Raw genomic sequence first — 282,046 nt, forward strand, 5'->3', positions numbered from 1 at the left:
ATAAATAAAATAAATAAAAATGGACACGTTGGGTGCATTTTAATAGTGCAAATAGTCTGCCAGCAAAGGAAGATGACAACACCAGGAAAATAATAATAGCCAGCAGAGGGAGCCAAAGAGCAAGAGACCACCTGCAGGGTTAGGGGTTGTTGTTTTTATTTTTATTCATGAACAATGATGACTGTGCACCGATTGGTGCTTGAGGGTGTGTTGGTGCGTTTTGGGTGCTTTCATGGTGTGTCGATGCAGAGCAGACTGTCTCCCCCCAGAAAGAACAATCACAGGTCCTGGGTTAATTTTGTAAATAAAAGCAGAGTCATTGTAAATAATGCTCCCCACCGTCAGTGTATAGTTTGAAGACCATTCCGCAATTCGGTTAGCTGTGGGCGTGAGTCTGTTAGGTAGGGTGCAATGGAGCAGTGGGACATATTTATTTATGTTTTAAAACTGTCGCACTCAGGGTCAGGTTAAAAGTAGAGGGAACTACACCTACGTGTCACACTAAATTAAAGTTATAGTCCCGGGACGTGCCTAAGAGGAGGAGGGTGCAGTGTTGCGGATATGAGGATTATGTTTTTTTATTGTGTTGTATTGTATAGTAAATGGTTGTGCAATATTGCTTTATTCTGGACCCTCCTGCCTCCAGTGTTGTATAAAGGTCAAAGGGCGTTCCCGTAGTTAATTCCATAAAGCATACACGTTAGCCAATCATAGATTTCCCCCTGGTTGATAGTTATATCTTTATTATGTGTATTAGGGTAAGGCCTTGTCTTCCATTAAGATGACACTCCATTGCACCAAGTGAAATAGAGTAGATTCCTTTCACTTTCCCCTTTCATCATTGCCAAGCCTCGATTGCCAATTACATCCCCTCCAAAACCACCATTGAACATGTGCTCGGGTCGGGGAAGAAGGGGCGTGCCCGCCCGTCGTCATCAAGGGTGGAGCCAGAGGGTCGCGCGACCAACCAGGGCCGAGGTGAGCACACCGATGGGCGTGTCCTGAAGGCCGGCGGCTTGATCGCCTGAGGCGCTATAAAAGCGCGCGCGCAAGGTACTGCGTGAGATCATCCAGGGAAGCACAAAGCCTGCTATTCGTCGCCTTGCTCGCCAAAGTTGGACCAAGCAAGAGAGTTGGGCAAGAAGCAAGCACGTTGTTCAGTTGTGTGGTTGGACCAGACGAGTCCTGGCAAAGCACGCGATGTCCACAGAGCAGCCGCAGCCACAGCAGCAACGATAGCAGCTTGGGGCCTTGATGGCAGTTCCGGAGCAGGGCCGCGAAGGAACGGCAGCTGTTAAACGCGCCGATCGTGCTGCAGTACCATTGGACCTTCCTCTCCCTCCAGCCATCCACCTCCTGCCTTTCCATCCTTTTGTGTACGTGAGTTTGTTCTGTGTGTCTTGTCCATGGGTATTTAATTAAGTTTGAATAAGTTAATAATTGCACTGTGTCTCTGAATTCTTCTGTAAATTATTTTCTTATCTTTCCTTCTTCCTTGGTTACTTTGAGCATGTAAATAATAGGAATAAATTTAGTAGTATTTCCAACCTTTTCGTCTTCTTCTTCTTCTTCAGATCCGTGTCGCTTTTGTCTTTTCCATATTGAATATCTGTGGCGCGATCCGGCCAACGTTCGGGAATCGGGTTAGTCGGGGTAACTGTTAGGGCCGCGGGGCCTCCGCTCAGCAAAACCAACAGCTTATCCGCGGTCCGTAACAATATTTTTGATTATTATTTATTTATTTTCATTATTAATGATTTATTTATTTTCTTTCTTATCTGGGCAATATCTCAGGCACCTTTTGAGCTCGGAAGCGGATATTTGGACATGACAATGACCAAGTGATTTGGCTGTAAAGGGTATTTTTGATTTATTGATTAATCAATTAATCGATTAATAATTATTTATTGATTAATAAATTAATTATTTAATTTTTTTATTAATGACTTCTTTAATTACATTTATAAAAGTTACATCTTCGGATGAAGCACTAGTGGTTTAGTTATGCTATTAGCCAATTGATTAAGAAAATATTTTATCACAATCTTTTATTGATTTTAATAATGCAATTAATCAATCAAATATTGTGCACCTCTCCCTCCAAATACAGTCTCTATGAGCTGCACGGCGGTATTGCCCGGCAATGCCGCGCTGGATGATATTTAATTATTTGGCATGGGGGCGGTGTACTTTGAATGTAACTGTACTTGTCATGTTTTTTTTTACTATCTCGTATATAAAATAAGGCAATATTTGTATGTCTGTTCTTTATGGAATTGCAAAACGGATCGACAGTTTGCATCTATGCTTGGGGTACACAGGGTCAGGTCAGGGGCTTTAAATAACAAATAACAACCTCACGAGTGTTGGGTGATGACTTGCGATTTTCAACTGTACACGTAGAATAGTGCAAGGGCTTGACCCACTGACCCCTGCCAGAGGGAGGTGGCATTGCGGGTGGGGAAACGATGCCAATTCTGCAAACAAAAATCATCTCGCTGCTGGACTGAGTTGGTATTTAGTAAAGACAAATTTGGAATTTTTTTTTAAGGGTACTGTTAGTACGGTTTCAAAAAAAAATCATGGCTAGTAAGAAACATGGAAAGAAATGTTTTCCTTTTATACCATGTATGTTTTATAACATGCATAGCAGTCAGGTTTGAAATCAAAATAATTTAGTTTTGTTTCATTCGTGGAAGACAAGATCACACTCATTGGAGGCTTCACCGTGTAATTATACTTGGAAGCTGCTAAAGCATTAGAAGGTGAAAATGGTGAAAAGTACCAAAGCAAGACCTCATGAATATCATTTCCTTCAACCAGGCCTTGTAAATCTTGTGCTTGATATTGGCCTTCAGTCAGCCATTCTGAATGAAAGTCATAACTGGGTATTTCAGAAAGGTTGGAAATCTGGGATAGGAAGCAGGTGGCAGGTTTCAGTGCGGGCTGACAATGGGGGTGAAGGATTTGTGCGGAACGTAACAGACGGACAGGATTAGTGCAGAACTCCACTGAGAGGTAAGGAAAGAGGACGACAGCAAGCATTGTCCTCTTTACTTTCACAAGTTTTCATCACTTTTTCATTGTATTCAGTGACAGCATTGTTACCCTGCGCTCGCGAAGAGAAAAGCAGGGTTCGGCATTCAGTTGCGTATGTGGGGCGTACGTGCGTTTCTGCATTTTAAAAACTCATTTTCTCGGCAACCGTTGGTCCAACTGACAGGAAATGTTTTACAATAGGAGCGCCTCCGCGTGTAGAATATTTTCTTCCTAATTATGACATCATAGGTCTTGTGGTACAGACGCCATCTTGGAAAAACGTTACACCTCTATATCTCCGAAACCGCTCAATGGAAAAAATCGAAATTTGGTCATGGTAAAGAATTCCGCATGGGGAATAAGTGTTGTTAACAATGATGTCATTGGTGCCTTAATTATGACCTCATAATTTGACAGGGACACGCTTCGTCTGATCAGTTTGAAATTTGTTGAGTGTGATCTACACAACAATTATTTTAGAGAATATATATTTATGATGTCATCGATGACGTGGTCTTGCAACCATATTGGATCAAAGAAAAAAAAAAACCCTTCAAAAACAGAAGAGTTGGCTCGCACCAAGTTGACTGTGTAGGGCAAGTATTCTATGAATACCATGTAGTTGCTCAAGTAAATGCAAAAAGTAAATGCAGAAAGGAGGACCTTCGACACAAACCAGAGTACTCCCTCTCTACCCCTGGATCACGCATTCCTGATCCCATCGGCCCTTAAGGTACGATTTAAACACGTCTTTGGAGACCAGGTTGGCCAGGTCAGTTGATTTGGTTCGAATGTTAGGTGTTCCATACTTTATATGAATTGGCCTTTCATATCCTTTGATTTCCATGTTCTGTTTTCAAAAAAATTCCAAGGTCTTTATGTACATGTACGTTCATATTACTGCGCTTATGAGCATGACCTATTCAGTTTATCTATATACGTAATGACCGCATATAAAAACAAAATCCAACAAACAATCAAACGAGAGAGTTCATACAACAAAATTTACCCCGTGCAGTCTTAGGACAAAGGACATGGGAAGGGTCTTTTCATCTCTTGCTTTGTGTTTCTGATCACGATCAATATTATCTATGAGCCACAACTCTGTCTGAATCTTGATATCCCCCAACCCTGAGAGCACCAGGGGCACATTTAGAATCACCATTTGGAATTACCCTTTAGAGTTACCCTTTAGAATCACCCTTTAGAATTACCCTTTAGAATTACCCTTTAGAGTTACCCTTTAGAATCACCCTTTAGAATTACCCTTAAAAATTACCATTAAAAATTACCCTTTAGAATCACCCTTTAGAATTAATCTTTATAATTACCCCCTTATAATTACCCCGTTGGGGAATAACCCTAATTATGGGTATGCGGGTGTCTTCTGATACCTCAGAGAGATGGATGCCCCTGCCTTGCATAACCCCAGGTCACCTGTGGGCAAGGTGTAGTACCAGGGTAACGGTCCGCAGCCATACAGTTTAAATGGCAGATGGCTCTGTACATCTGGTGGATGAGAGTGAATGACCACATCTGGTGTCTGGTCATCCACATCTGGTGGAGGAGAGGAGTGGCGACCCACATCTATACCACACACTTACCCGTGTGTACCAGCCATAGAAAGGCAATGCCATTATTTCCCGAGGAGACTCCACATCATCAAAATTACCCTTTAGAATCCTTTGGAATTACCCTTCAGAACATTCTTAAATTTCACTTTAGAACCATTTAGAATTACCCTTTGGAATTACCCTTCAGAACACTCTTAAATTTCACTTTAGAACCCTTTAGAATTATATTATAAACACGGTGGGTTAGAAAGTTTCCTCCGCTTCATTTTTGAAGGATGTAAGGAGGGACATAGCCAAATATTGAAGCGGCTTCACCGTTTAAAAGTGACCTTACTCCTCTGTGCACATTTGCGCTCACGACGAGTTTACGGGACTTTCGAAATGACATATGAATGATAACAAGGCCTTTCAGGCAGGCACTGAAAAAGTTCTCCAAATCTTTCGTTATGGAGAAGCACAGCGTTTCTCACAGCACAATTAACCTAACCACCTACCCCTATTGTCTGGAAATAAGTTGCCTGGGGGAAAAAACTTGTTTTTTATTCATTACATCATTACGCCAAAATGGCACGTTCCTAAAAAGTAGGCTTTGGGCCCGATGCCATGCATTAATAAAGAACAGAGGGAATTCATTCCCAATTAATGTCTGTCCTTGCATGTTAAAATAACACTGGGCCAGCTTCAGAATGGGCTTATTTGAATATTCTGACCTTAGCTGCTCTGGCTCATATTGATTCATCTTCGATGCGAAGCCATATTCCCTCCAGCCGAAGCTGCTCGCGGTGCTTATTTTCGCAGGCTCTTCAAAGTTCCATCACGGAGATTTAAAATGCTGGCATGCCTCATCATTCAATGGATGACAAGAGCAGGATTACATGTCATGCATCTGCTTTAATGTCAACAGAGATTCACTTGTGACTGGAGCTAACCTAAAACTATCTTTCATTATGACTCAGTTGCAGGAGTACATTATGTATAAATTTAGTTTCCTATTTATTCTGTGAATCAACATTTAAAACTATTCGTTTGGATTATGGCAGCTTTGTCATCCCAGTTGAAAACATAAATATAAATTATTCGATGATCTCGATAGATTTAAAATAAAAATGCCAATTTCAATGAGATATGTTACCTGATATGTGTTTCCGACCCTGACAATGACAGCAGTAGATGGGAATGGTGGCACAATACCTCCACGAGCATATGCTTCACATTTTCATCACATGCTAATATTATTATCTGTTGAAAACAGAATGGAATGGGATTGAAAGGTGTAATCCTACTTCATTAATTGACTGACAGCAGGACTTCAGGCAGATTTGAGAGGCCTACTTCTTCTTCTTCCAGAGAGACCCATTGTGCAAACAGGTGAATATCTCCTAGTTTTACTGACATCTTACCGCTATCTATATTATGTTATGTGTTCCTCCCCGACCTCCTGGTCTCGGTATACCGCCGAATCCCGAGAGGAGCCATGGCAGAAAAATGTGTTATTCTGTGTCAGTAATCAATAGTGAAACCACGCCAATGATTATAAACGAACAAATGTTGTATTAAAAATCACACACAAGAATAACGGTACAACCAATAGCAATCCAGAGTGCACTCTATATATCTTATGATGGTACCATCAACTAAAGTCAGATAACTCACTGCGCTCCAAGTGAGTGAAAAAGGACACTCCCCAATGTCGCTATAACCTTCTCCAAGGCGAAGTTGATTCGCTCCAGCGATCACTAGACCGATGTCCAGTCGAAAGTCGAATCCCGCTGTCCAGTCGAGATCCGAATCCCATACAGATGGCAATGGCAGTCACACAGCCGAAACTGTATAAAGGCGCCCTCCAGAGGAGCACATTCACAGCTCAATCAGCAAACCGCAACGTAATTGGAGACGACGCGGTCGCGCACACACATCCCCGACAGACGATAGGATGTTGAGAAGAGCTGGCGCGTAGCAAAACCTTTGTCGGTGAACGAAGTGCGAGGTTCAAAATGGCCGACGGCTCTTACTTGAGTCGATGCGACCATGCAAGGATTTGTCGGAATCTCAGCCTAAACCTGACTACGCAGATTTCTCAATCCCAGCGATAATACTTATCGCAGGATGTCCTTTCAAGGAACTCAAAATTCCCTCATGACCTTCGTTAGACAACGCTCGCTACGGAGCTCGACGTCACGCGTCTTGTCCGACTTTTTTCACCACGCCTCTTCTCTTCTTCCTCCTCTTCTTCCTCCTCGTCGCTGTCCGGTGCCGGTTTAATTTAAAACATTAATTCTTTGTACCTTTTGAAAACAGTTCATAAACAATAAACCTTTGGAAGACAATAATAGTACATAATATCAGAAATATGTCAAGTGGATGAAAACCACAACAACGGAAGTGATGAATCCGTAACAATTATAATAGGCGAAGGTGATACTGTCTGTCTGTCTTTCCGGGGGTGTGGCTTACTCCGTTTACAGAGGAGCTCCACCCATTCTTGGAGAGGCTTCATGTAAACAAATATCCACCATTTTATTAACTCGAATAGCTTAGTTAAGCCCGTGCTGTCTTTCTCTCTCTCACAGGTTTATTTCAACTCTAATTCGATATATCATTTCATTTTTAACAGTCACTAACATAGTTTTAGACTCGGTTGAAAAAAAACGTGAAGAGAATCCCATGAAAGTTTCCGTTTATAGAACGAAATGTTTTCTCAAAGGCCTGTAAAATAAAGCCCATTCATTGAGTCACCCTCACGATTTTATCCCGCATTCACCATCTGATTTAATTTTTATTGATGGTTTTAGACTCGGTGTCAGAAATAATTGAGAGCATTCACGCACACACGGGAAAATGCAGAGATATATTTTTTAAAATCGCGCCACGATGATACACGAAAATACATCGCCTAAAATAAGTCTGGGAAAATGTCGACATATATTTAAAATTCGCTTTTTCTTTTCCGTTAAGATATATTACTTTTACTTTTGATGACAGTCATGTCATGTCATGATGACAGTTTTCCCATGAAACACAATTAACCTTTTAAAAAGCCCATTAAATAATCTAAATTGATAGATTAACTTGAACTTCTCCCGTCACTGGGGACAGGTACTATTGCTTGTTTTTTCTCTCATCACTGGGGACATCACTGGGGACAGGACAGGTACCGGTAGCTTCCGGTCCCTCGAGCGACGGGGCTTGCTTCGATCTCTCCACGGCATCAAAGTTTGAGTGTTTTCCCGTTCGTTTCTTTGTCAAATTTCCGCTGCGTATTTTGTTGTGTATGTGTTATTGTGTGTTTCTATTTGGTTTTGGTTTTGTAGTTGTTGCAAATTTGTGTGTAATTAGTCATTTCTTTGTTCGCGCCTCGTGCGCTTCGTGCGGCCTGGTGTCTCGTGTGGCCTCCTCGTCTCGACTTGTGCCCCGCCCCCTATATCTCGTTTGTTCTTTCACCTCTGCTCCTGCTTTCTCAAATCCACGTTCTCACTTAGAGACTTTTCCCAGATTGTTTTTCATGGTTTTGTTTTAATATTTATTTAAATATGTTTAAACCGCAGCCGTGATGCCGACGCCACCCCCTCCCACCCCCCAGAATTTCCATGTTTTAAACGTTTCCCAGTGTGTACCCTGGATAAGAATAGGTACACCGTATCCCTGCGTGTCGTAAGAGGCGACTAAGAGGGTTGGCGTCAGGAAGGGCATCCGGCCATAAAAACTTTGCCTCAAAAAGTGAACCATGACAATTACAACTACATGTGGGCAGGGTACAGCCCGAAGTGGAGATCGGTTTCTGAGGTTTGGGACATGGAATGTAGGGACAATGACAGGGAGATCAGGAGAAGTGGTGGAAGTATTGGTCAGAAGAAGAGTGGACATATGTTGTGTGCAAGAGACGAGATGGAAGGGAAGTGGTGTGAGAATGGTGAAGGGTAGGCAGGGACAGAAATACAAGTTTGTGTGGCAAGGGTGCCCGGAGGGCGTGAATGGTGTTGGTGTCCTGTTTTCTGAGGAGTTTGTAGACAGTGTGGTGAGTGTGACTAGAGTGAGTGATAGGTTGATGATGGTGAAAATGATGATTGGAAAGCTCTTGGTGAACGTCATCTCGGGATATGCTCCGCAGTTTGGTCGAAGCGATGAAGAGAAGGACAAGTTCTGGTGTGCGATAGAGAAGCTGATGGAAAACGTGAAAGATGAGGAAGTTGTTGTGGTAGGAGGAGACCTAAATGGACATGTGGGAAGGAGTATGGATGGTTTTGACGGAGTTCATGGGGGTTACGGATATGGTGTGAGAAATGGAGAAGGTGAAAGAATTTTGGAGTTTGCTGATGGAGCTGATTTGTTGATTTGTAATACTCAGTTCCAGAAAGAGGATAATAAGCTTGTTACATACACGTCAGGTAGGTCGACGACAACCGTTGACTACCTGATGGTGCGTAGGCGAGATAGGGGGCACCTCCGGGACACAAAGGTGATCCCGGGGGAGGAGGCTGTTTCACAGCACCACTTGGTTGTCGGCGACGTAAGGGTGAAAGGTGCGAGGAGAGCTCGGTGGGTGAAGTGCCAACCGAGAATGAAGGTGTGGAGGTTGAAAGAGGTGACAGTAAGGGAGGCATTAAAAGAGAGGCTGAGTAGGGTCGAGGATGATGTGGTTGAGCTTGAAAGTGGTTGGATGTCAATGAAAGCTAGTCTGTTGGGAGCCGTTGGTGAGGTATGTGGATGGACAAAAGGACCACCGAGGCACTCGGAAACATGGTGGTGGGATGATGTAGTTGGAAAGAGGATTGACGAGAAGAGGAAGAAGTTCAAGGAGTGGCAGGCAGAAGGCGAAGGGTATGGGAGCAGAAACAGCAGAGCATGAAAGTTATAAGGCAGCCAGGAAGGCTGCAAAGAAAGAGGTAGCAACGGCGCAGGAGGCATGTAGGAAAATGTTCGGAGAACGCTTGGATTCGGAAGAGGGTCAGAAAGCAGTATTCAGGATTGCAAAGCAGATAGCGAAAGAGAGGTGTGATGTGATGGGGGTGAGTTGCTTGAAGGATGAAGTGGGACAAATCGTTGTCGACCCAGATGGAATTAAAGGAAGATGGAAAAGATATATGGAAATGCTGTTGAATACAGAGAATGAATGGGATGGCAACATAGAGAGTAACCCAGTTTTAGGACCGGCAGAGAAGATAACTGAGAAGGAAGTTGAGGAAGTGATAAAGGCAATGAAGGGTAGAAAAGCGGAAGGGCCGACAGGAGTTGTGGGAGATATGTTGAAGGCAGCAGGAAGTTGGGGTGTGAAGAGAATGACAGAGATCTGTAATCTGGTGGTGAAAGAAGGCCGCATTCCAGTGGATTGGGAACTGAGTACCCTCGTCCCTCTATACAAGGGGAAAGGTGACCCTTTGGAGTGTGGCTCGTACCGAGCGATAAAGTTATTGGAGCATGGAATGAAGGTATTGGAAAGGGTGTTGGAGAGGAGGATAAGGAAGAAAGTGAAGATCGACGAAATGCAGTTTGGATTCATGCCAGGAAGAGGAACGACAGACACGCTTTTCATTGTGAGGCAGTTGCAGGAGAAGTACATGGAGAAGAGGAAGAAGTTGTTTCTTGGGTTTGTTGATCTGGAGAAAGCATTCGATCGGGTTCCACGCAAAGTATTGACATGGGCATTGAGGAAGTTAGGAGTGGAGGAATGGTTGATCAGAGTAGTGATGGCAATGTACAAAAGAGCGCGCACAGCTGTAAGGACGAAGGACGGGAACAGTGGTGAGTTTGAGGTGAAGGTGGGAGTGCATCAGGGGTCGGTACTAAGTCCACTACTATTTGTAGCTGTGATGGAGGTGCTGGCTCAGAACGTAAAGGAGGGTTTACCATGGGAGTTGTTGTGTGCAGATGATCTGGTGTTGATTGCGGAAAGTATGGATGGACTGAAGGAAAAGATGAACATGTGGAAGGAACGTATGGAGACAAAAGGTCTGAAGGTGAATATCGGAAAGACGAAGGTGATGGCAAGTGGTAAAGCATGTGGTGAGGTGGAAAGAACTGCGAAGTGGCCGTGTGCTGTGTGTAGGAAGGGTGTCGGAGTGAACTCCATTCAGTGTACAATGTGCGCTGAGTGGGTTCATCAAAAATGTAGTGGTCTGAGAGGGTCATTAACCAGTGTGGCAGCTACATTCAAATGTAAGGTGTGCACAGAGGGAGCTGCAGATGGAGGAAATGTTGAGTTGGATCTTGGAGACGGCGTGAAGCTGGAAGGTGTGAAAACATTTTGCTACCTCGGAGACATGCTGAATGGAGACGGTGGATCAGACTCGGCAACGGTTGCTCGAGTGAGATGTGCATGGAAGAAGTTTCGGGAATTGAGTGGCATGCTGATGATGAGGGGAGTGTCGTTGAAGCTGAATGGAAAGGTGTATGCTGCATGTGTGAGAAGTGTTATGATTTATGGGAGCGAGACATGGGTAATGAACGTAGAGCAGCAACGAAGGTTGGAAAGGGTGGAAATGCGAATGGTTCGACGGATGTGTGGAGTATCGTTGAGAGAGACGAAGACAAATGATGAATTGCGAAAGATGATGGGAATAGAACCTGTGATTGATGCTGTGAAGAGGAACAGGTTGAGATGGTTTGGTCATGTGTTGAGGAAGGATGAAAGTGACTGGTTGAGAAGAGTGATGGAAATGAATGTAGAAGGAAGTAGAAGACGGGGAAGACCGAGAAAGACTTGGCTAAAGATGGTGGAAGAAGAAATGCGGGCAAGGGGGTTAACAAGAAGAGATGCAGAAAATAGGGCAAAATGGAGAAGATTGTCATGGGGACTGCAAGGCTAACCCCCGCTCTAGCAGGGAAAATGGCCTTTAAAATGCATGTTGTTGTTTTTGTTTTGATGACAGTCGTCACAAAAACGACATATATTTCTTCGTTCTTATTTCATTCAACATTATTATCCAGAAGTAAAATATGTTTCAGGAAATTACCGAGAGATATTTCTTCGTTTTTTTATTAGTTATGTGCACATACACTTTAAATAGGTTTATTTGAAATCTTTAATTTTCACAATGTAATTTACTTGCCATTTGTCATTTGATGATTACGAGACACTTCCTCTTGAGGATCGTGACAATTCATGCGTTGCGTGGAAACTTCCATTTCCAAAATGAATAAGACGGTCGATGAAGAATGGAGACTTGAACAGGATGTAGCAAGAAAACGAATGAGACGGGCGAACGAGTCCGTCGACGAATGTCAATGCAGACTTGAACAGGATGGAGCAAGAAAAAGAACGAGACAGGAGAACAAGACCCTCGACGAACGTGAACACAGACTCGCACAGGATGCTGCTGCAACAACGATGAGGAGGGTTGAAGAGGAGTGAGGGGTTGGAGAGGAGTTAGGGGTGGAGAGTGAGGAGCTGGGGGTTGGAGAGTGAGGAGCTAGGGGTTGGGGGTTCGGGAGTGAGGAGCTAGGGGTTGGAGAGTGAGGGGCTAGGGGTTGGAAAGGAGCGAGAAATTGGAGAGGAGCGAGAAATTGGAGAGGAGTGAGGGGTTGGAGAGTGAGGAGTGAGGGGTTGGAGAGTGAGGAGCGAGGGGTTGGAGAGCGAGGAGTTGGAGAGTGAGGGGCTAGGGGTTGGAGAGTGAGGAGCTAGGGGTTGGAGAGTGAGGAGCTAGGGGTTGGAGAGTGAGGAGCTAGGGGTTGGAGAGTGAGGAGCTAGGGATTGGAGAGGAGCGAGAAATTGGAGAGGAGCAAGGGGTTGGGGAGCAAAGGGTTGGAGAGTGAGGAGCGAGGAGTTGGAGGGTGAGGAGTGAGGGGTTGGAGAGTGAGGGGCGAGGGGTTGGAGAGTGAGGAGCGAGGGGTTGGAGAGCTAGGAGTGAGGGGTTGGAGAGCGAGGGCCGATTGGAGCGGAGAGTGAGGAGCGATTGGAGAGGAGAGTGAGGAGCGATTGGAGAGGAGAGTGAGGAGCGATTGGAGGGGAGTGTGAGGAATTGGAGAGGAGTGTGAGGGATTGGAGAGGAGTGTGAGGGATTGGAGAGGAGTGTGAGGAATTATTGGAGAGGAGTGTGAGGAGGTATTGGAGGGGAGTGTGAGGAGGATTGGGATTGGAGAGGCATGAGGGTGGAGAGAGGAGAGTGTCAAGTGGAGAGGTGTGAGGAGTCACATATTATGTGAAATAAATAAATTGTGTTTATTACACCATTTCTGGATCTGATGAATTGCCATTAACCATTTTGTAAAATTTAATGTGCAGCATCAAAACAAGATGTCCAAATGTCACACACGTCCATGCCCGTGTGACGGACAGATTTGGTTAAGACTTCATACCAAGTCTCTCTCCATGCCCTTGGGATTCCCATGGGTGACCCCACTAGTAAGTTATATTAATTCATATGGAAATTAGAACGACACTCAGTAGAGCGCAAACCTCCGCCAGTCTGAACAGTTTATGTTTTGTATCCCACTGATAGGTCGGATCTGGAGTCGGACATCAACCAAAATCTAATCCGCTTGTTCTTGCCACTTAACCAAGTCATCCACCAAGCTTTGTCATAAGTCGTCCACAACTTTTGAAATATCATGCTATATATCGTTTTTGGATCTATCACTCAACGGTGAAGAATCACTCAAAGCATTTTAAAACAAGTACAGATACATTAAAAGAACACTGCCCCCATGCCAAATAAATAAATAACATCCTCCAGCGCTGCATTGCCATGGCACCTTCGGCCATGCATCTCATCGTATTGGTAGGGAGAGGTGTACAATAATTGATTGATGAATTGCATAATTAAAATCAGTAAATAATCATAAAATAATTTCTTAATCAATTGGCTATAAGCATACCTCAACCACCACCATTTCATCCGAATCTGTAAGTTAAAAAAGATAATTAATTAAGTCATTAATCGAATAATTAAATAATTAATCGATTAATTGATTAATCAATAAATCAAAAATACCATATATAGCCACATCACCTTGTCACTGTCATGTCTGAATATCAGCTTCCTAGCTCAAAAGGTGCCTGAGACATTGGCCAGATGAGAAAGGAAATAAAGAAGTACTTAATGAATCGATAATAATTAAGTAATTAATCAATGAATTGATGAATCAAAAAAAAAATGCCGTTTTTGCCTCAGCTCAAAGGATGGCTGAGATATTTCCTGGACAAACAAGACAACAAACAAGAAAACGAGAAAGAAACAGGAGTGAAAACCAAGTTGACCAACGGGAAGGAGGAAGCAGCGCACTGATTGACAAGGTTCGACCGATGACGTCAGAAGTGGACTGCGTGTGGACGGGTGGAGAGCTGAGCATGCAGTGGTGGCCTGCGGGCATTGGTGGAGAGGCACAGATGACGTCATGAGACGGTCAATAAAAGAACTCTCGGACTGACATTTTCTCTCTCTTGCCTTCTCTTCTTTTTTTCTTTTTTTTTTCTTTTTTTTTTTTGGTATACAAGATCAAGGCTCGTGAAAGAGCGAACATTAATCACACAAAAAGTCAAACCGAAACATAAAACACAAAATAAGGGGAGCGGTAGACAAGATGGGGAGAGAGGGGGAAGGACACAAACACAACATTTGAGAGCAGGGACATCGAGAGAAATGTGGGAGAGAGAGGGCTTGGGGGGAGGTGGGAGAGGTATAAAACATATGGACACTGCAAGGACTTCCAGGAAAGAAGTTGGAATTTCAAAAAAGTGTATCTGGGGTGAATTAGCGGGGGGTAGAAAAGATCAAGGTTTTGGATGGGGAAGATAAGAGATGGTGGTGAACAGCTGTTTTAAAGACCTGGAGGGAGGAGTGGGATTGAAGGGAGTGGGGGAGTTTGTTCCAGAGGTGGGAGAAAAGGGGAATGAAAGGGTGAGGGTGAGCAGAGAGCCTAGATTTTGGCAGTTTAACCATAAGAGGGTTGCTGGCAGATCTTGTGCGACCTGTAGGAATATTAGGGGGACAGAGCACAGAGAGAGCTGGGGGAGCAAGGCCGGAGAGGAGTCGGTAGAAAAAAGAAAGACCACCAACCTGCCTGCAGTGAGTGAGTGAAAGGCCCTCGGAGTTAGCTTCATCGCAGGAGATTCCAATGATTCTGAAAGCTTTGGTTTCAACAGTGTGAAGCCGAGCTAGCTGTGATTTTGCTCTCTTGCCTTCTCTTCTCTTGCTCTCTCTTGCCTTCTTCTTGCCTTCTATCTCTCTTGCCCCTCACGCATTCCTCTGCCATCGACTCTCTCCTCTTGGTGCCGGACTTTGGTGGAAGATGGCTGTGTTTGGACGACGGGCTCCAGGAAGCGATCGGACCGACCGGGTTCAGAGGTGCCATTAGGAGACGTGCAGAGGGAGCGGGAAGATTCGCGGCCCGAGAACTGCAGTTCTCCGTGCATGGACGAGTGTACGAGTTCTGCAGCGCGAATGGGCGCAATGAGGCCTAGCTTTCACCAATGTGCGCGCCTCGCGCGCAACGCTACCGGCGCCCCGGAACCATTCGCAGACCCTGACGAGACCTCACCAGTGATCAGAGCTGAGCACACACACACACACACACACACACACACATTTATTTTCATTATCTTTCCCTGTGTCTGTGTCTGTGTCCATTGCGGGAGCGCTCCATTTAGGAATTTAGTTTACCGTCACTTTTCTTGTTATCAGCATCCGTTTTAATAAACCCTTTTGTTATTTTTCCTGTACATTTTAAATCCGGTTTCGTTTTGAGTTATTTTCTTTGCAGGCTTTGGGACTGCCAGTGGACAACAGGTGAGCTTCATCTTCCCTTCCCCTTTCTTCCACCACATATAATAAAATCCGTATTTGATCAACGCCTCGGAGTTAAAGCTTGCTTTGGCTATTCATGATCTCTGTGGTGTTCACCTGGGGAATCACACGATGATATTCAAATAACGTATATTGTTGTGGGAATGATCTTTAGGGGTTGATAAAACGGTTTAGTAGAACGATACTTATTTATTAGCATTTGTCTAGATAAGCGTGACCCTCCCCGACTCCCTACCCCCCATCAAACCCTCCCCCCAATTTGTGCAATAGATATGTGTTGCATATACAGTCACGTGAAAAAGTAAGTACACCCCATGCAAAGTTTTGACTTTTTCAACATATTTCAACATACAGCTATTTGATCTTCATTTCAACAATATTGATAGATAAAGGTGATATAATATAACAAACATCATGAGACATTTACATTTTGTAGTCCATTGTATAATTTAAAAAAACATAAATGCAAATTTCGCATGTGGAAAAAGTAAGTACACCCCGACATTTATCACTACTTCAAATACCAAAAATTAGAATCAGGTGCACCAGCTCAGCTGCAAATGATTAGAACATCGTTAGAGAGGATCTTGGAGGAACCTGTTTTATTTAAACCTCAGACATTTAGTTTGGTTTGCTCTTTGTTCTTGAAGTGTGCGGCGTCACCATGTCTAGATCAAAAGAGCTCTCTGAGGCCTTCAGAAAGAAGGTTATAGATGCCTACGAGTCTGGGATGGGATTTAAAAAGATCTCCACACAATTTGAAATCAATCATTCGACTGTCCGGAAGATCACCTACAAGTGGAGAAGATTCCAAACAACTGCCCACGTGTTCAGGCCAGGCCGCCCCAGCAAGTTCAGCCCAAGAGCAGACAGCATTATGCTGAAAGAAGTCTCTAAGAACCTCCAGAATGTCATCACGGGACCCACAGGTAGCTCTTGCCACTGTTGATGTCAAAGTGCACGAGTCTACCATTAGAAAGAGGCTGCACAAAATTGATCGACATGGGAGGTGTGCCAGGAGGAAACCTTTGCTGTCCAGAAAGAACATCAGGGCAAGACTAAACTTTGCCAATGAACACACCGAGGCAAAGACCAGCACTTCTGGAACAATGTGCTCTGGACAGATGAGTCAAAGGTAGAGCTGTTTGGCCACAGTACCACTATGAATTCTTCATTTTACCAGAGGGTGCTTGAGGATACTGTGAGGCCATCTGTCGGAAAGTTGACGCTCAACCGAAGGTGGACCTTGCAACATGAAAATGACCCTAAACATACCAGTAAGTCCACCAAGGAATGGCTGAAAATAAAGAAATGGAGGGTTCTGGAATGGCCAAGTGAAAGCCCGGATCTAAATCCCATCGAGATGTTGAGGGGGGATTTGAAACGAGCTGTGCATGCAAGAAACCCCTCAAACATCGCCCAGCTAAAATAATTCTGCATGGAGGAGTGGGCAAAAAATTCTCCCAGTCGATGTCAGAGACTGGTAGACAGTTATAAGAAACGCCTACTTGAGGTTGTTTCTGCCAAAGAGGGCAATACCACCTATTAGAGCCAAGGGTGTACTTACTTTTTCCACATGCGAAATTTGCATTTATGTTTATTTAAATTAAACAATGGACTACAAAATGTAAATGTTTCATGATATTTGTTATATTATATTGAAGTGTGGTGCTGCACACACACAACTTGCTTGCCAAAGAGGTAGGCCACAACGTGTTTGTTAAAACAAAAGAGTCTTTATTTCGAAAGCTCGAACTGCAGCACTGAGCGGGCTCGAGCTTAGAGCCCGTATATATGTGCCGAGGCCACGCCTAGTCCCCGGGCGTGGCCGATCGGTCGAAGGGCGGGGCATGTGCCATCGGTCCCCGCCTGGGCGCTCGCGCCACCCACTGGTGCGCGGAATTATTACCCCTTGTGCCCGCCACACGCGCCCCCCCAGAATTCCCGCGCACCTGAAGGGTGAGTTTGCGGGGAAGCCGGATGACCCGGCCGAAACGCCCCCTGGCGATGGGTGCAGGGCTGGGGGGTAGCGGGCCAGCGGGGCTGGGGGGTGCCGGGGGTCCGACCGCCGGGGGGCGGCCTCGACGCGGAGGCAGAGCTGCTGGCGGGGGGTGGTCCGGATTGAGGTGGGCCGGCTTGAGGCGGTCCACGGAAATGCGATCCTGGGCACCGCCGATGTCGACCGTGAAAAATTTGTCCCCGTTCTCCAGCACGCGGAAGGGCCCGTCGTACGGGGGCCGTAGCGGTGCCTGGTGGGCGTCGTGCCGGATGAACACGTACTTTGCCGTGCGAAGCTCCAGGGCGACGTGGGAAGGCGGGCAACCGTGGTGTGCCGTTGGCACCGGGGCGAACCTACGGGCGGTCTCCTGAAGGGCGGAGCGCTGTTGCGCCACGGGCCAAGGAGCCGTGGAGTCGGGGATAAATTCACCCGGTACCCACAGTGGTTGCCCGAAGACCAGCTCCGCCGAGGACGTGCGCAGGTCGTCCTTGGGCGCCGTCCTGAGGCCCAGCAGGACCCAGGGGAGTCTGTCGACCCAGCCGCCGTCGCGGAGGCTGGCCCGGAGCGCGGCCTTCATGGAGCGATGAAAGCGCTCACACAGGCCATTGGCCTGGGGGTGGTAGGCCGTGGTGCGGTGTAGTTTCACCCTGAGCCCTTGCGCCACCGCGGCCCAGAGCTCCGAGGTGAACTGGGGGCCGCGGTCGGACGAGATGTCCGAGGGGGCACCGAACCGGGCAACCCAAGTGGCGATAAAGGCTTGCGCCACCTCAGCCGCAGACGTCACCGCCAATGGGACGGCCTCCGACCACAGTGTGGTGCGGTCGACCATGGTGAGGAGGTGGGTGAACCCTCGCAAGGGGGGCAGAGGTCCCACCAAGTCGACGTGCACGTGGTCGAACCGCCGCTCGGGCACCGTAAACGGGGCCAACGGTGCCTGGGTGTGGCGGTGGACCTTTGCGCGCTGGCACGCGAGGAACATCCTGGCCCAGTCGCGGACGTCCTTCCTGAGGCCATGCCAGACGAACTTCGCCCCGACGAGTTTCTGGGATGCCTTCGTGCCGTGGATGGCGGCCGTGGATAGCGTCGATGGCGTCGAACACTGGGCGCCGCCAGCCAGCGGGCACGATGGGGCGAGGCCGGCCGAGTGAGATGTTGCATAGGAGGGCTGTGCCCGCGGCGTCGAATGGCACCTCGGTGACGCGGAGGCCCGTGATGGCGGTCCGCAAGGCCTGGACGCCGGGGTCGGTGGTCTGGGCCTCCGCCATCCGGGCATAGTCGACCACGAGGTGGACCGCGTGCATGATGGACCGGGAAAGGCAATCCGCCACCGGTTTGTCCTTACCCGCCACGTGACGGATGTCCGTCGTGTACTCGGACACGGCAGAGAGGTGGCGCTGCTGCTGTGCCGACCATGGCTCGGCGACCTTGGCCATCGCGAACACAAGGGGCTTGTGGTCAACGAAGGCCGTGAATGGGCGGCCCTCCAGCAGGTGGCGGAAGTGTCGGACCGCCAGGTGGAGCCCGAGCAACTCGCGGTCGAAGGTGCTGTACCGGCGTTCGTGCGGGCGAAGCTGCCGGCTAAAAAACGCCAGCGGTTGCCAAGCACCACGCACCCATTGCTCGTGCACCGCGCCCACCGCATAGTCCGACGTGTCGGTGGTGAGGGCGATCGGTGCATCGGGCGCCGGGTGCGCCAGCATGGTGGCGTCGGCCAGAGCCAGCTTTGCGCCCATGAACGCCGCAGCCATCGGCTCCGACCATGCGATGTCACCTTTGCCCAGCTTGCCCCGAAGGGCCTCGTGCAAGGGGCGGAGGAGCCGGTCGACGTGGGGCATGAAGCGGTGGTAAAAGTTTACCATGCCCAGGAACTCCTGGAGCCCCTTGATCGTGCGGGGCCGCGGGAAATCCCTGACCGCCTCAGCTTGGCCGGTAAAGGGACGGCCCCGTGCTCGGTGATGCGGTGCCCCAAAAAGTCGATGGTGGCGACGTCGAAACGGCACTTGGCGGGGTTGATGATTAGGCCATGCTGGCCCAGGCGTTCGAAAAGCGTGCGGAGGTGGAGCAGGTGCTCCTCCCGGGACGCGCTCGCGACTAGGATGTCGTCCAGGTAGACAAACAGGAAAGGTAAGTCACGCAAGACGCTATACATAAGTCGCTGCAACGCCTGGGCTGCATTCTTCAACCCAAAGGGCATCCTTAGGAATTTGAAGAGGCCGAAAGGGGTGATGACGGCCGTCTTCAGGACGTCGTCCGGTTGGACGGGGACCTGATGGTAGCCCCGGATGAGGTCCACCTTAGAAAACACGGTCGTGTTGGCCAACCGGGCGGAAAAGTCCTGAATGTGTGGGACCGGGTAGCAGTCGGGGGTGGGGGGCATCATTGAGCCGGCGGTAGTCCCCGCACGGCCGCCATCCCCCGCCGGGCTTCGGCACAATGTGCAGCAGAGAAGCCCAAGCGCTGTTGGAGCGCCATACGATCCCCAGCCGCTCCAGCGTGGCGAACCCCGCTTTTGCCACGGCGAGCTTCGTGGGCTCCAGTCGGCGTGCCCGGGCATAGACCGGCGGCCCAACCGTGGGGATGTGGTGCTCCGCCCCGTGTTTAATGGCCACCGCTGAGAAAGTGGGCCGCGTGAGGGCCGGGAAACTGGCGAGGAGGCGGGTAAAGTCATCCGCTGCCGGAAGCATGCAAACTAAACTCGCTGGGACGGAACCTTCCAGCAAGCCGCTTGGCAAGCTGCTCGGTGAGCCGCTCAGTGAGCCACTCAACGAGCCGCTCAGCGAACAAGCGAGCGAGCTAAAGGTTTCGGCCTGGACGAGCCGTCTGCGCTTCACGTCGACCAACAACCCATTCGCACATAGGAAGTCCGCACCGAGCAATGCCATTGGCACGCTGGCGGTCACGAACGACCATTGAAAGCGCTGCCCTCCGAACCGCAGGGAGAGGCAGCGCTTCCCGAAGGTGCGGATGGGTGTACCGTTGGCGGCAAGCAACGCGAGGCCCCGGCCCGCGGTTCGCTTGTCGGACGTGGAGGCGGGGATGACGCTTACCTGCGCTCCTGTATCGCAGAGGAAACGGCGCCCGGACAAGGTGTCTGTAATGAACAGGAGGCTGCCGGAATGGCCGACGCTCAGGGCCGCTAATGAGCGCCGGCCCGGTCTTTTCCCGACTTGTCAAAAGAGCATGGCAGGCGACACGTCTTAGCCTTGTGGCCGAACCTGGCGTGGTAATAGCACCAGGTTTGCGGCGGCGGGGTCGGCGGTGGCCGCAGCGGCCGTGGTGTTCTCGGTGGTGGTGGTGGTGGGCGGGGCGCGGCAGCGGCCACGAGGGACGCTGTAGCCTCTGCCCCGGGATCCACGACGGCAGCACCGTAACTCGACCGCATGTCGCAAGCCGCGGAAAACTTGTCGGCCTCTACGGCCAGGGCGCGGGGTTCCTTTATTTTGGAACCGGCCAGCACGAAGCGTACCTGTAGAGGTAGCTGGCGTAGGAAAAGCACCCGGAATAAGATAAGAGCTTGGTCACCCAGCAGCGACAGCATAAAATCCATCCGCACGGATGGTTGTGTGTCGCCGAGTTCGGGAAGGTCCAGGAGGCGGTCGGCCCGTTCGATCTCCGTGAGGCCGAACGTGGCGATGAGGAGACGTTTGAGCGCCTCGTACTTGCGGTCGACCGGCGGGTGCCGCAGGATGGATACGACTCGGGCGGCAGTGTCGGGCCCGAGGGCGGCGACCACGTGGTAGTAACGGGTCTCGTCCGCCGTTATGCCTCGAAGCTGAAATTGAGCTTCGGCCTGCACGAACCACACGTCGGCCTGTGCTTCCCAAAACTCTGGGAGTTTTACTGCGACGGCGTTGGTGGCCATGGCGCATTCGGTGGTCAGCAATGGCTGAACTAATCGGGGTCACCAGTGAAGTGTGGTGCTGCGCACCCACAACTTGCTTGCCAAAGAGGTAGGCCACAACGCGTTTGTTAAAACAAAAGTCTTTATTTCGAAAGCTCGAACCGCAACACTGAGCGGGCTCGACCTTAGAGCCCGCATATATGTGCCGAGGCCACGCCTAGTCCCCGGGCGTGGCCGATCGGTCGAAGGGCGGGGCATGTGCCATCGGTCCCCGCCTGGGCGCTCGCGCCACCCACTGGTGCGCGGAATTATTACCCCTTGTGCCCGCCACAATATCACCTTTATCTATCAGTATTGTTGAAATGAAGATCAAATATCTGTATGTTGAAATATGTTGAAAAAGTCAAAACTTTACATGGGGTGTACTTACTTTTTCACGTGACTGTATGTACAGTGAGATGTTTGTTTTCCCAACGCAACTGTTTTTATCCTCCCATATTCAAACCTCTTGATGTATGTTTTTTACTTTATTTTCCTCTGTTTACACGTCTTTAGAAAGCGTACATGAGAGCTTTGCAGCTCAAGATAACAAAATGTACAAGTGTAGCGAAACTGCATTGAGATAGCTGGTCATTAGCCTCACCACAGAAGTTTATTGTCAGCGCGAATCAGCATTTAAGTCCGGCACGAGGAAGTTGACCAGATTGGTAGTTGATCTGGCGGGCGGTTGACCGTGAAGGGCTGCTTTGAAGGAGAGAGAGTTGGCGACGTGGCTGACAGTTTTTAGGTGAGTTGGCGATACAGCTGACACAGAGAGGCAGTTGACCATTACAGCTGCTCTGGGAGAGTTGACGTGGAAGCTGAGAGAACGAAAATTACCATGAGAGCAGAGGCAGCCGTTTCGAGGAAAGGCAGGCGGAAGGAGAACACCAGAGTCTCTGAATGTGCAGAAATGAGTTTGTCGGAGCTGTGAACATTTAATCCCCAAAACAAAGTGAGCTTTGAGGGAGCCACAATTGCGGAGCTTGAGGAGTTTTTACACCAGGATGCACCAAAGAGCTGCAGATAACTCTGCTTCCGGACTCCTGCACAGGTTGCTTCCACGTTTGCAATCGATGTCTCAGCCTTGTTATTTGTATTCTCTGTACTGTGTTCTTGTCAAATGAGTGAACATACCCTAAGATAAGAAGCGTTAAGAAATCTGTGACATTTGGGTTGTTCGAGGGCAGTAATGGTTATAACCGGGTTTATTTACTGATTTATTTACATTTGTTGATTACATATTGGTTGTTATTGCTTCATGTAATCCATCTCCAGTGCCATTTAATTGCTAAATAAATGTACGTGGTCTCACGGGTGAATTCTACTTGTTGTGTTGATCTCATTTGGTGATTTCAGTATCGTTAGACGAGCTGGCTCAAGCAGCCTCAGAGCACTCATGATCTACGGTTGCTCGGCCAGATTAGGAAGGTCGCAAGCACCTGTCGGCGCATCACTCGGTTAAATACAGTGTCCCAATGATTATTGAAACATGACAAACAGGTCCGGAAACTTTCTCGGGGCTGTGGACTTAGCTGGTGATTGTGGTCATTTGACATGTGGAACTTGAACCGGGTAACAAGAACGGGTCGGGTCACGTGGCTTTTACAATATATTGTTGCGAATATGGAATTTGGCCTCCATATCCGCTTGTAAATATTCCCCTATTTTCTCCAATACTCCCCAACTTTCCCCGATCCCCCATTCCCTAGTCCCATTGCATGTAAATAACAATCAGTAGAGCCGACCTTCCCCTTATTCCCCCATTAAATGTCGTGCCCAGGTCCACCGCACCACAGGTAGACAACTTTCGGACATCTTCCTAGTTATTCTTATTCTATGTCAGTTAAGGCCTCGTCTCCATTAATTATGACTCTTCGTTGCACCAGAATGTGATTATATGGCATCAGTAGTGAGTTTAGGACCTTTCCCATACCTCCTCCCATCTTCTTCCCCAAACAACAACAATAACAACAACTACAACAACAATTACAACAACAACAGAGGAGATGGCGGCGGAGCGGGGGAGGATGCGTCCTCACACCGGCTCGATTAGCTCCAGACCATGCGCTCCACGGGGTTACCCCGAAGGGGCTGGCTGTCAGCTCCTCGTCAGGGGCGGAGCCAGTAACCCCCCCCGCACGCACCCAATGAGAAGCAACGTGCCGATTCCACGAGGCGGAGCTAACGAGCCGAGGGCGTGTCACTCCCCGCCGGATATACGCGGCCCCGCGCCGGATGTGACGTCAGATGCGCCCCGAGACTGGAGAGAGAAGCCACCGCCACCCCCAGCGCGACGATACCTCCCCGCATCTCTGGACCGGACCGAGTCGATTCTGCCTTGAGCCAAGAGTGCACCTTGAGCCATCGACTGCCTGCCTTTCCTAGCCATCAAACCCCCGTGTGAGTCAGCCGTTGTCCCGTGTGTCTGTCGTCTGTCCGGGGTTAATATAAGAGTGTGTCTAAGTGCCTGTCTTCCTGTAATATACCTCTAGCCCCTGTAATCTAACCTTTTCCGTACGAATATACTTGAGAATCGAAACATTGGTGTCGTATTGTGTTATTGTAATCCAGCCGGGTGTCTTCTTTTTCTTATTGAGCCAGCGTGGCGCGGCTTCGTCAACGTCGAGTATAGTCGGGTAATTTGTGCGGACACGACGGCCATTCCGCTCGGCCCACTTTAACATCAAAGTCGTGTCTGTAACAATTGGTGTCGGGAGTGAGATTCGAGGCCCGACCAAATTTTGAAGAAAAAAAAAAAACGAATAGAGGAAAAAAAAAAAAAATTTGGTCAAAATTTGGAGCGGCCGAAATTTGTTTTGTTTTACGAAACTCGAATTTTGCAAGTCGCGCTATGGCGGATCAAGACGGCTGGGGTCCGGTAGGGGAGAGTGAAGCAGGGTCGGTCCAGGACCAAATTGAGGGACATGAGGGACATGAGGAGAGCGAAGCAGCGAGGGTAGCAAACGCACAAAATGGCGCCTCGCTGGTCACCGCGCCCGCGACCGTAGCAACGCCGCCGATGGATTGGGGCCTATTTATGGAACAAATAAAGGCGCTCATGGTCCAGACAAGTGAAGACCTGAGGAATGACTTGGGAAACCAAATGGGGGTAATGAGGGACGAAGCGAGGGGTACCGGTGAGAAGTTAGACAATAACTTTGAGGAGTTAGACAAGAAAATTGGGAAGTTAGACAATAATTTTGAGGGGTTAGACAACGGGATAAAAGAAGTGAAAAATGGGTTAGAGGGGTTAGAAAACAGTATGGAAGGCAAATTGAGGGACATGAGGGACCAAGCGGAAAGGGAAGTTAAACAAATGGAGCAGCAGATAGAGGGGGTCAGAATGGGGGTAGAAACCAAACTGGATGCTCACAGGGAGGAAATGGAGCAGAGGAGGGTGGCATCTGGGCAGGAGATGCAAGTGATGGGAGAGGAGATCAGAAGAGGAGTGAGTGAGGAAGTCGGAGGAGTGCGCGAGGAGGTGAGGCACTGTGAGGAGCACATGGAAAAGGAGGTGAGAAAGGCGACTGTAAAGTTACAAGGGGGCATAGAGGACCTGACGCAGGAGGTGGAGCAGCTGACGGTGGGACAGACGGAGTTAGTGGAGCAGGTTCAAAGGAACACTGCGGTATTAGGAGGTTTAAAGGCGACACAGAAAGAACTAAAAGATGACTTGATAGCGACAAAGAGGGAATGTCAGATGGTACGTGAGGGACTGACAACGAGGTTGGACGAGGTGGTAGAGGTAATGGAGACGAAGGACCGGCAGGTGAGGACGCACCTGGAAACGGTCAAGGTAGCCTTGGAGGACGAGCTTGAGGAGACGTACCGGGGAATAAAAGAGGTGAAGCACAAATTAGAAGAAGTGGAAGAAGGGATGAGCGAAATTAAGAAGCGACGGAGAGGGGATAAGAAAGAGATCAAAGAGGAGATAAAAGAATTGGTCCAAAGTCTGTGTTTGGATCGTGATGATGTGCTCATTAACCGGATGAGGGATTCGCAGGTGATGGAGGAGAAGCGAAGAGGAAGAGGACCCGGTGTAAGTGGTGACCAATATGGTCGTGCGTATGATGCGCCAGGGGATTTAAGAAGCTTGGGGGTCGAGATGGACCCGGGTGTTCGTGAGAGGCCGTTGGTGAAGTGTGCGACAGGTCTGGTGTGCGAAAGAGGAGGTGTGCGAGAAAGTCCGACTCTGGGGTGTGTGAGGAAAAAGTGCGTGCCAAGGAGTAGTGAGGGTGCTGGCGAGAGTGAGTCGGTCGTAGCGCGTGTGCGAGGGAGCACATGGAAGCGCGGTGTGGTAAGTGTTACAGAGGGTGTGACGGGAGAGTGTGCGCAGGAGTGTGCGCGAGAAAGGTGTGTGACGGACAGGTGCATGAGGAAAGAGTGCGCTGTCAGAAGTAAGGAAGAGTGTCCACCTGTGGTGAGTGTTACAGAGGGTGTAACGGGAGAGTGTGCGCGAGAAAGGTGTGTGACGGACAGGTGCATGGGGAAAGAGTGTGCTGTCAAGAGTAAGGGTGAGTGCGCTGTCAGGAATGGAGGTGAGAGTATTGAGAGTGACAAGGAGAGTGAGTTAGTTGTGACAGGTGAGCGAGGATGTACACCTGGGATGGAAGGATGCACACCTGGAATGGTAGAGCGTGAGTGGGAATGCACGCTGGAATTAGTGGTGAGGCACGTGGTTGGGTGTGCGAATGAGAGCACACCTGTGATTGTCACAGAGGAGGTGACCGAGGAGGGGGCGCGAAGAAGTGTGTTGGTGAGGTGTGCTACCAACGAATGTGTGCCAAAGTGTTCGGTGGTCAGGTGTGTGACCAAGGCTGTGAGTGGAATGGGTGTGCCTGGGTGTGTAAGGAACGGTACAAGGAGCATGGAAACGGCTGGAGGTGTGAGCAAGGAACGGGCTGCGGGGTGTAAGCATGCAGGTGAAGCATCGACATTAAACGGGATAGAGTTTAGAACGACTTATAGCCGAATCGGGCCCTCGGTGCGTGCTGGGCCTCGCTTTGAACGGCCGCATCCGTGCTCCACTAGGCGGAGCTGGCAGCCCGATAGAAAGAGTCGTCATGGCGACCACTTTTTGTTGAGGAATTCCGGCAGGTCGAGATCGGGACATTGGATGGCTCCGTGCCGAGATGGTGCGTGGGATCTCGGCCCGGGTAAACCTCCTTCCCTGCACCGAATGCGGGACGCACCCAGCCGCTGGCACAGAACAACCAGCATTCATGGCTTGGCTTTACGAAGCCGGGCTTTGGACAGGGATTGGCGCACCGAGAGGTATTAGTGAGTCGACTGGGTGATGAGGTTAGTGTTTTGGACCCAAAATTAGAGAAAAACAAAATTTGATGATTGGCAAGGGATTGGCAGTAGTGATTGGCAGATGATGGGGAGTGATTGGCAAATTTTTAATTTGTTGAAATTTGATGTGCAAAATTGGTAGTGAGAGACCCCCGATGTGGTGGGATGGCAAATCCACCATCCCTCACAGGTGGGGCAAAGGAGCTATAGTTTATGGGGTGTATGGCAGTGAAAACTAGCCCGGGTGGGTTAGGTTATATTGTAGGGATCGAGAAGAGATTGACATTAGGTAACGTTAAGTTTAGTTAGTGACTGATACCTGTAGTGGGGACGCAGGTAGATTAGTATGGATGATAATGACGTGGGAGCGCAATAGTTTAAAGGGACGACTGGGAAGCGCGAGTTTCAGAAGGGAGTAGTTAGCTGAGATGATGCTGTGTGTGTGAGAATTGAACAGGTGTGATTGCACAGGTGTGCAACTGGGCAGGTGTGTGGAGCAGTGTATGAGTAGTGAGTGTTGTGGATCAGCGCGAATGCGCTTGGGGAGAGAAGGGTGCCGGTGGCACCAGGTGTGAGAGCACAGGTGTGCAGGTACAGGTGTGTGGAGAGAGTTGGAGTAAGTGGTACGGAGTGGTGTGCATGGTGCGAAGGTGTGGATGGGGGAAGAGTGGACCCCCATCACGGATACCCGGGGCGGGTAGTGTAAGTGTTAGGTAGAGGGTGCAGGTAAATTGTGGTTGGATATTGGCATCTGTGGTGCGGTTGCAGAATGGTGTTGTGAATGGGTGCATTAGTGTTGTGGAAATGGCTGGGCGTGTAGCCTGTTAGTGTGTGTAGTTGGTTGAGCACTCCACCACTGTGAGGATGTCGGCCAGGTGAGGCCGCAGGTGGGCTCTGGGAGCCGGTAGAGTTGTGGATGGGGCCCGAGGATCCGGAGGACGGACCCGGGTAGCCCAGTGCCAGAGAGGGCACCGAGTGGGGAGAGTGCCAGAGGGCCTTCCCCAGGTAGTTAGGTTAGGGTAAGGAGCAGGTAAGCTCGGAGGCAACTGCAGTGGTGGAGGTGTGCAGGTGGGTAGACCCACTGGGAGAGGTACACGTCGCAGCCCAGAAATTGTACGAGGGCACCGGGAGATGAATCGGGGGAGTGAGACCCCAAATTGAAGAGCACCACAGTTTGGCCAATGGGAATTGGTTTTTAGAACCCATAGTGTAAGAGGGCCAATGGTTTGGCCGGAGAAAGACCCCGGGTAGTGTAAAGTTGTTAAAGTCATTTAGGAAATAGTTAGGATTGATGAACCTGTCGCACCATACGCAGCCACTTACCTGTGGTGATGATGATGACTCCACACCTGTGTTTTCTTTGGTTGTGTTGCAGAAATGAGAATTGCTGTGAGGATTTGTGAGACGCATCACGACGTGGATGAGACATTGGGGTGATTCCATCTCTCCCTCCCTAGGAGGGACTGATGATGAATTGGTAATGGCAAATTTTGATGTTGAGTTGAAAATGGCAAATTTTGATGAGAGTTGAAAATGGCAAATTTGATTGGTTAGGAGGGAGAGAAGACGAATTTGGTATATGGGAGGAACGGGGAAGACAGTAGGGATGTTTGTTGATTTGTAAAGTAGATGTTTATGGGTAGTGTTGTGTTGTGTGGATACAGTAAGGGGTAAGGGAGGGGCCATGTAGGTTACCTGGTGGGGGGGGGGGGCGTACGATAGGAACGTACCTGTCTCACCTGGTTCCCATGTGCCCCCAGTGTGCATCACCTTACATTGCGTGCACTTTTGCGCCCTTACCACCTTACTCACTTGTTTCTTCTTTTGTCTCCCACCTCCGAGGATCTGGCTTTGGGGTAGAGAGAGAGGAGAGAGAGGTGCTGGCTGCGCAGTTGTGGGCCTGCACTTTCGCTGTTTGCTGCCGGGATCGATACACCATATGGACCGCAATGTTTGTGGCCACCCACAATGGACCGCAGTTCGTTTGCGGCCAAGCACCACCCGGGGATGGACCTATGGGTCAACGTGGCACCTATGCCATACAGGTGAACCACTTTTAGTTACCACCAAGTGCACCACAAGAAGAGCAAGAGACACCTGCAGGGTTAGGGGTTGTCGAGTTTATTTTTATTCCAATGAACAATGGTGACTGCACCGATTGGCGGTGGGGTGGTGCTTTTGATGCTGGGACAGGGTGCTCTGCACGTTATTAAAGGCCGTCGGCCACAGAGCACTCGTGGGTTGGTGTATCGATGTTGGCAAGCGCGCTCTCTCTATGCATAACATCTGCATGTGTTCCTCCAAAAACAGGTCCTGGATCGTAGTGTAAATAGCAGCGTAGTCTTGTAAATAATGCTCCCTACCGGCTGTATGTTTAGTTTGAGAATTCTTTCCGGATTCGGTTATCCTGTGGGTGTGTTTCTGTGAGGAGAAGGGTGCAACGTCGCAGGGGGACATATTTACTCATTTGTGAATATCTGTAAAACTGTCGCACTCAGGGTAGAGTTAATAGTAGAGGGAACTACATTGCGTGCCACACTAAAGTAGGTAAAAATTTATCGGGTCGGGACGCCCCGAGGGTAGAGAAGGGTGCAATGTTGCGAATATGGAATTTGGCCTCCATATCCGCTTGTAAATATTCCCCTATTTTCTCCAATACTCCCCAACTTTCCCCGATCCCCCATTCCCTAGTCCCATTGCATGTAAATAACAATCAGTAGAGCCGACCTTCCCCTTATTCCCCCATTAAATGTCGTGCCCAGGTCCACCGCACCACAGGTAGACAACTTTCGGACATCTTCCTAGTTATTCTTATTCTATGTCAGTTAAGGCCTCGTCTCCATTAATTATGACTCTTCGTTGCACCAGAATGTGATTATATGGCATCAGTAGTGAGTTTAGGACCTTTCCCATACCTCCTCCCATCTTCTTCCCCAAACAACAACAATAACAACAACTACAACAACAATTACAACAACAACAGAGGAGATGGCGGCGGAGCGGGGGAGGATGCGTCCTCACACCGGCTCGATTAGCTCCAGACCATGCGCTCCACGGGGTTACCCCGAAGGGGCTGGCTGTCAGCTCCTCGTCAGGGGCGGAGCCAGTAACCCCCCCCGCACGCACCCAATGAGAAGCAACGTGCCGATTCCACGAGGCGGAGCTAACGAGCCGAGGGCGTGTCACTCCCCGCCGGATATACGCGGCCCCGCGCCGGATGTGACGTCAGATGCGCCCCGAGACTGGAGAGAGAAGCCACCGCCACCCCCAGCGCGACGATACCTCCCCGCATCTCTGGACCGGACCGAGTCGATTCTGCCTTGAGCCAAGAGTGCACCTTGAGCCATCGACTGCCTGCCTTTCCTAGCCATCAAACCCCCGTGTGAGTCAGCCGTTGTCCCGTGTGTCTGTCGTCTGTCCGGGGTTAATATAAGAGTGTGTCTAAGTGCCTGTCTTCCTGTAATATACCTCTAGCCCCTGTAATCTAACCTTTTCCGTACGAATATACTTGAGAATCGAAACATTGGTGTCGTATTGTGTTATTGTAATCCAGCCGGGTGTCTTCTTTTTCTTATTGAGCCAGCGTGGCGCGGCTTCGTCAACGTCGAGTATAGTCGGGTAATTTGTGCGGACACGACGGCCATTCCGCTCGGCCCACTTTAACATCAAAGTCGTGTCTGTAACAATATATACGTATGGTTGTTAATAGCACATCACTGATAGTGAGTGGTGAGGTCCGAAGCAAACCCAAGGCAGCATGAATTGCCTGCCACTTGAGCACGTTGTCTTTCCTCAGAAGCCTCCATCAGGTAGTGTTGCAGTCAGATATTTATGATGTTGAGGTGATTTAAAGGCATGAGATGACTCACCAACACCTTGGCATCTTTCTCTGGTTGGAAACAAGTCATGTAATTCACTATGACTGCAGGCTAGAAATCTAAATGGTGAGTGTCATCATTCCCATTTACAGTGGCTGAAAAGGTGAAACTACCAACTGGTTTCAGTCTTGTTGGGTCTCATCAGGGCAGCACATCATAACCATGAACCGTCACCTTCAGTGGTTGGGAATATGATGCACCGAGTTGATCAGAGCTACAGATATGGAGGAACCCAGGTAGGCTTTGAAACAGCAAAGGGCTTGCATTGTATAGCTTTTATTGTTTGCTTTATGCAGCTTTATTTAGCTGGAAGAGCATGGGGGTTAAATTGCAGAAATCCTAGCCACCCGGGGTAATTGATTAAGCGAGAGCTGATTGGTTATTTCCTCAAATTACAGGTGAGAGATGTTGTTGGGTCTTGTTTTTCATTATATCTATATATATAAAACACAGTTTGTGTGTGTGTGTGTGTGTGTGTGTGTGTGTGTGTGTGTGTGTGTGTGTGTGTGTGTGTGTGTAATGTTACCGATAGACTCCTAAACGGAGAGGCTTACGTGCTTGATATTTGACATAGACATGGCCATTGAGCGCGTGGGACGAACATGGCCGAACTCAAAATATTTGACGATCCATATTTTTTATTCATATTTACCTCAGCGCATTTCAGCGCACGGAATCAATGGAATCAGAGCAGGTGGGCACTGATTCGCTCAGAGCGATCACGTGATGACGCTATGACGCTATGAACGCTATGACGCTATGAACGATATGACGCCATGAAAAAAAAAATCGCTATGACGCTATGAAACGCTATGACCGCTATGACGCTATGACGCTATGAAAAAAAAAATCGCTATGACGCTATGAAACGCTATGACGCTATGAACGCTATGACACTATGAACGATATGACGCTATGAACGCTATGACACTATGAACGATATGACGCTATGAACGCTATGACGCTATGAACGATATGACGCTATGAACGCTATGACGCTATGAAACGCTATGACGCTATGAACGATATGACGCTATGAATGAATGCTATGATGCTATGACGCTATGAAAAAAACATCGCTATGACGCTATGAAACGCTATGACCGCTATGACGCTATGACGCTATGAACGATATGACGCTATGAACGCTATGACGCTATGACGCTATGGAAAAAAAAATCGCTCGCTTTGCCAAGGGGCTCGCTCCCCCCCCCCCCCCGTTCCCCTCCCCTCCCCCGCCCGGCAATGCCGGGTACTTCTGCTAGTATATCTATCTATAATTCCAGTAATCTCTGTGTGTGTGTGTGTGTGTGTGTGTCTGTGTGTGTGTTTGTTTGTTTGTCTGTGACCGCTGTTTCTCGACAACCACGGGTCCGATATACTTGAAACTTGCCAGGTATATTGCTGGGGACCCGAGGATGTGCCTTTTCAAGGTTTGAAATTAATCGGACAAGTAGTTACCGAGCTATGTCCAAAAAACGATTCAACCAATCAGAGAGCAGCGAGCTATCACGTGTGCCGAACGTGGCGAACAGACTCTGCCTCGGACAGCACATTTGAGAGCGTATTCATTTATTTCACGTTGGAAAACTATGTTGCCGTTAAACTATGTTTTAAAACTAAATAAAACTAATTTGTGATTCATCGTAACTGCGATTTGCGACCTTCCGGACAGTGAAGACTTCACTTCCGGCAGCCAATCACAGAACGCGTTGTTGCGAGCCGAGCCGAGCGCGTGCGCCATTACGGTTCGTAATTCGATTTCTTCCGGAGAAAATAATAATTTCTCGATTTCTTATGCGCATTATTTCTCCCAGAGCGAAGGGCGGAAGCGAAGAGTGTTGTTTTTTTTGTTTACGGGCGTACGGGCGTACGGGCGGGGTAGAGCATACGGGTAGCGTTTTTTTTTTTTTTTGGCAAGGAACGGGCACCCACGTACGGGCATGCCCTAGTATATATAAAAGCGAAATCCATTTGTTTGTTTGTTCATTTGTTTACCTACTCCTCTGAGCTCCCAAGGTTAATCGGCACAAAACTTTATAGGATAACATATTTTACCACCCTGCACCTAAATAGGGGTTTTAAACCAGTTATTTTCTCACAATTCATAACTTAAAACCATCGGAGCCGCCACCTGTCTCCATGATCTCCGAGGGTAGAGCCACATGTACAAATCTTTATAAAAAGCCTAATTTTTATCCATTTCAACATGGATATCAATATATTTAGTTTGTTAAGCTCCGATCATCAAATACGTTGTCATATGTGAGAAACAACTCTTAATTAAGACGTTACCATGATCGGTAAGTTCGGCAAAGAAGGAGTCATGTGACCTCTCAAATGCGCAAATTATTCAAAAACCGAAACTAGTACAAACGCAACCTATACGTAGTTTTAAAGGTAATTTTACTGCTCATCTAACTTCACTCTCAAGTGTGAAAAAATAGATTGTAGAAAAAAGGACCCACGTGACGCCAACTACAAACCGCCACTTGACAATGGGTTAACCTCCAATGATAACTTCATCCTCACAACACGGTGAGTTGTTGTTTTGCTCTTTGTTTGGGATCAAACTGCTTTGAGCTCCCAAGGTTAAGGCCGAGAAAAATATATTTCCGGTCTCTGGTCAGCGCGCGCATCGATTTTGACCCTGCGCGTCAACAATTTTTTTTTTTTCAAATTTGGTATCGACGTTCGCGCACGGTTCTCCCCTACAAAACTGCGTTTAGTTTGTCCAAATCCAACCAGCCGTTCCAAAGATATGAGTAGTTTTGTGTGCTGTGACGTCATTAATCTAATCGGGAAGTTGCATGTGACGTCATCGTCTTAGTCACGTGACCGCTTGGGTGGCAAAACATTGCTTCTGCCACCATACGTCATGGCGGCAATTTGAAACTCGTCTCACATATAAATTGCCCCCTACACGATGGTAAAGAGTTGTTGTGCTGTCGGATGTACAGCCCGATTTCATCCGGACGACACAACGTTAAAACGGATTCATAGCTGCCTTGACTGCAGCTCTCAGGTGAGAATATGGCTCATGAGGTTGTCACCTTCGCTCGTGAAGTGAAAAGCAGGATTAGGCATTTGGTTACGTACATGTGGAGTGCGTATGGCGTACGTGTGGCGTACTTGTGGAGTGTGTGTGGCGTGTGTGTGGAGTGTGTGTGGCGTACTTGTGGCGTACGTGTGGAGTGTGTGTGGCGTACGTGTGGAGTGTGTGTGGCGTACTTGTGGTGTACGTGTGGAGTGTGTGTGGCGTACTTGTGGAGTGTGTGTGGCGTACGTGTGGAGTGTGTGTGGCATACGTATGGCGTACTTGTGGTGTATGTGTGGCGTACTTGTGGAGTGTGTGTGGCATACGTGTGGCGTACGTGTGGAGTGTGTGTGGCGTACGTGTGGAGTGTGTGTGGCATACGTGTGGTGTGTGGCGTACATGTGGAGTGTGTGTGGCGTACGTGTGGCGTACGTGTGGAGTGTGTGTGGCGTACTTGTGGCATACGTGTGGAGTGTGTGTGGCGTACTTGTGGCATACGTGTGGAGTGTGTGTGGACCATGGAGTGCGTGTGGCGTACTTGTGGGTCCACACGGGTCCACAGGCAGATGACACAGCCTCGGTTTCTCGCAATACCGCGAAAACGCCTCAACGGGCAAGCTACGGGCGTAAACTGACAGGTCCGTCTGACGAAACGACAGCTTTCCCGCCATGTTGTTTGTGCCACCCAAGATGGCGACCGGAACCGGTTGCCATGGACGACGCCCACGCGATGCAAGGCCTCTATCGGCTGGATATTGTCATTTATTGAAACGAAGACGTTCTTTGTCGGGTTCGTGTGAAGCAACCAGAAGGCCTAGAGAGCTGTGGGTGATCTCGTTAGTTAGGCCTGGATCCTATCTCGTTTGTCATGACGTAGTAAGTGTCTGTGATAATCTGGTGGACAGGGAGAAGAGATCGTGGGAGGCCATCGGCCTGTTAGACCATTTGCGCATGCGCAGTGTTGACGCGATCGACGCATTGGAATGTTTAACGGTACGGCGAGGCGATCTCGAGATCGAAATGGCAGTCTATAATATGCTTGAAGAACTTAATAATTTTCAGAATAAATACATTTTAAAATAACAAGCTTGTGTTCATTATTTACAAAAAATAGGCCTACAAGTCCCATTGGCTGTCTTTAATTTCTCTCTTGACGGCGCCACAGCAGATGACGAGGACCGCAAGGCATGAGGCACAAAAAACACCTCTACATGTGCAATCCATGCTTTTCAAAAGAAAGAAAAAAGAAAAGAAAAAAACCGCATCGCCGCATCAATTCTGGAACTTTGGTCTGACCAGAGACCAGCAATATATTTTTTTCGGCCTAATCACAACGAAACTTTCTACCATCAATTTTTTAACCACGATATACCTGAAAATGGGTTCCATACCGTGACAGTGATGAGGAGCTCATTTTGCCCGTTATTGTCGTGTTGCACTCCCGAGTTAATTTATTTACGAACCCGAGGTAATTTCTTTACAACACCTTCACTCCTTTATACACTTTACACTCGTTAGACCCTTTACACCCCTCTAGACCCTTTACACCCCTCTTGACCTTTCACACCCCTTTTACCTGTTTGAACCTTTACACCCCTTAGACCCTTTACACCCCTTTGACCCTTTACACCCCCTTAGAAAGCATTGACCCGTTACATCTCCTTAGACCCTTTACACTCCATAGAACATATTTAGACCCCTTTTAACCCTTTACAACATTTAAGCCTCTCCTTAGTGAAAGACAAATGAAAGCCCGCTTGGAGTTTGCAAAAAAGCACCTAAAGGACTTTCAGTGAGAAACAAGATTCTGTGGTCTGATGAAACCAAGATTGAACTGTTTGGCTTCCATCTGGCAACTCTGCCATAAAGCCCAGATCGGTGGAGTGTTGCAGTGATGGTTGTCCTTCTGGAAGTTTCTCCCATCTCCACACAGGATCTCTAGAGCTCAGCCAGAGTGACCATCGGGTTATTGGTCACTTCTCTTACCAAGGCCCCTCTCCCCCGATTGCTCAGTTTGGCCAGGCCAGCTCAAGAAAGAGTCCTGGTTGTTCCAAACTTCTTCCATTTAAGAATTATGGAGGCCACTGTGCTCTTGGGAACCTTCAATGCAGCCAAAATTTTTTTGTAGGCTTCCCCAGATCTGTGCCTCGACACAATCCTGTCTCTGAGCTCTGCAGACAGTTCCTTCGACCTCATGGCTTGGTTTTTGCTCTGATATGCATCGTCAGCTGTGAGACCTTATATAGACAGGTGTGTGCCTTTCCAAATCATGTTCAATCAATTGAATTTACCACAGGTGGACTCCAATCAAGCTGTAGAAAAACCTCAAAGATGATCAAGAGAAATGGGAGGCACCTGAGCTAAATTTCAAGTGTCATAGCAAAGGGTATGAATTCTTGTCAATGTGATATTTCAGTTTTTTCTTTTTAATAAATTTGCAAAACTTTCTAAAATCCTGTTTCCTCTTTGTCATTATGGGGTATTGAGTGTAGATTGATGAGGGGAAAAATGAATTTAAGCGATTTCAGCATAAGGCTGCAACATAACAAAATGTGAAAAAAGTGAAGGGGTCTGAATACTTTCTGAATGCACTGTATATAGAGAGGGAAGGTCGGAGCTGAAGAAACGATGTGGAGAGGGATAGGTGCCTGGAGGTATTCGGTTGGTATGGAAAGAACTTTGGTGATCTTCCATCAGGCTGTAGGCCCAAAACATGCCTAAACCCGTTTCCCAGCTGAGCTTTTATAATATCACCCTCACTCCTGAGCAGTACTCCAGAAGTAGAACAAGTATGGATTGGAAATCTTAGCTGATAGAATGGAACGAGGTTGTCGAGGTTCCCAGCAGCATCCATTGTGACATTTGCTCACTCAATATTTACACTGAATTCCCGTTTCTATCAATACACACTCCAAAGGAAATTGCTAATTTCAGGTGAGACATCTATGAACCCCTGTCATTCACGGGTAACTTTGCTAGTATATATATATATATATATATATATATATATATATATATATATATATATATATATATATATATATATATATATATTCTCTGAGCTGTATGTAATAGCTATTAAAGATTCTCCGCTTTGGATTTCCCTCTATATTTAAAGCACCCCATGGTGCATAATTTCAAGTCATGTGTTCAGAGCAGATGGTGCTTCAGCGTGTGGTATGCTTTGAGCTGCAGGCCTATTTATAATGCAGTTACTATAAATGTACTTACTGGACTTAAGCCAACCTGCTTATGCAGGAGACTGTTTAAAATGTTCAATATCAGTATTTTCATTGCATTGAGCCTTGGGAATGGAAAGAAAAGTAAAATACATTTTTAGCTTCTTACTGAAGCAAAGCGTTTTGTTTAATCGACTAAAGTGATCGTGCATTTATTTGATCTCTATTTTATTTGACATGCTATTTTATAGTTTATGTCAATCAGGTCACACATAACTATTATGATGAGGGACAGGAGATGAAACAACATTTCAAATTTTTTGACTTGCTTTTCAAGTTGGAATGTAAATGTTGTCCACATAGTGGATCGTGATTAAAAAACCACCCCCTACTAAAGATTAATTAATTATATGCTTAATTATGACTGTGGTCATAATTCGGAATTAAATGCAATTATTTCAATATAGCAGCAGGAAACTATGTACACACACTTATGGGAAAGTTAATTTAGATTTTAACTGTCACAATGAATATCAAGAAAATAATTTTTCCAAGACAACACGACAACACAAACAGTTCAATCCCATTTGGGAAGTAAGAGGTGTTTCCAGAATTATGGCATTAGTCTGCAAGAAGTAGTTTCTTGCCCCACCAGGGACATGTTTGTGGTTTCCGCCATTAAGAATCATGAGCCACCAGATCCATGCAGTCAGATGAAGGAAAATGAGGATTAACAGGCTTTCAAAATAGATTACTCTGTTCACATCTTACATATATTTGGTAATTATTTTTCGCTGGAAGAAGACAATTTTGCGTTTGTGCTGAATGTGATTTCTCTGATGGAAGATGGAATTTTGAGGAGCCCTCTATTTTATATGGTTGAATGGGCAAAGAGAAAGAGTGGATATTGGGGGGAGGTACTAAAATAAAAGAAAACTATAATTGAGATAAAAAGTAAAGGTATTTAGGAGAGATAAGGTCAAATAAAATTCTGGAGGAGGAAGAGGAAAGAACATTCTCTCATCTCCTCTTCCTGTTCAGGCTGGAGTTCCCCAAGGTAGTGTTCTGGGCCCTGTGCTTTTTCTGGTCTTCATCAATGATCTCTCTGACTCTCTTGAAAATCCTCTCTATCTCTTTGCTGACGACTCTACTCTCTGTCGCTCCATTCCTCATCCCTCAGATCGGCAGTCTGCAGCCTCCTCACTCTCTGCAGACCTGGACAAAATCACAGACTGGTCAAACAAGTGGAACATGTCTTTCAATCCTGACAAATCTCACACTCTTACAATGTCTCTCCGAAAGGACCGACTGGACAACCCTCCCATCTACTTTCTCAACAATCCTCTCCAAGAAGTTCTGTCGCTCAAGCTTTTGGGTCTCACTATCTGCCATGATCTTTCTTGGGAAAACCACATTTCCAAGCTGGCCTCCAAAGCCAGTCGCCGACTGGGCATCCTCCGTCGTGCGAAGTCCTTCCTTGGCACACCTGAGCTCCTCACCACATACAAGGCTTTCATCCGCAGCTCAATGGAATACTGTTCCCCCCTCTGGGCTGGTGCTCCTGCCTCACACCTTGCTCGGCTTCACGCTGTTGAGGCCAAAGCTTTCAGAATCATTGGAATCTCCTGCGATGTAGTCAACGCCGAGGGCCTTTCACTCACTCACCGCAGGCAGGTTGGTGGTCTTTCTGTCTTCTACCGACTCCTCTCCGGCCTTGCTCCCCCAGCTCTCTCTGTGCTCTGTCCCCCCAATATTCCTTCAGGTCGCACAAGATCTGCCTGCAACCCTCTTATGGTTAAACTGCCAAAGTCTAGGCTCTCTGCTCACCTTCACTCTTTCATTCCCCTTTTCTCCCGCCTCTGGAACAAACTCCCCCACTCCCTTCAATCCCACTCCTCCCTCCAGGTCTTTAAAACAGCTGTTCACCACCATCTCTTATCTTCCCCCATCGAAAACCTTGATCTTTTCTACCCCCGGTAATTCACCCCAGAGTCCTTGCAGTGTTCATATGTTTTAATCCTCTCCCACCTCCCCCCAAGTCCTCCCGATGTCCCTGCTCTCAAATGTTGTGTTTGTGTCCTTCCCCTTCTTCCCCCTCTCTTTTGTGTCCTCCCCCCTCTCTCCCCATCTTGTCTGCCGCTCCCCTTGTTTTTTGTGTTTTGTGTGTCGGTTTGTCTTTTTGTGTGATTAATGTTTGCTCTTTCACGAGCCTCGATCTTGTATACAAAAAAAATAAAAAATAAAAATATATTGGATGAAATATGAGCAAGAAATGGAACATGTATGAAGCATATGGTTGTGAAGGAGGAAGGATGAAGAATTTCGCCATTTTTGCAAATACTATACATAGATGGCACCTAAAGGTTGCAATGAATAAAAGGTACCGACCAGATTCAGTATCATTATGATGAGAGTGTCTGTTTGGAATCTGTGAGGTCGGTGGTTTCAATGCGCATTTAGAGGAGAGAACATGAATATCCCGCAGTGCAGTATATAGTTGTGTATAAGGGGAAAATAAGTTGTTGTTTTGTATGCAGCCTGTGGCTACTGGTTGCATCATTTTCTGGAAGTGTGGCTGTGTGCCGCTGATGCAGTGCCCCTGTTACCAGTGAAACTGGTACTCATTTTTCTGCCTCCGAAGAATGAGGGGCTGAATAAATCCACCTTGTGTTATTTCAATGGCACGACAGGGGCTCAAACTCAAGATCCATAAGATCTTACGCCATCTCCATGGTACTGGTACCATCTCCACGTTATCCATGGTACTGGCCCCCTTCAACCTATTTTCTTTTTCAAAAAGTGCCATGGTGGGATATTTAAAGTCCACATTATATTTTGGTCGAGTGGAAACGAAGAAGCATATGATGGGGGTGATGGTGGAGATGGTGCTTCGCCCTTGAACAGACCATTTATTGCCAGCTCATTAGTAAACATATGTGAAAGATGCTCTTTGCCAGCTTGGCCCACACATAAGGACTGCCCCACACGAAATATTTGAAAAAAACGAGAACCAATGAGGTGTCGCATGCATCCACCTTCCCAAAGCTATTTCTGGACAAAAATAAACAAATACTTAAGTTCTGTCATATGGAAACACCATCCAAAGCACTTCCTCTCTATTGACCAAGATTCCCCTATTTCTTTAAACAGATTCCATGTCGATGCCGTGGACAATAATGGACTGTGTTGAAAAGCAGGTAATTTGGCAAATTGCAGTCAATGGCTGAAAAGTAAGTGCGGTTTACATCTCCATCATCATTATACCCCAAGAAGATGTCTACCCATTACCACCCTCTGCAAAAGCTTGAAGTCCATATCTATCAAGTTTATCAACATCATTTTTTGCAGGTAAATCAATCTTTTTTTTCATATAATTGCATTCAATTTCTTGTTCCATCATTACTGTTGGTTATTGGTCTTGATGGACCAATTCAAGTGGACAGTGATATCGTGTTAAAAACAAACAAAATGCATTTGCTCATCGTACAAGACTTTATTCAAGACAATATAAAAGACTTGAAAAAGTAAGGGGAAAAAAATATTCAACTCAGATGGGACTCGAACCTGCACTCCCCAGCTTGGGAGTCTGATGCCTTATCCATGAGGCCATTAAGCCAGCACATTAGATGTGGGTAATAACATTTTGAAGAGTTATAAAGTATGTATATATATATATATATATATATATATATATATATATATATATATATAATTCTAAAGCAAAAACTTTACCCAAGAAAATGACCATCACTTACGTGGAATTTCTTTTGAAAGCCATTAACTAGACCCATTGGCCAATATATATTCCAAGTTTCACCGAGTTTCAATGTATCGCCCTTGAGATATAAGCGCCAACACATTTTGGGTGGACGGACGGACAGCAACGTGATTTCGAGGGTTTTTGAAATAAAACTCAAGAATGCGGAAGCAGACGTTGCTGAAATTTGGAACATGTTACCTCAATGCACAAAGCATTTACTTCTGAAATTTGCAGCCGATTTCATCCAGTAGAAGCCAAGAAACGTATTTTCAGTCCCCATGTTAAAGCTGCATACAGAGAAACGATCCCTTATATAAAGGGAGGGGTGCTTTGTGCCTCCCTTTGATTATAAAACACTTGAATTTTTTACGGCATCGCCATTCGGGCAGAGCCGTCTAGAACAGTTTTTGTCCGTATGTATGTATGTCCCCTCAATCGTATACCAATCAGAGCTGAGAATCTGGTCACATGGCAGGGTGATGTGATTACGTCTGATGTCATTAAGGCGGTGCAGCGGCTGACTCCCCACACTCCGCCATTTTGATTTATATGCCGTTCATGCCAAACATATCATCGAACCTGTCATATATCACAATCGCCATGCTCTACCTTGACGTTTTTCATTCAGTGTTAAACACAAACAAACCGATTGTTGAAATAATCATGAAATATCGAAAGCATAGACGTTATGGCTCTTCCAACAATACGGTACGTATAGGCCTTAGGCGTTTATGACTCACCTTCCACTTCGGACAAATTAAACCCAGGTTTCTTAATACAGTAGTGTATTGTTTCAGTAGTATCGTTTTCGTAATAATAATATTATAGTAAATATAACCATAACACTTTAATCCCATTGTCGTGAATGGAAAGTTGATGGATTGAAGCAGTGTCAAAGCGGAAGTAAGGAATTCACCTCGGTTTAAAATATATATATATATAATTTTTGTAATAATAACGTAACGTTATTATTATAGTAAATCTAATCGTAACACGAATCCCTTTGTAGTGACTGCAACGTTACTGGAGGTTAAATATATATCATATATGTTAAAGTAGGGGCAGTTTTGTGTCCGGCCGTCATGCTACGTCATTACGTATATGATGTCATCACGGCGTAAACACCCACTCACTTTGAGAGCTGCAGGTAAGGTCATCCTCTTTGGGGTACATAGATTACAGTCGATATTTGGTCGGGTCTCAAGAACATTGGGTGTGTGTTCATTTACCAAGTTTCTTGTGGGGAGATCGCCAAGTGGTTTCAGCATTCGAGCAAGCACTCCATTCAAAACCGTTAAGGAAAGGCTGGCTCGGCAAACACTAGCTAGCTGCTTGGTAAATTAGCACACCTCCAACCCTTGTGGAACTTTATATTGAGATACATTTGATAACTTTAGATAACACCGAATCCATGATAGACATATGTGATGCAGGAGTGCCAGCACATAGTGGAGAGCAGAACTCATTTGAGCTATGGACAAATGCATTGTCGACTGACTAGCCCTGATTTTCCAAGGAAAGACTTGGATCGAAGGAGGATGTCCAATCTGAGGCTGGCTTTAGAGGCCAGCTTTTATATGTGGCCAGGAAAGGTCATTGCTGATGGTGAGGCCTAGAAGTTCAAGAGGCTGTACCTCTTCCAGTGAATGATCAAGGAAATATGTGGGTTTATTTGCCGATCCTTTCAGAGCGAGAGAGTGAGACTGAGATTTTCCAGTATTGGAAGATGTGTTTAATTTTTCATAACAGTGTCTATTCATCTCCCGATAAGCATGTGTTTGCCGAGCTGAGCTCTTTTATTTTACCTGTGAATCATGGTGCGAATGTATCTGACAAAAGCTTCAGTGACAGCAATGTTACAATACAACATAAAATATGTTGACACAAACGTCATCACAAGTTATTGGTAACAATATTTTGGTGACACATTCTGCACCTTAGCAATGATTCAGGAACCTTCCGACAAAACTAATCACATTTACAAGCACACAACCTAAATCTTAGTGAAAGTAAGCAATTTCATGAAATGTTTTCATTGGTAACCAGATGGCATTCATAGAATACTTACCTTGCGCAGTCAACTTATTGCAAGCCAACTCTTCTGTTTTTGAACATTTTTTTCTTTGATCCAATATAGCTGCCAGACCACGTGAGCGATGACATCATAAATTTATATTCTCTAATATAATTGTTACGTAGATCACGCTCAATACATTTCAAACTGATCAGGCAAAGCATTGTCCCTGTCGAATTATGACGTCATAATTATGGCACCAATGACGCCATCGTCAACAACTCCTACTCCCCATATGGAGTTCTTTACAATGAGCCATGTTTCAAATTTTTCCATGCAGCGATTTTGGAGATATAGAGGTGCAACATTTTTCGTTTTTTCCAAGATGGCGCCTGTACCACATAATCTATGATGTCATGATTATCATTAAAATATTCAACATGAGGAGGCGCTCCTATGGTGAAAATTTCGTGTCCATCAGACAAACAGTTGCTGAAATTTTTAAAATAATGATCGGATGGATGTGTTTTATTTGTTGAATTATGACGTCATAACGAAGGCACCGATGACATCATCATTAACATTAACGTATCTTATTCCCCATGGGGAGTAGTTGACAACGAGCTAGGTCTCAATTTTTTCCATGGAGTGGTTTCAGAGATATCGAGGTGCGAAGTTTTTCCAAGATGGCGCCTGTCCTAATATTCATTAGAATATTCTACAAGAGGAGGCTCGGTGACAATTCTACAATATGGTGACATATTGGTGACGAGAGGAGGCTATTCTACAATATGCTGAAAATTTCATGTCAATCGGACCAACGGTTTCCGAGAAAATGAATTTTTAAAATGCAGACATGGCACACGTATGCAACTGAATGCTTAACACCGCTTTTCGCTTCGCCAGCGCAGAGTAATAAGCAAATGAAATCCAATCTACTGTCAACTCCTAGCTGTGTAAACACAAAAATGCCGCAAGTTGGAAGTGGTTTTTCAATATTTACGCAAGAATGTGCAAATTGTACAAGGTAGTGATTACAAGTCTTTATTTTTACAAATGAATAACATTCTTACCCGTCTGCAACAGCAAACTCGAAAAATAAACAAGCAAATGTGAGATAATTAGACATATTAGATACAAGCAAAATATACACATTCCTCAGCCGACACTTTCTACAGTGCACTTTAAAATAAATTATGATTATTCGAACCCTTTGGTCCAGGAAAGATGATATTTGATCAAAGACAATGGTTCACTCTTCAAGTTAACATTCTAATGACGAAGTGTATCAAACCTTTGGAACAAATCTCTGATCCCATATCTATCATATGTTAAACTCGGTGCATTTGTAAAGTCATCAAATTCACAATGAAATACGAAAGAAAAACTCAATTGAAGTGGTTGTCCTTCATGACGTAAACTACCTGTGCAGCTACACAACTTTATCAAGATGTAAAGTATAAACTGACTCAAATTCACCATAACTCATAATTGATAACACAACACATAAACTTAACAATAGCTGACAGCAATTGGTATAAAGACTGCCATAAAGGTACACAAGCAACAAAACTACCAATTAGTGATATAACCATTGATACAGAGGAAGACAAAAACAATTCCCAAATTTGGTTAAGTTGTTAAACAATGAAAAACAAAATTTGTGCAGGAATATTATTTTCTCAAATGTAAGTAGATATCAAAGGTTCAGGTGAACTATCCTCATCTGAGGTGTGATGACGTGTTTTATCAAACTCAATGAATTTAAATAATAAGTTATGTCTGAAGTGACATAATGATTGCTAATCTTGTTTAGAAAACACGGTTTATCGGCCTAGATTTGTCGCAATTTATAGTTGTTTGCTTTTTCTAACTATGTAGTTATGAAAGGTGCTTAGGCTGACTGGTCAGGTTAAATGTGCTTTGGGATTTTTTTCCAATAAAAATCCAGGAATCTCAATATCCAATATCCTCCCTGGGATTTTTGTCCAATCAAAATCCAGGAATCTCATGATGCAATATCCATTGTGGTTTTTCATTGGTGGAAAGCTTTCATCACACCCAGTAAAGGTCTTGTGGTGAGAATAGGCCAAACAAAGAGCATATTATTACTTGTGTGAATGCACCTGTGCTGATACCATGACATTCAGCTCGTCGGTAAATTGTCCAGAGATTATTGTTATAATTACTAATGCTGCCTTAAAGTCCCCTCGTAAAGTGACATTTGAAGGTGCAAGTTAATACAATAAATGCAGTGATGTCCCATCGGGTTACACTTTCTTGATCAAATTCTCAGGCTAAGTAGGACTAAGTTACAACATATGAGTTATGATCCTGAATCATAGTGTGAAAACTCTAGACGACAAAAAGCATTTGAGGAATTGCTCCGACAATGCTGGTTTCATGTGTCAATGGCTACCAGAAGGTAATTGTAGGTTAAAATATTATTTGCAAAAAAAGGAAAATAAAATATAACAGAGAAACATTACTTGTGCTTGAACATGCGATCCCCGGTATTGTTGCTATGACCGCCATGACCATAAAACATCAAGACAAAGTTCATACATTGCACTCCGTGTATTCTTCACTGTAACACTGCAATGGCGACAGGTGCTATATGCACATCTATTTATATGAACAGCTAAAATGTTGCATTTACACTGGAAATACACCACTTAGAAGAGATAGTACAGCAAGCGTTTAGTACAATATGTCAAGTATGGCATATCCACCATATTTCCACGGTAAGACATCTCAATGAATAGTCCAAGCTCGAAGGTTTGAAAGTTTGTAAAAATAAATCATATAATATTCGATAAAGGCCTTCGCAAGTAAAGATGACAGAAAATTGCTAAAGGTTACATCTATCAGCAAATGAAGCCCCGAAGCTGTGCTCAAATCGAACATTTTCTCGACATCAATTGAGTCATTGCAATGATACTTGAAACTCATAAAGGAAAAGATATTTGATTTCGAACTTCTTTCACATCAAATGTTGGTTTGACCTCAAATTTCATACTGCACTCATATTTTAACGTAATCCATTCATATGAAGTCTCCTTCTCACACTGATCTGTGTTTCCTTCTCCCCTGACAAAACGGAGTGTGCAAATGAGAATGTCCACAGCAGCCATTATGTACACACCTTAAAATAGGCAATAATTCCGCTGCATTGACCAATCTAATTACAGAGAATCAATCTCGTGGGTATTCGAAGAAAGTGTAATGTTTAGCTCCATTAAGTGAAAAAACAAAACAAACAAAAAAACATCGGCCATTGGGTTGTGCTAATGGAAATGAAAAATAATTTGTTCAATTCGATACCTTTTTTCAGATTGATAAATCACAGAATGAGGATTAAATACAAGGATCAAGGCAGTTATGGTGGGAACTCCACCCCCTTTTTTTCACCACGCCCCCCTCAGACAACCACCCCAAACACATGACAATGTTATAGAATGGGGTATCTCCTTCACGTAGGCCGTTTGCTCTCTAACCCATGCTGGAAAACTTGGAAGGAGGTAGTTCCTTTGTTGTTGATGTGCCTTTTCCTAGTTTGTAAGTTTTGTATCTTGCCCCTCCATGGAAAAGTACAAGTTCAGTTGAACAGTGTTGACGACTGTATTTTCCCTTTACTTTTTTGAGAAGATGTCTGCAAAAACGCTGCCATTTATAATTTTTCATGTATTCTGGCCCGTTTTAACAACCACACCAATTTACAAGTGTGAGCTTAAATAAAAGGCTTCGAAATCAGGTGCTGATCCACGCGAAGACTTCCTCACGACAGTAGAACTTGCAGGAGCAAATAAAATGCTGATCTGATGCACCATTATTGCAAATTCTCAAAACTTCATAATTGCACAATAACTGTGTGGTATTTTCACCGTCCATTATCATTTATTACCCGGCCAAACATCATCTGTGAGAAACTCTTCAAAAACCCATGTGATACTAAAACCCTGTTCAGCTGAGGAATATTCTGAAGAGATGATGGAAGGGAAGAGAAGAGCGAACTGCCATCTTGAAAGCTACAGTAATGAGGTCCTAACCCTCCCAACCTTCCCATATCTTTTCTCTGCAAACAACAAAGGCAGAACTTAGAAACAGCAACATGCAATCAAAATCAAATTATCTCTTGCAGCAAAATATTTGATTGCGGTTTATCAGTTTTACTGGGCATACACCATCTCAGGTATTAAAAAAATCACAAAGCCTTTGGTGGCAAGTTGAGTTCATGTAGTTATTACAATACCCAGAAATGTGACAATTGACTCATTATCAGGTTAACATTGGCCTGTGGTTACTCAATCCCTTGTGATTACGAAGGGTTTTCAATTTTAATCAAAGCTGTGCAATTAAGTATGGCTCATAAATCACCAAAAAGAGATTGAATGTGATTTAAAAAAAATGTAATGTGAAATCTTCCACTAATGCCCTCCTGGTTAAACTCCCAAATCCAGGTTTCGTGAACATATCCACTCTTGTGTTCTTTCCCCCCCTCTTTTCCGTTTAATTGCGGGACGACAACACAATATCTCAAAAAGTTATGGATGGATTCGGACGAAACTTGGAGGACAGGTTGGGTGTCTGACAAAATTGGATTGATTCGATTTTGGTGAAGATATGAATCCGGATCCAGATACGAAATTTTAATTTTTTGTCTCTTCACCATTGAGAGATGGGATCAAACGATATATAGCATGATGTTTCAAAAAGTTGTGGCCGAGTTATGACAAAACTAGGTGGTAGAGTTGGTTAGGTGACAAAAACAAGCCAATTAGATTTTGGAGGTCTGAATCCAGATCCGGCCAATCAGTGGGGTGCATTAAAACGTAAACTGTTCAGCCTGGTGGAGGTTTGCGCTTTACCGAGTATTAATTATACTTGTTTGTTTGTTCTTTCCACAAACAGGAGAAATTCCATGCACTCAATTCCATGTACTATTTAATATTTTTCTATTGCTTCAATAAGTATTACTATATATAATTTTGTGTGCTCCTTCTGTGTCAGTCATGCTTTATTCTAAAGGGTCTGGATTCCTCCAAATTTCTATGTTTAATGTTATAAACACCATTAGTGACTGTTTAAAAAGCTAATCATATGTTTGTGGTTTATAATATTTTACAAGCCCAGCTACGCCGCTGTTAGACTTTCGGTGTTGTTTGCAACTAAAATGGACGCTAGTCAGCCATCTTTGATCGCATCGCGAAACAAAATGATGTGCATATCGACTAAATCGACTAAACCTGGACTTATGTCGACTAATCGACTAATCTTATGTCGACTAAATCTGGACATACTGTCATGTATTGTCCTTTTGCCAAGTATGAGCAATATCGGAGCATACATCTTTGAGATATGGTTGTGGATGCACGGACGCACGGATGAGACCAAATCCATAAGTCGCTGCTTCGGACTAAGTCTAACGGGGGCTAATAATCTACCAATTTTGAGGGGATAAAGGCAGAAATCAGCCACTCAGAAGAAGACTGAATTGCAGAACGATCCATTTGTAGCCGATCCTCTTCCATGTTATTTATCCTTAAGTACATCGTAATATCTGCTGAATGTTAGCAAGTACTTGTACTTTAAATTGTGGCTTGTTTAATTTCACATTGCATTTGCTAAAGAAGGGCACAAACCCACAAAGTAAATGGATGATATCTCAACTTGAAGGCCTTCAAACATGTACATTATGATTAAGCTTCTTGCTATAGGATAGGGTGAGGCTTATTGCTGTTGTAGGGTTTGTTTCTACAATTAGTGGGCAATTTTTTATTGATATCCCAGAGTTCCTTAGTCCCCTATGAGTACTAAAGCCTATTTAGAGTTTTTTTTTCCTCCTTCACTGCCAAAGTCCGAGATGTATCTCGGAGCTGGCTGGACTTTTTGAATGCAATTTTGCATCAATAATGGGAATAAAAGGTACTTGGGGATTATATGATTTTGACCTTGACCTAATATTAAGGTCATGACCTAATTAGTCATTTTAACATGTTTCACCATAACTCGACTAAAGTTTGTCTGATCGGAATGACATTGCCCTCTCTAGCGTAGTGTAGAGAATATGGCTCATTTACGCTTCATTTGCATCATACCCCTCCGAGTTAAAGCTCAAAGTCAAATGACAGTCTGAACAAATGACACATTTTTTGTGTACCTGTTATTTTTGTTATTTTTTGTGTACCTTCACTGACTTTGTGTACGTGATATTTAATTAGTGTCCTTGACCTAGTTTTTTCAGATTGTGGCCTAATTAACAAAAAACACCTTTTTATCATAACTTTAAAAAATTCCAATTTTTGGGATATATTTTATATGGGGACAAATTTTCTGAATTTGTGCGATATCCATAAATTTTGAAGGTCAAGTTCACATAGCGGTCTGAGAAGAAAATGGCCATCATCGGATCATGGGCAGGGGAGGCTTACCTTTGGCGATCGCTTTGTGATAGTACGTAGATATCTAATTTTAATAACAATTGCTTGAAAAGGACCCTGGTTCAATGGGTAAATATCATCATATGGCACGTTCCATTTGGTTTTGGGTTTCAGCGCATAGATCATATATAGGAATAGCCGGATTTTTCACAAAATGGTTGGCAAGGTCTGACATTTGAGTGAACCATTTCTCAGAGCAGCTATGGGGATTTAACCCATACAGTGATAGCAATGCCATACCAGGATTGGTGGAGGAATGGTTAGCACTGCGTAAAGGGAAGTGTAAAATTCCCACTACTTTGTATACACCCAATCCGTGGTCTTTCACAATTTCTGCATAAATTCCTTTCTACGTACGGTATTCCCCTAAGACAAATGATTTGTTACTCTACTGTATATGCACTAATCAACACAAATATATAATCGGCGGTCAATATGTTTTGCACAAAATTGTGCGATTCCAAGGAAACTCACAGAAGCTGGGTGTTTGGTCGCCTCAAAAATCTTCTCCATTTTCGCTGTTCTTCAAGTCTGACAATGACAAGGCAAAGAGGTCAGAAAGACATTGGACAAAGGCAGCTGGAGGCCAAATATTTTAAAGGGGAATTCTGCCAAATGTGCAAAAACATTGACATCACGACTTTCATTTTTGTAGACATTTTAAGCATGTTTGCTGAATTTGCTCAAATCTGGAAATATTCCTTTACCCTGAAGAAAACGTGCATCTCTTTAGCTGGCTGAAACTTGAATATATTAAGCTGGGTGAGTGAACGTTTTGAGAAAATGCTCTTTCCAGAGCATGTCATGTAAGATCCTCGCGGGATTGTGAACGAGGCTGTAGAGAAGCATGTACAGCAATTATTACGAGAAAAAAAAGAACAACCCAATTTATTTGTGTAAATTAATTGTCATTGGAAAACCCAGCTAAAATGAACATTGTTGATTTTTAAAATTAAGTTTGTGACTTCGCTGCATTTTAAAGGCTCCTACACACGGGTTATTATATATTTTTCTGCACGAGAAACCTCTATAGTGCTCTTACGCATGTGTGCGCAGGGCAGTGTTAGTGTGAGAAATCTCTGAGGATATCCCGGAGACTCAATAGCTCAGTGGGCTGTCACCGCGTAAGTGATGAGGTTCCTGGGTTTGAGTCCCGGGTTGAGTCAGAATTTTTTCACACTAGCCCCACGCAGGAATTTACTTCCTGTTTCTTAAATATATATACATTAGTATCTGTAATTGGGTTCTCCAACCTAATGGGCGAACGTCATGACGTCATCGCCACGCATGTCCGCATTTCCTGCCAAGCTCCGGAGGAACCATCTAGCAGTGCATCATTATGGATCTTAAATTCAGATAGTGACAAGTGTATGCAAAACTCAGTTACCGACCTGGTTTCACCCTTGTTGAGGCTTCATCAGGGCAACGCAGTGAGCCTTCTATACACTTGTAACTCTGAAAACCTTTCGGTTTTTATATCAGTCATTATGCGACTTCATAACCATCAGTGGGGAATCGCATGGCGATGACGTCATGACGTTCGCTCATTAGGTTGGAGAACCAAATTACAGATACTAACTAGAACGCCACTCAGTAGAGCGCATACTCCCGCCGTGGGTCAAGTTGGAATAATACGTTTTGTTTAACATCCCCTCTCCCCAAAACAATAAATGAAAAAGAAAGTAGGCCCTAATTGTCAGAGAATTTATTTTGATATATCTCAGAATTAGAAGAGAAAAACATCATTTAAGAATAAGAATAAAAGCTTTAAATCTGTAAAACAGAAAAAAAAATTCCCAAAAAAATTCCCCCAAAAAATTCCTGGATCCGGAATAATATCCTGAGCTTCACCAAAAACTAATCAATTCTTCCTTATCCGAAGGGCAATCATCCCACCAACCTTCATCCAAATCCGATCAGAACTTTTCCAGATATCTTGTTCACAAACACACGAACACACGAACATACGAACACACACACACACGGACACGATCAAATGCGTTACTCCCTGGCGGGAGTAATAAATCTGAAAATCGCAGAGCCAGAACCAGAATTATTTATTTGGTCTGGGAAGCCCATGCGAGGTTTCTTCTTCTTCAGCCTCTCACAACCCTGGGTGAATATACGATCTTTTAAAAAAAAAGTTGGAATTTTGCCAAATCTGTTTTATTCGTTTGTTAATAGACCTCAGCCATTGACAAATCTGGAACTAAGTCTTTATAAGTCCATCAAATACTGACACCACGAATGACATTCGCTGAGCTAAATGTTGCTATCTCTTCTGAGGTAAAAAAAAAAAAAAAAAAAAAAAACCTTTTAAAGCATTATACGTATCAACCGATACATTTTATGAAACGGGGAAACCTAAGAAACACTTTGGTGGTTTTAAAATGACAGAATATGTCTTTATTAGAAAGAAAAAAATGAACATTGAAGACGACGCTGCTAAAAAAAATACACCGCTCTAACGCATAACCACGAGTTTAAACTACATTTACAACAAATATGAAAACTATTTTCATATCACAATGTTAAATATAGAATATATAGAAGATAATGTTTAAAAAAAATGAGCCCTATCTTCCAATGGTAAAAAAATGCTTCAAAAAATTCCTGGATCGGGAATAATATCCTGAGCTTCACCAAAACCTAATCAATTCTTCCTTATCCCAAGGGCAATCATCCCACCAACTTTCATCCAGATCCGTTCAGAACTTTTCCAGATATCTTGTTCACAAACACACACACACACACACACACACACACACACACACACACACACACACACACACACACACACACGAGTGAATGCATTACTCCCTGGCGGGAGTAATTACCAGTGAAACTGGTAGTCAATTTGCCAACCTCGGAAGGATGACAGGCTGAGTCAACCCCCCTGGTGTTAATTCAGTGATGACCGGGATTCTAACCCAGGATCCTAGGATCCCAAGCTGGCACCTGTATCGTGATGTGTACAAAATTGTGGTCGTTATGGGCCCCTTGTGAGTGTGGGCATAGTGCCGATGCACCATTGTCACCACAGTGCTGTTTGTATGCTTGCTCTCTACCTTTTACAACACTAACAAACGATAATGAGCATAATCAGTTGTTAGATGTGCATAATCAAACGATAGATGTGCATAATCAGTGGAATAATTAATGATTTGCTGCACTTTTGTCATTCTGATATTGCTGTGGTTTGATGGTAGATCTCGTTGTTGGTTGTTATGTTGAAAATTGAAATAACTTCTCTTAATTATAAAGCATGGTTGTTCTGGTTCCCAAGGAGGGGGATCTTAAAGATTTAGAAAAATTGTTAGCCGATCACTCTTTTCAATCTCTTCGATACTGATTACAAGTTGCTGGCACAAGTGGTTTTGGGCCAATTGTTGACTGTTATCTCGAATTATGCGGTGTCTGTGGGTACATGGTAATCTGACTGTGCTGGAGTAGGAGTGATGAGAGATGTCTTAGCCTTTCTGGAGTTCTGAAAATGGAAATGGCCAAGGCCTTCGATCGCCTCAGCTGTGATTACATGCAGGGGGTGCTCAGGTATGCTGGCGTTCTTGAAAGGATGGTGGGTCCAAGAAAAGACCCAGTATTCAGAGGCTTAATATTGGCGTTGACAATGACTGGATAACACCTTTTCAATGGACAATGGTGTATGTGAGGGAGGCCCACAATACCCCCCATCCTTTTCACAGTCATTGTTGCTTTAGTGCACCAAATGTAATGCAGGATTGGTATCTGAGTTACTGAGTTGTGTGGGATGCCAGCTGAAATATCTAGCGAATACAGATGATCTTTCAATGCTTCTTTAGTGGACTTTGTGTTATCGACCTTTGGGGCAACCAGAAATCTTCAGGTAAATATAAATAAATACATTGCATTGGTTATTGGTGGAAGTTTTGCATATTTATAGTCTGGCAGGTCATTTGTTGCTTTGGAGGAACTCAACATTCTGGAGACTTGGTTTGAGCAGTGGTCCAGCCAACTTTGGATTTGACCAGTGTTGGGCAGAGTTCAGACCAGGCTGCAGGATTCACATCAGTTGAGCTTATCCCAACTGAGTAAGAACAGGGTTGTGAAGAGCATCATCTTGCCCACAGTGTCCTCAGTTATAAGTATGCTGCCATTGCCTTCACTCAAGACTGTGGCCCCATGGAAGCTTGCTTTCATGTTTTTAGTAAGGAATCACATGGCCTGAGCCAGGGTGATCTCAATCGTCAAATACATGTCCAAGGGAGGCTGTGGAATATTTCAATCTATTGATTTGGTCCAAGGGCTGTCCCTAATAGTACAGTAAGTGCTTGCGTCTGGCACAATGCGTTCTCCATTTGGCTATCTGGCTGCCCCAGTGAACATCTGTTGGTAGGGAGCAGATAATTGAGGAGGAGTGTATGGAACACAGAGACCATACATGCAGTGGAAGGCACTAATAGGTGGAAGCTGGGGTGGATACTTAGCGAATAGGTAGTTAGTGTATTTTAAGTGCTCATGGAAGGAGCTTTTGAGGGGTTGCTCGGGCTCGGGTTTATTCAAGAGCTTTTGAGAACGGTCCTGATGGTTTTTCCATATGTCAAGTATTGCAAAGGCCAAGTGCTCAGACAAGATGTTAAAGAGGCTTTGCCAGACTCGGTGGCATAATGGTAAGCATGACCACTCTGAGTTTGAGAGGTTGGCGGTTCGATCCTTGGCCGAGTCACAACCAAAGACTTAAAGCGACGGTACGTGCTGCTTCCTTTCTTGACACTCAGCATTTAAAAAGGATCGAGCATGGACAAACAATCAGAGGTTGGCAACACAGCACAGGCTTTGATAGGCCTAATGTCCTCATCCTGCCTTGAACTTCCTTGTAAGGGAATTTGCATGAGCATCAATGATTGATCTTGTTATGGCTTCTCAGGCTGTTTGAGAACATTTTTGATGGCACACGTAATTACAGTACATTCATTTTTTCGCGCATGGATTAGTGAAAACAATTGCAATCCCGAGCTTTATTGCATCAATGACTGAACTTAGGAGAATTACATTCACAACTCCCAATGAATTAAAATTTGGTGGAGTTGGGGATGTAGGATTGGAATTGCAAAGGGGAAGAACCGTAGAGCACCAAAAAAAGGAATTGCGATCCAATTCCACTTCAACACATTCTGGCATTTTGTTATTTTGGTGCTGGATCATGCCAGCAAGAATGATGGGGGTTAGTTATGATGGGGGTTCAACAATGGTGGGGGTTAGATCACAATTCCAGCACACTTGTGTAACTAACTTTTAAATACCAACATGATGTTTTCTGGGAAGTTATAGAGCTGGCACCACCAACAGCCTGCTTGTGTTATAATAAGTCTTACTTTGGAACCACTGCATGACTATATTGAATTGAGGGGCTATGAAAAAGAAACTTTGAGATGCTGTAGCAAAGGACAGCGTTTGTCTCTAACCAATCAGGATGAAATCTCACGTGTTCCCAAGATATTGCAACTGCCCTTCACGGACTCCTTCAGGATGTCTCTCACTAAAGCCTGGCATATATTGGGACATCTTGCCATACAATGCAGTCTATTGTAACCGACCAAGAGGCGAGCAAGGATTTATGCTCAAGAAACTGTATAATTGTGTAACAAAGTTCATCGTGCATCCCTGCATCATGAATTATGAGCTGAGATGGTAACTCCAAACAGTCCAACACACTTTCAGTTATCATGTTTCACTTCACTCTTGGAATGTATAAACTACTCCCACACAAAAGGAAGAACAGCCTGATGAATTGGCGTGGTGGCACCGTAGTAAAGCAAAAGAAAAAGTCAAATCTGGAATGGCACGAATACTGTAGAACTGTGATTTACTTCATTTGCACAAACAGTGTAAACTATAACGGCACTCGGTAGAGCACATACCTCCGCCAGGCTGAACAGTTTGTTTGTATATCCAATGATAAGCCGGATCTGGATTCGGACCGGAACCAAAATTTAATCGGCTTGTTCTTGTCATCTAACCAACTCGTCACCAAGTTTAGTAATAAATTGTCCATAACTTTTTTAAATATCATGTTATATATCGCTTTTTGCCCGATCTCTCAATGGTGAAGTGTCACAGAATAATGAAATAATTCTCGTATCCGAATCCATATTCAGATCTTCACCAAAATCGAATAGATTAGTCCTCGTCACACACCCAACCGGTCGACCAAGTTTCGTCAAAATCCGTCCGTAACTTTTTGAGATATCCTGCTATATATTGTTTTTGGCCCTCTCTCCCAATGGTGAATTGTCACTAAAAAAATCCACTATCCGGATCCGGATCTTCAACAAAATCTAATCATTTCGTCCTTGTGACATACACTACCTCTCTGCCAAATTTCGTCCGAATCAGTCCACAACTTTTTGAGATATCTTGTTCACAGACAGACAAATAGACAAACACACAGGGGTGAAAACATAACCTCCATTCACCTTCGGTGGTGGATGTAATGATACATTGGGGGCAATGGAATTGGGCCGTTCGAGAGTCGCAAGTATCAGTTTTAATTTTTTATGCTTAAACCATCCAACAAGTCATGTCATGAAGATGTGCTGCTGCAAAAGGTATTGTGTACAAAAATAACATTTTCAGTGTTTTTTAATGACTTTTCCTAGGGAATAACATTGCTTTGAAGAACCTTAACATGACTGCTGTATGCAAACAAAAGATAAGTTATGGTGGCAAAATAATAAAATAAAGTGCAATATACCTGTGATTATCAAGTCTTCCACCTTTCTTACGGCCTGGTAAGGGAAGAGCAAAGCAAGCATTTGAAAACAAGAAACAATGTATAATGCTGTACATCGTGCACTCATTGTATCAGTCTTAAATCAATGCTGACATATCCCACGGGTGCAGAAAATTGATGCAACCCTCTCTGGTTATGCTTGGCAACCGTATCGCCATTTGTCAAACACACGTTTCAACATTTACTCAAGGAGGCAAGGGTCTTGTGAAAAACCTCCCAAATTCCTGCAACAAAACCACTGGTAAACCGTGACAATGCCACTGGGATTTAGACTCACTGAAGTTGCTGTAGCAACAGGAGCATGCCAATGTGCTGGGGAACTGTTACATAATAATTTTAAAATCAAACATTCTTGGAAAAAGAAATAGTTTTTAAAAAGTTCGTTATACCATTTAAAGTTATACAAATGCCAAATCGATATGGGTTTCCTTTTTCTTTGAAATCCATCACAATAGAAAAACGATTTGAGGAGAACTTGAAACCAAATGGAAAATGTTACCAGAAAGCTTGAAAAATCTGATAAGTTGAGTTTTAGGTTGTAGCTGTTTCCACAAACTGGGAAGACAGCGAAATGCACTTAGCATGGCGTCTCTTTTCTTTCCAGCTAAATGCTCCATTAGGCAGATAATACAGCACATGGCTTGTTAATCTAATACATTGGACTAAATCCCACGTTGGACGATAGGAACAGTGTACAGATATTTCTTCCTCGATGTGATTATCGCCAAAATAATGTAAAGATAATTTAAGCCGCAAAGCCTCCAGTCGCCACTTTGGCCAAAGGGACTATGTAACGTGTTTCCAACCTCTGTGTCGTTGGCGCTGTGGGGGACTGCATTGCTTGTATCCACGGCAAGCACGAAGATCAGCCAGTGCTGCGCGGAGGTTGCGTAGTGAATCCTGGCTCAGTTTTGGAGCTGTGTTTCTGAGCTAAATGGAGAAAAGATATATATATATTAAAAAAATATATATATTAAATATATATATATATATATATATATATATTAAAATTTTATATATATAAAAAAAATAAAAAAAATAAAAATATATTTAAATATATATATATATATACAATATATATATATATACAACATATATATATATATATATATATATATTAGTATATGTATATAATATATATATATATCAAAATATATATATATATATATATATATATATATATATATATATATATATATATATAAAATATATAAATAAAAAAATATATATATATATTGTTGCGGATATGGGATTTGCATCCATCCATATCCGCTTGTAAATATTCCCCTATTTCCTCAATACTTCCCAACTATCCCCAATCCCCCATTCCCTAGTCCCATTTTCTGTAAACAACACTCTGTAGACCCGACCTCCCCCTATTTCCCCCATTAAATGTCATGCCCAGGTTCACCGCATCTCATGTAAGACAACTATAGGACATCTTGCTAGTTATTCTTAGTCTATGTCAGTTAAGGACTCGTTTCCATTAATTCTGACCCTTCGTTGCACCAGAATGTGATTGTATGGCACCGTTAGGAAGTTTAGGACCTCCCAATACCTCCCCGCAGCTCTTCCTCACAGTTCAACAACAACAACAACAACAACGAGCGCAGGAAGTGCGCGTCCTCACTCCGGCTTGGTTGGTAGGGGGTGTTGGGAGGGCACCAGGCCTTCCCAACGAGCCGCCATCAAACATGTGCTCGACGGGGTTACCAAATAGGGGCTCCCTGTCAGCTCCTCGTCAAGGGCGGAGCCCGGTAACCCCCGCACCCAATGGAAGCGGCGGACCGGCCCCAGTGGGGCGGAACCAACCAGCCGAGGGCGTGTCACTCCCGGCTGAGCATGCGCAGTGAGGGGGAGGTGACGTCAGATGCGCGCTGAGCTTGAAGCAAGAAAGACGTCCCCTCCGAGCGCTGTGAGACCTCCCCGCATCTTCTGGACCGTGCTTTATCCTGTCCCCGAGCCAAGGTGCACCTTGTGCTATCGACCTACCTGTCCCTTCCTGCCATCAATCCCTGTGTAAGTTTGCCTTGTTCCGTTTGTCTGTGGTCTGTCTGGGATAAGATAAGACGGTAATTAAGTGCCCATCTCTTCTGTGTCTTTACCTCACTGCCTTGTAATCTACCCCTTTTCTCCACCACTGTAATTATACCCTCCTCCGGAGGTCTTGAGAACTGTACCCCTTGCGTCGTTTCCTCTTTCCCAGTCGTCGTGTCCTTTCTATCATTGATTTGGCATAGCACGATTTGGCCAACGTCTGGGTGAATCGGGTGAGTTGGGGAAGAATCGGGGGAACTGTTTGGTCGCGGTAATACCAACCGCTCGGTAAATAACATCTTTAACCGCGTCCGCAACAATATATTGGTATCTATATATATAAAACACAGTTTGTGTGTGTGTGTGTGTGTGTGTGTGTGTGTGTGTGTGTGTGTGTGTGTAATACCGATAGACTCCTAAACGGAGAGGCTTACGTGCTTGATATTTGGCACAGACATGGCCATTGAGCCTGGGACGAACATGGCCGAACTCAAAATATTTGACGATCCATATTTTTTATTCATATTTACCTCAGCGCATTTCAGCGCACGGAATCAACGGAATCAGAGCAGGTGGGCGCTGATTCGCTCAGAGCGATCACGTGATGACGCTATGAACGCTATGAAACGCTATGACGCTATGAACGATATGACGCTATGACGCTATGAAACGCTACGAAACTATGAACGATATGTCGCTATGACGCTATGAAAAAAAAAATCGCTATGAAACGCTATGAACGCGATGACGCTATGACGCTATGACGCTATGAAACGCTATGAACGCTATGAAAAAAAAAATCGCTATGACGCTATGAAACGCTATGAACGATATGAACGCTATGAAACGCTATGAACGCTATGAAAAAAAAAATCGCTATGACGCTATGAAACGCTATGAACGATATGAACGCTATGAAACGCTATGAACGCTATGAACGATATGACGCGATGACGCTATGAAAAAAAATCGCTATGACGCTATGAAACGCGATGACGCTATGACAAAAAAAAATCGCTCGCTTTACCAAGGGCCTCGCTCTCCCCCCGTTCCCCTCCCCTCCGCCTCCCCTCCCCTCCCCCGCCCGGCAATGCCGGGTACTTCTGCTAGTATATATATATATATATCAAAATAAATAAATATATATTTAAAAAAAAAAAAATATATATATATGTATATATATATATAAATATAAATATATAAAAAATAAAAATACATATATATATCTATATACATATATACATATATATCAAAAAAAAAAAAAAATAATAATAATAATAAATAAATAAAAATATATATATATATACATATATATATATATATATATGTATGTATATATATATGTATATATATATATATATATATATATATATATATATATATATATATATATATATATATATATATATATATATATATATATATATCTATATATCTATCTATCTATCTGTGCAGTGTCTGTCCTGTCCTGTGTTGTCCTGTGTTGTGTTGTCTTGTCACTGAACTACTTTCTCAAACTTTTGTGAAATCGTACCAAACTTCTGGTATGCACATATCTCTCCCGTCGGTATGTCGTAAGGGTATTGTTTTTGAAAATTTTTCCAATTATTATTTATTTTTTTTGGAAGTTTTTTGGGAATTTTTTTTTTCAACTTCAATTGTTTATAAAATGTGATATCACGTATATTACAAATACATTTGTGCAAAATAATTGTTTGAATTATGATTGGTTTAAACCATGACAAAACGGCAACTCGGGTACAGTCATTTATCTATACTAGGGCATGCCCGTACTATATATCTATCTAAAATTATATCCCCCCCCTCTATTTACATGAAATGGTTTGGTCCATTCGCAAAGCCAAAGCGAACGGCTTGCGAGTACGGTGACAATCCCCCCCCCTCTATTTACATGAAATGGTTTGGTCCAAAGCGAACGGCTTGCGAGTACGGTGACAATCCCCCCCCCCCCCCCTCTATTTACATGAAATGGTTTGGTCCAAAGCGAACGGCTTGCGAGTACGGTGACAATCCCCCCCCCCTCTATTTACATGAAATGGTTTGGTCCAAAGCGAACGGCTTGCGGAGTTTGGTAAAGAAATCGCCATAGCGTGCACAAACGCGCAGGAAAGCGAAAGAATCGCAAATTAGTTTTAATTAGTTTTCAAACATAGTTTAATTTAACGCCAACATAGTTTGCCAACGTGAAATAAATGAATACGCTCTCAAATGTGCCGTCCGAGGCAGAGTCTGTTCGGCACGTTCGGCACACGTGATAGCTCGCTGCTCTCTGATTGGTTGAATCGTTTTTTGGACATAGCTCGCTAACTACTTGTCCGATTAATATGAAACCTTGAAAAGGCACATCCTCAGGTCCCCAGCAATATACCTGGCAAGTTTAAAGTATATCGGACCCGTGGTTGTCGAGCAACAGCGGTCACAGACAGACACACAGAGATTACTGGCATTATAGATAGATATCTGCACATCTGGGCAGTGTCTGTGTATATATATATATATATATATATATATATATATATATATATATATATATATATATATATATATATATATATATATATATACAGACTTGGCATTTAATATGGAATATTTTTTTTGTGGGGGTGAACTTACTTTTCAAGATGTCTTAAAACCAAAAGTTCATTGTAATTATGTTGAAATTATTCTAGATTTTGTTAATGTGACGTTTAAAAGAAACAAAAACCACACTTGACATTTCGAAACAAATAAATTGATCCTTGAAAGTGATGTAAACTGATATCGAACTCAATTCATGGACAGTACAGTGTTAAACTTCTGTACGTTTTCCAGAAGTATCTCTTTATTTTGCACATTAGCCCAATTGTTTTTTTAACAAAAACAAAAGTTAAATTACGACTGGGATTACGGACAGTAAAATTACAGTTCAGTACTTCGTGTAACCCCCACAAGCATTCAGGAGAGCACGTACACGTTGAGGCATGCTGTTCACGAGATTTGCCAAGGTTTGGACAGGAATCGCTTGTCATGCAGTGACAATAGCCTGCTGCAATTCACGCACAGAGGTCGGCTGCTTGTCCAAGTGGTCGATTTGACGCGTTAATTCTGCCCACAAGTTCTCTATCGGATTCATATCCGGGGACATGGCAGGCCACTCCATATGCTCTACACCACGGTCAGCAAGAAAGTGTTGGATCATGCGAGCAGGATGAGGCCGTGCATTGTCATCTTGGAAGACAAAGTTTTCTCGAAAGGCTGCACGAGCAAATGGAAGCAATGTTTCTTCCAGAATGGCCCTGTACTTGAACTGGTTCAGGTTTCCATTCAGAACAACCAAGTCAGTTTGGCCCCCTGCATGAAAAGCAGCCCAAACTGTCACCCCACCACCTCCAGCTTGGACTCTTGGCAGTATACAATCTTTATTGTAGGCTTCATGCACTTGTCTGCGCACTCGGACGCGGCCATCTCGACGATAGACCAGAAATCTAGACTCGTCACTGAAGATCACGTGATTCCAGTGTCCTGGCTGCCATTGACGGTGCTCTCTGGCCCACTGCAATAGGCGCTGGCCATGTTGTCTGGTCAGGCGTGGCTTTCTCAGGGGACGCCTGGCACGATAGCCTGCTTGAACCAGTCGTTGGTTGACTGGCCTTCTGGATACAGGCACATTTGTCAGTTGCTGCCACTCAGCCCTAAGCCGATTAGCTGACTTGGTACGGCCATTGCGGACTAACCGGTGCAGCTGGAAATCATCCCTCCTTGTGGTTCTGCGGGGACGTCCTGGCCTCGGTATTGGAGTAGGGACACCCCTCTGAGCATTTCGTTTCAGGATCTTTGACACCTGACCTTGAGTGATGCCATACTGCCGAGCAAAAGCACACTGTTTCATGCCGTAATTTCGTAAAGCCACCACTCCATGACAAACAGCATTGTCGAGTTGACGGACCATCTCCAGAGGAAGCGGCAATAACTTTTGGAGATGTGCAGCAGTTGTTTTCCACTAATACAGAATGCAACAACCCTTGTATACCCGACTGTGAAGTCAATCATCAAATGCACCTGTCCGTACATTTTGCCACGTCACCTCTGATATAATCCTGTTGTTGACTTCTTGCTGCGACAGACAATCAGTGACATGGTTCTTTCAACAAAGACATCACCGAAGGGTAAAAGAAACTCACCAGATTGATATACTGAGTTCAGAAAGTAAACCCGTCAAGAAAAAAAAATATTCCATATTAAATGCCAAGTCTGTATATATATAAAATAAAATAAAAAAATATATATATATATTAAAAAAAAAAAAAAAAAAAAAAAAAAAAATATAAATAAAAATATATATATATATATAAAAAAAAAATATATATATATACTTAAAAATATATATATATATAAAAAGAAAAAGGCATTTCATTTCCCCTGTACTTACACAGTAATGGTTAGATGTACACAACCGAGCAGAGAGACATGTATATAAACAAGACCATACACAAGCATACAAATACAATTTTATTTTTGGACAATTCATTTTCTCAACTGAATGTTGAGGGAAGTATGCCAATCATCTTCTAAGGACAAAATATGATTTTACCAGTAAGATAAGTCGATCCAGCTTGCTTTTAAGAAGGGCTCATACCCAAAATGCCGCTTCAACTTTTTCCCCATCGTGGTTGGAATACCTCTCAACATTTGGTTGAAAAATTGTTGTCTTTGTTGTTTTGCCAACGCAGGCCGACTTTAGTTTTTATGAACACGAGTTTTACATTATTTAGGGATGGACTTGAGATGTAATTATTTATTTGTGGAAAAAATTAAATTCGAGTGTTTGAAACAAAATATAAGAAAAAAGGATAGGGATGAAAGCACAAGAGCAATTGATGTCGATGTGCAAGTAATGAGTCACACGGATAAACCTGTAAGGAAAACAAACAAACCCAGAGTAGGTCGATTAGCAGGCTACTATGTAAACACCTGCATCTGTTGTACAAGGAGAATATTTGTTATGCCATGTGTGTGACAGTGGGATACTTTAGCTGGAGCAATGGGTAATATATTACAAATTACATTACAATCCATGGCTTCTCTTCCTGAAAGGCACATCAGACCTAAGGCAATCTCAGTGCATTCCAAAAAGTCCACAACAACTGTGTGTCCACTCTCAGGAGAGCCAGAAAACAACATCTGTCTAACCTCAAAAGTGAACTTTCAAACTTTTCTCCCTCCTCTAAAACCCGGTGGTGCCTCATTAAGTCCGTCTCTAGTGTATGCTCCCTTCCATCCCTCCCTTCTTCAAATGGCACCACTCGGCCATGGGCCGCTTGTCTTTATCGTGCCGTTTTGTGACCATGATCGAGGAACTGCTCAAACTTTGGATATATTGTCGCTGGATAGTTGCTGAATCTTTAATGACTTGTTGTTACTTCGACATTCCCGCAGTATTTTTTGTAGACCACTTTGGACAAGGCTCTTGAGGCCAAAAAAGCATGTTTTTGGCATTTTGGCCATTTTTGCAGATTTGCTCTTCTGTAATTTCAACTCTTACCACAATGAACTCATTGAGGACAGAGACCGGAGTCCTTAGTCCCAGTAGAAGAACGTTCATGACATTGACATAATTAGCGGCTGAGATTATATATAATGAAAATAGGTGATTTTCCTTAATTGGTCTCATGTTTGATTGCATTTTAGCAGAATTAGCAAAGCTGCCACTCCACGAATGTTGTTCTTCTGGATATGAAACTTCATCGGCATGGACATATCAACATCTAGTTCATGTGTGTGGGATTTCACGCACCTACGACCACGTTCTACAAAGTTATAGACTCCAAAATGGAGAGTAAGATGAATGAGTAGCATGCGCTATAAATGGCACATTGTGCCTTTCATTCTCACACATCACCATTTTGAATGACTAGATCAGGTGGCGATGTCTTCTGCAGTGAATTAAGATCAATGGCAAAATTAATTGCCCCTTTCTCCACCGCTTTTCAGGTAACTATTAGGCTTATGGGGACAGGCGTATAAGCAAAGGCTCCATGCAGGTCAGCTTCAGCAGATGCTCCCAATCCTGGGGCCCATAGTTTCATGGTTCATTCGCCGTAATGTGAACAGTGGATTGGCATGGGTCGTCGTGTTGGTGGAAGGCGTGGGACAAATATATATGTATATGTATAGGTAGGTGTACGTGTCTAGTGCTGTAGTAGAGTGCGATGTGGTTTACCACTCATTGCTTTTAGCTACGGCCATTGGATAGGTCTGCGAGTGAAAAGAAGGCCAAGTGTGCAAGCCCTTTCCTTCTGGTTCATAGCCGCTACCCTTGCCAAGACTTTCAGACTACCTCCTAGTGGTGCACCAAAGTAACAGTGCTCTTGTGGGCACTGACTAAATGTCTGGAGTATCTCGGAGTAGGTCGGTACCCTAGAGGTGTATTGGGCATGGCCCTCCTTTGTGAGGACTTGCGGTGACACTCATCAATCCAACCAGAGTAGGTGGACCTCTTTAGCCTTGGTAGGCAGCGATCTAGGAGAAGGGAACTCTGATTGCAAATCCCTCTGCTGCCTCGCAGGGTATTTCTCTCTAGACAAAGGTGAGGTGCACAGCTGATTCTGTGGCGGCGACAGGAAGGGCATCCGGCCACAAAAAGCATGCTGGAAATATGCCTTTTGGTGAAGCAGCCATTAGGTGAATCACCGCTTACACATGCAAGCATGGAAACGGCCATAACACGATGATTATGATATATATATATATATATACACACACACACACACACACACATACACACAAACACAGAAATAGATTGGTGTATATTTTAAAATCTTGACAGTGATGGCAAGATATGTCGAACAAGTACGATTTATTAAATGCTGCACCGCCACAATAATTAACACGATAAATTCTTAAGTTCAGTATAAAATGTGCAACAAGTTTGAGGAATGGTACCTCTCTGACTGTTCAATGAATTGCCTGGTAGAGGTAATATATATCTGCCCCCACGCCTTCCACCAACACGACGACCCATGCCAATCCACTCTTCACATTAGAGCGAATGAACCATGAAACTATGGGCCCCAGGAGGCCCCTAGGTTTCTGCAGGGCACACATGGTCCATCATCAACCCCCTTCTGGAGAAACTACCTGAATCCAAGATCACTGCTCACCTCCACTCATTTGTTCCTCTTTTTTCCCACCTATGGAACCAACTTCCACACTCTCTTCAATATCACTCTTCCCTCCAGGTCTTCAAGACAGCTGTTCACCACAATCTCCGATCATCCTCCATCTAATACCATGATCTTTTCCCCTCTCGTTAACCCAACCCCCATTCACCCTACCCCAATCCAATCCCTCCTCCATCCAAAATTCCAGTTTTCCCTCAATGGAGTTCTTTCTGTATCCACCTTGTCCACCCCATGCTCCATCTCCTGCCCCCTGTTATGTCCTTCTGTGTCCTGATCCGTTCAGTGTGCTAGTACTAGCTCTTCCACAAGCCTCGACTATGTATAAAAAATTAATAATAATAAAGAAAGGCAATCAAAACTGTTCTGCTACAGTCTATCATATTTTTATATAAGGTGATAATTGCACAGGTGAAGGCATTTGAACACCTTTTCTATGATGTGTCCTCATCACTTAATAAGGGTTGTGCTAATTATACAGCTTGGGCTTATGCAATGGTAGGCCTTCTGGAGGTAGCAAACTTGCCTTTTGAGCTATTCACTCTGGTTTTGATCCCCGACCAGATTATAAACTGCTTTGCAGACTTGGTGATGCATCACAGAGTGTGCTGTCCTTCGGAAGGACATAAACCAGGTGTATCTTCCGCCAGCAATCGCTGGTGAACCTTAAATACCCTGCAGTGCATTTTGAAAAGACTATGCCACTGTGTATCGGTATCCTGGCAAAATTGTAAAAACCTGCTCCTCACCTGCAACGGTGAACTGAATCAGCTGAGCTGCTCCCAGAAATGACACCAAGTGCTGCATATAAATTACGATGCTGATTATACAGCTAATGAATGGCCTCTAAAGGTGGTTTTATTATACAGCTAATGGTATGAGGAACTTGTCCAGGGTACCTGCACACAATGACCTAGTTTTCGAAAAATAGATTCGGATAATTAACGCTCAGAGCTTTGTAGAGAAGAAACATGGCTTTATACGTCCCACCAATAGGATATCATCATAATAGGATATCATCATAATAGGATATCATCATAATAGGATATCATCATAATAGGATATCATCATTATAGGATATCATCATAATAGGATATCGTCATTATAGGACATCATCATTATAGGATATCATCATAATAGGATATCATCATTAAAGGACATCATCATTATAGGATATCATCATAAAAGGATATCATCATAATATGATATCATCATTATAGGACATCATCATAATAGGATATCATCATTATAGGATATCATCATAATAGGATATCATAATAGGATATCATCATAATAGGATATCATCATTATAGGACATCATCATAATAGGAGATCATCATAATAGGATATCATCATTATAGGATATCATCATAATAGGATATCATCATTAAAGGACATCATCATTATAGGATATCATCATAAAAGGATATCATCATAATATGATATCATCATTATAGGACATCATCATAATAGGATATCATCATTATAGGATATCATCATAATAGGATATCATAATAGGATATCATCATAATAGGATATCATCATTATAGGACATCATCATTATAGGAGATCATCATAATAGGATATCATCATTATAGGACATAATCATTATAGGATACCATCATAATAGGATATTATCATTATAGGATATCATCATTATAGGACATCATCATTATAGGATATCATCATAATAGGATATCATCATTATAGGATATCATCATCATAATAGGATATCATCATAATAGGATATCATATGACCCTTGACTGGGCCGGACTTAGCTTAAAGTTCAATGGAAGTCATGCTACCAAATGAGCTTACTCTGCTTACAAAATTAAAGACATCCTTTTGAAGCAATCCATCAATCTCAAAGTAAAATGTAGAAAACAATTCTTCCGAAGCGTACAGCACATTATCATGCATTTATTTAAAATTGTACATTTTACACCCCCATTCTTAGTTTTCAACTTTCATGAACTCAGTACATGATGTGTGGTATTACTATATTCATGTGGAATCTCTTATGTGATGTCTATGCATCATAAAACGATTTGGGTGTGATAGTATCGTGGCCTACATCCAGAAACCCGCATCAATAGGTGCCGTGGGGTGTGTGCGCTGCGTGGGTTGCAAACAGCAGTCAAATCCAGCTACGGGTTAATTAATTTCCTGCAAAATGATGACAGCGACATTCATTCCTGTCTGTCATTAATGCCACAAGAATCTCAACGTGATATTTAATTAATCTCATAATTACATCATCAATCACTGCCTTCTCTCATTAATAAAGTTGCAAGCATTGTCGCATCATCCTGGAAATCACAATGTGATAAGTACTGACCACTAGCATTTGGTTATTTCCAAGAAGTATTCAAAGCAAACATGTTGTTCAAGAAAACACATGAAAAAGCCATTTGCCCCATCAGGCTTGATTCCATCGACATTCGTAAATATTTACTTGATTCACAGCAATGTCACCTCTAAGGGCCACCGGAAAGGGAGCGGAAAGGAAAGGGAAAGGGAGATCTTCGCTCAGTTCCGCAAGTACAATTTCCCTCACGGATTTCTTGATTCCTCCAAATTTCTTTCAGTTTCATGCTAAACAGCATTAGTGACTGTTTAAAAAGGTAATCAAACTTGTTTGTGGTTTATAATATTTTATTTCTGGTCGAGGTGCTTACTAGTACACCTGCTTACTAGTACACCTGCTCCCTACGAGGGCGGCAGGAAGTGTCATGGCATATATAGATTACAGTAGATCTATTGTCGGGCTTCAATAACATTAGGGGGAGGAGGGGGCGGGGGAAGGGGTGTTTATACAAGTTAACACAGCGTTTGTCCAAAGAGGAAAAACCCCTTGGGGAAACGAAATATTATTAGTATTAATGTTGTTTTGTAAAAACATTAATATTATGCTATTATCATTAGTGTTGTTTTTAGAAACAGCCTTGGAAAAACGCCACATTAGCAGCAGGAAGGGTTATGTTTTAACTTTTGTGGGGTATATAGATTACAGTAGATCTTCACTCAGTTCCGCAAGTACAATTTCCCTCACGGATTTCTTGATTCCTCCAAATTTCTTTCAGTTTCATGCTAAACAGCATTAGTGACTGTTTAAAAAGGTAATCAAACTTGTTTGTGGTTTATAATATTTTATTTCTGGTCGAGGTGCTCCCGTGAAAACACCACAATATAAGCTATTTATACATGTTAACATGCCGTTTGTTCAATGAGGAAACACCCCTTGGGGAGGTGGATATTATTAGAATTAATATTGTTTTGTAATAACATTAATATCATGCTTTTGTTATTAGAAACGTCCTTGGAAAAACGCCACGATAAAGCTTAACACGGATATACACCTCAACACGCAACCCCATTGGCAGGAAACCCCCCTTTGGGGAGGGGACAAATATGAATTCGCTACAATCTTCATCGTGTGACCCATAGTCCTCCTGTCAAGTTTGGTTGAGATTGGATAAGTAACGACCGAATGTATCGCGGTCAAAAATCGTCAGACAGACAGAGAAGCACCAAATTGCGTATTTTATTATGATTTTGGAATTTATTTTTTTAAATTATTTGCATCCACCTCATTTCAGGCAGGACATTTGTAAATTAACTCTCAACCTCAAACTTAAGAAACTGTCATCTCTTTCAATTAATCATTCCTGCTGTATGCGAAGTTGAAGCTCTGTTACTTGACTAATAATCTCATTTCGATTTATTGAATTCAGCAAGAAACAACACGTCATTTCCTTCTTACCTGATAGGGGTCAGAGTTCAGGTCGAAGTACTCGATGAATCCTGTGGCGAATTCACAAAAGAGGATGTTGTGGGTCTTGTTTATGGTTCTCAGGCACCAATAGGTGTTGTTTAAGGAGCTCGTACAGGCACAGAAATTGCCATCTGTTGTGGTTTGTGAAAGGAACACGCATTGTCTGTCTGTCTGTCGCGCAGGTATCAAGAAAATAAAATTTCAAACAATCACTGCAGTACGTGCGTAAAGCTCGGCTCACATACTTGTCCAGAAAGGGGCAGTATGCCAGTGGTCATTGTCATGGGCAAAGCAGGTAAGGCCAGGAAGGCTGCAGGCATCGGACTTGCGTTGCTTCTTGCGTTTTCTTCCTTCTTTCTTCTTCTGTCGCTCTATTCGTGGATGTTTAGATCTTCTTGGTTGTCTGTGGAATGGAAATACATCATGTTTAGGATTACTAAATTGGCCCTTGTGGAGTTTCTATCTGTACTCATTGCTGATGAAACGGGGGTCCAAAATTCAAATAATAAATACTGAGTTGATTTGTCCATTTTTTAATCATGCCCTTGTGCATCATGGAGAAGGACACCAAATTCTACTAATGTGATATTGTCCTACATGTGATATGTCATGGAATGAATGGTCTTGCTTATCATGATCTCACTGGATATAAACTCCGCAGGCTGCTGAATGGTAGTGGAGAGCTGAACTAATTTAACAACAGCATGGTGTTCAAATTACTTAATAATTTAACGCGAATGTGGCTGTATGCGCGCTCGTGATCATTCAAAGCGCACGGTTATTCAATTGCAATATGTGGGATGATCGACTCAAGACTAAAATAAAAGATACATAAATGATAAAAATACACATGTTTATTGAATAATAAAGAAAAATGAAGGAATAAATAACATGGAATGATGGAATATGACAGCGGAAAGACATGCAGAACTTGCCTACTGAAAAGTAATCCTTAATCATGCGAACACATGCATGGGGGAGGATTGAAAGATAGGGGAAGCGAGAAAGAAGAGAAATAAAATGGGGATGATCCTATGTCACTTGGAATGGCACCCGACAAGGAGAGCGTGTGGTTGACAAGTCATGTGGATTGGGGAATCCCCAGGAGAGATGAAATTCGTACAACTGGAACATTTTTCAAATCTCTCCATAAAACTAGCTTTATGGAGCATGGTTGATTCTCCCCCCTTCCAGTACGTCCCATACTGGTCCAGCGAACCATCTCTCTCCACACCAATTCGTGGAGCTGTGTTGTCTACTCTCATGATTAGACCACACAAGACCCATCCCTGTATTGAGTGGAGGGGCGGGCGTTGGTTCCGAAGCGTTGAAACCACTGGTACAGGACTCACAACCACGTCCAAAGGTTGGAATCACTGATTGGTCCTGCTGGCTGACCAATGTATATTTAAGGATCTGTTCCCAATAGTTGAATCTGCGTTGCATTAATCAAATAAGATAGGCCCCTTTCAATTTCCCCAATCGCCTCACCCACGTCTCCGCAAAGTAACAGTCGAGCAGCTTTCGCTGCTCCTTGCCTTGATGCGGTTGTTGGCCCCAAACCGCCATTAGCCATGCGGTCAAGCCGAGGAAGGAGGGGGCGGAGCCGCCAGAACAAGGTGTGGCACATCGACTCGTCATCAGAGGTGGAGTCAGGAAGCCCTTACCGACCAACCAGGGCTGGCGAGGTAACATCGCGGGCGTGGCTCTATGAAGCGCGCATTGATTCCAACGCACGTAATATAAGCGCGAGCGCGAAGCCTTTTGAGGGAGAGACGTGATCCGGCAGATGAGGTAGGTACCAGGTGAGCATACCGCTGGATCGTGAGGCAGAAGAGTGGGTCCGTGATGGCGACAACAATACAGTAGTCAATTGACATTGTCCGACCGTGTGTGAAACCGAATACGGGAACCTGCCGCTGGCTGTTCGCTTCCAGCCCGGAGCGTGGACCTGGAGCGGACCTCCTTGCTGTGCCTCTACCCGAACCTTCCAGCCCTGCTGTCCCACCTGGACCCTTCTCCTTCGTCAAGTCATTCCTGCCTGCTATTCCCCTTTCATGTAAGGCTGTTTGTCTGTCTGGGGCGTTGGTAACATAAGACTGCTTAAGGCTGCCCTGTGTCTTCTTCTTCTCTTCTTCTTCTTCCTCTTCTTCTTCTTCTTCTGTATATTACTTTCATTTCCTCCACTTCTTTGGTTTTGTAAATAATTAATAAATGCCTGTTATTTCTTACCTTTGGTTTCTTCTTTCCCCTGATCGCTTTCATCCTGTCTCCAATTGAGTACCTGTGGCACGATTCGGCCAACCGCAATAGTCAGGTTTAGTCCTTTGTTAATGGCTCGAGCTGCGGATTGCTAAACCGCTCGGCAAATACCATCTTGTCCGTGGTTCGAGCGGTACTTGTCTCCCTGTTTTGCAGAGGGATTGGTAAAGGTATTCGGGAGAACACCTTGACCAATAACCCTGACCAATTTCACCCCGCAAAAGAGCGTTATAAGTACCAGGACCAGAGACGGCCAGCTTTAATAGGCCAAGGGGATTACCCCCCCTTGCTAAGGGGAGGGCCGTCTCTGAGATCCGTAACAATATATATATATGTATATATATATATATATATATATATATATATATATATATATATATATATATATATATATATATTGTTACAGACACGACTTTGATGTTAAGGTGGGCCGAGCGGAATGGCCGTCGTGTCCGCACAAATTACCCGATTATACTCGACGTTGACGGAGCCGCGCTACGCTGGATCAATAAAGGAAAAGAAGACACCCGGCTGGATTATAATGACAGACACTAATGTTTCGATTCTCAATTATATTCGTACGGAAAAGGTTAGATTACAGGGGCTAGAGGTAAAGCACAGAAAAGATGGGCACTTAGACACAGGCTTATCTTAACCCCGGACAGACGACAGGTAAACGGGACAACGGCTGACTCACACGGGGGTTGATGGCAGGGAAAGGCAGGTATCGGTGGCTCCAGGTGCACCTGGGCTCGGGGCAGAATCAACACGGTTCGGTCCGGTCCAAAGATGCGGGGAGGTCACAGCGCTCGGAGGTAACGTTCTTTCACAGGCGGGTTCTCTTCCTCTCAGCGATCGCAGGCAACGTTCTTTCTCAGGCGGGGCGCATCTGACGTCACATCCGGCGCGGGGCCGCGTATATCCGGCGGGGAGTGACACGCCCTCGGCTCGTTAGCGCCGCCCCAGATGGAATCGGTCCGCCCTTCTGATTGGGTGCGGGGGGTTACCAGGCTCCGCCCTTGAGGAGGAGCTGACAGCCAGCCCCTCCGTGGTAACCCCGTGGAGCGCGTGGTCAATGGCGCTAATCGAGCCGGTGTGAGGACGCATCCTCCCCCGCGCCGCCGCCATCTCCTCTGTTGTTGTTGTAATTGTTGGGGAAGAAGATGGAAGGAGGTATGGGAAAGGTCCTAAACTCACTACTGATGCCATATAATCACATTCTGGTGCAACGAAGAGTCATAATTAATGGAAACGAGGCCTTAACTGACATAGACTAAGAATAACTAGCAAGATGTCCGAAAGTTGTCTACGTGTGGTGCGGTGGACCTGGGCACGACATTTAATGGGGGAATAAGGGGAAGGTCGGCTCTACTGATTGTTGTTTACATGCAATGGGACTAGGGAATGGGGGATTAGGGAAAGTTGGGGAGTATTGGAGAAATAGGGGAATATTTACAAGCGGATATGGAGGCCAAATTCCATATTCGCAACATTGCACCCTTCTCTACCCTCGGGGCGTCCCGACCCGATAAATTTTTACCTACTTTGGTGTGGCACGCAATGTAGTTCCCTCTACTATTAACTCTACCCTGAGTGCGACAGTTTTACAGATATTCACAAATGAGTAAATATGTCCCCCTGCGACGTTGCACCCTTCTCCTCACAGAAACACACCCACAGGATAACCAATCCGGAAAGAATTCGCAAACTAAACATACAGCCGGTAGGGAGCATTATTTACACGACTACGCTGCTATTTACACTACGATCCAGGACCTGTTTTTGGAGGAACACATGCAGATGTTATGCATAGAGAGAGCGCGCTTGCCAGCATCGATACACCAACCCACGAGTGCTCTGTGGCCGACGGCCTTTAATAACGTGTAGAGCACCCTTCCCAAGCATCAAAAGCACCACCCCACCACCAATCGGTGCAGTCACCATTGTTCATTGGAATAAAAATAAATTCGACAACCCCTAACCCTGCAGGTGTCTCTTGCTCTTCTTGTGGTGCACTTGGTGTTAACTAAAAGTGGTTCACCTGTATGGCATAGGTGCCACGTTGACCCATAGGTCCATCCCCGGGTGGTGCTTGGCCGCAAACGAACTGCGGTCCATTGTGGGTGGCCACAAACATTGCGGTCCATATGGTGTATCGATCCCGGCAGCAAACAGCGAAAGTGCAGGCCCACAACTGCGCAGCCAGCACCTCTCTCTCCTCTCTCTCTACCCCAAAGCCAGATCCTCGGAGGTGGGAGACAAAAGAAGAAACAAGTGAGTAAGGTGGTAAGGGCGCAAAAGTGCACGCAATATAAGGTAATGCACACTGGGGGCACATGGGAACCAGGTGAGACAGGTACGTTCCTATCGTACGCCCCCCCCCCCCACCAGGTAACCTACATGGCCCCTCCCTTACCCCTTACTGTATCCACACAACACAACACTACCCATAAACATCTACTTTACAAATCAACAAACATCCCTACTGTCTTCCCCGTTCCTCCCATATACCAAATTCGTCTTCTCTCCCTCCTAACCAATCAAATTTGCCATTTTCAACTCTCATCAAAATTTGCCATCTCCAACTCAACATCATAATTTGCCATTACCAATTCATCATCAGTCCCTCCTAGGGAGGGAGAGATGGAATCACCCCAATGTCTCATCCACGTCGTGATGCGTCTCACAAATCCACAGCAATCTCATTTCCTGCAACAAAACAAAGAAAACACAGGTGTGGAGTCATCATCATCACCACAGGTAAGTGGCTGCGTATGGTGCGACAGGTTCATTAATCCTAACTATTTCCTAAATGACTTTAACAACTTTACACTACCCGGGGTCTTTCTCCGGCCAAACCATTGGCCCTCTTACACTATGGGTTCTAAAAACCAATTCCCATTGGCCAAACTGCGGTGCTCTTCAATTTGGGGTCTCACTCCCCCGATTCATCTCCCGGTGCCCTCGCACAATTTCTGGGCTGCGGCGTGTACCTCTCCCAGTGGGTCTACCCACCTGCACACCTCCACCACTGCAGTTGCCTCCGAGCTTACCTGCTCCTTGCCCTAACCTAACTACTTGGGGAAGGCCCTCTGGCACTCTCCCCACTCGGTGCCCTCTCTGGCACTGGGCTACCCGGGTCCGTCCTCCGGATCCTCGGGCCCCATCCACAACTCTACCGGCTCCCAGAGCCCACCTGCGGCCTCACCTGGCCGACATCCTCACAGTGGTGGAGTGCCCAACCAACTACACGCACTAACAGGCTACACGCCCAGCCATTTCCACAACACTAATGCACCCATTCACAACACCATTCTGCAACCGCACCACAAGTGCCAATATCCAACCACAATTTACCTGTACCCTCTACCTAACACTTACACTACCCGCCCCGGGTACTCGTGAAAGGGGGTCCACTCTTCCCCCATCCACACCTTCGCACCATGCACACCACTCCGTACCACTTACTCCAACTCTCTCCACACACCTGTACTTGCACACCTGTGCTCTCACACCTGGTGCCACCTGCACCCTTCTCTCCCCAAGCGCATTCGCGCTGATCCACAACACTCACTACTCATACACTGCTCCACACACCTGTCCAGTTGCACACCTGTGCAATCACACCTGTTCAATTCTCACACACACAGCATCATCTCAGCTAACTACTCCCCTCTGAAACTTGCGCTTCCCAGTCGTCCCTTTAAACTATTGCGCTCCCACGTCATTATCATCCACACTAATCTACCTGCGTCCCTACTACAGGTATCAGTCACTAACTAAACTTAACGTCACCTAATGTCAATCCTCGCTAGATCCCTACACACCATATCCTAACCCACCCGGGCTAGTTTTCACTGCCATACACCCCATAAGCTATTGCTCCTTTGCCCCACCATGGGAAGGGTGGCAGGGATGCCATCCCACCACATCGGGGGTCTCTCACTACCAATTTTGCACATCAAATTTCAACAAATCAAAAATTTGCCAATCACTACCCATCATCTGCCAATCACTACTGCCAATCCCTTGCCAATCATCAAATTTTGTTTTTCTCTAATTTTGGGTCCAAAACACTAACCTCATCACCCAGTCGACTCACTAATACCTCTCGGTGCGCCAATCCCTGTCCAAAGCCCGGCTTCGTAAAGCCAAGCAATGGATGCTGGTTGTTTTGTGCCAGCGGCTGGATGCGTCCGGCACTCGGTGCAGGGACGGGGGTTTACCCGTGCCGAGATCCCACACACCACCTCGGCGTGGAGCCATCCAATGTCCCGATCTCGACCTGCCGGCACGTCTCAACAAAAAGTGGTCGCCATGACGACCCTTTCTATCGGGCCGCCCGCTCCGCCTAGTGGAGCACGGACGCGGCCGTTCAAAGCGAGGCCCAGCACGCACCGAGGGCCCGATTCGGCTATAAGTCGTTCTCAACTCTACCCCATCTAACGTCGATGCTTCACCTGGACGCTTACACCCCGCAGCCCGTTCCTTGCTCACACATCCCGCCGTGCCCATGCTCCTCGTACCTTTCCTTACACACCCAGGTACACCCATTCCACTCACAGCCTTGGTCACACACCTGACCACCGAACACTTTGGCACACATTCGTTGGTCGCACACCTCACCAATACACCGCTTCGCGCCCCCTCCTCGGTCACCTCCTCTGTGACAATCACAGGTGTGCCCTCATTCGCACACCCAACCACGTGCCTCACCACCAACTCCAGCGTGCATTCCCACTCAGGCTCTACCATTCCAGGTGTGCATCCTTCCATCCCAGGTGTACATCCTCGCTCACCTGTCACAACTAACTCACGCTCCATGTCACTCTCACTACTTTCACCTCCATTCCTGACAGCGCACTCACCCTTCCTCTTGACAGCGCACTCTTTCCTCATGTACCTGTCCATCACACACCTTTCTCGCGCACACTCTCCCGTTACACCCTCTGTAACACTCACCACAGGTGTGCATTCTTCCTTGCCTTTGACAGCGCACTCTTTCCTCATGTACCTGTCCATCACACACCTTTCTCGCGCACACTCTCCCGTTACACCCTCTGTAACACTCACCACAGGTGTGCATTCTTCCTTGCCTTTGACAGCGCACTCTTTCCTCATGTACCTGTCCATCACACACCTTTCTCGCGCACACTCTCCCGTTACAACCTCTGTAACACTCACCACACCGCGCTTCCATGTGCTCCCTCGCACACACGCTACGACCGACTCATTCTCGCCAACACCCTCACTCCTTGGCACACACTTTTTCCTCACACACCCCAGAGTCGGACTTTCTCGCACACCTCCTCTTTCGCACACCAGACCTGTCACACACCTCACCAACGGCCTTTCACGAACACCCGGATCCAAACCAATCCCCAAGCTTCTTAAATCCCCTGGCGCATCATACGCACGACCATATTGGTCACCACTTACACCGGGTCCTCTTCCTCTTCGCTTCTCCTCCATCACCTGCGAATCCCTCATCCGGTTAATGAGCACATCATCACGATCCAAACACAGACTTTGGACCAATTCTTTTATCTCCTCTTTTATCTCTTTCTTATCCCCTCTCCGTCGCTTCTTAATTTCGCTCATCCCTTCTTCCACTTCTTCTAATTTGTGCTTCACCTCTTTTATTCCCCGGTACGTCTCCTCAAGCTCATCCTCTAAGGCTACCTTGACCGTTTCCATGTGCGTCCTCACCTGCCGGTCCTTCGTCTCCATTACCTCTATCACCTCGTCCAACCTCGTTGTCAGTCCCTCACGTACCATCTGACATTCCCTCTTTGTCGCTATTAAGTCGTTTTTTATGTCGTTTTGTGTCGCTTTTAAACCTCCTAATACCGCAGTGTTCCTTTGAACCTGCTCCACTAACTCCGTCTGTCCCACCGTCAGCTGCTCCACCTCCTGCGTCAGGACCTCTATGCCCCCCTGTAACTTTACAGTCCCCTTTCTCACCTCCTTCTCCATGTGCTCCTTACAGTGCCTCACCTCCTCGCGCACTCCTACGACCTCCTCACTCACACCTCTTCTGATCTCTTCTCCCATCACTTGCATCTCCTGCCCAGATGCCACCCTCATGTGCTCCATTTCCTCCCTGTGAGCATCCAGTTTGGTTTCTACCCCCATTCTGACCCCCTCTATCTGCTGCCCCATTTGGTTAACTTCCCTTTCCGCTTGGTCCCTCATGTCCCTCAATTTGCCTTCCATACTGTTTTCTAACCCCTCTAACCCAGTTTTCACTCCCTCTATCTGATTCTCCTGGGCAGCCATTCTATTTTCTACCCCCTCTAACCCAGTTTTCACTCCCTCTATCTGATTCTCCTGGGCAGCCATTCTATTTTCTACCCCCTCTAACCCCTTTTGCATCCCTTCCCCATTTGATTCTCTTGAGCGGCCATTCTGTTTTCTACCCCCGTTAACCCCTCCTGTATTTCCCCTAATCTATCGTCTAATTTCCCAAATTTCATGTCTAATCCCTTAAAATTATTGTCTAATCCCTCACTGGTACCCCTCGCTTCGTCCCTCATTACCCCCATTTCGTTTCCCATTACCCCTAATTGGTTACTCTGCAGTTTGAGGGACGCCTGCATTTGCGCCATAAATTGCTCCATGAGGACCTGCATCTGGGCCATCCCTCCCACTTGTGCAGCGGGTGCGGCCGCCGTAGCTATGTGCGAGGCGCCATTTCGCGCGTCTGCTACCCCCGCTGTTTCGCTCTCCTCACGTGTCTCAATTTGGTCCTGGACCGACCCTGCTTCACTCTCCCCTACCGGACCCCAGCCGTCTTGATCCGCCATAGCGCGACTTTCAAAATTCGAGTTTCGTAACACAAATCCAAATTTTGCTGTTATAATTTCGTCGAGCGCAGTAACCGCGGGACCGCGCTCCGGATCGATTTTGTCGAGCGCAGTACGCGCTCCGAATCGATTTTCCCTCCCAAAATTTGGGCCTAACTAATTTAGTCCCGGGTCCGAATCTCACTCCTCGACACCAATTGTTACAGACACGACTTTGATGTTAAGGTGGGCCGAGCAGAATGGCCGTCGTGTCCGCACAAATTACCCGATTATACTCGACGTTGACGGAGCCGCGCTACGCTGGATCAATAAAGGAAAAGAAGACACCCGGCTGGATTATAATGACAGACACTAATGTTTCGGTTCTCAATTATATTCGTACGGAAAAGGTTAGATTACAGGGGCTAGAGGTAAAGCACAGAAAAGATGGGCACTTAGACACAGGCTTATCTTAACCCCGGACAGACGACAGGTAAACGGGACAACGGCTGACTCACACGGGGGTTGATGGCAGGGAAAGGCAGGTATCGGTGGCTCCAGGTGCACATGGGCTCGGGGCAGAATCAACACGGTTCGGTCCGGTCCAAAGATGCGGGGAGGTCACAGCGCTCGGAGGTAACGTTCTTTCACAGGCGGGTTCTCTTCCTCTCAGCGATCGCAGGCAACGTTCTTTCTCAGGCGGGGCGCATCTGACGTCACATCCGGCGCGGGGCCGCGTATATCCGGCGGGGAGTGACACGCCCTCGGCTCGTTAGCGCCGCCCCAGATGGAATCGGTCCGCCCTTCTGATTGGGTGCGGGGGGTTACCAGGCTCCGCCCTTGAGGAGGAGCTGACAGCCAGCCCCTCCGTGGTAACCCCGTGGAGCGCGTGGTCAATGGCGCTAATCGAGCCGGTGTGAGGACGCATCCTCCCCCGCGCCGCCGCCATCTCCTCTGTTGTTGTTGTAATTGTTGGGGAAGAAGATGGAAGGAGGTATGGGAAAGGTCCTAAACTCACTACTGATGCCATATAATCACATTCTGGTGCAACGAAGAGTCATAATTAATGGAAACGAGGCCTTAACTGACATAGACTAAGAATAACTAGCAAGATGTCCGAAAGTTGTCTACGTGTGGTGCGGTGGACCTGGGCACGACATTTAATGGGGGAATAAGGGGAAGGTCGGCTCTACTGATTGTTGTTTACATGCAATGGGACTAGGGAATGGGGGATTAGGGAAAGTTGGGGAGTATTGGAGAAATAGGGGAATATTTACAAGCGGATATGGAGGCCAAATTCCATATTCGCAACAATATATATATATATGTGTGTATATATATATATATATATGTATATATATATATATATATATATATATATGTATGTATATATATATATATATATATATATATATATATATATATATATATATATATATATATATATATATATATATATATTGCGGATATGAGGATTGTATTTTTTTTATTGTGTTGTATTGTGGTAAAGTGCTGTGTAACATTGGTTGAATATGGCCCCTCCTGCCTCCAGAGTTGTGTAAAGGTAAAAAGGGCGTCCCGGTAGTTAATTCCATGAAACACCACATTGAAGGACACGATAAAACCCTTGTTCAGTAGTTTATATCCTTATTATGTGTTTTAGAGTAAGGCCTTGTCTTCCATTAGAATGACACTCCATTGCACCAAGTGAAAGAGATAGATTCCCTTCATTCCCATTCCCAAAAACCTCCATTTCCCCTTTCGTAATGGCCAAGCCTCAATTTTGCAATTACATCCCCTCCAAAGCCGCCATTGAACACGAGGCAGGGTTGGGGAAGAAAGGCGGGTCCCCACCTCGTCATATAGGGGAGGAGTGAGTCAGCCCCACTCAACCAACCACGAACAAGGGGTTGGACTTGGAGAGGGTGTGGAGAGAAACATCGAGGAGGTTCGCGAAGGTTGAGGGGCGGGGCCTATATAACCCGCGCGCGGGACGTTCCCCAAGCAGATGAGCTGAGATCTGAGATGAGCTGAGATGAGCAGAGATGAGCTTTGACGAGATGAGCTTTTACGGAGATGGGTCCAGGAGATGCGCTGGAGACGAGCTGAGAAGAGAGATGAGCTATGACAAGAGCTGAGTTGTGAGGTCCAAAAGCAGAGATCATCCAGGGAAGCGCAAAAGCCTGCTATTCGTCACCTTGCTCGCCAGCGGCAGCGTCCACAGCAGCAACAACGCTCGACAGCCGTTTGGGGCCTGGACGGCGGTTTTGAGCAGGGCCGCGAAGGAACGGCGGCTGCCCAACCTGCCGATTCGTGCTGCCGGACCCATTGGACTTTCCTCTCCTTCCAGCCAATTCCTATCATCATTCCCCGTGTGAGTCGTCTTTGTTTGTTCTGTCCTGGGTAGGTAATTAAGTCTGTATAAGCTAGTAATTTGCACTGTGTCACCTGCTTTTTCATGTCCCCTGTAAATAACCGTGACTGCTCTTTTTGCTTGTGTTTGTGTAAATAATAAACCCCGTTACTCTTCTGTACGTCTTCTTCTTCTTCCTCTTTGCATTCGTCGTCTTAGTCTTTTCCATATTGAATAGCTGTGGCGCGATACGGCCGAAGTCTGGGTGAATCGGGTGAGTCGGGGAAAAACTGTTCGGCCGCGGTGCCTCCGCTCGGTAAATAACATCTTATCCGCGGACCGTAACAATTGGTGTCAGGTGTGTCGGATTCGGACCTGGGACTAAATTAATTTAGCCCAAATTTTGGGACACAATTGTACAATTGGCGTAACAATTGGTGTCAGAAGTGTCGGATCGGACCCGAAGCGCGCTTAACGCGCTCAAAATTACGAGCTGCTGGAAATTTGTGTTTTAAAGCAAAACCCGAATTTTGAAATCGCGCCATGGCTGGTCAAGGCGACGGGATGCCGGTGGGAGAGATAGACGGGGTAGAATCGACCCAGGACCTCGGGGAAATGTATGTGGAGGAAAGGGAGGAGGAGAACAAGAGCAACGAGGAGGTGGTTGAGGGGGTATCAGGCGCGCAAAATGGCGTCCTCGCGCACCAGGTTGAGGAGGCACAAAATGGCGGCGCTGCGACAACCGAGACCGCAGCGCTGGGGAAATTGGACCTCTTCGCGGCGCAGATGATGGGGTATATGAAAAAGATGGCTGAAAAATCCAGCAGGGAAATGGAACAAATTTTGGGAAATAAATTTGAGGGTTTAGACAATAAAATTGAGGGTTTAGACAATAAAATTGAGGGGTTAGACAACGGGATAAAAGAGGTGAAAAATGGGTTAACGGGGGTGGAAAATAGAATGGCTGCCCAGGAGAATCAGATAGAGGGGGTGAAAAATGGGTTAATGGGGTTAGAAAATAGGATGGAAGGCAAATTGCGGGAAATAGGGGAGCAATCCGCCTGAGAAATTAAACAAATGGGAGAGCAGATAGAGGAGGTGAAAATCGGGGTAGAAACCAAACTGGATGCTCAGAGGGATGAATTGGGACAGATGAGGGTGGCATCTACAAAAGAGAGGGAGGAGATACGACGAGGTGTAAGTGAGGAGGTCTCGGGGGTACGCGAGGAGGTAAAGCGAGGTGAAAAGCGTATGGAGAAAGAAGTGAGGAATAATACGGCGAGGTTACAAGGGGGAATAGAGGGTCTGACGAGGGGAGTAGAACAGCTGACAGTGGGACAAAAATAACTAGTGGATCAAGTAGAAAAGAATACTGCGGTACTAGGAGGGTTAAAAGCGACACAAAACGACATAAAAAATGACTTGATAGCGACACAGAGGCAATGTCAGATGGTACGTGAGGGACTGACAATGAGGTTGGATGAGATGACAGAGGTAATGGAGACGAAGGACCGGCAGGTGAGGACGCACATAGAAACGGTCAAGGTAGCCTTAGAGGACGAAATTGAGGAGACGCACCGGGAAATAAAAGAGGTGAAGAAAAAGTTAGAGAAGGTGGAAGAAGGGGTGAGTGAAATTAAGAAGAGACGGACAGAAACTAAGAGAGAAATACAGGAGGAGGTGATGGAATATGTACAAGGTCTGTGCTCAAAGCGTGATGTTGTGCTCGCTAACCAAATAAAGAGTTTGCAGGTGGTGAAGGAGGTGCGGAGACGAGGTGCCAAGATGAGTGGCGATATACGAGGAAATGTATATGATGTGAGGGGAGCTTCAGTCGGCTTGGGGGTTGCTTTGGACCCGGGTGTTCGTGAGAGGCCGTTGGTGAAGTGTGCGACAGGTACGGTGTGCGAAGGAGGAGGTGTGCGAGAATGTCCGACTCTGGGGTGTGTGAGGAAAAAGTGCGCGCCGAGGAGTGAGTGTGCTGTCGAGAGTGAGTCGGTCGTAGCGCGTGTGCGAGGGAGCACATGGAAGCGTGTAGTGAGGAGTGTTACAGAGGATGTAACGGAAGAGTGTGCGCAAGAGGATGCGCGAGAAAGGTGTGTAACGGACGGGTGCATGGGGAAAGAGTGCGCTGTCAAGAGTATCAGTAAGGGAGAATGCACGCCGGTGGTGAGTGTTACAGAGGGTGTAACGGGAGAGTGTGCGCAAGAGTGTGTGCGAGAAAGGTGTGTAACGGACAGGTGCATGAGGAAAGAGTGCGCTGTCGAGAGTAAGGGTGAGTGCGTTGTCAAGAGTGGAGGTGAGAGTAGTGCGAGTGACACGGGGCGTGAGTTGGTTGTGATGGGTGAGAGAGGGTGTACACCTGGAATGGAAGGATGCACACCTGGAATGGTAGAGCGTGTGTGGGAATGCACACTTGAGTTGGTAGTGAGGCACGTGGTTGGGTGTGCGAGTGAGAGCACACCTGTGATTGTCATAGAGGAGGTGACCGAGGAGGGGGCGCGAAGAGGTGTGTTGGTGAGGTGTGCGAACGACGAGTGTGTGCCAAGGTGTTCGGTGGTCAGGTGTGTGACCAAGTCTGTGAGCGGAATGAGTGTACCTAGGTGTGTAAGAGAAGGTGCAATGACGAGGAGCATGGGAACAGCTGGATGTATGAGCAAGGAACGGGCTGCGGGGTGTAAGCATGCAGGTGAGGCATCGACGGTAACCGGGTTAGCGGTTAGAACGACATTTAGCCGAATCGGGCCCTCGGTGCGCGTCGGGCAGCTTCGCGTGCCGCGAGGACCAGCGGGGATCCGAACCACTGCGGTTTCGAAAGGACCGCCGTACGTGATCCACGCTGGGCCGCGCTTTGAACGGCCGTGTCCGTGCTCCACTAGGCGGAGCGGGCAGCCCGATAGGAAGGGTCGTCATGGCGACCCCTTTTTGTTGAGACGTTCCGGCAGGTCGAGATCGGGCCATTGGATGGCTTCGTGCCGAGGTGGTGCGTGGGATCTCGGCCCGGGTAAACCTCCTTCCCTGCACCGAGTGCCGGACGCATCCAGCCGCCGGCACCAAACAACCCGCATTCATTGCTCGGCTTTACGAAGCCGGGCTGTGGAAGTGAATTGGCGCACCGAGAGGCACTCGTGAGTGGACTGTGATGATGGTGATAGTGATAGTAATTTGATACGAAATTTAGAATAGTGGGTAGAAGTGGCAGTAATTGGAAAATTTTTGATTTGTGGAAATTGGACGAGCAAAATTTATAGTAAGAGATGCCCCATGTGATGGGATGGCCAATCCACCATCCCTCACAGGGGGGGCAAAGGAGCACTAGGTTATGGGGTTTATGGCAGTGGAAACTAGCCCGGGTGGGTTAGGATATATCGTGTGTAGGGATCTAGAGAGATGACCTTAGGTAACGTTAAGATTAGTTAGTGACAATGATACCGGTAGTGGGGACGCAGGTAGATTAGAGTGGATGACAATGATGAGGGAGCGCAATAGTTTAAAGGGACGACTGGGAAGCGCAAGTTTCAGAGGGGAGTAGTTAGATGAGATAATGCCGTGTGTTTGAGGATTGGAAGTGTATTGTGAAAAGTGTGTAAGGAACAGGTGTGATTGCACAGGTGTGCAACTGAACAGGTGTGTGGAGCAGTGTTTGAGTGAGTGATAGTGATGAGTATTGTGCTGACCAAATGGTCCAGGAAGGAAGGAGGGTGCAGGTGGCACCAGGTATGATTGCACAGGTGTGCAACGACAGGTGAATGGAGAATGGTTGTGTGGAATACATGGAGTGTGGAATACATGGAGTGTGGAATATATGGAGTATTGGAATGGATGGTCGTGGAGTGAGTATGGTGGAAACTATGGAGTGGAGTGGATGGTGCGAAGGTGTGAATGGGGGAAGGATGGACCCCCATCACGAATACCCGGGGCGGGTAGTGTAAGCGTTAGGTAGAGGGTATAGGTAAATTGTGGTTGGATATTGGCATCTGTGGTGCGGGTGAAAGAATGGTATTTGGATGGGTGCATTAGTGTTGTGGAAATGGCTGGGCGTGTAGCCTGTTAGTGTGTGTAGTTGGGTTTGGCACTCCACCACTGTGAGGATGTCGGCCAGGTGAGGCCGCAGGTGGGCTCTGGGAGCCGGTAGAGTTGTTGTGGATGGGGCCTGAGGATCCGGAGGACGGACCCGGGTAGCCCAGTGCCAGAGGGCACCGAGGGGTGACAGAGCCAGGAGGGGCCTTCCCCAGTCGATAGGTTAGGTTAAGGAGCAGGTAAGCTCGGGTGGCAACTACAGTGGTGGAGGTGTGCAGGTGGGTAGACCTGCTGGGAGAGCTACACGTCACAGCCCAGAAATTGTGCAAGGGCACCGGGAGATGAATCGGGGGAGTGAGACCCCAAATTGAGAAGCACCACAGTTTGGTCAATGGGAATTGGTTTTTAGAACCCATAGTGTAAGTTGGCCAATGGATTGGCAGGGAGAGACCCCGGGTAGTGTAAAGTGTGTTAAAGTCATTTAGAGGATCGTTAGGATGAAGAGTCTCCTCGCACCATCTACATGCACTCACCTGAGGTGACAGGTACTCCACACCATGTAGGTTGTTTTTATTATTTTTATTGTGCAAATGTTTTGGGATGTGAGACGCATCATGATGTGGGTGTGACATTGTGCTGATGTTCCATCTCTTCCTCCTTATGAGGATTGATGATGAATTGGTGATGGCAAATTTTGGCTAGAGGGATTGTGGAGACGAATTTGGTGTAGAAGAAATATGGGGAAGACGTGACAGTAGTGACGAATTTGTAAATGTGTAGATTTTGTACATATGGGGTAAGGGCAAGGGTAGTGTAGGTGACAGGGGGGGTGACGTACGGTAGGGATGAGCTTTCTCACTTCGCTCTCCGTACGCACTTCGCCTTGCATTGCCTTATGGATGTGTACCCTTGTGACCTTACCCCTCGCTCATCTGTCTTACCCCCTTTGTCTCCCACATGAGGACCTGAGCGCCACTGGGCGCTGAGGGGAGCGTGCGTGAGTCGGCCATTGTGCGCCCGGAACTCCCAGAACCAGCTGTCTGCATCGATGCACCACATTATGGACCACATGTCTGTGGCCGAGCACCACTTATGGACCCCATGGGTTGGGGCATGGCCCCTCTGCTGGAACTGGCCATGAGGGCCCGAAATCTTGCTGGCGGACCTTGATCACAGGGCACCGATGCCCCACAGGTGAACCACACGTAGTCGGCCCCTGTGGGCCATAAATAAATACAAACGGACAAGTTAGGTGCATTTTATTGCAAATAGGCCGCCAGCAAAGGAAAAAGACAACAACTGGAAGAAATAATAATAGCCAGCAGAGGGAGCCGAAGAGCAAGAGACCACCTGCAGGGTTAGGGGTTGTTGTTTTTATTTTTTATTCACGAACAGTAATGACTGTGCACCGATTGGTGCTTGAGGGTGTGTTGGTGCGTTTTTTGGGTGCTTTCATGGTGCAGTGATGCAGAGCAGACTGTCTCCCCCCCCAGAAAGAAGAATCACAGGTCCTGGGTTGCGTTTTGTAAATAAAGTAGCGTCAATTGTAAATAATGCTCCCCACCGTCAGTGTGTAGTTTGAAGACCATTCCGCAATTCGGTTAACTGTGGGCGTGAGTCTGTTAGGCAGGGTGCAATGGAGCAGCGGGACATATTTATTTATGTTTTAAAACTGTGGCACTCAGGGTCAGGTTAAAAGTAGAGGGAACTACACCTACGTGTCACACTAACTTAAAGTTGTAGGCCCGGGACGTGCCTAAGAGGAGGAGGGTGCAGTGTTGCGGATATGAGGATTGTATTTTTTTATTGTGTTATATTGTGGTAAAGTGCTGTGTAACATTGGTTGAATATGGCCCCTCCTGCCTCCAGAGTTGTGTAAAGGTAAAAAGGGCATCCCGGTAGTTAATTCCATGAAACACCACATTGAGGGACACGATAAAACCCTTGTTCAGTAGTTTATATCCTTATTATGTGTTTTAGAGTAAGGCCTTGTCTTCCATTAGAATGACACTCCATTGCACCAAGTGAAAGAGATAGATTCCCTTCATTCCCATTCCCAAAAACCTCCATTTCCCCTTTCGTAATGGCCAAGCCTCAATTTGGCAATTACATCCCCTCCAAAGCCGCCATTGACCACGAGGCAGGGTTGGGGAAGAAAGGCGGGTCCCCACCTCGTCATAGAGGGGAGGAGTGAGTCAGCCCCACTCAACCAACCACGAACAAGGGGTTGGACTTGGAGAGGGTGTGGAGAGAAACATCAAGGAGGTTCGCGAAGGTTGTGGGTCGGGGCCTATATAACCCGCGCGCGGGACGTTCCCCAAGCAGATGAGCTGAGATCTGAGATGAGCTGAGATGAGCAGAGATGAGCTTTGACGAGATGAGCTTTTACGGAGATGGGTCCAGGAGATGCGCTGGAGACGAGCTGAGAAGAGAGATGAGCTATGACAAGAGCTGAGTTGTGAGGTCCAAAAGCAGAGATCATCCAGGGAAGCGCAAAAGCCTGCTATTCGTCACCTTGCTCGCCAGCGGCAGCGTCCACAGCAGCAACAACGCTCGACAGCCGTTTGGGGCCTGGACGGCGGTTTTGAGCAGGGCCGCGAAGGAACGGCGGCTGCCCAATGCGCCGATTCGTGCTGCCGGACCCATTGGACTTTCCTCTCCTTCCAGCCAATTCCTATCATCATTCCCCGTGTGAGTCGTCTTTGTTTGTTCTGTCCTGGGTAGGTAATTAAGTCTGTATAAGCTAGTAATTTGCACTGTGTCACCTGCTTTTTCATGTCCCCTGTAAATAACCGTGACTGCTCTTTTTGCTTGTGTTTGTGTAAATAATAAACCCCGTTACTCTTCTGTACGTCTTCTTCTTCTTCCTCTTTGCATTCGTCGTCTTAGTCTTTTCCATATTGAATAGCTGTGGCGCGATACGGCCAACATCTGGGTGAATCGGGTGAGTCGGGGAAAAACTGTTCGGCCGCGGTGCCTCCGCTCGGTAAATAACATCTTATCCGCGGACCGTAACAATATATATATATATATAATATATATATATATATATATATATATATATATATATATATATATATATATATATTATATATATATATATGGTCATTGTATATATGGCAGGGGGCTGCAAAAGTAGGTATACAGTAATGAAAAACAAAACGTGCGCACAAAACGTATTTTATTGATGATACAAGCATATCAATAATAACATATCAATAATAAACATATCAATAATAAACATATTAATCCCTCAAATGTTCAAACTGTTTGCCCCCGGCATTCACACACTCCACTAGTCGAGTGTGGACACCCATGCACACTCTGGCACAAAGGTCTTTATCAGCATCAATTTCCTGGCAAGCCTCCCGTATGAACTGAATCATGGCATCAACAGAACGTGGCTTGCATGCGAAAACCCTGTCTTTTACACATCCCCAGAAAAAGAAGTCCATAGGGGTGAGAATCGGCGAACGTGGTGGCCAGTCAACGGCTCCCCGACATCCAATCCACCTGTTGGGAAATTCTTGGTCAAGTAGCGCACGCACAGTGAGTGCGAAGTGCGGTGGCGCCCCATCCTGCTGAAAGTAGAAGTCGTCCTGCTGCTGTTGTTCGCGTACCTGTGGTATGATTGTATCTGTCAGCATGTTCAGATACACGTGTTGATCGACAGTCCTGTGCAGAATGATAGGTCCAACGACACCTTTGCAGGACAGGCCAGCCCACACTGTCACCCCAGGTTGATTGAGCTGTTGCTCAATCGTGACTTTAGGGTTTTCAGTTGCGTAGTACACACAATTATGCCGATTAACGGCACCCGATAGCTTAAAGTTTGCTTCATCGGACCACACGATTTTGCGCAGAATGCTGTCACCCTCTTGTTCCTCGTTCAGGATGGCTTCGCAAAATTGTAAACGCCGATCCGAGTCATCCTCTAATAAACCATGTATCAATCGTGGCACGTACATTTTCAGTCCTGCACGGTGCATCAAACGACCCAACGATTTGCGTTCAATACCCAATTCAGATGACGCCCTGTTTTTCGATTTCTGAGGGCTCTGGGTAAATGCCAGGGCGACTTGCATTGCATTCTCTGGTGTTGTCACGGTGACTGGATTGCATTCTCTGGTGTTGTCACGGTGACTGGTCGACCAGTCTTCGGCGAGTTGTGGATAGACCCCGTCCTCTCAAATTTGTCACGTATCCAGTAAATCGTGAGCCTCGTTGGTGGAGGCAATGCAAATGTTTCTCGCCACTGCTCTCACACACGTTCACTATTCTCTGTCTTCCAGTACTGTTTCAAAATCCATTTGCGCTCCTCGTCTGTTGAATTACCAGCCATCGTTAAATTTCCACTTTACCTGCAAATAATAGATGTATTATAGAAAAAATTACGAAAATAAAAATATAAAAAATGGTAATAATGATTTTAATGAATTAAATGAATTCTAGTATTAAATGAATCCTAGCACCACTATTATAATACTGGTATAACTGGTATAATCCTTACTGTATACCTACTTTTGCAGCCCCCTGTATATATATATATATATATATATATATATATATATATATATATATATATATATATATATATATATATATACATATATATATATATATTAGTGTACCTAGTATTGCAGCATATTTTTTGAGAGAGCAATGGCTCAAAGATTCGACATTTTGAACATAGGATAATCTTCAACTGGAAGTAAGAAAAACATGACTAACTGGATGATATTCATAGAATGCTTACCCTGTGCAGTGTTGAGGGATTTGGTGCGAGCCAACTCTTCTGATTTTTTGAGGCAGCAAATTTGTAATTGCATATATCTACACTTCTCAGGTAAATGTGTACAAATTATACTTGAAATCCTGAAGCAATTACAATTATTCTAAATTCACACGGTTTTTGAGGTACACTCAATATGCACTATATCAAATGGTTATGTAACATGTGGTAAAGTTTAAATTTCCTTAGTTGAACGGTTTTTGATGTACGATCTTAACAAAATGCAAACACGTACGTACACGATGATTGCTTAACCTCGCTTTTTGCTTTGCGAGCTCGAGATAATAAACACTCGAGAAAATAAAGATAAAGTATTGGTGGGATATAAGGAGGGTGGGGTAGAAGATGATGATCAGGAGGTGGAAGGAATGTTGTAATAAGATTAGGAATAGCTCCAATATATAAATACACCTCTGAGAAAGTTTTTTTTCTGAATTGCAACGTAAACGTTTTTATTTACCAGTTATTCATACACTTTAATGAAAAAATAAGGGACACCAATGGAGTATGCAAATTCCCTTCTGCGCTGTCTTTCCTGGTTTCAAATCTCGAGGCAGGTATAAACGTTCACTCTGATGTCTCGCATGCATGGCGGGGCAAGTGCGCTGCCCATTGGAAGGACCTTCAGCAACAGTAACTGTCTGCCAGCAATCGTCGTTGATGGTCGTTAAACATGGTCGTTTTGTGAGGAGTTCGAGAGTTATCGGCAGCTTTTTGGCTGAATTTGAAATTCTTGCCAGTCGAACATCAAGCTGAGCAAGCCAGTTCCAGAAATATTTGGCCTCGAACCATTCTCCCTGGCCAGCCCCCCGTAATGAATCGAAAAAACAATTAGGGCCATGTAGGCAGAGGAGGAAATAATGAAAAATACCTTAACCTTGTGTGTTGTCAACTATATTGTGAGTACTGTATATAATTTTGAACGTCACTTTCAATATCAAAAGTGAAGCACTGAATTGTTTCAATTTATAAACTAAGTTTCAATAATTCCAAGTTTGCAATACAAATAGGTTTTATAACACAAAATCTTTAATCCATAGAGTCAAATTCCTGGAGGATTTTTCTTAATGAAAAAAAAAAGAAGGAAGCATTCCTTGCACCAAAAGGTCTTGAAATTAAACATTGAAAAGTAACATACCAATGTTGAATCAAGGTTCCATTGTGCCGACATACTCTCCTCCACTTTTACAAAATTGTATACGAGAATAATTATGTCTGCTCAACAATCATTGTGTGTGCTTGTACAATTACAAATCATGTACATGATAAATGTCAACCGAGTGCATCGACTTTGAATTTATCTTTATCGGAAAACATTTTTCACAGCAATTAAGCAAAAATAGTGGTGAAAGGAAAGGCAGCTATCAAGGGACCCAATTAGGAAGGAATTTTCAACTCCGCAATCTCAATGCATCTCGATTGAAGATCTTGTGTGTTTAATATGTCTTACTAAAATAGGCAGCAATGTGTTCCAGACACGGTTTAAAAGCAAGTCTGCTAACGAAAGAAATGGAGATGTTTGTGAAATAACTTGGATGTGCAAGAAAAATGGGTCACATGATTTTAAATAGGAACGCGTGTTTTAGGAGAACTGCTCCTTGAAATTCGAGCAACGGCATTGGAGTCATATTGTTTCTTGAAACGATTTACTTGAACAATATTAATACTTTCTGAAATGTGTGACCAATTCCTTACTTTTTCTCATCGCAGAAACATTCTTCAGGTTTTTTCCTTTGTAGATGACCTTTGACCTCACGGAGATGCGTTACCTTCTCCTGAAGTGATTTGATCTGTGGAGAAGCGAAACAGCAATTTTTAATTTCCTCTTCTGAAATGGTGGCCTCTTTATTTTCTACCACTAATTTCTGCTCTTGCACTCTGTGGCCTTTCTGTGCTACCCTCAATTACCTCCCCCCTTTCCCCATGGTTCTCCAGGGTACCTGTGGCCTGTAAGTGAACCACTAGTGGTGAAACTCAAAATCTAGGCTCACTGCTCACTTTCACTCATTTGTACATCTCATGATCTTTTCTACCCCCATTACCACTCCCCAAGCCCACAACTACTTCACTACGTTATTGCATTTTTCCTCCTCTCCCTCCACGGACCTTTCTGTTCTTTGTTCCATTACCATTTCATCCCCGGTATTTCACTTCCCGTTCTATCAAACCCTTCTTGCTGTGTTTGAGCTTGCATCCAGCTTGTTCAACCCTGGGGTCATCCGCCCATCTCCTTGCTCTCATTCATTCTCTCCCTCATTCTTCCTCCAGCGTCCCTCTGTCGCGTTGCTCTATCTTGCTGTTGGTGTTTTCCCCACTTTACATTGTGTTCTGGCTGTTCTGTCCTGTTCTGTGTTCTACCTCATCTATGAGCCTCGACAAAAAACGAGAAAATCGCTGGAAAAATAAAATTCCAGACAAAAGAAGAGGATAGCATGACAAAAAAGCTACTGTATCGTATCAAAGCAAATATTCACTAATGAGTAAGATATCATGAAAGTCAGGCTGTACCTGGTTGTCCACATACAAGCGATGATCTTTCCATGCAGGCATTGATTCATACAACTCATCGTCACAACGAACCGAGTTGTTTGAGAAAGAATAGCACCTGGAAAAAGATGGATAAAGTAAACTATGACATCACCGTTTTAAATAAAATTAATGTCAAAGGTTGCAAGTATTGCTGTTAATCAGAAGGATAATTAATGATGGATTGACGATAATAAAAATTTTCCAGCAGACATTCCAGCAAGGAAGTGAAGCATTGGAAACTCAAATGTCCCGTGGTGTGGAAATCAAAAACACTTGTAGTTATTCTCCGATCACAAGGGCAAACACTTTGCAAAAATGGAACCTCACCAAACCCAAACAAAACTAAAGAGTTCATAGAACACGACACCCCGTGCAGTGTTTACGTTTATACAGGAGGGCCTTGCTGTTCGTGTGGGTTGCATTCTTGAAAATCCCCGTGAACTGCAAATCAGTGATACTTACCGGTAACCTTAGGGGGGTAATGGGGAAAATAGGGTTAGGGACTTCAACTTTAAAATTTGTCCAAACTGTACCCCTAAATTAACATGTTTTGTGCATTGTTTTGTGATATTTATTTTCATGAATAAAATAATTAAGAACATAAAATATAGTTCATTTTCTTGAGTTATTAGGATTCATGAAACCTAACCTTAATAATAATGTTGATAAATTTGATACAATAATGCGCTGCGATGTTGATGATGGTGACGATAAAGACGAGTTGATGGTGATGATGATGTTGGGGGATTTGGGGGTTATTGTGTTGACGGTCCATGTTAATTAGGTGAATAAATGTGGAAAATATTTCGCCAACCAGAGATTATTCGAGCACATTGAACGCAATCCGCAACCTTGTCTTAATCAATTCATCATGATAGAGAGAATCCACGAATTGGCAACCCACGGACGACAAAGGCCCTCCTCTATCTCAGTTTTAATAAAATATTAATTTTAAAGATTGTTTAAAAAATCCAGAAGTTTAGCGCTACTGAAGCAGTTTTATATACATCAAACACCTTATACTCTGTAATAAGATGACATTGAGTCGCAATTTAGGAGATGGAGTCTTTATTGATCACCATCGATTGCAGCGCGTCAATCAGCATTGTGCATAGCCATATTTGCGGCCTCTTCTTCACCGCGAAACACATGCCATACCCTCTCATGCTATATATCGATATAAAGCATGGTTCTTGGAAGATTGTGAAGGTGATTTGTGCTCTACAGTCTTCAAGTATGTAATAAAGGTTTAAAGGCATATAAAAAAAAGGAATTCCGGATTTTACCGCCATTTTCCCCAGTGGTTATTCATGCCTGTTGTATGTGTTCTTTATGACGTCCTTAAATATGCTAACTTTCCTGTTTGGAATGAATTTCAATTTTGTTTGACTGCCAGGCAGGCAGACAGAATAAAATAATTACGGTCGGACATAGACATTCAGAGATTTGCTCTCTGCAGACCCTGCATATTTGCGGTTGATAAAATGTGACCTGCTTCAACATTCGCGGGTCTGTTCTTTGCATATTAAAGTTTTTTGTGGGTGCGTTTTAGTCGTGCTAAAATGAGCTGGGTGGCCTGTCCCACCATTCGTGCTATAAACCTAGCTGCGGGGCATGTCCCACCATTTGCGCTATAAACCTAGCTGCGCGGCATGTCCCACCATTTGCACTATAAACCTAGCTGTGCGGTATGTCCCACCATTCGCACTATAAACCTAGCTGTGCGGCATGTCCCACCATTCGTGCTATAAACCTAGCTGTGCGGCATGTCACCCATTCGCGCTATAAACCTAGCTGCATGGCATGGCCCACCATTCGCGCTATAAACCTAGCTGTGCGGCATGTCCCACCATTCGTGCTATAAACCTAGCTGAGAGGAAAGGCTACACCATTTGCACTATAAACCTAGTGGCGCAGGCATGTCCCACCATTCACACTATAAACCTAGCTGTGCAGCATGTCCTACCATTCATGCTACAAACCTAGCTGTGCGGCATGTCCCACCATTCGCTCTATAAACATAGCTGCACAGCATGTCCCACCATTCGCGCTATAAACCTAGCTGCGCGGCATGTCCCACCATTTGCAATATAAAGATGCTCCACTGTATCTACCAGATGTTGCATAAGACGTCATCCCCCACTAGTCATCCACCACAAGTTACACCATTAAAATGCTTCACCCCATCTACACCAACTGCTGAAGACGTCATCACCCATGTGTTACACAATTAAAAAACACTTCACCACATCTACCAGCTGCTGCGTAAGACGTTATCTCACACCAACATCCCCCACAAACAATGGACTCTCACAGTTACCCACAATTTCCGCATCACTACTTATGTCCAGTATGTCATTTGTCTAAATCATTCTTCTCGTTCTGCTGCCTTGACCTGTGTTTTGCCTCTCGCTCCGCTCTTTAATCAAACATGGCTCTGAAGTGCAAGACAAGTGCTGGAAATACGTCAACTGCCAAGTTCAAGAAGAAAGGGTATGAGCCTGAGCAACAAAGTGGAGCTGCTGGACCAGCTTTCAAGAGGAGAGAGTGCGGCCTCTGTGGGCAGACTGGATGGAGTAAAGAAATCCAACATTCCCTACAAGCGGAAGAAAGAAAAGGAGATCTGAGAAAACGTTACGAAAAACACCGAGCACAATAGTGGTCACCCACTAAAAGTTGTTTTCAGGAGATGTCTATGTAGAAAGGATGCAGAAAGCTCTCAATGTATGGCTGGAGGACACTTCGCAGAAGAACATGCCATTAAGTGGACCTCTCATTCATGAAAAGGTGATACATATGTAGATGTACGTGTATCTGTCTGACGCAGGTGGTGTTAGCATGAGTGACGTGGGACTGTGCACGAGTGATGTCGGTCTGGGCACGAGTAAGGCAGGTGAGGCTACGAGTAATGCACTGAGTGATGCAGGTACAAGCAGCTCCAGTCCATTCCGAGTGAGCAGGGGATGGTTTGACCGCTTCAAAAAGTGGTACTGTCTCTGCAACGTCAAGCTGTCAGGCAAGTGTGCCTCCGTGGACCACGAGGTGGCCGAAATGTTCCCTGCACAATTTTCCCAGCTCATTGACAAAAAAGGCTACCTGCCTTTGCAGATGTTCAATGCTGACAAGACCAGCCTGTTTTTGGAAAAAATTGCCAACGCAAAATTTCATCTCGAAGAGAGAGAGGACAGCATCGGGGCTCAAGACCGCCAAGGACCGGGTATCTCTTCTCCTCTGTGTGAACGCAAAAGGGTAGTGCATGATGAAGCCCATAATGCTGTACCGTTCCTTGAACCCATGTGCTTTCAAGGGCAAGAACATACACATGCTGCCCATGTTTTGGAGGGGATTCAGTAAGGCATGGGTAACGGCAGCAATTTTCATGGACTGGTTCCATAACTGTTTCATCCCTCAGGTGGAGTTACCTGGCGGAAAAAACATACATTCGTGGTTCTTCTGCTCAGCGATAGCACTTCTGGCCACTCCAGGGACCTGAAAGTGGCTTACCCAAACATTGAGGTGATCTTCCTGCCACCCAACTCCACCTCCCTGATCCAGCTGTTAGACCAAGGGTTAATCTCCACTTTAAAAACATATTATACCTACCACACCTTTCGCCGCATTTTGGATGAGATAGACTCTGACACAGAGCTCACCGTCGGGCAGTGTTGGAAAGAGTTCAATATAGCCCACTGCATTGGCACCATCAACGAGTCGCTGGACAAGGTGAGAGCCTCCACCATCAATGCCTACTGGCAAAACCTGTAGCAAAAAGTATTGAATAATTTTGCCGGCTTTCCCGACATGGAGGAGAGGCATGAAATTGCCGGTTTGCCAGGGCAAGTGGGAGGAGAAGGCTTTGACGACATGGAGCCTGAGGAGTTGGATGATCTTATCGCCTCGCTTGATGAGGAGCTCACCGAGGAGTAGTTGGATGCCCATTATCAAGGAGGAGGAGGAGGAGGAGGCAGGCCAGTGATGAAGAGGAAGTGGTGCCGAGGTCCAACCTCATGGTGAAGTTTCTGGGTGAGGTGCTGTGCGATATGCCGGCAATTGCCGATAGGCTGCAAGACGCTGCAATTGCTGCATGGAGTGTTACATCAAGTTCAAAAGGGGGTTGGATGATGTGATGCTCCCATGCAAGGAGTGATATCGAAACATGCGACAATCTGCCAGGCAGCTCTCGATCACGCTTCTTTTTTTTTGCCCTGGTCCCTCCACCTCAGGAGCAGCAGCACCCCCTTTTAAATTTTAAGCAGTCGTTATGAAACTGTAGTCGTGCATTCGCGGTCGAATTTTTTTTTAACTTTAAAAATTTTCACCTATGAATTATGAACTGCCAGAAACCTATCCCCCTTTTTCCATTGAAACAATGCCCCGACATTCGCCGTTTCAACATTTGGGCATTTTCGCGAATACTGGGTTCTGACAGTATTTCACTCATTACCTGCGCATATACGATCAGGAAGAACAAAATGTAACATTCAATATAAGCTGTTCCTCGATCATAAACGGACTGACATTAACCAATTGCTTTATCCCACTTTTCACTTCGAGTGCGGGGGACAACAAAGATGCAAGGCGTCATCGAGGACAAAGATCCAACTGCACCTAAAACATGGGACGTGTAGATTATTCCTCCCCTTATCCCTTATTTGTCCAAGTCTCCCTCTTTTTTTGTCTTTGAGCTCTGCTTTTGGTGTTTCACCATCATCATTCTAATGCCCCTTTTGTTCTGTTGGGTCCTGATCCATCATGTGTTTGTGCTCCTCCATGATGCTCGACTTTCCACACAAAAAACACAAAAACAGCACTCAGCAGAACATATACATCTGTCAGGTTGAACAGTTTATGTTTTCTATCCTCCGATAGGCCAGATCTGCATCTGGACCTTAACTAAAATCGAATCGACTTGTTCATTCCACCAATCCAACTCAACCACCAAGTTTTGTCATAATCCGTCCACAATTTTTTGACATAACTTCACCAAATTTTCTTTGCAGATAGCTTCACTATTTATCGTTTTTGGGCCCCATCTCTCAATGGTAAAGAACCACTTGGAAAAAAAAAAAAATCTCGGCTCTGCATCCTCACCAAAGTCTAATCAATTCTTGCTTATCACACACAACCTGTCCAACCCAATTTCGGCTGAATCAGATAACATTTTCAGATATCGTGCTATATATCGTTTTTGGCCCTATCTCTTATTGGTGAAGAAACACTTTTAAACTATAGTATCCGGATCCGCATCCGAAACTTCACCAAAATCTAATCAATTCGTAATTTTCATACGCCCAATCTGTCCAACCCAATTTCGGCTGAATCAGATAACATTTTCAGATATCGTGCTATTTATCGTTTTTGGCCCTATCTCTTATTGGTGAAGAAACACTTTTAAACTATAGTATCCAGATCCGCATCCGAAACTTCACCAAAATCTAATCAATTCGTCATTTTCATACGCCAAATCTGTCCAACCCAATTTCGGCTGAATCAGATAACATTTTCAGATATCGTGCTATTTATCGTTTTTGGCCCTATCTCTTATTGGTGAAGAAACACTTTTAAACTATAGTATCCAGATCCGCATCCGAAACTTCACCAAAATCTACTCAATTCGTCATTTTCATACGCCAAATCTGTCCAACCCAATTTCGGCTGAATCAGATAACATTTTCAGATATCGTGCTATTTATCGTTTTTGGCCCTATCTCTTATTGGTGAAGAAACACTTTTAAACTATAGTATCCAGATCCGCATCCGAAACTTCACCAAAATCTAATCAATTCGTCATTTTCATACGCCCAATCTGTCCACCCAATTTCGGCTGAATCGGTCTCTAACCTTTTGACATATCCTGCTGACAGACAAACAGACAGACAACTAAACCGACAGGGGTGAAACACATAACTTCGTTTCACCTTCGGTGGTGGAGGTAACGAAAAAAGTAACTAAATAAATATGTAGACAGAGGAGATGCGAAAGTGTATTCATCAATAAATAAATAACAGCGATATGTAGGTAGCACTGATGGATAAATAGATAAATAATTAAAGGTGGTATGTACAGGGTGGCCTGGAAGTCGCTTTACCCCTCCCCAGTAAAACATTCGTTCTTAAACTCCTAATGTGCAGGTTTTAATGGACAATACTTAATAAATCATTGTATCTGTATGGGTTCCATCATTTTCCTGATTCAGTGTGGCTGCATACCAGCATACCAGGACGGGGGAGGGAAGGATGTGCGAGAAAGTTAGCAAGGATAAAGCGACTTTCAAGCCACCCTGTACATAATGGAGATGATGAAGTCTATATAAATGAATAATGGTTGCTGAAAGCATATACATTCCTGTACTATTCTCTCCCATAGATTTTTTTTCAAAAAAAATGGCGAAATTCGGAAATCGCATCGTGTGTCCCATGACTTTTGGCTCCGATCCCAAAATAATTTGATTTGCCTCGTGCCCAGATGTTACAACATAAACATGCCGGATATGGGGAAAAAAATGCGTCCAGCCATTTTCGAGTAGAGACGGACCGGTCCAGACTGACGCACAGACCGGATGAATGGATGGACTGACAACAGCCAAATATGAGCCTCCAAATGGGCTAACGCCGGGTTAGGGGGCGAATTTTTTCCCCAAATCCTACCGACACCGGCACTTAGTACCAACTGAGTAGGAATTGGAATAATCCCAAATTCACGATAAGCTAAATGGCACTTTCCACCAAAACTGGCTGTTTAAATCCCACAGCAAGAACTAGAACGTCACTCAGTAGAGAGCATACATACCTCCACCTGGTTGGCCAGTTCACTGAAACAACTTAATGGTGAAGTTAACAAATGGTGAAGTTAATGTTTGCTTTAATTGTGAATGAAGGTTTATCTATGGCAAGTTCATGTTTGTGAGGGTAATGTTAATGAACTTAATGGTGAAGTTAATGTTTTTTGTTAACAACATTCTACTAACTCAATGGTGAAGAATCAATTAAAAAAATTCTACTAGCTGGATCCGGGTCCGGATCTTCACCAAAATCGAATCGATTCTTCTTTGTCACACACACAACCTGTCCAACAAGTTTCGTCCAAATACATCCATAACTTTTTGAGATATCCTCCTATGTATCGTTTTTGGCCCTATCTCCCAATGGTGAAGAATCACTTAGAAAATTAAACAATTGTCATATCCGAATCCATATTCAGATCTTCACCAAAGTCGAATCGAATTGTCCTTGTCAGACACCCAACCTCTCTACAAAATTCCGTCCAAATCCGTCCACAACGTTTTGAGATATTTTGTTCACAAACGGGCAGACAAACGGACAAACAGACAGACAGGGGTGAAAACATAACCTCCATCCACCTTTGGTGGCGGAGGTAATAACGGTCTATTCAAATGGTATTTTAAAAAGACCATCCATGGGCATCGAGCTGACCTTTCCTTGTCTCCGCTGGCAGTCATTGGACTGTGTATTTGCCTTGAGACCACGTGCTTAGCACCATGGCTTGGGCTGTATGTGGAAGACAATGCCACTTTTGGTTGACAAACAGTTCTTCACTGTCCATGTAGACTACTAAATAGCGCTCAAGTGACGGTGGCTCTCTCAGACACTTGGTGCACTGACAAGGCTTTATGTTGGTTTGTATTTCAGGCCAAGCTGCAGAAGCTTTTGCGTATATCCTGCTCGTTTTGTTTTTAAATATACAATTAATTATATTAGCAACGGTACCCGCCCTATAGGCGGGGCTTCAATTGGGAGGCCCAATTGAAAAGGCAAAATATCAGAAATTGAAGGCTTTAAAAAAATTTTTTAAAACGATTTATATAAACATCCGTTAAATCATATCACAAGCAAATCATCAAAATCTAAACAGTATTTGTAGAATTTCAATAAAAGCCACATCACTGTTCGTATTGGTAAATATTATTCCATCATGTTTGGAAAAACTGGCAAATTGGAAAAATTGGAAAATGGAAAAATTGGAAAATTGGGGAAAAAATTGGAAAAACAATATAGCCTATTTTACTCCAGGGGGTCCCAGGATTACCCACCCAAAATTTCGTTGCGATCGGTTCAGCCGTTTTTGCGGTACCTGGGAACAGACAGACAGACATTTGGTGAATTATAGTAAGATGTGACTTGAACAAGAATACTGGATGAAATCAACTTAATTTTGCTCGGAGTATGCTAAACGTCGTTGGAAGCAAGGATAAGCTGATGTTGCTCAGACAATGGGTTAACACCTGAAATGCCAGCTTATCCTTGCTTCCCACGCCAGCATACCTCAATCGATGTCCTGCTCATTTCATCCATTGTTCGACCTGACCACCAACGCAAATCGACATTCGCCTTCACAATTAGGGCTATTTTACCACTGAAGGATACGTGGATACAGGGATACATTGGGCATTGGTAAAATATTGCTAAATATTGAGTGACCTTGTACCGGGTGGCCCATTTATCTATCCTTAATTTTAAACCACTATAATTGTATTGCTAAGCAACAAAATTAAAAAAGTTTTTTACAGGATATTGATAAATATTTCAAGTTTTTATGACTCAAATTTCATTGAAATCACGTGTATCAAATTAGTGATTAATTTCGACATGATTTCCATCATTTTCTAGCAATGTGCGAAACCTTTTGGAATATGGTACTCCAAAGCCACTTTCTGTTGCATCCAATTGTCATTTCTCCAAAAGTTGCTTGAATCCACTCGATCTATCAGGTTTTGAATGTTCGCCGATTGAGTTGTGTAAACCTGGTTGATTTGCGTAAAATTTTTATCATAAAAACTTGGAATATGCATCAATATCCTGCAAAAAAATTGTTTGATTTTGTTTCCAAGCAATAGTATTATCGGGGTTCAGGATTGTGGATAGATAAATGTGCCACCCTATGGCTTAAATGTGAATTCCAAAAATCACAATGTGGACAGATTGAATATAAACTGTTTTATAATCATCTTTCATTTATAGGAATAAGCCTGGTGTTGGCTTAGCGGTTAGGGTGCCGGCTTGGAATCCTAGGATCCTGGGTTCGAATCCCGGTCGATCGCTGAATTAACGCCAGGGGGGTTGACTCAGCCCGTCGTCCTTCCGAGGTCGGCAAATTGAGCACCAGCTTGCTGGGATGAATGATCCCGGTGTGTACCCAGACTTAGAATAGGTACACCGTATCCCTGCGCATTGTAAGAGGAAACTAAGGGTTGGTGTCAGGAAGGGCATCCGGCCATAAAAACATTGCCTCAAACAGGGCCCCATGACAGTAATACCCCGTTTAGCACTCAGGATACGTTCCTAAACATGGAGCGCTAAGCGAAACAGTGCTCTTCGGGGTCATTATAAACCATTACGTATATGAAAATGCGTTCCTGATAATTTTATTTTCAACCTGAGATATATAATCCCCTGCTCAAGTGGGGGAAAAATGGCCTTAAAAAAAACGGTCATTCATTCATTCATTCATTTCATTTTTAGGAATATGGAATATATTTGGTAGGAAAAAAAGGAAAAAGGTTCCGCAAAGAATATTGACTGCAATTCAACCACGTATTGCAATCTCCATGTCTAATATAGCAATGCATCATCACAAATCCATGTCTACTCTATTGGCTTGCGCTTTTTGAAAAGAGCACGCAATGGTGACTTTTGTCGGAAGTGGGAAAGACATGGATTTTATGCATGCAGCTGTTCGCCATTTTGCTGTGACCACGGAGGTCAATCCGTTTAGTGTTGGCTAGAATGGAATGAATCCGCTGAGATTTACACAACCGCCGGCCCATAAAGCCATTCGACCGTGAGATGGAGAGATACTGTAAAAAGGGCAACTCTAAAGGGATAAGATTCCAAACGTGCAGCTGTGGACAATCTCCTGGCTTTCAGCTGTAACGCAAGCAAGCTCCCTAAATTTCCAGAGTCGTTATCTCATCGCAACACCGCAATACGGATAGTGGAAGCGGCGTACGGAATGATTGGGCACACAGCTGTATTGTGTGAAAATATGGTGCCTGTAATGGCTTCACCGGCTGCACAATCAGTAATGAAATCAGGCAAACAATAAGGGAAAGGGGCAGAACAGAGAACAAAGGAATAAAGAATAGGATGCGAATCCTGTACCAATACTTACCTGAAAGGCGTGTGAAGCTGAAAAGTCAGTGAAACCACAAACACAGTTAGGGTTTTGATCTTACGCATCCCGTTTAGAGGCTGGTAGTCTCTTTGAGTTGTCTCTGGCCCGGGTTTGAATCTCGACGCAGCTATAAACTGTCACTCTGGTGCTACACAGGCAGAGCGATCCATCAATGTGTGCGCCATCCCTTGGATGGATGTTAAGTTTGTGCCCAACTTGTTAATGGACCAATCCGCTGTTTAACGAACTTGGGCATCAGTTGGACCCATCTACTGACATTGGTCGTTTGTGGACGTTAAAGATGCCATGGTGTCTCTTGAGGAGAGTAGACGAGCTATCGCCGGTACCCTAAACAAATTCCAAATTCCTGCTCTAAAGTATAGGGGGCATGAAGTTCCTTGCGAGGGAACACCTGCATTATGTTAAAGTGACATGAAAGTTAGTTTTCAAATGCTGAAAATTAATTACTAGACCAGATCATTATCAAAATTTTCACTCAATAAAAGTTGTTATTTAACTTTTTTTTAAAGATCAAGATTCATGGAATAGCAAAGTGAAAGAGAGTGAAAAAGTTGTGATCTCATAGTGGGGGCAGTGGGGGCAACAATTAGACACAATAAGCAAGGGAATGAACAAACAGGAAAAGAGAAGAGAGAGGAGGGGATGAAACACTGCAAGTTGAAAGTGTAAAAGGGTTTGTTTAGTGAGGTCGATGGGGGTAGAGAAAATTGTAGGTAGGGATGGGGGATGACATGAAATGATGGTTGCACCACCTGCTTGAAGCCGTCGAGGGAAGAGTGTGATTGAACAGGCTCATAAGGCCGCTGAACATCCAAGAAAAAAAGAGGTGTGAAAAGCCTGGATTTGGGGAATGTGACCAGGAATGGTTTAGTAGAAGAACATGCGGATCCTGCAGGAGTTTGGGAGGGTCAGATAGTTGAGAGAGCAGAGAGGGCAAAACCAGAGGAGAAACGATAAACATGCTATGTTCAAACAACGATAAACATTCAAGCAGCCATCAATCATCTGGACTGGTCTCCCATCTCTACCACCTCTGACATCAACTCATCCTGGGAATTCTTCCAAAGTAAATTGCTCTCTCTCATGCACAGATTTATCCCATCTCGTCTTCAGTTGTCATACCCTTCCTCCCGTCCATGGTACACGGAATCTTGTGGTGAGGCTGTTGCCCAGAAACAACTTGCCTTCGTCTCCTGGAAAGCAAATCCAACGGAAGGAAATCTCATTTCCTTTCACAAAGCCCGAAACAAGTGTGTGTCCACCCTCAGGAGAGCCAGGAAACAATATCTCTCCGTTCTCAAGACCGAACTCTCTTATCTGTCTCCCTCTTCCAAATCCTGGTGGCGTCTGGTCAAATCCGTTTCTGGTGTTTGTTCCCCCTCCATCCCCTCCCTTACCTCAAACGGCTACACAGCTGACTCCGCACGTGAAAAAGCTGAATGCCTCAACTCTGTGTTTGCCTCTAAATCTTGTGTCCCAAACCCATCCCTCTCTGTACCCACCATACCCAGTCGTACCCTGCTGCTCCTGGACTCCGTGTCCTTTCCTCCTGACAAGGTGGAAAAGTTTCTGTCAACCCTCGACTCTGATTCTGCAACTGGACCCGACGGCATCAGCCCACGGGTCCTAAAATCCTGCTCTGCTGCTCTATCTCACCCTCTCTCTGTTCTCTTCACCCTCTCTTTTGCTCAAGGTCAACTGCCATCTGCTTGGAAATCAGCCAACATCACCGCTTTGCACAAAAAAGGTGCAAAAACAGATCCTAGCAACTACAGACCAATCAGCCTTCTCCCAATTATCAGCAAAGTCATGGAATCCATCATTGCTTCTGATATGAAATCTTTCCTCTTCTCCAATGGCTTGATCTCTGATCATCAATTTGGTTTCAGACCAGGTCACTCTACTCTGGACATGCTGCTTCTGCTGTCTCAACAATGGATGGAGGTCCTCAATGCCAAACAGGAAATTAGAGCTGTCTCCCTCGACATATCACGTGCCTTCGACACGGTCTGGCACCCCGCTCTGCTCACCAAACTCTCCTCCTTTGGTATCCATGGAAATCTCCACGCATGGCTGGCGGACTTCCTCTCTAGTCGTCGTCAACGTGTGGCCCTGAATGGGTTTCTCTCATCTCCTCTTCCTGTTCAGGCTGGAGTTCCCCAAGGCAGTGTTCTGGGCCCCGTGCTTTTTCTGGTCTTCATCAATGATCTCTCTGACTCTCTCGAAAATCCTCTCTATCTCTTTGCTGATGACTCCACTCTCTGCCGCTCCATTCCTCTTCCCTCAGATCGGCAGTCTGCTGCCTCCTCACTCTCTGAAGACCTGGACAAAATCACAGACTGGTCAAACAAGTGGAACATGTCTTTCAATCCTGACAAATCTCACACTCTTACTATGTCTCTCCGAAAAGATCGACTGGACAACCCTCCCATCTACTTTCTCAACAATCCTCTCCAAGAAGTTCTGTCGCTCAAGATTTTGGGTCTCACTATCTGCCATGATCTTTCTTGGGAAAACCACATTTCCAAGCTGGCCTCCAAAGCCAGTCGCCGACTGGGCATCCTCCGTCGTGCGAAGTCCTTCCTCGGCACACCTGAGCTCCTCACCACATACAAGGCTTTCATCCGCAGCTCAATGGAATACTGTTCTCCCCTATGGGCCGGTGCTCCTGCCTCACACCTAGCTCGGCTTCACGCTGTTGAAACCAAAGCTTTCAGAATTATTGGAATCTCCCGCGATGAAGCTATCTCTGAGGGCCTTTCACTCACTCACCGCAGGCAGGTAGGTGGTCTTTCTGTCTTCTACCGACTCCTCTCCGGCCTTGCACCCCCAGCTCTCTCTGTGCTCTGTCCCCCAAATATTCCTACAGGTCGCACAAGATCTGCCAGCAACCCTCTGATGGTTAAACTGCCGAAATCTCGGCTCTCCGCTCACCTTCACTCTTTCATTCCTCTTTTCTCCCGCCTCTGGAACAAACTCCCTCACTCCCTTCAATCCCACTCCTCCCTCCAGGTCTTTAAAACAGCTGTTCACCACCATCTCTTATCTTCCCCCATCCAAAACCTTGATCTTTTCTACCCCCGCTAATTCACCCCAGATCCACCTTGTTTGAAATTCCAACTTCTTTCCTGGAAGTCCTGGCAGTGTCCATATGTTTTATACCTCTCCCACTGCCCCCTTCCCACGCCCCCCCCCCCAAAGCCCTCGCCCTCTCTCAGATCTCTCGATGTCTCCATGTCTCTCGGTCCCTGCTCTCAAATGTTGTGTTTGTGTCCTTCCCCCTCTCTCCCCATCTTGTCTACCGCTCCCTATGTTATATGTTTTATGTGTCGGTTTGTCTTTCTGTGTGATTAATGTTCGCTCTTTCACGAGCCTCGATATTGTATACAAAAAAAAAAAAAAAAAAAAAAAAAAAAAAAAAAAAAAAAAAAAAAAAAAAAAAAGCCTCGACAAATGTGACTTCTGTGAATAATTTCTGTGGTGGCAGCCATGTCTTTCCGACAATTGTCAAAATGCAAAGATAACATCACGTGTGTGTGTGTGTGTGTGTGTGTGTGTGTGTGTGTGTGTGTGTGCGTGTGTGCGTGTGTTTAGCCAACCATGAACGAGAGATGGATATACCCACAGAAATTCCTGCGAAATCCACAAGGTTTTATTTCCTCCATAACAGGAAATATTTTCAAAGTAGTAAAAACCCCATAAAAAATGACGGGTTGGAACAGTTTATTCAACGGTGCAGCCTTGTGAGCATGCAAGTCTGAAGCCTCGGCCTAGTTTCAGGTGTGCTTATATGTTCTTTATTTATTAGACACCATACGGACGTTAATGAACACTCGTTTTACTCTGCGCATGTTGCACATCACGTGCAGCAAATTTCACTTCCATAGGCCTTGTATTTATTGTTATTAAAAAAAAAAATTGCTTCTTTACACCGCCCTTGAGGCTCGGTTTGCAAGCCACCGTCTACAATTCCAATAGAAGAGAAATAATTACTCTTTTATGGAAAATCTTTTTCGAGTTTGTGTTATCCTCAAAAATATAACGTAGTGAACACACATTTGTGATAAAAGATTGACCTTTAAAACCCACCCTTATGAAGGGGACAGGCATCTGTAGAAACACACAAACGGACATTGTGTTTTATATGGTGAAAATGAGGACGTGAAGTGAAAAATGATCAAATGTAGTATATCTCAGTTGCAATATTTTGTACACAATGTCGAGGCTCGTGAAAGGGGTTGAACACATAACAGAACAGAAAGAACGCAATGTAATGCGGGGAAAACACCAACAGCAGGATAGAGAGATCACAATAGAGTGGCATACAGTGATATGGAGGAAGATTAGACAAGGAGAAGAATGAGAGGAAGGGGAGGAGGAGTAGGGCCACTGGTGGGCGAACAACCTAGAAACAAGTTCAAACACGAAGAGGGTTGAGAGAACAGGAAGGGAAAAACAAGGGATGAAAGAGCAATGGATCAAAAAATGAAATGGGGTGTAGAGGGAGAGGGAGAGAAGACAACAACTTGGAAAGGAATGGGTGTACTTGGGATGGTTAATAAGGGTAGAAAATATGAAACTAGACTTGGTGGTATAATGTGAGAGTGTCCGCTCTGAGTCTGTGAGCTCGGTGGTTCGAACCACATCCGAGTCATACCAAAGACTTAAAAAGAGTACGTGCTGCTTCCTTGCTTGAGGCTCAGCATTTAAAGAGGATGGGGTGTGGACAAACAACCATAGGTTGGCACCGCAGCGCAGGCTTTGATAGGCCTAATGCCTGCCACCTGCATTGGAGTTCCGTTACCATCTTATCATCAGAACAGTGGGAGGTGACCGGAGGTGGAATGGTGAACAGTCATCCTGAAGTCTTGGAGGGAGGAATGAGATTGAACTCAAGGTTAGTTGGTTGTGCAGGTGGGGGCAAAGAGGATCAAATGAAAAGGGGCTGGGGGTGAGCAGTGTGCCTGACAATGTTCTTGAAATTATCATAACTTTCATATTATTGTTTGAAAAATCCTGAATTTTCAGACAGTTGATTTGGGTCTTCATAAACACTTTCTGCATGACTGTTTGTGTCAAATTCTATGTGGGTTTTTACCTGTATGTAATTTGTCTGAGTTCAGAGTTTTCATAATGCTCTGTAGAATCTTCCCACAAGGCCTTGTGCGTGGGCTTTGCCTCTGGCAGACGTGGTGTCCCATGGGGTTTTATTGGCTCAAAAGATCCCGTCAGATGTTCGGTGTTTTGATCGCCTGCTGTCTGCTGCACCATCTTCGTCTCTTCTATGACTAAATCAAAACATGCATGAACGTGTTATTATTGGTATTATTTTTTATCTACATCATCATCATCAATGATAGTTTTTGCAGCATATGGACATGTGGTAATCCTTCAAGGTGTTTATTATATTAAAAATATATATAAAAAAAAAAAAATATATATATATATATAAAATCATAACGAGACACCAGTGACAGATAATGTAAGAGTCGTATGGTGTGAATCATACAATCATCAAGTTTCAATACTTAAACCAAGTGGTCATATAACCTCCCCTCTGTTCTATACATTTTCTTATACTAGGACGTGCCCGTACGTGGGTGCCCGTACGTGCGTGCAAAAAAGCATGCGTGCAAACAACAACAACAAAAAAAAACTTTGAAACCACGTGGCAGTAACGACCACAGAACCCCCCCCTCTATTTACATGAAATGGTTTGGTCCATTCGCAACGACCACAGAATCCCCCCCCTCTATTTACATGAAATGGTTTGGTTCATTCGCAAAGCCAAAGCGAACGGCGAACGGCTAAATCGCCATAGCTCGGTAACTACTTCTCCGATTAATTTCAAACCTTGAAAAGGCACATCCTCGGGTCCCCAGCAATATACCTGGCAAGTTTCAAGTATATCGGACCGGTAGTTGTCGAGAAACAGCGGTCACAGACAAACACACAGACACACAGACATACACACACACACACAGAGATTACTGGAATTATAGATAGATGTAGCAACTCCCAATAGATATAATCTGAACAACTGCCACTTTCAAATCAGCAATTGCGGTGGGTTTCAACTGAAGCACTCTTCCTTTGACTAGTCCCCAAAAAAAACAATCCAGCAGCGACAGGTCAGGTCACCTGGAGGCCCACTGGAATTCATTTCTGTGACTGATAAGGGGATTAGGATTTTTTTTTTTCTCTGAGCCAAGCAAGACATTCAATTAAGGTGTGTGATGTGGCTCCATCTTGTTAAGACCACAGATTTTCATTATTTCTCACCCTTTTCCATGGGGAAGTCTTCAGCATGTGAAGGATAACGACCTGATGTCACAGTTGCTGCTGTTTTGGTATTCAGGCTTACAAAAAAGGGGCCGTCTTGCCCGGTTGCTCAGTTTGGTTGGACGGCCAGCTCTAGGAAGAGTCTGTGTGGTTCCATAGTCTTTCCATTTCCTAATAACGGAGCTCATTGTGCTCTTGGGACTTTCAACACTAGAAATTATTTTATCCCCTTCCTCGGATCTATGCCTCCTCACAATTCTATCTCGGAGTTCTACGGCCAGTTCCCCTGGACTTCATGGTAGAATTTCTGCTCTGACATGCACCGTCATCTGTGGGATCCTATATCATGTCTGTATCATGTCATCTGCGGGATCCTTCATAAATCATGTCCAATCAATTGAATTGGCCACAGGTGGACTCCAATCAAGTTGTAGAGAAATCTCAAGGATGATCAAAGGAAATTGGATGCACCTGGGCTCAAGCTGGAGTGTCACAACAAAGGGGTTGTATACTTATTGACTCGAGACATTTCATCTCTTCATTTGAAATTATTTTGTTAAAATTTCTAACTTGTTTTTGACATTATGAGGTAGTATTTGTAGATCAGTGACAAAAAGTCTCAAATTTATCCTTTTTAAATTCAGGCTGTAACACAAAAAAAAGTTTTAAAAAGTCAAGGGGTGTGAATACTTTCTGAAGATACTGTATATATATATATATGTGTGTGTGTGTGTGTGTGTGTGTGTGTGTGTGTGTATACGCACATATTAAAGAACTGGGGTATAGATATGAAAATAGATGACAGAAAATATACTTGCCATAGTAACTGGTTTGTAAAAGTTCTTCATCAACCTTTTTTGCTTTTTCTTTGATATTATCATCAGGATCCTCTTCATAATCATCATCATCAGCATGTTCATGATCATCATACATGTCATATTCTTCGTAATGCTTGTCCCACAAGTTATATTCTCTGGCTTGCTTGTCCCAGACAGCCTGTTGCTGTCTGCTGTGCAAACCTGATGGTCGCCCTGTTGAAAGGGGAAGGTTTTGTGGTGTGGTGTCTTGGAGTGGATAACTTGGTGCTGTCATTAAATATCGTACTCCTGAGCCATTTTGGCTGGGACTGGTTGTTGGAGATGGCAGTGTCGTGACAAAAGGGCGGCTTGTTATGGTGATCGAGAATGGAGTAATTCCTGAACCCATTTCTTCATCCGAATCCCAATCATTGAGGTGGAAATCGAATGCGTCTCCATTAATTTTCAATGATGTGGATCGTAAAGCACGATGACGAGGGAACTGCCATGGGAGGCCTAAAAAGTGGAAAGGATGTATTAGGGCAAAAATAAATGGAAAATCGGAAATGCCTTTTCTCAAGGTTATACGCTGGGTCATTTCCAAGTTAAGCCCCTGTCACACCTTGACGATTTGGCCAGCGTATGTCGACGTATCAAAATTGAGTGCTGGTGTGAGTCATACGCTGGCATATGTCGACAAATTTTGTGCATGCACAAAATTTGTCGACGAGCTCGGCGTACTACGACGTATGCCAGCGTGCTTCAGCGTGCTCTTAACGTATACAAAACTTACCCATAACGTATTCGACGTGTGCCAGCGTATTCGCCAAATTTTTCATACGTCGGCATACGCTGGCTAAAACGTCAAGGTGTGACAGCGGCTTTACATACTTATTTGCCTGATTTTGTGTACAAGAAAAAAAATCAAACAAAGGAAATGCAGATATAATCACAATTCTGTCCATCTACATTGTTCTAGATCACCACTACAACACTATAACAAGCAATTATATTATAATACAGAACATTAGAATACAAAATAATAATAATCTTAACAGCTTCATTGGAGGAACAAGTTTTTAGGAGAAGGGAGAGAGGAAGGGGGAGGGAATAATCTACGATATAAGAGAGATGTCTGTCTGTCTGTGTGTCGCCATTTTTCTCAGAGATGGCTCAACGGATCTTCGTCAAACTTTCAGAGGTTCATCAGTGAGTGCCTGGGAGTGTTTTATGCAAACAAAAGGAAAAAAAGAAGAAAAAAAAAGTTCGTTTTTTTTGGAGTTAAAAAAAAAAATTAAAAAAAATCGCTCGATAGTGCTGAAGCCTTTTAAAATTAATGACAGTTATATACAAGTACACATTCGCATAAATAAATACAAAACAATCACCAGACATTTGAATACAAATAAATCAAACAATTCCAGAAGTGTACGAAGTTGGTAGTACGGCTTCTTCTTCTTCCTGATCGGCAACACACTTAACTCAGAAACGTGATGAACGCCACATTCACCCACCAGCATATATATGAACCCCCTTCCTCTCCTGCCTCACTTCCCCCTCCCTTCTGCCCCCAACCCCTTCCCTCCCCTTTTCTCCCCCTCCCTGCCCCTTCCCTCCTCCCTCCCCTCCCCTTCCCGCCTCCCTCCTTCTCCCCTCCCTCCCCATCGAACAGTTCCCCCACACTTGGTTCAGGAATGTGATCATCAAACAGCGACTGAAGCAACCCGATATTAACGTTTTTTTTTGTTTTTTGTTTTTTTGTATACTGAATCGAGGCTCGTGAAAGAGCTAACATTTATTTCACAAACAAATCAACCAGACAAACAAAATATATAAAAAGAGGGAGCAGAAGACAAGATGGGGAGAGAAGGGGAAGTACACAAACACAACATTTGAGAGCAGGGAGATGTGTGGGAGGGAGAGGGCTTGGGGGGAGGAGGCGTGGGAAGGGGGGGCGGGGGGGTGTGAGAAGTATAAAACACAAGGACACCATGGACTTCCAGGACAGAAGTTGGTATTTCAAAAAAGTGGATTTGGGGTGAAATTAGCAGGGGTAGAAAAGATCAAGGTTTTGGATGGGGGAAGATAAGAGATGGTGGTGAACAGCTGTTTTAAAGACCTGGAGGGTGGAGTGGGATTGAAGAGAGTGAGGGAGTTTGTTCCAGAGGTGGGAGAAAAGAGGAATGAAGGAGTGAAGGTGAGCAGAGAGTCTTGATTTTGGCAGTGTAACCATAAGAGGGTTGCAGGCAGATCTTGTGTGACCTGTAGGAATATTTGGGGGACGGAGCCCAGAGAGAGCTGGGGGGGGCAAGGCCAGAGAGGAGTCGGTAGAAGACGGAAAGACCACCCACCTGCCTGCGGTGAGTGAGTGAAATGCCCTTGGAGTTAGGTTCCTCGCGGGAGATACCAATGATTCTGAACGCTTTGGTTTCAACAGCGTGAAGACGAGCTAGGTGTGAGGCAGGCGCACCAGCCCACAGGGGAGAGCAGTATTCCATTGAGCTGCGGATGAAAGCCTTGTATGTGGTGAGGAGCTCAGGTGTGCCAAGGAAGGACTTTGCACGACGGAGGATGCCCAGTCGGCGACTGGCTTTGGAGGCCAGATTTGAAATGAGGTTTTCCCAGGAAAGATCATGGCAGATAGTGAGACCCAAAAGCTTGAGTGACAGAACTTATTGGAGAGGATTATTCAGAAAGTGGATGGGAGGGTTGTCCAGTCGGTCTTTTTGGAGAGACATCGTAAGAGTGTGAGATTTGTCAGGATTGAAAGACATGTTCCACTTGTTTGCCCAGTCTGTGATTTTGTCCAGGTCTGCAGAGAGTGAGGAGGCTGCAGACTGCCGATCTGAGGGATGAGGAATGGAGCGACAGAGAGTAGAGTCATCAGCAAAGAGATAGAGAGGATTTTCAAGAGAGTCAGAGAGATCATTGATGAAGACCAGAAAAAGCACAGGGCCCAGAACACTGCCTTGGGGAACTCCAGCCTGAACAGGAAGAGGAGATGAGAGAAACCCATTCAGGGCCACACGTTGACTAGGACCAGAGAGGAAGTCCGCCAGCCATGCGTGGAGATTTCCATGGATACCAAAGGAGGAGAGTTTGGTGAGCAGTGCGGGTGCCAGACCGTATCGAAGGCACGTGATATGTCAAGGGAGACAGCTCTAATCTCCTGTTTGGCATTGAGGACCTCCATCCATTGTTGAGAAAGCAGAAGCAGCATGTCCAGAGTAGAGTGACCAGGTCTGAAACCAAATTGATGATCAGAGATCAAGCCATTGGAGAAAAGGGAAGATTTCATATCTGAAGCAATGATGGATTCCATGACTTTGCTGATAATTGGGAGAAGGCTGATTGGTCTGTAGTTGCTAGGATCTGTTTTTGCACCTTTTTTCTGCAAAGCGGTGATGTTGGCTGATTTCCAAGCAGATGGCAGATGACCTTGAGCAAAAGAGAGGGTGAAGAGAACAGAGAGAGGGAGTGAAAGAGCGGAAGAACAGGATTTTAGGACCCGTGGGCTGATGCCGTCAGGTCCATTTGCAGAATCAGAGTCGAGGGTTGACAGAAACTTTTCCACCTTGTCAGGAGGAAAGGACACAGAGTCCAGGATCAGCTGGGTACGACTGGGTACGGTGGGTACAGAGAGGGATGGGTTTGGGACACAAGATTTAGAGGCAAACACAGAGTTGAGGCATTCAGGTTTTTCACGTGTGGAGTCAGCCGTGTAGCCGTTTGAGGTGAGGGAAGGGATGGAGGGGGAACAAACACCAGAAACAGATTTTACCAGACGCCACCAGCATTTGGAAGAGGGATAGTCAGGGCCCTTAGGGATATTTTGGGGCCGTTTGGTTCAAATTCTTCCAAAAGCACCAAATTTGGCCCAGATGTTGCCCATGCCATACTCTTTCTATTTTTGACGGGCGCCCCCCCCCCCCGGGGGCCCCATATTGGCGGAATACTAAATGGCCGCCACCCGGATTAGAGGAAAATCAGTTAAATAACCAAAAGGGTTGGAATCATGTATGATACCACTTTTCAGGGGTTTTCGAGGTCGAGGAATCCAATTATGATGTTATGTTGATGATTCGAGGTCAAGGTCAACCCTCAAGGTCATCTTAAAGGTCATTTTTGAGTCAAACATGTCGGTTTTTGATTTTTTTGTCAAGATTTATGCGAGGTTCACCATTTTATGTTTCTGGGTTGGGTAATCGAACTCTGACCTTATTTTTGACAATTAGAGGAAATATTTACATACCTATTTCCTAATTTTCAGGCATATGCAGTTCATCAGTCTAATTACAAAGGTACGGATTTTGATGTTTTATGAACTGTATGCCATATCCTTGTGTTTAATTTTTGTGCGATCATGATCCGGGTTCATGTATACATGATTGTTTTCATGTCGTAAATATGACGTAATAGGTCATGTGACCTGGCGGCCATATTGGATTTTATGAAAACCTTAAAAATGGATCCCTGCCTTCATTTTTCGATCGATTCATTTTGAACTTTGACCACTTATAGTACGCCATGTGATTGGATGCATAATCCTAATTATGACGTCATAGGTCAGGTGACATGGCGGGATGGACCGATATGGTCCCCGGATCATACCGCCCTTGGCGCCCGTCAAAAATCGAAAGAGTATGGCATGGGCAACATCTGCGCCAAATTTGATGCTTTTGGAAGAATTTGAACCAAAATATCCCGAAGGGCCCTGACTAGGAGACAGATAAGAGAGTTCGGTCTTGAGAACGGAGAGATATTGTTTCCTGGCTCTCCTGAGGGTGGACACACACTTGTGTCGGGCTTTGTGAAAGGAAATGAGATTTCCTTCTGTTGGATTTGCTTTCCAGGAGACGAAAGCAAGTTGTTTCTGGGCAACAGCCTCACCACAAGATTCCGTGTGCCATGGACGGGAGGAAGGGTATAACAAAGGGTGTGGGGAAGGGTGTGGGGAGCAATCCCGCACTCGGGTCCTTATTTTTAGCTCAGCCAAAGGTTGATTGGAGGTTATGTTTTCACCCCTGTCTGTCTGTCTATTTGTGAACAAGATATCTCAAAAAGTTGTGGACGAATTCGGACAAAATTTGGCAGAGAGGTAGCGTATGTCACAAAGCCGAAGCTGTTATATTTTGGTGAAGATTCGGATTCGGATCCGGCTACTAGAACTTTTTTAGTGATTCTTCACCATCGGGAGATCAGGCCAAAAACGATAAATAGCAGGATATATCAAAAAGTTGTGGACGGATGTGGACGAAACTTGGTGGACCTGTTGGGTGTCTGACAAGGACGATTCGATTAGATTTTGGTGAAGATTCGGATTCGGATCCGGCTACTAGAATTTTTAAAGTGATTCTTCACCATTGGGAGATAGGGCCAAAAACGATACACACCAGGATATCTCAAAAAGTTATAGATTGATTTGGACCAAACTTGTTGGACAGGTTGTGTGTGTGACAAGGAAGAAGTATTTCTACATTACATAAATTATGTATTGTGATTTTCTGGTCTACTATGAAATACAAAACGTAAACTGTTCACCAGGTGGAGGTATGCTCTCCACTGAGTGCCGTTCTAGTTTAAGATTGAACTGTAACAGTACAGACCTACAGTCACGTGAAAAAGTAAGTACACCCCATGTAAAGTTTTGACTTTTTCAACATATTTCAACATACAGCTATTTGATCTTCATTTCAACAATATTGATAGATAAAGGTGACATAATATAACAAATATCATGAAACATTTACATTTTGTAGTCCATGGTATAATTTAAATAAACATAAATGCAAATTTCGCATGTGGAAAAAGTAAGTACACCCCTACATTTATCACTACTTCAAATACCTAAAATTAGAATCAGGTGTACCAGCTCAGGTGCAAGTGATTAGAACATCGTTAGAGAGGATCTTTGGAGGAACCTGTCTTATTTAAACCTCAGACATGTAGTTTGGTTTGCTCTTTGTTGTTGAAGTGTGCGGCGTCACCATGCCTAGATCAAAAGAGCTCTCTGAGGCCTTCAGAAATAATGTTATAGATGCCTACGAGTCTGGGAATGGATTTAAAAAGATCTCCAAACAATTTGAAATCAATCATTCGACTGTCCGGAAGATCATCTACAAGTGGAGAAGATTCCAAACAACTGCCAACTTGTTCAGGCCAGGCCGCCCCAGCAAGTTCAGCCCGAGAGCAGACCGCAAGATGCTGAAATAAGTCTCGAAGAACCCCAGAATGTCATCACGGGACCTACAGGTAGCCCTTGCCACTGTTGATGTCAAAATGCACGAGTCTACCATTAGAAAGAGGCTGCACAAAGTTGATCTACATGGGAGGTGTGCCAGGAGGAAACCTTTGCTGTCCAGAAAGAACATCAGGACAAGACTAAAGTTTGCCAATGAACACCTCGGCAAAGACCAGCACTTCTGGAACAATGTGCTCTGGACAGATGAGTCAAAGGTAGAGCTATTTGGCCACAGAACCAGAAGACATGTTTGGTGAAAACCAAAGACAGAATTTGACCACAAGAACCTGATACCAACTGTAAAGCATGGTGATGGAAATATTATGGTTTGGGGCAGCTTTGCTGCATCAGGGCCTGGGCGGCTCACCATCATAGAATCCACTATGATTTCTTCATTGTACCACAGGGTGCTTGAGGATAATGTGAGGCCATGTGTCGGAAAGTTGAAGCTCAACCGAAGTTGGACCTTGCAACATGACAATGTCCCTAAACATATCAGTAAATCCACCAAGGAATGGCTGAAAAGAAAGAAATTGAGGGTTCTGGAATGGCCAAGTCAATGCCCGGATCTAAATCCCATCGAGATGTTGTGGGGGGATTTGAAACGAGCTGTGCATGCAAGAAACCCCTCAAGCATCGCACAGCTGAAAGAACTCTGCATGGAGGAGTGGGCAAAAATTTCTCCCAGTCGATGTCAGAGACTGGTAGACAGTTATAAGAAACGCCTACTTGAGGTTGTTTCTGCCAAAGGGGACAATACCACCTATTAGAGCCAAGGGTGTACTTACTTTTTCCACATGCGAAATTTTCATTTATGTTTATTTAAATTACACAATGGACTACAAAATGTAAATGTTTCATGATATTTGCTATATTATATCACCTTTATCTATCAATATTGTTGAAATGAAGATCAAATAGCTGCATGTTGAAATATGTTGAAAAAGTCAAAACTTTACATGGGGTGTACTTACTTTTTCACGTGACTGTACCTTGATGTGTTAAGAAACCTTGCTCTGCACAGTCTGAAACAGCATCCTGATTTGTTAATTCAATGAACTGTATTTCCAGCATGAAGGAGCACCACCTCACTTCACCCACGTAGTTTGTTATTAGTCCCCTACCGGTGTACACCGGAGGGGACTATAGGTTTGCACTTCGTCACTCCGTCTGTCAGTCTGTCAATCTGTCAGTCTGTCCGTCTGTCAGTCAGTCCGTCCATCAAGCAAAGAACAGTTTTCCGGACTTTTTTTTCTCAACTCTTACGGCTAATGATTTCAAACTTGGTACATGGTTTCCTCATGATAAGTTACAGATCAAGTCCGAACTTCACGACGTTTCGATCATTTTTGACAAAGTTATGGCACTTTGAACTTTGGTAATTTCCCCAACAGTTTTCCGGACGACAGACTGCCGGTAGGGGACATGTATTGCAGCGCAATACTCAGAATGCTTGTTTCATTTATAAGACTTCCAAATAATTTGATTTTTCAGTAGGGAAGTATGGAATGGCCTCTGCAGTCCCCTAACTTAACCCCCATGGATTTTAGCATATGGTGAATGGTTAAAGATCTCGTGTTTGCCAAACAAAACCTTAAATACTCTGCCGGACATTCGAGATTATGGAACACGGGAATTTGCACCCATCAATGACAGCGTAGAGTTCTGCAGTGTTGCTTAGATCTCTATGCAACAAAGATGTTATCATGTCAGCAGGGTCTTAGCGGTGATGGTTGACAGTTTGATCACTTGCGTTGAAGGGCAATACAAAAATGTTAAGTTCTGGCCTGTAGTAAGCAAGTCTTCCATTTATTCCAGTGTACTGATCACAGTATGCAACTGCATAGTGACTTTTTCTTCACCCTTTATAAACACACAATCAAGTCACTCCTTGTTCTGTCCACAGATCATTTTCTTTAGAAATTGCCTGCTCCACTGACTGTCAGCTCGAGTACCCTCTGGTGTGGACGTTCATGATACTGAACATGTAACCAGGATCGAAGATCAGTTATAAAGTGAGGGTGGGGGTTCTATTGCCCCTCATCTTATCACACCTTTCCTGCCAGGTACTTATTACCCCCATCTTATCAAGCATGCAATTTCCCAAAATTCCTTTATTTTATTTTTTTAACACAAATTATAAATTAGCTAGTATAAAATTCCGTCAAAAATGACAGGTTGGAACAGTATATTCGACGGTGCAGCCTCGTGAGCGTGACAAAGTCTGAAGCCTCAGCCTAGTGTCAGGTGTACCTGTATCTTCTTTATTTATTAGACATCCTATGGATGTAAATGAGCATTCATTTTACTTTGCACACGTTGCACATCACGTGCAGCGAATTTCACCTCCCTGCGCCTTGTATTTATTATTTTAAACGAAACGCTTCTGTAGACCGCCCTTGAGGCTCGGTTTGCAAGCCACCGTCAACAATTCCAATATTAGAGACATAATTACTCTTTTATGGAAAATGTTCTTCGAATTTGTTTTATCCTCAAAAATTGATGGTAGTGAAGACACATTCCTGTTAAAAGATTGGCCTTTAAAACCAGACTCAAATCGTCTTTACGAAGGATATTTACAAGACCAGTCTTTACGAAGGGGGACAGGCATGAGTACAAACACACAGACAGATATTGTGTTTTACATGGTAGATGATTTATATGATGCAAGTTGAATGGCAGAATCAAAAATGGACTTTTATAAATGGTAAAAATACATTTACCATACGAGTCTTTATATTTTTCATGAGGATATTGTCAGGATCATTGATAATCTGAGTGTTTGCTTCGGAACGCCATGACCTCCAGCACATTGTTTTGCCGAGCTCTTCTGTCCTCGAGCCCTTGCGGTGCATACGGTTCGGAGTAGAATCTCAATGAGCCTATCAGGGGTATTTGTTTCATCCATCTTAGCTTCATAACATACATATGTCCATAAGCTACCCATCTGGTATCATGTGCTCCAGCTCATTGAGTTCATGTTCCTGGCCATGTTTCTACATTAAGCAATAAGTATTCAAACAGGTCCTTTACTGTGGAGTCAGGTATAACAGATTTTACAGTCACCTCTTGCCTTGTAACATTCAGCAACTCGTGTGAATTTTCTTTCTTGGAACGTTATGTCACCGGTTTATTGACCGCCTTCAATCTGTTAGCCGTCGTAATAAAGCGAGAAAGGCAAAATAATGCACTTTGAGGTTTCTTGCATAAGTCTATCGATTTGTGACATATATTGTCTTTCCAAAGATGGGATGAAGCTATAAGTAACCTGTCGCTTGTCCTTTGTCCATCAATCAAATGATACAAGTACGTCGGGTGGGAGGAATCCCCATTTTTAGCATACAAGCTGCTATGGCCATAGTAGCACAGTTACGAATGTGGTGCGAAACCTTTTTCTTATGAGACAAAAAGTAATTTCAAGCTGCGCTCATGCAGAGACCAATACGAATGCAATTTCATGTCCGTCAGCATTCCTGGGTTTGTTCTAGAGGCAGGAATTAACATGCCATCAATCCCACAGTACAGCACTATATTCTAATGCTCAAAATGGTAACTAAGGTACTTTTTGAATCTCAAAGCGACAAGTAGTTCATGCTTTAACGCTTATGTTATATTGTAGAATCAACCTTGGTTCAGATTGAAATAGGAAAAAGGGCAATTTGATGACATTTCTCAAATTATTCTGTGCAATTGGAATCTATTTGGGTAAGCGATACATTTGGGTAATGGATTAGCATTTGTCCCTGTCTTTGTTCTGTTGTCAATGTTCCTTTGAATAGTTCTGGAACACTCATCTGGTTATACAAATTAGTCTCAACACCGGAGTCATTAATCAAAGCCAAATGCAAGTTACAACCTTTACAAAAAATCCTCGCGGGATCCAATCATATTCTTCTAAGATATTATATTACAAGGTATCAGAGGATTGCTTTTTATGGGAAGTCCAGAGACCTGTTTCTTTTCCAAAGACAGAGTTTTCATCATACGGCTCGTGACAAAAGCTACAGATTTTTTTTTAATCCAATCTATCCCCGGTCCTGATCTCATGCACACCTCCACCGTGAAGAGAATGCTGTCCATGGCCGATGCCATCTTTACTGGACTCTGTGGTCCACCTATGCTTGTTGGGACTTGACGAACAAGAACATCGCTGAATTCCACGATGGGCTCCTCTTCTTTCTCGATCCTGAGGAGTTCTTCTTCGTAACTGACCTCTGCACTTTTGCAGGCGCACTCGCCCCGTGGGGCCAGCCACGCAGTGCCACTGCTGTGGGTCACAAGGAGCAAAGGTCAAGAGATTGCTCACGTGTCATCTTGAACATTCTGGAATCATGGTTAGACAAGTGTAAAACACAATCGCTTAAACAATCTTACATGAAAAATTGTGCGATTAACCATGAGCAAATATAACTTCAGCAAATTTCCCAGAAATATCTGTAAAAGTCTTATCCACAATTAGCTGTCAAACACACATGTGACGTCACATATTATGTTTTGACCAACTGTGCACATAGTGTTGAAAAAGATTTTAATTAGACTGATAATTAAAACATTACCAGTGATACCTTTGGAAAAATCCACGTTAACCCTGAGATGGGTTAACCTTGATCAAGGTTAAAAAGATACAAGTTATACCTCTCCCACCTCCCCCCAAGCCCTCTCCCTCTCACAGATCTCTCGATGTCCCTGCTCTCAAATGTTGTGTTTGTGTCCCTCCCCTTCCCTCCCCATCTTGTCTACCGCTCCCCTTATTATATGTTTTATGTGTCGGTTTGACTTTTTGTGTGATTAATGTTTGCTGTTTCACGAGCCTCGATCTTGTATACAAAAAAATAAAATAAAAATAAAGGGAAAACGTGAGTGTACAAAACATGTTACAACTATAACGGCACGCAGTAGAGCGCGTATCTCTGCCAGGCTGAGCAGTTAATGTTTAGTATCCCACTGATAGGCCGGATCTGGATTCGGACCTCAACCAAACTCTAATCGGCTTCTTCTTGTCAACTACGCAACTCGTCCACCAAGTTTATTCTTAACTCGTCCATAACGTTTTTAAATACCATGTTATAAAATCGCTTTTCACCAAATCTCTCAATGGTGAAGAATCACTTAAAAATTAAATAATTCTCGTATCCGAATCCATATTCAGATCTTCACCAAAATCGAATAGATTTGTCCTTGTCACACACACAAACTCTCCACCAAGTTTTGCCCAAATCCATCCATACCTTTTTGAGATATCCTGTTCACAGTCCAAGAACAAACAAACAAACAAACAGACAGACAGGGGTGAAAACATAACCTCCATCCGCCTTCCATGGTGGAGGTAAAAAGTACAAACTATAGAAATATCCCCGTGGGGACTGACGGTTGGTTATTTCCCCACGGTTTCTGAGAAATTTTGAAATAAATTACGGTACCCGAATTTGAGGCAAAACCCCCCTTTTCAGGCTCTTATAGGAGGCGCATCCTGATGGGGAGTACAACCCCATGAGATCTTAATATTCTGATTTATCATACCAAATTTGGTCCATATCGGTTAGGTAGTTTGTGAGGGAAATATGTTTTAGTCAAATGTTAACTAACCTACAGACGGCTGGACTCCGGGACACTAATGACTATATGAGGTTATTTCAAAGAAATCACCTAAAAATACTCACTCAGAAGTATCTAAAGGTAAGGCTGTGGTAAAAGAGGGATGAGGTATCACAAGGTAACAATGGTCTGAGGTTTTATTGCGAGTTTTGTTTTGAGGCGGTGAATCCATTCTCGCTGCGTCAGACTTTACCGAATTCCATGGTCCGTACACACAATAAACATGTGAAATCAACACTGTTGTCACTAAGAAGTGAAAAAAGTACAAACTATAAAAAAAATACTCACTCAGAATTATGTATAGGTAATGAATGCTGTGGTAAAAGAGTGAATGAAGTATCACAGGGAAACAATATTGAGGCGATGTGTAATCCCTTTTCCATTCTTGTCGAGCTGGACTACGGACTTGGTTGACCCACACCCGACAATAAGCATGTGAAATTAAAACGATTTGTCACTAAAAAGCTTAATTTTTAAAATACATTTAAGTTCTGATGTGAAATCCAGCAAACATGGGAGAGGGGTCGGTCGGACCTGGATTATTGTGAGTTTGTATTTGAGGCGGTGTATAAATAATTTTCATTCTCACTGCGCTGGACTACAGAATTAGATGGACCACACACAATAAAAATGTGAAATTAGAAGTGTTTGTCACTAAGAAGGCTAATTTTTATTTAATAAGTTTCATGTTATTTTGTCATGTGGAATCATCAAATCATGGGAGAGAGAGGGAGCGAGGGAGAGAGGGAGAGAGAGATAGAGAGAGATAGAGAGAGATAGAGAGAGATAGAGAGAGATAGAGAGAGATAGAGAGAGAGATAGAGAGAGAAAGAGACGTTCACTTTTGCGTCCTTTTATTATAAAAGTATAAAACCAAAAGTATTCCAACTCCACTTTACATACAAATCACAACCTCATTTCCAATGTATTTCCACAAAACACCCCCCATGCCCCATAACTCTTCAGACACAAGAAGGTTTCCCATGTTTACATGATAAGCATGTTCGAGCTTTATACATGCTGACACCATCCCTATAAAACAAAAAAGTGCATTTCCATTTTTTTCCCCACCTAATCTGGCTTTTCTGGTTTTATAAATTGCAAGCTTAGCAATTCCAAGCAAAAAAATCAAAAGCAAAATCACAGAGTTTTTCCTAGTATTACATGCAAGTCCATAAACAAAGATTGTAACAGAAAAAACAATTTTGAACTTACAAAAGATTCGGCTCAGATACAGAAACAGAGATGACAATCTCTTGCACTCAATAAACGTAGATACAAATGTTCAACATGACCACAAAAAGGACATAAATTAGACACAGCAGGGTTAAACTTCTGAACTAACACCTGTGTGGCCAGGGAGTGATGGACCAGTCTCCAATTTAGTTCTCCTGTACGTCCGACAGTAGGACACCTGTACATTTCATCCCAATTTGGAGTAAGAAATGCTCCTGCAGGTAAAAGCTCTTTCCACTTGTTTCTTAAGGGTGCTGCACAGCCCGGTAAGCACAAGCACACCTCTAGACAAATTCTATACATTGCCCTTTTCCCCATGATGTGGAACACACCGGATTCTTCGCTGTTAGAGGAAAACACACCATGTTGTTCCTGGGCAGTGACTGAGAGTTCAGGGAAGGTTAAACGAAAATCTACTTCCTCATTTACCCCATTCCACCCAATATTAAAATCTACAAAAGTCTGGGATACAATCCTTATGACCCTGCCCACTATTCCAATTGAACGCAAGCCAATTTTTCCAGAAACAGAGCTGGCAGGCAACCATCGCTTCAAGGATAGCTCCATAAGATCTCGCACTTTATTAATCCCATTTTTCGTAAAATGTTCCATAAAAGCTCGGCTGGTAGATATTTCAGCAAATAATGAGTTTTGGAACAATGGCTCATGCACAAACTTCCTGGCATTGTAAGAGATCTCCAACTGCTGCACTCCTAGAGCTTGCCAGGTGTTCAGGAGAGACCGATGAAATGCAGGGAACCGAGCTCTATCGACCTGCTTCAAGTCCATAAGGAAAAGTTCCTGGTCATAGTCCATTCCACCTACTTGCCTGAGCAAGGTATTCGTGAGAGGACGCCAGGGCACAACCTCGCTGTATAGCAGACGTTTTATTGTCATTAGCCGAAAAGCCATTATTCGACTAGGGATGTGCACCAGATTTTGGCCACCTGAATTATGTGGTCTGCACAACACATCTGGCTTTATCCAGTGGTGGCCTCCCCAGAAAAGGTCAACTAGACCCCTCTGAATGTTGGTGATCAGAGCTTGAGGAGGCTGGAGTGCTATGATCTTATGCCATACGATTGGAAGCACCAGGTTGTTTATTATCGTTACCCGTGCCTTAAGTGACAAGATATGGAGCATCCCTTTCCACTTTGATAGTGTTACGGATTCGTCACTTCCGTTGTTGTGGTTCTCATCCACTGTAAACATTTTTGGTTCCATGTACTATTATTGTTATCGTTTAAGTGAAATAGAGATTACTGTTTTCAAAAGGTAAAAAAGTTAGTGTTTTAAAAGAAACTGGAAACCAGATCGGGAACCGGACGAAGAAGAGGAAGAAGAAGAGGAAAAGAAGAGGCGGAGCAAGTGAGGTCCGAGAAGGAGCCGAGCTGCTTGGAGGTCTGGAGCAAACGCTGGCGAACGGGGGTCACCAGCGAACTTTGGGGTTTCCTGGGAAAGGGATTCCTGCGACAGAGTTGTTATCGCTGTGACAGATAAACCTGCGTGACAGGTTTTGCGGTTGATTCCGAAGAGAATCATTGGAGTGCCGTTACGTCTCGAGAACGGACCGTTGGCCATTTTGCCTCGCGCCTGATTTCGCATCGCTCCAGGTTTTTCACCTCGCTTCAACCATTTCACCGCATCCAGACATTAACCTGGTGTGTGTGTGTAATGTGGATTTTGAGTGTGAATTTGCGGTTCGCCGATTGGGAGCCATTGAACGTCCATACCCGAAGGTGTGATTTCCCAGCCGCCTCTTGAGGACACTTTTGCCTATCTTTGGCAGTGTGACTGTCAACCGAGCGGGATTCTGGTCTCGATACAACATCGTTCTGACGATCACTGGAGCGTGGATCGTCTTTGGCTTGAAGCCGGGACAGAGACATTGGGAATGTTATTTTCGCTCACTTGGAGCACAGTGAGTTATATTGTACGAAACTGATGGTACCATCATAGGAATGATATATTGGTTGTACAATTGATTAATATTGTTATTGTACTGTTATTCTTGTGTGACCTTAATACAATACTTGTTTGTTGGCAACAATTGGTGTGGTTTCACCATTGATCTTTGACATACAGAATAACACATCTTTCTGCCGTGACTCCTCTCCGGGCTCGGAGGTACACCGTGACCGGGGTTTGGGGAGGAGCACGTAACAATAGTTTCTGCTTAATGTTATCTAGGAAACCATCCCAGTTTTTCTTCATATAGCTTGTAGTTCCCAAATGGATGCCTAAGTATTTAAACCCATCCGTTTTCCATAACATTCCTCCTGGAAGAGTGGGGGGGGAACCGTATGTGAAGCCTGTGATGCAGATAGGGTATCTGGGTACAGAGAAGAGCTACGCTCTTGTTCCAATTTACTCTTGCTGATGAAGCAAGTTCAAATTTGGCAAAACACCGGGATAGCTCAAAAACATCTTCCTGGTTTTTAACCACAACACACAGGTCGTCTGCATATGCTGACGTAACAACTTTGGAATTGTTTGACAAGGACAAACCAGATAAGGTGGTACGAAGGAGAGCCAGTAAGGGTTCGATGGACAGTGTGTACAACATGCCTGACAGTGGACAGCCCTGACGGATGCCACGCTGAAAGGGGAAAGGATGACACAGACTGTTATTTATTTTTAGCAGGCATGATACGTTGTTGTATAAAAGTTTTATGCAAGAAATGAATTTTTCTCCAAATCCTGCTTTTGTAAGAACTGCAAACAAAAATGAGTGATCCATTTTTAAGCCACGCGTTTTTTGACCAGCAGGGTCTTTTTTTTATCAGCTGCTGATATTGGTCACTTCCCCCAAGATGTTCCAGCTTCTTGTTCATATTTAAGTACATCTGCTTTTAGAGCACTTATCAACCCCGAGTATTACTGGTGGCATACGAGCAATATTGTTGGCAGAAAATTTGAATTTGTGATTTGGTACAGTCCCACCACTGTCGCATATTAACATAGGAACACTTTTTCTTTTCTAATCCTTCCCATACCAGTCTGAAGGCATTTTTACAATGTTCATCTTGTAACAATTTCACATTGAAAGTCCAGTGTACACTCTTACAGACTTACAGCAATGATAGGGTAACATACATTCCATTGCAATCATATGGTGATCAGAAAAGCCAGATGGAGTTATACATGTTCTCTTAATCAGATTCACCATTCCTTGGTTCACGTACAATCTGTCCAATCGACCCATGGTCAACTGGTTTTTTGCACAGCACACCCATGTATATTGACGGGTGTTTGGATTTTGTAATCGCCATACATCTCTAAGTTTGTATTTTTTTCACAAGTTGTGCCAAGGACTTTGCACTGGGTGGATGTGGCTCAGGAGTGTTCCTGTCCAGTCGAGGGTTGAGTGTGCAATTATAGTCTCCCCCCATACAAATTAAACAAGTCAAATCAACAGTGCTTAAACAATCCGCTAATTTTGGAAGAAATAGAGCCCTTTCAGCGCTGTCACTGGGGCAATACACATTCATAATGCTAACCTTTTGATTGCTGCTAAAAAAAACCACCACCATCAAGAAATCCTTACAAATCTCTCAATAGTGAATCTCGGATGGTTGAAGGCGAGGATGCAAGATTATTGCCACCCCCGCTTTAGCTTATTCAACCGCAATGGAGAAAACATGGCACCCTTTAATCATTCTGCGCCACTCGTCGTCACAAGATTGGTTGATGTGTGTCTCTTGTAACATGAAAATATCAATCTTTTCTTTCTCAAATAGTTGTCTCATCAAATAGTCTCATCGTCACATGCAGCTTCCTTCTTATCATCCCTTATATTTTGTTCGAAACGTGTAGGCTTACAGGTTTCTTCTGAGGGGCTGTCCAACTTATCTGTTTTGTCATTACACCCGGCCATCCCTGCATCCACCTCTGTGACCATTACATTAATGTCATGCAAGACATCAGGGTTATCAATATCAACACTTGTGTCCTCCTGAGAGGCACGAGGATTCTCGATGTCTCTATCACACTCAGAACCCTCAATCAAACAGTTCGGCATGTGGTGCAAACGAATTGCTTAGATTTAAACCCGGTTCCGGTTCACCCAATCAGGGATTCTCTACACAAGCTCCATCTTGCAAGCTCGGCGACACATTTGACACAACCAGTACCTTACTTTGTACTGTGCTTGCATCATTCACGACGGGACATGAACGTTTGTGTCCTTTTTTACGAGCCACTGTTATGAACCCTTCCATATTGTCATCCGTACAGTCCTGTACAGTAGGAGAGGAATCAACCACTTTTGTCACACCAGCAGGTAGGGAGGAGTGGTCTACTGTTTCCCGTTCACCCATTGGTTGTAGGGAGGGGTCTACCATTCCACGTATCTCAGTAGGTGAGGGTGAGGAGTCAACTGTTTCCCGATCACCATTCGGTCGTGGGGAGGAGTCGACAATATCATCTGCCCCATTAGGTGGGGAGGGAGGAGAATCCGCAATCACCTGGTCTCGATTTTCAAATGATCCCACCAAACCGGGACAGGAACTCTTTACGTGTCCATTAGCTCCACACCCATAGCATGCCATGACGTCCGTGGAGGCATACATTCTATAAGTATGGCCGTTAATCTTTACATGCAAAACTACATTGAGCTTTTGCACATTTTCGGGCAATATCATGTAAACGACCCTTTTAAAAGTCATCACGTGTCGAAATTCACCCCTTGCCGAGTGTATCGGCACCATTGTCACTTTTGATACGATCGGACCGAACTTTCACAATTGAGCACACAAGTCCTCACCTTTAACAAAGGGAGGGACATTAGACACATTGACTTTCACTGCAGGTGTATCTAATGGGGAAACCACGAGAAAGAGGTCGGGGTCTATGAGAAGGCCTTGCTGCACAACAGAGGTTACCATGTGCACCTCCGATACAAACACAACCACCTTCTTGTTCATTGGAGAGGCTGCACGGATATTATGTGAGTGGATGCTCTTTCCGATTGCTAGAAGCACTTGCTTCATCTTTACCTCACTCGGAGGGTCGCACACCAGCCCATGCTTGCGAGTGAGCGCCTCGTACATGCTATTCCTCAAACAATCGTTTGCCGTAGCGAATGTAAATTAAATAAATAAAAGGTGAGAAATCAACAAAACGATACCAACCACAAGCAAAACCGGCAAGTGGAGGTAAAACCAAAACTAATGGACTAGGTCCAAGAAACGTTTAGAGCAGCGAAACACAGCTGCCTGGACTAGGAAAACACGGCAAAATGGAGGCCAGGCCTCAAACCCGGAGGTTCGAAAAAAGGCAACCGAACACCACCTACTGTGTGCACTCTTCCCCTCTCTCTTGTCTCAACAATGAAAGGACACACAGGGGAAACTTTACAAGCATAAACAAGGACACAAGGGAGGGAAATGGGGAATAGGAAAACCAACCAACACGACAGAGAACTCAGCTCAACATGCACAGCCACCATGATGCCACACCCATGCACGACTCACCAACGTCCAGCAGGGGGCGAGAGAGAGAGCGAGAGAGAGCGCGAGAGAGAGAGCGAGAGCGAGAGCGAGAGAGAGAGAGAGAATGTGGAAAGGAATGGCAGGCATACAGGAACGTACCTACTTTTAAAATTGCCTAAAACATGAAGAATAAAGGGAGAATCAATAAATAGATATAAACTTGTCAAGGTCCATAACATGGGTGATATATTGTCCAAACTTTGGACAAGAATATAAATGATGCATGCTGCTCAAAAAACCAGACTCGGTAATATATAACAAATAAATGATGATTGTGGCATAGACACCACCAGCACTCGCGAGGATTGTTTTTCATTTAACATAATAATAATTAAAAAGCGGTGAAATTGTGCTCTTGATTTTTTCACACCCAACCCCAAACCTTTCTCAATTCCTCATCACCTGCCCAGGCTGCTGGCAGGGGGTGTGGTACTGTGGATGAGTACAGAGCTCCTGGACCCTCTCCGCCTTCGGATGCTTGGCAAGTGAAGCCTCATGCCGACTTTCCTTCCCTCGCATCTTTCTGTGAAAATGTGTCAACATTTGAACAAAATACATTACAGCACAGCACTGGGAACAGAAAAGGTGAGAATATCGTTATTTTCCTTTTTCGAATCCAATTTTGGAAGCCGACGATGGTAAGGCGAATGGGAAGAAATGTGACACTGAAGTGGAAAAGTAGAGTCCATGTAACAGTGAGATTGTTTCCAATTCAGGGAGGGGAAAAGTTGATTGCTTACAAAGGTCAGCCTCATCATCATGGAAATCTCAAAATTGACTGGAGCAACCAACAGCAAACATAATTACCCAAGCCTTTTGAACACTGTCTGAACAGGCACTGAGATAAATACAGGATGAATTTGTTCAGGATGACTTATTCATTCATCATTTATTTATTCATATCCTCAAAAGTAAATGTTGATGGTTAAACTTGAATGTGTGTGCAAATTAACCAATAAATCTTTCTTCCTTGAAAATGTGTATTCAAATGAGATTAAATTTCCAACTTGGTCTACGAGCTGCATCGTTATTGAAGGACAGCTAGGCCTCTGATGCAGCGGCCGAGGTACTGGAAAAATAGCTTTGTCTTTTTAAAAGTCATTATGAGACTAACAGAGAATGATAGCAAACGGGACGGCCAGCTTAACATCCCTGTAAAGGATGACCTCCTCATTGATACAATGCCCTGCCTGTGAAGCACTAGAAGGGTAGTTCGTAGTTGGGTTAGAGATCAAATACAGGCCTGACAGCTCAAAGATGAATATCTCACCTTTCAACCCAAATAATGAATGATTTGCACAATGGATAATTATCACAGTAAGAAGAGATATTCTCATAAGAAATAAATTAGATTTTAAATTTTCTTTCCCCCCTAATGTGAAAATGTGCTCTTATAGGTTAAACAAGAAATATAGCAAAACTTTCTCCTCCAGAAAATAAAATTTTCGGCTCTGCATTTGATGTTTCATGACCGAATACGATATTGTTGTTGAGTTTGAGCCATAAATGAAGTTATATTTGTTTGAACCTCATATTCAACTGCATCATAGAATAGTCGAGGCTGTTTATTCCTGATACTTGAAACGCCCTGCAGCCTATGCCTGCAGAAAACGGATTTTTTGGAATGCTGGCCACATTTTCCATCCAATCATCACCTAACTTGGTACAAGCATTCTCCATGGGTAGACGCTTCTATGATGAAAGTTTCGTATCAATCGGTCAAGTTGTTGCAGAGAAAACTAATTTAAAAGCGAATAAAGGTGAAAAGTGAGGGTGGAAGAAAAAAAAAGAAAAAAAAAGAGGGCCTCAGTTGACATTCCACAACATGGTCAAGGATGGTTGTGGATGCCTATTGCTAGTAACTAATAATTATACGAGTTTCCTTACAAGAAACTTCGATGCAGGAGGAGGCCATTAAGTCCTTCAAAGCTTGCACTATTATTGCCAACTTTTTTTTTTTTTACCAACTTATGGTTGCTTTTTCGCCATGCTTTTTCCTTTTTAAATCCCGAGTGTCAAGCAAGGAAGCATCTCGTACCATTTTTAAAGTCCTTGCTATGACTCAACCAGGGTTCAAACCACCAACCTCCCAAACTCGGAGCGGATGCCAAAAGCATTACACCACCGAGGGTGGTGCTTGTGATTTGTTGAGTAAAAATGGTTGGCACTTGTGGTTTGTGGACATGAGACGAGGTGATTGTCACGATTTTATTTTATGTCATGATTTTGTGAAATATCATAAAGCAAATAATATAACATGGATTAATAATACAACACCCCTCAATGAAAAACCATGTATATTTCTCACCCTCTTTCCACAAGAAATGTATCTCGCCATTGTAGGGTTCGCCTGGTGTGTGGGCTTCGAAACCTTCAAAACAAAGTGAAAAGTTTTCAGAAAGGCATGGACTAGAAGCAAGGAGATAAGACCTAAAAACATTGGAGTACAAGGTGCAAGATTGCATTTTTATCTGGGCCACAGGTTGAGAAAACAGGTCATAGTTTTCTCAAAGTTGTCTCAAAACTTGTTATCTCAAAGTATCCAACTCTGGGTGTGCGTGCATACGCGTGTGTTTGTGTGTGATCACGATTCATGTGCATGTACAATCCAGGCTTGTAGTCAGCTGAAGCGTTCTGGGGGGAGGGGGGGTATTTTTTTCTCAAGAGGGGGCGTTTCTTTAAAAAAAAAAAGCATCAAAACAACTAGAGACAATGGTGCTTCTGCGAGAACACATGAGGAAGGAGCCGGTCAATAACATTCTACCCTCTTATCCCGGAGTTGATATATCTGAGATATGTGGTGGCCGAAGATAAAAAGCAGGACAAAATCGTCCAAAAATTTTAAATACACCATCCCTGATATTACAAATATATAGATTCTCAGATTACATATTTATATATATAAATAAATAAATAAATAATATATATATATATATATATATATATATATATATATATATATATATACACACATACATACACACATATATATATATATATATATTGTTGCGGTTTTGTGAATAAAGGCAACCCCCCTATAGTTAGTTACACGACAACATTTAGTCTCCTATAGTTAGTTATTTCTGATTAAATGTAAAGCATAGTCCCCTTTCCAGTGTTAGTATGCGTTGATATGCGTTGAGGCAAGCAGGATGATAGTAGGCCTCATTGAAGCCTAAATTGCCTCGTCATAGGAATAGGCCAGGCCCTGCAGGCCCGAAGGAGGAGCTAAAGGGAGTGGCCAAGGGAGTGGCCAATGAGGGGCTGTCACGACACGCGACCCCAGGCAGCCAATTGAGGCCCATGGAACATTCGGGTGGGGTTTCGGGGGGGGGGGGGGGTTATAAAAACCCGGCCCAGAACCTGATATACGGTCTCTCTCTGATGTGCACGCTGGTCTCCTGCTATACTCTCCCTCACTCGCTTGGCTCATGCATACTGCATGCTCCTCTGGTCCCTGCTACGTGCTGCTACGTGCACGTTATTGATCGTCGTCCCTGCCGCGATCATCTCCGGCTGTGGTGTCCTAGATTGGAGCGATTCTCGGGGCTTCCGTCCAACGAGCCCATCCGCACGAACTGCACGACCAAGCCCAACCGGGCGAGCTGCATGACCGAGCCCATCCGGGCGAGCTGCATGAAGCGGCCGTGCTTCTTTCGCATTACCCTCTTTCCCCACTCCCCCGAACGAATGAGGGCCCTTGTCTGGGAACATAGGTAAGGCCGTTAAGATTCTTCCCTTTGTCCATGTTCTGTAAATACTGTGAATAAATACTGTGTTTGGTTTCCAACCTGGCCGTCATTGTCCTTTCCCATTAGACCTAGCATCGCCCCGAATTAAAACCGCTCGATCGGGTTCGATATCCTAAACGGCGCAGGTCACGCGACGCACAACCGCTCGGGCGTCAAGAATCAGCGTGACTCGTGCGGGGTTCAGTCCCCGTTCTCACGGCTGCGTGTGTCCGAAGGTATTCAGGTGGTGACCGTTAACCTTTCCACACGTAGCTTCGGGCTCGGCGGCTGGAGTTGCCTAGCAACCTGTCGACCACGAGTTTAGTAGTTGTGGTTGGCGGCCTCGTAGACCCGGAGTTCGAGGGGGAGCAGGGCTTAAACACCCCTTAGTACGTCGACGAACCCGGGATCCACAACAATATATATCTACATATCTATATATATATATATATAATATTATACATAACTATAACGTTCAATTACTCTCTCTCAGATTAATGTTTTGGTTTTATACCCGAGACCATGCCATGGTCTGGCCTCAGTCCATGCAAAAGGCTGAAGGACTTTCATCATGCTAACCTTTGTTATTTTTGGTCGGTCAGAATCTAGAGGGGGCTAAATTATACCTAGGAAGGGTAATCCATCCCCATTATCCCTCCCCTCCCCACCTAGGCATGGGCCTGGTACAATAACAACGGTTCATGAATGTGTATGTATAATCACGGATGTGTCTGTGTGTGTTTGTAAATTAATATGTTAAAGCCAAATAATGAAATATTATAGTTTCCACATAAAATCTTTAAAATGAGACATGGACATTAACGAATAATTGATCTCACACTCAGTACCACGTGAAACAGATTCATAGATTACTGCATAAGCAAATTTATTCACTCATTGCTTGTTGTGGTTGTAAAAAAACAACTACCTTTTACCTTCCTAAAAGAGTTTTCAAGGCTGGATGACTATATCCCAGCTGTGAAGAGGCTTTTAAAGTTTGCCACGCACGGATGCCTAATCTCAAAGAAAAACAACACAGTACAACAACTTGCAACATTTATTATTACTGAGCCTTTCTACAAATCCCTGACGTTTCCTCTGTTCTCTTTATTCGTGCACTGTTAAACATAATATGTGAAACTTGTCTTGTCTGTCCCTTGGCTGAACGTTATTGAGGTGTCACATTCATTAGGTGTTGCTCCCCTACGATGTATCTCACATAACTTACAGATGTTTTCCATAAAGTAATACAGCTAGAGTTACAGGTCGGTACATAATGACCAACTTCGGTATTTCTGAAAGGCACTGTGGGATCTTCATAGTCCGCACGCAATTGTAACTAGAGGATTCAACCTGGCATAAAGCTTGATGTTCAAGAATAAAATAACAAACTAGAAAGCACCTGAAAATGCAAAGCCCGTCTGCATCCGCGTCAGAAGTCTTCTTTGTCTTCTTCTACTTTCTTATGTTAAACATGACGAAAACAGCTAAAAACTAGAAGGTTAGAGAGAATACTTCTGCCATGCCCGGTTAGTTTACATTTTGTATCGCACCTAGAGGCTGGATCTGGAGTCGGACATGAACCAAAATTTAATCGTCGTGTTCTTGTCACCTAACTAAGTCATCCACCAAGTTTTGTCATAGCGTAACTCATCCACAACGTTTTGAGATATCATGTTTTATATAGTTTTTGGCTCCATCTCTCAATTGATGGTAAAGAATCACTTAAAAATTAAATAAATCTCATATCACAATCCATATTCAGATTTTCAGCAAAATCGAATCTCTTTGTCCTGGTCACACACACAACCTGTCCACCACGTTTTGTCTGAATCCATCCTCAACTTTTTGAAATATCATGCTATATGTCGTTTTTGGTCCTATCTCTCAATGGAGAAGAATTACTAAAACTAGAACAATGCGACTGTTGCCAATATGCCTCCGCATAGTCCCACAACGGGTAGATGCCATCGTTCACTGTCCTAAAAATAAACAAGTTTGATGTAAATTCCTTCAGCTGTTCTCAAGTATCACATTTTTACCTGACATGACAGGTTTCACCTATGTTGTCCTTTTGACCTCAAAAATACATAGGATGTTGTCGGACCACAAACTCTAATATTTGGTGAAGTTTCATGAAGATCGGTTTAAAATTGTGACCTGTAGGCAAGTACAAGTGAGCATACAGACAAACACACACACACACACACACACACACACACACACACACACACACACACACACACACACACACACACACATACACACACACACACACACACACACACACACAAACCGGAGTGATCAACATACTTGTTAAAATATATATTTTGCCAAGTAATAACGCACAAGACCAACCAATATACCTCAAAAATCTTCGATTTTCGCAAGTAACAAGAAGCCATCATGCAGAGCATGGTAGTTGCAAAATCCAAAAAAATAAAGGTGGTCATGGATACATCAAATTGGCTATTACATTAAGATTCAAATTGACGATCTAAATCAAAGCTCGGATTAAAATTGAATATTTTTCAGGTGAAAATTGGTATTAGACGTTTGAGCTTGAGTTCACCTTTGACATTAAGTGACCTTTGACCTTAAATAGTTGGTTTCCCAAATCAGCGATACATACTGTAATTGCTGTTTAATTTTCAAGAAAATAGGATGAAAATTGATGATTTTACAGATGAAAATAGATTTTAGAAGTTTGACCTTGAGTTGACCTTTGACCTTTTGACCTTAAATGGTTGGTTTCCCAAATCAGCAATACACTATCTAATTGCTGTTTAATTTTCATGAAAATAGGATGAAAATTGATGATTTTTCAGATGAAAATGGATTTAGAAGTTTGACCATGAGTTGACCTTTGACCTCTTGAGCTTAAAATAGTTGGTTTCCCAATTGAGTGAGGCACTGTGCAATTGTTGTATAATTTTCAAGTCAATCTGATGAAAATTGATGGTTTTCAGATGAGGATTGATGATTTTGGAAGTTTGATCTTGAGTTGACCTTTGACCTTTTGAGCTCAAAAATAGTTGGTTTCCCAATTTACTGAATCAATATACAAATGCTGTTCAATTTTCAAGTCAATCGGATGGAAAATGGCGATTTTAGATATGTGACGTCCAGATGACCTTTGACCTCAAAATCAATAGGCTTCTCAATTGTGACGACGTCTACATCTTTGTGAAGTTTCATGACAGTTTAGAATTGTGACCTGTAGGCGAGTGACAAACAAACAGACAGACAGACAGAATAACAAACGCAACCGAACAATATAATTGAAAAATCTTCGATTTTGCAAGTAACAAAGACAGGGATGAAAATATAACCTATGAAAAATGACGTTTCCTCTTCGATGAAAAGAAATATAACCTTCGGTGGGCTTAGGTAAAAAAATACAAAGTGAAAATTGACAATTTTATCCAGCCTTGACCTTTTGATCTAAAAAACCAATCATCTTTTAGCTTTTGATTGGTGAACCAATTATCTGACCCAATATGCAAATTCTTTAAATTTCAGGTCAATCGGATGAAAAACTACGATTTTATGTGAAGACATGTGTGAAGACAATTGACCTTTGACCCATTGACCCTTTCACTAAATTATTAATTTGTATTCTCCATAGTCTCATATTAAATATTCTCCATATTAAATATTAAATATTGTCATATTCTCCATATTCTCAAAGGCAACGGTTGCTCGAGTGAGATGTGCATGGAAGAAGTTTCGGGAACTGAGTGGCGTGCTGATGAGGAGGGGAGTGTCGTTGAAGCTGAAGGGAAAGGTGTATGCTGCATGTGTGAGAAGTGTTATGATTTATGGGAGCGAGACATGGGTAATGAACGTAGAGCAGCAACGAAGGCTGGAAAGGGTGGAAATGCGAATGGTTCCATGGATGTGCGGTGTATCGTTGAGAGAGAGGAAGACAAATGATGAATTGCGAAAGATGATGGGAATAGAGCCTGTGATTAATGCTGTGAAGAGGAACAGGTTGAGATGGTTTGGTCATGTGTTGAGGAAGGATGAAAGTGACTGGTTGAGAAGAGTGATGGAAATGAATGTAGAAGGAAGTAGAGGATGGGGAAGACCGAGAAAGACTTGGCTAAAGATGGTGGAAGAAGAAATGCGGGCAAGGGGGTTAACAAGGGGAGATGCAGAAAATAGGGCAAAATGGAGAGGATTGTCATGGGGACCGCAAGGCTAACCCCCGCTCTAGCAGGGAAAATGGCCTTAAAATGCATGTTGTGTTGTTGTATATTCTCATATTAAATATCATATCAAAATGTTGAAAATTTGATGACAAAAGCTGAAATCGTAAAAAAAAGTTACAGCCCGGACAGCATCCAGAAAGACACACAAAGACCGCAGGTCACTTTTCTAGAACAATGTGACACAGACAACATAAATTGATCGAGCAGCTTATAGTATCACAGTGTGCCTTATGACAGATGTGTGAGATTTTGTGCCACTCTGGCCTACTTTAACATGGCAAGGTATGAGCAGGTGAAATACCAATACTCGTAAACTTTGGCAAATATTGTCTGGCATTGAAGAATACTTTGCACTTGCAACCTTTTTTTTGTTTGTTTTTTTTGTATACAGGATCGAGGCTCGTGAAAGAGCTAACATTTATCACACAAATAAAATCAAACAGACACACAAAACATATAATAAGGGTAGAGGTAGACAAGATGGGGAGAGAAGGGGAAGCACACAAACACAACATATGAGAGCAGGGACATCGGGAGATCTGTGGGAGGGCTTTGGGGGAGGAGGCGTGGGAAGGGGGGGAGGAGGCGTGGGAAGGGGGGGAGGGGTGGGAGAAGTATAAAACACATGTACCGTTCACGTGGTAGAGTTGGACGCTTGAACAAGCCTAATAAAGATCGACCATCCATATCTTGTGGGGTCTCCACACCAGCCATGTCAAGCAACGTCGGTGCCAGGTCAATGTTCAATGCAATCTGCGGTACACTGGCCATGGGGACGTGAGGCTTATGCATAGGCCCTAGCGGGTCCAGCCAATATGGCGGCTGACCTGGGTAATCATAAATAGCCAATGGAAGACGACAAAAATGCACTTTGTGCAGTATTTTTTCACCAAATCCATGTAGTGTTCCACCACAGCCAACCACCCTCCCCAGCACTGTCCCCATCCCCCTGCTTTCCCCCACCCACTCCCACTCACACAGATGCCGGAACAACTCCAGGACCTCGTACATAGAGAGGAACACGAATGTCAAATTCGTAGGGCATGGACTTGCCCTTAACCAAACCGAACTGGCCAAGGTGGTACCCGTGGTCCGACGTGTATATCACAAACGTATTTTCCAACTCACCGGCACGTTCCAGCTCCCTGCAAATCTGTCATTGCACAGAAAAAGCATAGTAATCACAAAGGTTGCGCAGTATCTGTGTCATTGCAAACTCGAACGTCGTCGGAAAAGAAAATACAATGTGTGCTGATGCACACCCGATGAACAGAGTCATCAACAGACAAGAGGGTCTGCAGGCGGCGTCGATGAAGTAAGTTAGTGAAGTTGATATGAATGGGCAGCATGGGTCCTGTGTAACGTAAAATCCAGTGCTTATCAGGGTTTGGAGCCTTGTTATAGCTTGGAGTTCTGTAAAGAGGGACACAATGACAGCATATGATAGGGAAAAATATATGGACATTATGTGCAAACTAATAATTAGCATTCTAATTAGAACCTTTTTTTTGTAATTGAACATTGAAATTAGAACCTTTTTTGTAATTGAACATTGGAATTAGAACCTTTTTTGTAATTGAACATTGTAAATAGAACCTTTTTGTAATTGAACATTGTAATTAGAACCTTTTTTGTAATTGGACATTGTAATTAGAACCTTTTTTGTAATTAGAACCTTTTTTGTAATTGAACATTGTAATTAGAACCTTTTTTGCAATTGAACATTGGAATTAGAACCTTTTTTGTAATTGAACATTGTAAATAGAACCTTTTTGTAATTGAACATTGTAATTAGAACCTTTTTTGTAATTGGACATTGTAATTAGAACCTTTTTTGTAATTAGAACCTTTTTTGTAATTGAACATTGTAATTAGAACCATTTTTGTAATTGAACATTGTAATTAGAACCTTTTTGTAATTGAACATTGTAATTAGAACCTTTTTTGTAATTGAACATTGTAATTAGAACCATTGATCTTTTCTACCCTTGTTAATTCAGCTTAGATCCACTTTTTTGAAATACCGACTTCTTTCCTGGAAGTCCTAGCAGTGTCCATGTGTTTTTTTTTTACCTCTCCCACCCCTCCCCCCCTTCCCATGCCTTCTCCCCCCAAGCCATCTCCCTCCCACAGACCTCCCGATGTCCCTGCTCTCCACATTGTTCTCCCGCTCCCTTTATCATGTTTTATGTGTCAATTTGTCTTTTTGTGATCAATGTTAGCTCTTACATGAGCCTCGATCTTGTATAAAAAATAAACAAACTTTTTTTCTCAAGGAATCCCATCTCCTCCACTCCTTCCCTGTGCACAAAATAATAAGGGGAGTACTACACAAAAAAGTAGGACAAAAAGTAGGAAACAAAGTGTAGGCCCACTACACAATGTTTAAATATTCTGTTTGTAACCTATCTTTCATCTCATTTGTAAAAAAGGAAGATCACCAAGGTGATTTCTTAATACTTAGGTTCTAATAATTTCCCTTTCTTGGGAAAACCACATTTCCAAGCTGGCCTCCAAAGCCAGTCGCCGACTGGGCATCCTCCGTCGTGCGAAGTCCTTCCTCGGCACACCTGAGCTCCTCACCACATACAAGGCTTTCATCCGCAGCTCAATGGAATACTGTTCTCCCCTATGGGCCGGTGCTCCTGCCTCACACCTAGCTCGGCTTCACGCTGTTGAAACCAAAGCTTTCAGAATTATTGGAATCTCCCGCGATGAAGCTATCTCTGAGGGCCTTTCACTCACTCACCGCAGGCAGGTAGGTGGTCTTTCTGTCTTCTACCGACTCCTCTCCGGCCTTGCACCCCCAGCTCTCTCTGTGCTCTGTCCCCCAAATATTCCTACAGGTCGCACAAGATCTGCCAGCAACCCTCTGATGGTTAAACTGCCGAAATCTCGGCTCTCTGCTCACCTCCACTCTTTCATTCCTCTTTTCTCCCGCCTCTGGAACAAACTCCCTCACTCCCTTCAATCCCACTCCTCCCTCCAGGTCTTTAAAACAGCTGTTCACCACCATCTCTTATCTTCCCCCATCCAAAACCTTGATCTTTTCTACCCCCGCTAATTCACCCCAGATCCACCTTGTTTGAAATTCCAACTTCTTTCCTGGAAGTCCTGGCAGTGTCCATATGTTTTATACCTCTCCCACCGCCCCCTTCCCATGCCCCCCCCCCCCCAAAGCCCTCGCCCTCTCTCAGATCTCTCGATGTCTCCATGTCTCCATGTCTCGGTCCCTGCTCTCAAATGTTGTGTTTGTGTCCTTCCCCCTCTCTCCCCATCTTGTCTAACGCTCCCGATGTTATATGTTTTATGTGTCGGTTTGTCTTTCTGTGTGATTAATGTTCGCTCTTTCACGAGCCTCGATCTTGTATACAAAAAAAAAAAAAAAAAAAAAAAAAAACCTTCACAACCACATAATCCCAAACTTGTTAAACCTCAAAATCCCTGAGGACAACACAAGCCATCTTGTTAGGAGGTCATCTGGGACATATACAAGTCTCTAAAGAGTAATATCAGAATGAAACAAGCAGGAGATGGTGCTTGACAAAGAGCACAAAACAGCTCTGGATGAAACATAGTGAAGTTTGAAGGCCATGCCGAAAAAATATGGAGGTTTATGAAATGTTTGCTTCCACCGGTCAATGCCCGTACATGTGGGACGAGATGTTGGGGAAGTGAGTCGAGTACTGGGGCGCAACATCTTCAGGTCCGTGCGGCGCCACGTGACTCAGCACCATGAGGATGGGCTGAGTTGGGAAGGCTCTGCGTGAGCGGCGGAAGAAATTGATACTTTCATTGGTGATCAGATCGGTCAGGTAGTCCTGCGGTGGGAGATGATTGTGGATTAGGACGATGTGGCCGAGAATTGGAAGCTTTTTGCATTCAAATCCCGGAAATCACAAGATCACTCGAGATGCTTTATTGAATAACGTGGGTGCTGATTGAGCCTCTAGATAGGAGAATGAATCAAAATAATCACAGCTAAAATAAAATTTTAGTATTAAAGATAGTGATGAAAAATGAGTGGAAGGGAAATGTATAAATAACATGTTTAAAGGAATTTTACTGGATATCCTGACACCATTGCAAGCTAGCTGAATCCTAACACATGCTCTTCTTGGATGCGGCAGTCGAGGAAAGCACTGGACGGAAGAGTAAGATAAGTAAAAAAAGGTGTATTTCTTTATTTTAAAAAATCGCTGTTGAGGACTATAATTTATATGTAAGTGTAAAGGTTTAAAAAGGAAGCTTTTTGATCGAAACCACCCAAAAGGCTAATTCAAGTCCTTTTGGTTCTTAATGTGGACGATACAAATTGTTTTCTTATAGGTAAAAGGTGTGAAACATTTCTGTTTCATAATCCGCAATCGTAGGCCTCAGAGGCATTAAATTAGGAGCTGCAAGAGAGTAGTCGCCAGTAGTACATGGTGTTATGTAGAATTATTATATGTAAGTGCAAAATTTGCTACACTAGTGGAACCAATGTTTTTTTTGCATCTATATACCCTTGGCAACAAGACCTGAGTTGGTTCCATTTTTTCCAATGTCGTCTTCGTCCCTAACCCCAAGCCAAGTAGAAGTCCACGCTATGAAAACTTTCAACTTGGTCAGTATCAAGACAAAGTTGTTAATGCAACACAGCAAGACTTTGCATGGCTACTTTCACGGTATTCACAGAGGCACCATGAAGAGACATCAGACGGTATACCAGTTTGGTCAGCATACAATTCTCGTGTGTGCACTCCAGGAGAGAACAAGACACCCAACCTTGATCAAGATCACACAATGCCTATCATTAAGGCACCAGCTCATGAGTGGACAACACTGGTGACAGTTCTTGAGAAGCTTTCGTACCTCAATAGTGTTGTGTGTCCAGAAAACACTGGAACGATCTTAGTTACATTTGACATGGATCTTTACAAGAGGGCCCTAGAGTTAGAATATCTTCATGACCAATATGCTGGGAAATGGATGGTATGCCCTGGTGGTTTCCACACTGTCTTGTGTGCACTAAGGTGCCTTGGGAGGACTGTTGAGCACAGCGGGCTTGATGAAGCTTGGAGCAAGGATCTGTACAGCACTGTGACAGTAAATCAGATACTCAATGGGAATCACCACAATCGTGCTGTTCAAGCTCATGAGCTCACATTAGAGGTATTCTTTGATCTCTGGCTTTCAGAATTTCTGAAAGAGAAGCCTGCAGTTGTAGAAGCTCTATCTGCCTGTATGGATAACTTGATAGAAGCAAACAAGAAAGAGGTAGGCATTCAGGAAGCCCGTCGCCAACTTCTAATGGAGATTGAACATCTAAACTTGGAAAAGCAGCTGAGTGATTTTGACAGGAGCCACAGTAAATTCCCAATGTATCAATGGGCACGAATGTACATGAGGCAAGTGTTGGCGCTGATTAACTTCACACGTTCACTGAAGCAGCCAGATTTCTTCCTGTACTTGGCGTCTCTAGAAAATTTGTGCATATACTTCTTCAGCTACAACCCACTAGATTATGCTCAAAACAAGTTGTTAGCCAAAGATATTTCTCAAAAAACGTCTGTTAACTGGATATAAGTGTTCTGGTGGATTTTCTGTACAAGGAATGACAAAAATGCCAGAAAAAATGGTTAATCAAAGTGTTTTATGTGAAAAGATACATACAAAATTGCAGAAAATGGCGGCCATTTTGAAAGTCAAAATGGCCGCCAAAGACGCCATTAAAAAAAATGGAACCAACTCAGGTCTTGTTGCCTAGGGTATAAGGATTCCAAAAAACATTGGTTCCACTAGTGTAGCAAATTTTGCACTACAATGACACAACACCATGTACTACAGGTGGGGCTGAAACAGAGCACCAATCGTCAAACATCTGGTAACCCACTCGGCGGATGCGATCCAATTTCAAGAACGACTGAGCGGTTAGACTCTTGAAATTTGGACTGCTAAATTTACCCCAAACTTATGGTTGACTTCATTCCACAAAACCCACAACAAGTATGCATCCACTCTCAGGAGGGCCAAATAAAACATCAGTCCAACCTCAAATTTATACTTTCAAACATGTCCCCCTACTTTAAAACCTGGTTTCCTTGTTAGGTTTGTCTCCCTCTCCATCCCTTCCCTTTCTTCAAATGTCACCACAGCTGATCCTGAGAAGGCCGAAAGCCTCAATTCTGTGTTTGCTTCCAAATCCTGAATCCCTAACCACTCACTCTTTGTCCGCGCCCTCCCCAGTCGTACCAAACTGCTCCTTGATTCTGTGTCTTTTGCACCAGATAAGGTGGATCATTTTTTGGCAATCCTCGACTCTGGTTCTGTAACTGGTCCAGACGGCATCAGCTCATGTGTCCCAAAAACCTACACTTGCACATCCTTTCTCTGTAATTTTCAAACTGTCAATTGCCCAAGGTCATCTTCCACCTGCAAGTAAATCAGCCAACATCACTGCATCACATAGAAAAGTGGCCAAAACCGATCGCCTCAACTACAGACCAATTTGCTTCCTTCTAATCATTAGTAAGAACATGGATTCCATCATCGCAGTTGATATGAAATCTTTGCTTTTCTTCAACGTCCTCATCTCAGATCATCAATTCAGATGGAGACCAGGTCATTCTACATTGGACATGATGCTCCAACTCTCCGAACAATGGATAGAAGCCCTCAATATCAGACATAAATTCACGGCCATCTGTTTAGACATATCGCATAATTTGATCGTCTGGCATCCGGTCTTGCTCTCCAAACTCTCTGCCTATGGCAATCAAGGCCAACTCCACACATGGCTTACTGACTTCCTCGACTCTCACATCCAACGTGTGGTATTCAATGGAATCCGTTCATCTCTCTTGGTGAAGGCTGAAGTCCCCCAAGGCAGTGCTCTGAGTTGAGTCGTAATCTTAATCAACAATCTCTGACTCTATGGAAAATCCCTTTTATCTATTTACACTCACTGCCGTGACATCCCTTGTCCTTTACATGTGGAGATTCCTCTTCCCTCTCTTCAGACCTTGACAAAATCACAAGCTGGTCACACACTTGGAATACGTCTTTCAATCTTGAGAAATCTCACACTCTCACCGTCTCTCTCCAAAAGTACCATCTGACAAACCTTCCATCTACTTTCTTAATCCTTTTGAGGAAGTTCAGTCAATCAAACTCCGGCTTCTCACTGCCAGCCATGATCTTTCTTGGGCAAACCACATTTCTACGTTGACCTTCAAAACGAGTCACCAACTGTGTATCATGTGTCATACAAGTTCCTTCTCCTTGGAACACCTGAACGCCTATCCACAAACAAGGCCTACATACACAGCTTGATGGAGTGCTGCTCTCCCCTCTGAGCTGGCTCCCCTGCCTCACACCTTGCTTAGCTTGATGCCGTGGAAACCAAAGCCTCCAGCATTATTGGAATCTCTGATGATGAAGCTGAGTCTATGGGCCTATTACTTCACCATCATAGACAAGTCATTGGTCTCACTGTCATCCACAGCCTCCTTTCTGGTCTTTTTGTCCACCTCTTTCGATGGTTTGTCCACCCCCAGCTTCCTGCAGGGCTCATGTGGTCCAGCATCAACCCCCTTCTGGTGAAACTACCTAAATCCAGGATCACTGCTTACCTCCACTCATTTGTTCCTCGTTTTCAATATCACTCTTCCCTCTAGGTCTTCAAGACAGCTGTTCACCACCATCTCAGATCATCTCCCATCCAAAACCATGGTCTTTTCTATTCTTGCTAACCCCCCACACACCCCCAAGACCACCACCTTCCAGATTTCCAGTCATTCCTCCCTGATTCTTCCTGGAGTTATACCTCTCCCTACCCCTCATTCTTCCCCACACCCATTGTTTGTCCACTATGAATCCACTATGAATTCCTCTATCTTGGCCTTCAACTCTGCTATTGACGTTTCCCCCTCTTTATCTCTGATGTTCCTTTTATTCCGTTGTGTTCTGACACAGTCAGTGTTTTAGCTCTTTCACGAGCCTTGGGTCTGTGTACAATCCCCCACCACCCACCCATAAAAATACAACAATCGATGGGGTTGAGTGAGTAAAGCCTTGCCCTATTCCCTACACTGGTGTGAGTTCGATTCCATGGTTGGTGAGCATAAGTGTCTGCAATTTGTAATGGAGTTGTGACCTGTCAAGGATCAATTCTAGCCTTGAAGCATTCACTATTTGTCGTGAGCACCCTGATGCCCTGTCAAGAGTATGAGGTCAGCCGCCATCACCACACCGACATTCCCATTAATTAAGGTACTCAGTTCAATAGTCAATCATATATCAGTTCTGAAGCGCTTGTAGTACATGTATTTCATTTACTTCAGTGCGATACAGATCGTTTGTTTACTGAGCAGGACACACATTATAATCCCTTCAATCCATATAAGCAGAAATCAAAGGAAAACCTTGGAATGCTGAACTCTGCCTATAGGTGTTCTGTACATAGAAAAGACAAATACACATATACAAAACTGGACACCGAAGGGAAATTGGCTCAGTGAAGCTCCATTCGTTTTCTACTTTTAGCCATATGATCGATTCCGTTGGTATTGACTTAAAGCTGGTGTTGGCAAAGAAAGAGGAAGCAAATGTGGCAACCTTTGACTCAAGGTTCATCCAGGGTTATGTATCTCAATACCGGGTATCAGGAAGCATCACCTGCAGGACAGGCAGAATCATGGTTTGCTTGTGTTGCAGTATTTTTCAGTATGGCCTTGTGCCCAGGAAAGTAGTGGATATGTTGCTCACGGTGCACAACTCACTCGGAGTTTGCCCCAGCATCACTCGCTCGCATCCTTCACTTGGGTGACCAGCGAATCTGCTTGACCTTGGCTGCGTTCGTCCTCTGTGCCATTGTAACTCCTCTGGTTGGCTTCTGATAGACTCTGCTCTGCTCTACCCCACATTTGCTCTGTCTGTGCTTTTCTATCCTCGTTTTTTTTCTCCAATTCCATGGCCTCAGGCCATCCTTTTCAGCTCCAAGAGGACTGGGGTTCAGCCTGGTTACAATATCGATGTCTTTTTTCTCGTATCCCAGTTTTGAGCAGCTTTTACTTGTTCCCCAGCATAAGTATGCATGTGATTCCTGCTACAAAGTGTTAGGGACCAGCAATTTAACTTTTTCCCTACCCTGGGATGCTGCAAGGTCCTAGTGTCTTCCATGTCTACCACTTTACAATTTGATTGGATTTTAGCAGTTGTAATATTCCTTCCATGGTGTCTTGCCCGCAGCTATGCTCCGCAGCTGTTCCTAAGCAATGGGTCTATGACCATGCCGCTATCAACAAGTCCCTTTGCTGGAACTGGGTGCAGCAACTTACAGGAAGGACAAAGGCACATGACAACAAGCTTAACGAATTTTTTCCACGTAGTGTCCTTGAATAATTGATGTAGGTGACTGAGAAATTGCAAATTCTTTCCCCTATGGATTGTCATAGCTCAAACACCACAAAGTGCAAGCACGTAAACAACCCCTACTGAATCATTTCAGATATAAAGTGATAAAGTCATAAACATGTAACACTTCATAATTATACCTTGTCCATGAACATCCACTGTGCACAAAAAATTAAATAAATTAATACTATTCACCTTCGTTCATAACAGTATCCAATGGGTACACAATATGTATTAGCTCCTTTTCTGGTCTGAGGTTATATCGGTTCGGTCTTTTCAAGGTTATAACCTCAACAATCTTTGAACAAGAGCACAAGAAACTTTGCTCCCAAGGACATGGGAGTTGAATGTGCAAGCAATGCAGAGATAAAAGCCAGGTTGATGACTTAATTGGTTTAAAAGTCAATCCAAGGTTGAATTCAAGCGATGCTATCTTGTCCTCTTACCTGCAAGGTATACATGGTGCAGCCGCGTCCATTGTGACAAAAACACAAAGCATTCAGATATTTGCTTAGGCAAAGAGCAAGAAACGTAATGGTGCTGTCACACACGCAGATGCATGGTATAGGTGAACACTTGCTCGCGCTGTGTCGTGGGTCATTTGTCGCAATGCAGACACAACGCTTTTGCTTTTGGTTGGCAAACAAATCAATACAATGAGCACCCACTCCAACTTATCTCTGACCGTGGAAAAACTGTCCATCTGAGTGGAAAGACGAATGTGCATTTACCACCAAATCCAGCACCTGTAATTGGGTTATTCCTTACTGCTAGGCAGCAGTTTCAAAAGCAAACCGATCAATGAGTTTAAAGATGGGAGCTTCACAATTCACCCATTAATGAAAAAAGCCTATGCAATAGGAGGAAAACCACTTGGGGATAACGATATTCTAAACATTAATGTCTGACTTGTCTGTCATTCATGTCACATTGCATGTTCTTCAGTGAAAGGCTCAACCCAAACCGAATATTGCAGGTTAAAACAGTTGTACATTCTGGTTGAATATTGCAGGTTAAAACAGTTGCGCATTATGGTTGAATATTGCAGGTTAAAACAGTTGCGCATTATGGTTGAATATTGCAGGTGCACAGTACATTGCATAACATAATATTCGGTGCATGTCAAAGGAAAATGTTTTGAGGACCAGCAGGACAAAGTTAACGGATGATATACAATGCTCTAACAGAGCATCGCTTCTGCTGAAACAGTTTCTTGGCTCGTGTTACAATCCTGGACGAGTCTCCACTCCAGCACCGGGAAAGTCAGCTCGGGCAGGAATTTGAAATTTAGCCAAGGTACAAGCAATAGCTCGCCTACAATTCACGAGAGACACTGTGGGATCTCTAACGTCCACCAACTAATTCTGGCAGATGGGACACCGAGTTTAACTTACATCCGAGGGATGGCACCACACATTGGTGAATCACCATGCCTGTGAATATGTATATGTAAATAAATGAACAGCATTATAACTAATTAATTGACATATGTGGGAAAATTACACGCACAGACGAGGAATCAAACCTAGGTCCTCTAGTGAACCGCACCAGTTCTCTGCCATCTGAGCTACCTGGGCGACCCTGACTAAGCATGCAATTTTCCCAGATATGATTGTCACTCCCTTTCCGTTACTGTTTCCGGGGCACTCACTGCCAACCACAGGAGCACCAACGGCCTGTTCACGAGAGGGTCTTCCTCCAATAGGGGGACAAATCCTTGTCTGCTATTACAAACACCACTGGGGGTGGAGAAACACAATTAAATAAATGAAGAGGATTCTAACTAATTAATTGACAAAGGTGGGAAAATTACATTCCCCGACAAGCAATCAAACCCAGGTCCTCTGGTGAAATCCGCTCGGTTGGCACTTGACAGCGAGTGCCCCGGAAGCAGTAATAGAAAGAAAGTGACAATCATATATGGGAAAATTGCATGCTTTGTCAGGGTCACCCAGGTAACTCAGATGGCAGAGAACTGGTGCGGTTCACCAGAGGACCTGGGTTCGATTCCTGGTCTGGGCATGTAATTTTCCCACATATGTTAATAAATATGTATTGTATATGTATGTAGGTATGTCCATATAAATGTTTACCATATAAAACACAATGTGTGTTTATATATTTGTGTATTTGTGTATTTGTGTGATGTCTGTCCCATTTCATAAGGGTAGGTTTTAAAGCTTTGAGTAGCACTTTAGGAGGGATTTGAGTGGGACTTGAGTGGGGTTTTAATGGGCAATCCTTGAACGTGACTGTGTGCTCACCGGTTAAAATACCTAAAAGACTCCAAGGACCCAGAAGACCCCAAGGACCCAGATGATCCAAAAAACGCCAAGGATCCAAAAGACCCAAACGACCCTGAAATACACCAAAGACCCAAAAGGCCACAAGGACCCAGAAGACCCAAGTGACATATATATATATATATATATATATATATATATATATATATATATATATATATATATATATATATATATATATAATCGTTAGATTAAATAAGACGCGGACGTAGCTTCAGGACGTCGATCTTTAATTGTCGACAAGCTTTCGACCAACAAAGGTCTTCCTCTGAGTCTACAAAAACAGCAGGCATGTATATCAGTCAAGTATGTATCGTGATATGTGTGTAAGATGTGTGACATGTGTGTAAGATGTGTGACATGTGTAGAAAATGCATACAAAAGGAAGAGCCACGCCAAAGTTCACTCACCGGCCCCAAGTTCAACGGAAGTGAAGCGCACCTTCCAGTTACCGTTTGCGTTACAGTTCCGGTGCACGTGCATATACAAATATAGAGATATACATACATAAACACACAAGCATATATTCATATACCATTTATATTCATATAATATATTTATATATTTATATAAATGACATATAAAGGTAGAATGAATGAATGAATGAACGAATGAATGAAAGAATGAATGAATGAATGGGTTACGGTTAACAATTTGATTGGGTTGATGTAGGAACATGCTTTAGTCATCAAAATTTATGCCATGAGGGATTTTTGTCCGAAGTTTGTGTATCCAAAAGGACTCACGTTTCAGAATCGTGGTGTGTGATCGATTTGTGATTGATTCAATGGCAGAGATCTGAATGTCATTTATAGAGTGATCCGGTTGATTAAAGTGTATCGTGTAAGGTAGAGATTTGCCCTGACTGGTGTGGAAGTTATTGATTTCTGACCGGGTGTTATTAAAGCGTGTGTGGAGTGTATTCTCAGTTTTTCCAACATATTGTTTGGTGCACTTTTGGCAAGTGATTAGGTATATGACCCATGTAGATTTGCAGTTCATATAGGAGGTGATGGGGAATTTTTGTCCAGTGCTAGAACTACAGAATTTGTTTCCTTCTAGTAAATGTTTGTGAATAATGCATTTGTTTGCTGTGCATTTATAGAAGCCAGGGATCCTAGTTTGTTTGTTGTGGGGCTGTGGGTGCTTTGCTTTTACCAAGAGGTCCCTGAGTGTCCGACCACGTCGAAATGATGTTAGTGGAGGTTGAGGAAATGTGGTGCCGAGTGTTTCTGATTGATGGAGGAGAGGAAGGGCCTTATTCAGAATACTTGGCAATTGGGATGAGGTAGCAGAGTAGGTGGTTACCAGTGGGACACGGTTAGTTGCAGGTTTGGGTTTGAAGAGGTTAAAAAGGTAGTAGATTCTATTCGGGTGGATAAAACCATCAAATCTCGCTTGGTTCCGAAAGATCCTCATTGCCCTAACCTTTATTTTCTTCCTAAAATACACAAGGTAAACAATCCAGGTAGACCAATCGTATCTGGCTGCACATGTCCAACTGTTCTCATATCAAAATTTGTTGACTGTCATTTACGTCCTCTCGTGTTGAATCTCTCCTCATACCTCAAGGACACAACCAGTTTTCTGACCCACATCCAGGGATTGAACAGAATATACTCACCTTTCAACTCCCAAACCATTTTAGTCACAGCAGATGTTACATCCCTCTACACTAATATTCCACATTCAGAAGGCCTGTCTGCATGCCGCAAAGCCCTCGATACACGACAAGTCCCAATGCCACCTACTCAAGACCTTATGCGCCTATTTGAACTGACACTCAAACTGAATAATTTCCAATTCAACGGACGACATTACATTCAAACTCAAGGTACCGCTATGGGTACCCCTGTTGCACCATCGTACGCCAACATCTTCATGGGAAGGATAGAGGCCAAGATCTATGCACAACCTCATCACGGCATCTTGGAAAAATCCTGGGTACGTTATATTGACGACATCCAGTTCATCTGGTCAAAATCCCCCCGTAGTCTCACACAATTCCAAAATGAATTAAATTTGATTCATCCGACCATCAAGTTTACATTCGACAGCTCACAGTCCGAAGTTCACTTTCTAGACACATCACTCACACTTCAAAATAACAGACTCGAAACAGAACTATACACCAAACCAACAGACACTCACTCTTACCTTCTCCCTTCTTCATCTCATCCTAAACATACAATTGCAAGCATACCATACAGTCAAGCACTCAGAGTAAGACGCATTTGCTCAACAAAAATGGCAGAAGAAACTTCTCTTTGCCAATTAGAAACACACTTCATTGCAAAAAACTATGACCCTCACTCTGTGCAAGAAGCAATAACCCGAGCAAAACGCATACCGAGAGCAGACCTTCTGACTTACAAACCCAAACCTGCAACTAACCGTGTCCCACTGGTAACCACCTACTCTGCTACCTCATCCCAATTGCCAAGTATTCTGAATAAGGCCCTTCCTCTCCTCCATCAATCAGAAACACTCGGCACCACATTTCCTCAACCTCCACTAACATCATTTCGACGTGGTCGGACACTCAGGGACCTCTTGGTAAAAGCAAAGCACCCACAGCCCCACAACAAAGAAACTAGGATCCCTGGCTTCTATAAATGCACAGCAAACAAATGCATTATTCACAAGCATTTACTAGAAGGAAACAAATTCTGTAGTTCTAGCACTGGACAAAAATTCCCCATCACCTCCTATATGAACTGCAAATCTACATGTAATGGGTCATATACCTAATCACTTGCCAAAAGTGCACCAAACAATATGTTGGAAAAACTGAAAATACACTCTACACATGATTTAACAACACCCGGTCAGAAATCAATAACTTCCACACCAGTGAGGGCAAATCTCTACCTTACAGGATACACTTTAAACAACCGGATCACTCTATAAATGACATTCAAATCTTTGCCATTGAATCAATCACAAATCGATCACACACCACGATTCTGAAACGTGAGTCCTTTTGGATACACAAACTTCGGACAAAAATCCCTCATGGCATAAATTTTGATGACTAAAGCATGTTCCTACATCAACCCAATCAAATTGTTAACCGTAACCCATTCATTCATTCATTCATTCATTCATTCATTCATTCTACCTTTATATGTCATTTATAGAAATATATAAATATATTATATGAATATAAATAGTATATGAATATATGCTTGTGTGTGTTTTTTTTTTTTTTGTTTGTTTGTATACAAGATCGAGGCTCGTGAAAGAGCGAACATTCATCACACAGAAAGACAAACCGACACATAAAACATATAACATCGGGAGCGGTAGACAAGATGGGGAGAGAGGGGGAAGGACACAACACAACATTTGAGAGCAGGGACCGAGAGACATGGAGACATCTGAGATCTGAGAGAGGGCGAGGGCTTTGGGGGGGGGGGCATGGGAAGGGGGCGGTGGGAGAGGTATAAAACATATGGACACTGCCAGGACTTCCAGGAAAGAAGTTGGAATTTCAAACAAGGTTGATCTGGGGTGAATTAGCGGGGGTAGAAAAGATCAAGGTTTTGGATGGGGGAAGATAAGAGATGGTGGTGAACAGCTGTTTTAAAGACCTGGAGGGAGGAGTGGGATTGAAGGGAGTGAGGGAGTTTGTTCCAGAGGCAGGAGAAAAGAGGAATGAAAGAGTGAAGGTGAGCAGAGAGCCGAGATTTCGGCAGTTTAACCATCAGAGGGTTGCTGGCAGATCTTGTGCGACCTGTAGGAATATTTGGGGGACAGAGCACAGAGAGAGCTGGGGGTGCAAGGCCAGAGAGGAGTCGGTAGAAGACAGAAAGACCACCTACCTGCCTGCGGTGAGTGAGTGAAAGGCCCTCAGAGATAGCTTCATCGCGGGAGATTCCAATATTTCTGAAAGCTTTGGTTTCAACAGCGTGAAGCGGAGCTAGGTGTGAGGCAGGAGCACCGGCCCATACGGGAGAACAGTATTCCATTGAGCTGCGGATGAAAGCCTTGTATGTGGTGAGGAGCTCAGGTGTGCCGAGGAAGGACTTCGCACGACGGAGGGTGCCCAGTCGGCGACTGGCTTTGGAGGCCAGCTTGGAAATGTGGTTTTCCCAAGAAAGATCATGGCAGATAGTGAGACCCAAAAGCTTGAGCAACAGAACTTCTTGGAGAGGATTGTTGAGAAAGTAGATGGGAGGGTTGTCCAGTCGATCTTTTCGGAGAGACATAGTAAGAGTGTGAGATTTGTCAGGATTGAAAGACATGTTCCACTTGTTTGACCAGTCTGTGATTTTGTCCAAGTCTTCAGAGAGTGAGGAGGCTGCAGACTGCCGATCTGAGGGAAGAGGTATGGAGCGGCAGAGAGTGGAGTCATCAGCAAAGAGATAGAGAGGATTTTCAAAGAGTCAGAGAGATCATTGATGAAGACCAGAAAAAGCACGGGGCCCAGAACACTGCCTTGGGGAACTCCAGCCTGAACAGGAAGAGGAGATGAGAGAAACCCATTCAGGGCCACACGTTGACGACGACTAGAGAGGAAGTCCGCCAGCCATGCGTGGAGATTTCCATGGATACCAAAGGAGGAGAGTTTGGTGAGCAGAGCGGGGTGCCAGACCGTGTCGAAGGCACGTGATATGTCGAGGGAGACAGCTCTAATTTCCTGTTTGGCATTGAGGACCTCCATCCATTGTTGAGACAGCAGAAGCAGCATGTCCAGAGTAGAGTAACCTGGTCTGAAACCAAATTGATGATCAGAGATCAAGCCATTGGAGAAGAGGAAAGATTTCATATCCGAAGCAATGATGGATTCCATGACTTTGCTGATAATTGGGAGAAGGCTGATTGGTCTGTAGTTGCTAGGATCTGTTTTTGCACCTTTTTTGTGCAAAGCGGTGATGTTGGCTGATTTCCAAGCAGATGGCAGTTGACCTTGAGCAAAAGAGAGGGTGAAGAGAACAGAGAGAGGGTGAGATAGAGCGGCAGAGCAGGATTTTAGGACCCGTGGGCTGATGCCGTCGGGTCCAGTTGCAGAATCAGAGTCGAGGGTTGACAGAAACATTTCCACCTTGTCAGGAGGAAAGGACACGGAGTCCAGGAGCAGCAGGGTACGACTGGGTATGGTGGGTACAGAGAGGGATGGGTTTGGGACACAAGATTTAGAGGCAAACACAGAGTTGAGGCATTCAGCTTTTTCACGTGCGGAGTCAGCTGTGTAGCCATTTGAGGTAAGGGAGGGGATGGAGGGGGAACAAACACCAGAAACGGATTTGACCAGATGCCACCAGGATTTGGAAGAGGGAGACAGATAAGAGAGTTCGGTCTTGAGAACGGAGAGATATTGTTTCCTGGCTCTCCTCAGGGTGGACACACACTTGTTTCGGGCTTTGTGAAAGGAAATGAGATTTCCTTCCGTTGGATTTGCTTTCCAGGAGACGAAGGCAAGTTGTTTCTGGGCAACAGCCTCACCACAAGATTCCGTGTACCATGGATGGGAGGAAGGGTATGACAACTGAAGACGAGATGGGATAAATCTGTGCATGAGAGAGAGCAATTTACTTTGGAAGAATTCCCAGGATGAGTTGATGTCAGAGGTGGTAGAGATGGGAGACCAGTCCAGATGATTGATGGCTGCTTGAAGACCGTGCCAGTTGGCCTGAGTGAAATGCCAGACTCGTCAATGCGGAGCAGGCTCCCTGAGGATGGTCAGAGAGATGTCCACTTTAACAAGGACATGATCAGATGATCCGATTGGAGCAGAAGAAGAGCAGCAGACATTTTCAGGGAAGTTAGTCATAACCAAGTCCAGAAGAGAAGATGTTCCGTTGACTGAGATCCGGATCGGGAAATTGACAGATTGTGTCAGTCCCAGTGAGTCGCAGAAGTCCTTTGCTGAGGAGCCATGGCTGGTGAGAGAGGTACCCACACCCAGCCAACTGGCATGATGACAGTTGAAATCACCACATATGAGGAAGAGAGAGTTGGGATGAGTAGATAGAAGTTGGTCCATATTATCAGACAGCGAGATGTAGATGGAGTCATCACTGTTTGGTGGATGGTACAACACACATATGAACAAGAGGTGGGAGCGAAGGGGAAGCCGTAGCCAGAGGTATTCCTGGGGGTGAGGTGGAGAGAGTGCAGTGCAGGGCGAGTGAGGGAGAGAGTTTTTGATAAAGATAGCAACCCCACCTCCAGGACGACGCTCAGGTCTATCATACCGGAGGAGGGAGTAGCCCGGGAGAGATACTAAGGAATCAGAGACATCATAAAGGAGGAAAGTTTCTGTGAAGCAGATCACGTCTGGTTTGACAGAAGCAACCTGTATGGAGAGATCAGTTAAGTTTGAACGAAGGCCCCGGATGTTTGAGGTCCATACCGTTAATGAAGAGGAAGGGGGAGCATCAGATACAGAACAGGGGGAGGAGGGGTAGGGTAAGATGTGGAAGAGGTGGAAGAGGTAGGGAGAGCTGTTGAAGGTGTGTCAGAGATTTCAGAATAGCTCGGAGAAAGGGAAGGATGGGGCGGACAAAAGGTTTGATGGTGATTGGGTGAGGCACAATGAGGTGTTATTTGAGGAGGGGAAGAGCGAGGCAGAAGGTTGGGGGAGATGGAGGTGAGAGTTGGAAGGGGGAAGAAGCGGGGAGGACGCTTTGAGGAGGGGGAGTGAGAGGGGGGAAATTGAGAAGCAATGAGGGTGGGGAGATTTGGAGGGGAGGGGCGAGGGGGCGTCTTGGCGGGGAGGGGTGAGGGGGTAGTTTAGGAGGGAGGGGGCAAGGGGGGAGATTTGAAAGGGATGGGTGATGGGGAAGATTTGGAGGGGAGGGGTGATGGGGAAGATTTGGAGGGGAGGGGTTATGGGGAAGATTTGGAGGGGAGGGGTGAGATTGGATTTTAGAAAGTGTACGATTTATGGGAAACGAACATTTATTGCAAAATGAGTTTCTTGTGACCTTCGAGTTAAAAATACGTTTAAGGATGCTGGATGGAGGATGGAGTGCAGGAGAGTTTAGGGAATGTAGAAAAAGGGCACTATAGGAGATGGATATTTTTTTGGGGATGAATTGATTTGGTGAGCAAGTCGAAAGCAGCCTTTTAAAGAAGAAGAAAAAGGTGTTATAATATATGACGGAATACATAACTTGAGGGGAAAGTGTAAACATTGAAGGTTAATAACAGTGAAAACTATCTGGGGAAATGGGGGAGAAACACGGGTCGAAGAACGAACGAACGAATAAGAATGAATAAACGAATGAGAACAGAGAAGGGATTTTTTTTTTTTTTTTTTTTGAGTTGAGATTTACACAAGGAAGTAGGCTATGGGTGAAAAGTCTGGGAATACAGAGAACGAAAGTTATTGGATCACAAACGACAGACCGCTGAGAGAAAAACAAAGCGTCAAGGTTGTACAGTGTACACTGTACAAGGCCTCAAGACACGACACGAATTAAAACGATTTTCAATACAGGCATGAAAGATTATGCACCGAAAAATCTTCGTCGGGACACAATATACGTACAACACCATAAATAAATACAGTTTTAACGAAAATACAAATGGGAACAATCACTTAACTTCGATTTCAAATCGTTCGCGACGCGGCAAAGGCCTTGCTCGCGACGCGGCAAACAGACGATCCTAATATACAGTTTTCTACACATGTTTATGTATGTATATCTCTATATTTGTATATGCACGTGCACCGGAACTGTAACGCAAACGGTAACTGGAAGGTGCGCTTCACTTCCGTTGAACTTGGGGCCGGTGAGTGAACTTTGGCGTGGCTCTTCCGTTTGTATGCATTTTCTACACATGTCACACATCTTACACACATATCACAATACATACTTGACTGATATACATGCCTGCTGTTTTTGTAGACTCAGCGGAGAGACCTTTGTTGGTCGAAAGCCTGTCGACAATTAAAGATCGACGTCCTGAAGCTACGTCTGCGTCTGATTTAATCTAACGATTATTTATTCAATGCAAATGAGACGCCCTGCTCATACTGTGGAGTTTCTACTATTTCTTACAGTTATATATATGTGTATGTATATATATATATATATATATATATATATATATATATATATATATATATATACGTATATATATATATATATATATATAAATATATAAATATATATATATATATATATATATATATATATATATATATATATATATATATATATATATATATATATATATATACACACACACACATATACAGACAGACGGACAGCCACTCCTGTTTTATAATGTCGATATACATTATTATACACATATGTATATACAGTCACATGAAAAAGTAAGTACACCCTATGTAAAGTTTTGACTTTTTCAATATATTTCAACATACAGCTATTTGATCTTCATTTCAACAATATTGACAGATAAAGGTGATATAATATAACAAATATCATGAAACATTTACATTTTGTAGTCCATTATCTATCTATAATTCCAGTAATCTCTGTGTGTGTGTGTGTTTGTCTGTGTGTTTGTCTGTGTGTTTGTCTGTGTGTTTGTCTGTGACCGCTGTTTCTCGACAACCACGGGTCCGATATACTTTAAACTTGCCAGGTATATTGCTGGGGACCCGAGGATGTGCCTTTTCAAGGTTTCATATTAATCGGAGAAGTAGTTACCGAGCTATGGCGATTTCTTTACCAAACTCCGCAAGCCGTTCGCTTTGGACCAAACCATTTCATGTAAATAGAGGGGGGGGATTGTCACCGTACTCGCAAGCCGTTCGCTTTGGCTTTGCGAATGGACCAAACCATTTCATGTAAATAGAGGGGGGGGGGGGGGATTGCCACCGTACTCGCAAGCCGTTCGCTTTGGCTTTGCGAATGGACCAAACCATTTCATGTAAATAGAGGGGGGGGATATAATTTTAGATATATATATAGTACGGGCATGCCCTAGTATAATATAAATAAACATAAATGCAAATTTCGCATGTGGAAAAATTAAGAACACCCTTGGCTCCAATAGGTGGTATTGCCCCCTTTGGCAGAAACAACCTCAAGTAGGTGTTTCTTATAACTGTCTACCAGTCTCTGACATCGACTGGGAGAAATTTTTGCCCACTCCTCCATGCAGAATTCTTTCAGCTGTGCGATGTTTGAGGGGTTTCTTGCATGCACAGCTCGTTTCAAATCCCCCCACAACATCTCGATGGGATTTAGATCCGGGCTTTGACTTGGCCATTCCAGAACCATGCATTTCTTTTTTTTCAACCATTCCTTGGTGGATTTACTGGTATGTTTAGGGTCATTGTCATGTTGCAAGGTCCACCTTCGGTTGAGCTTCAACATTCCGACAGATGGCCTCACGTTATCCTCAAGCACCCTCTGGTACAATGAAGAATTCATAGTGGATTCTATGATGGTGAGCTGCCCAAGCCCTGATGCAGCAAAGCTGCCCCAAACCATAATATTTCCACCACCATGCTTTACTGTTGGTATCAGGTTCTTGTGGTCAAATGCTGTCTTTGGTTTTCGCCAAACATGTCTTCTGGTACTGTGGCCAAATAGCTCTACCTTTGACTATCTGTCAGGGCACATTGTTCCAGATGTGCTGGTCTTTGCCGAGGTGTTCATTGGCAAACTTTAGTCTTGCCCTGGTGTTCTTTCTGGACAGCAAAGGTTTCCTCCTGGCACACCAGTTCCCATGTAGATCAAATTTGTGCAGCCTCTTTCTAATTGTAGACTCGTGCACTTTGACATCAACAGTGGCAAGAGCTACCTGTAGGTCCCGTGATGACATTCTGGGGTTCTTAGAGACCTCTTTCAGCATCTTGCGGTCTGCTCTCGGGCTGAACTTGCTGGGGCGGCCTGGCCTGAACAAGTTGGCAGTTGTTTGGAATCTTCTCCACTTGTAGATGATCTTCCGGACAGTCGAATGATTGATTTAAAATTGTTTGAAGATCTTTTTAAATCCCTTCCCAGACTCGTAGGCATCTATAACCTTCTTTCTGAAGGCCTCAGAGAGCTCTTTTGATCGAGGCCTGGTGACGCCGCACACTTCAACAACAAAGAGCAAACCAAACTAAATGTCTGAGGTTTAAATAAGACAGGTTCCTCAAAGATCCTCTCTAACGATGTTCTAATCATTTGCACCTGAGCTGGTGCACCTGATTCTAATTTTAGGTATTTGAAGTAGTGATAAATGTAAGGGTGTACTTCCTTTTTTCACATGCGAAATTTGCATTTATGTTTATTTAAATTATACAATGGACTACAAAATGTAAATGTTTCATGATATTTGTTATATTATATCACCTTTATCTATCAATATTGTTGAAATGAAGATCAAATAGCTGTATGTTGAAATATGTTGAAAAAGTCAAAACTTTACATGGTGTGTACTTACTTTTTCACGTGACTGTATGTATCTATATTATAAAACAGGAGTATCCGTTTGTCCGTGCCCAAACTACTCCCTCAGTTTTGGGGCTAGCCCCACCTAACCTTCTGTGGAATGTTTTGGGGTCCCAGCGGATGTTGTAAGGTAGGTAGGAGGTTTCAAAAATTCCTCAATACAATTATGATTTTGAAAATAACTCGATACGAATCTGCCGTGAATCCGGAAGTGGACAGATGACAGTTATGAGCTGGTTTGATAATATCCCAAAACAACCGTCATTTATAACAGTATTTTGTTAAAATATCAATTTATGATTGGAATGACGTTTGGAATTGAGAGAATACAATTACGATTTTGAATTCGTAATTGTGTTCACCCAACCACATGGAACTACTTCACATCTGGATTTAAATATTTGTTTATGTCACAAATGTTGGTAAAAGATTATTTTTTATATTTATGCTATTTAATTTGTGATTGGAGTTATGCTGTTTGGAATGAAAATAGCGATATTGAGTTCAACTGAATGACGAAATGCCGTGACGGTTTCTACTTTCTAAGCGTATCATTCGCAGATCTCCATTTGCAGATTCAACATTGACTGGGTATATAACCATTCAAATGGGTACGTTTTTCGTAGAAATCCTTCACGAACCTGCTGTCCATGCTTGATGTTCGACTACAGGTGGCACAGGAATGTGGAATTTATTGGTTTCATGGTTTCGCATTCATCGTTTCTGCATTGTATGTTTGCCTTCGGCTCCCCACCCATGCGTAGCCATGCGTAATATGTATTTTATATATATATATATATATATATATATATACATATATATTGTTGCGAATATGGAATTTGGCCTCCATATCCGCTTGTAAATATTCCCCTATTTTCTCCAATACTCCCCAACTTTCCCCAATCCCCCATTCCCTAGTCCCATTGCATGTAAACAACAATCAGTAGAGCCGACCTTCCCCTTATTCCCCCATTAAATGTCGTGCCCAGGTCCACCGCACCACACGTAGACAACTTTCGGACATCTTCCTAGTTATTCTTAATCTATGTCAGTTAAGGCCTCGTTTCCATTAATTATGACTCTTCGTTGCACCAGAATGTGATTATATGGCATCAGTAGTGAGTTTAGGACCTTTCCCATACCTCCTCCCATCTTCTTCCCCAACCAACTATGGCTGCAGCAACGGAGGGCATGGGGGCGGCGTGGCGGCGCGGGGGAGGATGCGTCCTCACACCGGCTCGATTAGCGCCATTGACCACGCGCTCCACGGGGTTACCAGAGGGGCTGGCTGTCAGCTCCTCGTCAAGGGCGGAGCCTGGTAACCCCCCCCGCACCCAATCAGAAGGGCGGACCGATTCCATCTGGGGCGGAGCTAACGAGCCGAGGGCGTGTCACTCCCCGCCGGATATACGTGGCGACTTAGCGGACGTGACGAGAGAATGAGAGATGCGCCTCAGCTTGGAGAGAGAAGCCACCGCCACCCCCAGCGCGACGATACCTCCCCGCATCTTTGGACCGGACCGGACCGTACTGTACCCTGCCCCGAGCCCAGGAGGACCTGGAGCCATCGATACCCGCTTTCCTGTCATCAACCCCCGTGTGAGTCAGCCGTTGTCCCGTTTGTCTGTCGTCTGTCCGGGGTTAATATAAGAGTGTGTCTAAGTGCCTGTCTTTCTGTGATTATACCTCTAGCCCCTGTAATCTGACCTTTCCGTACGAATATAATCTCCTCCGGAGGTCTTGAGAATTGAAACATTGGTGTCGTATTGTGTTATTGTAATCCAGCCGGGTGTCTTCTTTTTCTTATTGAGCCAGCATCGCGCGACTAGTCAACGTTCGGGCACAATCGGGTAACTTGTGCAGACGTGGTCATACCATAAAACCGCTCGGTAAATAACATCCAAGCCACGTCTGTAACAATTGGTTGTCAGGAGTTGGATTCGAACCTGGGACTAAATTTATTTAGCCCAAATTTTGGACACCAATTGTGTTAGTACGGTAACAATTGCTGTCTGGGAGTGAGATTCGAGGCCCGACCAAATTTTGAAAAAAAAAAAAAAAACGAATAGAGGAAAAAAAAAAAAAAAAAATTTGGTCAAAATTTGGAGCGGCCGAAATTCGTTTTGTTTTACAAAACCCGAATTTTGAAAGTCGCGCTATGGCGGATCAAGACGGCTGGGGTCCGGTAGGGGAGAGTGAAGCAGGGTCGGTCCAGGACCAAATTGAGACACGTGAGGAGAGCGAAACAGCGGGGGTAGCAAACGCACAAAATGGCGCCTCGCTGGTCACCGCGCCCGCGACCGTAGCAGCGCCGCCGATGGATTGGGGCCTATTTATGGAACAAATAAAGGCGCTCATGGTCCAGACAAGTGAAGACCTGAGGAATGACTTGGGAAACCAAATGGGGGTAATGAGGGACGAAGCGAGGGGTACCAGTGAGGGGTTAGACAAGAAATTTGGGAAGTTAGACAATAATTTTGAGGGGTTAGACAACGGGATAAAAGAAGTGAAAAATGGGTTAATGGGGGTAGAAAATAGAATGGCTGCCCAGGAGAATCAGATAGAGGGAGTGAAAAATGGGTTAGAGGGGTTAGAAAACAGTATGGAAGGCAAATTGAGGGACATGAGGGACCAAGCGGAAAGGGAAGTTAAACAAATGGAGCAGCAGATAGAGGGGGTCAGAATGGGGGTAGAAACCAAACTGGATGCTCACAGGGAGGAAATGGAGCAGATGAGGGTGGCATCTGGGCAGGAGATGCAAGTGATGGGAGAGGAGATCAGAAGAGGAGTGAGTGAGGAGGTCGGAGGAGTGCGCGAGGAGGTGAGGCACTGTAAGGAGCACATGGAGAAGGAGGTGAGAAAGGGGACTGTAAAGTTACAAGGGGGCATAGAGGTCCTGACGCAGGAGGTGGAACAGCTGACGGAGGGACAAAAAGGACTAACGGAGCAGGTTCAAAGGAACACTGCGGTATTAGGAGGGTTGAAAGCGACACAAAACGACATAAAAAACGACTTGATAGCGACAAAGAGGGAATGTCAGATGGTACGTGAGGGACTGACAACGAGGTTGGACGAGGTGATAGAGGTAATGGAGACGAAGGACCGGCAGGTGAGGACGCACATGGAAACGGTCAAGGTAGCCTTAGAGGATGAGCTTGAGGAGACGTACCGGGGAATAAAAGAGGTGAAGCACAAATTAGAAGAAGTGGAAGAAGGGATGAGCGAAATTAAGAAGCGACGGAGAGGGGATAAGAAAGAGATAAAAGAGGAGATAAAAGAATTGGTCCAGAGTCTGTGTTTGGATCGTGATGATGTGCTCATTAACCGGATGAGGGATTCGCAGGTGATGGAGGAGAAGCGAAGAGGAAGAGGACCCGGTGTAAGTGGTGACCAATATGGTCGTGCGTATGATGCGCCAGGGGATTTAAAAAGCTTGGGGATTGGTTTGGATCCGGGTGTTCGTGAAAGGCCGTTGGTGAGGTGTGTGACAGGTCTGGTGTGCGAAAAAGGAGGTGTGCAAGAAAGTCCGACTCTGGGGTGTGTGAGAAAAAAGTGTGTGCCAAGGAGTGAGGGTGCTGGCGAGAGTGAGTCGGTCGTAGCGCGTGTGCGAGGGAGCACATGGAAGCGCGGTGTGGTAAGTGTTACAGAGGGTGTGACGGGAGAGTGTGCGCAAGGGTGTGCGCGAGAGAGGTGTGTAACGGACAGGTGCATGAGGAAAGAGTGCGCTGTCAGAAGTAAGGAAGAATGCACACCTGTGGTGAGTGTTACAGAGGGTGTAACGGGAGAGTGTGCGCGAGAAAGGTGTGTGACGGACAGGTGCATGAGGAAAGAGTGCGCTGTCAAGAGTAAGGGTGAGTGCGCTGTCAAGAATGGAGGTGAGAGTAGTGCGAGTGACAAGGAGAGTGAGCTGGTTGTGACAGGTGAGCGAGGATGTACACCTGGGATGGAAGGATGCACACCTGGAATGGTAGAGCGTGAGTGGGAATGCACGCTGGAGTTGGTGGTGAGGCACGTGGTTGGGTGTGCGAATGAGGGCACACCTGTGATTGTCACAGAGGAGGTGACCGAGGAGGGGGCGCGAAGCGGTGTATTGGTGAGGTGTGCGAGCAACGAATGTGTGCCAAAGTGTTCGGTGGTCAGGTGTGTGACCAAGGCTGTGAGTGGAATGGGTGTACCTGGGTGTGTAAGGAAAGGTACGAGGAGCATGGGCACGGCTGGATGTGTGAGCAAGGAACGGGCTGCGGGATGTAAGCATGCAGGTGAAGCATCGACGTTAGACGGGGTAGAGTTTAGAACGACTTTTAGCCGAAGCAGGCCCTCGGTGCGTGCCGGGCCTCGCTTTGAACGGCCGCGTCCAGGCTCCACTAGGCGGAGCTGGCAGCCCGATAGGAAGGGTCGTTATGGCGACCACGTTTTGTTGAGACGTGCCGGCAGGTCGAGATCGGGACATTGGATGGCTCCACGCCGAGGTGATGCGTGGGATCTCGGCCCGGGTAAGCCCCCGTCCCTGCACCGAGTGCCGGACGCATCCAGCCGCTGGCACAAAACAACCAGCATCCATTGCTTGGCTTTACGAAGCCGGGCTTTGGACAGGGATTGGCGCACCGAGAGGTATTAGTGAGTCGACTGGGTGATGAGGTTAGTGTTTTGGACCCAAAAATTGGAGAAAAACAAAATTTGATGATTGGCAAGGGATTGGCAGTAGTGATTGGCGGATGATGGGTAGTGATTGGCAAATTTTTGATTTATTGAAATTTGATGTGCAAAATTGGTAGTGAGAGACCCCCGATGTGGTGGGATGGCATCCCTGCCACCCTTCCCATGTGGGGGCAAAGGAGCAATAGCTTATGGGGTGTATGGCAGTGAAAACTAGCCCGGGTGGGTTAGGATATTGTGTGTAGGGCCCTAGAAGATGACATTAGGTGACGTTAAGATTAGTTAGTGACTGATACCTGTAGTGGGGACGCAGGTAGATTAGTATGGATGATAATGACGAGGGAGCGCAATAGTTTAAAGGGACGACTGGGAAGCGCAAGTTTCAGAAGGGAGTAGTTAGATGAGATGATGCCGTGTGTGTGTGAGGATGGAACAGGTGTGATTGCACAGGTGTGCAACTGGACAGGTGTGTGGAGCAGTGTATGAGTAGTGAGTGTTGTGGATCAGCGCGAATGCGCTTGGGGAGAGAAGGGTGCAGGTGGCACCAGGTGTGAGAGCACAGGTGTGCAGGTACAGGTGTGTGGAGTAAGTGGTACGGAGTGGTGTGCATGGTGCGAAGGTGTGAATGGGGGAAGAGTGGACCCCCATCACGGATACCCGGGGCGGGTAGTGTAAGTGTTAGGTAGAGGGTATAGGTAAATTGTGGTTGGATATTGGCATTTGTGGTGCGGTTGCAGAATGGTGTTGTGAATGGGTGCATTAGTGTTGTGGAAATGGCTGGGCGTGTAGCCTGTTAGTGCGTGTAGTTGGTTGGGCACTCCACCACTGTGAGGATGTCGGCCAGGTGATGCCGCAGGTGGGCTCTGGGAGCCGGTAGAGTTGTGGATGGGGCCCGAGGATCCGGAGGACGGACCCGGGTAGCCCAGTGCCAGAGAGGGCACCGAGTGGGGAGAGTGCCAGAGGGCCTTCCCGAGGTAGTTAGGTTAGGATAAGGAGCAGGTAAGCTCGGAGGCAACTGCAGTGGTGGAGGTGTGCAGGTGGGTAGACCCACTGGGAGAGGTACACGTCGCAGCCCAGAAATTGTACGAGGGCACCGGGAGATGAATCGGGGGAGTGAGACCCCAAATTGAAGAGCACCACAGTTTGGCCAATGGGAATTGGTTTTTAGAACCCATAGTGTAAGAGGGCCAATGGTTTGGCCGGAGAAAGACCCCGGGTAGTGTAAAGTTGTTAAAGTCATTTAGGAAATAGTTAGGATTGATGAACCTGTCGCACCATACGCAGCCACTTACCTGTGGTGATGATGATGACTCCACACCTGTGTTTTCTTTGTTTTGTTGCAGGAAATGAAATTGCTGTGTGGATTGTGAGACGCATCACGACGTGGATGAGACATTGGGGTGATTCCATCTCTCCCTCCCTAGGAGGGACTGATGATGAATTGGTGATGGCAAATTATGATGTTGAGATGGAGATGGCAAATTTTGATGAGAGTTGAAAATGGCAAATTTGATTGGTTAGGAGGGAGAGAAGACGAATTTGGTTTATGGGAGGAACGGGGAAGACAGTAGGGATGTTTGTTGATGTGTAAAGTAGATGTTTATGGGTAGTGTTGTGTTTTGTGGATACAGTAAGGGGTAAGGGAGGGGCCATGTAGGTTACCTGGTGGGGGGGGGGGGGCGTACGATAGGAACGTACCTGTCTCACCTGGTTCCCATGTGCCCCCAGTGTGCATCACCTTACATTGCGTGCACTTTTGCGCCCTTACCACCTTACTCACTTGTCTGCTTCTTTTGTCTCCCACCTCCGAGGATCTGGCTTTGGGGTAGAGAGAGAGGAGAGAGAGGTGCTGGCTGCGCAGTTGTGGGCCTGCACTTTCGCTGTTTGCTGCCGGGATCGATACACCATATGGACCGCAATGTTTGTGGCCACCCACAATGGACCGCAGTTCGTTTGCGGCCAAGCATCACCCGTTGATGGACCTATGGGTCAACGTGGCACCTATGCCATAAAGGTGAACCACTGTTAATTAACACCACTGAAGGCCACACGAAGAGCAAGAGACACCTGCAGGGTTAGGGGTTGTCGAATTTATTTTTATTCCAATGAACAATGGTGACTGCACCGATTGGTGGTGGGGTGGTGCTTTTGATGCTGGGAAAGGGTGCTCTGCACGTTATTAAAGGCCGTCGGCCACAGAGCACTCGTGGGTTGGTGTATCGATGTTGGCAAGCGCGCTCTCTCTATGCATAACATCTGCATGTGTTCCTCCAAAAACAGGTCCTGGATCGTAGTGTAGATATCAGCGTAATCTTGTAAATAATGCTCCCTACCGGCTGTATGTTTAGTTTGAGGATTCTTTCCGGATTCGGTTATCCTGTGGGTGTGTTTCTGTGAGGAGAAGGGTGCAACGTCGCAGGGGGACATATTTACTCATTTGTGAATATCTGTAAAACTGTCGCACTCAGGGTAGAGTTAATAGTAGAGGGAACTACATTGCGTGCCACACTAAAGTAGGTAAAAATTTATCGGGTCGGGACGCCCCGAGGGTAGAGAAGGGTGCAATGTTGCGAATATGGAATTTGGCCTCCATATCCGCTTGTAAATATTCCCCTATTTTCTCCAATACTCCCCAACTTTCCCCAATCCCCCATTCCCTAGTCCCATTGCATGTAAACAACAATCAGTAGAGCCGACCTTCCCCTTATTCCCCCATTAAATGTCGTGCCCAGGTCCACCGCACCACACGTAGACAACTTTCGGACATCTTCCTAGTTATTCTTAATCTATGTCAGTTAAGGCCTCGTTTCCATTAATTATGACTCTTCGTTGCACCAGAATGTGATTATATGGCATCAGTAGTGAGTTTAGGACCTTTCCCATACCTCCTCCCATCTTCTTCCCCAACCAACTATGGCTGCAGCAACGGAGGGGATGGGGGCGGCGTGGCGGCGCGGGGGAGGATGCGTCCTCACACCGGCTCGATTAGCGCCATTGACCACGCGCTCCACGGGGTTACCAGAGGGGCTGGCTGTCAGCTCCTCGTCAAGGGCGGAGCCTGGTAACCCCCCCCCGCACCCAATCAGAAGGGCGGACCGATTCCATCTGGGGCGGAGCTAACGAGCCGAGGGCGTGTCACTCCCCGCCGGATATACGTGGCGACTTAGCGGACGTGACGAGAGAATGAGAGATGCGCCTCAGCTTGGAGAGAGAAGCCACCGCCACCCCCAGCGCGACGATACCTCCCCGCATCTTTGGACCGGACCGGACCGTACTGTACCCTGCCCCGAGCCCAGGAGGACCTGGAGCCATCGATACCCGCTTTCCTGTCATCAACCCCCGTGTGAGTCAGCCGTTGTCCCGTTTGTCTGTCGTCTGTCCGGGGTTAATATAAGAGTGTGTCTAAGTGCCTGTCTTTCTGTGATTATACCTCTAGCCCCTGTAATCTGACCTTTCCGTACGAATATAATCTCCTCCGGAGGTCTTGAGAATTGAAACATTGGTGTCGTATTGTGTTATTGTAATCCAGCCGGGTGTCTTCTTTTTCTTATTGAGCCAGCATCGCGCGACTAGTCAACGTTCGGGCACAATCGGGTAACTTGTGCAGACGTGGTCATACCATAAAACCGCTCGGTAAATAACATCCAAGCCACGTCTGTAACAATATATATATATATATATATATATATATATATATATATATATATATATATATATATATATATATATATATATATATATATATATATATATATATATAACGTGCTCATTAGTAACAGGTTCAGTTTGAGGATTCATCCCACCAGGACCAGACGTGTTTTGGAACGAGTCTTTTTAACATCTTACCACACTCTGGACATTGATGAAGAGTGTGGATAGCTGATTGTTAAGGTTTTTTTGTACATTTTTCCTCTCTCCTTTTGTAAAAGGTTGGGTGTTGAAACAATACGATATTTGCATGTGGATCAAATAATAATTATAGTTGCCTTCTTATTTGGTTTATTCAATCTTTCTCCAAGTCTAGAACCGCTAGTTGCCTGTTTTTCGTCACTAAATCAGCATTCTACCTATTTTTTAGTTATTGATTGCTCCTATTAAAAAATAACCTTTTTGGATTTTATCGGCTTGTTGACCTTCGTGAGAACTCTGTTTTCTATGTCTGGTCCATTCGCTGCAGAAAGGTCATCGGGTGTGCTTATGTTCAAGAAAAAACAATCAGTGCATGGAACAGTAACTGTGACATACAGTATGTAAAGAAGACAGGAAGCATAATACAAGCCTCCATATATATATAATTTCTGACAGTTGCAACATTAGTTGAGAAACTTAGCCTTGCAAATCGCACCATGCTAACTTACACTCCCAGCGTGAGTCTAACATGGTAACGGACAAGGCAAAGCCTCGATTGATGCAAACAATCACTCCGTCGCCACACATGGAGCGGCACAAAACCCACTTCAATCTCGTTGCTGTCAGGGTGCCACATGCCCGTAACGCATGGCGTGGTTGGGCATCAGTGGCGAGGACAGTATGTAGCTCCCAAGACAGCAAAGCTAAACAAAGAAACACACGGGATGAGACCTTGGAATAGTCGAAGGTATGACGCTCCTTGACGCCATTACGGTTGAGCGTGTAGTTGTAGAAGCGCGAATTCTTGACCAGGCCAAGCCACTGCCTCCAGCCCTGAGGTACGTAACTGCCGTTGTACTCATTCAAATACTTCCCAAAAAAGCCTGCAGGGAAGAATCAGGCGGCATGTGGTTCTTACATGACGCCATCTTGGTTGCTGAATACCTAACATTAGTACAGATCATCCAAATATTATTGCAGCTTAACTGGTAAATGTGTATTTGCCTGGGATTCAATTAAAAAGTTGGTCTGGTGGCTGGATCACGACTGCTGATGCTGATGTGGTGTCCTCGTAGATTAGGGCGACACTTCTGAATTTAGACATTTTTGTGGAACGCAACGGCCTACTCCTTTTGAAAGGCACCAGAGAATCTTTAATGTCCATAAGGAAACGCAAGCAGGGCAGCAGTTGCATAACGTCCCCTAGAAAGGACAGCCCTTTCATTGAAGCAGTGCCCACCCTTGTGAAGGACCATGATGAGTCGAAAGTCCTCCTGGGATTTCAAGTATGATTACACAGCTATGAATGAGCTATCCTGCCAATTGGTTAATGCAGTTAGGTCTGATATTGCTTCTCATCTGAAAGTTTAAAATAAATATTACTCTTATGACTATTACTTAAACATTGTTAATCATTATGGAAGCCATAGTACAAACCTGAACCAAATAATTCCTCTATGATTTGATCTTATCTCACCTGTGCTATATCCAGCATTTCGCAAATGCACAGCAAAGGTGTGCGGTTCATGCTCGGCTTGCCAAGCACGTGAAGAGCAGTTCTCATTGTTGGTGTACACGTTGTGGTTGTGTGCGTACTTCCCAGTGAGGATGGATGAGCGTGATGGACAGCACATTGGCGTCGTCACAAAGGCATTGGTGAAGCTTGCGCCACCCTGCTCCATCAGACGTCTGGTCTTTTCCATCACGTGCATAGAACCTGAACAGGTACCAAGCAGTTTGACCAACTTTTTGGTTTGTTTGTCTGTCTGAGACATGAATAGGTCATCCACATATGATATATGCAATGTGAGTGAAGGGTTAAATCGAGAAACTAGAACGGCACCTGATAGAGCACATACCTAAGCCAGGCTGAACGGTTTACATTTTGTATCCCACTGATAGGCCGGATCTGTTTCCGGACCATTTATCCTTGTCAAAACCAAAATCTAATTGGCTTGTTATTGTCACCGACCCAACTCATCAAGCAACTTTCGCCATAACCCGTCCACAACGTTTTGAAATACCGTGCTATATATCTTGGTGTACGCACCTCCAGGACCTTCAATGTGACCTTCAAATTGATCTCATGCTGACCTGGAGATGTTGATAATTTATTGCCTTTCCTGGAAAAAAAATCGTGTTGGTCTCATCTCTCAATGGTGAGAGAGGATGGATCCACAGCTCAATGGAACACTGCTCTCCCTTCTGGGCTGGTGCTCCTGTATTACACCGAGGTGATGGTGATGAATGATTTAAAAAATATTTTTTTATTTAAATATCGTATCCTGATCCTGATTCGAATCGTCACCAAAATCGAATCAATTTGTCCTTGTCACACACCTAACCTGTCCACTAAGTTTTGGCCGAAACCATCCTTCACGTTTTGAGATAACCTGCTCACAAACAGACAAGAAAGGACGTTAGGCGGTAGGTAGACTGACAGGTATGACGAAACATGGCGACTTCAATTGTCATCATGCCAGCTGGCTGGGTGTGGGTTCCTCTCGCACCAGCCATGGCATTTCAGCAAAAGACTTCTGTGACTCATTGGGACTGACACAATCTGTAAATTTCCCGACCCAGATCTCAGTCAACGGAGCATCTTCTCTTCTAGACTTGGTTATGACTAACTTCCCTGCATATGTCTGCTGCTCTTCTTCTGCTCCAATCGGTTCTTCTGATCATGTGCTTGTTAAAGTGGACATCTCTCTGGCCATCCTCGGAGAGCCTCCTCAGCGCCGACGAGTCTGGCATTTTACTCAGGCCGACTGGCATGGTCTTCAAGCAGCCATCAATCATCTGGACTGGTCTCCCATCCTTACTGCCTCTGACTTCAATTCTTCCTGTGAATTCTTCCAAAGCAAATTGCTCTCTCTCATGCACAGATTTATCCCATCTCGTCTTCAGTTGTCATACCCTTCCTCCCATCCATGGTATACTGAATCTTGTGGTGAGGCAGTTGCCCTGAAACAACTTGCCTTTGCCTCTTGGAAGGCTAATGCAACGGAAGGCAATCTCAGTTCCTTCCACCATGCTCAAAACAAGTGTGTGTGTCTACCCTCAGGAAAGCCAGGAAACAATATCTCTCTACAGTCAAGACTGAACCCTCAAACCTGTCTCCTTCCTCCAAATCTTGGTGGCGTCTGGTCAAATCCGTTTCTGGTGTTTGTTTCCCCCTCCATCTCCTCCCTTATCTCAAATGGCTACACAGTTGACACCACACGTTACCAAGCCGAATGCCTCAACTCTGTGTTTGCCTCAAAATCTTGTGTCCCAAACCCATCTCTCTCTGTTCCCACCTTTCCCAGTCGAACCCAGCTGCTCCTGGACTCTGTGTCCTTCTCTCCTAACAAGGTGGAGAAGTTTTTGTCAAACCTCGACTCTGATTCTGCAACTGCACCAGACGGCAACAGCCCATGCGTCCTAAAATCCTGTTCTTCCGCTCTTTCACTCCCTCTCTCTGTTCTCTTCACCCTCTCTTTTGCTCAAGGTCATCTGCCATCTGCTTGGAAATCAGCAAACATCACCGCTTTCAACACAAAAAAATGTGCAAAAACAGATCCTTGCATACAGACCGATCAGCCTGCTCCAAATTATCAGGAGAGTAATGGAATCCATCATTGCTTTGGATATCAAATCCTTCCTCTTCTCGAATGGCTTGATCTCTGATCATCAATTTGGTTTCAGACCAGGTCACTCGACTCTGGACATGCTGCTTCTACTGTCTCAACAATGGATGGAGGTCCTCAATGCCAAACAGGAAAGCAGAGCTGTCTCCCTTGACATATCATGTGCCTTCGATATGGTCTGGCATCCCGCTCTTCTCACCAAACTCTCCTCCTATGGTATCCATGGAAATCTCCATGCATGGCTTGCGGACTTCCTCTCTGGTAGTAGCCAACGTGTGGCCCTGAATGGATTTCTCTCATCTCCCATTCCTGTTCAGGCTGGAGTTCCCAAAGGCAGTGTTCTGTGCCCTGTGCTTTTTCTGGTCTTCATCAAAGATCTCTCCAACTCTCTGAAAAATCCGCTCTATCTCTTTGCTGATGACTCCACTCTCTGCGGCTCCATTCCTCATCCCTCAGATCGGCAGTCTGCAGCCTCCTCACTCTCTGCAGATCTGGACAAAATCACAGACTGGTCAAACAAGTGGAACATATCTGTCAATCCTGACAAATCCCACACTCTTACTATGTCTCTCCGAAAAGACTGGCTGGACAACCCTCCCACCTACTTTCTCAACAATCCTCTCCAAGAAGTTCTGTCACTCAAGCTTTTGGGTCTCACTATCTGCCAGATCCCTGGTGTTGGGCTAGCGGCTAGGGTGCCGGCTTAGGATCCTAGGATCCTGGGTTCGAATCCCGGTCAATCGCTGAATTAACGCCAGGGGGGTTGACTCAGCCTGTCATCCTTCCGAGGTCGGCAAATTGAGTACCAGTTCACTGGTAATTCCCTGCTTGTCGTTAAAGGCGGCAAAAAGGGTTGGCGTCAGGAAGGGCAACTGGCCATAAAACATTGCTTCAAAAAGGGGACCGAAAAACAACAACAACCACGGTTCCCGAAAAAGGCCAACCCCCGCTTGCGGGGAAAAATGGCCTCTAAAGGTGTTTTTATTTATTTATTTATTTATCTGCCATGATCTTTCCTGGGAAAACCACATTTCCAAGCTGGCCACCAAAGCCAGTCGCCGACTGGGCATCCTCCGTCGTGTGAAGTCCTTCCTTGGCACACCTGAGCTCCGAACCACATACAAGGCTTTCATTCACAGCTCAATGGAATACTGCTCTCCCCTCTGGGCTGGTGCTCCTGCCTCACACCTAGCTCAGCTTCACGCTGTTGAAACCAAAGCTTTCATAATCATTGGAATCTCCCACGATGAAGCATATTGTGAGGGCCTTTCACTCACTCACCGCAGGCAGTTAGGTGGCCTTTCCGGTCTTCTACCGACTCCTATCCAGCTTATCTCCCCAGCTCTATCTGTGCTCTGTCCCCCAAATATTCCTACAGGTAGCACAAGATCTGCCAGCAACCATCTTCTGGTGATATTGCCAAAATCAAGACTCTCTGCTCACCTTTACTCTTTCATTCCTCTTTACTCCTGACTCTGGAACAAACTCCCTCAATCTCTTCAATCCCACTCCTCCCCCCAGGTCTTTAAAACAGCTGTTCACCACCATCTGTTATTGGTCAAATGGTTCACCACCATCCCCATCCAAAACCTTGATCTTTTCTACCCCCGTTAATTCACCCCAGATCCACTTTTTTGAAATACCGACTTCTTTCCTGGAAGTCCGAGCAGTGTCCATGTGTTTTATACCTCTCCCACCCCATCCCCGCCCTTCCCATGCCTCCTCCCCCCAAGCCCTCTCCCTCCTACAGATCTCCCGATGTCCCTGTTCTCTGCTGTTGTACTTGTGTGCTTCCCTCTCACTCCCCATCTTGTCTCCCACTCCCTTCATTGTACGTTTCGTGTGTCCGTTTTTTTGTGTGATTAATGTTAGCTCTTACAGGAGCCTCGGTCTTTTATACCAAAAAAAAAAAAAACTAAATAAATCGAGAGAACCAATAATTGATTGATGAATTGTGTAATTAAGATAAATAAATAATAATCGTAAAATAATTAATTTCTTAATCAATTTGCTAATAGCATACCTAAACCACCACTGTTTGATCTGTATCTGTAACTCTTTGAAAATTAAGCAAATAACCGAATAATTAAATAATTCGACAATTAATTTATTAATCAATAAATCATAAATACCATTTACAGCCAAACTACTTGGTCACTGTTGTGTCCAAATATCAGCTTCCTCGCTGAAAAGGTGCCTGAGATATTGCCCAGATGAGAAAGGGAATAAATAAGTACTTAATAAATCGATAAGTGAGCAATTAATCAATTAATTTATTAATAAATAAAAAAATGATGTTTTGGCTGAAGCATTAATTGTTCACTATTGTGCCCAAAAATAAGCTCAAAGGATGGCTGAGATATTGCCTGGACAAACAAACGAGAAAACCTTGACTTTTGACCTATGTAGTAAAAAACCAATGACAGCCTCACTTTTATGCTTCGGAATCCTATGGTAAGGATTGACGAAGATAGCTGAAAGTGTTCGCAAGTTATCGCACTCACAGACAAAAATACAAACAAATGACAGACTGACATATGACGACAATTTTCAATTTTCGGCATAACAAACAGACACAGACAAGGGTGAACACATAACCTTCAGTGGCGGAGGTGAAAAATAATCACAGGAGGCATGTACAAGTGATGGGTATGAAAGGATGATTGGGGATGAGGGGACAATAAAGGAAAACGAAGTTACCAGGAAATAGGGTCACTGTGGGGGAGAGGGGTTAAGAGAATATGTAAGGAGCATGAGGGAGGGTTGGGGTAAAAAAAGAAAATCACCATTTTGGCACACAATATGCAAATGCTATAAAATGGAGTTTTTATTCACAGTAGATGAGTGGGTGGTTCATGTGCAGCCACCCAGCTGCTGGTTGCATCATTTCTGTGGACACATCTGCCGCTGATGCAATGCCTCTACATAACCAGTTATCATGGTTACTCATTTTGCCGAACTCGGAAGGATGTAACAGGCTGAGTCAAACCCACCTGGCGTAAGTTCAACGTTCAACGAGATTCGAACTCAGGACCTAGGAATCCCAAGCCCGCCACCCTAACCGTTAGGCCAACACCAGGTATAATAGATGAGTAATCTAAGACACGACATATTTCAGTATTTAAGGAGCAATATGGGAGATTTAGGTTGGAGATACAATTATCAATGTCCAAAGCCTCAACTAAATACCATGGATGCCTTTTGCGAAATTTGTTTATAATGTGCGAAATACGTTATTGTAGTTGTGTTGTTTAATTCAGAAAATTTAGTTTTTGTAAGACTCTCTCTGTACCTGCTGCAAAATGGGATTAATCACGCTTCCCCAGAAATAATTAAATATCACCGCTATGAATGGGCGAACAAGCAATAATTGTACGGGCAAACTAGATATAATCTCTCTCTATGTATAAAGCGAAATGTTTGTTTGTTACATGAAAAATCGATTTTTCAAGTATATTGGTCGGTCGACTTTGTTATTCTGCCTGTCTGCTTATATGTTGGTCTGTCTGTCAATCGCCTACAGGTCACAATTCTAAACCGATCATCATTAATCTTTACCAAGTTGTGGAGGTCGTCACATCTGAGAAGCCTGTTGATTTTGAGGTCAAAGGTCAAAGCTCATTTTGAGTTCAAATTTCTGAAATCGTCATTTTTCATCCGATTGACTTGAAAGTTGAACAGGATTTGCATATTAGGTCACTGGATTGGGAAACCAACTATTTTGAGGTCAAAAGGTCAAAGGTCAACTCAAGGTCAAACTTCGAAAATCATCAATTTTCATCTGAAAAATAATCTATTTCCAACCGATTGAACCGAGCTTTGATTACGATGTTTAAATTAAATCTGAATGAAATGGACAATTTGATTAAATCCATGGTAACTTTTTTTTGGCGGGGTTGGGGGGGGGGGGGGGGGGAGAGAAGGGTGGATTCTGAAAGTATCGTGCTCTGCATGATGTCTTTTTTGTTTGTTTGTGGCCTTACTGCTTTGAGCTCCCAAAGTTAATCATTACAAAACTTTCTAGGATCAGATTTATGACCACAATGCACAAAGTTTGGAGGGTCAAACAGTTATGAGGAGGTCAAATGGCCCGTTATTTCCATGTTGCACTCCCAAGCTAATTTCTTTATGAACGCAAGGTAATTTCGTCACTGCAACTTTACTCATTTACCACCTTTAGACCCCTTCACACCCATTTAGACCCTTTTGAACCTATACACCTTATTCGACCCTTTCAACACTTTTTAGACCTATAGACCTTTTTAGACCTTTTGAAACTGATGTTGAAAAGTGAAACTGAAACAAATGATTTATGGATCATTGAATGGGAAACTAGAATAAAATACTTTGAGAAATACTGAATTGAAATTGCCGAATATTGGGGGCTGTGGAAACTATGTGGAGAGGTATAGGTTCCTGAAGATGGTCGGTTGGCATGGAAATGATTTCAGTGATCCTCTGTCAAGTGGTAGGCCCAAAACTTGCCCAAATATGTTTCCCAGCCGAGCTTTCATAATATCACCCTCAATCCCGAGCACTACTTCGGAGGTACAGCAGGCATGGATTCAAAATCTTCACTGGTGGAATGTAACGAGGTTGTTGAGGTTACGAGATCCACCCACTGCGATATCTGCTCACTGAATATTTACACTGAATTCCCGTTTATACCAATACACACCCCAAAAAAGTGATCATTTGAGGTGACACATTTACGAACCCATGAGTGACCGGCACCCTGCTAAGTTCTCATAATTGCAAATGTGATGAGTCTAAAGAAACCCATCTCTAATATTAGTGCTTTAACGGCCTCAATTATTCACACCTTGTAGGGTGGGCCAGGGAAGGTTTATGGCCAAAGTGTTTCACATACTGACTGCCCAGGCCTGACGTTCAACTGAAGGTGGGAAGGTGGCAGGAATTTGTAATTTGTTCAGGGTGCCATAATGTGGCGTTTATTTTTACATTCACCAACTAACGCTGACAGGTGGAACATCCAACAAAAATGCTCATCCAAAGGATAGTACACTTTGTGATGCTACTCCATGCCTACGAAGCATCACTCTGACAGTTTATAGTCGGTTCAGGTAATGAATCGAGACCATGCAGTGCCAAGATGAGTGGGATACCTCTCCACAATCCAGTCAGACCCTAAAAGCAAACCCATTCGATTTTTCCACTGGATGGATTTGATCTTGAGAGGCAATTCTTTCAGAGGAAGTATGCAGTGGGTAGAAGGCAATTTAATTTGAAGCTTTGCATGTACCAGAATGATTGAAATTGAAACTGTTGTTGATGAAAAGTGTTATTAAGGAATGATTTTTGAAATAAAGACAAAAGTGCATCATCATACTAAAATACCCAATTTCGTGTCTGTCTGTATTTTTGATATTCAGTCGTTCGACACATTCGGTCGTTACTTATCCAATCTCAACGTAATTTCACAGGAGAATTAACGGTTGCACAATGGAAGTTGTAGCGACTTCATTTGCCCCCCTCCATAAGAAGTTTTCCGCCTTGAGCAAAATCCCTGTTAAGGTGTATGTATACCCGTGTTAAGATAGCTAATCGTGGCGTTTTTCCAAGGCAACTTCTCATAAAAATAATAACAACACCAATGATAATAGCATCATATTAATGTTGTTACAAAACAATATTAATACTCATAATATCCCTCCTCCCCGAGGGGTTTTTCCTCCTTGGACAAACACCATGTTAATGTGTACAAATAGATTGTTGGGGTATTTTGTGGCACCCCTACTGGAAGTACAATATTATAAACCACAAAACATATACGATTACCTTTTTAAACAGTCGCTGATTCTGTTTAACACAAAACTGAAAGGGAGGAAATCTGACGTTCTTGAGGCATTGTATGCTTATCGTGTCCCCTGCAGACGAATGGACCAAAGCCTAGATCTACTGTAATCTATATACCCCAGAGAGGATTATAACATGACGTTTCCTGCTGCTCCCATGGGGAGCGAGTGCACTCGCTGTATGAAATTGGATAACCAAAATACGGACAGAAAAGTTAACTTATAAAGGTGGCTTTATCCAATCATATTCCATTAACAGTGAAAGCTCGGCTCGTGCGTCATATTATTTCCCGGACACGTAATATAAAACTTATCTTTTGGAAAAGGAAAATCGGACACAACAAAGTGATAGGCTGAGTCACCTTTGTGGCAGTGACTCACGTGAAACTATTTGTTTTGTTTTTAACTTTTTTGAGTAATCATGATAAAACAGTGCTTATTTGTAGGACTTTTTGGATACTTGGGATTTCAATAAATATTATATTTGGCGATAACCTTCCTTTAACCTGTCTTTGCCAGTTATTCCTGTTTTCTTCGTTAGTTATCAACTCCAACTAATTGGACTTATACTTGCTGATATTTAACTGAAGTATATACTAATGCTGGGAGGCAAACTCTGTGTGCATTGTAAAGCCAGCTAGATCCATTGATATTTAAGGGTGAACAAATAGTACAAAGATATGCTCCTCATTTCACATTGGAAACTCGATATCAGGGCCTCGGTGGCTTGTCAAGATGACTCATGTAGTGTAGAGGCAAAGGAAATAATTTAGTTAACACACAGGGAGAATGTCCATGCATATGTTAATGTACACACAAACACACACACACACACACACACACACACACACACACACACACACACACACACACACACACACACACACACAACATTTCTAAAAACGTAATTACATCCTTACCAAGCTCCAAATCTTGGTCATCGGTGAGTATCAGAAGCACGTTGGGTCGGCCAAAACTGACTCCCCTTGTTGGTGGACCATGCAATGGCCGCTGACTTCGGAGGGAGCTTGCGTGACTCGGTCCCCATATCATGAGGCACAGCATAGTCCAAAACAACAATATCCACCATGGGGAGTGCTGGAATAATTGGGATACCCAACATATTCCCGACCTGGAGAACCAGAAAACCTTGAGGCATTTTGAAGAGATAGTGCTACAGATCGTACAAGGTTGTGTCATGTCTGTCAGCCTTTGATCAGAAGAACTCGTACAACAATGGAGATCCTCGAAAAACGAAGTTGATGTTTCTAAAGAAGGGCAAGTTCTCTTGATAAGAACACGATTGGGTTTATATGTAAGGGTTTCCTCTGCATTTGAAGCAAGGGAGGAGATGTCATGGTGGAATTGCAGTCCCATAATGCTGAAGGGATATCTTGAAGACAACAAGTTCAACTCTGCATTACAATATTATTTGATGAAGGAAGTAGAGTGTTTCATGAGAAGACACTTGGTCTTTGCACTTCGTAATCCAGTAATCTGAGAAAACAACCAAAAAGAGTGGAAAATTTTAATCCATGGTACTTCCATATCTTTGCATCTTACTCATATATAAATAATTAAATAGATTATGGTAAATATAAAAATGGTTCTTGTCACTTGTATTTTGATTTATATGCAAGAGTTTCAAATCATGGAGGATCTAAATGACAAAGGGGCCGTTCAAAAATTACATAACGCTATTTTTTCTAAAATCCGACAACAGCACCCCCTGTAACACTCCATAACGTTTGAACAGACACCCCCATCCCCCAACACCTCCAAGCGTTACGTAATTTTTGGATGGCCCCAAAGGCCAGCATGTTCACAAACTACCAAAGAGTATTGGCGGCAGGGTTGAGTAGACATAACCAAGGGGGAAAGGAGAACTAACACAAACCCGAGTAACAATGGCTCATAGCATAAAGGAATGGGAAAGAGTCAGCGCGTAGAAGAGATCATGGATGTGCACGTGTGACCGCATCAGGTTGTGATGGGCAGAACATTTTAAAGAGTGAAGTGAGGAGTATGAGTCCATGGACACATGGAGACTATTTCACTATCTAGTGAACAAGGGGTTAGTTAATGCAGGTGGGCAACCTGCCTGGACTTTGGGAGGGTGAGCGAGTGAGCGTTTTGATAAACTCTATCAGGGTCATATAAAAATCCGTTTAGTTGGATTCGTTGTCTATGGGAGAGTTTTATTACAGGGCCAGTCACAAAAATGTACCAGATTTGAAATTTTTACATTAAAAAATATCTTAGGTAGAAATGCCAAATATAGTGAATTAGTTAAGGTAAGCATTCAAATTGTTTATAGCAACTGTATTTTGATATTTCTACTTCCTGGACGTAATGTATCAACCTAGAAGACTATATGTCATATAGTTTCAAAGTGGAGATGGACGGGCTCTTTGAAGAACAATAATGCAGGACATTGACATCCAAGGAATATTCACATATATTAATGGGCATCCAGAGACCGTAAACAGAATTAGCAAAGTGATTGTGTGCATCCATAGAAAATCGACAAGGCACATCTCACATCAAATCGGGGTGTTCCAAAGCAGTGTTAAAGTCTGATCTGAAGGCTTTCCCTTACAAAATGCGATTGATTCAGCAGTTGACCTTAGATGATGAGCATTGCCATTATGAATGTTGTGTGCGATTCAGTAGGATTATCGATGAAGCAGGAATCAACAGACAATTTTCAGCGACAAATGTCATCTTTGCATGCATGAATTGTATGGTAAACAAATAGAATTGTTGGTTTTGGGGCATGGAGAAACAGCCCACTTGGTTGAATTACCTCTCTGCACCCCAAAAAATATCGATACGGTGTGGCCTCGGTAGTCATGAAATTTACGGTCCATACTTTTTTTAAAGACCAGGATACTGAGGAAGGCATAGTTGTGAATGCGGAACGTTACGTACACATGTTGAATATATTTTTCTGGAGTCATGTGAGAAATGTTCCTGGTGCATGGTTTCAACAGGACAGAGCAATTGTACATACAGCTCGCTTTTCCATGCAGTGACTCAACAATCTCCTTACTGGCAGATGAATATCCCACTGATTTGGATTTCCTTGGCCTCAAGATCTCCTGACCTCACACCTTTAGATTTTTTGTCTTTTGGGATTTGTTAAGGAAAATGTTTTCAAAGAGAACCCAAGGAACATTCCTGAACTCAAACATGCTGTAACAAGGGTTATTTACAGAGTCTCACATGAAGCACTTCAGTCCAGTCAGAAACTATTCCATACGTATCCATAAGTGGGCAGAACCTAGAGGAGGACATTTCGAACATTTGTCATAGTCAAACAAAACTTTATGAGTTCTTCTATGTATTATGTAAAATATATGGCCTTGCATTAAAATTAGCAGATTTAACAAAACAATTGAAATTGAAACAATCCGATACATTTTCATTTTTACCCCTGAATAATCTGAAAGGGTTCTCCATGATTCCACAAAAGTCAAGGTACACAGCTTGCTTCTCTTAGTCATCCTTTTCCATTTGATATACTAGTGAGATACCAGTGCTACGTGCGAGTGGGAGGCCAGAAGCAAACAGGCAATGCAGAAACGGCGAATGCTAAAGCATGAAACCAATAAATTCACATTCCTGTAGCACCTTGTCACACGTCAGACATGGACAGCAAGTTCGTGAAGGATTTCCATGAAAAACGTACCCGTTCGCAAACAAACGGGTACGTTCACGTATAGAAACATCGATCGTGGGTCCATGGCGAATCTGCATATGGCGATCCGATGTTTATGTACAGTTCACGTTCAGAAAGTAGAAACCATCACAGCATGTCGTCATTCACTTGAACTCGATATCTCTTTTTTCATTCCAAACAACTTAACTCCAATCACAAATTAATCACAAAATATACTTTTAACAACACTGTTAATGTTTCCTTCATTGTAAAAACTACCAAGTCAACAGTTAAAAGTATTATGAGCTGATAGCTGTTACGGCATCGGCAAGATCGATGGAGACAGCGATCTGTTGGCTTATACACCACCCAAATAGCTATGTGGAATTCTCTCATGTAGAGATTAAACCCACGTCGTTTGAACTTTGGCCGAGGTCATTATTTACTTTTAATGATGTTTATATACGAATCAAAAATAAGATAATTGGTTTTTGGTCGTCCTTTCTGCATATCTCGTGGGATTGTGAGTTGGAGAGACGGCCGTGATGGTGGGGAGGGGGTTGGCATTCACTCAAGCAGGGATTCAACCCATGTCCTTATGAAAGGTCTTTGTTCGAGGTCACCGGGTCTGATTAGTGCAGCCGTGCAGTGTAGCTGTGTAGCGATCGGTGCAGCCGTTTGTGCAGCATCCGGGAAAATAACGTTATGTGGGAGTCCAAACTTGAAAATGCTGGAGGCCAAAGCTGAAATTGGAAAAACAATATACCCTATTTTGCTCCAGGAGATCCCAGGATTACCCACCCAAAATATCGTTGTGATCGGTTCAGCCGTTTTTGCGGTACCTTCGAACGGACGGACAGACAGACGGATGGACAGACAGACAGACAGACGGACGGACGGACATTTGGTGAATTATAGTAAGATACATACGGAATTAACGTTGGCACCATATAAGCAATATTTTAGAAAATATATGAGGATTGAAGGGTTGAGGAGCTAGTGAATTAAGGAAATATAATTGAGAGAATGGAGAGAAGGTGAGAAGTGAGGGTTGAGGGTCGTGGAGGAAAAATAGTTGGTTGAAGAGTCATGAAGGAGTGGGGACGACAAAAAGGGGGTGAAAGGAGGAAAAATATTTTCTGCATTGATGATGATGGTGTGATTCGTTGCTTTTGATGAATCTCTTCCCTTCGTTGGCATGCTTACTAAGCATCGTGTGTTGTGCGATGGCTGTATAATTCAATGCGGGATTCACAGCATCTACCGCAAGCATTGCAGGTATAGACTTGTCCTTGCGGAGATTGACGTTGGCAGGTTTTCCTTTCTTGCCTCTCAATAGCAAGTCTCCTACATTCAAAGTGGCCCAGGCCTTTGTGGCAAATGTTTTGCCAAGCTGACCTGTTTGAGACCTGATGTTCCCAGTTGACAACTGGAATGGCACAAGACTTGAGGTAGGGATATTTAAAAGATGAGCTATTTCAAAATTGTGATTTGTGATTTTTTAAAAACATTGTGAGTTAGGGCCAAAACTATAACACGATATCTCAAAAGGTTGTGGACGGATATGGACGAAACTTGGTGAACAGGTTGGGTGTGTGACAAGAACAAGCCAATTCGATTTTGTTTCAGGTCCGAATCAGTGGGAACCAAAACGTAAACTGTTCAACCTGGTGGAGGTATGCACTCTACCGAGTGCCGTTCTAGTTACTTCCGCCATCGAAGGTGGACGGAGATTTTGTTTTCACCCCTGTCTGTGTCTGCTTGTGAACAGGATATCTCAAAAAGTTGTAGACAGATTCCTACAAAACTTGGTGGACAGGTTGCGTGTGTTACAAGATACAATTGATTCAGTTTTGGTGAAGATTTGAATCCGGATCTGGTTGAGAGAATTTTAAAGCGATTCTTCGCCATTGAGTGATTGGGCAAAAACAAATATATAGCATGATTTCACAAACAGTTATGGACGGATTCGGACAAAACGTGATGGATGAGTTGGTTAGGTGACAAGAACAAGGTGATCAGATTTTTTACAAAAAATGGGGAGGGGGATAATTTACTAACTTTAGAAAAAAGGTGGGAAGGGCAATGTAGCTCGCCAAAAAGCCCCAATGGTAGATCTGTGCTTATGTTAACTCATCTTAGTTTTGTCCTTGCGCTAAATTAATTACTCCCGCCAGGGATTAATGCATTCACTCGTGTCCGTGTGTGTGTGTGTGTGTGTGTGCGTGTGTGTGTCTGTGTGTGTGTGTGTGTGTGTGTGTTCGTGTGTTTGTGAACAAGATATCTGGAAAAGTTCTAAACAGATTTGGATGAAAGTTGGTGGGATGATTGCCCTTGGGATAAGGAAGAATTGATTAGTTTTTGGTGAAGCTCGGGATATTATTCCCAATCCAGGAATTATGAAGGATTTTTTTTACCATTGGAAGATAGGGCTCATTTTCTTTTAGCATTACCTTTTATATATTCTATATTTAACATTGTGATATGAAAATAGTTTTCATATTTGTTGTAAATGTAGCTTAAACTCGTGGTTATGCGTTAGAGCGGTGTATTTTTTTTTTAGCAGCGTCGTCTTCAATGTTCATTTTTTTTTTGGTAATAAAGACATTCTGTCATTTAAAAACCACCAAAGTGTGTATTAGGTTTCCCCAATAATAAAATGTATCGTTTGATACGTATAATGCTTTAAAACTGTTTTTTTTTTTTTGTTTTTTTACCTCAGAAGAGATATCAACATTTAGCTCAGCGAAGGTCATTCGCGGTGTCAGTATTTGATGAACTTATAAAGACTTAGTTCCAGATTTGTCAATGCCTGAGGTATATTAACAAACGAATAAAACAGATTTGGCAAAATTCCAACTTTTTAAAAAAAGATCGCATATTCACCCAGGGTTGTGAGTGACTGAAGAAGAAGAAACCTCGCATGGGCTTCCCAGACCAAATAAATAATTCTGGTTCTGGCTCTGCGATTTTCTGGTTTATTACTCCCGCCAGGGATTAACGCATTTGATCGTGTCCGTCCGTGTGTGTGTGTTCGTATGTTCGTGAACAAGATATCTGGAAAAGTTCTGAATGGATTTGGATGAAAGTTGGTGGGATGATTGCCCTTGGGATAAGGAAGAATTGATTAGTTTTTGGTGGAGCTCAGGATATTATTCCGGATCCAGGAATTTGTTTTGGAAATTTTTTTGGGAAAGATTTTTTCTGTTTTACTGCATTAAAGCTTTTATTCTTATTCTTAAATGATGTTTTTCTCCTCTAATTCCGAGATATATCAAAATAAATTATCTGACAGTTAGGGCCTACTTTCTTTTTCATTTATTGTTTTGGGGAGAGGGGATGTTAAACAAAACGTAGTATTCCAACTAAACCCACGGCGGGAGTATGCGCTCTACTGAGTGGCGTTCTAGTTTCTTATAAAATTCATAAATATCTAAAAATTATTGTTTCTCGCATGCAAATAGATAGCACTTCTCCATTATTGTATTAATAAGTCCACTGCTATTTATTTAGGGCCCCAATTACCCCCAACATGTTGTGTTGTCCATAGAATGGTTTTAGTCAATCTTTCATGAATCAGCTGGCCAGGCCTGATGATTCACTCAACTACACAAAATGTATTTTTATTTATACACTTGATTGTCATTTTTGGCATCTGTGGCTATTGTGAATAAATTCATTCGTATAATATTTTGAACGCTCCGCGTGTCAGAGCATCGAATGCAAAGTTCCAGACAAAGTTAAGACGTATGGACGGATAGCTCAATTGAAATGGTTATTGGTTTATTACATTATGCGTATGGAGTTGTGATGGAGAGGGTGTTTGTAGTATATACGTTGAAATAATGAATTTCGTCTCTGAAATAATAAGGCTGCAAGGGGTGCGACTGGGAAAAACGAACAGGATCACGCTTATTGAGTGACCCAAGTGTTGTGTAGTCCGGAGTTAAAAGACTGTTGGTTGCTTTGAAGAACTGTGTTGTGGTGAATCTGAGACATTACAATTGGCGACGAGGATTCCAGTGGCTACCGACTGCAACATTGCAGAGTATAATGACACAGTCAATGACTGGGACTCCTTATACTGAACAGCTAGATCAATACTTTGAGGTCAATGACATCACCCAGGCAGGAAAGAAATGCTCGATTTTGCTCAGTGTATGTTTGGCGAAGACTTATAAACTGTTCCAGAGATTGACGGCTTCTGACAGGCAAAATAATTGCTATGTGTGCACAATTCTCAATCCAGAGATTGTATTGTTACGTTTGTGGGGGGAGGTGATGAAATACCAAAGTGGAGATAGAACTGTGTAGGGTAACATGGACCGCGTGTGACTAGGAAGCCAATCTCGATGTATTTAAGTAGGGGAAAACCGTGAGCTTAAAATTGTTTATTTGTCTTCACAAGGGGGGTGGAACTTGTGTTATCTAGATGGGGTTAATATTAGTTTCCCCAGTATGTGATTGCCCCCTGTGGTTCTTCCCTACGTTTTTATAAGAATGCTGGCCATAAAAACCCTCATTACGCCAACAACAACAACAATCGTCCCCTGCAAGCCCAAACATTTTCGATAGGCGAGTAAGCTACACCTTAATGATGCCCACGCCAAGCAAAGCAAGCAGGCCACGCCCCGAAGTTCGTCATTGGTCGTGGAGATGGGGTAATCCAATAGTGCTTGGCCGTTGGTCGGTGTGACATCAGGGAGACATCAGAGCAAGAAGGCTCGAGATTGAGGAGGAAGAAGAATCATGCTGCTGTCTCTCTCTCGTTCTGGCTTTGGTCTGAGGCGGTCAGCTTTGTCTTGGGTGCGCTCGTGAAGAGAGATTTTAGGAGCTTTGGAACTTTTGCAAAGTAGAAAGAGGGGGTTTTGTTGACTGTGGTGCTTTTTGGGGTAGGAGAGAGCCGTGTCTCGCTTGGTGGAAGAAGCGAGGAAGGGCAGGTTGGCTGCTTGCTCATGCCTGAGCGTTTTCAGTGCCATTTGTTGGAGCGTTTCCCACATGGGTGGCTGCACGGACCTCCAACGACCACCAGTCTCCTAGAGGCCATTTGAGATGCAAAGCTTAGTGTTGGCCAGCTTAAAAACATTTATTTTTATTTAATTTTTCCCCTTGTGTGTTTTCGTGTCTGAGTGGAGACCTCTCACCGTAGGATTTGTTTCACCTCAACTGGATTTGTTTTACCTCAACTGGATTTGTTTTACCTCAATTTGTTTTAATTTTGGCATTTTATTCTTTGAGTTAATTTCATTAAATTCATTATTATGCATTTCATTTGTTGTTGTTTATTTGTTCATTTGGGTTTCGGATAAAGCCCCGTGAGCAAAGTTAACAAAGTCTGTACAGGTAAGCACTTTGGTTCCTCCAGCCGCACACGATGGACCAACCGCCCTAATTTCGGCTACGCGCCTCGGAGTTAAACTCGTTACGGCCATTCGTCACCCAGCGGTGTTAATCGCTGGTGACAGGACAGTATTAATATGGTTACGTTTGTAGGGGGGAGGGTGGTGTGAAGGGGTATGTGCGATGCCCACCCAACATCACATCAGAATTAAGATTATATTGATCCCCTATTGTGTTCACGTATATTATAGGACTATAGAACCCTGTATTAAGGACCTGTGGATAGGGAAAGTCATCCTGTTTGTGACCAGCAAACAACACAACAACAACAACAACATGCATTTTAAGGCCATTTTCCCTGCAAGAGCGGGGGTTAGCCTTGCGGTCCCCATGACGATCTCCTCCATTTTGCCCTATTTTCGGCATCTCTCCTTGTTAACCACCTTGCCCGCATTTCTTCTTCCACCATCTTTAGCCAAGCCTTTCTCGGTCTTCCCCGTCCTCTACTTCCTTCTACATTCATTTCCATCAATCTTCTCAACCAGTCACTTTCATCCTTCCTCAACACATGACCAAACCATCTCAACCTGTTCCTCTTCACAGCATCAATCACAGGCTCTATTCCCATCATCTTTCGCAATTCATCATTTGTCTTCCTCTCTCTCAACGACACTCCGCACATCCACCGAACCATTCGCATTTCCACCCTTTCCACCCTTTGTGACCAGCAAAGTGATGTGGAATTGGACCATGCTGTCCGATGCCCATGAAACCGATTGGGTCAGGGTGAGCACAGCTGATTGGGACCCAGCGTTGTAATTAGGTGTGTGGTAGCATGTGATTGGTGAGAAGGGATGACGTCGACACATCAGGGCGGGGGGAGTGCATAAGGGGGTTTTCTCCCGCTGCTGTTAGAGAAGGACAAAGAGTCTGAGAGAGGCTTTCTCCAGTTGGTTGGGGATCTCGCGGCATCTTCTCCTGTACAAGCTACTGCTCCTTTGGGAACCTGGGATTTTCAACCTTACAGCTCCTTTCAATCTTCCCTAGTTTTGAGTGCATGGGTCTTGTGTATATGGGCCCTGATGGGTTTTTAGTTTTTGTTTCCTTGTTTGCCAAGTATTGTGTTTATTTATTCATTGTGTCTTCGTGTCCAGGATTTCTATTTATGTTGTCTTTTGCCTAACTAGGGCCTGCGTGCCATCCTTCCCACGCAAGCAGTTTCAATTCCTGGAGGATCAAATTGGGATATATATATAATCTTGATCATGACCGTGTTTAGACTTGCTCATTAAATCTTGAAGCAACTACACTACGTGGAGTTTTTGTGTCAAATTTGGCTTTAAGCAGGCCATTCTCAATGATCAATCCTCAATTGCAGTGCGATGCCCACCCAACATCTCTCGCAGTTTTTTTTGGTGGCAACCATCCATGTGACAATATGTACTTGTAGTCTTCAATTGTCATAATTTGTTTCTTCAAACGGAATGTTTTTTTGTAATTCCAGAAATGTCTAAGTTTTTTAATCTCCCCGTACAAATAAAGTAATGTAGAATTGGTGTCCTCAGCAGATCTATTACTATTGTTACTACTACTTCTTTAACGAGGTCGGCCAACTTTCGGTGTTCACCAAGGAAAGAAAGTTTTTGGCCCAACTCTGTCACGAACTGGCCGGCCCGACCTGACATTCAAATGAAGGTGGCAGGAATTTGGAATTTATTCAGGGTGCTAGCCATAACTTGCCAACTCTTCACAAAAGACACTGTGGGATCTTTAACGTCCACAAACGATGCTGGCAAATTGGTCATCTGGCCTAAAGTCCCCCGAATAAACAGCATGCACGATGCCTCACCTGCATGAGAAACACCAGGGTGACAGTTTATAGCTGGGTCGAGATTCAATCTTAGGCTAGACAGCTCAAAGGTGAGTTTGCATACTTTTTGGCTATCTTGCGGCCTCAGTGGAATCACCAGTATACCATCAAAGGAATGTGTCCTTGCTTTCACAGACATTATTGAGGTTTTCCAAAACCAGATTTGCACAAATCAATATTCGAGGAAGCCAGGCTATCCAAATCACAGCATTGAACTGTTGTGACTCAATGCTCAACAGCTCAGTCTGTGCCGTATGAATGTCAGAATGTGGCATGGAAACAAAGTGAACCAATTCAACACGTCTTCTCATGTCATAAATGCAAACACAAATATTGCTCTGATGATAAATTGCAAGTTGTAAAACAAGATTCTACTGCATCCTGTTCTAACAAAGACACAGAATAGCATTTACAGACAGCAGTTCAAAGTCTGAGTCAATCACTCCATTTGTTGACAGTGTTGGAATGGGTTTTTTTTTATAAACATGTCGAGAAACTGTTAGAAATTTGTTCCCTCACACTTGTCTTACATCCACATCCTATTATACACTTTCCTACCTTCATTTAAGTAGATCCATTTACACACCTATATGTGTATTTAAAAAGCTTAACTATTATATCTAAAAGGAGGAATGGAGGGGGATGGAGTTAGATGAGAGTAATAGAAGAAAGCTTCCCAAGATTGATTGGTGCTCTAGAAGGGACATTGTAATTTTTCTTTAACGATTGCTGGAATTAGAAGAAATTTAAGAGTATTACATTTGTGACAATTTCTGTATTGTTAAGTTAATTACTTTGCAGCGTTTGTTGTAGAATTAAAATTACAAAGACCTGTCTTTGGTGCTGTCAAATCTTCCTTGGGTACAAGTTATTTATTATCCGTTCTGGAAGGTTCATGTACTGTGTTATGTTTATTACTAACTAGCACGAATACTTGGCATCCAGGGGGGAATGGGGAAGGGGGGCAGGCAAGAGAGGGAGGGGTGAGGATAGATGGAGGGGAAAGATTTTCTACATACATTTGGGGGGGGGGGGGTGGCTTTGACAGGCCCCTTCGTTTTGGGGGAGGGGGAGAAGGGAAGGAGGAAAAAATTACCCGTGCAAAGAGTGCTTTAACCTCAGTGTTGCCCAGGTAAAATAAGGAAATTGTAATACCCTCTGCCACCATCATCAGGTGGCGATACATGGTACACATTTACATAGATAATTTACGCCCCACACCCCCGCATGAGGTTGCAGCCACATAGCCTATGTTACCCCCCAGACAAAGTTGTATTTGTATTTGTACCCCAAGTAAAGTGTAAAAGCATTTATAGCTGGAGTTTCTGGCATTGCTCAAGCGAAAAAGAAACATTAACATATTTGAAATGAGGGCAAATATCATGGAAAAGCAATTACATCCAAATCAGAATCCATCACAAACGTCAAAAATCATTTTACCTTTTCGTTCAATATATGCTGGTGTATGTACCATTGATCACGTTTCTGAGTTAAGTATGATGACGTTCAGGAAGAAGAAGAAGCCTTACCAAAAACTTCGACTGCTTCCGGAATTGTTTTATTATTTGTGTTCGAATGTCTGGTGATTGTTTTGTATTTATTTATGCGAATGTGTACTTGTGTAACTGTCATTAATCACAAAGGCTTAGGCACTATAGAGCGATTTTTTTTTAACCCCCCCCCCAAAAAAACTTTTTTTGCCGAAAACACTCCCAGGCACTCACTGATGAACCTCTGAAAGTTTGACGAAGATCCGTTCAGCCATCTCGGAGAAAAATAGCGATACACACACAGACAAACAGACAAACGGCTCTCGTATATAGTAGATTGATAAAATCACTTATTGTATAATAATGCAAGCAAGGCCATTAAATGTATATATAGCACAACACAAGTTTTCTTTAATTAATTTCTTATCTTTGCATATAAACGTCAAACAAATTCTTCCCAATTTGCCCGCCAAATGATATTTACTTGCGCCACTGAATGTGGTTATGTTTTCACCCTTGTGTGCTTATTTGTCTGTGAACAGGATATCTCAAAAAGTTGTTGACGGATTCGGACCAAATTTGGTGGAGAGGTTGGGTGTGTGACTAGGACGAAATAATTAGTTTTTGGTGAAAATCCAGATCCGGATACCAGGATTTTTAAAGTAAATCTTCACCAATGGGAGAGAGAGCCAAAAACAATATATAGCATAGTATCTCAAAAAGTTGTGGATGGATTCGGACAAACTTGGTGGATAGGTTGGGTGTGTGACAAGGAAGGATTGATTCAATTTTGGGTCAAAACAACTTCAATTTCAATCTTAAGCGATTCTTCACGATTGATTGATGGGGGGAAAAAACCATAGGGAGCATGATATCTCAAAAAGTTGTGGACGAGTTGTGACAAACCTTGTTGGCCGAGTTGGGTCGGTGACAAGAACAAGCCGATTCGATTTTGGTTCAGGCCCGGATCCGGAACCAGCCTATAAGTTTGATACAAAACGTAACCTGTTCATCCTGGCAGAGGTATGCTCTCTACCGAGTGTTATTATTGCACATCGGATTTTTATGTGAAAAAATAAAAAATATTTTTTCACATAAAACGGCTTTTTTGCGCGCAAAAAAATTATTTTGCTATTTTCGGAGAAAAAAAGAATTTCGCCCTTTTTCGGGAAAAATAAAATAAAATGCCGTTTTTGGTCGAAAATGTCTGGCAACACTAAAAAAAATTAGGGAATTTTTCGAAATTTTAAACTGCGATCGAAATTTGTAACTGCGATCGAAATTTTTAACTGCGATCGATCTCAAAAACAAAACGTTGCGTCCACTTGCGTGCGTTGGGTCCCCAGCGTGTACAGCAGTGAGGCGGTGTACTACAGTGAGAGAGTGTACACAAAGTGTGAACAAGTCTCCTATCAAGATGAGTGCTGCTCTTCGTGACAAGTGGCTGAAGGAATTCAACGCTGGCGGCGATGGGGCCACCTTCAAGTACGTGTCGAGTGACACGGCTTTCTGTCGAGCTTGTGAAAAGACTTTCCGGGTGAAGCAGAAGTCTGAGCTGGCCCAACATGTCCGAGGAGACCGCCACAAGAGCAACTTGGCCTTGAAGAAGAAGAGGACGGTCACGCAAGCCACCATGGAGGACTTTGGTGGCGGAAAGAGGCACAGGTGCGACGTCGTGGCTCAGGAGCTGTGCCAGGCCATGCTGGCCGCTGGCATCCCATGGTCGAAATTGGAAAACCCTGCCCTCCGGTCGTTCCGGGAGAAGCACATCACTCTCCAGATCCCCGATGAAAGCTGGATTCGAAAGCACTACCTCGACAAGTGCTACGACGAGGCCTTGGCGGGGATCCGTGCCGACCTCGGACAGCAGCCCATCTGGCTGTCCGTCGACGAGACGACCGATTCGGCAGGTCGATATGTGGCCAACATCATCGCGGGATGCTTGTCCAAGGAGGGGTACTTTCGTCCCCACCTCGTCCAGTGCATGTTTCTGGAGAAGACCAACTCCGGGGAGATCGTGCGTGCAGTCAATGACACGCTGCGCTATCTTTGGCCTGATTTCAAGCCGGAGTGCCTCAAGGTCCTCGTCAGCGACGCCGCGGCCTATATGATCAAGGCCGGCCATGCCCTGAAGGAACTCTTCCCGGACTTGCTGCATGTGACTTGCGTTGCCCACGCGCTCCACCGTGTCTGCGAGACAGTCCGAGAAATGTTCAAGGACGTCAACGACCTGATTGCCACGATGAAGAAGGTGTTCGTCAAAGCCCCGTCGCGTGTTGTCTTTTGGAAGGAGCAGCAGCCCAATCTTTCTCTCCCCCCGGAGCCCATTCTGACTCGGTGGGGGACGTGGATCGACGCCGCGGTGTTTTACGCCGAGCACTTCGAGGCCATCAAGGACATTGTGGACCAGCTGAACAATGACGACGCGATGGAAATCCAGAGTGCCAAGGACCTGTTCAGAAAGGCGGACATCAAGCTCAGTTTGGTCTTCTTAAATGCCCACGTGTCGTTCATCCCGAAGATCCTTAAGCAGCTGGAGGAGGCCGGCATGGAGCTGGCCAAGGCCTTCCAGCTCCTTGATCAGGCCAAGGAGGAGCTCGAAAAGATCCGAGGCTGCCGTAAGGAGATCCTGCTCACCAAGTTCAAGGCGGTGCTGCAGCGCAATCCCGACATTGGTGTGCTGAGGACAGTGGCTTTGATCCTGGATGGAGATCAGCACGGATCTGAGGTTGGTGTGCCAGCTGGAGTCAAGCTTGCTGACATCCCCCTCTTGAGGTACTGCCCCATCGTCAGCGTCGACGTGGAAAGGTCCTTCTCTGTCTACAGAAACGTCCTCACCGACCGCCGACACCGCCTCACCAAGGAGAACATTACCAAGATAATGATTTCAAACACCTACTTTAACCGTTCCTAAAAGGGTCTTGTCAATTTCTTCTAGTCCTCTACTTATCAAACAATGCGGTTGCAATAAAGGTACCTGAACGTCATTTTTTACCTGTTTACTAGCCCAGAGTGCTTAATGTTGTGCAGGAAAAAGCTTACCATTTTTTGTTCTTTTTTTGACTGATTTCTGAAAAACTTGGTAATAATAAAAAATGAATAAAACGGGGGAAAAAAATATTTCGGGATTTTTTCACAAAAAAAAAAAAAATCCGCTTTTCAAAACATAAAAGGCCTATTTTCTTAACATAAAAATCCGTAGTCTTATTATAGTCTGATCTGTTATAAATATATTTTACTAGCCCAAAGCACCCGGTGTTGCCCGGGTTCTTTTTGAATGAATTTACTACTATAATTCAGCTTTTACTCGCGGCCGTAGAAGATTGACTACCATAATTCAGCTCAGCTTTTAATTGCGAAATGGGCCCAGCCCGGACGAAGCAGCCTCGACCGGCCTCGCCACCTCGCCTATAACCTTCCCGGGGCCCATCCCAACATTTTTGGTTCTTTTTGAATGAATTTACTACCATAATTCAGCTTTTACTCGTGGCCGTAGAAGATTGACTACCATAATTCAGCTCAGCTTTTAATTGCGAAATGGGCCCAGCCCGGACGAAGCGGCCTCGACCGGTCTCGCCACCTAGCCTAAAACCTTCCCGGGCCCAGTCCCGACATTTTTTGTATTGGAGGTTTCCTCTAATCTTTTACCCTTCAGGAGATTAGCTTGCGCAGACAAACAAACAAAAACTTTCTTTTATAATATAGAGAGATAATTAGAGGCCCATGCTTTTTACAAACTCTGGGGTATATCACGACTAATCGAGAGACATTTGAAGGCTAGAACCAATCCTGTACGGCTCACCACTTTGACGCAAGATCCTCTTTGCTTGAATATGGGGGAAAATACTCTCTGCCAAAATCCAAAATCCAAAAAAAATACTGCCAAAATCAAGACTCTCTGCTCACCTTCACTCTTTCATTAATCTTTTCTCCCGCCTCTGGAACAAACTCTCTCACTCTCTTCAATCCCACTCCTCCCTCCACGTCTTTAAAACGGCTGTTCACCACCATCTCTTATCTTCCCCCAATCAAAACCTTGATCTTTTCTACCCCTGTTAATTCACCCCAGATCCACTTTTTTGAAATACCGACTTCTTTCCTGGAAGTCCTTGCAGTGACCATGTGTTTTTTTTTATCTATCACCCCCACCCCCTTCCCACGCCTCCTCCCCCCAAGCCCTCTCCCTCCCACAGATCTCTCGATGTCCCTGCTCTCAAATGTTGTACTTGTGTGCTTCCCCCTCTCTCATCTTGTCTCCCACTCCCTATATTTCGTCTTATGTGTCCGATTGCTTTTTTGTCATTAATGTTAGCTCTTACACGAGCCTCGATCTTGTATACAAAAAAAAGAAAAAAAAGAAAAAAAAGACGTTCAGGCCTGTGATAACTCACCTCCTCTTTGTGAAAGACACAGTGAGATATGTTAATATCCAACAACAAACAGTGCTGGCAGATGGTGCCTGCGTCTAATGTCTTTTTGATGGATGGCACACAAAATAATTATTGGAGGTGAACGATCTGACGGCGCCTTTCACAAAGAGTAGGCTAGGCAAGTTGTCTCCAGCACTTGGAATAAATTATACAGTAATTACCGCCCAATTCAGTTTCATTCAAACTTGGCCAGCTGGTTCGTGAAAAACTCAGGCCAAAATATTTTTGCTGACGACCCAACATGACAATGGGTATAATTGGGGTTGTTAAAGTAGTTGTCGTAGTTGTAGTAGTGGCAGTAGTAATGGTAGTAGTTTTAAAGATAAATACTATTATGAGTACCTTGTTCACGTAACTTTGTGATTGCCTTTTGTGCAATATGACAATATGGCAGGATTTTTGACATCCTCCCTCTTCTCCTCATCAACCATCATATACCGACTCGTCACTTACATGTGGACTGAAAACCCTTCGTTTACACCCAAACTTAAAACATATGTATGTCTCATGGATAAAGTTACAAAGCTCCCCCTTGCCAAAAACAATTCTCCCACACCCACGTATATAAAAAACATAGGGGCAATACCCCTGGCGCTCACCTGGTAGAATAAACAGTATACTGCACTGACTAAAGGTATTGTTACGTTTATGGGGGTAGCTCATGAAATACCTTAGGCCAGGTAGGATTGTATAGGGTAGTGTGCTCCGTATGCCATGTAAAAACCCTCTTGTAACTAAATCGATGCCCGCATGTCTGTTAAGGTCGTATATTTGTCTCCATGGCGAGGGGTGGAGCTATGCTAATTAGTTATGGTAGAAGGGTAATTCCCTGTATGTAAATTGCCTCTGTGGTTTTCCCTTTGTTCCTTATGACACATGCAACACCAGCCATGCATTCCGCACCTCCAATAAATAAACCCCATAACAGCGACCGGATCAGGACATTCGAACACTACCACTGACACCACCAGCCGAGTCATCACAGGGGCTGGCAAGAAGGGCCGTGAGGCCCGGCCATGAGAGGTGATGATTGGTCATGGCCGTGGAGCGATGCAATGGTTCTCGCTGAATGGAGCATACGCAGACTTCATCATAGAATGTTCCAGCACCAGGGACAAAAAGGACACGTCCTGCAAGTTTCCCTATCTTAGCTCTGGGTTTTCATAGCGTGCAGTCGCACGTCTCTCTTGGTTCATGGCAGGCACAGCATGCAGTCGCACGTCTTACTCTCTTGACTCTGACATTCACTGCGTTCAGTCACCCGTCTGGCTCCTGGTTCCAACATTGGCATAACAGACGGTCTCAGCTCGTGCACTCTTACTCTCTGGACTCTGGGGGGCATCATGGGCAGTCGCAGTTCGTGCACACTCTTGGTGGACGCATCCTTCTCTGTCTCACCTCGGTGCTTTGTAGAGCGGATGGCCGGGAAGGAGCGAGGGTCTGTTCACTTCACGCACGGTGGCTGGCGGATGAACAGACTTGGCGCCAATGCATGTTTTCCCGTGCAGGGACGCAGGACCTGTGACGACTCTGGATGATCATGGACGCCAGGCGGAATAGCAGGCAAACGCACCCCACACATTTTATTACTTTCATTTATTTATCCCTGTGTCTGTTTTACGAGTCCGTGTGGGTGCGCCCCAATTTGGAATTCGATTTTACCGCACATTTTTTGTTGCCTGCATTATTTTATTAAACCCTTTATTTGTTGAAATTTAATTCCTTGTCTTGTCCTTTTATTTGTTGTGGGAATGGGATAACCACGTGCCACGTGTGCACGTCCAGGTAAGCTCGCTGCCCTCCACTACACCCTCGCGCATATAAATAAAACTGCCATAGTTTGAGCGAATGCCTCAGAGTTAAAGCTCGGTTGGCCATCCGTCACCAGGGGTGTTAATCCCCGGTGAATGCGACATCTGGTGTCAGGAGTTTGGGATTCAGGCCCAGTGGACACTCGGTGTCCGAGGGTTGCGAGTTCGACACCTGCTGGGGGCAAAATGCGCTCAGCTTTTGGAATCCAAATGTTTAGCGGTTGTCTTTCTCTCATCAAGGTGGAGGTAATCGTAGTGACTGGGGTGTCAAATTTTAGTTGATTGGTGTCGGGTAGAGCGCAAGGCAGCGTGTCACTACATAAAAAAAATTTTTGTCTGAGGTAAAGTACGCGCGAGCGGGAACTTCTGGCCAGCATGTAGGCGGACGTGAACGACATGGCCGGACGAGGGGAGGGCTCTGAGGAGCTCAGTGGCGAGCCGGGGTTAGAGTTTGATGAGAATAGTGTTGGACCCTTCTCCGTCCGGAGCATTAGCCCATCTCCCCTCTCCTATGAAGGAGCCTGGGACAATGGGACATTGGGAACTGGTGCGATATCCGACCAGGTCTTGGTTCAATTATTTATGAAAATTGAGGAAATGGGTGAACGATTAGGGGGCCATTGATGGATTGAATGAAAATATGAATGCTCAGAATGAGCGTGGGGAACGATTGGAAAATAATATGAGGGGAATGAGTGATCGATTGAAGGGACAAATTAAGGGAATGGAAAACAAAATTGATGGTTGGAAGGGAGAATTAAAGGGACAAATTAAAGGGATGAAAACACAAAAGGAAGAACAAAAGAATGAACTTCGGGCACAGGAAAGGGCATGTTTGGAAGTAAATCAGGGAAGTTTAACTGAGAATGATCTGGAAGGCTTTCGGACTTATGTGGATGCCAGAATGTACCAGCAGGGGGAGGAATTGGAATTTTTGCATCACCAGGGCGGTGATTTGGAGTAACAGGGAGAGAAAATATTGGAGGCCCGTGTTACCGAACCAGAGCGGGTGTTGATAGATAAAGACCTGTTGGGGCCAAAATTGACTGATGATGAGGTGAATGATGTTACACAGGAGCGGCTGATCACTTTGGACAGTACCGTCACGGAGGAGATTGCTCGGGTCCAACAGAGCCTGGGAAACGAGGTCAGTCGGTCCACCAAATAAACCCTGGCGGGTGAATGGACTTGGCGCAGGATCTCGGGACCTGTGATGACCCCGGACGGTCACGGACGCCAGGCGGAGTAGCAGGCAAATGCACCACAAACATTTTATTGCTTTGATTTATTTATCCCTATGTCTGTTTTACGAGTCCATGTGGGGGCGCCCCAATTAGGAATTATATTTAACCACACATTTCTTGTTGCCTGCATTATTTTATTAAACCCTTTATTTGTTGAAATTTAATTCATTGTCTTGTCTGTTTATTTGTTGTGAGAATCGGATAACCCCATGCCGCGTCCGCCCATCCAGGTAAGCTCGCTGCCCTCCACTATCGCACGTATAAACAAGCATTCTGAGTATTGCGCTGCAATACATGTCCCCTACCAAAGTTCAAAGTGCCATAACTTTGTCAAAAATGATCGAATATGCAAATTTATGCACTGTTGATGCTGGTTTTCAAACCTGATCTGAGGTATGCTGAGACACGTGTGTCACGCCTCGCCTCGTTGATAAGCCCGCAAGGTCGCTCCGTGGAGTGGCCTGCACGTATTGCACTGTGTGAATTATATAATTACCAACTCACGGTCTGAGGTACTAGCGATTCAAGAGATATCCATTTAAAAAAAATATTTTCGTCTAATTAACGATATCTGCCAAACCACGTGCCCTATCGCAAATTCCAAAAGGACATTTTAGTGTTGAACAGATCTGTGAAGTTTCCCCTCGATTGGATCAAAAATGAGGGAGGAGCTCGGTTTTAAAGGTTCATGCTTTAAAATGTCATAACTCTGAAACCATGTGATGCATGACGTCATGCTCACTGGCTTTTTTGTTCGTCATGGGTATGCGATTCTCCCTGCAAAGTTTGGCCTCGATGTGTTCAGCCGTTGCAGAGAAAAAGGGGTTTTCGTGTTTTCACGAAAAACAATATGGCGACCGAACCACGTGACCTGTGACGTCATAATTACCATTAAAATATTCTACAGACCGAGTCCATCATATGGTGAAATTTTTATTATCTCAATCGGTCCAATTATTGCAGAGAAATTGTTTTTTAAAGGAAATTAAAACTTAAAATGGCACTGAGTTAAGGATCATCAGAATTATCAGAATTCCCAAAGTTCAAAGTGCATAACTTTGTTAAAAATGATCGAAACGTCGTGAAGTTCAAACTTGATCTGTAACTTATCATGAGGAAACCATGTACCAAGTTTGAAATCATTTGCGTTAAGCGTTTAGAAAAGAAGTCCGGAAAACTGTTCTTTGCGTGACGGACTGACGGACTGACGGACAGAGGGACGGCGTGCAAACCTATAGTCCCCTCCGGTGTAAACCGGTAGGGGACTAATAACACAGCCATACTATACTAGCAGCACGTATAAATAATCATACTAACATAATCCGAAAACTTTAAACAAACAAACAAAAAAATACCTCCCCCCCCACCCTGTGCACCTCAGACCACAATTCTTCCAATGCCTTGAACAAACATTGGTACATGACGGATGCTGAAGGTTGTGGTGACGTTTCATAGAAAGTGTGTGTAGGTTCTGAGAAAAAAAGCAAATACCTATTTTGGGGGGAAACAAGCATTCTAACCCCCCCCCCCCCCCTGCCGTACACCCCAAAATCGTGCCTTCATGCGTGCCTTCGATCACGTGCCTTCGATACGGTCTGGCACCCCGCTCTGCTCACCAAACTCTCCTCTGTTGGTATCCATGGAAATCTCCACGCATGGCTGGCGGACTTCCTCTCTAGTCGTAGTCAACGTGTGGCCCTGAATGGGTTTCTCTCATCTCCTCTTCCTGTTCAGGCTGGAGTTCCCCAAGGCAGTGTTCTGGGCCCTGTGCTTTTTCTGGTCTTCATCAATGATCTCTCCGACTCTCTTGAAAATCTTCTCTATCTCTTTGCTGATGACTCTACTCTCTGTCGCTCCATTCTTCATCCCTCAGATCGGCAGTCTGCAGCCTCCTCACTCTCTGCAGACCTGGACAAAATAACAGACTGGGCAAACAAGTGGAACATGTCTTTCAATCCTGACAAATCTCACTCTTACGATGTCTCTCCGAAAAGACCGACTGGACAACCCTCCCATCTACTTTCTGAATAATCCTCTCCAAGAAGTTCTGTCACTCAAACTTTTGGGTCTCACTATCTGCCATGATCTTTCCTGGGAAAACCACATTTCAAATCTGGCCTCCAAAGCCAGTCGCCGACTGGGCATCCTTCGTCGTGCGAAGTCCTTCCTTGGCACACCTGAGCTCCTCACCACGTACAAGGCTTTCATCCGCAGCTCAATGGAATACTGCTCTCCCCTCTGGGCTGGTGCTCCTGCCTCACACCTAGCTCGTCTTCACGCTGTTGAAAGCAAAGCATTCAGAATCATTGGAGTCTCCCGCGATGAAGATAACTCCAAGGGCCTTTCACTCACTCACTGCAGGCAGGTTGGTGGTCTTTCCGTCTTCTACCGACTCCTCTCTGGCCTCTCTGGCCTTGCCCCCCCAACTCTCTCTGGGCTCTGTCCCGCAAATATTCCTACAGGTCGCACAAGATCTGCCTGCAACCCTCTTATGGTTAAACTGCCAAAATCAAGACTCTCTGCTCACCTTCACTCCTTCATTCCTCTTTTCTCCCGCCTCTGGAACAAACTCCCTCACTCTCTTCAATCCCACTCCTCCCTCCAGGTCTTTAAAACAGCTGTTCACCACCATCTCTTATCTTCCCCCATTCAAAACCTTGATCTTTTCTATCCCCGATAATTTCACCCCAATTCCACTTTTTGAAATACCAACTTCTGTCCTGGAAGTCCTTGGTGTCCTTGTGTTTTATACTTCTCCCACCCCCCCCCCCCTTCCCACGCCTCCTCCCCCCAAGCCCTCTCCCTCCCACACATCTCCCTGCTCTTAAATGTTGTGTGCTCAAGTGTTTGCGTGCTTCCCATTCTCTTGTCTTCCGCTCCCTCTTTTTATATATTTTGTTTGGCTGGTTGATTTGTTTGTGAAGTAAATGTCAGCTCTTTCACGAGCCTCGATTCAGTATACAAAAAAAAAAAAAAAAAAAAAGCAGATTTTTTAAAATGCCGTGAACAAACCTTACTCACAACACAACAAATATAACGGACTGATGGACAGACGAACTCCCCTGAACTTCGTTCCAGGTGAGTTAAAAAATAGATGGCCTTTTGAATGGGATTTTTGTCTCGTAAGGGGTTAGTTTATCTCCGATGAGTTCGAGAACAATTATATTTTCACAGAAGAAATGGCAAAGTGCTTGAGAAATTAGGTCACATTTGCACTTTAACAAACTCAACCCACATGGGAACACTAACAATGTAACAAGTGGAAAACAACCAACAGGAGCCAAGGTGAAACAGTCACGTTTGACTTGATATCAAAGAAACGGCTTGTATGTAACGTTTTGTTGACGTTAACAAACAGAGGTTTTGAAAGAAAGTTTTAAATTAAATTTGGGGTCAATAACATTTCCAAGAACACTTGCACAGGTCATTCATTGTTCAATGATCGTTCCGTGCGTTGACATAGGGATCTGTAGTTTGAGCACGTGCGGTGCGACGCTAACAATCACGTACGGAAATGAAATGAAATATTTCAACCTGGTACTTATTCCTTTTTCCTTAAGAATCAAGTCAAGGAATTCATCGATTTCTTTGTCTGTGAATCTCGTCCGTTCACAACAGCGCTGAGTCAAAATGTTGCTTTCAAGTCAGGTCGAGTCAATGAAAGTTTCATCATGAACTTTCAAGTGGCAACTCCATTGAGATCTTCAGTGAGTTATGTGGACATCAAATTCTCCAGGTGTTTGCTCTGAAAAGATGCACGGTTTGAGCAAGAACATTGCTTTATACTCCTCTCACCCTCCCTCCCATTCCCGTCTTCCTGGATGCTTCCCACTCATGTCATGGGAAAAAAGGCATCTTCCATTGTGCAGACATAATGTAATGCACACACTATTAATAGAATGCCATCTATTGCACCATTATCATTTCCCAGGATTTGGGCTGGAATTTGTGATGGATGAGGAGTCTACGGCACATGCTGAGAGGTAATGACTCCTGAACCAGCAATTAAAATGTACTCGTACATATAAAGTAGAGCACAGTAATAATGTAATAGGGGCTCGTAGAGGATTTCTCAGTTCAGGGGTCCGACAGGATAGTGCAGAGGTCATATTTGAGCCGTCTCGTCTGGCCACCTTCAGTCAAACGCCTGGCCAGTAGGCTCGTGAAAGACTTAGACAAAATAAACGATCCCCATCTCATCTGTGAGCATTTGCTGATGGATGCCAAAGATCCTATTGTACTTTTTGAAAACAGGAGGTCATTGTGTGCCGGGGTTGGCCAATTTCCTGCCCTAACTACAATGGGGAAGAGCAATTTCAAACCAACCAGTGTATCGTCTGCCTATTGACTGCGGCACTGAAAAGAGCAAGGCCATGAACAAAATAAACAATATAATAACATCGAAACCAATGCAAACAAGATTGTTGTACAAAAAATGTCGGACATATAGCTTACTAGAAGCAGTATTCCTTAAATTGCTTTACTGTCTCGGACTCGGTGGAATTTTTTTTTTTATACGAGATCGAGGCTCGTGTAAGAACTTACATTGATCACAAAAAGACAAACTGACACATAAAACTTAAAACATAATGATGATAAAGGGAGCGGGAGACAAGATGGAGAGCAGGGACATCGGGAGATCTGTGGGAGGGAGAGGGCTTGGGGGGAGGAGGCGTGGGAAGGGGGGGGGTGGGGGGGGGGGGAATCATTTTGTCACAGAATAAGGAATAAGGAACACAGAATAAGGAATAAGCAGAATAAGGAACTCTAAACCCCATATTCACTTTACAACTGAGACCATAATTGTGCTGCTTGTTGGCTGTGGGACCCCAATGGACATAGTATTGGAATATCCGTTTGAAAAATAATTTTGCATTTTTTGGACTTGCAGCATCGAAGGCATAAAACAAGCTTCCAACGTCATAAGCAAAATTTAATAATCAGTCCAGGGGTTCAAAAGTTACTCATTGCAATTTATATGAATCACAAGGCAAGTGTTTCATATTACAACTACTGTCTTTCCTTGGGTTGTTAAGCTGGGTCTCTTCTACTCGCACTGTCGCTTGAGTGTCGGTGTCCTCGCTTTACGGGTGGCCTGTGACCTGATGCTTGTAAAGAAGAATTCTTGAGTTCCGCATTCATTATCCGTCATTGTTTCATTTCATTACCTCCGCCACCAAAGGTGGATGGAGGTTATGTTTTCACCCCTGTCTGTCTGTTTGTTTGTTTGTGAACAAGATACATCAAAAAGTCGTGGACGGATTCGGATGAAATTTCGCAGAGATGTAGCGTATGTGACAAGGACGAAATTATTAGATTTTGGTGAAGATCCGGATTCGGATCCGGCTACGATAATTTTTTAAGCGATTCTTCACCATTGGGAGATCGGGCCAAAAACGATACATAGCAGGATATCTCAAAAAGTCGTGGACAGATTCGGATGAAATTTGGCAAAGATGTAGCGTATGTGACAAGCACGAAATTATTAGATTTTGGTGAAGATCCGGATTCGGATCCGGCTACTAGAGGTTCAAAATGATTCTTCACCATTGGGAGAAAGGGCCAAAAACGATACATAGCAGGATATCTCAAAAAGTTATGGACGGATTTGGACGAAACTTGGTGGACAGGTTGGGTGTCTGACAAGGACAAACAGATTTGATTTTGGTGAAGATCTTAATATGGATTCGGATATGAGAATTATTTAATTTTTTGAGTGATTCTTCATCATTGGGAGATAGGGCCAAAAACGATACATCGCAAAATATCTCAAAACGTTATGGATGGATTTGGACAAAACTTGTTGGACAGGTTGTGTGTGTGACGAGGAAGAATCGATTCGATTTTGGTGAAGATCTGAATATGGATTCGGATATGAGAATTATTTAATTTTTTGAGTGATTCTTCATCATTGGGAGACAGGGCCAAAAACGATACATCGCAAAATATCTCAAAACGTTAAAGATGGATTTGGACGAAACTTGATGGACAGGTTGTGTGTGTGACAAGGAAGAATCGATTCGATTTTGGTGAAGATCTGAATATGGATTCAGATATGAGAATTATTTACTTTTTAGAGTGATTCTTCACCATTGAGTGATATGGCAAACCAGGCGGAGGTTTTTTTATTTTTTTTATTTTTTTTTCGTACACTGAATCGAGGCTTGTGAAAGAGCTAACATTTATTTCACAAACAAATCAATCAGACAAACAAAATATACAAAAAGAGGGAGCGGAAGACAAGATGGGGAGAGAAGGGGAAGCACACAACCACAACATTTGAGAGCAGGGAGAAGTGTGGGAGGGAGAGGGCTTGGGGGCAGGAGGCGTGGGAAGGGGGGGGGGGGGGGGGAAATACTCTTTTGTACTCTATTGAGTACCGTTCTAGTTGTCTCTGTATTGTTGTTCACTCTAACCTCCATATTACTCATTGTGACCATATTTATAATATGATGCATTTGAAGTTGCTTGTGTCAAAATAGTTGTTTATAATATTAACCCATAAAAACCAAAACTGCGCACCCACCTTGCAGTATTATCTTCAGGCTTATATTCCTGGAAAATTCACGGAATTATTTAAATTATGGTTTTTCAGATTGTAGTTTATAAAAACAGGAGCATTGCCCCTGAACTCACCTGCTGGAATCAGGGAACCACCGGTCGGCGTGGATGACCCAGGAAATGTGTAACGGAGAAGAAAGTAAATACCGATTTTGGAGGGCAAGCCCATGTTTGTTTTTGATGCCATGAACAAACTTTAGTACATCACGGGTGATGAAGGTTGTAGTCGAGATTCATTGAAATTGTTTGTGTAGTTTTGGAGAAGTTCCTTTCCGAGTGTTTACATACAGCCTGCCTAGACTGGCTGACGGACATCGCGCAATGCTAACATCTTCCCCGAACAATTTTTGTTCCAGGAGAACAAAAAATAGATGGCCACTTGGATGGAATTTTTGGCTCCTAAGGGGTCAGTTCATCTCAGATTAAGTTTACAACGATCATATTTTCACAGAAGAAAAAGAAATTAGGTCACATTTGCACTTTAACAAACTCAACCCATGTGGGAACACTAACAATATAACAACTGGAAAACAACATTTCAACAGGTGCCAAGGTGAAACAGTCACGTTTGGCTTCATAACTTCATAACTTCATAAACGAAGAATGATGACGATGATCACTCCCGCATCATCAGATGCATATGGCTTCCGAGGCAGTTTCTTGACTATTTCAATCCCACTCCTCCCTCCAGGTCTTTAAAACAGCTGTTCACCACCATCTCTGGTCTTCCCCCATCCAAAACCTTGATCTCTTCTACCCCCGTTAATTCACCCCAAATCCACTTTTTTTTGAATTCCCGACCTTCTTTCTTTCCTGGAAATTCTAGCAGTGTCCATGTGTTTCATACCTCTCCCACCCCCCACCCCCCGCCTTCCCATGCCTCCTCCCCCCGCCTTCCCATGCCTTCTCCACCCAAGCCCTCCCCCCCCCCCCAAGCCCTCTCCACCCCCCCCAAGCCCTCTCCCTCCCCCAGATCTCCCGATGTCCCTGTTCTCTGCTGTTGTACTTGTGTGCTTTCATCTCTCTCCCCATCTTGTCTCCCGCTCCCTTTATTGTATGTTTTGTGTGACCGTTTTTTCTTTTGGTGATCAATGTTAGCTCTTACACGAGCCTCGATCTTGTATACAAAAAAAAAATATATATATAGCACAATCCTGGTCAGGTGGCCACTCTGACGCACGATGCTCAGGTGGCTCATTCATCCCAGTAGCCTAGTGCTCATTTTGCCGACCTCGGAAGCATGATCAGGCTGAATCAATCCACCCGGTGTTGGTTCAACGACCGACCGGGATTTGAACCTTAGGACTACTAGAATCCCAAACCAGGACCCTAACCGCTAAGCCAACACCAGCCTTGATATCAAAGAAACTAAGAAAAACTTGATATTAGGGGTCTCGGAATTGTCCTGCAGTTGCTAAATTTATTATCATGAGTCAATGTGATGGAGATGTTTTTAAATAGTGTATGATACAAATTTATGGAAGCCTAAGGATGTTCATCGAGCAAAATCTAGCTCGTGTGCACAAAGCATTAAAAACCAATTGGAAATCGTTGTAAAAGCAAACTCGGTGGTATCATAGTTAAAGAGTGCTGAGTCTGGGATGTTGATGGTTCAATTGGTCAAGCCATTCCAAAAACGTTAACAATTCCGCCTCCACTTCCTCACTTGATGCTCATTATTTGGAGGATATAGCATGGATAAACTCCGTGGGTTGGTATCCCATCATGTGGGGAAGGGAAGGAGGAGAGAGTAGCGGTGGAAGATTTCTTCTTAATTGCCTCTACTGACTGCGGAGAGAAAAGCAAAGTCACAAAGATGGCGTTGCCAGTACTCATAGTTCCCCAGGAGGTTACACTACTTCCACGTATGTCAGTGGTCCTGTTTGTCTGAAGTCAAGTTTGGAGTGGTCTCATGTGGGTCGGTGGCCTTAATGGTCAACCAGACTCGCTAGCCTAATGGTCAGAGCACCGCTTTGAGTCTTGGAGTGTCTGCAGTTTGTATGACTCCCACAGGAGTCATACCAAAGACTTTAAAAATGGTACGTGCTACTTTTGTTTGTGACGTTCAGCATTATGGACTCATAACCATAGGTTGGTAATAATATTGCAGGCTTTAATGGGCCTAATGACCTCCTCTTACCTTGAAGCAACTTGTAAGGAAACATTATTATTGTGATGATGATGACAAATGTATTTGTCTCCATGTGTGTGCATGATTTGTGTTGCAGCTCCTCTGGGAGCATCATACCATGAAAAATATTTACATAAATAAATAGAAACAGCTGTCCGCTTCTCTATCCGTTGACAGTTTGGGGGCAGGAGTTTGGGGGCAGGAGTTTGGGGGTAGGAGTTTGGAGAAGGGCTGTGCATGTCGAAACCAATTGAAAATGTTTGTTTTTCTCAACTATTTAAACTTAAAAAAAAAGTTTTTGCAACAACTTTATTCCTGCCAGATCCTTTAATTGTAGCCTTTCTTTTCTTTGTCCAGAGCCTGGTGTTGGCTTAGCGGTTAAGGTGCCGGCTTGGGATCCTAGGATCCTGGGATAGAATCCCGGTCGATCGCTGAATTAACACCAGGGGGGTTGACTCAGCCCGTCATCCTTCCGAGGTCGGCATAATTCAGTACCAGTTTCACTGGTAGTTCCCTGTGTGTCGCAAGAGGCGACTAACAGGGTTGGCAGCAGGAAGGGTAAAACATTGCTTCAAAAAGGGGATCATGGTGCCTGAAAATGGCCAACCCCTGCTTTGCAGGGATAAAAGGCCTCTAAAGGTGGTTCTTCTTCTTCTTTTCTTGGCGCAGTGTTTAAATTATGTTCCATTTTATTTCAAGTTTTTGCTTACAGGATCCCACAAATTGGTTTGCTTGCTTTGCCAACTACAATTTCGCTTTTCATATCATAAACCATCCTACCAAATGTAATAGGACACTATTTTATTGACGATGAAAAACAATCCTTGGTGATGAGCCACTTAATGTCTTGTAGGGCCTCTTCATGCTCTGGTCACAACTTGAGCCCTTAGTCGAGCATCTCCCATCATTTTTTGTAAGGTTAGAAGTGGGACTTTCTAGCATTGCTGGCATAGTGCATGCCATCGTTCATTCAGAGTTTATGGCCATTGCTATATCAAGCAAGTAACTGGTATTTCAGCAAATCATACAAACCACATATGTGGACTGATTGCTTGGAAAAACCTGCTTCCACATATCTCAACGCCCAAGGATACCAACTCGTACAGGTACAGTGATTACCCTAATGAAAGGTTTGTATGAAGCTGTCCTTCTCCTCAGCTTTCAAGAGCTGCAAGTCTTGATGCACTTACTGTCCTCATGAGGCTCGTCTGACGTCCTATAATGACTTCCTGTATTTTTCCTTTAATGATGGAGGTTTGATGTGAGATGTCTGATAATGTTCTCTTACCTCTTGACAAGGTTTTTGATGGTTTGCCAAATCGATTGTCAGGGTAGGTGTTGACTATATAGACTTTTATTTATTTATTTATTTATTTTTTTGTATACAAGATCGAGGCTCGTGCAAGAGCTAACATTAATGACAAAAAAACAAGAGGACACATAAGACGAAACAAGCGTTACGCCTAGGTCCCCCGTCGGGGAAGTGATGTGAGGTGACAAAGTGGAACACGCAGAAAACATGCTATGATATGATATTTCGCTCACAAGGGTCAGACATACATGGAGGCGGCCATCTTGGATTTTGACGTGGCGACCCAATTTTCAATAGGGTTCTTCCTTTTGCTTAGATACACCCACACACCAGAAGGTACTTCGCTTATTTTTCAAGATATTTCGCTCACAAGGTTCAGACATATATATGGTGCTGGCCGTCCTGGATTTTGACGTGGCGGCCCACTTTACAATAGCTGTCTTCCTTATGCCGAGATACACCCACACACCAAATTAGACGTTGGTACTTCGCTTATCTTTCAAGATATTCATCTCACAAGATTCAGACATACATGGCGGCGGCCATCTTGGATTTTGACGTGGCGACCCAATTTTAAACAGCGTTCTTCCGTGTGCCTAGATACACCCACACACCAGATTAGAAGTTGGTACTTCGCTTATTTTTCGAGATATTTCTCTCACAAGTTTCAGACATATATATGGTGGCGGCCATCTTGGATTTTGACGTGGCGACCCAATTTTCAGTAGCGTTCTTCATTATGCCGAGATACACCCACACACCAAATTAGAAGTTGGTACTTTGCTTATTTTTCAAGATATTCATCTCAAGGTTCAGACATACATGGCGGCGGCCATCTTGGATTTTGACGTGGCGACCCAATTTTCAATAGCTTTCTTCCTTATGCCTAGATACACCCACACACCAGATTAGAAGTTGGTACTTCGCTTATTTTTCAAGATATGCAGGTTACAAGGTTCAGACATACATGGCATCAGACATCCATGGCGGCGGCCATCTTGGATTTTGACGTGGGTTGCACCCACACACCAAATTCGAATGCGGTCCTTCGCTTACGCATGCACGCACGCCCGCACGCACGCACGGACGGACGGACGGACGGACACACAGACGGAGGGGAAAGCCATAGTCCCCCTTTCGCTCCGCTGAGCGACGGGGGACAATAAAGGGAGCGGGAGACAAGATGGGGAGAGAGGTAGAAGCACACAAATACAACATTTGAGAGCAGGGACATCGGGAGATCTGTGGGAGGGAGAGGGCTTGGGGGGAGGAGGCGTGGGAAGGGGGGTGGGGAGTGGGAGAGTTAAAAAAACACATGGACACAGCTACGACTTCCAGGAAAGAAGTCGGAATTTCAACAAAGTGGATCTGGGGTGAATTAACGGGGGTAGAAAAGATCAAGGTTTTGGATGGGGGAAGATAAGACATGGTGGTGAACAGCTGTTTTAACGACCTGGAGGGTGGAGTGGGATTGAAGAGAGTGAGGGAGTTTGTTCCAGAAGTAGGAGAAAAGAGGAATGAAAGAGTGAAGGTGAGCAGAGAGTCTTGATTTTGGCAGTTTCACCAGAAGAGGGTTTTAGGCAGATCTTGTGCGACCTGTAGGAGTATTTGGGGGACAGAGCACAGACAGGGCTGGGGTGGGGGCCGGGGGGTGTGGGGGACTAAGCCAGAGAGGAGTCGGTAGAAGACAGAAAGACCACCAACCTGTCTGCGGTAAGTGAGTGAAAGGCCCTCGGAGGTAGCTTCATGGCGGGAGATTCCAATGATTCATGAAGATCATAGTCCTCCACATCACGATGATCATCTGTAAGATCGATTTGTTTGATTTTGCAGATGGCCAGGTTAGTTGAAATCATTAACATGGAGGCACCCATTCATTACTCATGCCCCGAAGGGGATGTGAGACCATTGCAATGTCCCTGTCTGTCTGTCTCTCTGTTCGTGGCCATATGTTTTTGCTTTAAAAATGGTTTTCTCTGCAATTGCTGTTCCAATCAATGCAAAACTTTAAACACAGGAGGGACTCCCCATGGGGAATATTATATTTCTAACTCTGACATCATAGGTCACATATTATGGCAGCCTTATTGGATTAAAGGCCAAAAAATTGATCAATTTTCTCTGAAACTGCTTAACAAAAAAAATTGAAACTTGGGGTATGTCATCAATTCCCCATGTGGTATATAGGGTGATAATGATGACATCATTGGTGAAGTGTTATTCTAGCCATAAGCCATAATTGGTTGAATTGAAATATTTATCCGAAAAATCTGAAACTTCATATATCTGATCGATGACCTCGCAAACACATACAGTGTGTACAATCGACACGTTGATTTTAACATCATGGGCGACTGAAAATGCACTCATGCCACCATTAAGTTTTTCTAAAATCGTAATTTTCGCGACCAAATCCATCACTTTACGGGATCGTTTATGTTCATCACAAACTGTAGATGGACGACGTATTGGTGTCATACTTTGAGGATAAAACTCTGCATACGTTTACCAAACAATGATGCGAGGAGGACTGAAGAGGCAAGTTTGCGGGGCACGCACATGCCAAATTTAATCCACACATTATAATCAAATTATATTCGTGTTGGGCAAGCAGTGGCACATATATTTAGACGTGGATAAGCAAATTTGCGTTGCTGAAACCCGCGTTTAGAGAGAGTCGCGCATGTGTGTGTGTGTGTGTGTGTGTGTGTGTGTGTGTGTGTGTGTGTGTGTGTGTGTGTGTGTGTGTGTGTGTGTGTGTGTGTGTGTGTGCACGTGTGCGTGTATTGAGAAATGTTACATATTCTCAGACCCTCAAGAAAAATCAAAGCAAACGTTCTTTGCAAAGTTTCATAAGATTGATCTTTACACAATTTTGTGTCATTCTGATTCGACAATATTATTTTGTTGATTACTTCAATATTGTATGAATCCAAGAAATCTGAAATTTTGCAATACCTTGAAGTGTACCTTCATATAAGCTTACATAATCTCTCTATATTATAAAAGAAAGTTTTTGTTTGTTTGTCTGCGCAAGCTAAGCTCCTGACGGTGAAAGATAGGAGGAAACCTCTAATACGGAAAATGTCGGGACGGGCCCCGGGAAGGTTTGAGGCTAGGTGGCGAGACCGGTTGAGGCCACTTCGGCCGGGCGGGGCTCATTTCACAATTAAAAGCTGAGCTGAATTATTGTAGTCAATCTTCTACAGCCACGGGTTAAAGTTGAATTATAGTAGTAAATTCATTCAAAAAGAACAAAAAATGTCGGGACAGGCCCCGGGAAGGTTATAGGCTAGGTGGCGAAGCCAGTTGAGGCCCACCTCGGCCGAGCTGGGCCCATTTCGCAATTAAAAGCTGAGCTGAATTATAGTAGTCAATATTTTAGGGCCGTGAGTAAAAGCTGAATTTTAGTAGTAGATGCATTCAAAAAGAACCAAATATGTCGGGACAGGCCCCGGGAAGGTTATAGGCGAAGTGGCGAGGCCGGTCGAGGCCCACCTCGGCCGAGCTGGGCCCATTACACAATTAAGAGCTGAGCTGAATTATAGTAGTCATTCTTCTACAGCCGTGAGTAAAAGCTGAATTATAGTAGTAAATTCATTCAAAAAGAACCGAAAATGTCGGGATGGGCCTCGGGAAGGTTATAGGCTAGGTGGCGAGGCCAGACGAGGCCGCATCGGCCAGGCTGGGCCCATTTCGCAATTAAAAGTTGAGCTGAATTATAGTCGTCAATGTTCTCGGGCCGCGAGTAAAAGCTGAATTATAGTAGTAAATGCATTCAAGAAGAACCAAAAATGTCGGGACCGGCCCCCAGAAAGTTATAGGCTAGGTGGCGAGGCCGGTTGAGGCCCACCTCGGCTGGGCTGGGCCCATTTCGCAATTAAAAGCTGAGCTGAAATTAAAAGTTGAGCTGAATTATAGTAGTCAATATTCTACGGCTGCGAGTAAAAGCTGAATTATAGTAGTAAATGCATTCAAAAATAACCAAAAATGTCGGGACCGGCCCCCGGAAAGTTATAGACGAGGTGGCGAGGCCGGTCGAGGCCCACCTCGGCTGGGCTGGGCCCATTTTGCAATTAAAAGCTGAGCTGAATTATGGTAATCAATCTTTTACAGCCGCGAGTAAAAGCTGAATTTTCATAGCAAATTCATTCAAAAAGAACTAAAAATGTCGGGACGGGCCCCGGGAAGGTTATAGGATAGGTGGCGAGGCCGGTCGAGGCCGCTTCGGCCAGGCTGGGCCCATTTCGCAATTAAAAGCTGAACTGAATTATATTAGTCAATCTTCTACGGCCGCGAGTAAAAGCTGAATTATAGAAGTAAATTCATTCAAAAAGAACCCGGGCAACGTTGGGTGCTTTTGGCTAGTAATTTATAAATTTACCTTTAATGAAAGAGACTGTGGAATATGTGGTAAAGTACTTTCTCAATGCATATTGAAAATATTTAAATAATTTCATGAAATCAATTTAATCAAATCCTCCCCAAAAAAAAATTTCATCAAAAAACTAAAAAGCTAGAGCACGGACATGCCTCATCGGTTTGCATCCATGGGGAGGAGGAAATTCCTCTTGAGGAAATGCCCTGCCGAGCGCAGTGAGAAAGGCAGCGCCATTTGACATTGCTGGTATCCAGAATATCCTTCCTGGGAAATGACGTTAGTGACGGCACTTCCCCCAAGCTCAGTGGCTATGTTAAGTGTTTGTGTGTGTGTGTGTGTGTGTGTGTGTGTGTGTGTGTGTGTGTGTGTGTGTGTGTGTGAGCTCCATTACGAGCCTTAGACGATGTATAAAACAAACCTCAGTAATATTGATATGTCTATCAACTATGTTGTAAAGACAACTATGTTGTAAATACAGAAATGTTTTTGAAATGTGTAAAATATCTAACCATTGACATGAATCAGTCATAGCTAAAGAGCATATGTCCGTGTGCAACCAAATATTACCATTCCTGATAACATTACCAGTGCAACAAACAGCAACAGCAACATAAGTGAATTTGCAGCATAACTGATTATATCAGTATTTGAAATGTGAAACTATAATTCTATCACAATTGAAATTCAATGAAGTATCGAGAGCTAGTGTGTGGGAGGAGTCCAAAATAAATGTTGCTTGATCAAAAGACAGTCAGAATCAATGGGAAGTGCGTAAACATGCTTAAACTTAAACATCTGGAGAGATGTTTAAACATTGCACGTGCATACACAAATGCAGGCACATACACACACACACACACACACACACACACACACACACACACACACACACACACACACACACACACACACACACACACACACACACACACACACACACACACACACACACACACGATTGTGTAATTCCCATCTCTCTGGATATATGGTTTTGTGATTTCCATCTCTCTAGAATATAGATATGATTTCCATCTCTCTAGAATACAGATATGATTTCCATCTCTGTAGAGATGTGATTGTGTAATTTCCATCTCTCTAATATATGATTGTGTGAATCCCATCTCTCTAGATATATGATTTTGTGATTTCCATCTCTCTAGATATATGATTGTGTGATTTCCATCTCTGTAGATATGTGATTCTGTGATTTCCATCTCTCTAATATATGATTGTGCAATTCCCATCTCTCTAATATATGATTGTGTGATTCCCATCTCTCTAGATATATGATTTTATGATTTCCATCTCTGTAGATATATGATTGTGTGATTTCCATTTCTCTAGATATATGATTGTGTGATTCCCATCTCTCTAGATATATGCTTTTGTGATTTCCATCTCTCTAGATATATGATTGTGTGATTTCCATCTCTCTAGATATATGATTGTGTGATTCCCATCTCTCTAGATATATGCTTTTGTGATTTCCATCTCTCTAGACATATGATTGTGTGATTTCCATCTCTGTAGATATGTGATTGTGTGATTTCCATCTCTCTAATATATGATTGTGCAATTTCCATCTCTCTAGATATATGATTTTGTGATTCGCATCTCTCTAGATATATGATTTTGTGATTCCCATCTCTCTAGATATATGATTTTGTGATTCCCATCTCTCTAGATATATGATTGTGTGATTTCCATCCATCTACATATATGATTTTGTGATTTCTATCTCTCTAGATATATGATTGTGTGATTTCCATCCATCTAGATATATGATTTTGTGATTTATATCTCTCTGGATATATGATTTTGTGATTTCCATCTCTGTAGATATATGATTATGTGATTTCCATCTCTCTAGATATATGATTGTGTGATTCCCATCTCTCTAGATATATGATTTTGTGATTCCCATCTCTCTAGATATATGATTTTGTGATTCCCATATCTCTAGATCCGTGGTTTTTAACCTGGGTTCGACCGAAGCCCAGCGGTTCAGTGAGACAGTCTCAGGGGTTCGGCGGAGGTCCTCCGAAACGCATTGCACATTTTTTTTTTTTAAAGTTTTGTATCAATTTTGAATCTATGTGTAATTACGCTTATTATTAATATTATTAATATTTTGCTATGTATGTTACGAACGAATGGAAATGTTATTTGTAATTGTATTCCCATCCCATTCATGGTTTCTCTGGTCTGTGTTTAAGATAAGTTGTTTCACACGGACTGTAGTAAGTTGATCAATGAGCAACTTGCTAATTATTCTGTTGATGCTGCTTACTTGCTTACGTACTTACTGGATTTTGGACTTTGCAGGTGTTCGGAAATTCCAGTGAATAGCCTCGATTAGCTTGCCGTGTGCCGTGCGTCATTGATCGTGCATTACTTTGGAGTTACTGATTAATTGAAACGTAAGTTGGAAATGTTTGTGGATATGCAGGGCGGGTTCAGAGTTATTTTAAAGTCAAAAGTGGATGGTGATTATAAAATATGATTGAATTACTCAGAAAATTAGGTGGAGGTGATATAACTGCTTTGGTCACAATTCAAAACTAACAATTCGCAGTTTTCTATGTAATATTATAATGGGATTTGAGGTGACATAGAGTTGAGTAGATAATAAATCCCGTCATCGTAACTATAAGTTATGTTTTCTTCGTTAAAATTTCTCAGTTTTCAGAGGGGTACTGATTATATTTAAGCATGTTCCTTTTTTAATTTTTGTCATATAATTATTTGCCCGAACTCAATTAAGATCAGTTTGTTACTATTTTTATTATTTTTTTGCAGTATGTCGAGCAAAAAAAGGAAGTGGTCGGAGGATTACGTGGGATACGGGTTCACGTGTTTGACGGAACAGGACGGAAGTCAGCGTGCTCAATGCATGCTTTGCAATGTCAAGTTGAGCAACTCCAGCCTAGCACCAGCAAAACTACGGGAACACTTCAAAAAACTGCACGGCGAGGGGCAGTACAAAGACGCAATGCTGGATGAATTCAAATTGAAGAGAGTCCGATTCGACGCAAGTGCTACCTTGCCCACTCTCGGATTCGTTCCAATTGACAAACCGATCCTCACCGCGTCGTAAGAAGTTGCGTACCTGATCGCAAAGCAGGGCAAACCGCACACCATTGGCGAGACATTCATCAAACCGGACGCGTTGAAGATGGCCAACATCATGCTGGGAAAAGCTGCTGAAAACAAGTCGTCTCTCGTTGCACTCTCAAATGACACCATCAGTTGCAGAATCGATGACATGAGCGACGACATCCTCGCCCAGGTAGTTGCAGATTTAGTCGCGAGCTTGACAAAATTCAGCCTTCAACTCGACGAGACCACCGACGTTTCGAATATGAGCCAGCTCATCTTATTTGTGCGTTATGTCAAAGGAGACGAGATCAAGGAAGACTTTCTGTTCTGCAAGCCTCTCACAACAACGACAAAGGCAGCTGACGTGAAGAATCTTGTGGACGACTTCTTCAGAAGCAACGGCCTCTCGTGGAACATGGTGTCTGCAGTTTGCTCGGACGGAGCTCCAGCCATGCTGGGATGCAACTCCGGTTTTGGAGCGCTGGTGAAGGCCGATGCACCACACATCATTGTCACGGACTGCGTCCTGCACAGACACGCGCTGGCATCAAAAACCCTGCCTCCAAAACTGGCCAATGTTCTGAAAATCGTCGTTGAAACTGTGAATTACGTGCGAAGCCGTGCTCTGAATCATCACATCTTCAAAGAGCTGTGCAATGAAATCGGCTCTGAATTCGAAGTCCTTCTCTACCACTCTAACGTTCGATGGTTATCACGAGGGAAGGCAGTGAGCCGTGTTTTTGCCTTGCGTGTAGAATTAGCCCTGATTTTGCGAGAACACCAGCATTGCCATGCAACGCACTTCCAAGAGTCAGAGTTCATCCTCGCCTTGGCGTACTTGGCTGACATCTTCGATGCACTCAATCATCTCAATTGCCAGATGCAGGTCGGTGGAGTGAATGTCATCGAATCTGAAGAAAAGCTGAGCGCTTTCCGAAAGAAGTTACCGTTGTGGAGGCGGCGAACAGAGAACGACAACTTCGCGAACTTTTCGCTACTGGACGAGTGCGTGAGCGGGATCGAAGATGAGTCTGAAGTTGGAGGCACTGCTGTACCGGGGAAGCTGAAGCAAGCGATTGCCACGCACTTGGATGAGCTGGTAAAGTCATTCGACGGCTACTTCCTCGACCAAGAGCAATACCCAGCATGGGTGCGGCAGCCGTTTACTTTCGACGTTGCAACGGCAGATGTCAACGACCAATACCTCGACGACCTCATCGAACTTCAGCAGAGCCAGACTCAACAACAACTCTTCGGCACAACAACGCTTTTAACGTTTTGGTGCCACCAAATGGAAGGGTATCCTCACGTCGCTAAAATTGCCCTTGAGATCCTCACCCCGTTCATTACAACGTATCTCTGCGAGCATGCGTTTTCGAAACTGGTGGACATTAAAACAAAGAAAAGGAGCAGGCTTGCATGCGACAATGATTTGAGGGTGGCCCTTGCCAAAACAAAACCACGCATTTCCCATATCGCCTCCCGAAAAGAAGTACAGAAAACGCATTGAGATGCAATTCTTCTTAATTTTTTGGTCAAATTTGAGGGGTTCCGCGAGTGTTCGGAGGGTTTCATTCGGGTTCGGCGCCTTTAAAAAGGTTAAGAACCACTGCTCTAGATATATGATTGTTTGATTTCCATCCATCTAGATCTATGATTTTGTGATTTCCATCTCTCTAGATATATGATTTTGTGATTTCCATCTCTCTAGATATATGATTGTGTGATTTCCATCTCTCTAGACATATGATTTTGTGATTTCCATCTCTCTAGATATATGATTGTGTGATTTCCATCTCTCTAGATATGCGCTTGTGTAATTCCCATCTCTCTAGATGTATGATTTTGTGATTTCCATCTCTCTAGATATACGATTGTGTGATTTCCATCTCTGTAGATATGTGATTGTGTGATTTCTATCTCTCTAGATATATGATTTTGTGATTTCTATCTCTCTAGATGTATGATTTTGTGATTTCCATCTCTCTAGATATATGATTGTGTGATTTCCATCTCTGTAGATATGTGATTGTGTGATTTCTATCTCTCTAGATATATGATTGTGTGATTTCCATCTCTGTAGATATATGATTGTGTGATTTCTATCTCTCTAGATATGTGATTTTGTGATTTATATCTCTCTAGATATATGATTTTGTGATTTCCATCTCTCTAGATATATGATTGTGTGATTTCCATCTCTGTAGATATGTGATTGTGTGATTTCTATCTCTGTAGATATGTGATTGTGCAATTCCCATCTCTCCAGATATATGATTTTGTGATTTCCATCTCTCTAGATATATGATTTTGTGATTGCCATCTCTCGAGATATATGATTTTGTGATTTCCATCTCTCCAGATATATGATTGTGTGATTTCCATCTCTCTGGATATATTATTGTGTGATTCCCATCTCTCTAGACATATGATTTTGTGATTTCCATCTCTCTAGAAATATGATTGTGTGATTTCTATCTCTGTAGATATGTGATTGTGTGATTACCATCTCTCTAGATATATGATTTTGTGATTTCCATCTCCCTAGATATGTGATTGTGTGATTTCCATCTCTCTACATATATTATTGTGTGATTCCCATCTCTCTAGATATATGACTTTGTGATTTCTTTCTCTCAGGACATATGATTGTGCGATTTCCTTCTCTGTAGATATATGATTTTATGATTTCCATCTCTCTAGATATATGATTGTGCGATTCCCATCTCTCTAGATATATGATTGTGTGATTCCCCTCTCTCTAGATATATGATTTTATGATTTCCATCTCTGTAGATATATGATTGTGCGATTCCCATCTCTCTAGATATATGATTGTGTGATTCCCCTCTCTCTAGATATATGATTTTATGATTTCCATCTCTGTAGATATATGATTGTGTGATTCCCATCTCTCTAAATATATGATTTTGTGAATTCCATCTCTCTAGATATATGATTGTGTGATTCCCATCTCTCTAGATATATGATTTTGTGATTTCTATCTCTCTAGATATATGATTTTGTGATTTCCATCTCTCTAGATATATGATTGTGTGATTCCCATCTCTCTAGATATATGATTTTGTGATTTCTATCTCTAGATATATGATTTTGTGATTTCCATCTCTCTAGATATATGATTTTGTGATTTCTATCTCTCTAGATATATGATTTTGTGATTTCTATCTCTCTAGATATATGATTTTGTGATTTCCATCTCTCTAGATATATGATTGTGTGATTCCCATCTCTCTAAATATATGATTTTGTGAATTCCATCTCTCTAAATATATGATTTTGTGAATTCCATCTCTCTAGATATATGATTGTGTGATTCCCATCTCTCTAGATATATGATTTTGTGATTTCTATCTCTCTAGATATATGATTTTATGATTTACATCTCTGTAGATATATGATTGTGTGATTCCCATCTCTCTAAATATATGATTTTGTGAATTCCATCTCTCTAGATATATGATTGTGTGATTCCCATCTCTCTAGATATATGATTTTGTGATTTCTATCTCTCTAGATATATGATTTTGTGATTTCCATCTCTCTAGATATATGATTTTGTGATTTCTATCTCTCTAGATATATGATTTTGTGAATTCCATCTCTCTAGATATATGATGGTGTGATTCCCATCTCTCTAAATATATGATTTTGTGATTTCTATCTCTCTAGATATATGATTGTGTGATTCCCATCTCTCTAGATATATGATTTTGTGATTTCTATCTCTCTAGATATATGATTTTGTGAATTCCATCTCTCTAGATATATGATGGTGTGATTCCCATCTCTCGCTATATATGATTTTGTGATTTCCATCTCTCCAGAATATGATTTTGTGATTTCCATCTTTCAAGGAGCAGCTGGGTGACATGAAATTTTCCAAAGATTTCTATGTAGAGAGCATCGAGACGCTACTACATTGATGGGATGAGTGTGTATATAGAGCAGGAGTAGACGATAAACGTAAGTGAGGTTACATCAACGTCCGTCTACTTTTTGATTTTCAAGAATAAAAAGTCCAGACTAATCTCAAACTACGTTCATACAAAAAAAATATACAAAGCTGCTTTATAGATGCAGCACTGTTCATTTGTTTCAATGCCTTTCTGAAAAAGGTTTTGTTCAAAAGCAGCCTTGAGCATGACCTTGTTCGAAAAATGTAATAAATATATGCTTTATTTAGGAATTTCAGATCAAACTAAATAAATGCTAAAATGGCTGAAATCAACAGGATGTTGCTGGATATATGCTAACCACTGTGGGAAGAAAGGAGAAGCTGACGTTTCCGACGGTAACCCTTCGTCGGAGCAACAGAGGGTGAACGCCTGAAACGCCAGCTTCTTGCTTCCCATGGCGGATGCCATACCTTGATCAACATCCTATTGATTTTGTTGATTGTTCGATGTGTTCACCAACGCAGATCAACACAAGCCTTCATCAGCAAAAAGGGTTCTTCATTCTAAATATATACTACAAATGTGCTGTATATTTGTGGTGTGTCATTGTTTGTGGTATTGGAAAAAGTCACTCAACTCAATAAGTATACTGTTTTGGCTGCTGCAGGATTTTAGGGCCCTCGGAAGTTATTAATGCATTCACTGGTACCACGCCAACATAGCGGGTGTTCCAGGGGTTTAAAAACACAGGTTCACAATTTATCGACGAGCTAAGGATATGGAAGAATAAAATGTACTTGAAAAGCCGATAAACTCGAGTGTACGTTGCTCTTGAAAAAAGATGCGACAACAATTATGCGAATAGTGTAGCAGCATAGCAAACCTGTTGTGCATTTTGTGATACAAGCACCAAATTTGGCACAAATGTACATTAATATGTTGCGAACATTTTCAGATATTGGGCCACTTGAAATTCCGTAATTTTTTTTTTCAAATTTTTTCAAATTTCGTAATTTCAAATTTTTCGGGTGACACCGTCACAATTTCGGTCTTCGAGGCCGGCCGATATAGTGGGGCGGCTTAGCCCAAATATTCAAAAGAATTGTGCATTTTGTGATACAAGCACCAAATTTGGCACAAATGTACATTAATATGTTGCGAACATTGTGTGGTCAGCAATGAAGACGAGAGTCTGAATTACATGTATGCAAAAGACCTTGTGAACCAGTGAAGCAAATACACGGGTAAGCATGAATTAAATCTAGGGCATGATATAATTTCCATGATGTTTACCTCTACACTCAATGGTGGAAGGAGGTAATGTTTTGATCCCAGCTTGTCTGTATGTCTGTTTGTCTGTTAGTCCACAAAATTCCAGACAAAGCTTGTAGTAGTGGTAGTTGTAGTGGTAGTGGTGATAACAGAAATTGTTATATAGAACTGAACTTATATTATTATTATATGCAGAAAATAACTTCATTTCTATATGCCCTGCAGTGGACAGGTTAATTGGTTTATGCACTGAAGGGGTCACCCTGGTGTGCACTGCTGTGTTCTGCCTCACTGAGTTGTTCAGGTATGATGTACTCAGCACAAGCTTCCGGTCGGCCCGGAGGTGGGGGTGCGGGGCCTGTCACGGAACGTCAAAACAAACGGCCTGCCGGGGCCGCCCAAAAGTCGGGCGTGAGGGGCGCGTCCACTAATGGAACGCCTCTCGCTTCCCAGATCGAGGGCCACGTGGTCAGGAGAACCTCGTCCCTTCCGGTCACACTTTGCCTATCGGCCGGCCTCGAAGACCGAAATTGTGACGGTGTCACCCGAAAAATTTGAAATTACGAAATTTGAAAAAATTTGAAAATAAAAATTACGGAATTTCAAGTGGCCCAATATCTGAAAATGTTCGCAACATATTAATGTACATTTGTGCCAAATTTGGTGCTTGTATCACAAAATGCACAATTCTTTTGAATATTTGGGCTAAGCCGCCCCACTAGAAGCCAGAAACTGAAATCATCAAATTGTATTTTGTAAATCGAGGGATTTCATCAATAACTATACAGCATAGGGCTGGCAGGTTAGCATAGAGGTATGCACAGTCTCCTTGACCTGTCTAGGGTCGGTGAGAATCTCGACCCAGCTATGAACCGTCATGCTTTTGTTTCACATGCAGGGTGAGGCATCGATGTGTGTGCCAGCCATTCGATGGATGTCAGGCCAGAGGAATCGTCTCCCAGAACTGGTCATTGGTGGACGTGAAAGATGCACGGTGTCTAAAGATACACGGTGACTTTTGCGAAGAGCGTAGGCGAGTTATTTCCGGCACCCTGAACAAATTCCAAATTCCTGCCCTGTCTGACTGCTGGTAAGGCAGTGGCAAACCACCGGCATAACCCTTCGGCTTCACCGACACTCTGTAAAGAGTCCATGGTACATCGATTATGACGATGGCACAGAGCATACAGAAATTCAAGATATATCAATGTTAAATTCTGATTTGTAAATGAATGTTATCCCACAAAGTGAAATCGAAGATTATCAGCTATTTTCTACTGGGTATGAACCAAGATGAGAAATCTTATGCAGGCAAAAAAAACAAAACAAGAACACTCTTTCCTGCTGTGAGATTAACGTTACACTGCACACCCATTAATCATCAGAAACAATCAACTCAGGCATGTCTGTTGAGGGTGAATGTTGGGTGAGAGGGGTGGGAGAAAAGGAGCGGGTATGGGTTGGGGGAAAGGGGGCGTAATTGCTGATTAAAAAAAAATCCCTGACACCTTCTGTTGCCTTAGCCAAACCATTGTAGCTTCATGACTTCCGATTGTAGCAGCTGGCATATCACCGCAACGACTATCAGTACGTTCATGGGTAAAAAGGCATTACCATTAATGATAATGCCCATTATTCTTTTACTATTGTCATTACTGTTGTTACGGATGATGATTACAGCAAGAAATTTCTTGATATTTTGTTGAACCGTCTTTCTACTGTAAAAGGCATATTTTGATTTGGGCTGGGAGGATGGCCTGAAGGTAAATACACCTGCCTCTAACCTGTCTAGCCAGGGCTATTGAATCTCGACTCAGCTATAAACTCTCGCCCTGGTGTTTTACAACCTAGGCGAGGCATAAATTTATGTGTCGTCCATCGGAAAGGTGTTAAGCTCGGTGACCCATGTGCCAGCTTGTTGGATCTTAAAGATCCCACTGTTGTGTCTTTCATGTAGATTAGGTGATTTGTCGCAGGCCCTCTGAACAAATCAAAAAATCCTGCCACAGTCGAATGTCGAGCTTAGCCAATCGGTTCATGAAAGACTTGAGCCAAAAACGTTTTCAAAAACGTTTTCAGACTTAGCCAATCTCAAGATGGTGGGAATAGTTGCGCCATTAAAGAAGTTGTAGTTGAGGTGTCAAGGTAGTAGTTGTAAATTAATGGCACTTTTTATTTATTTATTTTTTGTATACAAGATCGAGGCTCGTGTAAGAGCTAACATTAATGACAAAAACAAACAAACAAAAAAACAAGAAGACATTCCTTTGATCCCACCATTTCGGTCGGCGCGGTCACGTCTTTTCGAAGCTGTCCATGCGCTCACGCTTTCGAAGTTAAGTAATTTTTCACAATTGTGTTTTTGTCGAAACTGTATCTATCTTTCGGTCTGTGTACCTATAGTGTGTCTTTAGTAAGATTCTCGGTGTTAATTTTTCATACATGTATACAAAATCGTCGGTTAATTCGTGTCGCGTATTTCGAGGCCTAGTAGGCTACCGTGTCCGACCTTGAGGCTTTGTTTTTCTCTCAGCGGTCCGTCGATTGTGCTGCAATTACTTTTGTTCTCTGTTTTTGTCCCAGTCTTTCACCCCATACTTCCTTGTTTAAAATCTCAACTCAAACCCCCCCCCCCCCAAAAAAAAATAATTTCCTTCTCTGTTCTTATTCGTTTATTCATTGTTCTTATTTGTTCGTTCGTTATTCGATTACGTCTTTCACCCCCATTTCCATTTTCCATTTACCCTGATAGTTTTCACTGCTCAATTTAAAAATGTTTATACTTTCCCCTGAAGAACTGTATTCTGTCGTATATTATAAAACCTTTTTCTTCTTCTTCTATAAAAGGATGCTTTCGACTTGCTCACCAAATCTATTCATTCCAAAAAAAAATTCCATCTCTTACAGTTCCTCTTTTCTACATTCCCGAAACTCTCCTGCACTCCACCCCTCCTTCAGCGTCCTCAAACGTATTTTTGACTCGACGGTTACAAGAAACTCATTTTGCAATAAATGTTCGTTTCCCATTAATCGTACACTTTCTAAAATCCAATCTCACCCCTCCCCTCCAAATCTTCCCCATCATCCCTTCCCTCCAAAACTTCCCCCTCACCCCTCCCCTCCAAAACTTCCCCATCACCCCTCCCCTCCAAATCTACCCCTTTGCCCATCCCCTCCAAATCTTCCCCATCACCCATCTCTTTCAAATCTTCCCCCTTGCCCCTCCCCTCCAAATCTTCCCCATCACCCATCCCTTTCAAATCTTCCCCCTTGCTCCTCCCCTCCAAATCTTCCCCATCACCCCTTCCCTCCAAAACTTCCCCATCACCCCATCCCTCCAATATTTCCCCATCACCCCTCCCCTCCACTCCAAATCTACCCCCTTTCCCCTCCACTCCAAATCTTCCCCATCACCCATCTCTTTCAAATCTTCCCCCTTGCACCTCCCCTCCAAATCTTCCCCATCACCCATCCCTTTCAATTCTCCGCCCTTGCCCCTTCCCTCTTAAACTCCCCCCAGACCCCTCCCCTCTGAGACTCTCCCTCGCTCCTCTCCTCCTAGACTCTCCTCTCACCCCTCCTCCTCAAAGCGTCCTCCCCGTTTCTACCCCCTTCCAACTTTCACCTTCATCTCCCCCAACCTTCTGCCTCGCTCTTCGCCCTCCTCAGATAATACCTCACTGTGCCTCACCCAATCACCATCAAACCTTTTGTCCGCCCCATTCTTCCCTTTCTCCAAGCTATTCTGAAATCTCTGACACACCTTCAACAGCTCTCCCTACCACTTCCTCTTCTTCCACATCTTACCCTACCCCTCCACCCCCCTGTTCTGTATTCGATGCTCCCCCTTCCCCTTCATTAACGGTATGGACCTCAAACATCCGGGGCCTTCGCTCAAACTTGACTGATCTCTCCATACAGGTTGCTTCTGACAAAGCAGACGTGATCTGCTTAACAGAAACTTTCCTCCTTCATGATGTCTCTGATTCCTTGGTATCTCTCCCAGGTTACTCCCTCCTCCGGTATGATAGACCTGAGCCTCGTCCTGGAGGAGGGGTTGCTATCTTTATCAAAAACTCTCTTCCTCACTCGCCCTGCACTGCACTCTCTCCACCTCACCCCCAGGAATACCTTTGGCTATGGCTTCCGCTTCGCTCCCACCTTTTGTTCATATGTGTGTTGTACCGTCCACCAAACAGTGATGACTCCATCTACATCTCGCTGTCTGATAATATGGACCAACTTCTATCGGCCCATCCCAACTCTCTCTTCCTCATATGTGGTGATTTCAATTGTCACCATGCCAGTTGGCTGGGTGTGGGTACCTCTCTCACCAGCCATGGCTCCTCAGCAAAGGACTTCTGCGACTCACTGGGACTGACACAATCTGTAAATTTCCCGGACCGGATCTCAGTCAACGGAGCATCTTCTCTTCTGGACTTGGTTATGACTAACTTCGCTGAAAATGTCTGCTGCTCTTCTTCTGCTCCAATCGGCTCATCTGATGATGTGTTTGTTAAAGTGGACATCTCTCTGACCATTCTCAGAGAGCCTCCTCAGCGTCGACGAGTCTGGCATTTCACTCAGGCCAACTGGCATGGTCTTCAAGCAGCCGTCAATCATCTCGACTGGTCTCCCATCTCTACCGCCTCTGACATCAACTCATCCTGCGAATTCTTCCAAAGTAAATTGCTCTCTCTCATGCACAGATTTATCCCATCTCGTCTTCAGTTGTCATACCCTTCCTCCCATCCATGGTACACGGATTCTTGTGGTGAGGCTGTTGCCCAGAAACAACTTGCCTTCGTCTCCTGGAAAGCAAATCCAACGGAAGGAAATCTCATTTCCTTTCACAAAGCCCGAAACAAGTGTGTGTCCACCCTCAGGAGAGCCAGGAAACAATATCTCTCCGTTCTCAAGACCGAACTCTCTTATCTGTCTCCCTCTTCCAAATCCTGGTGCCGTCTGGTCAAATCTGTTTCTGGTGTTTGGTCCCCCTCCATCCCCTCCCTCACCTCAAACGGCTACACGGCTGACTCTGCACGTGAAAAAGCTGAATGCCTGAACTCTGTGTTTGCCTCTAAATCTTGTGTCCCATACCCATCCCTCTCTGTACCCACCATACCCAGTCATACCCAGCTGCTCCTGGACTCTGTGTCCTTTCCTCCTGACAAGGTGGAAAAGTTTATTTCAACCCTCGACTCCGATTCTGCAACTGGACCTGACGGCATCAGCCCACGGGTCCTAAAATGCTGTTCTTCCGCTCTTTCACTCCCTCTCTCTGTTCTCTTCACCCTCTCTTTTGCTCAAGGTCATCTGCCATCTGCTTGGAAATCAGCCAACATCACCACTTTGCACAAAAAGGTGCAAAAACAGATCCTAGCAACTACAGACCAATCAGCCTTCTCCCAATTATCAGCAAAGTCATGGAATCCATCATTGCTTCGGATATGAAATCTTTCCTCTTCTCCAATGGCTTGATCTCTGATCATCAATTTGGTTTCAGACCTGGTCACTCTACTCTGGACATGCTGCTTCTGCTTTCTCAACAATGGATGGAGGTCCTCAATGCCAAACAGGAAATTAGAGCTGTCTCCCTTGACATATCACGTGCCTTTTTTACGGTCTGGCACCCCGCTCTGCTCACCAAACCCTCCTCCTTTGGTATCCATGGAAATCTCCACGCATGGCTGGTGGACTTCCTTTCTAGTCGTAGTCAACGTTTGGCCCTGAATGAGTTTCTCTCATCTCCTTTTCATGTTCAGGCTGGACTTCCCCAAGGGAGTGTTCTGGGCCCTGTGCTTTTTCTGGTCTTCATCAATGATCTCTCTGACTCTCTTGAAAATCCTCTCTATCTCTTTGCTGATGACTCTACTCTCTGTCAATTCGCTCCATTCCTCATCCCTCAGATCGGCAGTCTGCACCCTCCTCACTCTCTGCAGACCTGGACAAAATCACAGCCTGGGCAAACAAGTGGAACATGTCTTTCAATCCTGACAAATCTCACACTCTTACGATGTCTCTCCGAAAAGACCAACTGGACAACCCTCCCATCCACTTTCTGAATAATCCTCTCCAAGAAGTTCTGTCACTCAAGCTTTTGGGTCTCACTATCCGCCATGATCTTTCCTGGGAAAACCACATTTCAAATCTGGCCTCCAAAGCCAGTCGCCGACTTGGCATCCTCCGTCGTGCGAAGTCCTTCCTTGGCAGACCTGAGCTCTCACCACATACAAGGCTTTCATCTGCAGCTCAATGGAATACTTCTCTCCCCTCTGGGCTGGTGCTCCTGCCTCACACCTAGCTCGTCTTCACGCTGTTGAAACGAAAGCTTTCAGAATCGTTGGAATCTCCCGCGATGAAGCTAACTCCAAGGGCCTTTCACTCACTCACCGCAGGCAGGTTGGTGGTCTTTCCGCCTTCTACCGACTCCTCTCTGGCCTTGCCCCCCCCAACTCTCTCTGGGCTCTGTCCCCCAAATATTCCTACAGGTCGCACAAGATCTGACTGCAACCCTCTTATGGTTAAACTGCCAAAATCAAGACTCTCTGCTCACCTTCACTCCTTCATTCCTCTTTTCTCCCCCTCTGGAACAAACTCCCTCACTCTCTTCAATCCCACTCCTCCCTCCAGGTCTTTAAAACAGCTGTTCACCACCATCTCTTATATTCCCCCATCCAAAACCTTGATCTTTTCTACCCCTGCTAATTTCACCCCAAATCCACTTTTTTGAAATGCCAACTTCTGTCCTGGAAGTCCTTTGTGTCCTTGTGTTTTATACTTCTCCCACCCCCCCTCTTCCCATGCCTCCTCCCCCCAAGCCCTGTCCCTCCCACACATCTCCCGATGTCCCTGCTCTCAAATGTTGTGTTTGTGTGCTTCCCCTTCTCTCCCCATCTTGTCTACCCCTCCCTCTTTTTATATATTTTGTTTGTCTGTTTGATTTGTTTGTGAAATAAATGTTAGCTCTTTCACGAGCCTCGATTCTGTATACCAAAGAAATTATTTAAAAAATTAAAAAAAGACGTCATGCAGAGCACGATACTTGCAAAATCCGCCCCCCCCCCCAAGAAAAAAAATTCCATTGATACAGCAAATTGTCCATTTCATCAAGATTAAAATTGACAATCTTGATCAAAGCTCGGGTCAACAGGAAGAAAAGTGACGATTTTTCAGATGAAAAATGATGATTTTGTAAGGTTGACCTTGAGTTGACCTTTGACCTTTTGACCTCACACATAGTTCGTTTCCCTATTCAGTGACTCAATGTGCAAATGCTGTTCAATTTTCAAGTCAATCGGATGAAAATTGAGGATTTAAAAAACTTAGCCTATGTTGACCTTTTGGCCGATGCTGACCTCAAAAATAGTTTGTGGTTGAATTCAGTGACCAGATATGCAAGTTCTCTTCAAATTTCACGTCAATCGGATGAAAATTGAGGATTTTAGAAATTTGGCCTATGTTGACCTCAAATATACTTGGTGGTTGAATTCAGTGACCAGATATGCAAGTCCTCTTCAAATGTCAAGTCAATCAGATGAAAATTGAGGATTTTAGAAATTTGGCCTTTTTTTTTTTTTTTTTTTTTGTATACTGAATCGAGGCTCGTGAAAGAGCTGACATTTACTTCACAAACAAATCAACCAGACAAACAAAATATATAAAAAGAGGGAGCGGAAAACAAGATGGGGAGAGAAGGGGAAGCACACAAACTCAACATTTGAGAGCAGGGAGATGTGTGGGAGGGAGAGGGCTTGGGGAGAGGAGGCGTGGGAAGGGGGGGGGGGGGGGTGGGGTGTGGGAGAAGTATAAAACACAAGGACACCAAGGACTTCCAGGACAGAAGTTGGTATTTCAAAAAGTGGAATTGGGGTGAAATTATCGGGGATAGAAAAGATCAAGGTTTTGGATGGGGGAAGATAAGAGATGGTGGTGAACAGCTGTTTTAAAGACCTGGAGGGTGGAGTGGGATTGAAGAGAGTGAGGGAGTTTGTTCCAGAGGCGAGAGAAAAGAGGAATGAAGGAGTGAAGGTGAGCAGAGAGTCTTGATTTTGGCAGTTTAACCATAAGAGGGTTGCAGGCAGATCTTGTGCGACCTGTAGGAATATTTGCGGGACAGAGCCCAGAGAGAGCTGGGGGGGGGGGGGCGCAAGGCCAGAGAGGAGTCGGTAGAAGACGGAAAGACCACCAACCTGCCTGCGGTGAGTGAGTGAGAGGCCCTTGGAGTTAGCTTCATCGCGGGAGATTCCAATGATTCTGAATGCTTTGCTTTCAACAGCGTGAAGACGAGCTAGGTGTGAGGCAGGAGCACCAGCCCAGAGGGGAGAGCAGTATTCCATTGAGCTGCGGATGAAAGCCTTGTACGTGGTGAGGAGCTCAGGTGTGCCAAGGAAGGACTTCGCACGACGGAGGATGCCCAGTCGGCGACTGGCTTTGGAGGCCAGATTTGAAATGTGGTTTTCCCAGGAAAGATCATGGCAGATAGTGAGACCCAAAAGTTTGAGTGACAGAACTTCTTGGAGAGGATTATTCAGAAAGTAGATGGGAGGGTTGTCCAGTCGGTCTTTTCGGAGAGACATCGTAAGAGTGTGAGATTTGTCAGGATTGAAAGACATGTTCCACTTGTTTGCCCAGTCTGTGATTTTGTCCAGGTCTGCAGAGAGTGAGGAGGCTGCAGACTGCCGATCTGAGGGATGAAGAATGGAGCGACAGAGAGTAGAGTCATCAGCAAAGAGATAGAGAGGATTTTCAAGAGAGTCGGAGAGATCATTGATGAAGACCAGAAAAAGCACAGGGCCCAGAACATGGTGACCTTTTGGCCTATGTTGACCTTTTGGCCTATGTTGACCTCAAAAATAGTTGGTGGTTGAATTCAGTGACCAGATATGCAAGTCCTCTTCAAATTTCAAGTCAATCAGATGAAAATTGAGGATTTTAGAAATTTGGCAAAGTTGGTGACCTTTGGCCTATGTTGACCTTTTGACCCCAAAACAATAGGCTTCTCAAATGGGACGACCTATAAAATCTTGGTGAAGTTTCGTGACGATCAGTTTAGAATTGTGACCGGTAGGCCGGTGACAAACAAACAGACAAACAGACAAACAGAACCACAAACGCAACCGACCAATATACTTGAAAAATCTTCGATTTTGCAATTAACAAACGACACATAAGACGAAATAAAGGGAGTGGGAGACAAGATGGGGAGAGAGGGCGAAGCACACAAGTACAACATTTGAGAGCAGTTACATGGGAGATCTGTGGGAGGGAGAGGCTGTGGAAGGTGTGGTATTTCCTTTCTGGATTTGAAAAAAATTACATCAGTACATGAATTCCTCCTGGCCTTGTGTTAAAACATATCACCAACACATTAGGTTTTCTTGACATCATGTAATGTTTTTTGTATAATCCAACAACATTCCTTATACATCATATTGCACATCTAATAAGCATTTTAAATTACACATTATCAAATTTATGATTTTTTTAAATGCTAAAATTATTATTGTCACAAATACATCGATTTCCTTATTGCAAACATCATCTCGGTGAATGTGTCACATTTATAATTTCACAACTTGAGTTCCACGTACTGAAGATTTCCAAGTAGTAAAAGGACAATAATGATCGTTTATACTTTTGCCAAGTAACCGCTAAAAACCGAAGGTTCTTCCATGAGAGACGTTTTCTGTAAAGTATATCGGAAATGTCCTTTGGAAAATATTCGGGATGTAATAGGTTTGCTGTCAAAATTTCATTTTGCCAACAGCGATATATATATATATCTCAGACCTGAACTGTACCCTGAAACCATGATAGATCAAAGGGTACAAGAAATGGTGTGCACCTCAAGGTTTGGCTCGGCCTGGAGCGCAAGTGATAGTGGCCACACTGAATGCGAATAGTCAGTGAAGAATGGCGAGCCAGGAGCCCGAATGCGCTTTGCCGGTCATAATTTAGCTCGGCAATGGCGGCTCAAATATTCCTTTAAAAATTGGTTATTTATATATCTTTCCTTAAATGAATATAAATGACGAGATTATAATTGGTACCAATTATTAGGTCGGCCTGCTTGCCATTCCCATCTGAGCAGATCGCTCATCATGCTGGGATCTAAAATTTTCATGTTATTTCTGAAGGTCCGTTTTATTATTTTGAATGTTCTTGTTATGCATGTAAATATATAATAGATGTACAAGCTTCCTGAGCCAAGATCATTGTTGGGGAAAAATAAAATGCCCTCATTGCATAAAATGAAACTATTGCTTTGAAACGTCTTGTGTATGTTCATTGATGGTTGAGCTTCAAAGATTTATTTAGCAAGCAATGTGTGTCTCCATAAAAAGGAAGAATTCTCTCCAGTATATGGTTAATTCTCTCCAGTATATGGTTAATTCTCTCCAGTATATGGTTAATTCTCTCCAGTATATGGTTAATTCTCTCCAGTATATGGTTAATTCTCTCCAGTATATGGTTAATTCTCTCCAGTATATGGTTAATTCTCTCCAGTATATGGTTAATTCTCTCCAGTATATGGTTAATTCTCTCCAGTATATGGTTAATTCTCTCCAGTATATGGTTAATTCTCTCCAGTATATGGTTAATTCTCTCCAGTATATGGTTAATTCTCTCCAGTATATGGTTAATTCTCTCCAGTATATGGTTAATTCTCTCCAGTATATGGTTAATTCTCTCCAGTATATGGTTAATTCTCTCCAGTATATGGTTAATTCTCTACAGTATATGGTTAATTATCTCCAGTATATGGTTAATTCTCTCCAGTATATGGTTAATTATCTCCAGTATATGGTTAATTCTCTCCAGTATATGGTTAGTTCTCTCCAGTATATGGTTAGTTCTCTCCAGTATATGGTTAATTATCTCCAGTATATGGTTAATTCTCTCCAGTATATGGTTAATTCTCTCCAGTATATGGTTAATTCTCTCCAGTATATGGTTAATTCTCTCCAGTATATGGTTAATTCTCTCCAGTATATGGTTAATTCTCTCCCGTATATGGTTAATTCTCTCCAGTATATGGTTAATTCTCTCCAGTATATGGTTAATTCTCTCCAGTATATGGTTAATTCTCTCCAGTATATGGTTAATTCTCTCCAGTATATGGTTAATTCTCTCCAGTATATGGTTAATTCTCTCCAGTATATGGTTAATTCTCTCCAGTATATGGTTAATTCTCTCCAGTATATGGTTAATTCTCTCCAGTATATGGTTAATTCTCTCCAGTCTGTTGCTGCGTTTTCACCTGAGGAAGTAATGCTGAAATATATCTATCTGGGTTCTTCCCAACATCTTTCTAGGGCTAAGAGTTAGGGCTAAGGTGTTAGGGCTAGGAATTAGGGCTAGGAATTAGGGCTAGGAATTAGGGCTAGGAATTAGGGCTAGGAATTAGGGCTAGGAGTTAGGGCTATGAGTTAAGGGAAGGAGCTAGTGCTAGGAGTTAGGGCTAGGAGTTAGGGCTAGGAGTTAGGGCTAGGAGTTAGGGCTAGGAGTTAGGGCTAGGAGTTAGGGCAAGGCATTAGGGTTAGGAGTTAGGGCTAGGTGTTAGGGCTAGGTGTTACAGCTAGGAGTTAGGGCTAGGAGTTAGGGCTAGGAGGTAGGGCCAGGCATTAGAGCTAGGCATTAGGGCTGAGAGTTAGGGCTAGGCGTAAGGGCTAGGAGATATGGCTAGGAGATATGGCTAGGAGTTAGGGCTAGGCATTAGGGCTAGGCATTAGGGCTAGGCGTTAGGGCTAGGCGTTAGGGCTAGGAGTTAATGGAAGGAGCTTGTGCTAGGAGTTAAGGGCTAGGCATTTGGGCTCGGAGTTAGGGCTCGGAGTTAGGGCTCGGAGTTAGGGCTCGGAGTTAGGGCTCGGAGTTAGGGCTAGGAGTTAGGGCTAGGAGTTAGGGCAAGGAGTTAGGGCTAGGAGTTAGGGCAAGGAGCTAAGGGCTAGGAGGTAAGGGCTAGGAGTTAGGGCTAGGAGCTAAGGGCTGGGAGCTAGGAGTTAATGGTTAGGCATTAGGGCGAGGCATTAGGGCTAGGCATTTGGTCTAGGAATTTGGGCTCGGAATTTGGGCTAGGCGTTAGGGCTAGGAGTTAGGGCTGGGAGTTAGGGCTGGGAGTTAGGGCTGGGAGTTAGGGCTGGGAGTTAGGGCTGGGAGTTAGGGCTAGGAGTTAGGGCTAGGAGCTAGGGCTAGGAGCTAAGGGCTAGGAGCTAGGGCAAGGAGTTAGGGCAAGGAGTTAGGGCTAGGAGTTAGGGCTAGGAGTTAGGGCTAAGAGTTAGGGCTAGGAGTTAGGGCTCGGAGTTAGGGCTAGGAGCTAAGGGCGAGCTAAGGGTTGGGAGCTCGGAGTTAATGGTTAGGCATTATGGCTAGGAGTTAGGGCTAGGAGCTAGGGCTAGGAGCTAAGGGCAAGCTAAGGGCTAGGATCTACGAGTTAAGGGTTAGGCATTAGGGCTAGGAGTTAAGGGAAGGAGCTAGTGCTAAGAGTTAGGGATCTTTGTTCCTTTCACATTTCTTTGTACTTTTTCACATTTCTCCTTATTCATTCTAATTCTTGCTTGTTCTTTCTTTCTCTCTTTCTTCATCTATCTGTCCAAGGAGAAGTGAATTATTGCAGAGATTTTTCTGGAAGGTTCACTTGGCTGCGCCGGATGGGTTTGAGGGTTGTTGAGTAGCGGCTGAAACCCGAATCCTATCCAGGTTCCTCCTGATGACTCCATCTTTGTTCTTTGCTTATTCGAGTTCCTTCTGATGACTCCAATGTAGTATTTGGTTTTCTGTTTCGTTAAAAAAGAATATAATAATAATAATAATAATAATAATAATAAATTACATGAGTTCTCTTATGAGGAACCTCAATGCAGGAAGATGCTATCCGGCTCATCAAGCCTTTGCTACTATTGCCAACCTATGGTCGTTTATCCGTTTTGCTCTATCGCAATCTTTAAATGTTGCGCATCAAGCAAGGAAGCAGCATGCATCATTTTTAAATTCTTTGGTATGACTCGGTCAGGGTTTGAACTGCCGACCCCCCAGACTCAGAAAGTCAATTCGTTCTTACTTTTCCCTCATCCCCGGTAACTGCATCTAATGCTGGAAAATTGCTTCTAGCACAAAATGCCTACCCCTTCCAAATACAATTGATTGTTCACATTAGTTCTGAAAAATAATTATCTTTTGCTGAAAAAGCCACTCCGAAACTACATGCTTCAACCCCCACCTCACCCACTCTCACCTTTACCTTTGCATCGAGCATTCCTTTTGGTCACCGTTATACACACTCGCTATTGCTGATAACAGCTACTGTGACAATTGCTGCTGCACGCAATTAACAAGAAATCGTTTTTTTCACTCAAAGGATGGATAAAGCAGCACCTCCTCAATAAGTGTTCAAAATATTCTCTGAATGAGAGACTTGTAATAGTCCTAGACACTAATATTATTTTATATTTTCCAATATACAGTACTATCTATATTATAATAGGTTAACGGGTCGACCTTGTGCGGCTTCCTCCTTCGGCACGCACTGTGGTCCCATTGGCTTCATCGCAGCTTTCATTTTCGCCATTGATGGTTTTTGGCCACTCCCATATTTGACTGTGAATTTTTAAGGTTAAAAATGTCCGTTTCACCTCGACGAATGTCATCTTCCTGCTCCAGCCCCATCGTTTCTGCCCTTATTGTTTTTGTTGTTCCAGGTGTCTAGTTGTTCTGTGACGTACATCCAGAAAGTCGGTGCCCGTGTTTTCGTCCCTGTTTTTCGTCGGTTCCATTCATATGTCTCTATGTATTTGTCTATCTAGAGAATATAAACGAGGAAATGTCTGTCAGCCAATTAAGCAATAACTACTTGACTTGCGCAAACGATCCATGCCTCATTGAGTAGGTCTCACATAGGGAAGTGGCGTGGGTAGGTTTTTAATTTCACGGCCTTTGGCTAGTACAACTATCACTACCAGCGGCTACCCGGCGCTGCCTGGATAGTTGAGCTTTTCCCGGTGGTGGCATCAGGACGTGTTGGACATTGAAAAGCAATGGAGTTATTGACCTCATAGTGGTTACCTTTTGCTTGCGGGGCCGGTGGCAGCACGGCCTGACCCTACAACCTAATATACACTTTATAAGAACCTTTGGTGGCTTCAAAATGGATGTCAAGGTCAACTAGCAGCAGCTCAAAACCTTGCCCACGTTCTGAAGTACCAACAACCAAAATTTGGGGTCTCCAGGTGCTAAGGTTTGTCCATGAAAGTATAACGTACAGATGTACAAACAAACACACAAACACTTGACTATTTTTTTTCTAAGATATAGTGAAAAGTAAAAAAAGTTGGCTCCTCTTAGACTATTGACTGTAATCAGTCGTGATTACTCCGCTATCATGTATGATACACAGAACACTTGTCAGAAAACATTCGATGGAAAATACCAGTTTATATGTATAAACCCCACCTCAAAAATGAACTTCAGCTCAGGACTGGAAAGGTAGTTAACCAAAAGGAGTGTTTTGCTGATCTCTGGAGAGAGCCATTTTAGATGTTGTTTAATTCAGAATAACAGATGACATTAACTTGTATGAAACCCAATATGATGAAGGATGTGGCATGTTGAATATACACACCGAACAACTCTTACCGAGTGATATGTGACAGCTACCGGATTAGCACGCACAGTAAGAGCTTGTTTGCAACTCTCGAGTCTTTAGCGAGTCATGAGCTTACACTGTAAGCTATTATATTACTGTAAGCCTTGCAGTAATTCTCAACCATCTATTGTGCTTATTTCGCTGCTATGGCAGTTTAGATAATAATAAAAAATTCTAAACACACCAATGGATTATAACCGATTTTTAAATTAATTTTTCTATTGAAATAATTGTTATCCAGAACAAAAAATACACGTTAAATATAGCATGACATATCCCACAATGCATTGCATTTTAAAGATGGCGGCACCTATTAACGGGCGTTGGTCTAGTCTGGAGAAATCTGGAGCAAAAGCGCTTTCACGCTAGTTCTCGTGGACAGAACGCACCCCAAATTTTCTGGGGGGGAATGTGTGGCTTATACACGAGTGATTCCAGTATTTTGTTCTGAGTACATTACGAATCCTTCACATATGCTACACTACATTGGCTTCAATTAACGGCAGACATTGCCCTAAATGTTGACACAATCCAATTTGGAAATCTCACCAAAAGCATTTGACTTGCAAAGTAATGTCCTTATTTAGACTTATGAAACGACCGAGTTTCCAGGAACAAATTGTCCAATAAAGTAAGTCGAACACAGTCTTTGTGACTACAAACTACTTTAGAGCAAGGGAATTTTTTTTTTGTAAATTTACGAAAGTTTTTGAACTTCTATTTTTTGGGGTAGGGGAGGGGGGCATAGGGGGGGCGGAATGTATGTCAATCTCATTGACTTACATGTTATAAACCTTTTCACCGTTCGCAATTTCACCATTCGCACAGGAACATAAACCCTGTGGACGGTGAGGTTGCACTGAACTCAAGTTCCATATATGCCAACTTTTTATTTATTATTATGAAAATTAATATGATTACCACACGCACTTGAAGCAAAAAGTGGGGTTAAGAAATTGGTTCACTTCTTTCTGTCCGCCCGTCCAGCCACAAATGTCAGTTTATATTCGAGGAACAACTTAATTTAAATTGAATGTTATATTTTGACCACAAATCAGAAAACAAACCTATAGTTTAACAGAACTTTGGCTCTGAATTAGTCCCGATCGCGCATGCACAGAGGAGTGATATTTTTTTTACTCTGTCTGCCTATCTGGTAGTGAAACAAAATCGAAAAATCATTCCAAACAGGAAACTTACTGTTTTATAGGATGGCATAGAGGACAAAAGCAACCGGCTGTAACTTGTTGAACAAGGTGGTGTAATAGCCACTGCATCAACAGCAATAAACTTCCGGTATTATTATTTTTATATGACCATCACAATCTTGATCTTATTTTAATTATATACTTGAACACTGTAGAAAACAAACCATCTTCCTTCCGCTTCCAAAAACCTCTGGCTTTGCAGTACGTGGACATGTTAAATAAGGTGGTGTATAACACTGCATGACTGGTGCAAAACCTCCAGAATTTTTTTACACAAACTTTAAAATCATTATTTTATTTAAATTGAATTATATACTCTAACAGTACATGGGGTAAGGTGTTCTATGAACTACATAGTTAGTAAGGATTTTTTTTTTAAAATGATTTAATCATGGAATAGCAGGGAGCTGGTAGAGAGAGTTATGTACACTCACCTTTCGGCTGTCTACCCTCGGTAGGAACCTCGACCCAGCTATCAACTGTCATCCTGGTGTTTGACTTCCAGGGTGATGCAACCTTGTAAATTGTGAAATAAAATAAAACACTGGCGTTTCTCAAACTACTGTGAAAGTATTTCGTTCCATGAACATTTTGAATGAATGATCGTTTCAAGGCCATTTTCCCCACTAGAGCGGGGGTTAGCCTTGCGGGCCCCATGACAATCAGGGTTCCCTGTTTGAGGCAATGTTTTTTTTATGGCCGGATGCCCTTCCTGACGCCAACCCTTGGTCGCCTCTTACGATGCGCAGGGATACGGTGTACCATATTCTAAGCCGGGGTACACACCGGGATCATTCATCCCAGCAAGCTGGTACTCAATTTGCCGACCTCGGAAGGGATGACAGGCTGTCAACCCCCCTGGCGTTAATTCAGCGATCGACCGGGATTCGAACCCAGGATCGTAAGATCCCAAGCCGGCACACTAACCGCTAAGCCAACACCAGGCTGCAACAACACCAAACAGCTCCAAGAACATTTTGAATGCCCTCATCGTAATGATAGCGAATCACAAGATAACAAAACAATCTACTGACACCAAATACATGATCAATGGATATACTGATTGAAACTTAAGCAGAAAATTGGAGGTCTCCTTCACTGTGAAAAAGTCCCTAAGTCTACCTTGTCTTTTGTGATAAACCAAACAGCTCAAAATTTATTGAAGATGAGGACGTCAATAAGAACTGTCTCGAGTAAGAGAAAAGCGAGACAGTCAATAAAGGGAAAAATAGAAAAAGAGAGAGAAAGGGAGGGAGAGGGAGAGAGTGAGCTTGCCAGAGAGAGAGAGAGCGAGAGATTGAGGGACCCGGCCTGAATATCAAGTTGTGTATAGAGCATGCGAAATGTCACATGGCATCAGCAGTGTTCTTACCAACAAGCGCAACTTTCTGCACGGCAGATATTTCCCAAAGAAAGGCAAAATAACAAGAAATATGCCTCTGGCATTTTGCAAAACTGCAGCTCTCATTTGCGAAGCAGCACAAAATTCGTGCAAAATCACCGTACAATCATGGATGGGCACGCTTAACACGGCGTTTTTGAGAAACATAAATTGTTGATCTTCAAAGGTAAAACATGCGAGATTCACCATTACTTGAACGCTTTTTTGTGAAGCTGGAATTTGAATTTCCTGTGCAGATATACTGTCACTCATTACATTTTTTTTACCTGACACCATTTCCATTGGCGACATTTCCCCCTTGTTCCTCAGTCATCCACACAAGTGAATGAGCAGCATGTTGTAGGATTTGCACTTTTTCCCCGATTTTACATTGTTCACACTGGGACGCTCAAGGATTATATTTTATATGCAAAAAAAAGAAACTTTCAGATTCACCAACCACCAATATTTCCCTTGTAAGCACAAAACACCATCAACATACCCCAAAAATACCAAAATACCAAAAACAAATATAAGCCAAAATAACCCCATCGCCCCACCTCTTACTGCATGCAAACGTCATGTATGTAATATGTACAGAGCACCAGAGCTGGAAGTCCGATACACAAGGGCGAATGTGTTCCTCTTTTGCTCAGAACAATACTTCTACAATCAAAATGCGGACCGATGAGGTGTTCATCACAAAAACAAAACATGCTCCACCCATGGTATGTACTGTATTTCAAGACTTGCTAATAATTACAAGCAACGCAGCCATTTCGTCATAAAGCTGTAAGAGTTGTACGCACGATTATGCATTATACCCAAAGATGTCTTTGCTGCTTGAAAGGAGAATTTTTTTTCATTTTTTTTGTACACAAGATCGAGGCTCGTGTAACAGTTAGCACATTAAACACAAATTAGCACATAAAACACAAAAAAACATAAACGGATACATAAAAGAATAAAGGGAGACAATATGGAGAGTAGAGTACAACAAGCACAACAGTAGAGAACAGGGACATCGGGAGATCTGTGGAAGGGAGAGGGCAGGGGGGGGGGGAGGGGGAGGGTAGCGGTACACGGTATAAAACAAATTGACACTACTAGGAATTTCAGGAATGAAGTCGGAGATTTAAAGAGGTGGATTTGTGGTGCATTAACGGGGGTAGAAAAGATCACGGTTTTGGATGGGAGAGGATAACAGATGGTGGTGAACAGCGGTTTGAAAGACCTGGAGGGAGGAGTGGGTTTGAAGAAGGTGTTGGAGTTTGTTCCAGAGGCGGGAAAAAAGAGGAATGAAGGAGTGAAGGTGAGCAGAGAGTCTTGATTTTGGCAGTTTAACCATAAGAGGGTTGCAGGCAGATCTTGTGCGACCTGAAGGAATATTGGGGGGACAGAGCACAGAGAGAGCTGGGGGAGCAAGGCCGGAGAGGAGTCGGTAGAAGACAGAAAGACCACCAACCTGCCTGCGGTGAGTGAGTGAAAGGCAATGGCCATCCAAAAAGGAGTTGGTGTCTCCAAAAAACACTCATCCGGTTGGACCGGATCCTTAGGTAGTCGTTTGAAGGCAGCAACCGTTCAGAGTGGTACTACCGTTCGGACTTAGGAGCGTTAAAGTGGTGCCCGGAACCATCTTACACTCTCCATGTCAGGATTGCTGAATTTTCTTTCTGTGTCACTCAAACTAGAGCTACTGGGCGAGCTTCAATCTCTCTCTATCTTGCAAACAAACATCACACACTTTTCATCAAACTCTTTTCTTACTCATTTTCACTCCTCACCTTTACATTCTCTCTTCTTTACTTCTCTTTCCTCTCATTTCCTCACATTGTCCAACTAAATATGAAAAAGTCTGAAAAGTTAATGGCCCCTAGTTCGCGGCATTATCGGGTGCGAAGAATCTCCGGTGACCTGCCTGTCTCTGCTACCAATGAGAGGGGGGCTCAGGCAGTCGTAGTATTGGTCCCTCCCAAGACCCTTGCCTGTTGAATCAACGTGACTCTTTTTCAATTCATTTCACTAACATTCGTGGTCTTTCTACAAATCTTTCCTTTGTTGAACATCATCTTGCAAGTTACTCTTCTAATATATTGCTTCTCTCAGAGATCCTCAGAGAGATCTCAGAGAGAGCAGGGAAATGGCCTTAAAACCTTCACTCACGATTCCGCGTCAAAGGAGGAGTGTGTGTCTACCCCAACATCAACACGCCTGCTGTACGCCTTGTGGACCTCGAATCTCCAAACTTTGATGTCAACTGACTTAAGATTTGTCTCCCGACCATCACTATTTTTCTCTGTTTCACTTACTGCTCTCCCAACTCTACAAACTTCACAGCTTTCTTTGACTATCTTAATTCCTGCCATGAGACCATGACATCCGAACCCCCTCAAGCATAATTCCTCTATCTAGGAGACTTCAATGTACACCACAGGGAGTGGTTGAAATCATCCCACACGGATGTTGGAGGAGTTGAAGCTCTTACATTTTCCATTCTCAATGATTTGGAACAAATTATCACCCACCCTTCCCATATCCCAGATTGTCATGACCGCTCATCCAATACTTTGGATTTGTTCTTCACCTCTAATCCGTTGCGTTACGACTACACAATTTCACCTCTAATTGGTTCTTCTGACCACAATCGTGTGAACGTCACTTTACTTACCACCACTCCTTCGGCAACTGCTCCGACTAAACGCCAGTATTGGCATTTCAATAGCGCTGACTGGACTGGTTTACGAAACTTCTTTTCTGACTTTCCCTGGAAAGACTTCTGCCTCTCCTTGGCCGATCCCTCTATCTCTGCTGAACGTATAGCTGAGGTTATTGTTGCAGGAATGGAGGCTTATATCCCCTTCTCTTTTAAGTTTACCTCTCCTACCAACTCTTGGTTCAATAATACCTGCTCTGCAGCCATTTATGCACGAGATGCTGCATATTGGACATGGAAAAACTCTTCTTCCTCAGACTCACATTCAGCTTTCGTATCTGCTAAAAATAATTGCAAACATGTTATTCGTGAGGCGAAGCATTCCTTTATCCAAAAGAAATGTGACAAGCTCTCATCTTCTGCCACTAATAGATCTTTCTCGTCATTAGCTAAAAGTATCGCTAACAACTTCTGTCGCTCTACCTTTCCTTCGCTGTTCCGTTCTGATGATGCTATTGCTGTCTCTCCGACTGATAAAGCAACTCTTTTAGGTTCTCTTTTCTCCTCTAATTCCACTCTGGATGACTCTAACATTCCATCTCCCTCTGAAACACCCCTTACCAATCCTATGCCCCTCCCTATAATCTCTTTCCATGCAGTCAAAAAACTACTCCTCTCTCTGTACACAAGCAAGGTTATACGGACAAGATGTCATTCCTCCTTGTGTCTTGGCGGAGTGTACTTCAGAACTTGCACCCGTGCTTGCTCGTTTGTTTCGTTTTTGCTTAAAATCCCAAACTTTTCCTCTTTCCTGGAAACATGCCTTAGTGCAGCCTATTTTAAAGAAGGGTGATCGTTCAAACCCTTCCAACTACCATCCTATTGCTCTGACTTCTACTATTTCCAAATTCTTTGAATGTCTTCTCAATAACCACTTCCTCAAGCATCTTGAATCCCAGTCTTCTATCTGACCATAAATATGGCTTTTGCAAGGCAAGATCTACTGGTGATATCCTTTCTTACATTACGAATGTCTGGGCCTCTTCTCTGAGAGATTTTGGGGAATCCTTTGTTGTAGGCTTTGATATCTCAAACGCCTTTGACAGAGTTTGGAATCGGGGTCTGATATCCAAGATTCCCTCTTTTGGCTTTCCTTCTTCACTCTGCTCTCTCATATCGAGCTTTCTCTTCGACCGCTCTATCTCTGTAATTGTCCAACATCTCCCTCCTTCCCTATCAACAGCGGTATCCCTCAGGGTTCTGTCCTGTCTCCAACTCTTTTCCTTCTTTTTACCAATGACCTTCTTTCTTCTACAAATAACCAAATGCACTCAAATGCTGATGACTCAACGTTGCATTCCTCCATGTTTTTCCCATCTGCTCCATCTTCCCTCAATCGATCTGCATCTCGTTTGATCACAGCCACCTCTTTAAATTTGGATTTTGCACAACATTTCCCAGTGGGGCAAATGTAATCAGTTTAAATTCAATGCTTATAAAACTAAACTTCTTCCCATCTCTCTCTCTCTCTCAAACTCCTCTCAACTCTCCAATCTTCTTTGAAAGCTCCACAATTACACCATGTGATACAATAAACCTACTAGGTATTACCCTAACTTCAAATTTATCCTGGAATCCACACATTACACAAATACCTAAATCTGCCTCGAAGAAACTGGGAGTCCTGTTCAGATGTCGAAGATTCTTCTCCTCCAAACAGTTGCTTCAACTATATAAAGGATGTATTCGTCCTTGTATAGAGTACTGCTCTCACATCTGGGGAGGTTCTAGCTCCACATACTTACTGGACAGAATTGAATTAAAAGTAATTCGACTTATAAACTCTCCCAATCTGACCTCAAAACTTGACCCGCTAAAGTTACGTCGCAAAGTTAGCTCTCTTTCTCTTTTCTACAGATATTACTTCGGTTTCTGCTCCCAATAACTTTCTGCTTGTGTACCTCTGCAATTAGTGAGACCACGGAATACTCGACAAGCCACTACATCTTATGATTATTGTGTGGCCATTGGTAACTCAAGGGTGGGCCATTATGATGTTTGTTTCTTCCACTCTACTGCCAAACTCTGGAACTCTTTACCTTCCCATGTCTTTCCAAACACTTATGATCTTCCCCTTTTCAAAAAGCAGATTTTCTGCTTTCTCAAAAACTCTGAGACTATTCTCTCTTTCTTCACTTTTCTATCAATGCAGCTCTTTTATTTAGACCTGGCCTCGATGAGGACTACATACACTACTCACAATAAGTTGGGGATATTGTGGGAGTGAGTTTATTTTTTTTATAGGGGTTCAGGTTAGGGTATTGAAATCAAGAATGCTGTGTTTTTTCACACTCATTAATAACCATAGAATTAGGACCAACAACTTTTTTCAACATAATACACAAAATCAACCACACCGAAGAACCTGCCAATATCCCTAACTTATTGTGAGTAGTGTATACGTACCTTTACATAAAAAACACCCCTTAGACCCCTTTGATCCTTTATACCCCCTTAGACCTCTTACAACCATTTACACACTTAGACCTCTTTAGACCCCTTTCGACCCTTCACACCCCTAAGACACCTCTGACCCTTTACACACCTTAGGCCCCTCTGACCCTTTACACACCTTAGACACCTTTGATCCTTTATACCCCCCCCCCCCCCCTTAGATCCCTTTCAAACCTTTACACCCCTTAGACCTCTTTATATCCTCTTCACCCCTTTCAACCCTATATACCGATTATATATCTTTATACCCTTTACACCCCTAAGACCCTCGACACGCCATAGACCCTTTACACCCCTTAGACCCCTTTGCACCCCTTTAAACCCTTTACACCCCTTAGACCCTTCACATCCCTTAGAGCCCATTAGACCACTTTGACCCTTTACACCCCTTAGACCGCTTTGACCATTTACATCCCCTTAGATCCCTTTGACCCTTTACACCCCTTAGACCCCTCTCAATGCCTTAGATGCCTTTAGACCTTTTACAGCCTTTAGATTAGACCCTTTCAAACTCATTTCTACCCTTTTGAGAGATATACACCTTCTTCGTACTTCTCAGACCTATTGACTTTTAAGACTCTTTGGACAATTTAAGACTCTTTGGACAATTCAAGACCATTTGCACACTTTTGACGCATTTTGCTATTTTGTCCTTGGACACCTTTAGACCCCATTTAGCCTTTTTAAGAGCCTTGATTCTTTAAACACTTTAGTCCTCTTTATGACCCTAAAAACACTTTAGACCCCTTAGAAAGTTCGAAAAAAATTATTCTCAAAATCGGTTTTGATGAACTTTTCCATGCACTATTTGCATTGCATCACAAGGTGCAATGACGAATCTAAACTGATATCTTAAAGTGAAACTGACATTGAAAAGTGAAATGAAACTACTGATATATGGATCATTGAATGGGAAACCAGAATTAAATGCAGTGGGAAATTGCTCAAAGCAAAGCTATGGGAAGTATGGAGAGAGGGGGAAGATCAGAGCTGAAGAAACAATTTGGAGAGGGATAGGTGTCTGGAGGTGGTCGGTTGGTATGGAAAGAACTTTGGTGATCTTCCATCAGGCTGTAGGCCCAAAACATGCCTAAACCAGTTTTCCAGCTGAACTTTCATAATATCACCTTCACTCCCAAGTAGTACTTCGGAGGTACAAGTATGGATTGGAAATCTTAGCTGCTAGAAAGGAACGAGGTTGTCGAGGTTACCAGCTGCACCCATTGCGACATTTGCTCACTGAATATTTACACTGAATTCCCGTTTCTACAAACACACACTCCAAAGGAAATTGCTCATTTCAGGTCGTACATCAACGAGCCCCCCCCCCCCACCACCCCCCATGGGTACCTCTGCTATTGTATATATACATCCATACATAGTGTACACACATACATACATATACCATCCGTCCTGAAACTACTTCCTCAATCACCTTCTGTGGAACATTTTGTGGTCCCAGCGGATGTCGTAAGGTAGGTAAGAGTTTTCATAAGTTCCTCAATTAAATTATGATTTTGAAATTGGACCTGCTCCTGAATCCGGAATTGAACAGATGACGACAATGGGCTGGTTTGATAATATCTCAATACAACCATCATTTATCACAGTATTTTGTTATAGTATTAATGTATGATTGGAGTTGTGCTGTTTGGAATGAAAATAAGCTCATTGTAAAGTTTAAATATGAGTTGTAAAGTTTAAATGAAAATCGAGTTTAAATATGAATGGAGGAATGACGTGAGGGTTTCTACTTTCTAACCGTGACATTCGCGGATTCGCCATATGCAGATTCGCCATTGACTGGGTATAGAAATAGAGATGGGGGTATATCACCAAGTCTTTCAATAACCTGCTGTCAATGCCTGATGATCGACTGAAGGTGACACAGGAATGTGGAATTTATTGGTTCCATGGTTTAGCATTCACCGTTTCCGCATTGTTTGTTTGCTTTTGGCTTCCCACCCGTGCATAGCACGGGTTCCTTGCTAGTATACATACATACATTTATGCACACATACATACGTACCTAAAATACACACAGCTGTAATAACGACTGATGCATATGTGCCAATTTATTTCTCTTCACCCGTGAGCATCCTGTGTCGGAGTGGCGACCCGTCCAGGTTTGTACTCCTTAGCCAAATGAATGTGCCTCATAGCATGAAAGGATTGTTTCGTTTTCACCTGTGAGCTATAATTAAAGTTTAAAAAATAGATTTTACAAAGCATGATGTGTGAACCCGCTGTTTTATCAGAGTGAGTGTGCAGTGTGAAACCACATTACAAGCACTCCGGGCACACTCAAAACAGAGCAGCTGGATCGTGTGCTGAATTTTAGGAACCAGACTCTGCCATAATCGTTACTAGAGTGTCCGCTTTGTGTCTGGGAGTGGGTAGTTTTAACATTGGACGAGTTATACCAAACCCATTGGAAATTCTACGTGCTGCTTTCATGCTTGACACTCAGCATTTAAAAAACAGAGATAAAAATATGTATACCTGTATATATAAAGGTAATGATCGTGCAGTCCTGACGACCATAATGACCTCCTGAATTGAAGTTCCTCCTCAGGGAACATATTATATTATTAAATGCTCAATGGATGAGAGTTAACTACATCACAGGTGCTAATCATTTTGGAATCATAACTTTTGGGAAGAGAAATCTCATTTGAGGATGTTCAGACGATAAAACGTTACTTATTTCATCTCAAAGCAATCGTGACTGTAAATTTATTACTATTATTATGGAGATGGCTTCAAGCATATTATGCTAAAAGTAGTTGGAAATTCCAAGTGCAAATCATATATATATATATATATATATATATATATATATATATATATATATATATATATATATATATATATATATATATAATCGGGAGATTAAATAAGACGCGGAAGTAGCTTCACGACGGTCTATTACACATTACACATATGCATTTACATATATATATATATGACAAATCCTGATGAATGCACACTCATTTGCTACATGTACCTTCTGAGCTCACGGCACACCTTGCATTTCGAAAAGCATCAATACGAATACAATCCTATTATACAAAAGCGCACCTCTTGAGATGAGTAGGCCTACAGGTGTCTAACTTTCAAACAAAACTGCAGATGGAAAAGCAAGAACAGGAATCCGATTGCTCCTGGAGTGTAAAGACATTCCCCCTATTACCTGGACAAGAAAGCAGAGTCAGATCGCAGAGACCAGTGCAGCGACTCCTCCGTTTTAAGAGCGTGCGTTGCGTGCTCTCCCTCTCCATCACCTGATGATCGGTTTCATCACCGCTGCGCTCAAACGAGCTTTCATGACGTTCACGAGGGTGGTGAGCACGCGCATTGCCGCCGAGCAGCAGCTCCAGCCCATCGGCCCTCTGGCCCCAATTTATAAACCGGTGTCTAATCCCCGGGGCCATCCGGCCCGCTGGCCACGGAGAACAAAGAGGGAGCTCTTGAGAGCATGACTGCCCAATAGGGGAGCGAGGCGGAGGGCACGAGAGGTAGAAGGGACGCTTGCAAATTGAGGATCTCACACGGAGGTCCGGGTCGGTATTACACTCGGTCCGATCCTCGAACCCCAGATTTGCGCCAGAGTGGACCGAATGCAGTTTAAAATCGCAAAACCGCGTGATTCCCTTGCATTATTCCACTTAACTCTTTCATTGCGGGCTCCTGCCCTTTGTAACTCCTGCACTACCCCGTCTCATGTATATCCTTCGTTCAATGAGGCCAGCACCGCAAGTCTGCTTTCTTTTGGTCAATTAGAAAATCAAATGGCACAACGGATTCGTTACAGTGGACACCAATGCAGACCGAGGCGGGCATGCTCTATTAGCAAGTAAAATCAATGAGGATTTTGCAGCTAACATGCCGCGATAGACAGCCTCCCATCCCCATCGAGACAGCCATGGGAAGCAGCAAGAATGCGATGTAAAAGCTGCTCGAGGATAGATATTGAAGCTTCAACCTGGCCAGGTATACCGTGGATCACCACCTTCTTGGCCAATGGTGTTCATATGGGCTCATTAAATTAATTATTTTTTTGCACAAGAACAGTCAAAGGACCTTCCAATATCTGAGACCATCTATCTCGGAGCCGAGCAAGGGTTTCTTGGAGAGATCCAATTAGGAGTGGAGGAGGTAAAGTAACAGCTGGGAAAATATTTCAGGAACCAACATATAGGAAAGACGTATATGGATTAGACCCACTTCATTATTATGCAGCTCGAGGATTCGCTTGGGATGCTTAAAATGACTGATATAAGATGTTGGAAATTTTAAATGGATTCAATATTGTTGGAATGCAAAATATCTATCCTCGGAGGAGAGCAAGGGCTTTAGAGGAGATCCAAGTAATAGTGGAGGATGTGAATGATAAAATTACACATGTAAGCTTACAGATGATAACATTCCAGAGCCAGATAATATATGTATTCAAGAGTATTGAGGGAGGTGGCAGAGCAAGTAAGCGTAATGTTAACCGACATCTTCAACAGATCATTGGAGTCAGGACAGGTACCAGAGGATTGGAGAATAATAAATGTAACACCGTCGGTTAAGAAAGGATCCAGAGAGGAATTGGGGAATTGCAAACATGGCAGTTTAACTTCAATTGTGGGGAAAGTGTTGGAGTCGTTAAATAACGAAGGATAGGGAACCATTTTAATAAGTTCAAACAAAGTAAGGGAGTCGGTATGGATTTCCTCAAGGGAGGTAATCTTGGACAAATTCATTGGAGTTCAATGAAGTACTTTCTGACTGGGTGGATGAGGGAAGTGTAGTATATGTGATTTATCTAGAACTAGGCTTTCAAAAAGCTTTTGATAAGGTACCACACAGAAGGCTGTTAACTAAGGTAAGGGCTGGATATGTGGCTGGTTGGGTAACTAACTGGATTAGAAACTGGATTCGTGATTGGAAGTAGAGTGCCTGAGAATGGGATGATCTCTTATTGCCGGGGGGGGGGGGGGGGGGCACGGTAATCAGATTCGGGAAAGTCTAGATACTTTATGGTATCAGGAAAAAGATGCAGTTCAACACAAGGAAAAGTAAGGTGCTGGGAATGGGTAAGAATAATGAAAATAGAGATTACATGATGCAAGTGGCAATCTTGGAGCGTGTTACAGCGGGGAAGCATCTGGCGATGGTAATAGATCTGGTGGAGGGTGGAGGGGGGGGGGGAGGGGAGGGGGGGGGAGAGCAGACAGCACAGTGCCAAGTGACCGCAGGTAAGGCTAACAGGGTTTTAGGTGGCATTAGTCACTAGTAAGAGAATACATTTTAAACTAGAACGCAACTCAGTAGAGCGCATACTCCCGCCGTGGGTTTAGTTGGAACAATACGTTTTGCTTCACCAAAAACTAATCAATTCTTCCTTATCCCAAGGGCAATCATCCCACCAACTTTCATCCATATCCGTTCAGAACTTTTCCAGATATATTGTTCACAAACACACGAACATACGAACACACACACACACGGACGAACACGATCGAATGCGTTAATCCCTGGCGGGAGTAATAAACCTGAAAATCGCAGAGCCAGAACCAGAATTATTTATTTGGTCTGGGAAGCCCATGCGAGGTTTCTTCTTCTTCAGCTTCTCACAACCCTGGGTGAATATGTGATCTTTTAAAAAAAAGTTGGAATTTTGCCAAATCTGTTTTATTCGTTTGTTAATATACCTCAGCCATTGACAAATCTGGAACTAAGTCTTTATAAGTTCATCAAATACTGACACCGCGAATTACATTCGCTGAGCTAAATGTTGATATCTCTTCAGAGGTAAAAAAAAAAAAAAAAAAAAAAACAGTTTTAAAGCATTATACGTATCAAACGATACATTTTATGAAGCGGGGAAACCTAATACACACTTTGGTGGTTTTAAAATGACAGAATATGTCTTTATTAGAAAGAAAAAAATTAACATTGAAGACAACGCTGCTAAAAACAATACACCGCTGTAACGCATAACCACGAGTTTAAACTCCAAATATGAAAACTATTTTCATATCACAATGTTAAATATAGAATATATAGAAGATAATGTAAAAAAAAAAATGAGCCCTATCTTCCAATGGTAAAAAAATCCTTCAAAAATTCCCGGATCGGGAATAATATCCTGAGCTTCACCAAAAACGAATCAATTCTTCCTTATCCCAAGGGCAATCATCCTACCAACTTTCATCCAAATCCGTTCAGAACTTTTCCAGATATCTTGTTCACAAACACACGAACACACACACGGACACGAGTGAATGCATTACTCCCTGGCGGGAGTAACAAGAAAGAGCAATCACGGATTGCAGACACTCGCCAGGATGTGTTTTCAGTGGTTTGTGTTAAAACCATTTTAACACATGGCTTTTGTGTTAAAAGCAAATATGGTGGCACAACCACGTGACCCATGACGTCATCATTATTATATTTTTTCTTCACCAATTTATCCCTAGATGATGCTCAAGAAATTTCATCTTGATCAGACAAAGTTTTATACTTGTCGAATTATGACGTCATAATGGAAGCACCTATAACATCACCATTAACATATGTTATTGCCCATTGAGAGTTATTTACAATGAGCCATGTCTCAATTTTTTCTATGCAGCGCTTTCAGAGATAGAGGTGCACATTTTTTCGGTTTTTCCAAGATGGCGGCCGAACCACGTGACCTATGACGTCATAATTTTTTTTTCCTCCACCAATTTATCCCTAGATGACGCTCAAGAAAATTCATCTTGATCGGATGAAGTTTTGTACTTGACAAATTATGACGTTATAAAGGAGGCACCTATGACATCATCAGTAACATATTTTATTCCCCATGGAGAGTTCTTTACAATGAGCCATGTCTCAAGTTTTTCTCTGCAGCGCTTTCGAAGATATAAAGGTGCAAAATTTTTCGGTTTTTCCAAGATGAGGCCCGTACCACGTTATGTATGACGTCATAATTATAATTTAAAAATTCGACAGGGGGAGTTGCATATATGATCTGAATTTCCTGTCAATCGGACCAACGGTTGCAGAGAAAATCATATTTATTCTTGGCGGACAAACAAACAAACAGACAAACAAACAAACAAACGGACTCAAATGCAATACCCTCTCCTCAGGCGAGGGTAACTAGAACGGCACTCAGTATAGAGAGCACACCTCCGCCTGGTGAACAGTTTACGTTTTGTACCTCAGAGTAGACCAGAAAATCACAACACAGAATCACATTTAATCAAAATCAATCACCATAGGTACAGGCTTTCATACCCTGATCTACCCCTCGTTTTTGGCCATATCACTCAATGGTGAAGAATCACTTTAAAAATTATACCAGCTGGATCCGGATCCAGATCTTCACCAAAATTGAATCGATTTTTCCTTCTCACACACACAACTTGTCCAACAAGTTTCGTCCAAATCCATCACATAGTGAGGCACATACTGCATACGCATACCTCCACCAGTTTGAACAGTTTACGTTTTGGTTCCCACTGATAGGCTGGTTCTGGATTCGGACCTGAAACAAAATCTAATTGGCTTGTTCTTGTCAAACACCCAACTGGTCCACCAGGTTTCGTCCAAATCCGTCCACAACTTTTTGAGATATCCTGCGGACAGGATTCGTTTTTGGCCTTATATCTCCCAATGATGAAGAATCAAATCAAAAATGAAAAAATTCTCATATCCAAATCCATATTCGGACCTTCACCAAAATTGAATCGTCCTTGTCAGACACCCAACCGGTCCACCAAGTTTCGTCCAAATCCGTCAACAACTTTTTGAGATATCCTGCTATGTATCGTTTTTGGCCCTTTCTCCCAAAGGTGAAGAATCACTTTAAAAATTCTAGCAGCCGGATCCGAATCCGGATCTTCAGCAAAATATAATCATTTCGTCCTTGTCACATATGCTACATCTCTGCCAAATTTCGTCCGACAGACCTAATGGCCTCCAACAGCATTGAAGTGCCTTGTATTTTCTTGTAGGGCGATGAAACGTATTCAAACATGAAAGAACAAGAGAAAAATGACCACAGTGTGGTCACCAGCTGCGACGTGTAGAATCATGAGTATATCCGTTGCAATATGCGCTACAAAATTCAACCAGTCATTAAATTATATGCATTCACTAGCGTCTTTTTGTCTTTCAGTTCTGGTCTTGTCCTTTGTTTTGCGACACAACATGCTTCATCAACTGATTACATATAATGTATGGACGTGAATGTTATTTCTGTTAATGTTAATGTTAATTCATTAATGTTATTTATTAATGTTAATTCTGGGTGGCAGAGGGATAATTTTGAAACGGGCTTGGTCAGTAGGGGATTTGAAAGTGGGTGTGGTTCTGTGAAAACAGTGGTGTGGTTCTGTGGTTCTGTTTGGTGTGGTGAAAGTGATTTGAAAGCAAAAATGTTCTGTGAAACGAGATTGATATGAAAACATTCATGTTGTCTTTGTTGCTAAATTAATTCTGGTTTCTTCAAACAAATCGCGATTTTAGTCCGCGATGTTCTTACCTCATACCAACGCACGTCCGAGTGTATGCGCATGCGCTATTCAATAATTACACCAAATTTGTGTCAAGTTCTGTGAAACGAGATTGATATGAAAACATTCATGTTGTCTTTGTTGCTAAATTAATTCTGGTTTCTTCAAACAAATCGCGATTTTAGTCCGCGATGTTCTTACCTCATACCAACGCACGTCCGAGTGTATGCGCATGCGCTATTCAATAATTACACCAAATTTGTGTCAAGTTCTGTGAAACGAGATTGATATGAAAACATTCATGTTGTCTTTGTTGCTAAATTAATTCTGGTTTCTTCAAACAAATCGCGATTTTAGTCCGCGATGTTCTTACCTCATACCAACGCACGTCCGAGTGTATGCGCATGCGCTATTCAATAATTACACCAAATTTATGTCAAGTTCTGTGAAACGAGATTGATATGAAAACATTCATGTTGTTGTCTTTGTTGCTAAATTTATTCTGGTTTCTTCAAAGAAATCGCGATTTAAGTTCGCGATGTTCTTACCTCATACCAATGCACGTCCGAGTGTATGCGCATGCGCTATTAAAAAAGGCACCCCAACAACAAGAACAACAACGCGGTCCTCTCATAGAGCTGCTCATCGCAGCTAAAAAGATTTGAAATACGCTCGTTGCAGACATTTTTGTGACATTTCTCACACACTATCTGCGATTTCCTATCCCTTGTCATAAGGCACATGTAACGACGACGCTTGGCGGGTCTCTTCTTGGCCAGTCATGGTTCATTTATCCAGTACCCCATAGCAATGAGATCATGCTTGGCAACATTCCGAACAGCTCGTGGTTCAGCCAACCAGACTCAGAATGCTGATCAAATGATTACCAAGCTCACTCAAGAATGCTCGACATCTCCTGGAGTTGTTCGGGAGATATTCAGGAAACTTTATTGTCCACACAATCAGAGCAGCAAGAGCCGTAACATCTATCATGTTGAAGAAGATAGCCATGGGCCAGCACAGAATCGTCAGTTTCGAAGTACACAGTGTGACTAAATGGTCAAAGTTATCAACTCCACCCTTTGTTTTATCGCAGCACAACACTATTTCAGGATTGTGTTTGTGATTATCTTCTGCAGGAACATCCTTGTTTTGATGAAGGGTTGAGAGGCAGATGATGCTTTTGTTATTCTTTGGAACATATGACACAATTGTGAGATTTTCATGAAATCCAAATGTTGACGACTCCACTTCACGCCTCGGACTCTTTTGCATTTGAGGAGAAATGTCAGGTTTAATGCTTCTCAAAGTTCCAATCAGTGTGGGATTTTGCTGCAGAAGTTCAATTGCTAAAGGAACACTGGTGAATAAATTGTCTGTGGTTACATTTCTGCCTTTTTTGAATGAAAGAAATAAGAGGTCCTTCACCATCCTTCCATCCTGGTTCACCTCCCGGGCTCCACTCAGGGGATTACCAAGGTACACCTGGCCAGTCAGCGGATAGCTTCTCTCACTGTCACAGTTCTACCAAATCTGGATTCCGTATTTAACTGGTTTACTTGCCATTAGGGTTTTCCAGATTCATATGGTAAAATAAAAAAATAAAAGAATTCCTCTGTTGGCTGTATGCACCCTTGTTCAACAATATCAGATGACTCTACAACCCAAAAAGCAATGAGATCGAAGCTAATTTAGAAGTCGCACCAGCTTATTGGTTTTTTATACAATATATCTTTCTTCAAATTTGGATCACAAGCATTGTTCACAGGGTTGTGGTCAGTGAGTGTTTTAGTCTTGTGTCAAAAGTTATCAACCAAATTCCTTCATACAAAGCTCAACATGTACAGAAAGCGTGGCTGTTGCACAAGCAACATCTTTCAACAGATGGCTCATTTCATTAATAAAGTAAACTTATGGCACGACCTCTAAATTTACTGAAATAAGCTAGAATTTGGCACAAACAGTGATTTGGGCAATACCTAACAGGGGTGACTACAGCAAAGATTAAAATTCGAATTGCATTTTTTTGGATCACCCTACTAGCCATGGGACAGCGTCCTTTGAATGGTACCAACTGCTCATCCACAGTCATGAAGGGCCAGGTGTGTAATATTTAGGCAGGGCAGCAATAAACACATCTCAAATGTGTCTTTCAGTTGTCAAATCTGAGGTAGCGGAAGACCTATGTTCAGGATATTGCTGCCCTGAACATAGGTCTGCCAGTTCTAAGAGACCAAAGTTCATCAAACTGCTCATGGTTGCTCTTGAACACACCTGCAAGAATCAATAGTCCCACAAACGATTTCAGCTCAACATCAGTGACGGATTTCCATCTTTTTCCTGGCTGGCCAGCATGAACTCAATTGGACTGAAAATAAAGAAATCACTTCATTTTGTTTGGGGTCTGGTGAGACCCCACTCGCCAGAGAATATTGTTTCTAACTTCCATCACTTAATGTATTACTCCAAAATAGTTTCACGCAAAAACTGTTCATATTGTCAGTTGAATTGAGGCAATACTATGGGAGGACAGGAGTAAAATGACAAAACATTAGTTTCAGAAAAATCAACAAGGTGAAAAAAATCACGCTCGATGAAATCCAGACCCCTGAAGCATTTTCCTCATCCAACAAGTCCTGGTGCAGATGGACTAAGCAAATCATTGTCTTAAAAAAGAAAATACATAGTCAGGCCCACAATTTATGAAATACACAATGAAATACTCCATCATAAAAGTGTCCAAAGAAATGCTCTAAATTTGTTCTATGACGATGAATAATTTTTGTTCCACGGTACCTTGTTGAAATTGTTGGTCAACTCTGTGCGTGTGTGTGTGTGTGTGTGTGTGTGTGTGTGTGTGTGTGTACAGTGCCTATAGAAAGTCTACACCCCCTTTCAAAATTTTCACCTTTTGTTACCTTACAGCCTGTGATTTTTATCTAGACGTTTTTTCTAGATTTATCTTATTTTCACCGAGTAAATCGGACCTTTTCCACCTTTATTTACACATCGTAACCCACAACTTCCAAGTGAAAAACAAATTCTACACATTTCAGAAAATTAATTAAAAATACAAAACTAGCTAATCTTGGTTGGATAAGTGTCCACCCCCCTGAGTTAATACTTTCGTGGAAGCACCTTTGACAGCAATTACAGCTGTGAGTCTGTTGGGATCGGTCTCTACCAACTTTGCAAACCTTGATTCGGATTTGCCCAATCTTCTGTACAAAACTGTTCAAGCTCAGTCAAGTTGTGTGGGAAGTGTTGATGGACAGCAACCTTAAAGTCATGCCACAGATTTTCGATTGGATTTAGGTCGGGGCTCTGACTTGGGCCACTCAAGGACATTTATCTTTTTGTTCCTCAGCCACTCCAGTGTAGCTTTGGCAGTGTGCTTCGGGTCGTTGTCATGCTGAAAGGTGAACTACCCTCCCAATATCAACTTTCTTGCAGAAGGCAGGAGGTTTTCCTCCAGGATTTTTCTGTATTTTGCTCCATCCATTTTCCCTTTTATGCCATAGACCTGTAAAATGCCATAGACCCTGCTGATGAGAAACATCCCCATAAAATGATGCTGCCTCTACCATGCTACACAGTAAGGATGGTGTTCTTTGGGAGATGGTAAAACATATATGCATATAAACACCAAGAAATAAAATATGACATTCTGTACGCATCTATAAAATTCATCTTTTGATCATCCTTTGATCTCAAATCCAAATTTATTGGGTATATAGCAACAATAATGAATTTGACTTCACTGTTACAATATTTATGGAGGACACTGGGTATATATATATGTACCTTATATATATATACTGTTACATATTTATGTGAATGTATGTGAATTACTATTCAGGTCTTTGCTTATCAATGTGGACTCGATTAAAGGTTGTTGTGATTAAAGGGTCAGGAGCCCTTCTGGGAAAAAGGAGACCGGAAACGGAAGAAGAAAAGACACGAGGTCCTGGAGAAGCGACGATTCTTCTTCTTCCTCGCCGAGCTCGGACGCGAGCGGTATCGATTGAGCAACGTAACAGAATCGGCGTTTAAAAGCCCGTCTGGCGAGAGGAGTTACCGGGACGTGTAACTACCCTTTGACACGTCAGGTCACCGTGGGTTCGTGCACGGAACCAAGCAGCCGGCACGGTTCGCCTCACCGTCTACAAGGCCGCGTACGGGTCGCACCTTGGGCCGCGCGCGCTGGGCAAGCCGCGTGTTGCTTTGCCTGCTTTGCTGTACCCGCTTTGCTTGGCCAGGAGGTGCGCGCTGCCGCCGTTGTTCCCGGTACGGGACGTGCCCGGTGAAAGCACGTCAGGAAGGGTCCGTTCAACCGCCCACGTGCGGAGATCGAACTACAGGCATACGGAGACATTGAGAGAGACATTGACCATGGAGGGAGTCGGCAGTGGGGCTCACGTGAGGAATGTATAAGATGGCCATCTTAGAGTTATTATAGATGAGTTTACATCTTTGTACTATTGATTGCTGATTGTGGATGGTTGTTGATTGCTCGGGGAATATATCATTGATTATTCCGGATCCTTGGTGTGGGGTTTCTTATTGATTGGAATTCATATTGATTGCGTTACGAAAGCGCAGAAATAATAGATCTTTCTGGCGGAGTTCCTCTCACGGTCCGGGGGTCACCGAGACCAGGTAGTCACCGGGAGGACCACATAACAGAATTGGGGGCTCGTCCAAATTACGATTTGTGGATTCGCAATTGGGTCTACGTCCGGGATCTAAAATTGTGTAAAATAATAAAATAATATTTTTATTAATTAAAATTTATTAATTAAGTATTAATTGGTAAATTTTTGGGGAAATTGGGGTAAAGTCTTGGGTGAAGGTTAACAGGTGTTAACGATAGGCACCATGGCGTTTGTGGCACAGAACTTTGTGGTAACCCCGAGTGAGGCACAGTTCCGAGCGTTACTAAAGTCGGACCTCTTGAAATTGGCCAAACATTTTAACTTGGAGGTCCGAACTAATTTGAGGAAGGCAGAGTTGCAGACCACGGTGATACAATCTATGGTGGGATTAGGAACAAGGGACGAGTTAGCCTGGCAGTGGCTACCCGAAGAACCAGAAGACGTTGAGCTCCGGAAACTGGAGTTGCAATTACGGAGCCAGGAACGGATCAAAGAAGAAGAAAGGAAAGCAGAAGAGAGGAGAGAAGAGAAACAAGCAGAGGAAAGGAGAGTGGAACGAGAACTCCAGGAAAGGTTAAAAGAAGAAGAAAGGAAAGCAGAAAAGGAAAGAGCAGAGGAAGAAAGGAAAGCAGAAAAGGAAAGAGCAGAGGAAGAAAGGAAAGCAGAAGAGAGGAGAGAAGAGAAACAAGCAGAGGAAAGGAGAGTGGAACGCGAACTCCAGGAAAGGTTAAAAGAAGAAGAAAGGAAAGCAGAAAAGGAAAGAGCAGAGGAAGAAAGGAAAGCAGAAAAGGAAAGAGCAGAGGAAGAAAGGAAAGCAGAAGAGAGGAGAGAAGAGAAACAAGCAGAGGAAAGGAGAGTGGAACGAGAACTCCAGGAAAGGTTAGAAGGGAGAAAAGCAGAGGAGAGGAGAGCTGCCAGGGAACTCGAAGCAGAGGAGAGAAAAGCCGAAAGGGAGTTGAAGGAACGTGATCTGGCGCTTCAGCAAGAGATTAAATTCAAGGAGCTGGATTTAATGAGAGAACGGGGAGAGGTACCACCCTTGCTGACGGGGTCGACACCTAGCCAGAACACCTGGGATGTGGGCAGACATGTGAGGCTGGTTCCACCCTTCAGTGAAAAGGAAGTCGCAAATTTTTTTCCACACTTTGAGAAAGTGGCTCGACAGTTAAACTGGCCGGAGGAGGCCTGGACCATACTAGTGCAAAGTGTGCTGGTGGGAAAAGCTCAAGAGATTTATTCGGCGCTACCAATGGACCAATGTGCAGATTATGAGGTATTGAAGAAGCACATCCTCAAAGCCTATGAGTTGGTTCCGGAAGCTTACCGGCAAAAATTCAGGAATGCCAGGAAGAGGGAGAGTGAGACCCATGTGGAGTTTGCCAGAGTGAAAGAAAACATGTTTGATCGGTGGTGTGAGTCAAAAGGAGTCGGGAAAGACTTCGAAACATTGCGTGACTTGATCCTGGTGGAGGAATTTCAGCAGTGTGTCCACGAGGACATCAAAGTGTACCTGCAGAAAAAGAAAGTACCGAAGTTGTGGGACGCAGCCACCCTGGCAGATGATTATGCCTTAACACACCGGATAGGGGTCCACGAACCTAACTCCTCGCCTAGATCTCCGCAGGGGAGGTGGGGAACAGCATGTGCGGAGAACGACAATACATGGCAGCGGCCTCGAGAGGATTATGGGGACAACGCGGATACCCCACCTGTTCGAAATCAGAGGGCTGCGGGCCCAAGACAAACTTATTTTTCGGGGGACCCGAGGCAGACCACGAGTTTTTCCTCCGGGCCTACTTGCGCTTTTTGCAAGAAACCTGGACAGTTGATGTCCAGTTGTTACCTCATGAAAAGGGAAGACCCAGAGCGGAGTCCGACTAGTACAACTCCGAATGCGATGGCAAACGTAAGAAATCGCCCACAGAAGAGTTACCAACCATTTATTTATGAGGGGTTGGTCTCACTCAAGGGAGACTTGACTAACCCAAGACCGGTTAGGGTTTTGAGGGACACAGGAGCCCATCAATCCTTAATGCTTGAAGGCATTTTGCCATTGTCAAAGAGTACCGCAACTGGTGATAGTGTTCGGTTACAAGGGCTGTGTTAGTGCCCCACTTCATGTCATCCATTTGGAATCCGATTGGGTGTCAGGACCGGTCACCGTCGGTTTACAAGCCACGCTTCCTGTAGAGGGAGTATCTGTGATTATCGGAAATGATTTGGCCGGGGGGCAAATTTATGGTAACCCGAGGGTTGGTAAAGAGCACAGCAGGGAAAATAACACCCCACCAGCTCGGGATGGCAACAAAAGTTCCAAATTATTTGTAGGGGGACTGAACTTCAACACAGAGGAAGATGTTCTGACCTCTGTCTTCAACAGATATGGGCCGCTGGTGGAAGTGCGGGTGGTAAAAGACAGGGAAACGCAACGGTCAAGAGGGTTCGGCTTTGTCACGTTTGCAAGCGCAAGAGACGCCAGAGAGGCAGAGAAGAATTGGAATGGTAAGGATTTGGAGGGTCGGACCATAACAGTAGGGAAGGCATTTCGTAGGCATCGAGAGGTCTACAGAAGAGGACCACTTGGCAGGAGTTTTGGGGTTGGCAGCAGCCGATATTACTATGGAGGCTCCCAGAGTTACGGCACCTCCCGAAAGAATGAATGTCAGAGCACTGGCCGAGAAGGAGACCGCCAGTCAGGTAACGGCTGGGACAAGGGGTCCCACCGTAACTGTTAGGAGTCTGGAGAAGTTGAAGCACTATATACGGGGGAGCCGCCGAGCCGAGGCTCCTACACGGACTAACCGTGAACGCCACGTTCTTAAAGGCGTCCAGGTAGTGAACTTTCCTGCACGGACTAACCGTGAACTCCACGTTCTTAAAGGCGTCCATGTAATGAACTTTCCTCCCCGGACTAACCGTGAACTCCACATTCCTTAAGGCGTCCATGTAGGAATACTCCGCTGGGCCTCCCGAAAAAGTGCTATAGAGAGGTTTAAATTTGGGGGCTTTGGGTCACCACCTCTTAACCGTCATTCAAGAGAAACTAGAAGTGGTTGACGCTGGGTCCAGAGGGAATTAATCTAGGGGATTGTGTGAAATTTTGTTGCTTTATTTTTAAGTGATGACTGTGCTCGAGGGGAACTGATGAGTTGGGGGGGGGGGGGGGGGTGAGTTATCTGGTTTGTTTATCCAAGTTGGCCGGCAAAGAAAGTTTTCGCTGGGTTCAAACTTTCTTTCTTGAAGGGGGGGAGTGTTACATATTTATGTGAATGTATGTGAATTACTATTCAGGTCTTTGCTTATCAATGTGGACTCGATTAAAGGTTGTTGTGATTAAAGGGTCAGGAGCCCTTCTGGGAAAAAGGAGACCGGAAACGGAAGAAGAAAAGACACGAGGTCCGGGAGAAGCGACGATTCTTCTTCTTCCTTGCCGAGCTCGGACGCGAGCGGTATCGATTGAGCAACGTAACAGAATCGGCGTTTAAAAGCCCGTCTGGCGAGAGGAGTTACCGGGACGTGTAACTACCCTTTGACATGTCAGGTCACCGTGGGTTCGTGCACGGAACCAAGCAGCCGGCACAGTTCGCCTCACCGTCTACAAGGCCGCGTACGGGTCGCACCTTGGGCCGCGCGCGCTGGGCAAGCCGCGTGTTGCTTTGCCTGCTTTGCTGTACCCGCTTTGCTTGGCCAGGAGGTGCGCGCTGCCGCCGTTGTTCCCGGTACGGGACGTGCCCGGTGAAAGCACGTCAGGAAGGGTCCGTTCAACAGCCCACGTGCGGAGATCGAACTACAGGCGTACGGAGACATTGAGAGAGACATTGACCATGGAGGGAGTCGGGAGTGGGGCTCACGTGAGGAATGTATAAGATGGCCATCTTAGAGTTATTATAGATGAGTTTACATCTTTGTACTATTGATTGCTGATTGTGGATGGTTGTTGATTGCTCGGGGAATATATCATTGATTATTCTGGATCCTTGGTGTGGGGTTTCTTATTGATTGGAATTCATATTGATTGCGTTACGAAAGCGCAGAAATAATAGATCTTTCTGGCGGAGTTCCTCTCACAGTCCGGGGGTCACCGAGACCAGGTAGTCACCGGGAGGACCACGTAACAATACCTTATATAGCCTTATATACCTTATATATCCAAAAATATATATCCAAAATATATCTTATATATCCCAAAAATATATACCTTATATATCCAAAAAGGCTCATTTTGGATATGGAGGAAGTTTATGGAGGCACGTCGAACGGTGTAGGTTGGTTGTGTGTGTGTGTGTGTTTTTTTTGTTTTTTTTGTTACCATTATTACTTCTTATTTTGTGTATATGAGTGAGTGGGTGAGGGTGTGTGTTTTTGCATGAATTAATTTTTGCATGAGTGTGTGTTTTTGTGTGTTGAGTGGTGTATGATGTAAGTTTAGGTGGTTGTTTGGTTGGTGTTCTGTATGTATGTGTGTATATGTGTGTGTATGGGTGTGTATGTGTGCATATGAATGATCTGGTGTGTTTTATTGGTGAGTGGTGAAGGGTATAAAGGTGGGTGTTTGAGTGTTCCACCATGTTTGTTTGGTGCTGTGGATTCTGGATGTGGAGGTATTGTTGTTGTTGTTGTTGTTGTTGTTGTTGTTGTTGTACGCACTGGCTGGGGGTGGGGGTATGTACGCATCCAGATGCAGTTGCTGCATGTGGATGTGTACGTGCCCCTGCTGGCCCACCTTAGCTGACCGTATCGAGGTTGAAGGGCCGAAACGGGATGATGCTGAGGACCTCGACTGAGGACACGGTCAGTGCGGCACACTTGTGACCAGGTGTGTTTTGAACTTATTTATATATATATATATATATATATATATATATATATATATCTATATATATATATCTGTGCAGTGTCTGTCTTGTGTTGTCTTGTCTTGTGTTGTCACTGAACTACTTCCTCAAACTTTTGTGAAATCGTACCAAACTTCTGGTATGCACATATCTCTCTCGTCGGTATGTCCTAAGGGTATTTTCTTAGAAAAAAATTCCAATTTTGTTTTATTTTTTATTTTTGAATTTTTTGGGGAATTTTTTTTTCAACTTCAAATCTATCTATAATTCCACTAATCTCTGTCTGTGTGTGTGTGTGTATGCGACCGCTGTTTCTCGACAACTACCGGTCCGATATACTTGAAACTTGCCAGGTATATTGCTGGGGACCCGAGGATGTGCCTTTTCAAGGTTTCATATTAATCGGACAAGTAGTTACCGAGCTATGTCCAAAAAACGATTCAACCAATCAGAGAGCAGCGAGCTATCACGTGTGCCGAACGTGCCGAACAGACTCTGCCTCGGACGGCACATTTGAGAGCGTATTCATTTATTTCACGTTGGCAAACTATGTTGGCGTTAAACTATGTTTTAAAACTAATTAAAACTACTTTGCGATTCATCGTAACTGCGATTCGTAACTGCCGTTCGCTTTGGCTTTGCGAATGGACCAAACCATTTCATGTAAATAGAGGGGGGGGGGGGGGGGGATTGTCACCGTACTCGCAAGCCGTTCGCTTTGGACCAAACCCTTTCATGTAAATAGAGGGGGGGGATATAATTTTAGATATAGATATAGTACGGGCATGCCCTAGTGTTTCTAAAATGTAATATCACGTATATTACAAATACATTTGTGCAAAATAATTGTTTGAATTATGATTGGTGTAAACCATGACAAAATGGCAACTCGGGTACAGTCATTTATCTATACTAGGGCATGCCCGTACTATATATATATCTAAAATTATATCCCCCCCCCTCTATTTACATGAAATGGTTTGGTACATGAAATGTTTTGGCCCATTCGCAACGCCAAAGCGAACGGCGAACGCTTTACATGAAATGGTTTGGTTCATGAAATGTTTTGGTTCATTCGCAACGCCAAAGCGAACGGCGAACGGCTTGCGAGTACAGTGACAATCCCCCCCCCCCCCTCTATTTACATGAAATGGTTTTTATTAGTTTTAAAACATAGTTTAACGCCAACATAGCGCCAACATAGTTTGCAAACGTGAAATAAATGAATACGCTCTCAAATGTGCCATCCGAGGCAGAGTGTGTTCGCCACGTTCGGCACACGCGATAGCTCGCTGCTCTCTGATTGGTTGAATCGTTTTTTGGACATAGCTCGGTAAGTAATTGTCCGATTAATATGAAACCTTGAAAAGGCACATCCTCGGGTCCCCAGCAATATACCTGGCAAGTTTAAAGTATATCGGACCCGTGGTTGTCGAGAAACAGCGGTCACAGACAAACAAACGTACAAACAAACAAACACACAGAGATTACTGGAATTATAGATAGATATCTACACATCTGGGCAGTGTCTGTGTTGTCACTGAACTACTCCCACAAACTTTTGTTTCCGTGGTTGTGAAGTGTTTTTAATAATGTGGTGGTGGATTTGAATCACGTGGTGGTGAGGTATTTTGAATTATGTGGTGGTGAGGTGTTTTTAAATCACGTGGTGTGAGTTGTTTTTAAATCACGTGGTGGTGAGGTATTTATAATTAAGTGTTTTTAATAATGTGGTGATGGATTTGAATCACGTGGTGGTGAGGTATTTTGAATTATGTGGTGGTGAGGTGTTTTTAAATGACGTGGTGGTGAGGTGTTTTTAAATCACGTGGTGGAGAGGTATTTATAATTACGTGGTAGTGAGGTGTTTTGAATCAGGTGGTGGTGAGTTATTTTGAGTTACTTGATGGTGAGGTGTTTTGAATTACGTGGTGGTGAGGTGTTTGAATTACGTGGAGGTGAGGTGTTTTAAATTATGTGGTGGTGAGGTATTTTGAATCACGTGGTGGTGAGGTGTTTTGAATGACATAATCGTAAGGTGTTTTGAATTACATGGGGGTGAGGTTTTTTTGTATTATGTGGTGGTGAGGTGTTTTGAATTTGGTGGGGGTGAGGTGTTTTAAATTACTTGGGGGTGAGGTGTTTTAAATTATGTGGTGGTGAGGTGTTTTAAATTACTTCGTGGTGAGGTGTTTAAAATTAGGTGGGCATGAGGTGTTTTAAATTACGTGAGGGTGAGGTATTTTAAATTACATGGGGGTGAGGTGTTTTGAATCACGTGGTGGTGAGGTGTTTTAAATTACTTGGTGGTGAGGTGCTTTAAATTAATTGGTGGTGAGGTGTAATCATCCCAAATTTCCAGTCTGCACCTACCCCTCCCCTATGTACAATCACGTGAAAAAGTAAGTACACCCCATGTAAAGTTTTGACTTTTTCAACATATATACTTGGCATTTAATATGGAATATATCTTTTTTCTTGACTTGGGTTTACTTTATGAACTCAGTATATCAATCTGGTGAGTTTCTTTTACGCTTCGGTGATGTCTTTGTTGAAAGAACCATGTCACTGATTGTCTTTCGCAGCAAGAAGTCAATAACAGGATTATATCGCAGGTGGCGTGACAAAATGTAAGGACAGGTACATTTGACGATTGGCTTCACAATCGGGTATATAAGGGTTGTTGCGTTCTGTATTAGTGGAAAACAACTGCTGCACGTCTACAAAAGTTATTGCTGCTTCCTCTGGAGATGGTCCGTCAACTTGACAATGCTGTTTGTCATGGAGTGGTGGCTTTACGAAATTCTGGCATGAAACAGCGTGCTATTGCTCGGCAGTATGGCGTCACTTAAGGTCAGGTGTCAAAGATCCTGAAACGAAATGCTCAGACGGGTGTCCCTACTCCAATACGGAGGCCAGGACGTCCACGCAGAACCACATGGGGAGATGATCGCCAGCTGCACTGGTTAGTCCGCAATGGCCGTACCAAGTCAGCTAATCGGCTTCAGGCTGAGTGGCAGCAACTGACAAATGTGCCTGTATCGAGAAGGCTAGTCAACCAACGACTGGTTCAAGCAGGCTATCGTGCCAGGCGTCCTCTGAGAAAGCCACGCCTGACCAGACAACACAGCCAGCGCCGATTGGAGTGGGCCAGAGAGCACCGTCAATGGCAGCCAGGACACTGGAATCACGTGATCTTCAGTGACGAGTCTAGATTTCTGGTCTATCATCAAGATGGCCGCGGCCGAGTGCGCAGACAAGTGCATGAAGCCCACAACGAAGATTGTATAGTGCCAAGAGTCCAAGCTGGGGGTGGTGGGGTGTCCGTTTGGGCTGCTTTTCATGCAGGGGGCAAAACTGACCTGGTTGTTCTGAATGGAAACCTGAACCAGTTCAAGTACAAGGTCATTCTGGAAGAAACATTGCTTCCATTTGCTCGTGCAGCCTTTCGAGGAAACTTTGTCTTCCAAGATGACAATGCACGGCCTCATCGTGCTCGCATGATCCAACACTTTCTTGCTGACCGTGGTGTAGAGCATATGGAGTGGCCTGCCATGTCCCCGGATATAAATCCAATAGAGAACTTGTGGGCAGAATTAACGCGTCAAATCGACAACTTGGACCAGCAGCCTACCTCTGTGCGTGAATTGCAGCAGACTATTGTCACTGCATGGCAAGCGATTCCTGTCCAAACCTTGGCAAATCTCGTGAACAGCATGCCTCAACGTGTACGTGCTCTCCTGAATGCTCGTGGGGGTTACACGAAGTACTGAACTGTAATTTTACTGTCCGTAATCCCAGTCATAATTTAGCTTTTGTTTTTGTTGAAAAAAAATTTGGCTAATGTGCAAAATAAAGAGATACTTCTGGAAAACGTACAGAAGTTTAACACAGTACTGTCCATGAATTGAGTTCGATATCAGTTTACATCACCTTCAAGGATCAATTTATTTGCTTCGAAATGTAAAATGTTGTTTTTGTTTCTTTTAAAGGTCACATTAACAAAATCTTGAATAATTTCAACATAATTCCAATGAACTTTTGGTTCTAAGTCATCTTGAAAAGTAAGTTCACCCCCACAAAAAAAATATTCCATATTAAATGCCAAGTCACAGCTATTTGACCTTCATTTCAACAACATTGAAAGATAATGGTGATATAATATAACAAATATCATGAAACATTTACATTTTGTAGTCCATTGTATAATTTAAATAAACAAATGCAAATTTCCCCCTTCCCCCCTTGGTAAGGGGATGAAGGGCGGTGGAGAACCGTAACAATATATATATTGTCGTGTCCCTGGGGTTAAGACCCCAAGAGGACAAATGGCCAAAACGAGCTATAACTCCGAGGCGTATACCCAACATGGTGGTAGTGACATGCGTGGGAATGTTCAAGGTCTTACCTGATCGGGAACACACGCAGGGGTTATCCGATCCCCACAGACACAGAGACAAGACAGCAAAATCCACAATACCAGAAAAGTAAGATTAGACAAAAAATGACTTAATGAAAATAAATGCAAGTAACAATGAAAGGTGAGGCAAAACTTAAATTCCTAAATTGAGACGTCTCCCCTCAGACTCGTATACAAATAAGGGGAAAACGAAAGTAAAAATAAAATCCCTTTTCTGATCGGCCGAACTCAGCTTTGTGTCCCCTAATGGCTGGAAGGCTGCTGGTCACCGTCTCGAACCACTGCATGGGAAATGCACAAAATGGCGCGGAATCACGCCCGCAGCCAGCCGCTGGCATGAGGCAAGCAGGCAGGATCCCCTGTTTCGCTCATGACCCCCTACTTCTCTGCAGGGTACCACCATCAACCAACACCTCCTCCTTCCACGTTGCAAACAGTCCAAAAGCCCCGACACGTCTCCTCACCAGTGCACCCGAATCCACAGCGTCCACTCGCGACAATAGCCAGAACGAGAGAGAGCAAGATGGCGTGACTGCGTCCTTTTTCCTTCACTCTCGAATCTTCCACGATGACGTCACACTCTCTGTCCAATCACCGAGCGCTACTCAATCATGAAGGCCGGGGCATGGCCTCCAAATTCGAGTCCATTTACAGTGCGATCGTTGTAGTTATTGAGCCTTTGATTTCCTGGCTGGCCGAATGTAATAAGAACTTTATGGAAAAACCACAGGGAGGCAATCACTTACAGGGGAATTTAACCTTACAGACCCTATAATTAATTAGCACAACTCTACTCCTCCATGTGGAGGCACCGAAACGATCTTACCCGGACAATCGGCCAAACTTAATGCACATCGAAGTGGCTTCGCAGCATACAGCGCACTCTAAACCTACACGATTCCATCCCGACTAAGGTATTTCATCCCTACCCCAAAAAAACACAACTATATATATATATATATATATATATATATATATATATATATATATATATATATATATATAATTATATATATTGTGTGTATATATATATATATATATATATATATATATATATATATATATATATATATATATATATATATATATATATAGAGGTGACCAAAACCAATATATATACACAAAGAATTAAGTTAAGCACCCCTACACAACGAATTAAGGTAAGCACCCCCTAATATATATTCTTTGTGTATATGTATACATTGGCATATATTCTAAGGTATGTGAGATCAAATAATGATTGGTATGACATTAGCAATTATCCATTGATGAAAGTGAGTGATCAAAGTGAAAAAAAGTGATTGGTTGAGTCAGTGATCCGATCACGTGGGTCCTACACACGTTATTGACGCAAAGATCGCTAGAGGTCTTCTCAGAACAATGACTGTACGTTAGAAAACATAAACGTCATCCACACCGTCCGTGATGGACCTATAGCTCCATACTTAAATTGAGGTGAAAATATGCCTAAAATTCCCAAAAAATTTCACCTTAAATTATTCAGAATAAAATATTGAAAACGGCATGATTGTTATGTTTTTATGTGACCATAATATCACTTCTCCAGAAAATATAGCAATATCATGGGTATATTACACTGTTTTGACGACAACAAACTTGTAATGTGCGAGGTTGTAAAAAAACGGGGGGGGGGGTGCTTAACTTAATTCTTTGTGTATATATACAGACTTGGCATTTAATATGGAATATTTTTTTTGTGGGGATGAACTTACTTTTCAAGATGTCTTAGAACCAAAAGTTCATTGGAATTATGTTGAAATTATTCTAGATTTTGTTAATGTGACCTTTAAAAGAAACAAAAACCATATTTGACATTTCGAAATAAAAAAATTTTGATCCTTGAAAGTGATGTAAACTGATATCGAATTCAATTCATGGACAGTACTGTGTTAAACTTCTGTACGTTTTCCAGAAGTATCTCTTTATTGTGCACATTAGCCAAAATTTTTTTTAACAAAAACAAAAGTTAAATTACGACTGGGATTACGGACAGTAAAATTACAGTTCAGTACTTCGTGTAACCCCCACGAGCATTCAGGAGAGCACGTACACGTTGATGCATGCTGCTCACGAGATTTGCCAAGGTTTGGACAGGAATCGCTTGCCATGCAGTGACAATAGCCTGCTGCAATTCACGCACAGAGGTCGGCTGCTGGTCCAAGTGGTCGATTTGATGCGTTAATTCTGCCTACAAGTTCTCTATCGGATTCATATCCGGGGACATGGCAGGCCACTCCATATGCTCTACACCACGGTCAGCAAGAAAGTGTTGGATCATGCGAGCACGATGAGGCCGTGCATTGTCATCTTGGAAGACGAAGTTTCCTCGAAAGGCTGCACGAGCAAATGGAAGCAATGTTTCTTCCAGAATGGCCCTATACTTGAACTGGTTCAGGTTTCCATTCAGAACAACCAGGTCAGTTTTGCCCCCTGCATGAAAAGCAGCCCAAACAATCACCCCACCACCTCCAGCTTGGACTCTTAGCACTATACAATCTTTGATGTAGGCTTCATGCACTTTTATGCGCATTCGGACGCGGCCATCTTGACGATAGACCAGAAATCTAGACTCGTCACTGAAGATCACGTGATTCCAGTGTCCTGGCTGCCATTGACGGTGCTCTCTGGCCCACTGCAATCGGCGCTGGCGGTGTTGTCTGGTCAGGTGTGGCTTTCTCAGGGGACGCCTGGCACGATAGCCTGCTTGAACCAGTCGTTGGTTGACTAGCCTTCTGGATACAGGCACATTTGTCAGTTGCTGCCACTCAGCCCTAAGCCGATTAGCTGACTTGGTACGGCCATTGCGGACTAACCGGTGCAGCTGGCGATCATCCCTCCTTGTGGTTCTGCGGGGACGTCCTGGACTCGGTATTGGAGTAGGGACACCCCTCTGAGCATTTCGTTTCAGGATCTTTGACACCTGACCTTGAGTGATGCCATTCTGCCGAGCAATAGCATGCTGTTTCATGCCGTAATTTCGTAAAGCCACCACTCCATGACAAACAGCATTGTCGAGTTGATGGACCATCTCCAGAGGAAGCGGCAATAACTTTTGGAGACGTGCAGCAGTTGTTTTCCACTAATACAGAACACAACAACCCTTGTATACCCGACTGTGAAGCCAATCATCAAATGCACCTGTCCGTACATTTTGCCACGCCACCTGTGATATAATCCTGTTGTTGACTTCTTGCTGCGGCAGACAATCAGTGTCATGGTTCTTTTAACAAATAAATCACCAAAGTGCAAAAGAAACTCACTAGATTGATATACTGAGTTAAGAAAGTAAACCCAAGTCAAGAAAAAAAAAAATCCATATTAAATGCCAAGTCTGTATGTGGTTAGGGGTTATCTATGTGTTACGTGCGTAAATTATGCCAAATTTATTATGCCAAATTATGCCAAATTATGCCAAATTATTTCCAAATCTCTTTCCTGCCTCTCCCATATCCTTCCACCTGCATTACCATTCTTTCTTGCACCTCTCATCCACCCATGTGTTCATTTTCTCAATTTAAAATTCTCAGTTTACTCCACCCCACCCTCCCTCGTACATACCTGATAATAGATGAGCAGTTACCTCACCTTTGGTCACACTCTTCCACTTCAACTAAATCATTTCCCAAGATACATTCTCGATCGCACAAAGCTTAAGAACTGCTGCAGTTTTTTTTTTAAATCAATACAGCTGGCTGTTATTCTCCAGTATTTCTACTTTTCCCCTTCTGCACAACCTGACCATTATAAAAAATGGGTCCCTCTCGAGGATCCTTGGTAAATCCCACCTTGAAAGAAGGAATTGCTCGGTGAGATGCATCAGGGTAAATCAATAAATAAATGATGATGAAAAACCCCGAGCATTGCGTGGCCGTAAACGGCAAATGGCGAGTTCTGTTGCTGAAAACAGACTCGGAGGATTCCAAGAGGCGTGGGGGCGGCAATGTGTGCACTTGTCGTGCGCAACCGCTACGGATGGATGAGATGCTCGGCCTAAAGAAGAGGAATCCCTGAGTGCAAGTGCAGCACCTTTCCATCAGCAGCCCTAATGAATCCGAGAGACGAACTTTCGATTTACTACCTCTGATTAGTGTTTGTTAGTGACGAAGCAACTTGCAGTTCGTGGGGACGATGATTCCCTCGGAGCAAGATCGGTCCACAATGCCTGATGACTGCTCGGACTAAAGCCCCCCACCTAGCCCCCCAGTGCCCTCACCTTCCCATTACCATCCCACACTGTTCCTTCCATCACGTTTTTAACGTTCCGCTCCTAGAAGCTTCTGTAAAAGAGGTAACGGATCTTTACACGATCGAGTGGGTGGAATGGGGGCATTTCGCAGGCGGCATGAATATGCGGAGGGATACAAAAAAGGCAACGCAAGGTCAGTCCAAAGAGTCTAACAGATAAGAGATTTATTTATTTATTTAAAGGCAGTGCATCGTGTCGAACTCTGTCAAGACTTAAGATAATTCAATGAGAGATGGATAAGAAAATATAATAATAATAATAAAAATAATAAAAATAAATATAATAATAATAAATATAATAATAAAAATAGTAAGAGTAATAATGATAAAAATAAATCTAATAATAATAAGAACAAATACATAAATAAACAACCACCACCACCACGTAATCTGCTCTGAGTGGGAGGTCGGAGGTTCGAACCCTATCCAAGTCAAAAATGGTACGTGCTACGTCCCAGGATAGAGCATGGAAAACACCACTGCAAGGCAATGGCAAACCACCCAGTGTGAGGCTTGCCAAGAAACTGCTTTGGCAGGACCATGCTCTCTAAAAGAGTATGTTGCATCAAATCAATAATAATAATAACTGCATTATTAATACAATTAACTATTTTTTCATGGATTTATCTATAATAATAATAATTCGTATTAGTAATAATATTCACAATAATAAACAATTCATGTTGTAACCCGAAGCTCACCTTTCAGGTTGCTCGCACAGAGAGAGCATCCTCGGGATAGAGGGGTGTGGCAAGGGAAACCTCATGTGGCTGAGCCCATAAGGAATTAAAGTAGGATTAATTGGGGCCATTTAATTAGTCATAGTGGAGTAGTAGTCTGAGGTTTCTGGTAAAAGATTATAACGACAGAGGCATCAGATCCGACTAAATATGCATGATAGACCAAGTCATTCTCCAGAAACAACATTAAACCAGCTGTCATGTCTGTAATGTGTCCGGTAAAGATCTTGCAGATTATACATCGCTGTTTGTAAAGTATCATGGCAAATCCCTGGCGCTCTCGGAGCCTTCCTGATGGTCAATTTGCCAGGCTCAGAATCGGTTAAAATCAGATCATCCGCGATGTAAATACAATGGAAAAATGAACAGAAGATTGTGGTTGTAGCTTTCCAAGTGCTGGATTGTTGGAGAAAACAAAAGAGCGTTAGACAAGTAGGAGCACAATCTTTATCTGCGACTTGTCACAGGTCTAGGAAAGCTCCGCATGCTTGTGGTTCTCGTTGGGGGGAAGGGGGTCGATTTTTGAAATGTGCACCCATTGGTCGGAGAGCTTCCGAACTCCACCCACATTTATCGCTCGACTCCACCCACCATGGCACCCAGACAAAATATGGCCGCCATCTTGGTTTTCTGGTGAGCCGAAGACATCAGGCCTGTAGGCCTCTGCTGATTATACACTGCCCGGGTTTGTTGCGCGGATTTCCATTGGCTTTGTTTTGGCCGAGTGTTACTCATGATGAGGATACCCCAAAAATCGAATCATATGTCAAATAAAAATTATTATTCAGATTTACTCAATCAGCACGCACGGTATGCGCCTCCCAGAAAAAATAGCATTAGGTAATTTTTGAACGACCCTAATATTGGGGTTAAGCAATCCGTGACTGTGTGACGAATTTGCCCGTTCTGATATAACCGTGGTGAGGCTGTCATGGATGAGAGGTGTCGAGCTAATCATTTATAGTGCTTAAATGTGTGTTTCCCAATCACACTGTTCATCTTTTAATAATGTTTTAAATGCACGTTTCCCAATCGGCCCATTACCGGATTTTAAATGTTATTTTTTTAACCCAAGTTAAAATGCCATATATATGATATGTCTGCTCATTGTCTACTGATGTCTTTGTAATTCATGAAAAAGTACACCAATGTCACTGGATGTATTTATCCTGGATTTGATTTCAGTACAAGCCCCACCATGAGTCTTAAAGATCAATGCAAAAGCAACAAACAAATAAAAGCAGTTTAAAAGCAGCATCCCATATGCCAGCATTAGTTGGTGGATGTTAAATATCCCATGTGCCCTTCGCTAAGAGTAGGCGAGCTATCGCCAGCACCTTGAACAACTTCCAAATTGCTGACCTGACTGTCTGTGTCGGAGTGGCGGTACGACCAAGATTGTAACCCGAGTCGAGAAACTGCTTTGGCAGAAGCGACACTCTGTGTAGAATATAATGTTGATGATGATGATGCCAGGCCACAAAGATAGCCCCTTTGCTAATACAGTATGATGAATGCTTTAATATGCAGCACCAGGTTGTTTTTCTCTTTCTTGGAAACAAAGTTGCGTTTCTTGTTTTGTCATCATAACACTTGATAAATGTGACCGCAGCACATGGCTGCAGGTGGCATCATTTTCTGGGGGTGCATCAGTGCCGCTGATGCAGTGCCCCCCTGCAGTTTTGAGCAATAATTCGGAATTTTGCCCGCGATGCCAGCCAACGCTCACCTACTCTTTGCAAAACACCCCGTGGCATCTTTAACGTTCACCAACTAATGCAAGCATATGGTGTATGGTCCCAGGGAGGGCACACACCTCGATTAATTGCCCTGCGCAGGAAGTACCATTACGACAGCTTATCGTTGGGTCGAGATTCAAACTGCTGGGTCGAGGCTGACAGCTCAGAGGCAAGTGTGCATACCTCTCGGCCATCCTATCAGCCATGATTGTACTTTGAGGAAAACAACATGGTATTCCTACAAATTTGCTGCAAGAGTTTTTTTTTTCGGGAAATTTGCTGAAGGTTATTTTCTCGGCAATTTGTAGCAATTTATTTCTTGCAATCGTGACAGCACTGCAATATGGTATGATGTCCACGGATATAAGAAAAAGGTGTAGAAACGCAAAAAAACATACAGAGCCTAAATTGGAGCACACGCCAGTGCAAGTGCAAGTAATGAAATCATCAACCCTGTGGTGAACACCAAATAACATCGTTTCCTTCCTTCTTACCAATTAACCACCACACACCTGATACTGTTATCAAGTTGCTCGAGGGACTGCTAGAAGGAGCTAATGTCGGCCCAGACACTGGGACCTGCCAATTTGCACGTTTAAGGTCGTATGAACGGGTGCGGACCCCTTGTATACATCACGCCGAGGCTTGCAGCCTTGAATTCAATTCCCGGCAGAGATGATGTGCGTATACAGCGCAGTGGGGAATGAAATCTTTTTCAAAAGCCCAAAATGCACGGTCCTTCCGCAGTATAGAACCTCAAGCTGGCAGAGCGTGCCGCCAACAGACTGAGAAGATGTGGTCACCCATCCGGTAAATTGTCTGGACCTTGAAATCCACTTGGGTTGGCTCCTGCACGGAGACGCTGCGGCGTCTGAAGACTCATGTACTGCGATCTCCATCCCTGGTCGATGCTCTAAAGGGTCTGTCCGAAACCCGAAAGCCATTGCTCCAACTCGTACTCCCGGGAGAAAAGAGCTTGGTGTCAACTTCAATTTGACAGGTGAACATATTGAAGCTTGTTCTGTTGCCATCGCGATACCCATTTCCCAGCAACCCTCGATGGCTTTTGCATTTGACATGATTTGTGAAGAAATCGTTCCGGAATGCTCACCACCCCTGCCACGATCTCATAACGCAATGGCCACAGTGAAACACAGCTCACAGAACATAGCGATCGGTCGCAAACTGCAAGTATCGCACATCTGGGTTCATTGTTTTGCATTGAAAAATATTTGTTACAACACCATTAATTCCGACATTGCTCCACGTAATGCTCCAAGAAAATCCCTTTGGACGAGTCCTAATCAGAACCGGCTAGGAGAATAAAGCGGAGATCTAAATGTAACATATAAAGGGCGAGATAATCATTTATACAAGGCAGGTCGTTTTTCATTATGTTCGTATTGTATCTCGAGATTTTCTTGATGCAAAAGTTTTCCTTTCTCACAAAGAGAAAAACATGCAAATTCGAGTGAAGGAGCCGAGTCCCTGTGCTAGTGACATCACTCGTCAACACTTGGGACACAAAGGTCGCCGCCAGGTTGTGAAGAGCCTTGTGTATAATCGCTGTACGGGAACCACGCGTAACGAGACAGCGAGGTAGTGGAGAGAGAGGTCACAAGCCCTGATTAACTCTCGATAACGATAGCTCGTCATAAAGTCATCGCTCAAATCGCGGAGTTTTAGCGACGATTCCCGCACGTGAACCACAAACCATTAGTACACGGGGTGGAAACCTCATGGCATTGGGTCGAGGGGTCGCAGGAGTACACATCGGATACTCGAGGACATGTGTCGCCCAATCGCAACGGCCACATTACACTCTACTGGAGTTCAGTATCTAAGTTTTGTGCTTTGCCTATGTTACGTTGCTGTAAATTGCCAAATTTTTGTTAAAGGATAATATGAACCTTAATATTAACCTTAACCCCACCGCCAATTATTAAGGTCCTGGAACACCACTTCATACGTCAAATCACCATTGTGATACATTCAACTTTCTCTCTCCTCCAATGCAATGTTTTCTTTGACAGGAGGATACTTGGTGATGTGTCGTTTCATGGCAAATGAATGCCGAACGTGCTTTGCAATTGCCTCCCCAGTGGAATTCAAGGGGCGGAACAATGCAATTTGGCCAGGGTACTAGGTTGCTCTTTTAGGAAAGGAAAGGGATCATTGACGTCCACAAGTGATAGTAAACAAAGGGCAGTCAGCATAGGTTCCTCTTTAATGCAACACCTTGCGTGTACAGCACCAACACGACTAATTGGATTGCATTCTGTCAGAAATCGAACCCCAACTAGACAAGTCAAGGTTGTCCGTCCTATATTCTCTGTTGCTGCATCCTACGTGCATACATAAAAAATATAAGCGTTATATATTTGATTAATTGGTTTGTGAAAGACTTTTATATATTTAATGAAGTGGATTGTGGTTGATAAGCAGCTAAATAATTCAATCAAAAATTAATGATGAGTAATGATTAATGTCCTCTTTAAAAGTAATTATGATTAAACATCGTTTCCTTCCGTTTCGTTTCCTTTAAAATTAAAAGATTAAAAATTAATGACCTCTTTATTTAAACGTTTACATCGACAGTAATTTTCAATGTAAATCCAGCAAAGGTTATAAAATAAGAGGGGGAAGAGGCATGTGTTAACATTGCCAAGCAACCAGTTTCAGTGTAAGCTCCATTGACTTGGGTCACATGACCTGCAGTGAGCAGAGCGAGTCTGCACTGGCAAACTTTTATTCCTGGATATTTTCGTTTATAGACATTTTCGGTGGGTTTTGTGACTTTCCTTGGATATTGGCTTTGTGTTACATCGATGTGCGAATTTTCAGTGCTCTACCCCATCTGGAAGGGAATAAACACGTTTATTAGTGAGCAGCTTGAATATCATTACAACCGGAGTAATTGCTTGCACACTACGAGCATCTATGCGGTGCATCCAACGTGCAGACAAAATAGATATAAGCTTTATAGATTTGATGAAGTGGATTGTGAAAGAGCTTTATATTCAAGAGCACCACAGTACAATGATATGAAAGCCAAAATACAAACTAAATAATAAACAGCAATCAGAGATTGCAAACCCTCGCCAGTATGTATTTTCAGTGATTTGTAAGGCTTTTGTGCTAAAATAAATATGGCGGCCGAACCATGTGACCGATAACGTCATCATTATTTTTTTTTTCTAAACTAATTTATTCCTAGATTATGCTCTAGAAATTTCATCCTGATCGGATGAGGTTTTGTACTTGTCAAATTATGACGTCATAAAGGAGGCACCTATTTACATCATAATTAACATATTTTATTCCCCATGGAGAGTTCTTTACAATGAGCCATGTCTCAATTTTTTCTATTCAGCACTTTTGGAGATATAGAGGTGCAAAGTTTTTCGGTTTTTCCAAGATGGCGGCCGAACCACGTGACGGATTACGTCATCATTAAAAAAAAATGTCTCCACCAGTTTATGCCGACATGGCGCTCAAGAAATTTCATCTTGATAGGATGAAGTTTTGTACTTGTCGAATTATGACGTCATATTTGAGGCACCTATTTCCATCATCATTAACATATTTTATTCCCCATGGAGAGTTCTTTACAATGAGCCATGTCTCAATTTTTTCTATTCAGCGCTTTTGGAGATATAGATGTGCAATTTTTTTCGGTTTTTCCAAGATGGCGGCCGAACCACGTGATCTATTACGTCATAATTATCATTTAAAAATTACACAGGTGGAGTTGCACCTATGGGGAAAATTTGCTGTCAATCGGACCAAAAGTTGCTGAGAAAATCATATTTATTCTGTGCGGACAAACAAACAGACAAACAGACAAACGGACTCAGATGCAATACCCTCTCCTCTGGCGAGGGTAAAAATGTTGCATATTCAAAATTAACTTAATCAAACAATGACCAAAAATACACATACAATACTAGAACGGTACTCAGTAGAAAGCATACCTCCGCCTGGTTGGCCATATCACTCAAAGTTGAAGAATCACTTAAAAATTATACTGGCTGGATCTGGATCCGGAACTTCACCAAAATTGAATCGATTATCCCTCCTCACACACAACCTGTCCACCAATTTCGTCCAAATCCATCCATAACGTTTTGAGATATCCTGCTATGCATCGTTTTTGGCCCGATCTCCCAATGGCGAAGAAACACTTTAAAAATTCTAGTAGTTTTCTTGTCACATACTCTACATCTCTGCCAAATTTCGTCCGAATCCGTCCACAACTTTTTGAGATATTTTGTTCACAGACAAACGGACAGACAAACGGACAGATGAAAAATCACTCATAGAGCGACACTTGACAAAAGAGAACAAAGCAGAATGGCACTTAATAGAGAATCCTTTTGACCCCACAAATAATTGGTGGTTGAATTCAGATAGCTGATATGAAAATCCAATTCAAATTTCAAGGCAATCGGATGAAAATTGAGGCTTTTAGAAATTTGAAAAAAGTGGTTGACCTTTGGCCTATTTCACCTTTTGGCCTATGCTGATCTCAAAAACAGTTGTTGGTTGAATTCAGTTAACTGACATGTAAATCTCATTCAAATTGACCAGCTTGCCTTGACCAGCTTGCGCCTGTAAAAACCAAAACAGTTTCTTTCACCCATTCTGCTCCCTGGTTTACCCCTGAACTCCGCCTGATGAAAGTTCGTGCTCGCCAACTTGAAAGACTCCGCAATAAAACAGGTCTCACAGTTCACTCCCAAGCCTACAAGGACCACCTACAACACTACAAAGATGCCCTCTCCCACGCCCGCTCCGCCTACTACTCTCAAATTATCCACTCTGGCTCCAGAAACCCAAAAGCACTCTTCTCGACAATAAACAAACTCCTCCGCCCCCTGGACACCACCACCCAGTCATTCAAAGTAGACAACTGCATCTCCTTCCTTTCTTTCTTCCAACGCAAAATTGACAACATCTACAACAGCTTGACCACCGCCGCAACCGCTCCCCCTCCAACCACCTGCCCCCCCTTATCCTGCCTTCCCCTGTCTCAATTCTCCCCGGTCTCCCCTACTGACCTCTCTGAACTCCTCATAGGAATGAAAACTGCCACCTGCACTCTTGACCCCATCCCCTCCAGCTTTGTCAAGGCCTCCCTCCCTGCTCTCTCTCCACTTATCATTGCAACAATAAACTCCTCCCTGTCTACAGGCATCATCCCACCATCCCTCAAAATTGCTGCTGTTACCCCCATTCTAAAAAAATCTGGTCTAAACCCTGACACCCTAAATAACTTCAGACCCATCTCCAACCTACCCTTTCTGTCAAAAGTTTTGGAACGCGCTGTAGCCACTCAACTCAAACATCACCTCTCTGCCAATAACCTGTATGAAACATTCCAATCCGGATTCCGCTCCAACCACAGTACTGAAACTGCTCTCCTCAAAATCACCAACGACCTTCTCCTCTCCTCTGACGCTGGCAACCTCAACATTCTCGTCCTCCTCGACCTCAGCGCTGCCTTTGACACCATCGATCACACCATCCTCCTCACCCGACTTGAATCCACCTTTAACGTTACCGGCACTGCCCTCTCTTGGATTAAATCATACCTCTCTGACAGACGCCAGTTCATCTCCATCAATAACTGCAAATCCCCCACTGCTCCCCTCCCCCAAGGTGTCCCCCAAGGTTCAGTTCTTGGCCCCCTCCTCTTCATCCTTTACCTGTCCCCCCCCTCGGTCACTTAATCCGCCGTCATGGTCTCCAATTCCACTGCTTCGCCGATGACATCCAGCTTTTCATCTCCACCAAGTCCGTCTCCACCGACACCCACTCTATCCTGACAAACTGCATCTCTGAAATAAAATCCTGGCTTCAAATCAACTTCCTCAAGCTTAACTGTGATAAATCTGAAATAATCATCATTGGCCCAAAAACGCTCACAAAATCCACCCATAACTTTGCCCTCAACATCGACGGTATCCCAGTATCCACCTCCCCTCTCATCCGGAATCTTGGCGTCATCTTTGACCAAACCCTCTCCTTCGACAAATACACTAAACAGATCACAAAGACAGCCTTCTTTCACCTGAAAAACATCGCCCGTCTCCGCTCATCCCTCTCCTCCACGGCTGCAGAAACCCTCATCCACGCCTTCATCACCTCCCGTCTAGACTACTGCAATAGCCTCCTCTATGGTTCACCCTCAACAATCACCAATAAACTCCAATACATTCAGAACTCCGCTGCCCGTCTACTCACCCATTCCCGGACCCGTGACCACATCACCCCCGTCCTTTACAAGCTTCACTGGCTCCCCATCTCCCAGAGAATCCAGTACAAAATCCTCCTCTTGACCTACAAAGCCCTCCATAACCTGGCCCCATCCTACCTGGCTGACCTCCTCTCCAGATACACTCCCACCCGCAACCTCCGCTCTGCTGGTACCAACCTCCTGACCCCCCCCCCCATCCGGACCAAATTCAGATCCTGGGGGGACAGGGCCTTCTCCATCGCTGCTCCCACCCTCTGGAACTCACTACCTCACACCATCAGAGACTCCTCCTCACTCACCACATTCAAAACATCACTCAAGACCCACCTGTTCAGCACTGCATTCAACATTCAACCCACAGCATTTAACCCCTGACTATCTCTTCTCCTTCTCCCTCCTTTTGCTTTAAATATTTCCCTATTGATTCTTGTCTTTTTGCAATTGTTGTTTTCATGTTTTGTTATGCATTATGTTTTGCACTCTGTCAAAGCGCCTTTGGGCTTCATGAAAAGCGCTATACAAAATAAATGAATTATTATTATTATTAAATTTCAAGTGAATCGGATGAAAATTGTGGATTTTAGAAATTTGAAAAAAGTGGTTAACCTTTGGCCTATGTTGATCTTATGTCCTACGTTGATCTCAAAAATGGTTGGTGGTTGAATTCAGTTAGCTGATATGAAAATCCTATTCAAATTTCAAGTCAATCGGATGAAAATTGAGGATTTTAGAAATTCGAAAAAGTGGTTGACCTTTGGCCTATGTTGACCTTTTGACCTTTTGACCCCCAAAAATATAGGATTTTGTCGGACCACAAACTCTACCATTTGGTGAAGTTTCGTGAAGATCGGTTTAAAATTGTGACCTGTAGGCAAGTATAAGTGAGCGGACAGACAAAAACACAAACACACAAACCAGAGTGAGCACCATACTTGCAGAAAAAAAAAAAAAAATTGGCAAGTAACAAACATGAAAAATCACTCATAGAGTGACACTTGGCAAAACAGTATAAAGTAGAATGCCTCTCAGTAGAGAATACTTTTGACCTCAAAAATAATTTGTGGTTGAATTCAGTGACCTGATTTGTAAATAGTCTTCAAAGTTTAAGTTAATCTGAGAAAATTGACAATCTTAAAAATTTGGCTTATGTTGACTTCAAAAATAGTTGGTGGTTGCTTTCAGTAAGCTAATATGCAAATCCTATTCAGATTTCAAGTCAATCGGATGAAAATTGAGGATTTTAGAAATTTGAAAAAAGTGGTCGACCTTTGGCCTATGTTGACCTTTTGGCCTAAGCTAATCTCAAAAATAGTTGGTGGTTGAATTCAGTTAGCCGATATGTAAATCCTCTTCAAATTTCAAGTCAATCGGATGAAAATTGAGAATTTGAGAAATTTAAAAAAGTGGTTGACCTTTGGCCTATGTTGACCTTTTGGCCTATGCTGATCTCAAAAATAGTTTGTGGTTGAATACAATTCGCCGACATGTATATCCTATTCAAATTTCAAGTCAATCGGATGAGAATTGAGGATTTTAGAAATTTGAAAAAAGAGGTTGACCTTTGGCCTATGTTGATCTTTTGACCTTTTGACCCTAAAAATATATAGGATTTTGTCGGACGACGAACTCCACCATTTGGTAAAGGTTCGTGAATATCGGTTTAAAATTGTGACCTGTAGGCAAGTATAAGTGAGTGGACAGACAAACAAACACACAAACACAAACACAAACACAAACACACACACACACACACACACACACACACACACACACACACACACACACACACACACACACACACACACACACACACACACACACACACACCGGAGTGATCAACATACTTGCAATTTTTTATTTTTTTTTGCGAAGCAACAAACAGACAGGGGTGGAAACATAACCATCATCCACCTTTGGTAGCGGAGGTAACGAGTTGTTTTTGTGTTAATTATTTGATTTTTGTCAAATCCAATTACATATCCCTGGGCCAATTGCCCAAAATTAACTGGACTAGCTAAACGTCACAATAAAAAATTGCAATTCTTAATCAAATCGATGTTAAAATAAGTGATGGGTACTCTGGTCAATCGGTGGGAAAACTGGCAATGCTTGCGCGTTATGGAGCAGCACTTTCACATTGCGTTCGAAGGTGAATTCTTTGTCGGGAATCAAACCAATTGCGTTTAACCACATGTATTCCGTACGCAGAATGGAAATGTACGAGCATATACAAAGGTGCAACAGTCATCAAATCAATGTTAAAACTGGAGGTGCTCAGGGACATTGGTGGGGAGAGGGACGGATCTCGGCTCAAGCGTTGATACTTCCGCGTCGTGTATGCAAAGGTTTCAGTGTCCACCACCAATTTGTCCATCATTGCCATGTTGTGCTCTTTGAGTAAATCTTGGCTGAAACTCTTAACCTCAATTTAGAGCTTAAATATTTAGAGCTTCTCAATATCCCGAAGATACGGGTTTGGGACAGAAAAATTGGCGAAAAACACGAACAGGAAAAAAAGAGCAAAAATAGCAAATGAACAGCAAAAACAAAAAGAGCAAAAATAGCAAATGAACAGCAAAAACAAAAAGAGCAAAAATAGCAAATGAACAGCAAAAACAAAAAGAGCAAAAATCACTTCTTTCTGGTTTGGAGTTCGGTGCACGGAGACGACTGATCGGCTCTCGCTCCGACCAGTTCACCTAAGCTAAGTTCGCCGCATCAGTTACGTTGTGTTTTACCGTTATATTTTTATTCCTGTTTTTCTGTTCATGTTTTTCATCTATTTCTTCTGTCCCAAACAGTATCCTGCTGCGTCGAATCATTTAAGTTGCCTCCCGAGTCAAGTTGGGCCGACTGGTGATAGTCGAATGTAATTCCCCTCCGTTTTTTGCCTCGTTTCACTCCTTTTATCCGAGGTATTGTTACTTCTGATCGCTCAGCTCAATCCATTTCCCCTCTTCCCTCAAATATACAATAAAACATATCTCTCCTTCTTTACTCGGGAAGCAAAACGCAACAACCAAACCCCACATCAGGAAACAAAGATCCAAACTCTTATCTCAGTGCTCAGTTACTCATTTCTCTATCCCTTATCCTCGATATCCCCAAACTGAATATTCACTGGATAAAAGCTTTCGCTTCCTTAAAATCTCTTTACAACATAAAGAAACTAGAACACCACTCAGTAGAGCGCATACACCCCCGCCATGGGTGGCCGCTGCTGAGCCCCACCTTCCAATGGTAAAAAATCCTTCAAAAAATTCCTGGATCTGGAATAATATCCTGAGCTTCACCAAAAACCTTCCTCATCCCAAGGGCAATCATCCCACCAACTTTCATCCAAATCCGTTCAGAACTTTTCCAGATATCTTGTTCACAAACACACGAACATACGAACACACATACGCACGGACGGACACGATCGGATGCATTACTCCCTGGCGGGAGTAAAAATGCTTCCAGAATGTATCTTAAAATGCCTTACTCTGCTTATTACTCCATCAGGAACAACCCATTCATTATTATTCATCAAAATCTCTTCTTTTTCTCTTTGTCAAGGCTTATTTTCCAAAACCTCCTCACTCCCAAGTGCTTAGTTCATCCAGCCTCCTCTTTCACTCATCCAGCCTCCTCTTTCACTCATCCAGCCTCCTCTTTCACTCATCCAGCCTCCTCTTTCACTCATCCAGCCTCCTCTTTCACTTGCAGCTAAATTTTCCTCCATGCCTTCAACCAAAAATATTCTCACCACCAGCCCACCCATGAAGTTTGTCGCAGGTTAGCCAGTCTGGGATTACTGAGGCATCAATTTTTCAGAGGCTGTTTCCCTTCATGTCCATTTTCAGAAGCTTTGTTTTCCTTCACCAAAAATCTCCCCTTCACTTCCATTCATGGTGACCGGCCCCTCCATGTCAGTACCATCACCACCATCTGCTCCCCCCTCGTCCTGTCCCCACCCTAGCTTCGCCCCTAACCCCCCTCCCTCTCGCCACATACCTCCCACATCCTACAGGCTCCTCCCCCCCCCCCGGCCCCACACCCTCTCCTCTCCACATCCCTACGTCCTATCAGCAGCTACTTCCCCCTGTCCCTAACTGTGTGGACCTCAAACATCCAGGACCTCGACTACCACCTGACATCTCTCAATCCAGGCTGCTGCCGATAAACAGGACATAATCTGTTTAACAGAATCATTCTTCCCATAGGACATCCATAACTCCTTAGTGTTTCTTACTGACTATTGTCTCCTCTGGTTTGATCGACTTGAACCCCATCCTCACGGAGGACTTGCATTGTACATCAAGAATTCCAATTCCCACTCTCCGGTATTGCTATTACACCTCTGAAACCCCAGGAGTATCTCTGGCTGCGACTTGCCCTCCCTTCCCACCTCATGTTTGTCTGTGTTGTTCCATCCTTCCAACAGTGATGACTCAATCTCTATCTCTCTCAGATGACATGGACCAACATTTAACAACTCATCCCAACCCTCTCTTCCTTATATGTGGTGATTTCAATTGTCACCATGCGAATTGGCTGGATGTTAGTACTTCTCTCACACATCTGCAAAGGACTTCTGTGACTCCATTGGACTGCCTCAAACTGTGAACTTTCCCACCGGGATTTCTTCGAATGGCAAATCTTCCCTTTACTTCTGGATTTGGTGATGACCAACTTCCCTGCCAATGTATCTTGCTCCTCATCTGCCCCAATTAGCTCATCTGATCATGTGCTTGTGAAGGTCATCATCTCGCTTGCCATTCTCAGAGAACAGCCTCAGTGCTGGCGAGTCTTGCAGTTCACTCAGACAAACTGGCAGGGACTGCAAAGAGCCATCACATGTCATGGCTGGTCTCCTATATCTACCACCACTGGTATTAATTCAGCCTTGGAATTCTTCCACATAAACCTGTTCCCTCTTATTATCATACCCATATTATCATAGTCATCATGCCCATCCTCCTGCCGTTGGTACTCTAAATACTGTGATGAGGAATTGCCAACTTTCATTCTTCTCTGGGAAGACAAAACCAAACAAAGCCCCCTTTGTTAGTATGCAGTGCATTCAGAAAGTATTCAGACCGCTTCTCTTTTTTCACATTTTGTTATGTTGCAGCCTTATGCAGAAATGGTTTAAATTCATTTTTTCCCTCATCAATCTGCACTCAATACCCCATAATGACAAAGAGAAAACAGGATTTTAGAAAGTTTTGCAAATTTATTTTAAAAACAACAACTGAAATATCACATTGACATAAGTATTCAGACCCTTAACTCAGTACTTAGTTGAAGCACCTTTGGCAGCGATTACAGCCTCGAGACTTCTTGGGTATGACGCGACAAGCTTTGTACACCTGGATTTGGGGATTTTCTGCCATTCTTCTCTGCAGATCCTCTCAAGCTCTGTCAGGTTGGATGGGGACCGTTGGTGGACAGCCATTTTCAGGTCTCTCCAGAGATGTTCGATTGGGATCAAGTCAGGGCTCTGGCTGGGCCACTCAATGACCTTCACAGAGTTGTCCCTAAGCCACTCCTGTGTTGTCTTGGCTGTGTGCTTAGGGTCATTGTCCTGTTGGAAGGTGAACCTTCGGCCCAGTCAGAGATCCTGAGCGCTCTGTTTCAGGTTTTGATTAAGTATATCTCTGTACTTTGCTCCGTTCATTGTTCCCTCAACCCTGACCAGTCCCCTAGCCCCTGCTGCTGAAAAACACCCCCACAGCATGATGCTGCCGCCACCATGCTTCACCGTTGGGATGGTATTGGGCAGGTGATGAGCGGTGCCCGGTTTCCTCCAGACATGACGCTTAGAATTGAGGCCAAACAGTTCAATCTTGGTTTCATCAGACCACGGAATCTTGTTTCTCACAGTCTGAGAGTCCTTTAGGTGCTTTTTTGCAAACTCCAAGTGGGCTTTCATGTGTCTTTCACTGAGGAGAGGCTTCCGTCTGGCCACTTTGCAATAACTAATGCTCTTGTGGCTGAATGGAAGCAAATCCATGCAGCAATGTTCCAACATCTAGTGGAAAGCCTTCCCAGAAGAGTGGAGGCTGTTATAGCAGCGGTAGGAGGCTGTCATTGCAGAGGTAGAAAACACATGGACACTGCTAGGACTTCCAGGAAAGAAGTCGGTATTTCAAAAAAGTGGATCTGGGGTGAATTTGCGGGGGTAGAAAAGATCAAGGTTTTGGATGGGGGAAGATAAGAGATGGTGGTGAACAGCTGTTTTAAAGACCTGGAGGGAGGAGTGGGATTGAAGAGAGTGTGGGAGTTTGTTCCAGAGGCGGGAGAAAAGAGGAATGAAAGAGTGAAGGTGAGCAGAGAGTCTTGATTTTGGCAGTTTCACCGTAAAAGGGTTGCTGGCAGATCTTGTGTGACCTGTAGGAATATTTGGGGGACAGAGCATAGACAGAGCTAGGCCAGAGAGGAGTCGATAGAAGACAGAAAGACCACCAACCTGCCTGCAGTGAGTGAGTGAAAGGCCCTCGGAGTTAGCTTCATTGCGGGACATTCCAACAATTCTGAAAGCTTTGGTTTCAACAGGTTGGTAGTCTTTCTGTCTTCTACCGACTCCTCTCCAAATTCTATTAATTACATGCTATTGAAACATGAGTACATCTA

General features: G+C 43.9%; 1 protein-coding gene across 1 annotated transcript; it reads right to left on the minus strand.

Annotated features, from left to right (window-relative positions):
• Positions 1 to 43,465: 43,465 nt before the first annotated feature.
• On the minus strand, positions 43,466 to 243,289 carry LOC137432640 (extracellular sulfatase Sulf-1). The gene is made up of 21 exons (XM_068124726.2): positions 243,210 to 243,289; positions 176,018 to 176,594; positions 167,130 to 167,369; positions 166,385 to 166,536; positions 138,733 to 138,902; positions 136,344 to 136,494; positions 136,059 to 136,234; positions 135,713 to 135,844; positions 129,445 to 129,507; positions 127,539 to 127,659; positions 118,867 to 119,080; positions 108,594 to 109,088; positions 106,592 to 106,781; positions 91,321 to 91,417; positions 90,508 to 90,602; positions 68,846 to 69,003; positions 68,589 to 68,731; positions 56,416 to 56,539; positions 55,571 to 55,604; positions 49,312 to 49,368; positions 43,466 to 46,472 (listed from the first exon to the last, which is right to left on the minus strand). Exons 2-21 carry the CDS (start codon positions 176,472 to 176,474, stop codon positions 46,442 to 46,444), a joined length of 3,300 nt encoding a protein of 1,099 aa, XP_067980827.2. The 5' UTR covers positions 176,475 to 176,594; positions 243,210 to 243,289; the 3' UTR covers positions 43,466 to 46,441.
• Between the last annotated feature and the right edge of the window lie 38,757 nt (positions 243,290 to 282,046).

This window comes from Myxine glutinosa, chromosome 8, assembly GCF_964187855.1.
Source record: "Myxine glutinosa chromosome 8, kmMyxGlut1.1, whole genome shotgun sequence".
NCBI classification, from domain to species: domain Eukaryota; kingdom Metazoa; phylum Chordata; class Myxini; order Myxiniformes; family Myxinidae; genus Myxine; species Myxine glutinosa.

Bases quoted from the DNA above. Each gene is read 5' to 3' on its own strand.
- LOC137432640 (XM_068124726.2), bottom strand. From the start codon at position 176,474: ATGGGACTGCAATTCCACCATGACATCTCCTCCCTTGCTTCAAATGCA. The intron at 119,081-127,538 runs GTGATGAGGAAT...TGTGACCCACAG, and splicing joins CCTGCCAGCAGCCTGGGCAG to CAGTGGCACTGCGTGGCTGG. The intron at 69,004-90,507 runs GTAAGGAATTGG...TCCATTCCACAG, and splicing joins TGTTTCTGCGATGAGAAAAA to ACAACCAAGAAGATCTAAAC.